Raw genomic sequence first — 207,418 nt, 5'->3', positions numbered from 1 at the left:
CACTGGTCCCACCGCGAGCTAGTAAGCTATGAGCTATCGGCTATAAACACGAACAAAAGATAAGCACTCCCGTGTAAATAAAAGAGACACGGCGATATTTATAGTTACTCGCCCATCGGTGAGTGGCCTTATAGTAGTGGTAACATTCGACTACAATTTTTGAACGTTGATATAAGAATTTGCTGTTATTATAACTGTAGGCGTCTTTATTTTCTTGTTTATTTGAGTTTTTTTCTTGATATTCTTGGAAAAAGGGCGAGAGGGGGTGTTTAGAAAATAAAAGGCTCTTTAAGAAACACAATTCATTTAATTTCTTAATTTTTTCACAAGCACGTTCATTTAATTTATTGTACTCACCTATTCTATTATCTTTCAAAAAGCTTCATTCATGGCACTCGCACTAACTATGTACATGTATAATCACATGATTTACCTATGTAACATTACGAAGGTAACAATATAATTATTTTGTTGAAAAAAAGTAAACTAAAGTGGTCAACAAAAACAATTTATCAAGAATATTTACATTTTTTAGACAGTGCATCTTTTATTATTATATCCAGCCTGTTAGTACCTTTTTAATTTAGGCTAAGAATAGGTACACACACACACTATTATCTAACATTTTGCAACATTAGCCAACTGGTTCCAGGTTCCAGCACGTTCTAGAGGAAATTGGAAGAGAGCTCACCTAAATACCCTACCTGATCTAAATATGTAACTACTTAGTTAAATAAGCTTTGTTTGATTCTCATTTCGTCACACTTTTTGGTCATAGAGTATGTTTGTGCCTTCGTCCCTTTGTCATAACTCGTCGTATCCCTCTTGGCGCCCAGTTTCGAGGTACGTCCTAGAGTTGTTGTGTGTGAAGATGAAGGGAGCTTCTCTCGTGGGACAGCGGAATGAGCGGAGTAGCACAGGTTCTGCGTCATCGGTCTTGTTGCCGACTGGTTCTAGCAGGTTGTTCCAGAGGAGGTTAGCCGCTGAAATAATACGGGAGATATTAATAATATTTCTCTTAATAGAATAGGAGCCAGAGGAGCCGTCAGATTTTTGGCACGAGGCGACCAGTAGTTTGGGAAATGCCGCTCAAAGAGTTAAAATTGCCTTCCTGTAAAGAAAAATGGGCAAAATTTTTCGATCGATGACCGAGGCGCCCTTCGCGCGCTCTAATGCCGTCCACCTGCAGTTTCATTATCAAAAAAACCGAGTGCTGCACGACGAGGACACAGAATAAGTAATAAGGAGCGCGCGCCGGGCGCCCGTGCCGGGCACCCGCCCCCGCGCCGGGTGCAGGCGCCTTCTCACTTCAATATGTCGAGCGGTTTGTGGCGCTCTGCGCGTGCTGTAGCTTCAGAGAGTACTGCGAACCACGTTCGACGTATTGCCTCTCTGTCGCACTTGTAAATTAGTACGTAAGTGTGACAGGGAGGCGACACGTCGAACTTGGTTCGCGGTAGGCCCTATGCTATCTGAGTTCGGGACGTTCGGGCCCACGAGCCTTCATATTACATAATACTATTCTTACTTATCGCGGGACCGTACCTAGAACGTGTCCTTTCTGCGAGAAATGGAAGCAGTCGTGTGTGATGTAGGACTGGTGGATGACTAGCGGTAGATTAGCGGTGGGCGGCCAGGGCGCGTTGAACAGACGCATGAAGGGCTGTATCACCACTGTGAAGTCGGGACCGTACCTAGAGCGTGTCCCTTCTGCGAGAAGTGGAAGCAGTCGTGTGTGATGTAGGACTGGTGGATGACTAGCGGTAGGTTAGCGGAGGGCGGCCAGGGCGCGTTGAACAGACGCATGAAGGGCTGTATCACCACTGTGAAGTCGGGCCGGGTGTCGTAACGGCCGCTTTCCACCTGAAAATACCACAAGTGGGTCTGTATTAACTCCTTAAGTGCCTACAGTTTGAAAAAGGGAAGTTAAGGGATACGTAAGGGAGGTTATGGGCGTTTATTTCTGGTTATGACTGATATCAGTTATATCGTCCAGAAACGGTCCTTATGTAACTTGGTGAAGTTATTTAAAATGCAAATTAAAACTGTACATGACTCATTTAATAAGTCCTTGTACGGTCAGCCAAGAAAGCGATCTACCACTTTTCAACTCTATCAATCAGATGATAGAGCCGAAAAGTGGTAGACCACTTTCTTGGCTGACTGTACCTACAACATTTATTATTTATTTATTTAAACTTTATTGCACAGTAAAAATTGTACAAAAGGCGAACTTAATGCCAGAAGGCATTCTCTACCAGTTAACCTTTGGGCCAAACAGAGAACAAGTAGTAATAGGTGCAAGAAAAATTAAAAGTACGAAAAATTAACTATTAAGTATACATTTTTATGTTGAACAACATACAATTTCAAATATATATATTGCTATAATATACTTACTTATACATACATAATATACTAACATACATATGGGTACATATAATATAATATAATATAATATATATATATATAGACCTGCTTTCAGATTTTTATGAGACTTAGCTAAGAGACTTTTCTAAAAGATGTCTGCGCAACTTGATTTTAAACAAAGTTTTGGTCTGACTTTGCCTTATCTCGAGAGGGAGGGAATTCCAAAGACGAATCGCATGCATGGTAAAGGAGTTGGTCATTGATCCGGAGCGATACAATGGAACTGACAGAGTTAGTTTTCGGGAGGAACGTAGCTCACGGCCTGGCTGTGCGGTAACAAACTGGAATTTAGACCGCAGGTACTCCGGTATCGCTGGGTCGTTTAATATGTTGTAGAGCATACACAGCACCCTGAGGCACCTGCGTTCCCGTACACGAAGCCAATTAAGTTTCCGTCGAAAGGCAGAGACATGGTCGTACTTGCGGAGGCCGAAGATGAATCTAATACAGCTGTTTAAAAGTCTATCCAGTCTGTCTAAGAGTCCTTGTGAAAGGTTGGTAAGGCACACATCACTATAATCAATGACTGGAAGCACAAGAGCCTGAATGAGTAAAGTTTTAGTACTGGCCGGCAGGAAATGTTTAAACCTGTACAATGCTCTCAGGGTATTTGTAACTCTGCGACACACGTCAGAAACCTGTGGCTCCCAAGTAAGGCCCCGATCAATGATCAACCCCAGGTTTCTCACTTGGGATGATAGTGGTATTACAGTACCCCCAAAGAGAATCGGTCTTACATGTGCGAAGTCAGAGAGAGAAACTGAACGTGGGCTCCCAAGAACGATAGCCTGACACTTTTAAAATAATAAAAAAAATATTTTTATACATAATATGTAAATAATAATTTCGTTTGGAATGTAACTTTTGTGCCGCCCATTCTTAGCCTTCTTCGTAATGTAACGAATGAACAATCTCACATAACTTCAAGTATAGTAAAATAAAATCCTATAGATTATTGATCTTCATATTACATCCATGAGATACGTTTCCTACGTTAGTTTTCAATTGTTATCAAAATATAAACGTAAAGAAAATTTTAAATACTTCTCATTTTCTTGTTTGCAAAACTTTCAACACACAGTTCTTTCCTGCCCCACATCCCCAGTTTAACCCTATCCACATTCAAGTCACGGACCACAAGTTCGCATATCATAGATCTGCAAACATGACCACACGAACTATTTCATAATTTATGTATTAACCCACATAATTTACAAAATGTACTCTGACTTAATGACCAGTTAAATTTGATTTCATGAATCAGCGGTTCGCAAAATACACTTTCAAAACAAATCTTTCCTGTCCCACATCCCCAGTTTACCCTATCGACATTCGTGTCACGGACCACGGATTCGCATATCTGCAAACATCACCACACGAACTATTTCATAATAGGTACTTAAAGTTATTTACATAATTTAGTAGTACACTGGGTTTATGACCAGTAAAAATGTAGTAACTGTAAACATTCTCGTGATATTCAAAGTCTTGATCTATTTTTCCACTAAGAGAGAGAACTGGTAGACCTACAGGTTGTCTCAGAACTACCACGTCACAGTGACACCGGAGGTAGGTCAACTCAAAAGAACCTAACCAGCCTAACATGACCCCAGTAAAAGTCGCATGATTTTCGAGTTATTAGGGAATTTTCCCCTTTAACATTTTAGTACAATGGGCAAAATTAAAAATTTTTTGCAACTTTTACTGGGGTCATGTTAGGCTGGTTAGGTTCTTTTGAGTTGACCTACCTCCGGTGTCACTGTGACGTGGTAGTTCTCGAACACCCTGTATATATGTCTATATATGTAAAAAAGTGCTCGAGTGGAGACCACGGACTAGCAAGCGCAGCGTAGGACGTCCACCCACAAGATGGACAGACGACCTTGTTAACCTCTAGCCGCCCATACGTCAAACCTTGCCAAGCAAAATGAAATTTTATTTTGTCAACACAAAGTTCAAATTAGAATGGAACAGGAGACCTTTTTATAGGTCTCTGGGCTGCTAGAGGTTAAGGTCGCCGGAAGACGCTGGATGCGGGTCGCTTCCTACCGGCACGTATGGAGGTCCAAGGGGGAGGCCTATGTTCAGCAGTGGACGTCTTATGGCTGAGATGATGATGATGATGTAAAAAAGACATACCAACATGGCCTCCGCCCTCTGGTAGAGCCTGGTCATGGCGACAAGCGCGCGCAGCTCGCCGCCGCCGCGGTGGAAGCACGTGCAGAACAGCGGGTGCATCAGCCTGCACATCACAGGCCGGCGCACGCGCACCGACACGGACACGTCTGCAAAATTACATCATTATACGTCAGGAGCAGTTTCTTCAAGTAAACTTTCTTAATTTGCTATAATAAAAATATATTGCTTGTTGGTATGTGCCAGCGGTGACTATTCGATGGGTGACAGACAAGAGGCGGAACAGAGGTAGTTGACTATAATTCTCGGTATATTGGCGTGGAGGTAGTCCAACGCCCGTGCCAACTTCTTGGCTGTGCCAGCGGTGACCACTCGATGGGTGACAGACAAGAGGCGGAACGAGACGTCGTTGGCGCTGAAGAATATGGTGACTATCTTCTAGTATTAAATTACGTCGATGACTGATGAAATCTTTCCTAAAACAGGTACTAAATTGACTATAGATTGGGGCGTGCAGGTACTCCAGCGCTCGTGCCAACTTCTTGGCATGTGCCAGCGGTGACTATGCTCGATGGGTGACAGACAGGAGGCGGAACAGAGGTCGTTGGCGCCGAGGAATACCTATGTTGACTAGCTTCCAGTGTTAAATTAAATTACGTCGATGTTTAATGAAATCTTACCTAAAACAGGTACTAAATTGACTATATAATCCTCGGCAGATTGGCGTGCAAGTATTAATCCAACGCCCGCCCGTGCCAACTGCCAACTTCGAGGCATGTGCCAGCGGTGACTAGTCAATGGGTGACAGACAGGATGCGGATCAGAGGGCGTTGGCGCTAAGAAATATGGTGGCTATAGCTTCCAGTGTTGAACTACGTCTATGTTTTATGAAATGGCGCGCTCATTCATTCTTCCGTGATGAAATCTTACCTAAAACAGGTACTAAATTGACTATAGTTCTCGGCAGATTGGCGTGGAGGTAGTCCAACGCCCGTGCCAACTTCTTGGCATGTGCCAGCGGTGACCACTCGATGGGTGACAGGCAGGAGGCGGAGCAAAGGTCGTTGGCGCCGAGAAATATTGTGACTAGCTTCCAGTGCTGAGCGACGTCGATGTTTAATGAAATCTTACCTAAAACAGGTACTAAATTGACTATAGTCCTCGGCAGATTGGCATGGAGGTAGTCCAACGCCCGTGCCAACTTCTTGGCATGTGCCAGCGGTGACCACTCGATGGGTGACAAGCAGGAGGCGGAACAGAGGTCGTTGGCACCGAGGAATATTGTGACTAGCTTCCAGTGCTGAGCGACGTCGATGTCGGGGGCTGCGAACATTCGAGCCACCAGGATCTGCAGGACAGATGTGTTTTGAGTATAGTATCTAGAAATAAGAGTCACTAGTCTAATATAAATTATATAAAAGAGAGTATTAGCGTAATAGCCTTTTTCATAGCAAGCTATTTATTAAGACTTGTTTCTTACGATCAGTCACGGATACACTGCCGTATTCGAACTTCAAGATATTCACAAGAGACGACACGTACTAGATCCATTCTAGATACGTTATAGTTTAGATATCAACTAGTTCTCTTTTGCAGCGCAATTCGGGCAACCAATGTCACTTTTACCTATTACTTATTCTGTGCTTTTACGTTAGATAGAGTAAGATATCTATTAGATGTGAATTGGATCTCTAAGTCATATCCTGTGGAAATCGTTCAAGAGTATCTCCAGAATAGCGCAAATGTCAAATTTGACAGGTTAATAGATCTTAAATATATCGTTATCGTATCTTGGTGATGTCTAAAAGATATCTAATAGATGTCTATTTCAAAATCCGAAGCGGGCCCACAATAATTAACTCAAACTCCACTAAACGATGTGTCTTTGTCAGTACATTGTTGCGTTTCGCAAGTTATAAGTAACAAACACGATAACCTAAATGACTGCGTTCATGAATCACTGAATGAAAACTATCAGAACAAGTTTCGATTTTATCACTCCGTCTCGCATGTGCGCGCCTTATTTGCCAAGTTAGTTTACTTATCATCGATTTCTGTTCTATAGGCTTGGCCAAGCAACGAGTAGGTAGCTCTAGCTACTACCTACCTTTTAAGGATGAGGAAAGATGGAGTCTTTAAATAAACGATTGCAAACGGCAATTTTATCACATAAGGTATATTTAGTCAGCAGCAATAGAATCGGATGAGTCTATATACGTCTATATACTCAAAATGGTAAAAAACTATAAAACTCCCGTGAGACTCGAAAACACATATGTCATATGAAGATCATATATATGAAGAAGTTTCGATCCGTTTTTGAGGATCATCGACTGGAGCACAGACTGCACCGTAATTAATTGTATGTAATTTTAATTAGAATCTGGCACACACGTTTGATAGCAAACTGTAGAGATATATTGGCGCGTTGTTCTAATCGTTATTATTAATGCTGACTGTACTACTTAACATTCATCGTACCTTTTTTTTGTTGGGAGGAAAATCCATTATGGATACCTCCGCACCGCAGGGACAGCGCGGAGGTTATGTCGGACTTTCACCGACTAAAAACCCCGAGAACCCCTTTTAGTCGCCTTTTACGACAGGCAGGGGATACCGTAGCCGTATTCTTACGCCCGGGCTACAGGGCGCACATTCATCGTACCTATTTAAAAAATATGTTACAAAAACTTGAACATTGTCAATATTACGGCCACTAGAAGTGGATGAACTGCACTTATTCAAATAAGCACTTTAGATTTACATTCTTACAAACCTATATTTCATAAACGTTTTCGTCACTTGCAAAAATTACTGACAATTTACATTTCAACTTACAAATATGCCACACAATAGTAAGATGATCACACGTTCACAAAAGCGTTTAGCCGAATAAGTGCAGTGTGCAGTGGAATAAAAGGGTTGTGCGAATTGTATAGATTTTGTGAGTGGTTGACCCACATCCCACATAGTACAATACGCTAAGTAATGGTATGTAATGGGTTCTTTTTTGAGTACTTAAACCATAATATTTAGATATGTTTTCCGATAAATTTTAAGGTGGGTGTCTATTTCATTCCCGAAGGTTAAGAAGCAATGGTAAAATTAATGGCCAAAATCTTGATTTAGGCCAAAACTACATAAGGACGGTTTTGGCAAGTAAGTTTCGTTTGTTTTAATTTGCCTACTTATAACATTTGTGACATACGAGTACAAATGTTATAGGCAAATTGTGCCTCAGTAATTCGGCATCTTTTACTTTTACTACATACAAGTCCTTCTTGATACCTTGTTTGTGTATGTCTCCAATTCACAAAATGTCTCATCTGTGAAAAAAAATCCTACGCTTCATGTGGTACTGATGAACAAACTTAGAAATACGCCATTTAGCGTCTATAGCACGGACATAGACTCTAAATGGCGTATTTCTAAGTCTATCTATTCTATCTTGTCGTCTGTGTCCTGCCGAGTTTCTTGCCGGTCCCAATTGGGATACCCTCCTACAATTTAGGAGGGATTTAAGTCTTCTAAGGGGACCGTGCCAGTCGAGTATAGCCTCATAGTCCCGGGTTGTACAATTTGAGGATGTTCGGTAGTTAGGTACTCGCGCCAGTTACCTTCGCCTCCTGAAAGACCAAGTCTTGTCGGCATGTACCTTGGCTTGTTTGAGCGCGTCCTGGTCAGACGCCACGGGGAAGGCGACGTTCATGCGAGCGTTACGTGCGAGCCACTCGCCCGTGCCGGTCGAGTAGCCGCGTAGCCCCGGGTTGTACACTTTGAGCATGGTCAGCACAGTGAGGAACTCCCACCAGTTACCTTCGCCTCCTAAAATACCAAATCTCGTTCGTATGTACCTTGGCTTGTTTGAGTGCGTCCTGGTCTGACGCCACGGGGAAGGCGACGTTCATGCGAGCGTTACGTGCGAGCCACTCGCCCGTGCCGGTCGAGTAGCCGCGTAGCCCCGGGTTGTACACTTTGAGGATGTTCGGCACAGTGAGGAACTCGCGCCAGGTGCCTTCGCCTCCTGAAAATTTAAGGGTAGATGTAGATGTAGTGTAGGGACGCCTGGCCGGAAGCAGGCGGGCTGTCGATCGCGTGTCGCGTTCATTCAGCCCGGTTCCCTAGTAAGGGAAGATTGGAGCCCAGAATCTGACCATTGTAAGGGTAGCATTGCTGACCATTGTAATAGTAAGGGTAGATTGGAGCCCAGAATTATACCATTGGCAGACCTGATCTCGTTTCTAAATAATTGTCTTACAATAGAATTAATTATTCTTTATTTATTACTACAAGCGGTCTTGTTGCATTAAATAATAGATACCGCTACCATGAGTTGACATTTGAGTTTACACTAGCGACTGCATCTCGCTTGCATTATTTATTGGAGCGATCGAGAGGGACTGTGATCGAAATCAAGCAGTCGCTAACATAAATGTCAAATGCCAATTCACGGTAGCTGTTACAGGTTTTTTACAAAATTATAGGTAGTCACGCGCGCAGATAATTATTTAAGTGTAATTTAATAAAAATATGTGGCCTTGCGTGTGTCAGAAATATTTAAATGCAATGTAATTGATGCATGCGATGTGCAATACGTGCATCCTAAAAGACAAATGTTGAAATCATTAGCATTTAAAGCAAGGCCAACTAGACGGAGAAAGAGAAGGAAGGTCAAGATTAATGATATATTAGACAAGGACAACGATTATTTCTATTAATTACGAAATCTAAAATATACTAAGCAGTCTACGCTAGGTAAAAGGTGCTTGTAAATATCAAATGTACCTAATGTTACGTAAAGGTTAATCTTAGGCATTAGGTTTGCTTTTGATAAAAGTAGATATAGACGGTCAAGCAAATCTTGTCAGTAGAAAAAGGCGCGAAATTCAAATTTTCTATGAGACGATAACCCTTCGCGCCTACATTTTTCAAATTTGCCGCCTCTTTCTACTGACAAGATCTGCTTGACCAAGTATAGTAATATCCACACTTCTAAAAACTTTTTTGTCTAAACTAGGGTATGTATTGGTACTATTTTTGTTAAATGGACAATGCGCCTTAAAAGTTGTAAAAAAACTTAATCTTCTCTAGATAGAATTCGTCGATCGAAATCTCTATAGTACATTACGATTGAAGGATTGACAAATAGGAAAATAAACCTATTCGCACATGAATCGTACAACGTTTTACAGTACACATGGCGATATAATTTTCGAGATAGTTACGTAGCTTACAACTGGATTTGGTTTTGCATACTTACATGATTTTGGTTTTGAAAATATTGAAAATTTTACGATTATATTCCCTAATCTAATCCCCAGTCGTTGTGTTAGCATAGTATTATATTCTTTGGTTAGGATCGGTTAAACAACTAATCTTAAAAAATAAAAAAAGTATTTAACTTATCTATATCAGATTACATTGTTATATTATTGCCAACCTACCCTACATAACATTGTTGCCAACCTAATTTTAATTGTCATCTTTGACAGATGAGTGAACCATAAACATGTTTTGCTTGCTATTTCTTGAATGAAAAATATTCGTTAAATTTATAATTTTATTTCAAAGTAAGTGATTTGTCGTAGAAAAAGTATTGTATGCAACGTTGTTTAACTGAGTCAAAAAATACTCGTGGCGTCATCATTAAAAATTTTCGGCTTCGTCTCAAATTGTTACTCACGCCACTCGCCTTTTTTGACCTCTGTTAAACAACGGTTGCATAAAATACTATTACTCGGATTAGATAAGCAAAGAATATGATCGTAAAAGGTGCAATCACACGTAGGCGATGCGGTCCGTAAATCTTAAATTTCGACCTCTCGAGTTTCATTTATTTTCCTTTAGTTCCTCGCAAGTGTGATGAAAAACATTGTGTGTGCCACGGGCGATAGGTACAGAAATTACGACCTCGTTTACTTATAATGAGAACGTAACTGGTGACCGAAGAGCTGGCGGCTACCTCTCACAACTTATCAGCATTGCGATACAGCGAGGAAATGCCGCCAGCATCCTTGGTACAATGCCTCAAGGGCCACTTTTTGATTTAAGCTAGTTATTAATTTCTTTTAGTAATACCACTGTAACTGTATATATCTTGCAAGATGTATAATATCTTGTTTGTAAAAGTAAAGTAATTGAGAAAGATTTTATTAACTAACCTAACCCATAGGTACCTACTACCTACGTTACATAGAGCCATCATATTCACAGTACAAAGTTGCACACACGCGAAGATTTACAGACGGTCAATGACTAATTTTGACCACCACACACATGTGAAAGGTTAACACATCCATTGTACAACGTTGCATAAATGCATTGCTCTGCAATCACGATTGTCCCAGGGGGACGTTTACGGGTTAAAGTTGGTACTTGGTTGGTAATGGGCCAGTCAAATGTAAGTAGTTTCAAACGCATATTGTAGTTTTGAATACATAGTGTTGGCAAAGACCGATCCTTATAGTCTAGAGAGCATCAGCATACTCTTTGATATTTCGCAGCTCACTCGCATCAATAAGTATACTTATAAGTTAGAAGCTAAAATAACTACCTACCTAGATGCAGAAAATGAGATCAAATTGACATCATTTAATAGGGTCAGTTGCACCAAACTGTTCGTATCGTTAAAGTGTTCGCTAAATTTTTATGTATGGATAGTTTCATAGTAAAGGACCGGGGCGCGCCGGCTGACGCTGATCACTCTGTCAAATGTGGTTGGTGCAACTGGCCCTTAGTAAGTTCGAATATGAGTAGGACCATAATCGTGTCTTAACCATGTCAAAATATGAGTTTTCCTTAGAGCCAGAATGTTGTCTTCTCACATTATTCATGGTTTAGATACTCTATAGGATGACTCACGTTGGAACGGTCCGGGTTCAGGCCAAGGTGTCCGACACTAAGTTTTCTATGGTTTTGACAGAGAAAACGAAGCCTCAACCGGCCTAGCCAAGGTTACAATCGCTATCGCTTTTTTTTTTAATGTATCGTTTGTGTGAGTCAATCGGTCCTCGCTTCGACAACGAAAAGCTCCTATGTCTCCCTATCACTCTTCCATTAGTGCGATAGTGACAGTTGCGTTTGGATCGCTACAGGGCATTAGCGATTGGCGTCTTGGCTACGCGGCCATCAGCTCTTCATTCGGAGTCATCCACAGAAATAAGAATTATGTTCTGTGGATTCATCCTTTATTAGATTCCATATACTTAAAACCAGACCAATGGAAATGAATACTACCTGCACACCAAGAAACCCCTCTGTACTCCACAAAGGCCCCGAGGGCAAACTCCTCCAAGGCACCGCTTCCAGCCACTAGCGAGTCACCTGGAAAATATAAAAAAATCGTTGAAACGAAGTTAAGAGAGGAAGTTGACAAAAAGGTACTGCTTTTCACATTAAGTATGAGGAAATCATTTTCATATTCATGTTAAGGGACCCACTGATTAACAGTCGTCTATCCACCATATGCCAACAAAGCATCCTCTCATATTTCGGACACACAGTGCGCAAAAGCGACGAAAGTTTGTAAAAACTGATTGTGGTTGGAAACACCGAAGGCAGAAAATAACGCGGTCGTTCACCAATAAGATAAAATGGACCGATCAAGAAAGACTCGTCATCCTCTGCTTTCCGGTCGAAGCAGATCATCCGCTCCAGATGCAGCCCTGATACTGGCCACGATCCTCAGACGTGAGGAATCGACCAGAAAGAGAGAGGGCGAGAGGGGGGGGGGAGAGTGAGAAAGAGAGAGGTATGTAGTTATAGGTACCTAAAGCAGCCACCACGTCGATGTCGCCGGGCCGTAGCCGGTGCACCGAGGTCGGAGGCTGCCTACTCTTGCCAAAAGCCAGAGACTCTTGGCAGAAGAACGGAGTGCTGGCCGGGATGGTGCGCTGGCGTCGCACGTGGGACTTCCGCGGTGGGTAGCGTAGTGTCCACTGGAAAGAAAGATTTTTGTTATTAAAAAATTAACAGGGAAATCCAAAAGATCAATTTGTTGACTAAATTAAGAAGCAATATTTAGGAAACATTAAAGTTGCGGAAGGAAAAATGAGAATAGTTACTTAGTTACGAGTGAAAGGGGTATTTGTTTGAACAGTTTGGACACTAATAATTGTAGCATCAAGTCAAAATATCGTTTGTCGTAATAGTGTTTCTTAGAACGTATTCTTACTTTTCATCAATGGTAGAGGTCAAGGTGTTGACAATATTAGGTAGTTTCTTTAAAAATAGTTGCTGTGAGTAAACAAACAAAATATACAACGTGTATAGTAGTATACCCTATAATGGACGTGGAACCAGTAATGGGACAAAAAAACATAATTCCTCTAAAATAAGTATTTAAAAGTAGTTTATAAACACTGGCTGTATATTATCATAAATAAGAGTCCTAGAGCTGTTTCAGCTTGAAGTTTCATTAAATTTGGTTGCTTTTTAAGAAATTAGCGTCATTCCAAAAGTTGTCGTGTCACTGAAAAAAAATACCACTACGAATTCTTAACAACTTCGCTAAGAGAGGTGAGTTAATTTAATAAATTTCAATTAATTAATACTTGATGAAAACTAGGATGTGTTTTGTTAATTGCATTTACCATGAGATAAGGTATACAACACACTATGTTGTGACTCCACAGATGTAAAAAAAATGTGGTATTTGGCCCAATCCCATTATAGGAGCTGTAAAACTGCGTACCTCCTATGATGGGACAATTGACAGAATGATGCTTGCGATGCCATCATTTCATGTTTAAACAATACAGAAGTAAAATGTAGTTCCGAAATATGTCAATCAGGAGGTATTCTCGGACTTCGGATAAATAATATCGTTTTTCCAAACTTTTATTTAACTTGCCCTGTTAGTTAGTGTGGGTGCAATCTTGGTAGCTGAATTTGAGCCACTTTTCGATTTCCGATTCAGTGGAAATTTTGTGTAAGTACGTATTTAAGTATGCAAATCGGATGATAATGCAATATTATGATAACATGGACCTAATCTGATGATGGAGACAGGAGGTGGCCATGGGAACTTTATCACAATAAACCCTAACTAATTGTGTTTGGGTATATTAGAATTGTCTCGATGGATCTAATACAATAATAATTGGCTGTGGAAAGAAAAATACATTCAGCGATAAAAGCTTATACCAAAAATTGATTTTTTTGCCGTAACTTATTTCCCATTTCAATATTTTATACTGATAGAGCAATGTCCATTATAGGGGGCCCATTACTGGATCCACGTCCATTACCGGGGGCCCATTACTGGAGCTTTGGTGTCCATGACTGGAGAAAAAAAGCATAGTTTTAATTTGTTAAATATGTGGAAACTAATTGCTGTATCTTTCATACAACACGCCTAAAACATGAAAGACGGATAGGACTTTCATCTTTTAACACGCTAAGCGGTAGACCATTTACATGTATACGGGAAATATCATAAATACTACAAATTTCCTCTTAAATGTCCCATGACTGGTGCTGCTACTATATGTGCTACCAACAAAAACACGCAAACATTTTTTTCAGCTTACAGAGGCTCCCAATGTCGGTAACTACAAAGAGCGCTTTCATTAAACATTTTGCGTATTTTTGCGCAACATATTTTTACACACATGGCAACACATTTTGGCAGCACCACACCAAACCCAGTAACCCAGTAAGCGCGTATCTCACGTACATCGGCAAACATTGTATAACTCATAGTAAATATTTATGTATTCTCACATTGTATAGGTAGGTACCCATTTGTGTTGTAAATCGGCATTTGTTTTTTTTATTGACGTGAATGTTTGAATAGTGGATTTTATGTAAAACGTGTTTGTTTATCTTTGTGTCAATAGTTGTATTGATACATTGTATGGGTTATGTACTCGTAAATTATGCATTAGGCTTATTAACATGTTAGTAAACTTGTTGGTTATGAAGATTTTGTTTATTTCCTTATGCCGGGGCCAGACGCCACACTAACGGGGAAATGCGATCAGCGTTAATCTGACGTTTTTCATAAAGCAACACTGGGATTATCGCGATAATCAACGGCGATTGCTGCTGTTTCCCGTTAGCGCCACGCACCATCCCACTAACCCGAGGTTTACCGGTTAAACTGTTAACCCACTGTCAAAGTGTACTGGTAACCACGGCAACTAAAAGATAACAAATTTATGAGCTTTTAGCACTGACCTAAATGAATTAATTTCCATGTTTAAAATAATATGACTTTAATATTTCCTTATAAAATTATTCTAGGTTGCACTTATATTACTGACGCGATGTCACAAAATATCACAAGGATATTTTAAATAATATTTTCAAAACGTATCATAATAGCATTGAAAACTAAGCCCCGTATCGTACCTCGTTTCAATTTAAACGTTGTATTAAAAATACACGCTGTATAAGTACCTAATAAGTAAGTACTTGATACAAAAAGGACTGAGTTTAACTGAGGTAGCATGACAAATTCGACCGTTTATGAGAAAATACGATGGAAAACAATTATGGGCAACATCTGCACCTACTACAAGTAATAAACCTTAAAGCGAAGCCTATAAATTAATCCAAGTTTAAACCTCTGACATAACATCAATCAGTATTCCGAATGCTCGCGCATTGCAACTGACATTACTAAACAATGCACGCGACGATGCCTTACGCAACTATCACTCCTATAGCTATGTGCATAAGGGCGTGAGTTGTGTAGTGGTAATGGCAGTTGGCCTTGTTCGGTGGATCCGGGCCAGTGGAAACATCATTGACCACTGAATGGTTTATTTCGTGTCAAATATTGTCCATTGATAATTCGGTATGCAATGCTTTTATATAGGTACCTACAGAATAAATAATAGTAGACTACCGGTACCGGTACATGCCAACCCTAATAATTGCTCGGAGCAATGCTGGGCTGTAATCGCGAAAATCGAAGTTCGCAAATTGCGGGAATTTTTCTCTGTCACTCTAATTACGCCTTCATTGGAGTGAAGGAGAAAGATCCCCGCAATTTGCGAATTTCGGTTTTCACGGTAGCCCCTCTGAGCCGAACGGAGCCAATGCCGGAAAGGAGGAGTTTGGCACCCCTGCCTATAGTCAGGAGAATTGAAGTGAATGATGAATGACTAAATGAGGCTTTAAACGAACAATATTAAGGTAAAGAAAAACCTTGAAGAAACTTTTTGGTCCATCTTGCAGTTGGCGGTTCAACTTGCTATCGGTACGAAAAAAGAATACTAAATTCAGAAACTCCCTGTCTTTACATGATTTTGTTGATGTGTGCGTGACTTCTCTATTGCCAGTTTCAGAGAGCTGTATCATGAAGCTCCGTGAACATCAGCTGCACTGCCCCGTAGATGGAATGTTTAAGACAGCCATAGTCTGCATAGTCACTAGGTCAAACTTAATTGCAACAACGTTGCGTATAATTTAACCTCCCATTAATCCCCCTTCCGTCACGGTCGTAAATTCCATTGATCACTTTACTATGTTATTCCAAGTGCTTAAAGTCTAGCCATAATCTACACAAAGTATGCAATACCTACATTACATCATAAGATTCTTACGAGCTGCTAACTGCATTACTATTTAATATCTCGATAAAATGACCTTTTTGGCGTTTCCTGCAACAATGCAGACCGTATTGCAGCGGGACATTATTGGCATTACCTACTAAAATCGATTTTTGACTTTTGCGACAGCAATGCAGAAGAAGTCGTTCTTGTTTACGTGACAGCGTGATAAAACGGTGTCCGTCACTTTCAAAAATGACGGTTAATTTGTCACGTGGATAATACCATCCATAATACGCAGGCTGGTGTAGTCTTAATCCTAACAGTACCCATGTCAAATTTCTACGAAAATATGATCTTTATTTTATTAAACCATTTTTACACTTTATCACATCAAAGTCGGTGCCAGTAAAGCTAAGTAGTTTGGTTTGACTACGCGATAAGCGATTGCAATGTCGCCGTGTCGCGCCTGATTGTCAATCTGCATGACAATTAGCTTTCATCGATGACACGACACACGTCGCGACGATTAACTGCCAACAGGATTTATTACCACGAATAATGAGATGGGTGGCTTGCGTTGTCAATAACAATTTGCTCAATGCAAATCACATGCAATGAAGGCTGCCGTTTTTGTCCTCACCAGTTGGCGCCACTGTTGAGGTAGGTACCTACAGCTGTCAAAGTATGGGTGCGATAAAGTTTTTAATTTCAAATCATATCTAATTACATAACACCGCCCTGTAGTAAAAAACTTAGGTATCTCTGAATAAATTATTCACATCTTCATTGTTTTAATATTCATTAGGTGCCTACCTACATAAAAGCGAGACAAAACTTATTTCTCACAACCCTCACCTAAGGTCAACCTGTATTGTACTGCTTTATTAATGGAGAATATTCTCAATGCATAATTTCACAGTAAACCACCAAGTTTGTAGCTAGAACGTGGGAAGTTATTTGTTTTACAAGGGGGCAAAGTTGTTGTTTAACCGCTCGTGCTAATATTGATACCCGAGGAAGCGAAAGATTCCAAAATTGAACCACGAGCGTAGCGAGTGGTGCGAAAATGGAATCTTGAGCGTTGCGAGGGTTTCAAAGCACGAGGTTTAAACAAAATTTGCCCCCACGTGAAACACAAAATTTTTCACGACACCAACTCGAGGCAAATATTAAATGTAAAATATCAAACAAAATCAAATCCAAATGTTATTAAATATTTATCATACAAAATCATCATTTAAAAGCCAATTTTACCAGCAAACATAAGAAAACAACTCAAAATTTTGATTTGATTATTTTACCTCACATGTGAATAAAATGCAACTTTGCTATCAGTTTTTGAAGTGCAAAGTAAGTCTTTCTGAGCTGGTGTGGTGAAAAATTGTAAGTTTTGCCCTAGAGCTCCGCAAAGCCTCTGTGGGGGCTCCGCGAGAATACTTGTAAGTCTTGTAATAAGAAATAAATCAAAAACCAGCTCTTCTATATGTCCGGTCCATATAGTAACGAACGATTTTTTTAATTTGGGGCGCAGTCAAGTATTTCACTTTCATAAAGTTTCATGTTCTGTCACCAAAAAAGTTTGAGAACCGCTATTTTAGAAGACATTTGCTCTGACCATAAAACAACTATTATACTTACGAAATCAATTAGTAGAGTGTCGTGCGTGACCCCAAGTCATAGAGAAACAAGTATTTAAGCATAGAGTGCTCACTCTTTACGCTTATTTTCATAGTCGACATCTAGCGTCGACTATGAGAATAATAAGCGTTTTGGGGTTTTGGTAACGAAACCGATGTATGGAGTGAGCACTCTACTTATTTCTCTATGTACAGTCAACATCAAAGTTTGTTTACATTTTTCGCCTTATTACAAACGAGTAAGGTACTAAAGTGTAAACATATCTTTGACCTCGACTGTACAAATAACCTTTGAACTTACTTACATCATTATACCATTAGAAATAGAGGTGACAGCAGAATGTCATCCATTGGGCTAATGCCCATATAATGTTATGTTCATACATTATCGAGCACTGGGACTTCCCTTCATGTGATTTAATGATGTTGCAATACGAAAACACATTGTACGTATAATCATAATTATATTAAAACCGTGTTTGCTACATACAAAATTACAATTATTTTATTAAATTCATATTAAGTAGGTATGAAGTATATTTTAGGCGTGTTGTGCAAGATATGGAAAATGGTAGTCACTGTGTGTAGGACCGCTTTTTTATTATTAAAACATTGGTAGCAAACAAGTATACGTCCCGCCTGATGGTAAGCAGTGACCGTAGCCTATGGACGCCTGCAACTCCAGAGGTGTAACATGCGCGTTACCAACCCTAAAAGATTACTAATTAAATTTTATGAAAAAAAATTTTTTTATAATATTAGAGGCAAACGAGCAGACGAATCGTCTGATGGTAAGCGATCACCGTCGCCCATGGACAGCTCGAACACCCTCAACACCAGAGGGATATTATTGAATATGACTGTACTCATAATGCTTTATAACCTTCGATGAGCTAAAACGCTATAAATATTACCCATTCATGAATTTTTATCGATTTAATTGCTTAGGTAAGTATGTCATCATGGTTCGATTCTCTCGAGATAGGTATTTCATTGACAGTAAAAGTAAACCACATTAATGTGCGGGAATCTCACGTAATTCTCATTATTAATTTGCGTTTAGGTAATTATACCTAATTAACATGCCGTAATAAGTTTTTTTAACAGTCACAGAAACTCGCCGCCAAGAAGACGCTCCCATACAATCATTTCTCGCTCTCATTTTAAAACATGCTTACATTACAAGACAGCATAAATATTTACGTAATATAAAAGTTTTTTTTTAATACTACGTCGGTGGCTAACAACAATACGGTCCGCCTGATGGTAAGCAAACTCCGGAGCCTATGGACGCCTGCAACTCCAGAGGTGTTACATGCGCGTTGCTGACTTTAACATTCCTCACCCTCATTGGGCTCTGGCAACCTTAATCAATAATCACTCCCCAGGTGGAACACAACACAGTCTAGTCTGAGGGCCTACCGCGAACCACGTCCGACGTGTTGCCTCCCTGTCACACTTACGTACGAATTTACAAGTGCGACAGAGAGGCAACACGTCAAACGTGATTCGCGGTTAGCCCTCTGGTCTTCTTCTTCCTCGCGCTATCCCGGCATTTTGCCACGGCTCATGGGAGCCTGGGGTCCGCTTGACAACTAATCCCATGATTTGACGTAGGCACTAGTTTTTACGAAAGCGACTGCCATCTGACCTTCCAACCCAGAGGGGAAACTGGCCTTATTGGGATTAGTCCGGTTTCCTCACGATGTTTTCCTTCACCGAAAAGCAACTGGTAAATACTTATCAAATGATATTTCGTACATAAGTTCCGAAAAACTCATTGGTACGAGCCGGGGTTTGAACCCGCGACCTCCGGAATGAAAGTCGCACGCTCTTACCGCTAGGCCACCAGCGCTTTTTTTGAGTCTGGTAACTGGTACTATTAATTACTACTAGTGTTCTGTGCTAAAAAATCGACATGCAGTTTACAAACAGTTTAGCCATAAAAGTAGGAACGGTAAATATTAAAATGGTGATTACTTGACGTAAAGATAACACACGAATTCTCAGTGCAAACACTCTTCAAGTTTACGCTTAATTAAATTTTATTTACTTGTATGTTGAGATCTTTGTTTGCTTTCGTTTATTTGTTAATACACGTTTTGTCCTTGGCCCAGTGATGGTGGAGAAGGTAAATTATACCATAATGTAAACATGTGTGCAATTGTCAGTAATAGCTTTGGTTTCCTATAATTGACACGGTTTTTTTATAATTAACTTCTTTTTTAATAAACCATATTAAACTTGCTTAGGGATCATCCATTAATTACGTCACACGAATTTCTAGGTTTTTTGACCCCTCCCCCCCCTCCTTGTCACACTTGGTCACACTTTGCAAATCCCTCCCCACCTGGTGTGACGTCACATTTTAGGCATTTTTGTTTTCAACGAAATCGGCAACACTAACTCGGCATTATTTTTAAATGAAAATATATTTTTGGTATAATAAATATTTGCAATTTTATAACACAAAACCAATTAGGAACGAAAATTACCTACTTCCAAAACCTAATTATTTAAATGTACAGCGAATAAAAAAATATAAATTAATTTTCGGTTACTGATGAATAGTGATGAAGTTAACCCTTAAAGCGTTTGTGTCACTTTTTTAGTACAGGTACTAAATGTGACGCCAAGTTTAAACACTAAGTGCAGGCTAGAAAAGGAAGTACGTTAAAGAAAGTGCAAGAATTTTACTTTTTTTCCTAGTTTAAGACAATATCAGACAAAATTCGGTTTATGCGCAGGCGGCAGTTGAAATTTGAAATTCGCTGAATTTGCGACGGAGTGTGTTCCTGACACCATAGAATATAAAGTAAATAGCCAAAGTGTTTTCTTTGCGTTGATATTATTACTAGATGAGTTAGACATTGTTATTTAATATAAAGCTCATTAAATCATAGATTAATTCTAAGTCAAAAATTGCGAAATAAATCATGTCCCATTTTTATGACATTGTCGATAGTACTGGTAACAAAGTACCATTTAGCACGTCCTAAAAAACGGACAGTGCCGGCTTGTGCGGAGACAAGATTGTGACAAATAACGGACATTGCCATACTTAGGGTATATATATTTTTTTCATTTATCGTCGTTTTATAGGCTATTGTTGCGTTGGGGTTATGTTATACATAAGTATATGTATACATTTTTTATATTTTAGTCTCAGGTGGTTCCACAATCTGACTCAGAAGAGTGAGATAACAAAAAAGACGACGATGACGAAATTTTACTAGAGGCAGATTGTACATCTGCTTTGCTCCAATCTGACTCTTTTTCAGCCAGGTGACTTTCTTAGAGTTTGTCAAATATGATGGACAAATATTATGTTTATTTACGAACACGCGTGCTTTTATTCTTATTGTCGTGCTATTAAAGTTTAGTGCGCCTCATTGTGAATGGCACTATCTGTATTTAAATATAATTTCGAACTAAATAGTCCTTGTGGGAAAAAAGTTGTTCATAATACTCGACCTGATGACCTAAACACGACCTGTCTGCTAGTACTCCATCTACAAAACTTCATTCCTCGCCATTAAATGCATAACTCGCTTCAGTATTCAAATTATTGGCACGTCTTGAGATGTCCTACGGTTAAAACGTATTTCAAGTCGATGATGAAGATGCTACTGTTCCTGAGGCCTGTAAAATGTAATATTTACAAAATTCTGGAGAGTAAATTTCGAATCTAGTCTTTCATATATATGTCGGGCAGACGAAGCAAAGCATTTCTACTAGGGTGCAAGAACATATTATTATAGCTAATTATGTCAAGCACCGCCAACTAAAGTTTGCGGTCTGGGAGCATGACATGGACTCTGGTTCTCGCCAAGGAGGAGCCATATATTCCCAGAATGTTGCCAGAGGCCGTTGAGACTGAAAAATATCTTAACTTTTACAGAAACTACAGCTATTATCTACCACCAGCTTACGTTTCAGATAGTCCGGGTAATAAGAAAACAAGCAAGACATAGAACAGTGAGACCATAGTGATAAATGGTGTGGTCATTTAAGTAAAGTAATATTACTTACAATAATTGTAATGTGTAACTAGCTTTATGAGACTATTTTGCATGTATACGTAGCTTTAAAATGTATATTTTTGTTTAATATATCTGTACGTGGGTCGTTTTACACATCAACACTAGAAGAAAATATAGTATTATTATGTGTCCCATAAGATTTTTCTTCTTATTAATATAAATAAACATTTTTTCCAAACATTCATTAGTGTGTTATTGAAATAATTTTAAATTTTCTTGCCCTGTTATTCTTTAATAATTTTTATTTTCTTAAACTGTATAACGGCATTGTCCGTTTTTTAGGACAACCTTGGGAGCAATCAATATATAAGGTTCGTGGCAATGTCCGTTTTAACGGACGTCCTGAAAACCCTACTTTCAGAATGCTTTTAATTTTTTTTTCTTGAATATAGCACTTTTTTACCCATTACTATCCCCAAAAACATTCCACGTGATAGGTGGCTACATTATTTCATGTCTTGCCATGTTAAGGGTTAAAATGACGTCACAATGTTTGTGACTCCCCCCCTCCCCCATGTCACAACATGTCACATTTTCTTGACCCCCTCCCGCCCCCTAAACATGTGACGTAATTAATGGATGACCCCTTATTATGATTTGTTATCATGCATGGGAGAAGCAAAATATTAGTCATACAATATAGGTAACATCAATGTGGCTAATTCCGTCATAGGGACTTTTTCGTCCACTAGCGTTTTTCTCGAACAACATTGATAATTTCGTCGACAAAGCAGCGATGGCTTTTAGTTTCATCAATCAAAAGCAAACGGTTTTTTTTCCTACGATTGAAAATCAAAGAAATATGTAACGCTCCTGGACGGAATTAGCCACATTGAATTATTGAATACAGTAGAATCACTATATTTACAATTGGCATGATGGCAATGTTGAGCAACGGCAGTAACTTGACTAAAATTAAGTTTTCTTAAGGATCACTCACGCTAGACCGGGTCGTGCCCGGGTTGAGGCGTCCGACATGTCAATTTCTACGACGGCTGATCGGTGATCACTACTTTCCACAGAAAACGAGTCTCCGGAAGCTCCGGCCCGGCCACGGCCCGATCTAACGTGAGTCACCCTTTATGCACTACTAGTCATTTCATATTTACATATTTTTATATTTTTATTTGTCATTTTATTTTTATTTATTTATTTTTTATTTATATAGTGCCTACGTCAAATCATGGGATTAGTTGTCAAGCGGACCCCAGGCTCTCATGAGCCGTGGCGAAATGCCGGGATAACGCGAGGAAGAAGAGAAGAGAGTCATTTCATATTTGCTTGCAAAAATCGCGAAATAAGTGCGACATGTAGGTTAGGTAAAGACTAGAAGAGTAGAAAAAGTAAACTGCAATTAGCACGAGGTGCCATCACTTCATCAGTTGCTGTTCTGAGGCAAGAGGCCAAGTGTCGAGACGAGGAATGGAATTATACTGACACTTACTCATAATAATTGAACTTTTGAACTTGTTAACAGCCTCTTAGCGTAGTTGGTAGAGTCTGCCTACCCGGTAGGAGCATTCATTATCGTTCAGGGCAGATAGGTAGGTACATAGTTTACGGGGGGTTTCAGAAAAAATGGTACCATTTACTTTTTTTCGGAAAACTACTGTTGGGTTATTTAGACTCAGAATCACGAGTACTATTGAATGAGATAAAGAAAAAAAGTGTCCCCAGTTTTTCATACAAATTTTGGGTGTCAGTTTTGTAACAGTCCATACAAAATTTATATAAAAATGCGTTACAAAACTGACATTTGTTTTGGGATCATATTTATTTTCTTTTTCCTACATTTCTATTGGATCCCTGAGACCTGGCCGTGTATTCTGATTGCTTTGCCGAGCTTAGGTGGAACGATTTAAGGGAGTCACTGTAACACGTGCTGGACAGTCAGCGTCTCTTCTGTGGACATGACAAACGTTAACGATAGGTACTGGATACAAAACATTGCATGTTAATTAAAACTTTGTAAAAACTGTGCTGTGCTGAGGCTTGAATTAATCAGTGGTGTTTACGATTGCGTTCAGACCGTTGCAGAATAATTAATTAAAGTGATTTTTAATTTTAATTCACTTCCACTCCGGTATTGGAACAAAATGAAGAAAATTCTCTTGGTGTATTTGTTGGGTAAATTCCTTATATCATTACAAGCTTTTATTTACTTTCACCTGTCCAACGGGACAGGACAGACAACGGTCTGTCAGTCTGTAATCAAATCTTGCAAGTTAAATTTGATCCACTTCCCGGTTTCCGATTGAGCTGAAATTTTGCATACATACGTAAGTCGGGTGACAATGCAATATTACGGTGTCATCGAGCTGATCTGATGATGGAGACCGGAGGTGGCCATAGAAACTCTGTGACAAAACAACGAAACTTAATTGTGTTTGGGGTTTTTAGAATTGTCTCGATGAGTATTAATTGTCAGTGGAAAGAAAAGTACAGTCAGCGATAAAAGCTTGTACCAGAAATGGAATTTTTGCCTAAAACTTATTTATATTTAACCGTGCCACGTCAATGAAGTGTTAAAGTGTAATCAATGCTTGTCAAAAATTGCACGTAAACAAACCTGTCCAAAACCACGAAGTGACAATCTCGACATGAAGTCGTGGCGATGGCGTCTGGAGCACGAAATGTACCAGCTGACTTTATAGAGTCGGACCAAGAAAAATCTGCAGTGGATTTGATAGCCCACGCATTGCAAGTGTTATTTACCTATACGTCATAATTTCATAGAAATTTGACGTTTAAAATAACACTTGCACTGCGTGGGCTATTAAATCCGCAACTTACCTTTTTCTTGTAACCGGGACAAAATAAAAAGATTAAAGAATACCTGATCTGGTTATTTATGGAATTATTTTAATGCAATGTTATTATCAGGATTCAGTTTATCGGGATGTTACGGAAGGGAACCCACCATGCCTCCTCCTGGCGTCATCCCATTCATGGTGAGTGTTCCACTAATGTTCCACTTAATCAATTAAGTATCTTCATCATATCAGCCCTTTATCGCCCACTGCTGAGCATGACCTGGCCGCGTAGCCAAGATGCCGATCGCTTACGCTCCGTAGCGATCGAAACGCAACTGTCACTGTCGCACTAATATGGAAGTGTGATAGAGAGACATAATGGTTTTCGTTGTCGAAGCGATAGCGATTGTGACCTTGGCTAGGCCGGCTGTCTTCTAGAACGCCACTTGTCCCGGTCCTGAGCTAATCTCATCCAGAAGTGGCCCGCAATTTTCCGGATGTCGTCCACCCAACGAGCCTTTGGGCCCGATTCGGATTTTGAAATAGACATCTAGTAGACATCTTTGAGACATCACCAACATACGATAACGATATGTTTAAGATCTAACCTGTCAAATTTGACATTTGCGTGATTCCGGAGATACTCTTGAACGATTCACATCTAATAGATATCTTACTCTATCTAGCGTAAAAGTGACATTGGTTGCCCGAATTGCGCTGCAAAAGAGAACTAGTTGATATCTAAACTATAACGTATCTAGAATGGATCTAGTACGTGTCGTCTCTTGTGAATATCTTGAAGTTCGAATACGGCAGTTTTTGTAGAACGACGGATCTCAACATTCTTTACTCCATCTTGAAGCTTGGGCTCCCGGCAGGGCATTACAATGTCATACATATTTTAGTTTAATTTACAATAATTCCAATCGTTTAATATTCTTATTTGGTTCTTAGGTATTATGCATGCATTAGGTATTATTTTGTACCACTCGCCTTCGAGATAACGGGGTGTTGGGGGTCTGACGCCATAGCTTTTAAAAGGGAGGTGGGACATAGAATTAGGGCGAGGACGTCTGATGCTCGCGCGGGTTCGTACCTGGTACAAAGGCTGGCCATATCGCTATCCAACGTGGTAACGCGGCAAGTGTGACGGGCACCTTTGCAGCCGGTACAAGTCGCGGAGGTCTTTTAGATTAAAATATTTTAATATTTAGATATATTTAAGTTATTTTTGTATGATTTTAAATACCTTATGCATGCATAGGTATATTTTTGAAGTGAAAACTTCTTTAGCGGCGCTGTGCACTTTTTGTGATGGGGAAAAAATGTTAAGCTCGCGACAGGTCACGTGACCGTAAGATTCGTAAGACGTAAGACGGACACGTGACCAGCCAGCGTATTATGGATGGCATTATCCATCTTTATCCACGTGATAAAATAACTGTCACTTTTTAACACCGTGGGATCGAAAGTGACGGACACCGTTTTATCACGCTGTCACATAGACAAGAAGGACCATCATATCCGTACTGATTAAAAAACTGTTACAATGTCATTGAGTTTTTTTATCCATATCTAATAGTCCTAATAATTTTATGCATTATATCACATTTATTATTTATATTTGTCCAGGTATATTTCCAAGCCGTCCCGCGGTCCATTTGCGTGGGGGTCCTGGTATCGCGCATGGCGGTGCTGACTGCATGCGTTTGCGTTGTTAACGTCGACGGTAAAGTAAAGATACCTTTTCCCACTAATATTGCAACTAGAATAAAAATCGGCCAAGTGCGAGTCGGACTCGCGCACGAAGCGTTCCCTAAAATTACACAAAAAACGGCAAAAAAATCACGCTTGTTGTATGAGCGCCCCACTTAAATATTTATTTTATTATGTTTTTTTTTTTTATATTTGTTGTTACAGCGGCAACAGAAATCATCATCTGTGAAAATTCCAACTGTCAACTATTACGTTTCATGACATATACAGCCTGGTGACAGACCGACGAATGGACGGATGGACGGACGGACGGATAGACGGATGGACGGACGGACGGATGGACGAATGGACGGATGGACGGACGGACGGACGGACTGACGGATAGCGGAGTCTTAGTAGTAGGGTCCCATTTTTACCCTTTGGGTACGGAACCCTAAAAATTGAAAATTACTTTGCCTCAGTTAGTACTTACTCTTATGTTCGCGATAACTCAAAAACTTCTAAACGGATTTTCATGCGCTTTTCACCTATCGATAGAGAGATTCTTGAGGAAGGTTTAGGTGTAGATATAATTTGGGTTAGGTTTTGTGTGACTCGTGCGAAGCCGGGGTGGTTCGCTAGTGTTTTTATTATTTTTCCATGCGTTAGTTAACTCTATAGGGAGTATTACTGCAGTGTTCTGCCGCCAGAGTGCAGCACTAGTGCACATAGTAAACTATAGAGTAACTTATATAAAGGCCTTAAACAGTTTTTTGACAAGTTTTCATTACTGAGATTGATACATCGAATCGGTTTGTTCACAGGTGGCCTACCGCGAAACGTGAAAATCGAAATTTCGTTATGTCTCTCTATTTATCAAATCAATAGTGATAGAGAGGTAGAAACCGAACTTTCGATTTTCGTGTTTCGCGGTAGGTGTTGTGATTGTGCTAGTGACGCCTCTACGCAAAGTATTGCGTAATATCTAGTACTATTATTAAATTTTATTCTGTGGTAATATTCCCTATTGCGTGGGGGTCCTGGTATCACGCTGCCTTTGCCCAGCAGTGGGACACAATATAGGCTAGGTACTAAAAAAAAAAGATTCCCTATTAAAGAATGTTTTTATTTACAAAGGTACTGTCGACACGCGGCCCATCAACGTAGTTCTCGGGACCCACTATCGGCACGACATGAGAGGGGTCAGGGTCCAAGTGACTAAAGTTGTAACACCGCGCCGTAAGTATACCTACCTACTAAGGGCCCAGCTCGATTCTAACTCAACTAACAGATCTAGAAACGATATGGATTAGATATGTCAGTGTCAAATGTGACGTTTCTTCAAACAAATACGTCACTTTTGACACTGACACATCTAATCCATATCGTTTCCAGATCTATTAATTGACGTATCTTAAAGTTCGAATCCGGCAGCAATTCGGATTTTGAAATAGACATCTATTAGATATCTTTTAGACATCACCAATATACGATAACGATATGTTTATGATCTAACAGGTTAAATTCTAACCTGTCAAATTTGACATTTGCGCGATTCTGGAGATACCTACTCTTGAACGATTTCCACAGGATATGATTTAGAGATCCAATTCACATCTATGTAATAGATATCTTACTCTATCTAACGTAAAAGTGACATTGGTTGCCCGAATTGCGCTGCAAAAGAGAACTAGTTGATATCTAAACTATAACGTATCTAGAATGGATCTAGTACGTGTCGTCTCTTGTGAATATCTTGAAGTTCGAATACGGCAGTAGATCGCATCTCGCCAAAAATTCATTAAGCAAATATAGCTCTTATCTTAGCCTTTGCACTCTATTGGTATTGTTTATTGTTTATTGTCATTTATTGCATACATGTACATTGATGCATAGAAATACATGATGTTAAATACAATGTTAGGAGGCGTACATGTTACCCTGTGAGGGTGTTACAATATGATTGTAGCTGTCTTACATTTACTTAAACACTTAATTTTTACTTAATTCTCTAATATCTTAATTTAATTACATTTATAATAGTTTATTCGAATAAAATACATTTATGTCCTTACATCGAAAAAAGTAGGTTAGATTAGTTGATTAATTAAGGTTATCATCATTTAGGAAATCGTCAATACTATAATAACATTTCTCGGTAAGTAAGTTAATGAGTTTTCTTTTAAATATTTTGTCTTTCGTCTCAGTGTATAGTCGTACACGTACAGTTTTAAAATGTCGGAACCTACTTGAGAGATTACCTGCCAATGTATGGCATTGTTTTCTTTTGTTAAACCAAACCGCTAATCACGTGTGCAATATAAAAAGATTCCGTACAGATAACAACTCTACCGCTTAAAGTATAGAGTTAGAATTACAGTAGCACGTACTCGATACCTATAGGACCTCTTGGATTATAGAGCTGTGGTCGCCCATGCGTGTGTTTGTCTATGTTTCCAAAATGTTCGATATAGAACGAAAGTAAAGAAAGTACTTGGTATCAAGCGATAAAGATGTTATCTGTTTAGAATATTTTGTTATTATTGCATTTCATTTTGCACAGGTAATTAGCGGTTAGGTTTAACAAAAGATAACAATGCCATTCATTGGCAGGTAATCTCTCAAGGTAATTAGAAAGCAGAAATGAATGACCTTTCCTTTGAGAAGAAAACTTGTAATTTTCCGTAAAAACAATTATCGCCAATCGCCAAACATCGGCGTTTTGTTGTAAAAAAGGTCGAGATCCAATATTAATGGGTCCCTAGTTGTGCCCTCCTGTACCTGGATGGGTATAAAGAGGAGGGGAGAGGGGTAAAAGTGAGTTACACTCGAGGACGCCGTCTAACTAAGCCATTACTCAACCTTTTTTTTAAGAAGGCCACAAAGACATTTTTGCCTTGTAGCCCCGGGCTCGGCTGCAACATGAATTTGCTTACGATAAGATGGATTTTGGTGACATTCGGATGGCATGGTTAATAAGGTTAATTACTATGTATTTATAATTATCAGGATCACCTTGCGAGCTACCTAAAATAGGCCGGCGGACCGCAGGTTGATTATCGCTGATCTAAGCTAAATACTTCACTTGTTTCAAAACATTCTTTTTATCAACCTTTCAGTTCCTCCTTCCGATAAATTAGGCACAAGAGCATATATCATGCAAAAATCGGCAGCGCTACTACTGCTACGTAGGAAAATACCGGATTTGTTAACGGAGGAGCCTCCGCGGGCCATTGCCATTGACTATACTGGAGAAGACAAGTTGGAGTTGCAGGACGAGTGCATAATGCTTGGTTGGCATTTCTTCTATACCGGGGTACGGTACCTTTTCCATTGAACATATACCGGGTACCGGGTGTGGCCTGTAACACGAGCAAATAATTAAAACATAGATTGTACTCCTCAAACGGTGACACTTTTGTTCAACAACTTTCAAAAATTATGAAGTATTTAGACTCCCTACTTTTCTTACAAAATAAATATTATTTTCAATGGACGCCATCGCCACGCCATATCATTGTGATTGACGTTGCTCGTCACGCCTTAAACATAACAAGATTCGCAATACATTGCGTCTTAGAATAATCTTTAAAGAGTATTAAAAATCAAACCACAAGTTATTTTTAAAAGTCGCTGAACAAATGTTGATCAGTATGAGGAGTACAGCCTATAGTTAATTTTTTTGCTCATATTACAGGCCACACCCGGTAGAATGTATTCAAACAGGAGAAAGTAGGAACAAAGCATGGTAGGCTGATTTATTTGGATGACGAAGTTCTACTTTTAGGGATCTGACGAGTAGGTATTTATTTTAACAGAAGCATAGTTTACAGTTTAATTGTAAACCCGAGATGGCCCTTTCTTCTGTCGCAAGTTTTTCGCCATATGTGGTTTAGGTACTTCAAATTTTCCGGCTTTCCGCCTCTTAACGCTACGTCTTACGTAGGCGAACAACGCGCGAACGCGGCGCGGCGCGGCGCGGCGAAATCAATCCTTTGATGCCCATAGAAGTGTCCTACGTAAGCGATCTCGTTGCGAACGCGGTGCGGCGCGATTTGCACGCGAATGTCAGGCGGCGCGGCGCGGCGCGGCGCGGCGGCGGCCGCTTTGGCCGCGCCGCGCCGCGCCGCGTTCTCGCGTTGTTCGCCTACGTAAGACGTAGCGTAAGGAGCCCACTGATTAACAGTCCGCCGGAGGGTATCGGCCTGTCAGTTAGAACAAAATTTTGACAGTTCCGAACAACTGACAGGCCGATACCGTACGGCGGACTGTTAATTTAAAGGTTTCTACGTGTTTATGTTTCAGGATATTATATATCCAGGGCCAAAATATATTTTACAAAGGAATCTGCGACTGCAGCAGTTGAACTTAGTAAACAAGGGGGTGTATTGCGACACTCTAGTGCTAAAATACGAGAAGGCCACGGACGCTCTAGGAAATACTAAGGAGTTCAACAAAAATGACGTCTTGTGTCTGAGAGACGTAAGTATACTTACTTATTATGGGTCATTCCCAAGACCGACCGCTTAAATGATTCCTCGCCTGCGCGGTACGGGGGCGACGGGGAGTGACGACTAAGGGCGGCGGGGAAGGTGCGGGCGCCGTACGCCTGCCGCCCGCACGTTTCCCGCCGCCCTTAAGGTGACAGTCCATTTCCAACGACAGCTGCACTACTGTTCATTTTACTATGGAAATTGACAATGACAGCGACGCGTTCAGTACCGGTAGTGCAGCTGCGGTTAGAAATGGAATGTTACCATTATTGTTAGTCGTCCCGCCCCGTCGCCCCCGTACCGCGCAGGCGAGGACTGATTTAAGTGGTCTGTCTATAGTTACTTATTGCTGTTACCAGCGGTAGCTCGAAACGAAAGTAACATAAGGTGTCGCTGTCGTGGCAATTATAATATACTGGCACATGTGGGACTGTGTTGCGAATTTTATTAAGTGAAAAAGATAAATTATAGATTCTCGATACAAATTTTGTTACAAATATTACAGACGGACTACACTGCCCAGCCCTGTCATGTAAGTACCTACTCCTTAGCTACAAAGCCGCGCCGCATGACTTGTTCGCTTACGTGCGACGCTGTGCTATCTATGGCACCATAATGAACGCGTGGCCACTAAGATTTTGGAGCTTCATTTCTGATAATTTCAGCCCGTGTGTGTTACGAAAGGGCCCACTGATTTACAGTCCGCCGGACGGTATCGGCCTGTCAGTTGTTCGGAACTGTCAAAATTTTGTTCTAAGGGGTCATCCATTAATTACTCTCTCTGGCTATCCCGCCACACAAACACCGATCCTATGACAAGTCTTTTACTGTGTACTCTGTCAAATTATGGAATTCCTTACCGTCTTCTCTTCGTAAGTGTCAATCGGTCGCATCGCTAAAGGCGAATTTAAAAAAGTTATGGCTTTCTGACGGAACTTGAAATCTAAAAGATGTATGCGGTTAGGTAGTTTTAGTATATATGTATTATATCATATACAATGTATTATATGTATTATATATTTTAAATATATATAGTTGTTTACATATTTGTTATATTTCATATCCCATACTTTGTATATAGGTACATAATTATAGTAGGATATAGGTTTACCTATCTTGTAGGATATTAAATATTTTATCTTTATGCCGTTTAGCACAGCTTTTATGTCTACCGTTCTCCAATTTTCCCTCAACTGCTCAAGGGTTAACTGGAAGAGATCCCTGAAAGGGATAAGTTCGCCTTTGTACTAATGATGTGTGTTCTTTCATGTTTTATGTTTCTTTTTGTACAATAAAGTATTTTACTACTACTACTACTAATTACGTCACACGAATTTCTAGGTTTTTTGGTCACACTTGGTCACATTTGGCAAACCCCTCCCCCCTAGTGTGACGTCACATTTTTTCTACGAAATCGCCATATCGAATTAAGTAAGTACCTAAGTATTATTAATATTTTATCAAAATATTTTTGACGATATAAATATTAGTAATTTTATAACCCAAAACTGCTTAGGAAAGAATTTTAAACGAATAAAAATGATTATCGTTTTAAAAACTTGTTATTAAAATGTATAACGAATAAAATAATTTAAATAAATTTTCGGTTACTGATGATTTGATGAAGTTAAAGTGACGTCACAAAGTTTGTGTCTCCCCCCTCCCCCATGTCACAATATGTCACATTTTCTTGACCCCCTCCCTCCCCCTAAACGTGTGATGTAATTAATGGATGACCCATAAGTGACAGGCCGATACCGTCCGGCAGACTGTTAATAAGTGGGCCCCTTTAATGGCCTGTGCACACCGGCTTGCGTGTGCGTGACGTGCACGTGCGCGTGCGCTAAAATGTTGGAGCTGCACACGCCGTATGCGATGCGAGCGGTGTGCCGTTTCTCATAAGGATCTGTATACTAAAACGCCTCACGCGTACGTGCACGTCACGCACACGCAGCCGGTGTGCACAGGCCTTAGGATTTAAGTTGTTGTTTGAGCAGGCCATGTTCGGGGCCCCGGTAATCTGCGGCTCGGGGCGTGTGGTGGGGATGATGACGGCACCCGACGCGCAGTGGACCAACTGCACGGGCTACAGCGTCCTCGCACACATCATTAGCAACGTTAGGAATCGAAAGTTCTTCGAGTGTGTTTCTGCGTGAGTGAATTGACGCATGTTATGTGTAAGCTCTCTTGTCTAGACATTCTGTGACAATCACTACATCTTATATAAAACAAAGTGTCCCGCCGCGTCTGTCTGTTTGTGTGTGTAGTTCGCGTTAAACTGACAAACTACTAAACGGATTATCAATGCGGTTTTCACCTATCAATAGAGATTCTTGAGGAAGGTTTAGGAGTATAATTTGTTAGGGCTGCTATAAGACCGACCGCTTAAATGAGTCCTCGCCTACGCGGTACGGGGGCGACGGGGTGGGACGACTAAAGGCCGAGCCACACCGGCTTGCGTGTGCGTGACGTGCGCGTGTGCGTGCGCTAAAATGTTGGAGCCGCACGGATCTGTATACTACAACGCCGCACGCGCACGTGCACGTCACGCACACGCAGCCGGTGTGCACAAGCCTTAAGGGTGGCGGCCTGGCGGGGAAGATGCGAGCGGGTGTACGCCTATCGCCCCCGTACCGCGCAGGCGAAGACTCATTTAAGCGGTCATTCTATAGTTATAAATTATAACTTATAATAGTATCCTAATTGCAGGTTATTTGAGCCAGAGATGGTCGTGAATTGGGCCTTAATAAAACAGAACAGGTTATATTTGGACGACGAGGCGCAAGTCATCAAGAGTATGTACGACGGCTTCCTCACAGACTATTCTACCTCCAGCGAAACCGACTTATAGGAGAGCATACAGTAAAAAAAATCTTTTATTTCAGACGTAAGTCCATTTGGGGTTATCATTAAATACTAAACTTAAAATTAGGGTTAATATTATATAAAACTAAATAATGCATTATTTTTATAATAAAATAAAACAAAACTAACTTAACCTATGACCCGGTACGTAAAGGCCCCTGTACACAATGGGCCAGCGCCGGCTACTCCAAGGGACGCAGTCATGCGGTAGAATGAGATAGCAATACAACTTGCTCCTTCTAACGCATAAATGCGTCGATTGAAGTGACCGGCGTTGGCCCATCGTGTAGAGAAGCCATGAGACAATGCCCAGGATTCTAGTGGCGCCCCGTATCCTGCTCAGGGTTGAAGCACACCTCTTTCGCATGATGGCATGGAATCCATCTATTCCGGCATCGGCAAACAGGACCCCGAGGACCATTGTAAACTTTTGTAAAGTTCTATAACTTTTGTAAAGTTACAGAAGTTTACTAAAACTTGTAAAGTTCCCGCAAGTTGCACTGTACGCCGGCATACAGTGCAACTTGCGAAAACTTTACAAAAGTTTTCGAAAATATTAAGAAAGTTTTACAGGACATATATAAATATTTTTAATTTTGTAAATGGAAAACTTCGATAAGGTCAATGCAGCCAATTCCGTCATGTGTGTATTTTTCTAAATTCCGTCAATAAAATTTAAATATGCAAAAATTTAAATAAACATTTAGATCCACTGTTACATTATTGTATTGTTAGTTAAATACTGTTGTTAGCATTATAGGCGGTTTGGTACTACTCTAAGCTTATAATTGTAATTAAATAAATAAAATAAAATAAAAATTCGCGTTTTTTTTTCTAAATTCTGTCAATAAGAGAAGTTTCCGAAATGGTTCCAAGTGGATTGTGGCAATTTTGGAAACTTTCCGACTAAGAAAAAAAATATTACAAAATCGGTCCAGTAATGGCGGAGATATGGAGTAACAAACATAAAATATAAAAAAATATAAGTACAACTTTAATTGATAACATCCTCCTTTTGAGATTTGGAAGTCGGTTAAAAAGGATAGTATTTAGGCAATAAATAAAATATTAGGCAACCGCCAGACATCGACCTAACCTAATAAGTAGGTAGATGAGGCAAAATGAAATGACATGTGCTGAATGTGCTGATGCAACATTTATAGGTATTATTTTGGACGCACTAAAAGTTTGGTAACAGTCTTAATCTCTGACATTTGATAAATTGTACGAATATAATATACTGAGTTTCATGAAGGTTGACTTCGCTCGCGTAATTTGCACATCCTATTCCTAATTACTAATTAGCAATGTGTTTTAGCAATGTGCTAGTTGCAGAACTTAAAGAACATTCTCAAAATTTCCCAGAATTTCTGGAAACCTTCATGAGAAAATTCAGTCAAGTTTCCACTTAGAAAGTTTGCGTTCAAATTAGGGATTGTAGAACTCAATGTCCTTAATAACTGTTGACGACTGTTTCATTTAATTTTTTCGTCACTAATTGGCATATATTTCAAATGGCATAGAATTCATAGAAACTAACTGTAAGAAAGTTTGGAACGTGCAGAAAAAATACCGACAACATTTCATGGGAATTTTGCAAATTCTCTTCGGCACTGGCTATAGCTTAGAACTTAGATAGGTTTATCTAGTGCTCCTTTTCCGCGGCTGAGCTACAATAAATCTAGGCATTGTGCGTGTAAGGGCCCCCCCACATCTGGCGTCTTTGGAGCGTCGGCGTCTGTCGGCGTCGGTCCAGCGCTATGGAAAATGACGTCGCGGCGCAGTTGCGTCGACGCTGCGTTGACGTTGCGTCGACGTCGGCCATAGAATTGTAGACGCCGACGCTCGAAAGACGCCAGATGTGGGGCCTAACAGTGCCATTCCTCTTTGTTATCGCGGGACAGTTCAATACACACCTGCATTGGTAGATAAATCAAGCGGCTCGCGTTTTAATATAATTCAGGTTAGGCTCAGGCGCAGCCTTGTAAAGGTTTTTTAATTTCTGTTAAGGGAAAGGTCAACCCTTCTCCTAAAAAAACGGAAAGATAAATAAATAACTTGTTGGGGTATTTTTTTGCAAAATAGATAGAAAGAAAAATATCAGCTCACTAAAGCTCTGTCTTTATACATAGTTTATAGTTCATACATTTGCTATTTACGTGCGTTTTTAGTAGCAAAAATAAATTCGCACTTACCTAATTAAAACTAATCAATCTTCGTATAATGGATAAAAAGCGTCTTATGCGTTAAGTATGTCTTATATATTATGATTGGTGCATTATTTTATCTCGTGATCAAGCGTAACCATATAGGTACGTTTATCGATCGTGTTGATCGATAATTAAGGAAATCATGATTATTGTTTACGTTTATAACTACTTAGGGGCGCAAAGTTATATGTATGACCTACAATATTATACCTACATAATATTAGTAGTTAGTATACATATAATAACCGACAAAAACAAAATCTTGGATCTTTGTTTAGGTAGGAGTGATTATCATTTGATTGTCGTAGTTTTAAGGCTAGATTAATCAATTTGATAAAACTTCAAAAAAATGTCGAAACTAATCGACCTTCATGAGGCTAAGTATTATATTCGTACAATTTATCAAATGTCAGAGACAAGACTGTTACCAAACTTTTAGTGCATCCAAAATAATACCTAAACGTTGCATCAACATATGACATTTCATTTTGCCTCGTCTGCCTATTTGCGATGGTGATTCAGGTAATTGATTTTCATCAGGCGATTTGTCTGCTCGTTCACCTCCTAATGGTGTGTTGTTCTGTTTATATTGACGCTGACTTAACATAGAATCATCATTATTGGCCTTCAAGTCTATTACAGACTACACAAGCATCAGTGTCAGGTGGTGCGACAACGTTTTTCGTGGCTGATGTGTAAAGCCAAGCGCGCACCACGATTTTTTGTCGCGCGATAATTTAGTCGCAGAAATGTAACGTATGGGTTTATATGGCGGTGCGCGCATATGCGACAAAAAAAACGCAGCGATTTTAAAATTGTGATTTGTTACATTTTTCCGCGACAGCGCGCGACACGATTGTCGCAAAGTGAATTGCAGCATACGAAGCTGTTGGCCCCGCGCGCACTGCGATAATAAAATCGCAGCCGGGACCTCAGTCGGCATTTCGCTCTCCAAGCGTCAACATATCGGAACCTGCTTTTCCAATGGAGTTACAAGATGAAACGCTAGATGTTGACCGTTTAATTATAGAAATAGAAGGAGATCACCTTTGTGGTATAAATACTCAGTCATACAGCGATTGCATATTGTTTCACGACAAGCGACTGGTACGACATCCATGTCGAGAATGAACAAATCGTCGACTTTTTCATCGCAGTGCGCGCACCGAATTTTCTGCGATAAATTACAGCGCGATTCTAAAATCGTGTCGCAAAAATTAAAATCGTGGTGCGCGCTTGGCGTAAGGGCTCGTGTACACGGTACCGCCTCCGCACCGACACTGCACCGCCGCCGCACCTCTGCGCTATGTACACGAGACGCGTAAAGTCCGCCGCCGCGCCACCGCATACATAGCGCGGAGGTTCGGCGGCGGCACGGTGTCGGCGCGGAGGCGGTGCGGTGTCGGCGCGGAGGCGGTGCGACACGGCGGTGTGGCACGGAGATCTCGTGTACAAAGCGCGGAGGTGCGGCGGTGGTGCGGTGTCGACGCGGAAGCGGCCCCGTGTACTCGCGCCCTAAGCCAATACGGGAGCGGCAAATACGACCACGAGCCTGGCAGGTGTAATGTGCCCATGGCGGCCGTGGCAAACAGGTGTCGGGACTGATGACGCTTGAACATGGAATAGGTGACTGGAAATGGATACCTACCTAGGTAGTAGGTACATCACCTCATCATCATCTGCCTCGCGTTGTCCCGGCATTTTGCCACAGCTCATGGGAGCCTGGGGTCCGCTTGGCAACTAATCCCAAGAATTGGCGTAGGCATTAGTTCTTAGGAAACCGACTGCCATCTGACTATCCAACCCAGAGTGTAAAGTAGGCCTATTTGGGATTAGTCCGATTTCCTCACGATGTTTTCCTTCACCGAAAAGCGACTGATAAATATCAAAATGATATTTCGTACATAAGTTCCGAAAAACTGATTGGTACCTAACTACGAGCTAGGGTTTCTGCTCGAGAATTCTCGAGGCGGGAAATCTCGAGAAATTTGTCCTAAGTCGAGACGGGAAAAAAAATCTCTATGCCTCGAGAACTCGAGAAATAAATCTCTTGTGATAAGTAAAAAGAAAACGCGTATAACACGTGGTGTGTACCTATATATAGTGTATTTCTTTAGATAGTTAAATTAATGTAAACAATGTTTTTTTTTACATTTTCAGGTACTTAACCATTTATTAGGTAGTTAACCAACCAAATAAAAAACTGCCTTAATCCGTTCCCTAGCGTTCTGGCTTCAATCGATTTTCATGTTTTGAAACTTTTGAACTATTGTGACATTCATGGCGTGTGTTTTTACTGAAAAACGCTATTAAATTATTTTTTACTATTACATACTTATGAAAGCAAAATAATATAAAATATCGTATATGATGTGTATTTGTTACATATTTGCCGTGATTTATTTTTCAAAAATGTTTTTAAATACATAACTTTTTATTAGGACGTCAAGATCTCGTATCTTCTTTCTAATGCAAAATTTGCCTATAGGACCTAGGATGTATTAACAAAAACCTCAAAACTAAATTACTATTGATAAATTAAATCATCCCGATATATTCCTATTACCAGAATATCTCAACTGTAGCAGCTTCATTGTTAAGTTCAGTAAGTATTAATATTACGTAGTAAAACTTCTGTAAGTTTGTCACATCAAGTTAAATTTATTAAGATATACACGTCAAGATAAAGATATACACTATATTATCGCCGCATATCACATCGCCGTCGCGCACGCCAGCACCTATAGTAGTATAGTTTTTGTTTGTTGTTGAATTTGTGATTATTGAAAAGAGCAATTTATGGTGACTAAAAATTTACTATACGTTTGATTATTGATCTCACCTACGATTCGCGTGTAAAAAAGCAAAAAAATGAAAATAACATGGTGTTTTTTACAATTTTCAAAATTTCTCGAGATACTCGAGAAACTCGAGAAATCCTGGTCGAGAATTCCCGTGCCTCGAGAAATCAAAAAGGCCGAGAATCCAGAAACCCTACTACGAGCCGGGGTTCGAACCCGCGACCTGCAGATTGAAAGTCGCACGCTCTTACCAGTCTTACCGCTAGGCCACCAGCGCTCGTCCTATAGTAGGTATATCACCTATTTACCACATTATGCAATATGTTTATCGATACTTCGATAGTTACGTTAATTGAATTTAGTAGGTTAGCCTGACGAAAAATGTAAACAAAACGTTCATGGTACAACAGTCCCGATGCATGTTCCGTAGTAGTTACGTAATTTGCAATAATTATACTTCGTTTTTTTTAACATTAGAAAAAAGGTAAACAATCTTGAAGTGTATTTTAATTAAAAAAACACGTTTTAAAAATAAGTCAGGGCAAATATATGTAACAATCATGAACGATCATTTATATATTCTTCTGCTTTCATTATTAAGTAATTACTGATTTTTAAAAAGCGTTTTTCAATTAAAAGACCCGTCAAGTTCGCGTAGTTGTTTTCTAATGCTAAATAAGTTGTGGCAAAAATATCATTTTTGGTACAAGCTTTTATCGCTGAATGTACTTTTCTTTCCACAGGCAACTAATCTCAAACTCATCGAGACAATTCTAAAAACCCCAAACACAATTAGGTTTCGTTGTTTTACCACAGGCCAACTCCGGTTTCCATCATCAGATCAGCTCTATGTCCAAATTTCAGCTGAATCGGAAACCGGGAAATGGATCAAATTAAACTTGCATTGCAACATTTGATTACCGACAACAGGACTATAGTAGGTTAGCCTGACGAAAAACGTAAACAAAACGTATTCATGTCATGGTACAACAGTCCCGATGCATGTTCGGTAGTTACTTACGTAATTTGCAATAATTATTACGAATTGGCAGTTAAACAATGCGGACCATGACCCATGACACTAAAATTCGGATAGAACGGAAAATCCTAGTTGGTTCTCATGATGAAACTGCGTTCTATAAACTACCGGAGCCTCGTAAACTGGCAACAGGAAAGCCCGCATCGTAATCGTAAAGCCTATTTTGTAACTCGAGGTGACTAACAAACACTAAAAACATGTGTTAAACAAGTCTTAAACTTAAGTAGTATACAGGGCTATAAGCGCGAAAATCGAAGTTCGCAAATTGCGGGGATTTTTCTCTGTCACTAATTGTAATTACGCCTTCATTGGAGTAAAAGAGAAAGATCCCCGCAATTTGCGAATTTCGGTTTTCGCGGTAGCCGCTCAGTATGTAAATCAACGAAAAACATTTACTCAAGCCCGTTAATGAATGGGTCACACTGAGCGACTTTCACTATGGCAACAACCCCGAAATAGAAGATTTCAATGCTAAACCAGCAAAATGTACGAAACAACCAAATTTTTTTCGCGAGTTCGGGGTCGGTGCCATAGTAAAAGTCGCTCAGTGTGACCTACAAATTAACGGGTTTGAGTAAAGGTTTTTCGTTAGTTTAGGTACATACCGTATATCCAATATCTGTAACCTTATTCATTCAGATTGTAATAACAGACGGCCTACCGCCAATAACAGATAATTTTGTGCTTGACCCTACTAGAAATTTTATTCTCATTATATTTAACTCCATTTTGGATTTTACGGGTCTATAAATCCCGGTCTTTTGATAGGCTTGTGTGGGGATATAGATCCAACACTTAGATGTCGTTTGGAGAGCTTTAATGTTACTTAGACTTATTATTTTTATTCTTAGTACCTACTTACTAATAAATAGGAGCAAGTAGAAATTTTACATACAAAACTGTCGTTTGATGCCGGCTTTTCGACGGCGGGCTTTTAAATAAATTAAATGCGTAAACAATCTATTTAAATGCAGTATAGGTAGTAATCACGAATATTAAATTCAATGGATTTCTCATCGTCTACAGCAGCGGCCGGCAACAAGCGGCCCGCGGGCCCCAAGCGGCCCGCGAACCTCTCGCTTGCAGCCCGCGAGCCTCCCGACAAACGACAATCAGCCGTATTCGAACAATGAGATACGTCAAATACTAGATATGGAATAGATATGTCAGTGTCAAACAAGTGTCAAAAGTGACGTTTTTGTTTGAAGAAAGGTCAATTATAACCAAAGTGCGGCCCGCATCGACTTCGTTAACTACTATGTGGCCCTTGGCTGCTAAAAGGTTGCCGACCGCTGGTCTACAGTGATGGGTTGATTGCCACCTCTCTTATTTATCGTCTGCCCTTTTACTGTAATTACATGTTGCTTCGAGATATTCACATGTGCATTTAATCATCAATATAAATCTGTTCTGGCAAAGTTTAAGCTCCTGTATTTTTTTGGCGGACTGTTTTCACCAATATATCAATTCTTAGTAATTACCTTGGTACCGCCGATTTTTTATCACTAAGTACAGGATAAAAATATAATTTTTAAGAAAAAAAAACCGACTTCTATGGGGGCCGGTGAAAGATTATTGTAGATGGTACACTATGTAGAAAAGGAGGTAAAACCAACCACTTTTTTACTAGCATTTCGCTTCTGTAAGGGTCGTAGTTCTAGCCTAACCTAACCCACTTCTCTGATAGCAGTTCAGTTCTGTGAGGATCGCAGTTCAAACCTTTTTTTTTTTTACATGGGGAATGCGTCTACGCATACCGCCGGGCCTGGGAGAAACCCGGACGATTATGTGGGACTCAGGGCTGTAAAGAGGCCCCACTACCCACTAAACCCCATGGTGTCCTCTCGCCGCTATGGTTGCGGGGTTACGGGGAAGCTCGCGCAATGCGTCCGCGACCCCGCAGCGGCTATCCTGACTAGGATCCATACCCCTATTTTTTTTTTAGTGATCTTACCTGTGGAAGCGCTTCCGGAACACGAGGTTGCGCATACCATCTCGGGAGCCAGCGTCATGGGCGGGGACGCCCCCATGTCCGCCGCCCGCTGGCTCTCATCAGGGCGGCAGGTTCCGCTCGTGAGCGGCACGTCTGCGGCCTATGCGGCGGCGGCGCATTGGGTCAGCCTCGGCCCGGACTTCCCGTTCGCGCTCGGCCGCCTCCTTGTCTCCCATGACGTGCTCGCAGAACGTGAGCACAGTCTCCCACGCACTTTCGCTGCCCAGCATGGCCTGAACTACGGCTGGCAGCGAAAGGTCTTGACCTACCTGGGCGACCAACGCCTCCCGTTCCTCGCCAAAAACTGGGCACTCAGCCAGTGTGTGTTGGGCCGAGTCTACGTCGGCTCCGCATTGGTGACACTCCGGTGTCGGTTCCCTCTGGGCAACCTTGTGCAGGTAGCTGCCGAAGCAGCCATGCCCCGACAGTACCTGCGTTAGTCTGAAAGTAAGGACACCGGAGCGTCTTTCAACCCAGTCCCGAAGGACAGGGCGCACCGCCTCTACAGTGCGGGTGCCAGCCCTCGGCCGTTCGAGCCGCTGCACCCATATCTCCGTCGCGTCTTTTAGCAGCTCGGTGCGCCGCTTCGCCACCTCCTGAGGTGCTTTCGGGTCACCCCGGGCTCGCGCCTCTCCGCGATCGCAGTTCAAACCTAACCTAACCCACTTAACGGCCCATGCGGTGCGGTGTACGGGGGTTTAAGCGGGAGGGGCTAGTAAGATTGGCATCATCATACTTATATACTTACACATTTTATGGTAGGTAATCATAGTGGTTTATTTAGTTAAGGTATCCTAGTGGTTTTCCGGGTCAAGGTCCGGGTCCGAGTCCGGGTCTGAGTCCGGGTCCGAGTCCGGGTCCGAGCCCGGGTTCGAGTCCAGGTCCGGGTCCGGGTCCGAACCGGATCCGGGTATGAGTCCGGTTCTGGGTCCGAGTCCGGGACCCAGTCCAAGTCAAAATCGAAATTCGTAATCACCAAATGTGTACTATGCGTTGTTGAAGAGTTCTATTCTGGTCATCATCAGCAGTTCCATTTCATCAAATGCGACAGTTTTTAATGTAAATGCTTGATTTTATGATGAAAATACAAAAAAATCTATGCGTATGCCTTTAATATTTGAGGAGTTCCCTCGATTCCTTATGGATCCCATCATCAGAACTCGAGCTTGACAAAAATGTGGCTTAAAAACTTAACTTGCTTAACAAACATAACGAAGAGGAAAAATCGCCAAACGTGAACTATGCGTCGTTGAAGAGTTCTGTTCTGATCATCATCAGCAGTTCCACTTCGTCAAATGCGACAGTTTTTAATGAAAATGTTTAATTTTCTGATGTAAATACAAAAATCTCTATACGCATGCCTTTAATATTTGAGGAGTTCCCTCGATTCCTTATGGATCCCATCATCAGAACTTGAGCTTGACAAAAATGTGCATTAAAAACTTAACTTGCTTAACAAACATAACGAAGAGGAAAAATCTCGAAACGTGAACTATGCGTCGTTGAAGAGTTCTGTTCTGATCATCATCAGCAGTTCCACTTCATCAAATGCGACAGTTTTTAATGAAAATGCTTAATTTTCTGATGTAAATACAAAAATCTCTATACGCATGCCTTTAATATTTGAGGAGTTCCATCGATTCCTTATGGATCCCATCATCAGAACTCGAGCTTGACAAAAATGTGCATTAAAAACTTAACTTGCTTAACAAACATAACGAAGAGGAAAAATCTCGAAACGTGAACTATGCGTCGTTGAAGAGTTCTGTTCTGATCATCATCAGCAGTTCCACTTCATCAAATGCGACAGTTTTTAATGAAAATGCTTAATTTTCTGATGTAAATACAAAAATCTCTATACGCATGCCTTTAAGATTTGAGGAGTTCTCTCGATTCCTCATGGATCCCATCATCAGAACTCGAGCTTGACAAAAATGTGCATTAAAAACTGAACTTGCTTAACAAACATAACGAAGAGGACAAATCGCAAACCGTGAACTATGCGTGGTTGAGGAGTTCCGTTCTGATCATCATCAGCAGTTCCACTTCATCAAATGTCACTCTTTTGGATGTATATGCTTGATTTGATGATAAAAACCCAAAAATCACTATATGTATGCCTTTAACATTTGAGGAGTTCCCTCGATTCCTCATGGAACCCATCATCAGAACTGGGTTTTGACAGAAACGGGACCAATCTGTATGCATATACATTCAATCAAAAAAATAATTTTCAAAATCGGTCCAGTAATGACGGAGATATGAAGTAACAAACATAAAAAATAAAAAAAATAAAAAAAATAAAAAAAATAAAAAACATACAACCGAATTGATAACCTCCTCCTTTGGGATTTGGAAGTCGGTTAATAAGGAAAGATTGCTGTTCATTGTGCAACCCATAAAATAAAAAACAATAATAATATTTTACTCAAATATGGGTCGTGCAACCCATATTTGCATATAATATTTAAATTTTTTGCGTTTTGAACACATATTAACTAACATTTATAGGCGAGTCCCGTCTATAAAATAATGTGAGTTAATTAGAGCCGATGTTTGGTATTCTAACATTAATTATTATCTCTATGCTGGTTGAAGCATAGTTGTAGTTGCCTATCAAACCCATAACCACGTACCAGAATAAAATTAGGGCACCGTCCCCTACTCATAAAGTTTATATAATTGAAACCCGTTCTACGCGGACTGTCCTGTCCATATAAACTGCGCGGGTCTAGCCTACAAGGCAACCGCTTATGACATAATAGGGACCGCCTCGCGTAGACACTGCATTACGTCGCTGCGCTTGCAAATTCCGACGTGTGCTCTATTTTTAACCGACTTCAATTTTTGAAAACTGAAATGAAACCGTAAAAACTAAACAAGGTTTTGTTTTTTTAAACATTTGACACATAGTCGAATTTACAAGCGCAACCGCGCTTGATTTCTTAAAATGCCCATAAACACGGCGTTTTTCGTCACAACGAAGACAATAATTTTTTTAAGTGTAATTAGTGCTAAAATGTGTCAAATGAGCTATTAGAGCATTCAAATTATTTTTTTAAACATAAAAAATATCACTATTTTGAAAGTACAACTCACTATAATAGCTTGCTTTTTATCCATTACCTTTCTCTCATTCGATTTCGTTACTATTATTCGCAATAAACCTGCGTGAAATACCACCCAAATATGAGCAAAATGTGATGAAAAATAGATTTCTTATAGCCTTTTATACTTTGCCAGTTTATACTATGCCGTGAATCTCTCCACTTTATAGAAAGTTTATTGCTATTTATAATTTAGTTACATACGCAGCCATCGGTCGTAATGCGACGGCGCTCTTACCTATACTAAAATCGCGTGGTCGTAGCCGCAAGTCGTCACAAAAGCTCAATCTAGAAGTGAGTGATCTGCGTGACATCACACTGTAGATTCTGGTAATCCAGTGACTCTAGTGCCACGGGAAATGGTATGTCGTAATGATATCTTGTAGTTTTTCTCGCATCTTTCTTACTTTGTTGCGGTGATGTGACAAAACGGACAAATTTATTGAACCACTTGGACAAGGTAATAAAATACGAGAACTTGGTTATTTTAAACGTGTAAAATACAACCAAAACGTGTATAATACTTGCCCAAATTTTCCTGCCATTATCAAACGTTGCCTGGGCTAATGTGAGAAAGACGGCATACATTACAAATTAATTACTGGATAACAGCACCTAAAGTAATTTCAAACATTTTTTTGCGTTTATACTTTTTTTACGTTCTTCTAAATTTATCCATTAGTATATGTAGATGTCAATATTTTTATAAGTTGCTTTTTTCGACAGATTTTGATAAAAATAATCATAAATGAAATAATTATACATAGGTAGAGCTTTTTATTTTAGGCGGTGTAAATATGAAATTTTAATATAAAAAACGTCCTCGTCTCAGATAAATTTATTTTTTAACATACGGTGAAATTGTGCTTTATTGTGTTAATATGTACGTTTTTCTAAGATAAAGAATAAATAGGTAACTCTATTTATCAAAATTTGACGAAAAAAGAAAATCGAAAACAATAAAAACATTGCGAGGATAACTTTTTAGAGAATCACTGTTTTTTTCAAGGTTAGGCAATCTTTATGGCACTCGACTTACACCTGAATTATCAATAAATTGCGATTACTAATTACCAATATTAATATTTACTTACTGTTGCATAAAATAAAAGTTAATGAACGGCATTTAATATTCCTATCCTAACATGCAATATGATTAATTATAGTATTTGATCGCTTAATATATTTAATACTTGTATTAATGATATATAATAACTTAATTATACTAACTACATATGTAATAGAAATGTAATCCATTTAATATTCCTATCCTAACATGCAATATAATTAATTACAGTATTTGATCGCTTAATATATTGAATACTTGTATTAATGATATAAAATAACTTAATTATACTAACTACATAGTTTCATGTGCTATCAATGTAATAAATACGGACACTCTGGCAAGCCTGTCTGTAGAAAAATAAAGTTTTCGTGTAGAAAAAGGCGCGAAATTTAAGTCTCTGCGCTCCTATAGGTATTTCTAAATAAATATTTACCGCTTTTTCCTAATAAGATTTGCTATTATGGACAATATAGTTTCTTGTGTCTTAAAAATACACTTACCATATCTCGAGGGCTAACATCGCTGGTGTTAAAAGCCAGTGCGGTGCACTCGCTCAGCAATAGCAGAATCCCCAAAAACATGGCTACCTACATCACGACACAGCACTTCAATAACACAAAAAATAAATTAAAACAATAACATCTTACATTTTTAAATTAAAAAAATAAAGGTTTTGTTTATGGACGCGGACGCTCGGGCGGCGTATGGCGGGAAAATGTTCGCGCATGCGCGCATGCGCCCAGACGCCATGGCGCAATAGGGCCCCGGCCTCTAGCTATTTTGCCCCCGCGATGGACGTTATCACGTCCTTAATTTGTAGGTCCTTTGTATCTATCTTAGGGCGAGTTTGGCGGCTTTTTTACACTAAAAGAAATGTTTGCTTTCGTAACCGCACATTATTCTATAAAAACCATAAATATTTTGTGTAAATACAAAAAATGGGAGTTGCGAGCTAATATGGTTTATTACCTCTGTCACAGACCGGTAATGAACAGTTGTTACAGAATTGGTTATATCTAGCCTCCTAAGGCCCAGCCAAACAAATAAAAATCCAGAATTTGCCACTGAAATTTGAACCTTTAGTGCAGTGAATAGAGTAGATTTTGGATTTGTTTGAAAATTGAACGAAACAAAACAAATGCGACTCTGTTCCAATTGAATATGATTTGAATTTCATCGAACTGAATAAGGACTATAGGTAGGACCTTGGGCCTTAGGAGGCTAGGTATAGGATATGATCTAAGCAACATTTTGTTTTATTACCTACCTAAGTTCAGTTATTTTGTTACTATTTCGGCTAATAATTTTTTCAATGAAAAGGATGACTCACACTAGAACGGGCCGGGCCCGGGCCGGGCGCCTAACAATTATTTTTCTATGACACGCCGAAACTATTTCTCTTCTCTAGTCTATTTATATGACTTTTCGGCTTGACCAGCCGAAAAGTCATACGAAAGTATTTTTGCCCAAGCTAAAAATAACTCGTTTCGCTCGCGCTTCGCGCCTACTCGGCCAATGAGTATTGTAAAGGGTACTGTACAGGTATAACATTGTAGGTGAGTTATTATTACTATTATTAAATACCTACGGATTATTTAATTTCTAATCTTAAAGTAATTGCAGTAAACCAAGGTTAATCGTCCAAATACGTTTGTAATTTTGTAATAATTACAAACTCAACTAGGGCAGGATAATACATACAATGCATCAATTTGCGTGCACCAATTAGACGAATTCGAATGTAATGAAATTAGGTAGGTAACACTTGACATCAAAACAATATCCAGTGGTCGTGAGTTCAAGTCTCACCCACGGCAGTAATTTTTCCACTTTTCATTTTATAGAAATAGAACAAACGACATCAACGCGCAATTAAAGTTTTGTCGCTGCTCTTCGTTTTTGCGGAACTTTCAATCCGAGTAGATATACCTCGATTATTTTTAATTTCAATTAACTTTTAGTAAATATAAATGTAGGAAACTATATACATCTCTGTCATGTAGACTGATACGGTATGCATTATGCCTAGTAATGTGCCAAAGAGTTTTCAAAAATTGCAAAATTCTCATGAAACTTCTCTCAGTAGTTTTTCAGCACGTTTATTGCCATCCCTAGACGCCTGATGAGTGATGTTACAGTTAATAACATTCAGTGATAAACTATATCTGGAGTATCGAGACAAACCATGCTGGTTTAACGATGCTCTTGGATCAAAATATTATGTAATTGTGATTTATCTCTAATAAAAAATAAAATAAAAAAAATAATCAGTCAGGAACTTTCTAAGTGGAAACTTGCATTGAAATTGATCATGAAAATTTCGGAAAAGTTCTGCTACTTGAGCATTGCTTAAACCAAGGCCCATGACATTAGCAATGTAGATGTGAGTGTAGAAACACATTGGTTTCTATTTATAGCGTTATGTTATGTCTATAATCTGTTTGATATTGACCAAATTTAAGACCGGTTTCTAAGGTGAACGACTGAACGACTGATACCTAGATCGCAGGATCTAGATTTGCTGGCATTGGACTAGTAAAAGATCAAGGGCATATGTGAAATATTATTTTAAGCAAGTTTGTTTAATGTACGTACAATTTGTATTATTTCTCAATTTTACAACATTTAGTGCTCGTACCGACAAAGTTGCATAAAAATTAAAGACATTATAATTAAGTAATATAAATTAACAGGATGTAAGTTAAGTACGTTTTTTTATTAGAAGGTTGTAAAGGAAATGCGTTGAAATTTAATTATGCTCTTATATTGCTTAAAAAGTTTTACTTCGATCGGTAGGAAAGCAAAAGCATATTAAAATATTATTTCAAATAATTTTGTCGGAATGTTTTTTTTTGTTTGGTAGTTGCAGTCGGTCCAAACTAACACTGCACAGAATTAACGAAATATGTGCTATTAAGCTCTTCCTTAATTTGTCACTTCAAAGTCTGTGCAGAGTTAGCTAATACGGAATCTAACTAAGTTAAGTATATTGAGTTAATTAACTTAATAGTAACTTTATAATAGCGCACCGATTCGAACCGGTTAAAATGCATTTAAAGTCAATCTAATCCCACAAATTAAAATAACGTCAGAGATCATCATACAAATTGCCCGGTTTACATTGCTCCTAAGTGGAATAAATATTACCGGTTTCCTGTCCATTGAAATAAAATCTATAGTTGGGTTAGTTACCTACTTTATAAGCAGGTACCTATACTATAGTCTATGTAGGTACCTAGATGTGATGTAAAAGTTGTGTGCAAATCATAATAAAAAGATAAAATGTGACGTTCCACGGCAAAAGGTACCTTATGGCGGCTGGCGCTTACGTCGTATAGCGCCACAATAATATTGGAGCGGCGTTAATAATAGCGTAAGCGCCAACCGCTATAAGGTACCTTTACCCGTGGGACGTCACAAATATTTTATTTGCTTTTATTCAAAAGGTATTCACCTATCAATATACCTGACTATCATCAATACAGATTAGAGAGTCTGTGGTTATTTTCATTAGAATAGAAATACATCTCCTAAATCCTTTATGATTAACACTTATACTATTCGAGTAAAGCACGTACCTACTTACATCAATCATAAAGTTATCAAACATGTAAGTACAGAATGCCCGTCCCGAACAAACAAACCGACCACGTTAAGATTTCACGCCAAAAACTGTGTCAAGTATGGCGTTGGCATACATTGTTACTGCCAAGTGGGTGCAAAGTCAGTTGGTTAAGTTGAAGACGAGAAAGAAAGCTCGTAAGTCGTAACTGTCAGCAGTGCTGACAAAAGATACAGTAAAATATATGCCGCTACATGCCCACAATATATGAATTACAAACAGTATCTGAAACTCATTTCATCGCCGAATAGTAATATTTTTTCTTTTCGATTTTCTCTCATAGTCGAATGGGATAGATGTCTGATAGACAGATGGATGGGGTCATAAATTTTGATGACCTGCCTATTAGGGTGGCCCTTATTTGAGTTATTTGTCGAAGTTATGGTTTCTACGGGGCACCCGCTTAATGTAAAATCTACAACTAAAAAACTAATGTAATTTTAAAATAACTTTGACGAAATATAGGACCACCCTACTACCTAGCCTAGTCGGTAGTGATCCTGCCTATGAAGCCTATCGTCCTGAATTCGAATCCCGGTAAGGGCATTTATTTGTTTGATGAGCACAGATATTAGTTGAGGGGTCATGGGTTTTTTCTAAGTGTTTATAGATTACTATAAAATATAACTAGAGTCTCTGAGTATACCCACAACAAAAGCCTTTTTGAGGTTGTCGGAGTAAAAGAAACATTCCACTAACCTGGAGTTAATCGGTTAAACCGTTAACCCAGTGTCAAATTGTACTGGTAACCATGGTAACTCCATGATTTAACCGGTTAACCCCGGGTTAGTGAATGGTGCAAGTGGCCCTAAGTCAAAAATTCAAAATACTGATTTCGTATATTTATTTATATTGTTAACTACCTAGTTGCATCACTGTCATATAGAGCCCTGTGACCCGGTGTCATAGATAATTTTACTCCATGGTCCAAAATTAGCGTTACGCACATTGTACGAGTATTCATTACATAACTATTGATGGGTCTATTGTTTTTAGTATTAGCATTGCTAATGTTTAATTATTACCTGTACCTATTGAAGTATTGCTAACTCAAATGGAAGCTCTTGGTCATTTGTTTTGATAATGTCGGGGTAAAATATGAAACAAATTTTGACACCCTTATAAATTAACTTGTATCCCGTAGCGTCATCATCATCATCATCATTAACCCTTTGACCGCCGTTGGCATGTATACAAGACAACGATAGAACGATACACTGGCGCCGCTGTCTTGTATACAAGACACAAATTCAACCGCTCGGTAAATGTGAAAAAACATCAATTGTAGTATTTTTAACCGACTTCCATTTCATAGAAGGAGGAGGTTCTGTATTCGGTTGTGGCTATTTTTTTTTTTTTTTCCTATGTACGTTCACCGATTACTCCGACATCCGTAGTCCGATTTGAGTAATTCTTTTTTTGTGTGTTCAGCGATTACTCCGGCACCTGTGATCCGATTTGAGTAATTCTTTTTTTGTTTGGAAGGAGTTACCTCCAAGGTGTTTCCGTATTATTTTTGGTTCTGGTCTGATGATGGAATCCATGAGGAATTGAGAGAACTCCTCAGTTTTTAAAGGCACGTGTAAAGTGATTTCGGTGTTTTCTAAAGTAACTCGAGCATTTGCTTCCGAAAACCGCCAATTTGATGTAGTGCAAGTGTAGCCTTACCACGAGTTTGACATTGACATATTCGCTAAGTTAGCGACGCTAACGTCTTCCTAACTTACTTTCTATGCATCTCGCTCGCACTAATATGCCAGTACGAGCGAGATGCAAAGACAGTAAGTTACACACGCTAGCGAATAAATCAATGTCAAACTCTTGGTAAGCTGGTAAGGCTACTGATCGGGGTTTAGGGTTAGGAGTTAAGAGGTCGGGGAATGGCGGTTGAAGGGCTGCTGGTTCGAGGGGTTCATGGATCAGGGGTTGATGCGTTGTGAGGTAGAGTGAGCGGGGGGTTGAGGGATTGGGCCAGTGGTGAGGCGGAGGATGGATTTAGTGTAGTGACAGGAATTATAATTTCCCAAACGGACTCGAGAAAATTCCTTATTACATATTTATTAAAGTAGGTACAGAAATTTAGTGTTAATCATGATGTTGTTTTTCATTCATGCGTCGCGCTCTTAACAATGCGTTAAAACTAAAAATTGAAAAATAAAAACTTTTTGCAAAAAAAAGAAAACCGACTTCAAAAAGGATGAAATAAAATATTATCCTTTTTAAGTCTATGCGTTACCAACTGATATGTTTGAAGTCGGTGCCAAGCCAAGTAGTAACAATACCCGTCAAAAATAATCAGCTTTATGACTATAAATCCCATTAGAACTGTACTAATAACTATTATAAATGTGTAAGTAATTCTTTCTGCCTCTTTGTCGCCTTTTCATGGCTAAACAACTGAACCGTTTTAGGTGAAATTTGGCAAGAACGTAAATTCCTTGAATTGTTTTATATTTTGAAATGTAGTTCTCTGAATAAGGGACGGACGGGAAATAACTCCGTCCCAATCCCACGCTTGCGTGCCGACAAACATGGTACTGTACCAAGAAGGTTTGATCGTGTGTTCTGAGGTGTGTTCTTAGGTACAGTCGACGTCAAATATATGTTTATACTTTTGCACCTTACTCCTTTGTAATAAGACGAAAAGTGTAAAGATATTTTTAACGTCGACTGTATCTACAGAAAGTATGTTCATTGTCGTCGTGTAAGGCAATCCAACGTACATCCTTATCGAATCGCACCAAAATCATGGTATGCTTCAAAAGTTGGCTTGGCACCGACTTCAAACATATCAGTTGGTAACGCATAGACTTAAAAAGGATAATATTTTATTTCATCCTTTTTGAAGTCGGTTTTCTTTTTTTTGCAAAAAGTTTTTTTACACTCGTGTTAATGTTTTAGGTCTTTGATTTTTAAAATAATTGCATTCAAAGCAGATAAATAAATCCGTTCTTTTATAATAAGGCAATCAAAAAAATTGCTCCAGTTTTCAACGTTTTTCATGTTCCTCGTCGCCGTTGTCTTGTATACAAGACAGCTAGGGATGGGAATGTTAACTCGATATGAGAATATTAGAGGTGCAACGGATAGTTGTTTGGCCAGATACCGGATATTCGGCCTGACCATCGGCCGAATATCTGGTATCCGGCCGCCGGATATTCGGCCAGCGGAGCTGCACCTACATTTCGGTTTTTCAGGTGCGCATTCTGCAGTTTTGACCTGTTTCTAAGTGAACGATCACGAGGACACATTTCTAGGTTCGAAATGAGTTCGAAGTCAGTGGAATCTCTAAATTGTTTTAAAATAATAAACAAGTACGATTATGACCGTGACTGTTTCTTAAATCCAATTTGTTTACTCCGAAATCAAGCAATGGTACTATCCGGTATCCGGCCGGATAATAGGGCACTATCCGGTATCCGGCCGGATAATAGGGCACTATCCGGTATCCGGCCGGATATTAAAATACTGGCCGGATACCGGATAGTAACCGAATATCCGGTGCATCTGTAGAGAATATTCAAATTAAATATCAAGTGGCCAATCTGGTTTTATTTAAGCATTTGAACACCTGATGTTAAATGCCAATTGGTGATAACTAGTAACTAGAATACGTTAAACGAGAGAGAGACAGGCATAACTATAGCTGGAGTTCAGGGAACTTGTTCAGCTGTCCATAGTAGAGTCAGACAAGTAAATCTGTCCTTGTGGTCTATTTGCAGAACAAATGATTCATTTTGAGATGATAGTGTATACTGCAAAACGTAATTCAAGACCAAAAAAGTAAGAAATGTTGCCACTTTTTACTAGCGCGTCTTGTATTTATGTACAAATAAATAAATAAAAGTACTTTATTAAATAGTAGGAGTAAAATTACTAAGGAATAAATAATCTGAGCGTGATTATTTATCAAAAGGAATTTACTATTTTACAAACAAATTATTGCAATGGCAACATTGTCGTACTTTTTTTGGTCTTGAATTACGTTTTGCAGTATAGTGGGGAGTGATACCCTGCAGTGACCGCTTCGCACAAGAATGGTACCTACAGGCGGACGCTCGGACTTGTCAGTGTCGCCTAACTATGAGAATGTTACCTATGTATTTGAAATTGACGAAAAATTATTATGGTAGGGAGGGTGTAATACGGGAACTGACAAGCTCTTCTAAGGAACATGTCGAATGTGAAACATGCATTCCCGAACATTTCTGATCCCCACCCTTTTCCAATATTATTGTTCTTCACTCATTGACAATTCAACCCACGTGTCATTTTCCCCAATGCAGTTCCGGTACATTCATATCATCGACACACGATGCGCGGCTCTAACCTAACGCTTATAAAGTTTACGTACCGACAAGCGCTTACGCCGTTGACCTAGAGACTATTATTACTTAATCCGCGCGGAAACGGTCCTTGTCGGTCTGCACTGCGGGCAGTCCATGCGCGCCGTTGTCATGTATACAAGACTTCTCGTAGAGCCTAGTGCGGTGATATTACGTCATGAATCGATATTGTTTAGTGGTTGTTTTTAATGATAAAGACCTTTATTTTTAACATTGTCGTGTGTAAAAAATATGTTAATTTTTGGCATTCTAGAAATAAATTAAAGTTGGTTAAGAACAAAGCCAAATTGAGAAGATTTTTACCATAAATTGTAAATATCGATATCACAATTTGCAATCCCTAAACTTTTTATTAGTTGTTTACTTAAAATTTACTCTGGCGTGTGAGTGAGCGTCTTTGCGGACTAGGTCCGGCGGCCAAAAGGTTAAAGAGTTATTCTCTTGTCGGTGGAATATCTTCCAGCTTTCCCTATCTTGCGCCACCTGACTTTTTGATACGACTCGACCCCTACTTTTTCTTTCACTTGCTCCAAGCTGCGTCTGTCTTTTCCTCTTTCCCGCTTGCGTCCTATCCGTATCCGCCCCTCCAGAGCGGCTACCGCGAAAATCGAAATTCGCAAATTGCGGGGATCTTTCTCTTTTACTCCAACGAAGGCTTAATTAGAGTGACAGAGAAAAATCCCCGCAATTTGCGAACTTCGATTTTCGCGGTTATAGCTCAGGATAGTTAGTTACGGGTAGCGTAGGGAATCATATGTGACGTTCCACGAGTAAAGGTACCTTATCGTCGGCACTTTCGTCGCGTAGCGCCGCATTAGTATTGGAACGTCTTTAGTAATAGCCTAAGCGCCAACCGCCATAAGGTACCTTTACCAGTGGAACGTCACATATTACGCTGATGTCGCAATAGCTTTATCGTTATACATAAACCAACATTGTGATCGACGACGTTAAAAAATAGCACGTGCGTGGTTTTGGTAAAACCTTGAGAGAGATATTCGTGACTTCGTGCATTAGCGTCAAACGCCTGCATTAAATTTCGTCAGTCGCCTCTTTTGCGAGATACTGTTACTTTTTAGGGGGAGATCCATGAGAGATCCGTTTACATATGAGTTCTACAGTTCTATTCTCACCCGCTAGACCAGGTTTCAAAGACCGAAACAACTTTAGCATAAAATTAAGTAGGTACATTTACGTTTTTGAAGTATCAAGAGAAGTGTGGTGAAAAGATTTTTTTTCTTTCCTTGTAGATCCTCAGGCTGTACAAGATAATATTGCAACTACAATACAATACATTACAGAAGGTTTACCGCGAAACATCGATTTTAGCGGTAGGCCCTTTCAGTACTACTAGCAGGCGTGGCTCACTCCGCGATTTCGTCGTTTTGCTACAATTAGCTAAAAGTACATCCTTTCGACCCCAATTTCGGGGTTTGCCATAAGCCGCGCGTGGCGCTGTCGCCACCTAGCGGCCATATCTGTGCTGATCGTGACAGACGCGTTTTGTTAGAGAGTGAGTCTTCTGTACCTACCTAGTACTATTATTTATTCTGTGGTACTAGTAGCAGCATTCCAGAGCCTAAATTAGTCTAAAACCTATCAACATTGTGCAGTAATTAATACGGTGATATAATGGTTGTGCAACACATTACCGCACTAGAAAGCCCTACCTTAACGCAGTCAAATCGGCGCGTGCGCCGGTCGGGCGAATTAGGAGGGAACTGGGTACTAATGGGGGTTCGGGACGGGTGTTGCATTATAATCTGCTGTTCCGGATATAGGAGTATCATAGCATAGGTATGTATGTATGAACTACGTACGTCGTCCGTAACTACGAGGACCACATAACGAACAACGAGAACTAAGGGCCTACCGCAAAAAAAAATATAAATGTCTTTATCTGCCTTTCTATGAGAAAGGGATAATGGTCGATTTTTCGATGCTGATGGTAGGCTTAAGGCCCCTAAGGGCCTTGAGCTGGTCATCTTTCATTCGTTTTTAAGAGTGTAAATTCCATAGTAAAACTTGTTGAGTAAATAGGTACTTAAGCCCCCTCCTCACTCAGTCCACCAGTGTGGAGGGGGCTTTATGACATGACGAGTAGGTATGACCTAGGTAGCTATTCACCTCTCAGTATATAGTCAAAATGAAACATAACAAAATGACTGTATTTACATAGAGCACTAATCGTAACCACAATTTTAGCATAATATATTAGTGTGTGTGCCTTCAATCATGTTGCACCGGCGAAATTAGGCGTCGACACAATACTAATAGGGCTTTCTAAATGCTTGTTGCGTACGAATGAGTTTGAACAATGGGTTGAACCGCAGGATCTAATGAGGCCTTTATATTGTTATGCACGACGACCGTTACGTATTGTTGATAATACTAAATGAAAGGATTATTTTCGTACACTTAATTGAAACGCATTACACTCACTCCATTTCAATTAAATTGCCAAACACGTCGTTTTAACCTATATAGTATGGTTTGTATCTCTTAATAAATCACATTTGATACATATAGCCGGTTAAGCAAGTCTGTCAGAAGAAAAAGGCGCGAAATTTAAATTTTCTATGGGACGATAACCCCTCGCACCTATATTTTTAAATTTTGGGGGTTTTTCTACTGACGGAAATTGCTTTACAGGGCTTTGGCTTTATAGGTAGCATATTATTCTTACGGAAAGTTTTTCTTAAGAAATGTATCACATTTGATACATGGTTGGCATATGGGTTGAACTATTAATTTCAGCTCGGGTAACACTAAAGAAACATTTGCCTTTCAACTGTCAAAGTCAAATTGACAATTCACAAACAAAATATTTCATATTTACGATTGCAAAACAAATACGATAGAAAAATTATCAAAGAAATTAGAAACATGGTTACCGTTTGAATGGACTCAAAAGATACGTGCGTTTAGGCTTGTTAATTCGTATAAGAATCTTATAACAAACATGGCGGCAATTCTCGGCGGCGGGCTCGGAGGTCTCTCCACGGGTTATTACCTTCTTAAAAACAATTTACTCACCCCCAATGCTCTGAAGCTGTACCTATTAGAAGCCAGTAATAGCTGCGGCGGCTGGATCAAGTCCATCAAGACAAAAGACTACGTTTTCGAGCAGGGACCGCGGACTATACGCCCGAAAGGCACCACCGGCTTAAACACTTTAAACATGATGCAAGACCTAGGTCTCAGCGAGCACATCTCTCCCATCACCCCCGAACACCCCGCTGCTAAGAACAGACTGATCTATGTGAACCACAGCCTGCATTTGCTGCCTTCGAGTCTTATAAGTGTTTTCCAAACTAAGCAACCATTCTCGAAACCTTTAATCTACGCTGCATTTACCGATTTAAAACAAAAGCCTAAGAAAGAAATGAAAGACGATTCTATTTACAACTTTGTTGAAAGAAGATTTGGTAAAGAGATAGCAGACTATGCTATTTCTCCAATGATTTGTGGCATATGTGCTGGGGATGCCAAAGAGATATCTGTAAAGTTCTTAATGAAAACCCTTTTTGAATGGGAACAGAGTTACGGCGGTGTTTTAAAGGGGTTCATGAAGACTATGTTCAAACCTAGCGGTGAGGATATTTTAGAACTGAGTGACCTAGCAAAGAGAGCTCAGGAAGAGAAATGGAATGTTTACACAATAAAGGGAGGCCTGGCAACTTTCCCATCAGCTCTTTACGAGCATCTCAAGACAAATAATGTGGCAATCCAAATGAATAGTAAAATAGAGGAACTAGAGTTCATTGATTCCAGTACTGTGGTGGTTAAGAATGCTTCCGGTGAACAGCTAAAAGTGAATCATGTTTATTCCTCAATTCCTTCACATTCTTTAGCCCAGTTAGTTGGAAAACAACACCCACCGCTAGCTGAGTGTCTAAATGAGATACCATTCGTCACTGTTGGTATAGTCAACTTGTTTTTCGCAACTCGGCAACCAATAACACCGGCATTTGGATTCCTCGTGCCTCCTATCGAAAACTCCCCGATATTAGGAGTTGTTTTTGATTCATGTTGCATGCCAGACCAAAATGGTACAGTCCTTACCGTGATGCTGGGTGGCAGATGGTTTAAGGAGAAATTTGGAGACAATGTGTCAGAGCAAGAACTTCTAAGCATAGCCATGAAGGAAATTCAAAGCATTCTTAATATAAAGGAACAGCCAACCGATTCACATGTAAATATTCTAGAGAAATGCATTCCGCAGTATGTAATAGGGCACTATGAGAGGGTGGATTTTATGCGGAAGTACATAAGAAACCATAACCTCCCTATTTCTATTGTCGGGAGCAGTTATGATGGAGTTGGCATTAATGATGTAATCTTTTCAGCCAAAAAGCAGGTGGAGGAATGTGCTTGAAAATATAAATAATTTTATTATATTGGGAGAGTGGGTACAAATTAATGTGTAGGTAAATGGTGAACTTGTCTTCCAAAATGAACTACACAAATTATTCAATTTAATATGTTGTTTTTTTTTACTGCACAAAGTTAAATGATGATGAATGAATGAATGTGAATACTCTTGTTGAAATAAAGACAGTTTTATATAATACAAGATGTGTTATTTTTCTGTACAAACATAAAATAAATATTATCTTAAAATTATAAATTGTTTTTGATATAAAAGCATTACAACATTGTTTTATTTTATTAAGGGTACCTTTGTTTTATCTTAAATGCATAATATTATAAATAATAAATTTCTTAAAGCATTTATAGTGTGTCAATATCATAGTTTTGTCAATGATTTAATGACGTTTTCCATATATTCTTGTACAAATAATTTGGGAAAGAAAATACATAGATTCAGATGCAAAACATTTTATTTGGTTACAGTTAACTGGTACATTGTTATCTGTATTTAGTGGTGCATATAAAAGTTTTTAAAGCTATACATATATTGATTACAATACTCTGCTGTGTAATAAAAATAAATTGCATATTGCACTTATGTACTTGCTACTACTAGCATTTTAAAAACAATACGAGAACTGCTCCTTAAGCTAATCCATCTGGAATTATATAAATGTGTTATCACGAACTTTTCAAGTTTTCATATAATATAGTTAGTTATCTATTATCTGCCAGCTATTTTTCGTAATAAAAGAATTGTAAAATTCTTTACATAGTATGATCTTTCATTTATTATGGTGTCCAAATTAAAAACTTTTTTAATTCCTTCCAAGTTTTTGAAGTTCCAATATCTCTCCTGACCTTTGTACAAACTTTTTGCAACTTTCACACCGAAAGTTATGATAAAACACCTTACGAAACTTAAAAAATATACTACCAAAGTTATGAAACTTAAAAATACATTTTATAAACCTATAAAAATAAATAATATACGAACTAAATTCTCTCGTACACTGAGCTTTTGACGTAAGAATGGAATTTCGTGAGTAATTTCATTAAGTTAACAAGCATATACATTTTTAGGCACACGATTTGTTTAAATAGCTTTGACTACAAAATTTGTAGTACAAACTATCCTAGTAGGATATTTTACGATAAACATATTAAGTTTAACGACTATTCTAAAATTATTTTCATACAACTCCAATAAGTATTGATAGAGTTAAATTTATCCTTGCATATTTTCAAGCCCAGATCAAAGAACTAAGTTTCCAATAATGATTTAAACTAACGCGGTTTTCGCTCATAATTTCAAGTGAATAATCAAGATCAAGTGCGGGTAGTTCGCCATACTCGCGTAGCAAGATAATGTTGATACAATTCCTCGCCATTCTGCCCGTGACCACGAACGTAGTCACGTTCGAAACGTCAGGCCACGCGATTAATTCTCATTTCAGTTATAAAATTATGAACTAAATTGTCGCTCGATGTATATCAAAGAATAAAACTACGGCTGCAAAAATATGCAGATTGTAAACGTACGAGTAATATGCGAGATTTAGCTTTACTGACATGTTAGAGTTAGACCAAGAAAAGTTTGCAACAATTTTGCAAACTCAGTGACGGTGTTATTTTAAACGTCAAACTTCTATGAAATGATTACTTATAAATAACACTTGCACTGCGTGTGCTATCAAAATAGTTGCAGACTCATCTTGGTCTACCTCTAACCCGACTAGGAGTAAACCAACCTTATTACAATGAGATAAGGTCAGTTATGTCGCTTTTAGGATCATAGTCAACACTGCACTGAGATTTCATGAACCTTATAGCAAATATCCATCAATGAGCATCAGTTAAGAGTGCCGTGAATACCTTACATGGCGACCTCAACAATGACTAGCTATTAATTAAACTTCATTAAAAGCGCATAGCTAAACATAATCATACAGCTTTATATGTTATTATTATCAGATTATCAGCTCAAAAAAGATATTTTTTTACTACTACCGCCAAGTTTAGCTAGCCAGATCTTAGAGGATATAACGAACGGAGACGCCACGTCTATAATTTTCGGTACAAAATAGTCTGCCATTTTTTGCGGGAGAGGGGCACATTAAATGTATACGTAACGTAAATATGATCATGTCAGATAAACGTCAGTCCATACATGTGGTTGACCATTGGCCGCCTATTTTCGACAGAGGGGCCTGTTAATGACCACTCCGTTAGGTTATATTCTCTAAGAGCCATATTAAATGCTTCTCAAACTAAACGACAGATGGAGCTGTTATTTGAGGTTATAATCTCACAATTTAAAGGCCAGCCGATCCCACAGTCCCCAAGTCCAGATACAGTACAGTGTATAAGGTGTGGTCCCTGTTCTGCGGCGCGCCGGGCTGCGGCACGGTGTTGCGGTAGGAGTACTCCACGGCGAGCGCGGTCTGCGCCGGGGAGCCTTCCGCGGCGGCCGCGTCGGTGCTCAGCTCGAGCCGGAGGGCGAGCTTGTTGGACTTGCGCCAGAGGATTATGCTGGAAATTGGTAAATTTTTAACATCACATTTTCGTGGACTTGAATAATGATAATGGGTCGTCGTGGAGCGAAACGAGTCCGGAAATTTCAGAGTTAAAATATATTTTCTCAAAAATGGACGGCAAAGTCGACTTTGCCGTCTAAAAAATAGGTCGCGAAGCGCGTAGTTTATGGTCAGTCAAAAATTAAAAAGTTAAAAACATTGCAGTCTCGATTTTGGGACTGCAATGTTGCATACAAAATCCATTATTTGTCGAGTTCCAAACTTTTTAAGATTTGAAATGGCCATATCAAATGAAGGCACAGGCCCATTAAACAGCCAAACAGATGATTAGTACCGCGACTATTTAGTTGTCTCAAATAGGTTGGCGTATTTTCGGCAGAAAAATACACTTCTATTTTTTTATTAAAAAAATAAAAAGGCGGCAAGGGCTTTTTTCTGTGAAAATATATACGTAAGAACGTTGGTTTTGTAAAATATTTCTATGATATTTATATTTCTTGCACCATTTTTGAGAAAAGCACTATATATGACTCGGCTGGAAGGCTACTTGCTGGCTTCGGATTCAATTAAACGGACTCCCAAGGTCGTCCGTTTAAAACTAATCCTCAGCCTGCAAGTAGCTACTTCCGAGCCTCGACAATAATGTACTATAGTAGTCGTTTTAAGACATATAATTAGATAATTATTATTTTCCTCAAGTCGCTACAGTTTGGACTGGGCCAAACACAGATAAATCGAAATTCATAACCAGAACTTGACTTCACAATCTAGACAAAATGATTGACTATTATTAGCATAAATAAATTCAGATCTATAGCTACTAAAATCTGTCAGATATAACTGACACACATTACTTTATACATATACATAATGTGGTCTTTACATATTTTGCAAGCACTATACATAATATTTTATACCGAATATTTGCTGATATGTATGCCCATTAGTCCCATAATAATCGATGGTCAAATTAAATTTATCTGAATTTAAAATTTATCAGAGTCAATTGAAAATTTTACAGTGAAATCCGACATATTTATAATAGCCCTACATATACAGTGCGCAGGAATAAGTAGGTGGGCAGATTTTCTCTAAACTGTTTTTTGAGAAAATCTGCTTATTTATTTATTTATTAGAAATAAATGATATTGTAGTAGTTAATTAGCTAGTAAGTAAATAATTGTGTATATCGGAGCATTACTTCAGAAGGACGTATTGCAGTGTTACAGTTCATTGTTTTAGACGCCTGTATAAAATCGATTAGCAATGTTGACCTACGTATTATTTGGTTGTAACAAAATAAATAAAGCTATGTAGAGAGTAACGCCGTCTATTGGCGCATTGTTGAAATAAAGTTGCGTAGAGAGTAACGCCATCTATTGGCGTGTTGTTGAACTAAGATGACAGGTAGAAGGCTTTGGAACGTCGAGAGGTTTCTCTCGAGTGAGCGTAAGCACGAGTTGGCATTTTTGTCGGTATGTTGGTAGACTGGTCGAGCAGGTTTGCCAACTTGACTTGAAGCGGGAGCAGGGTGGCTCCGCCGCTGGTACTTCTTCTTGATCGGACCGCGCTAGAGATCGGACGTACTCGTTAGCCAACCTCGTGCCTAACTCGCTACGTTCCTGAAGGCTTATACCTGAAGGATTATTCTGAAAGCTTATAGAATCTAGCGTTGTTTAACCATTTAGCTAAGTGTTTTATTTCAAGTGTTATTTTGGTTTCTTATGTTTCATTAGTAGCTTACTTTTGTGAAATAAAGAAAGGATGTGTTATGTGTTGTTTTAACTTGTTTTGAAAAGATTTGTCCCTCTGAGTTTGTTGCCGGTCCCATATCTAAATCTTCTTAGGTCAGATGTCTAGGGTTGTAGCCGGCCTAGTTTGACTTGAATAAAGATTTTAACGGTTTCATGTGATCTTTTTATTTTGAAAGTAATGCGTTAACATCCTTAAAGAAATTAGTTATTTTTATTATTTAGTACTGAAATATAGTAGGCACTAGTATGGTTAACGAGTCCGAATATTTATTTCATGCACTGGTAGCAATGGTAGCATACTGGTTTAGCTGTGAAGCAATACATCGAGATGCTACCCCACGCGCCCACCGCCTTTAAGACCGTCGGTATCCGACATGTATATTATAGACTAACATTAGCCTTAAGATAAAACTGTCACTAACACTATTGATCCAAGTTGGTCGCGAATAAATGAATTTATTATTATTTATTTATTGTATATATTTATAGTACCTGAATTATTCAAGTTTATAATTTTATATTTAAATAACTCACTGGCTGGGTTCATGACGTGCGTCATCGTCATATTCAGCTGCGTCATCTCTGGGTGCGAGAGTGAGCGTCACAGCGGGCGGTGTGATTTGAGTCAGTACTATAGGAGGCTCTCTACGGCTTCCGAGAAAGAAAGAGAGAGAGAGCGATATAAACAGAGTCACTCACTGGCTGGGTTCATGTCGTGCGTCATCGTCATATTCGGCGGCGTCATCTCTGGGCGCGAGAGTGAGCGTCACAGCGGGCGGTGTGATTTGAGTCAGTACTGTGGGAGGCTCTCTGGGGTTCCAGCTTGGTTCTGGCTGTAAAGGAATTAATCATTTTAAGACTAACCAAACACATATACGCCAAAAATCGATACGAATCCTTTTTACGAGCGTTCCTTAATTCGGAATATGTCAAAAACTTGTCACGCCAAACTAGACCATTTCTTCTTCCTCGCGTCATCCCGGTATTCCACCACGGCTCATGGGAGCCCGGGGTCCACTTGACAACTAATCCCATGATTTGACGTAGGCACTAGTTTTTACGAAAGCGACTGCCATCTGACCTTCCAACCCAGAGTGGAAACTAAGCCTTATTGGGATTAGTCCGGTTTCCTCACGATGTTTTCCTTCACCGAAAAGCAACTGGAAAATTTCCGATGATATTTCGTACACAAGTTCCGAAAAACTCATTGATATGAGCCGGGGTTCGAACCCGCGATTTCCGGATTGAAAGTCGCACACTCTTACCGCTAGGCCACCAACGCTTCAAACTACACCATGTGATTTGTGAATAAGTTTCCGAATATTTCGGAAAACCCTTATAGAAATTTCGCATTTATGGAAACTGTCCAATGGAACATCGGTATCCGGGATAAAGAGATAATTTCACATCGTCATTTTCCTACCTTCTCAATCTTCAGACTCTTATCCAGACTCTTCTCGAGACTGGCGTCCTTATCCACCTTCTCTTTCTCCTCGTCAGCAGGGACGTCGGCAGGCTGCAGGAGCCTCAAGGTCATCTCGTGGGGGGTCGGGTTGGCCAGCTTCAGGAGTAAGGTGGACTTGCCGCCCGGCCGGACGATCTCGCACGAGATTATCTTCACCTCGGGCACGTGGTAGCTTAAAGGGAAAATAATCAGTTTTTTTGTGTTGGATATTTAGTGCTTAGAGCATTTAATAACTGGAGTCGCCTTTAAGAGCTTACCCCTCTGCCGGAAAACTTGCACAATTGTGCAAACATATGTACGGACTGACATGGCTATTTGTACATTTGACGTCCCCTCTCCCGCAAAAATCGGCAGACTGTTTGCATGACGTCTCCAGTTACTATAGTTCGTTTTTTTAGCATTAGAAAGAACTTGAAAGAAGGTAAGCGATCTTGGCATGTCTTTTAATTGAAAAACGCTTTTTAAGAATCAATAACTATTATTTATGAAAGCAGAAGAATATAAATGATAGTACATATTAGATTCATAATTGTTACATATTTGCCGTAACTTATTTTTAAAATGTGTTTTTCAATTAAAAGACACATCAAGATTGTTTACCTAATTTCTAATGCTAAAAAAAACGAAGTATAAAATGCTCTAACGTCTTGTCATATGACCTCAAGCACAGAATAAATAATAGTACTAAGTACAGAAGACTCACTCTCTAACAAAGTTATGATCAGCACAGATATGGTCGCTAAGTGGCGACAGCGCCACGCGCGGCTTATGGCAAACCCCAAAATTGGGGCCGAACGGATGTACTTTTAGCTACCTGTAGCAAAGCGATGAAATCGCGGAGTGAGACACGCCTGCCTTAAGTTACGTATAGTTCGTTTTTTTTAGCATCAGAAACAACTTGCAAGAAGGTAAGTGATCTTGACATGTCTCTTAATTGAAAAACGCTTTTTAAAATCAAAAACTATTACTTATGATAGCAGAAGATTATAATTTATAAATGATCATATTAGATTCATAATTGTTACATATCTGCCGTAACTTATTTTTAAAATGTGTTTTTCAATTAAAAAACACATCAAGATTGTTTACCTTATTTCTAATGCTAAAAAAAACGAACTGTAGTGTTACTACATATATGAGCCACATACTCTGCCTCATAGGTAGTAGAGAAAGCAACTAAAAACTATACCAGTACTCACTATGCCAGCAGTTCAATCTTGAACTTGATGGATCCAGGGTTGTACTCGGGCTTGGTGAGATTGTGGTCGCACGCTCGGCACCGCTGGGACCGCTTCACGCTGAGCAGTTTGGCGATGGGATGTAAGCGGGAGACCTGAGTCGGCTGCCATTCGGGCGCGGCCAGGCGTTGCGGCATACTCGTAACTGAGAAAAAACCGGGCAAGTGCGAGTCGGACTCGCGCACGAAGGGTTCCGTACCATAATGAAAAAAAAAAACAAAAAAGAAAGCAAAAAGAAAACGGTCACCCATCCAAGTACTGACCACTCCCGACGTTGCTTAACTTTGGTCAAAAATCACGTTTGTTGTATGGGAGCCCCATTTAAATCTTTATTTTATTCTGTTTTTAGTATTTGTTGTTATAGCGGCAACAGAAATACATCATCTGTGAAAATTTCAACTGTCTAGCTATCACGGTTCGTGAGATACAGCCTGGTGACAGACAGACGGACGGACGGACGGACGGACGGACGGACGGACGGACGGACAGCGAAGTCTTAGTAATAGGATCCCGTTTTACCCTTTGGGTACGGAACCCTAAAAAGGTTAATAAATAAGTTTAATACATATTTAGAACTGTCGCGTTTTAAACAAATACTAAAACTTCATTTTTCACGGGTCTATCGGAAGTTTATTTTGTTGATCTTTACTTTCGACGTTTTTACTCAGGTTGAACTGATTTTGGTCAAGAAATCGGCTAACAGATCGAGTTATGGCGGTCGTGATCCCTAAACATATAAAATCGACATAGAAGAAGATACCGCTAGAGGTAGACCGAGATAAGTCTGCATCGATTTTGATAGCACACGCGGGGTAGCTGTCATTTATACGTGATAATTTCATAGAAGTTTAACGTTGAAAATAACACTTGCACGTTGCGTGTGCTATCAAAATCGTTGCAGACTTATCTCTGGTCTAACTTTATCATTCCTTTGTCCCAAATTAGAAACTGAGAAAATAACAACTCACTCTGATTCAAGTTGACATCCTTAGTAAAGGCGTCTTCTGGTAATTCATCGACTTCTTCACTGGCGACAGCGGGGGTGAACCCGGCTAAGGCGTGGCTGGAACCCTCGGCAGGAGGCAGCCCTGCGATGCTGCGAGCCATGGCCCCTGTGAGGCCTGTCTTGTCCTGAAGGTAAACATTATATTGTGATAATAATCTATAGTTTGTTTCCTTAGCATTAGAAATAAGATAAACAATCTTGATGTGTCTTTTAATTGAAAAACACATGTTAAAAATAAGTTACGGCAAATATGTAACAATTATGAATCTAATACGATCATTTATATTCTTCTGCTTTCATAAGTAACAGTTTTTGAATTTTAAAAAGCGTTTTACAATTAAAAGACATGTCAAGATCGCTTACCTTCTTGCAAGTTCTTTCTAATGCTAAAAAAAACGAACTATAGTGAAGATATGTGTGCGTTATAATATGCCTAACGAGGAAAGATTTTCATCTTAATTCTGTCATCTTAAGTCTTATAGATGTTTTCGTTTGCGTCTTTATGAATCTATATAATTTGGTGTTTATCTGAGTATGCCCTAAATTTATCTGGATGTCATCAGCAGTCATAGACTAGGAATCCTCTAGACCGAGTTTAGAGAAATTATTTCATGCAACCGATGATGCCAAAAATGCGGAGGTGCGCGGGACGAGGTGAGCGAAGTCCCGTGCCGTGATTTGCCCGTTCAAAGACGTCACACAAAGACACTTTCGACTCGAACATGGAGTAAAACTACCGTATGCGTGGCAGAGGGGGTAGCGCGACTATGCTCAGTCTGGAGGATGTTTTGTCTGTGTCAGCAGTAGACACATGGTTATGTTCAGGTCAACGTACTGTGAGTGTGATGTATTTCCCTCTCACGGCGAACTTCTTCCTCTCCCTCTCTATCTTCTCCTGCTTCTCTTGCTGCAGTACTGCTTTGTAATAGTCCAACAGCTGGTTCACGCGCGTAGCGTGTGGGCTGGTGCGCTCCGGCCACCCACCCGATGCTAAAATATATGATAATTAGGTACCATTGCGATTAGTTAAGAAAAACATCATACGGAAACATGAGTAATCCTAATAAGGCCAAGTTATATGGTACTCCACACGAACTTCACCTTGGTGATATTTGGTGAGGTTTCTGGCAACCCCTTCCCCACATAACCTCACGTGTATTTTTTTGAAATTTTTCCATCCGACTGGTCAAAGCCACGCGCTCCAAATTTTGTAAAATAGACTCGCTATTTTGAAGTGCAGAGTGAACATTTATGTTTAACCAAACCAAGAAAAAGTATCTACTCATGTGGGAGGTATTTTTTCTTAATTTCGTTCACTGTAGAAAAATACACTCCTTATACCCCCCCTCCCCAACGTGATCTGTCGTGATTTTTTCGTGACACCCCAGACCCCCTATTGAACTTTGCGTTATTTATGCACAAGCCCATATGACAGGTGCTACAGTCAGTGGCTTGCTTGCATGTTTCAATATTTTTGCATAATTATTACAGAAAGGAATTGCAGTCGTCTGACAATTTACTTACCCACAGGTTGATCTGGAATCCCCACATCCCTAGCCGTCCACCTGCAGTTGAAGCACGACAGATAATACACCCTCTTTGCCTGCTTCCCGTCCCCAACCTTCCCATCTCCCCCCGCCCCTGCTGCCGGGTCCTGCCGAGGCTGGGCCAGTGTAGCTCGGGTGGAGAGGGTGTGGAAACAGCTTGGGCAGTCGAAGCAGCTGCTGCAACGGTTTTTCTTCAGACGGGCTTCAGAGGATGGCATGTTTTCGAGGCAGTAGGCACAGTAGTGGGAGTCAACCTATGGTGGGTAAAGAAAGTTGTAAATAAATAGAAATGGAATAAATCTAGTGCACATGATAGGTGGACGCAGTGGCGGATTTGCCCTAAGGCCCAATAGATCCGGGCCTAGAGCGGCAAGACATTAGGGGCGGCAGTCTATAGATGGGTGCTGAAAAAGGGGCGGCTAAAAGATACTACAAGCCCTGGGGCCTAGAGCAGCCAACACTGCCGCCACCGGGTGGACAGAAGAAGATTGCAGTCATTTGAAATGTTTGCTTAGGAAGCTTAATAGAAGATTAATATAAAATTTAGTTTTTTAACAGAAAATTTCCAAATTCCCTAAACAAACGACTTACTGCATAATACAAACATTGACCAATACCATTGCATTTTCAAGACAGGTCTACATTCACATCAAACCAAATTTTTTTTTTTCACTTCATAAGCATCCAATAAAATAATTAGATATTTGCTTAAATAGAAAACTATAAGTTAAAAACATTTTACTGTGAATTTAGTATGATATGCTTGCATGCAAGCTAGGTACATGATGCGTAACACTTTAACATGAATTTTTGTATCAATGCAAATAAATAATTTCTGATAAATCTGATAATTTTACAATAACACAAACAAAACTATTTTTACCTTTTAAAACACTTTCATTAATCTAATAAAAAATGTAAAATATTACTTCATAGCAAAATAAACTAGAGCACTACTATTTATGTACGCAACGGAGTCAGCAGACCATTACCCCATTGTTACCGAATGGGATCACGGCAGATACACCATAAAAGCAAAGGTGTGTCCAAGGCTTGCCAGCAAGTACATGGCGTATAACGTTTGGCGTATACTTTGAAGAACAATTTTAATAGATACGCGCTATATTTAAGGTATATTTAATGAAGTATATGAAGTTGAGGAGTTATTGCTCGTTTTCCAAAAGCTTATTCTTCTTTTAAACAGTCTATTACCTCATGACAAATACAGAATCCGCAGCGTATTTTTAAGCAGTGTCGACAGAAGTAAAGGCTTGTGATAGGCTTCAGTTGACCGCAGGAACACTTGTACTTCACGTAATCGGGCTGCGTCAAGTAAGCCATGGTTTTGGTTGGATTCTATTTACTTTGTGTTACAAATTATTCGTAAACCCACACAAACTAAACTAAAATTAATAAAAACCGTACGCCGTCGTATTCCTATCGAAGTGACACAGCTGTCAAATTGACAGTTACAACTATGACATCATTGAGCCTGTTTGAGACTTTAAAAAGCTTGGCTGTATCGTGAAGTTAAATGTTGTTTATTAATAAAATAAAATAGATGGTTATAAAGAAACTCATAACAATTGGTTTAGTTAAATATGATTAAAATATTTAAATATTAATTAATTTTAGTATGGTGTTACTTACCATGGTTTATAAAATAAGTCAACCGTTTCGCTACGTATGTATCATATGATTCATATGTGATACATGTAGGATGAGAACTTGGTGAGAGAATGGTGCTGGCTAGGATTGCTAGATGATGGAACGATTGAATGAGGGGATTGAAAATAAGAGATTTTTTTTTCTGCCCCCGGGATTAACAGGATAAGTGACATCCTACGGGTAAAGGTATAGCCAATTAATTACCTACTTGTATTAATAACTAAATATTTTAAAGAAACTAAAGAAGAAGTAATTTAACACACAATACCTAATACCTAACCACACGACACATTGATTTTTCTTAGACGCGCATCATTGGGCACCGCGTAACGGGCTCAGCTGCGGTGTCGCGCGCTGATAATGAATTCCAATTTCACACCCAATGCGTCTCTTCACCATTTACTGCGTGGGACGATAGACGATAGGACTCCGTTAGAGTTGGGATACACCAACCCCTAGTGAGGATTATATAATTTTCACCAACCTTTTATTCTTAAAACTTGAATAAGTCTGTTAAGGCTTAAATTAAACCTTTCTAACAAACAAAAATATCAAAATGAAAAATAGGAACAAATGATTCAAATGATTATCAACGTCTTTGACTTTTATGAATAACGCGATAAGAAAATAACCTGGATGCTGAATAGCACGAGCGGATTCTTACCCCTTGTACTAATATTGAGATCTGATCGAACAAGAGAATGATTCCAAGTGGATACTTGAGCGTTGCGACGGTTTCAAGACACGTGAAGTAAACATAGTTTACTGACGAATGAAACAATGCTTTTACCACATGCACCAACTTGAGAAAAATACCATGCAGCCTACTAGCATGCAGACTATAAAATCGAAAATGTTTTGTATACCTACTCGTATCGTGTGACATCCTTATTTCTAACATCATAAATTGGGTAAATTGATGGAAAATGCGAAGCTACTGTTGCGTTGCGTCTAAATCTATTACCGCAGCTTATAAAACCCTGCCGCCAACGGCTACTCTTTTCAGTCCAAACTCAACCGCAAGATGAGTCAAACAAAACCGAAAACGTGTGAGAAGAAAGTAAAAACCGCGGAACTGAAACTGTTAAAAATACTAAGCAGAACAAATGCTTTAAAATTAAACGATTCGAATATCGCGTGCTTGGAAGTAAACATGAAGAGAGAGCTTAACTTTTTAGCGGGAGTTTTGAAATTTAGGGTTCTATTTCCAGTAGCTATTTTGTTTTTTGTGTCTGCTATGTGGTGGGTTTATACGGAACTATCGTCAAAGGTATGAAGTGTTTTGGGTATTTTATTTAGGTAGTATATTTGTATGTTGCCGACTAATTGTTAGTAGGTACCTAATTAAAATAAACCGTATGACTCCTGGTTATTACAGTACATAAATAATGTAAATAGAAAAGTGATGCGTGTCTCATTGTACAGTCGCCATCAGATAAATAATCAGATATGTTTGAAAACATCGGCCCTTCCAATATACACACATTTTTAAATTTCACTTCACATTCACAATTATCTGTTTCAATTGGTTCATAACGATTTGTTCCTGCTGCTCCTTTCTAGTGAAGTGCGGTACTTAAAAACAGGGTACTGCATGGTTTTCAAGGCTCGGTTACGCACATGTGGCACCCTTGATATTATACACGTCCATGGACTGCAGAACCCGCTTTCTATCAAGCAAGCTTTATGCCTTTTTGTCGCCGTTGTAGTGTTAAAATAATAAAAATACCTTTTTCTAGAACTGCCTCATTTCCTTACCGTCATCATCTAAAGCGCTCTTCCGCCCCCCTGAAGACTGCTCCATGTGCGTCGGCGTTGATGACGTCACGCGCGTCGCCAACATCTCTGCGCAGGAGTTTGAGGAGCTGTATGCGTACAACACATTGCCGGTCATAGTTACCGATGCTACTAAGGAGTGGAAGGCTATTAAAGTAAGAAAGATAGATTCTACCACGCTAACTTTGCACAAACTTGGCAGTAAGAATGCATACATATCTCTATAATTTCCAAAAGATTAAGAATTTAGTGCCAAAATACTTGATACGTATTTCAAAACATCTCTCTCTACACTCTCTTGGTAGGTATATTTTAGATATGACTGATGATTTTTATTAATCGCTGTTATTTTAGCCTAATAGTTGACTGTTATGCCTCTAGTCATTTTCAATATTATATGTAATTATGTGTGTGCAATAAAATTATGACAAATAAATATATTCTTACGCTAAATGTCGCGGTTCTCCAGAAATCAAGAGATTTTTTAAGTTTAGTAAGCCCACACAAGACTGCATCGACGCTTACCATCAGACCTGCTAGCATGAGTTGCATTCTCGCGCGTGACTCCATACATCTAGCGCGACCTGCGCGACTTCAAGTATGAACTCGCGCATGAGAACGCAACTTATGCTAGGCCGCCTAGTTTGATTGTGGTCAAATATTTATGCTTACCATTTTCCATTAAAAACTTTTAAACTTTAAACAACTGCTTACAATCTTTGGATCCCGCAGGAATTCAACTTCAACTTCTTCCGCGACTTCTATCGACAAGGCTCGCTGGGGCGGCAGACTGGCGATTGCTCATTCTTCGCCTACAACTCGGGGCTACGTTCGCTCAGCGAGGTGTTCGCTATGGATGAGCAACGAGCGAACTTATCTGGAGATCCTTGGTAATGCATCTTCTCGTCTGAATTTTATTGTGCATTTTCTTACTTTGCTTTAATTACTTTGGCTCCACTAGCATGTTAAAGACTCGTTTTTTTCTTTATAAATATATAGGGTCCCACTTCTGTGTTAAATAGGTCAAGCTATCTTCGTTAGCGTTTAAACAAACAAAAAATATAAAAAAATACCTTACAATTAAAAAAAAAGTATAGGTAATTTCACACATTTTATTTGAATTGGGGAATAATTTCCCCAATCCACCAGACTAAAGTAAATTAGGTGTCCGGTTCATAAATTACATCGTGGGTCCAGGTACGTCGGTTGGAGTACGTGCCTAGACGGCGAGACGCGAGCGCTACGCGAATACTACTCGCGTCCCTACTTCCTCCCTCGAGCCGCCGAGAGCGACGCAACTGACTGGCTGTTCATGGGCGGCCCTGGACAGGGCGCGCATATGCACGTAAGATGATGCTTCTTAACCCCATTCCCCAATGCACTCATAATAAGACGGTCAAATGCTAACGATAAAAAATATCTGATGTTGTCAGGTGGATTCAGTAAGGCACGTATCATGGCAGGCGCAGGTACGCGGGCACAAGCAATGGCAGCTGGCTCCACCGCCCGAGTGCCTCTATCAATGCCGCTGGGTCACCTTTACCGTTAATCCTGGGGAGATATGTAAGTATACTTAAAATTTAAAAACCATCTATCATATGCGAAGTGAATGCGAAGACCTCCACTTCCATATGACAGTTGGCGTCACAAAGTGATCACCATCACTTAAAGCCCTTGTTTTTTAAAATACACATATACATAATAATATCTACATGTATCATATATGATACATAGGGCAGTGAACCTGTTAAAAACCTTTGGTTCGCCGTTGGTATTTTTTAATGTTTAAACCTATTTTAATTAAAACCACTGAACAATACAGTACTACCATACTAAAATCTCTAGCTCGTCACATATCAAATTGTACCGCCTGTTGCAGTGGTGGTGGACACGAACCGCTGGTACCACCGCACCACCGTGTTGCCTGGAGACATCAGCATCACCATCGGAGCCGAATACGACTGAATTTCCGGTTTACTCAAGCCCGTTTTACATACTTACTTATTACTTACTGTAGTGTCTTCCCTTTCAAACCAATTTATATAAGAAAACGGGACGACACTACAGTGTTGCCACTTTTAAATTTCTACTCTTTTTGCCAAGCTACACTACCAATAAAGCTTCCGGCCAAGATGACCTTGTTGATTTCTAACCGTGTAGTGATTTGCCACCAAATGGGTTACAAACTGTCTTTTGATAGAGGGCGTCAGCATCAGGTTTTCTGTCAGCCTGTGTCTAGTTATGTTCTAGGAGATTTAGCAAGGGTTTGGCATGTAGGCCATAAAATTAGTAGGAATGGCAGGTAAAACCTATGCTGGCGCCATCTGTAAAATACTTCATCAGGTCAACCCCATTGCATTGTGCCCGACCAAGGTCAGGGTGACCTTGGACAATCGCAAACTTGGTTGGTCGCCGTTTAGCACAGACGTTAGGCTGTAACCTCTAGAGCTATAGTCCGTTTTTTTTAGCATTAGAAAGAACTTGCAAGAAGATAAGCGATCTTGGCATGTCTTTTAATTGAAAAACGCTTTTTAAAAATCAAAAACTATTACTTATGAAAGCAGAAGAATATAAATGATCGTATTAAATTCATAATTGTAACATATTTGCCGTAACTTATTTTTAAAATGTGTTTTTCAATTAAAAGACACATCAAGATTGTTTACCTTTTTTCTAATGCTAAAAAAAACGAGGTATAGAAACCCACAGATTTTTCATACAAAATGTATGAAGTCAAAATACCCTGGAGAGGTCTTTGAAATTTCTCGAGGGGTTAATATTTCCGTATTTCACTAGACATCGTGTAAATTTTGTTTTGTAGTTTGTTAAATAAAGTTTGTGTATTTTCTCACTATTTTTCTTGACAAGAAGTATCTCAAAGAAGTATCTTTGAGCGAAGCGGCATCTGCGAGGCCCTTTTTTTATGTGTAATCCCAAGGTAAATAGGCAACCCTATTTAGTGCAGCGCGCAGCTTAGGCAGCCCGCGGGACCCAACGGAACGGGTTGCCTTTAATGCGAGGCCGAAGGCCGCTTCGCCCACATCTAGCCTAGCCACTACTTTACCCAACCAAAAATTACCTATATGAAAAAGTGGGAAGTTATAATATAAGGTATAAATGAAACTATATTCTTGCATACTACATAAAACATTTATTAACTGTGATCATCAATATGTGAACTATTGCCTTACTGGAATGACTCGAACTACCTTAGAGAGAGCACACCAATACATCAGATTAAGTACAAGGGAGCAAGAATACAAAATTATTAATTCACACATTTATTTCCTAAATTGCAATTAAAAAAAACATGTACACAATAAGTACAAAAATGTTATTTGGAACATAGGCAAAAGAATGTACTAAGATGCTTGAAGTAATGTCAAATATTGTGGCCTTTTCACAGCTGAAGTAAATGGCACTACAGGTGTGCAAGTTGCGGAAAGTTTCAAAAGTTCCCGGAAATTTCACAGGACATACTTAAAGGCAACTTTCATTTTTATAATGGAAATATTCGATTGTTCCACAAAAACATGAGAAGTATTCGATTTTTTTCCACGAAAATTTCGCAGTTTTGGAAACTTCACGGTGACGAAACCATCAAATTTGCAGCCAAAACATTTCACACAACTTTAAGCTTTTTAAAGTTCCTTCGACTACTTTTTTTGTACCCTTGAGAACGGACTGGTATAAAAAAATAAAAAATTTAGTTACAGCATTTATGATTTCAACGATTATACTTATCTTACGAGTTACAAGAGAAGCGAAAATAACACCAATAAATACATTACACTAGGTTCAATATTAAGTGGCTTTAAGTCCGTGTATTCACTATCGACCTAAGTCCTACAATCACATCAACTAGGCTAAGCAACATTTCAAGAGATCTAATGGAACGAATTACTTTAGACTGCTTCTAGATTTTTAAAATGTACCGACTATGATATCAATAGACATTTTATTTATTTAACAGATATTTAGACAATGAATTCAAAAAAATTAACTGTATAATAAGATTTTGATAAAAATCTAAAATTATTTTAAGTTTAAACGCATGATCCGAAACGTAGGTATAACAAATCTGTGATATAAAATAAATACTATACTGGAATTACTGGATGCCTAACGGCTGTATTTAAATGTATAGATCATTCATCTTTTTAAACTAAAACAGATGGGCGCTATTGGGCCTTAATTACTCCGTCAAATGTATATATGATATATGTATACTAGATGATATAAGTAATACTAATAACCATAAAGGAATTTCCTCTTATACTTAGTACTGCAGCAGCACATATTATCATTGCTGCAATCATATACTTTTAACACATTCAATGCCGGAAACCCGACTATCTTGTATTTTATGATTTCGTTCCCAGGCCGCACGACCCGATAGTCAGGATCGTGGCACTACAGCTTTATATGACGAAATTGTTGTGGCCAGGCGCGGATGTCTATTTGCCTGGTTGGCAATGAATGTGTTAAGAGACCACACATAGTCTAATAAAACATGGTCTTCTCTTCCCAGAGTGACACAAGCCTACGTCACAATAACATTGCCACTTTATATAGCGTTATCGCATATTATCTATCATATAGCGCTCTCGCATGATGACGTAGGCTTGTGTCAGTCACGTGACCACGAAAAGACGGGAAGAGAGTACCAGGCGTAGTATATTATACCATGGAGACCACATAAATGACGGGCGTTTCAAACATTGCAGATTATTATTATACTAAGATAATTTTAAACAGATACATAGTGCGTCAATTAGCCATATAGTAATCTCGGTTGCTCGCCTGATGGTTGTGTTTACTCCTCGCCCTGGCCGGCCGAGTCGAGGATGACCTCGAACGAGAACGGCTGGAACAGGTAGCCCTCGCCCGCGTAGAACTTGCTTTGGAACTCCACCCTGGAAATAAAATATACAATTAGCAAGGAGTTATTGACAATAATGATAGTAATATCTCCCATGATGAGAATATCGTGAAAGCCAAGAAGGACAAATGCAGCAAGTACCTAGCCTCCTAAGACCCAAAGTCATTTTTGCAGTTTTGAATTTGGAACCTTCTTCTATTCCATTATTGTTCAAAGTCCGATTTTAATTTGTTCTTTTTAAAGGAACTCAGGACTTAGGAGGCTAGACTTGGCTCACGAGATAACCGCCATGGGATGTTGACTCGACGATCATTGTCCCGATAGTCGTGTCAGCGAACGGTCTCATAGCGAAGAGTCTCGACCAACACCTAGAGAGACTCGATCTCGCTAGGTGGTTGGATCAAGCGTCAGATGCAGAAGGCGGTGATCTTGGACACGGCGCGGATAGTCCGCCGGTTCCTCTCTGCGGACCTGACAACCGGTAGCTTGGGCGGTAAGACGATCATTCCCGCTTAAGGCGGTCTTTTCCGTTAAAGACACATTGCAAATCGGATTCCAAAAAGTCCACTGTAGCTCAGGTTAAGGTCGGTACTACTCGGTACACACCAGTGCAGACGCAGCGTGTGTAGGAAGGCGGACAGCCCCTCCATCAGCACCAGGATGGACACGGAGATGGCCGCCCAGCCCGCGAACACCACGTACAGGAAGATGCCGCCCGAGAACCCGCTAGACTGCAGACCTGGGGATCAAAATTACGATTAGTAACAAGGGCTCTTTTAGACATATAAATAATAATATCTGCGAGACCGAGCTTTGATCGGAAACAAATAAAAAATTTAAAATGCGCGTTTTCCCAGAGATAAGACCTGGCTAGATCGATTTAGCGCCCCCGAAAACCCTCATATACCTAGCAAATTTCATCGAAATCGTTACAGCCGTTTTTACCTTTCCGGAGCAGCATGTTCCAGGCCACTTCAGCCAGCTGCGCGTGTGCGAGGGAGAGAGCCCACAGGCGGAGGTACGAGGCCGTGTGCGAGATGCTGCCCAGGACGTACTCGATTGTATGGATGGCCTGAAAGTATAACAGATGTATTTAAATACATATCGACTGCAGTTCTAGAGCATACCTAATTATTTTCCACCGTACTTTCACGGAAACGTAGGAATGTGTCTTGCTATTTCAGTCAGTCTCAGTACAAAATGTACTGAGGTTGGCTTTAATAGCATGAGAAATACGAACGTTTCCGAGAAAATACGATGGAAAACAGTTATGCACTCCATCTGTAAATACATATCGATTCTACCTATATTCTAGTAAGTACAGTCGCCATCAGATATATCTAAGTGGCCAAGGTGTTCACAATATCTGAACACGCACTCTAACGCCCTGACAATAGAGACGTGTTCAGATATTTGTGAGCGCCTTAGCTGCTCCGATATATCTGATGGTGACTGTACCTAGGCCAAACTAAGGACCACCCCACACTAGCGTCTTGTCTTTTGAGCGTCGGCGACTAATAGTCAGCACTACCAGCAGCAGCCATAGAGTTGACGCCTACGCTCGGGAGACGCTACTGTGGAGTGGTCTTAAGGGTGCGGTAAAGCATTAGAGGGAGCAAGTGACATTGGTTTCTCATCGCTCTGCGTAGCTAAAACTTAAAAAAAAAATCGAATGATGAGGCGTTTGATTAGCCCTTGAAGCGCCTAAAACCAAGAAACTATTAAAAAAACTTCCATATAGGGTCATTGCGTCAGATAACCGTCCAGTGCTTGTTTCCGTTCACTCGGGGTAGTTGCTATAGAACTACGTATAATTTGAATATATGTCTAAATACCTGTATATTCAAATGATACGCAATTCTGTAGCAACTACAGATACGCAATGGCCCTACTAGAAACGGATGTAACAGCAAAAAAAAAAGTCCAGTTTTAAATAATTGACCTGATTATGATACGTTATGACTAAAGTTCTTTTCACGCCACTGTTCGGAAATGTAGCAATAGATGGTCTAAAACCAAGCTGGAAAGTAGGCAATAGCTGTAGCGCCTGAACCACCACTACTACAATGTTTCATTGTTATCATCATCTGTCATTGGTGACAGTTCGCTACAGCAATGAGTATCATTTAAAACATAAAAAACAATAAAAGGTCTTTTTTTGCGCAACTTTTTCCTTCAAAAATAAAATTAGGTTATTTATAGAACCAATTTCTTGTTTAAAAAAAAAGAAATGACAAAACCATTCGCTTCATTTTTTTTATCAATTATCCATTCAGTTCACGCTTAAGGCGTTTTTGACTTTTGTAGCTGTTTGTGGTTTTTTTTAGCAAAAACGCTTCTAATTTTAGAGTCGGTTTGAAGCAAATAACAGAAAAACGCCTCTTAAAAGTGGTAAAAAAAGTAAAAAAGGCGGGATCTGAAAATACTTACTAAATTGGATAGTGTATATTGTGTTTGACTAAAAAATATAAGAAACGCGTATCTACGCTCGCTATAAAAATGAGTTCTTCTAGTGAAGAAAATGATATTTTTACGCTGACGCCTACCGAAATTCAAGAGACAGTACAGGCAGTGGCTAGTAATTTGCTACCAGAGAAATCGCGGGCTAGTACTTATAGTTATGCAAATGTTTTCTTATTTCCTCGCAGTAGTCGTGAAAAGCACTATGTAATGCCTCGGCCGGAAACGCTAAAGATGGACTCGTATTATTCGAGGGCCTCCACTAACGTGTCGGCCCTCGAACTCACTCGTCCGTCTTTTAGCGGTTTTCCGTCCTCTCCTACAATGTACTATTGTTGAATAACATTGTCCGTGACAAATGACGTCAGCGATACGTTACGCGTTACGCGGAATCGAGTTTATAATTTTTTCCCCACCTCAAAAAGTGCTCAGCGCCGCTAAAGAAGTTTTCACTTCAAAAAGTGAGGCTTACCTGGTGAATGAAGACTTCGGTGATGTCCTCGTCGTGGTGGACGCCGGCCGGCAGCGGCGCGCCGCCCGCCGTGCCGTTCTCGGCGCCCGCCTCGATGCTCACGTGCCCGGCGCGCTGCAATGGACCATACTCTAATAAAACATGCTCATTTCCCAGAGTGACACAAGCCCACGTCACAATAACATGGCCGCTATATATAGCGCTATCGCATATGACCATATAGCGCTGTCGCCCGATGGCGTAGGCTTGTGTCAGTCACGTGACCACGAAAAGACGGGAAAAGTACCAGGCGGAGTATATTATTATACCATAGAATGGACGACAATTTAGATATCATGTCTGGGAGACCGAGCAAAAACATTATAAAAACACAATAATGCGCGTTTTCCAGAAATAAGACCCAGATCGATTTTTCACCCTCGAAAACCGAAATCGAGAAATCTCTCAACATAAAGTCAAAGTCAAATATACTTTTCATGTAGGCCTAACACCTAGCAACAAGCACCTATGAATGGTAAATTACATATATGTATATTATCTTAAGCTAATTATCAGAATAATTTATTAATGTTAATATTATTCCACGGTAATATTGAATTACACACACACACACAACAGACGCACACACACCAGATACATACACACTCACACATAACAGATAAAAAGTAAAATCTCCCTAACAACGGGTAATGAGTCAAATTGCTACAACATTTGATATTTACTTACTATACCTAATTAAACATAAAAAAAACTCACCTCCATCTGTCCAAGCGAAAGCATAAAAACCGAAATAATTTTTAGTCTTAGTTTCAGTCCTTATCATTTTTTTTCCTTTTTATTAACAATTGATACTCGTACATTTACAATTACAACAAGCGCTGATGGCCTAGCGGTGAGAGCGTGCGACTTGCAATCTGGAGGTCGCGGGTTCAAACCCCGGCTCGTACCAATGAGTTTTTCGGAACCTATGTACGAAATATCATTTGATATTTACCAGTCGCTTTTCGGTGAAGGAAAACATCGTGAGGAAACCGGACTAATCCCAATAAGGCCTAGTTTACCCTCTGGGTTGAAAGGTCAGATGGCAGTCGCTTTCGTAAAAACTAGTGCCTACTTCAAATCATGGGATTAGTTGTCAAGCGGACCTCAGGCTCTCATGAGCCGTGGCGAAATGCCGGGATAACGCGAGGAAGAAGACATTTACAATTACAACACGCATAGACACCATAAGAATGAAAGAGACAAGTGTACTCACAGCGCGTTTCTTCTGCTCCTGCATGATGAAGTATGGTTTGCCGAGCAGCATGACGGGCACACACAGCAGGGCCACAACCACGAAGAACTAAAAAAAAAACAAATATTAGTTTTTTTCAAAACAATCATTTCTAGAACGTTTATTTTAGTTAGGGAGGCGAGGTAGCTAAATGGCGTAATTCAACGGCGCCGTCGAGACCTATCAAAATCGAAAGATAAAATAATTTCGAAAAGAAAAGCTCGTATGGCAAAAACCATTTTAGCGGTGGGTTTGGCGTGTACGGTTTTTCAAAAATGTTAAAAAAAACAGTTACTTGGGCATTCTCGAGCGCGTCAGATATTCATACTACGTATGCCCCGAGTGCCTCTGATAACAACGGTATACTAATCTGCCGGTTTGCGTGGTGGGGGTAGGCATATAAAGTAGTCAAAAATGCAAAAAAAAAAAAAATACTCGAGCGCGTCAGATTTTCGGAAGGGGTGTTAAGTAGGCCCCAAGGAAGCTTCCTTTAAAAAAACTGACGATTTCGGCGTGACGATAAGTTACGATGAATTTTTGAAAATGCAAAAAAAAAAAGTTTTTTTGAAATACTCGAGCGCGTCAGATTTTCATAGGGGAGGTTTATCTCGGTATCCTGAAAGCATATTTTTTTAATCTGACAAAAATGTTGGTGGGTTCTCTTAATCTGACCGAAAAAGGTTTTTTGGTTTCTTTTTTTTCCTTTCTTTCTCCTTGATAAAACGGGGAATTTAAGAATGACAATAAAGCGATAGATACAACCAACGTAAATGTAGATGAAATGGCTAACAATTCAACAGGCTATTGAATAATATACATACATGAAACTGTACATGTTAATAATACTTTTGTATACAGATACGCGTAACTTTTTCCGAGTCCACGAAAATTGTCGAGAAGCTTTAGAAAAAAAAAATTTGAGATATAATAAAAGTCACATAATTTAATCATCGTTATTTCATATCAATTTTTTTTAACACCCTCAGTTTTCGAGATATACTCGTACTCAAAAAACCGGGAGTTTGAGTTTTTATGATGCTTCAAGTCAAAAAGTTTTAACTTTGGACAAAAATGTAAAGAGACCTTTTTTGTGTAAAATAAAATTACCTTTTTTGTTTATTTAAACTTTTTTTTTGTAAAATGTATCGTTCGCGACTTATATGCCGCAACGCGTTCTTAGGAAGACGAAATGGCTCCTCCACACTTCCGGTCATGCGGAAACCGGCAGATTTTGTATTTTTAGTAAGTTTTAGATTATATTCTTCACAATAAAAAATAAAAAAATCGCGCTCGAGAATGCCGGATTAACGTTTTTTTTTTACAAGTTCGCGACCCTATAACTCGGCGGCGTCAAGGACTTATCGTCAGATTAGTTAAATTTAGTCTTTAAACACTAAAATCAACCCCCAATATCTTAATCTGACGCGCTCGAGTATTTCAGACTATCCATTTTTTTTTACTAATCTGATCGTCTATCCTAGGCGCGCGTCACTACATATAGAGCTAAATACTTTACAAGGTTGTTCTATTAGGTCTAAGGTATCTCTCATATCTTAAACTGCCACGCTCGAGTATTGCCGAAAATTCCCCTATTCGCCTCCCTAACTATTTGTAGAGATGCAATGGATAGCTGTGTGGCCGGATACCGGATATTCGGCCAAAGGAACTATACCTACATTTCGGTTTTTCAGGTGCGCATTCTGCAGGTTTGACCTGTTTCCTAGTAAACGTTCGCGCGGACTCATTTCTAGGTTCGAAATGAGTGCGCGTGCAAGTCAGTGGAATGATTAAATTGTTTTAAAATAATAAACGAATACGATTATGACCGGTCTGTTTCTTAAATCCAATTTGTTTACTCCTAAATCAAGCAATGTTACTATCCGGTATCCGGCCGGATAGTAAAATAATGGCAGGATAGGCCGGATACCGGATAGTAACCGGATATCCGGTGCATCTTATTTATTTGTACCTACAAAGGTACTGGAGTCCGCTTAGGGAAATTCTGCACCATGTTTGATAGGGCAAACATATAATAAAGTTCACGAACTGTCAATGTTATAATAAAGACGGCTGTGCCCGCTTCTATTTTTGTCATAGATTCTACTGTAACTGACCATGCGTTAGTACTCCTAAATCTTTCCCTGCGTCTTCCTGAATCTACAAATATTCAATTCTATAATAAAATTAAATACCAAGATGCAGTTGAATATCTTCATAATATTGACTACTCATTTATCACAAGTACAGCCGATGTTAACCAAGCATTTGCTCAGTTTGTTGACACATTATCTACGGCTATAAAAATTAACTCTAAATCTTGCCCGGTACCTTGTAGGAAGAGAACACTTAAACCTTGGCTAACGCCAGGTCTTTTACGGTGCATTCGCCATAGAGACCGTCTTCACAAAAAAAGTCAAAATGATCCAAATAATGAAGTTCTACTCATTTCATACAAGCGATATCGTAATTATTGTAACTCTCTTCTAAGAAAACTGAGACAAGAACATGATAGGACGTTGTTGCAGTGTGCTAAGTCAAATAAGGAAACATGGACGGCCATTAAATCAATAGTTAACTACAAAAAACAGCCAAGCTCAGCTCATGAATTAATTAGCTCAGGAAACAAGGCTTCTGGTGATATTGAACTTGTCAGTGATTACTTTTCTAAGATTGGTCAACAGTTGGCTGAAGCAATAACAAATAATAGTGCAAATTTAACTAGACACAGTGTTGCAATGCCAAGAGCTTTACAATCCATAGTTTTATTGCCACCGGAGGAAGCTGAAATAGAATCCTTAATACTTAGTCTTAAAACTGACTGTGCTACTGGTTGGGATCTTATACCAGCAAAACTGCTTATAGCAGAAGGTCTAAGGTCCTGTTTTCTAAGGGGACCTTGCATTTTGGAGACAAAGCAAACCGCTTGGAACAGGTGTTTCTGGGGGTGATCTGAGCCGATTAAGCCCGGTTGCCAAGAGGTTCCACCCAGCAGGTGGGCAGGGGAGGGGGGGCAAAAGTGGCTCCGGCGCGCCTCACTCTAAGCTATATATCTGCATACATCTAGCAACTATATCAAGTTTGGTATCTTTTTCGTGTAATTCGAGGATGAAGAATTCATTTCTGTGACTAAATTTTCACTCTTCCATACAAAAAAATCGAGAAATTAAAAATTCCAAAAAAATCTTTTCACTTCTTTTTTCGAAAATATTCTACAAAATTAAAACTATGAGGATTTGCTCTAGAAAAAAAATACCTGTGAATAGCCCAGTTATCCTACTATATAGAATAGTAAAATTGTTAAACATTTTTTTTTCATAACTCTGATAAAAAAAATGTTTTGTGTCGCGCGGCGTACCTGCATTGTAAGAGCGGTATGCAGCGTTTAGGATTTTTAAGTATGTTTCGATGGTTTCTGATAAGTTGTTATTCTTCTGGTTGTAGAAAATTACTTCTGGACGTGATATATATACAAATATAAATTAAACGTATAAATATAGATGTTGGGAAAACTTTCGCCAATAGAGTTATTATAAATGTGATAAAATTAACAAAGCAGATGTTTGATTAAAATGCGGGTTAAAATACGAGTAAGATATATATTGTTCGCAATTGCCACTACATGCCCATGGGTCCGTGCATTTTAGTTTTTTCTTAACGCAGTTGCACCTCCCTGCGCATTTTGTTTTGCAGCGGCAAAGAATAAGCTCTAAACAAGCAGCAGCCGCCGCAGGTAGGCTTGTACATATGGGCTCCCAATAACCATTTTGTTTGGACCAGCTCCAGTCAGCAGGACATGGAAGCTGTTGCTGAGGGGCTATAATCTGTCCCCAAACATAGCCTCCTTGGTAAACTGCACGGAGAAATATGTTTACGTGGGTAGGGCATCTTTCATTGGATGCAGATTCTCTAACTGAAGATTTTTTTTTGTAAAAAGTACTTTTCGGCACTCTTTTGCACTCGTACTTGTACCTGATGTACTCGTAAAATCAGTAACAAAATACTATGCATTTTGTTAAAGTAACGTCTAGGGGCCAATTCACACCTCGTAATTCAAATCTGTCCATACTTACTATTGTAAGACTCTTACTTGCCATACAAGACAATAACAATTTTTATCAATATTGGCAATGCCTGCTCAATATTGCCTTGTTTGCCGTATTTAAACCCCTCCGTTACGGCAGGATATGCGCTCCAAGCTTGAAATACGCTTTTTTCCCTGTCCATACAAAAAAGAAACAGTGTCGCAACCTGAAAAGGTGTGGAAGAATGACAAGACTTCTGACCTTTCTGGTCCTGTAAAATAAATTATATATCTATGCGTTACAAATAAAATCATATATTTAAAGAAAGTTTGCAGCACTTGACCAATTGCCCTGGTGAGCTGTCTCGTATACTGCGGTGACATATTTATTTTATTTACAATTAATGGAGGATTGGCACAGGAAAGAATCACCTGTTCCTCTCGTGCCATGCTATTGCATTTTCTTAAGCTAACGTTTGTAGTTCTTCCATTAATTGTAAATAAAATAAATAAATATGTCACCGCAATAAGAGACAGGTCAACTGGGCTAATGGTCACGTGCTGCAAACTTTCTTTAAATATATGATTTTATTTGTAACTCATAGATATATGATTTATTTTACAGGACCAGAAAGGATAGTAGTCTTGCCATTCTTCCACGCCTTTTCAGGTTACAACACAGTTTCTTTTGTGTGTGGAAAGGGAAAAAAAGCGTATTTCAGCTTAAAGCGCATATCCTGCTGTAACGGAGGGCCTTCTTCTTCGTTACACTCTTGATAGAGTGGTCGTGGCCATTATGAAAACTTTTGAGCGACTCATTTAACGACACGTCGCCATTCCTCCCGTAGAGCTGCTTTCCGTAAGCATTCGCTTACTGTGACCGACACACTGATTTGGTTTGGTCAGTACATCTCATTAGAGATCTTCCCCTAGCCCTGTCACCTCCTACTCTTTCTTGCACAACTAGACGTTCTGTAGATGTTCCGTCTCGACGAGACACGTGTCGAAAGAAGTTGAGTACCGAGTTTTGCCCGTAGAAAGCAACCGCTCTTTAATGCCAAGCTCCTCAATAATTGATGCTCAGTCCATGATATTCCCAGCATTCGTCTCCAGCACCACATCTCTAGTGCATTCACTTTCTGTTTTTCGGATGCCCTTAGTGTCCATGTGAGACATACAGCATACAGAAAAGTGGGAAATATGAGGGATCTGACAATCCTGGTTTTAGTGGTCCTTGTAATGTTCCGGAGGGATTTAAATACGGTAAACAAAACAACATTGAGCAGCCAATTTTGGAAAAAAATGTTATTGTCTTGTATGACAAGTAAGAGTCTTACAATAGTAAGTATGGACAGATTTGAATTACGAGATGTGAATTGGTCCTTAGACATTATTTTGATACTATGCATTGTGTTACAGTGTTCGGATCAGGTACAAGTACAAGTGTAAAAGAGTGCCGAAAAGTACTTTTTACAAAAAATAATCTTCAGTTAGAGAATCTGCCTCCAATGGAAGATGCGCTACCTACGTAAACATATTCTCCGTGCAGTTTACCAAGGAGGCTATGTTTGGGGACAGATTATAGCCCCTCAGCAACAGCTTCCATGTCCTGCTGACTGGAGCTGGTCCAAACAAAATGGTTATTGGGAGCCCATATGTACAAGCCTACCTGCGGCGGCTGCTGCTTGTTTAGAGCTTATTCTTTGCCGCTGCAAAACAAAATGCGCAGGGAGGTGCAACTGCGTTAAGAAAAAACTAAAATGCACGGACCCATACATATAGTGGCAATTGCGAACAATATATATCTTACTCGTATTTTAACCCACATTTTAATCAAACATCTGCTTTGTTAATTTTATCACATTTATAATAACTCTATTGGCGAAAGTTTTCCCAACATCTATATTTATACATTTAATTTATATTTGTATATATATCACGTCCAGAAGTAATTTTCTACAACCAGAAGAATAACAACTTATCAGAAACCATCGAAACATACTTAAAAATCCTAAACGCTGCATACCGCTCTTACAATGCAGGTACGCCGCGCGACACAAAACATTTTTTTTATCAGAGTTATGAAAAAAAAATGTTTAACAAGTTTACTATTCTATATAGTAGGATAACTGGGCTATTCACAGGTATTTTTTTTCTAGAGCAAATCCTCATAGTTTTAATTTTGTCGAGGATTTTCGAAAAAAAAAGTGAAAAGATTTTTTTGGAATTTTTAATTTCTCGATTTTTTTGTATGGAAGAGTGAAAATTTAGTCACAGAAATGAATTCTTCATCCTCGAATTACACGAAAAAGATACCAAACTTGATATAGTTGCTAGATGTATGCAGATATATAGCTTAGAGTGAGGCGCGCCGGAGCCACTTTTGCCCCCCCTCCCCTGCCCACCTGCTGGGTGGAACCTCTTGGCAACCGGGCTTAATCGGCTCAGATCATCCCCAGGAACACCTGTTCCAAGCGGTTTGCTTTGTCTCCAAAATGCAAGGTGGTGGACCTTAGAACCCCAGCTATTAAACTTGCAAAAAATGTAATTGTTAATCCTCTCACAAAACTTATTAAAATGTGTTTTAAACAGGGGGTCTTCCCTGCGGCACTTAAAAGATCCTTAATTACACCTGTTCATAAAGGAGGAAGCAAAGACAATGTTGCTAACTACAGGCCAATCTCAGTTTTGTCATCATTGTCAAAAATCCTTGAAAAAGCTCTAAATAACCGACTTGTCAAATACTTGGAACACCACAAAATTTTAGCAAATTGTCAATTTGGATTCAGGCCAGGCAAGAGCACGGAAGACGCCGTCAGTGCTTTGACAGATCACGTTACTACCCTACTAGATACAAAAAAAAAATGCCTGGGCGTTTTCCTTGATCTTGCCAAGGCATTTGACACTGTCTCGATTCCAGAGCTTATCCGCAAGCTGGAGTGTATTGGCATAAGGGAAAGGGCTCACATGATTTTCAGTGACTTCCTGGTCAATCGTACACAACAAGTTAAAATAGGAAACACTGTTAGTAAGGATGCCCCTGTCATTTATGGTGTGCCCCAGGGCAGTATACTGGGACCCAGTTTGTTTCTGATTTACATAAATGACCTGTGTCAATTATCGCTTACAAAAGGTAAAATCTTCACTTATGCTGATGACACCTCTATAATTTTCCATGGAGATACATGGGAGGAAGTGTATAGTAATGCTGAGATAGGACTCCATAAAATCAGTAGCTGGTTACAAAGAAATCTACTTACCCTAAACTTAAGTAAGACCACATATTTACAATTTTCGTTAAATAAATCATTTATGCAAAATAGAGAACTTAAGGTTCACACATGTAGTTTTCAGACAGGAACTGATTGTACTTGTACTGTCATTGCTAAATCTGATTGCATTAAGTATCTAGGAGTACTGCTTGATGATAGACTGAGTTGGCAGCCACATTTAGAACTAACCTCAACACGAATAAGAAAACTAGTTTATATTTTTAAGAAATTAAGATCTGTATCTGAACTAGATTTATTAAAAACTGTGTATGTTGCTTTGGCGCAGCCAGTCATTGGTTATTGCAATGTTGTATGGGGTGGCGCTTGTAAAACCCATATGATAAAATTAGAAAGAGCTCAGAGATCCCTGTTGAAGGTCATGACATGTAGACCATATAGATATCCAACGACTCTATTATATAAACAATGTCAATTGCTATCTGTCAGACAACTATATTTATTACTGTTAACGTTAAAACAGCATAAGCTTACCCCCTATGATCAAAATAAAAATACAAGTAAGCGAACAATGACAAATGTATGTGTGCCATATAAATGCAGACTGGCTACTGCCAGACGGCAACAGGGTTTTATGAGCATCTTTATATATAATAAAATTAACAAAACTCTAAATATCTATCCCCTAACTAAATATGAGTGTAAGAGAAAACTTAAGTCTTGGTTGCTGTCATTAGATTATGATCAAACTGAAAGCATCCTACATTAATATACTCATATACACACACACACACATACACACACACACACACACACACACACACACACACAATAAATAAATATATATATATATAATGTAATTGCTATGTAATCTTACTAGAATGGCATTGTTTTCTGGTATCAAAACAAGCCCTATAAATAAATATAATTAATTTCTTTAAATATAAAATTAAAAACATAAATTTAGTAGTTAATAATAAGATTTGATAATCTTCATTCTGTTTCTATTGTCTGGGAGAGGACACTGACTTCTGTAACACAGGTCTTTACCTAGCTCAGAAGTCAGGGACTTCAACACCTACCTGTAACTTGTTTTTGTCAATAAAAATATTTTTATTTTATTTTATTTTATTATTTTTATTAATTAACAGTGTGGGCGATGGTACTATCCGTACTATATCATCCTAAGGCCCAAGGTCCTACCTATAAAACTTACTCAGTTCATGAAATTTAAATAATATTCGATTGGAACAGAGTTGCTTTAGCTGTGTTTCGTTCAGTTTTAGAACAACGCCAAATCAACTCTATTTCCTACAATGTAGGTTCAAATTTCTATGGCAAATTTTGCATCTTTCATTTGTATGGCTGTGAGCCAGGAGGATATAAGAGTAAACCATGTAGATGGTTTAGGCTGCTGCCTGTCTGTCTTACCTTCTGCAAGCCAAGTTGTCCGGCATACATGGTCATGTTCTGGGCGCACATCTCCCGCGAAGGATCGTTGGCGTCCACTTTGAACAGCATCATGTTGATGAACGTGATCAGGATGGAGGGTGCACAGAATGCGCTCGTTGTCACGTAAGCTGTACAAAAACGTGTAAACATTAATAAATTATACATGATGACTAAAAATAACTGAATTCCCGTTGCCAGGGAGGTTTTGGGATACTGAGCAACTTTTACTATGGGACCAACCCCGAAATCGCGACCCACCAATGGGTTGCGATCAATAGTCTGGGAAATGCTGCTGTAAAAATCAGACCAAACCACAATTTTCGCGGTAAACATGACTGACCTGGGTCGCCGAAGTGCGGGGGGGTGGAGCCGTAGCTGGTCCACTTGATGAACATGAGCAGCACCATGTAGAAGAACAGCAGCACCAGGAATACGATCTGCGGCACGAACTCCACGTACACGCTGGTGCGCCGCTTGAAGTACCTGATGATGAACATGACTGACCTGGGTCGCCGAAGTGCGGGGGGGTGGAGCCGTAGAATAGAATAGAATAGAATAGAATAGTTTTTTATTCGTAGCTGGTCCACTTGATGAACATGAGCAGCACCATGTAGAAGAACAGCAGCACCAGGAACACGATCTGCGGCACGAACTCCACGTACACGCTGGTGTGCCGCTTGAAGCACCTGATGATGAACATGACTGACCTGGGTCGCCGAAGTGCGGGCGGGTGGAGCCGTAGCTGGTCTACTTGATGAACATGAGCAGCACCATGTAGAAGAACAGCAGCACCAGGAACACGATCTGCGGCACGAACTCCACGTACACGCTGGTGTGCCGCTTGAAGCACCTGATGATGAACATGACTGACCTGGGTCGCCGAAGTGCGGGGGGGTGGAGCCGTAGCTGGTCCACTTGATGAACATGAGCAGCACCATGTAGAAGAACAGCAGCACCAGGAACACGATCTGCGGCACGAACTCCACGTACACGCTGGTGTGCCGCTTGAAGCACCTGATGATGAACATGACTGACCTGGGTCGCCGAAGTGCGGGCGGGTGGAGCCGTAGCTGGTCCACTTGATGAACATGAGCAGCACCATGTAGAAGAACAGCAGCACCAGGAACACGATCTGCGGCACGAACTCCACGTACACGCTGGTGTGCCGCTTGAAGCACCTGATGATGAACATGACTGACCTGGGTCGCCGAAGTGCGGGGGGGTGGAGCCGTAGCTGGTCCACTTGATGAACATGAGCTGCACCATGTAGAAGAACAGCAGCACCAGGAACACGATCTGCGGCACGAACTCCACGTACACGCTGGTGCGCCGCTTGAAGCACCTGATGATGAACATGACTGACCTGGGTCGCCGAAGTGCGGGGGGGTGGAGCCGTAGCTGGTCCACTTGATGAACATGAGCAGCACCATGTAGAAGAACAGCAGCACCAGGAACACGATCTGCGGCACGAACTCCACGTACACGCTGGTGCGCCGCTTGAAGTACCTGAGAATGACAACAGATGATATTTTAATTTTGACAAGTAGAAACGTTTGGGACGATGCTATTAGAAGTATAACACTCTTACGGTAGATGTTGCTAGGGTCCCCTTGATCCATACTTACTTACTTCAATGGCGCAGCGACCCAAAATGAGTCTTGGCCTCCGACACGAGTACACGTCAATTGTCTTGATCCTGTGCCATCTCCCGCCAGTTATCGGCATGGAGATCGCACAAGTCCGCTTCAACCGCATCGCCCCAGCGATACCTGGGACGTCCGATCGGCCTCCGCCCTACCGGGCGTCCCAGGTATGCCCTTTTAGCGCCGCGATCCTCCTCCATTCTCCCCTTGATCCATAATATGGTAGAAAGATTTGCTGGCTATGGATGAGGTTTTGGTGGCTCAGATAGCAGAGCGCTGGAGTATCGATCAAGAGGCTTTCAGTTCAAGTCTCACCCAAGATAGTAATTTTTCCATTTTTAAATTTATTCTAAGGTTAACCTATTCTCTTTGATAATAGTAATAGTACTCACAGATGGTTCCAGAGCGACATGCAGACACCGAACAACATGTGGAAGACACCGATAATGATGGAAATCTTCATCTTGTAGGCGTTCATGAAGATAATCTTGTTGGCTTCGGCGAGCTGTCAATAAAAATGACACATTAATATTGTGTACTATAAGAAACAGTCTTAAGACTGCATCGAGCAAAATCAGCGAAAAAGGCAGTCACCGTTTAGTCGCTAGCGTTCACATCTCTTGATAAAAAAAAAATATAATAAATGTCATTATTATCCCAAAGAGTGTGTTTACAACGAATCACCCTTGAAAATCTGAAATGTTTTACAATATAATAAATACACTTATGCAAAGTTGTACCTAAAACGTGACGAACGAGTGTCAGCGTTTAGTAAAATTTGTATAAAAAAATCGATGCTCATGCTATAAAATCGAGTGATTTCGAAAGCCAGATAACTGGACTACAACGAATCAGGCTTTTCCTATTTTTCCTCTTAAAGGCTACAGAGAAATTCAATCGTAAACGTAAACTTTCGTATAATTTCCATACATCCGCCATATCTGTCAAATTCTCCTTCTCCTCAGATGCCCGCTGTGGGCCGTTGGAAGCGGACGCTTACTTCTTTCTCCCGAGTTGACATTTCGATTTGGCATATATATTGACAGAAATTCATGTCCGTATACGAATGATGATACCAGTGAAAAACTGTGTTCAAAATAAATAGGGTAAATAAATAACGTCACACGGAGATCTAGAGTCATTAAAATTTCGATTTATTTTTATTCACAAGTCATAATACTTAAAAAATATGACAAATTATTTAATAAAATATATTAATACAACCAAATCAGTGTAATTACCTTCTTCCTAATTCACTTAAAATGAAAAAAGTTTGAAGATTTGTTATTTATTATTGGAATAAATTTTCATTGTGCTGGTATTCATATTACGTCATTTTAAAAACATATATGACATAATGTCAATATACTAGGTAAACAATTTATCAACAAAATTCTTCACATTTTAGCCTAAACAATATAAACTATTAAAATTTTATTTATGAAGACGAAGCAATGTTGTTCACATAATTTCAGCAATAAAATTCTTAGTTTCAACCAGTTTTGTTGCTATTCTAAGAGCTATCATGTGCTTTGAAAGTTAATGCAATGATATATCATCAAGAAATTGAAATCAAGACTCGACCTGCAGTTTCAGCGGGTTTTTGTGGCTATATCATCAGTTGAAAGAACGATATTTAAAGCCAGTAGCATCGCAGTGGTCTGGTTTACGAGTACCTATATTGGTTTCATGTGACGATGTTTATATAAATGTATCTATCAAACAACAACGTGCTTTTATTTCATTGATATTCGGTGCAAAACGATAACTCAGTAACGAAATAAAATTATCAGAAATGAATTTGGGTTTTTTCAGTGAACGTTTATATTTATGAAGTCGTTTATGAGGTCTTATGTCTTATCGGCGTGGCTTTGGCCTTTGGACATTTTTGTAATGCTTTGTAATAAGGTAGGTGAGGTATCTAAATCCCTAATTGTAATAACTTTTTTTGAATGAATTACAATTTAATTATTTAAATAAAAAAGTGGTCCACAAACATACACATCCGCTTGGTCCGCTAAAATAATTTAAGTGCCCTACATAATAGGTATATTTAAGATTAACAATCAGTAAACATCATTAATTACGCTCAAATGCTTATGTTTCAGTACAAATTGGGTGAAATATTTCCGACATAAAACCTAAAGGTAAAAGTACAATTTGCTAAGTAAACTGTCAATCTAGATTAATTATAATAGATAGACTCTTATAAGTTAGCTTACTGAAGATTTTGAACAACATATAGGTACTAAATAAAATACAATTTGTTTTTCCATGACTCATGTATAGGTGAACCAGGATCTATTGAGGGTGCGCCATGTTACGGAAATTTGTTGGTACTAATTTCTAGCAATGGCAACAATTTTAATAATAGACAACATCTACCCTCTATGATAGTTGTCAATATTGACAATGTAAACATTGCTTTGTCTAGTTTCGTGTGAATTATTATTAGACTGCAATAATCATGCCGAAAGTTTTAGATTTTACAGAGAAAAAAGTTGTTAATAGTGTATTTAGTTATTTATTGGAAAAAAAACGTGCGGGAGAGGAATTTCTTCCATTAGAAAACATAACGAAATTAGCATCTGAATTGACGGGTAAGTTTCAAACTTATGGACAAATGTCACTATAGTCAGGTCGTCACGATTTGGTTGATGTCTTGTAATAATTTGATTCATGTATAGGTGTATCGCATGCATCGGTATCACGGATTGCTAGCGAAGGGCGTAAGGGCGGAATTAAACGACCAAACCTAAAAAAAGAAACTGTTTTAAAAGAAGACATAAATTTCCCAGGGGTAAAATGACTGAAGAATATTTAGATCCCGATTTCAACTATGCTGAATAGAACATATTTGCTTACGTAAAATAATTTTATTTGTAAAATTATTTATATAAATTCTTACTTATAACTCTTGCGTTACTTATTGACTTTACGCTATTCATTTTATCTAAATCGAGTTAGCCATTTAAGCGCAAAAGCCGAAGAAATATCCAAACATCAAACTTCGCACTTATTAAAGTTGTCGGAATAAAACAAAAATCATCTGCCAATTTCCATTGTCCCCACTATACAAATTGTTGCTATATAAAATTCAAAACGAGCGCCCTCTTGACAATACTCCCAAAGTTCTGGTTTACCTATATGTAGGCCGTATTTTACTATAGACCATTTTAAATTTAAGATGAAATTAATTCATGATAAAAGCTAATAAGGCCCGGTAGTATTTTCTGTTATTCTTGAACTTGTACTATGACTAATTGTAAGAAGGCCCACTGTCAGTAACAAGGCCCGGTTCCGAACCAACATGGTATGTTTTTTTTATAAAATGGATTTTTCAAAAGCGCCGGAATATTTTTATAACTATTTTGGTATATTAAGAAACATGAACTAACTAACTAACTAACTATTTTGGCTCATCGATCCAAAGAGAGTCTTGGCCTCCGAAACGAGAGCGTGCCACCTATCCCGATCCTGCGCAACTTCCTGCCAGTTACTGACGCGAAGCTGAAGTAGATCCGCCGCCACACTGTCTTCCCAGCGATACCTGGGCCGACCCACCGGACGGCTACCAGTCGGTCGTCCCAAGAACGCCTTCTTGACAGCCCGATCCTCTCCCATTGAGAGTAGGTGACCGAACCAGCGAAGTCTGTGCGCTTTCGTTTCGCCGATGATATTGGGTTCGGCCACTAACTCCTCGATCTCGGCATTTTTCCAGATCCTCCAGGTGCCGTCATCTCTCTGAATAGGTCCCAGGATCTTGCGATAAACTTTTCTCTCTGCTACCAGGAGCTGACCTTCTTCTTTTAGTGTTAGGGACCAGGCCTCACAGCCATACATTAGGATAGGCCGTATAACGGTTTTATATATCCGTAACTTTGTATGTTTGCTGAGAAGCCCGGACACCAACACTTTGTGGAGGGCTGCACTGCACCGCAGGGCGTTTTGGATGCGTATTTTGATCTCCTCCTCTCTGGTGTTTGTGTCGGTAACAGTAACAGTGTAAGAAACATGAACAAATGAGAAATATATATTGAATTGGTTTGGTCATAATATCCTGATTATTAATAAAACTATTTCAGTTATATAAAGGTGGGCCTTATATGCCTCACCTGACCTTATTCGTTCACATTTAGATCCTATAACTATATTTGGTCACTTTGGCCGTCACTATCTATTTGATGCCGATTGTACTAACAATTAAAAGTACAGCTCATATGTACTTTTACCTGTACTGAAACTTAAGCATTTGAGCGTAATTAATAATGTTCACTGATTATTAACATTACGTGTTAAAGAACTGTGTCCCGATTTGGGCCATGGTGCGTCCATTAATGAATCGCATACTAACGGATAGAGGTTTACGAGTACATTCACAGAAAAATGATTATAGGCAACCCAATACTAGTGGCTTAATTGCCGTTTAATGATTCTGAATCTGAAGATTCTTCTTGGATACTGTCAAATCTTATAAAATATGTCACCCATTTCTGTTCGTGGAGGTTTTATTAGTTGTGTTAGATGCCTTGCATACCGTTATTACCAAATAATGGGCTGATAAGGCCCGGTAGCAACGAGATCGTACCGTATACCAAAAATAAGGGAAGAGGGGAAATGGTCGGCTCCCCGGTCCAATCTATGCTATATTTCTTCATGCTCTTAGCAACTAGGGCAAGTTATATATCATTTTTGTATAATCTAGGGACGAGGAATTCAGTTTTTAAATAATCGTTATAGGTATGTATAACGATTCATACAAATAAACTGACTTTTGCACAATAAATAATTATTATATGTATTTTTTTACAATCACAGTGTGGTGATTTGTACTAAATAAAAAAATTGTTAAATTTTGCTCATTTATTCTCCATTCTAAAAAGTATCACTTTAAAATAGGCACTCATATATTTTTTCTGAATAATAATTGTGGCACCGCATGTGGCAAGTCAAACATTAAATATTGAAATAAAATTAAATAAAATAATCATCTGGCATTTGAAAAGTGTGAATACAATGTTTTTATATTTTACAGATAAATTACAGGTGATAATTTTACAAATGAAATGAGTTTCTGCCACCAGTGCCACCCTATTATAAAGCAGTAGACTTTTTTACTAATAAGGTATGCCCACCAAATACGCTTATAAGAACGATATATTCTATCGATATAGGCTATGAACTATCTAATGATATACAGGGTGTAATCGTTAAGTGTAGTCAGGCTATAATTCCGTAAATATAACAGATATCAGAAAATTTCGAATTGATATAGAGAGCGCGTAATCCAATGAGTAAAATACATTAATTTTTTTTTTCATAAAAGCAGAAATATCCCAAACATTAACTTTAAACCCTCCCATACATTTAGTACGACGACTCACCCCTCAAAGAACGTTGGTGTCGTAAGAGATAAAACTGCTTGAGATTCATTATTTGCGATAATAAACTGTAATAAAATAATAAAACTACCGTTTATGAAATAATAAATCCAACATTGATTTTTTAACTACACCGCAAAGTTCATTTAGAAATATTTAAGGGGGCCCGTCAATGTATCGCACAAGAAGGGCGTCATTTGGAGAAACTCCTGTAAACAAAAAATTTACTTCCTTTAAAAAGAAATGTTGGATGTATTATTTAATAAACGGTAGTTTTATTATTTTATTACAGTTTACTATCGCAAATAATGAATCTCAAGCAGTTTCGTTTCTTACGACACCGACGTTCTTTGAGGGGTGAGTCGTCGTACTAAATGTATGGGAGGGTTTGAAGTTAATGTTTGAGATAATTCTACTTTTATTTAAAAAAAGTTATAAATGTAATTTTACTCATTGGGTAATGCACTTTTGATATCAATTTGAAGTTTTCTGATATCTGTTATATTTACGGAATTATAGCCTGGCTACACTTAACGATTACACACTGTATAAGTTACTTCAAAACGCGTCATGGACCAGAACCCATACTATCCGGGACACAGTTCTTTAATATTATGTAGGGCTAAAAAGGCCCTCTGTCAGTGCGGGTGACAAGGCCCGGTCCTGGGCCTTATTGAACGTATGAGATGAAATCATCATCATCATTTCGGCCTATATACGTCCCATTGCTGAGCACAGGCCTCGTCTCATGCGCGAGAGGGTTTGGGCTATAGTCCCCACGCTAGCCCAATGCGGATTGGGATGAAATGAGATGAAATAGTAAATTTATATATTTTAATATAGGTAATTATGAGTTATTTGATTTCCCAATAAGTTTTAAGTAAGCATCACTTACTGACTTACAAAAGTATAAGTGTAGTACTTGAATTTTATTACATGTTTTTAAAGCTTTATTATTAACAGAGCTTTAAAAATTAAGTTATAAGTGAAATATAATAAGCGTCTTTAGTTGTAAAAAAATATGTTACAAGACCTATAAGTAATAAAGAGATAATTTTAGATATAGTCCACTTTTTTCGAGTAGGTAAAATAGATGATTTCTTATATCTTTAATAATAAATCTCCTAGGTTTAATTCGGTCTGTCTACAAACCGCATACCTACCATTGCCCACCACCACACTGTTAACTGACAGTCCGTAAACCTTATTACAAAAGGCATAAGGTCCACCGATGGACAGTTAAGAGCGTCGCCGTTTTGAACCTATCTTAATACAAAAGTCAACAACGAAAATAATTAATTACCTAATACGTCACATACCTATGACATGACATGAACAAACAAGGAAAGCTATATATAAAAAAGTGTTTTTTCTCTGTCTTCTCACAAAGGAAAGCTGTGACAGTTTGAATTCCTCAAAGAAGGTTAGTAGTTAACACTAAACTCGAAACAGCACCTTTAAAAAAACATTAGGGGTCACTGACCTGTCCCAGTAAATTGAGGTAGTGTGCGTGAGCTGCGTTTGTGTGTGAAATGGGGTAATTTGACAGAATCTGAAAATTTACCCTCATCTACGCCCTCTTAACTAATGGCTCAGTGAGCTGTAGACCTCGCGACCTTTGCTATTTTGAAAAAACTTAATCGACAAATTAAATCTATATACATTTTGAACCCGCTAACCAAATTTTATGGAAATTGGTTGAAAATCCGTTGAGATGTGAACATCCGGACATACGAAAGAATTTTTGCTCAAGTTGAAACGGAAGCTCAAGTTCGCTAAGCTCGGCCAATCATCGGTGGACCTTGTCTTTGAAATAAGATTTAAAAAAACAAAATTTTGTACGGAACACTAAAAAGAGATTAATGAAGACGAATTGGAAAGATTTAGAGACTTCTCGAGAATATGTTTCTATTTATTTAACTTTGATGTGAAGATAAACATCTTTTCGAAATGTTGCCACTAACCTGCCACACGGGATCAATTCCGAACGGGTACGGGGTCTGAACGTAGTCCCACGAGTCCGGATTAAGTTGCAATATGGCGTTTTCCTGCGGCGTGGACTTGTTGTAGTTGATGTGTGTTGTTGTGTTGTTAGTTGTCAAGCGGACCCCAGGCTCCCATGAGCCGTGGCAAAATGCCGGGATAACGCCAGGAAGAAGAGTTACGCCACGCCGAGCCGAAGATGAGACTTTTCGAGAATATATCCCTGTGTATTAATTATATGTTTATCTTAGAGATGGTGTATAGATTACCTGCCACACGGGATCAATTCCGAACGGGTACGGGGTCTGAACGTAGTCCCACGAGTCCGGATTGAGTTGCAACATGGCGTTTTCCTGCAGCGTGGACTTGTTGTAGTTGTTGCGCCACGCCGAGCCGAACACGTTGAGACTTTTGGAGAATATGTCGTTGTAGATGAGGCCGGTGTACATGGAGAAGAGACCCATGAGGAGGATGATGTAGCGGCCGCCGAAGAATATCGTCCAGATCTACGGAAAAAAAGATGGATTTTTTTTTTAAGTACAAGCGAATGTTTTTAGCAAAAAAAAATTCGATTACAATATTAAGGATAATAAAGAAGATAAGGCTGTAAAATATTAACATTTAGCATAAAACCTAAAAATATATTTTCGAATAAGTACCTTTCACGTAAGGTATTTGCATTCTGTTCGAATTGTGTACAGTTTAATGTGTTAGTGTAAAAAAAATAAGTAAGTAAGTAAAAGTAAATATACTTTATCGCACCACAAAGGAAAATACAATAACAGATTTACAGTGTAAATAATGGTAGCAACAGGCGGTCTTATCGCTGTAAGCGATCTCTTCCAGACAACCAAAAAAAAATTGTTAAATGTAATTTTATTCGAATATTTGATCGTCCAATATTTTGTACTTTGACTCAAGATACATTTTATAAAGTAACACAATTATTGACATTGTGTTAATAATAAATATGGTTAAAGTTTTTTTTCGCGGATATTGATTTTGTAACACTAAAAACGAAACCAACATTACTAGTAAGAACATCAAATATTTCTTACAAATTCTAAAAATTGTTAAAGAGAATTAAATTAGTCCAATAGTTTACGATCGCTATGAAACTAACCCATAACCTACTGACACACATTCTAATCGACAGTACGTGACTTTTTGTTATTACCTTATGCCTAGATACATAAACAAATATCAATTAAAAGTGCGTAATTTTTGCGTTTATGAAATTTCAACATTGTTTCGTATTTATTATACTATCAGTGTATAGTTGACTACAAAAACATGTTTAGAATTTTATACATTATTTCCATAGCCATAAGGATTAAAACGAAAAATATTACTTTGCTAATCCGTGAAAAGATAACGTGCTAGTCAATCAGTGCTAACCCGTTATACTTACTTGTGTATTTTTTTACATGCAATTAATGTAAAAAATACACAAGTAAGTAATATTTTTGGTTTTAATTAATATGGATTCCCGCAAAGTAACGCCTGATTCTATTCACTATAGCCATAAAGTTTCTAAAAATATCGACACTTCTGTAGTTAGCTGTATTACACCACAATAAGACAGCTCTGTGAAGCAATGTAGTTTAAAGTGTGTATAAAAGTGAACATGAATGTAACGGTAGCGTAGTTCGTAACGATGGTCTATGTTAGACTTATTTTCTTAGCTTCGATAGCATCTTTGTGCGGGGTAAGTCAATGTTTTAGCTTCTTAATAATTTTAATTTATAATTCATTATAACTATGCGTAAAATTAGATCTTGCAAAGGACTTTTTACAACAAGTGTTCATTAGGAACCCAGTTGTAATATTAATCTCATAATCGTTTTTATTAAATTTGGAATTTTAGTGTACATTCATTTATATACGCAAAATATGTGTTTGGTTAATTAATTGATTTTTACTTTAAAATGTGAAGGCTTTTTAGAGTTCTTTTTCTTCTACTCTCTTTATGGATGGAAGTTAATTATTTAAATAATCATTATGAATATTTATTTGTACTAATACGTAGGTACAGTTAAATATTAGGCCCTAGAATTGTGTTAGTTATATCAATTAATTAGTTAAAATTTTTGTCATTTGCATTTTTTCTTCAATTGAGGTGTCAAAAAAAGACTATGTATTGTATTTTGTATACGCAGGTGACATGGGGTGGCTTCGTCCCCCGCAAAGCATGCGAGGCGCCCCCATCGTACTACACCCCACCACCCCCTTACTCTCACTGCAAGCCTGAGAAAAGCCCCGAATGTACTCTCGGCGAAGTCGTCAACAAACTGACGAACGCGCTCATTTATGCTACTGTACATAATTGTGGGAGGGATACTGGCTGTAGCGGAGGTGGTACCGGTGGTAGTGGATGTGGTACCGGTGGTAGTGGAGGTGGTACAGGTGGTATAGGAGGAAATACCGGAGGTAACGGTGGTAATGGAGGTACCGGCGGTGGTACAGGTGGTACTGGTGGTATGGTAGCATCTCTATTAGGTATAGACATATCATTGGTTAATCAGACCCTACTCAATCTCAACGTGTTACCGCTACTCGGTGGTGGCGGTAATGGTACTCTTACGTTAGAATCACTGTTAAGATTAAAGTTGGATCTACTTGGCCAGCTATTGCTGACCGCCGATGTGTTGCCTCGTCTGCTCGGTACAGGCGGTAGCGGCAGATTATTGTCTGGAGTCGTTGGAGGCAATACTGGGGGTTCTGGTGGTGGCGGATTACTGTCTGGAGTCGTCGGAGGGGTTACTGGAGGCTCCGGTGGAGGAGGATTATTGCCTGGAGTCGTTGGAGGCGTTACTGGAAGTGGTAAAGGGGGTTGCGGCGGTGGTATAGGTGGTAGTGGAGGTGGTACAAGTGGTAGCGGAGGTGGTACAGATGCATTGGGCTCCGTATTAGATGCGAAAGTGAGGTTGCTTGGACAGGATGCTGTTGTTGCAGATGTGTTGCCTAATACTGTTGGCGGTGGTAGTGGCGGTGGTTTGTTAGGTATACTATAGGTCTTGAATTCACCCTATTTTTTCTTTGTGAATTATATATATTATAAAAGTTTATGATAGATGTATTCATTCACTTTTTCTGTTTATACAATGAATGAATAACAACACTCAACTTTAAAAGAGTCACGTTTTATTTTTATCGATCCATCTATAAATCCATCAGTTATAAAACTCATTACAAACACTTATGGCTAAAATACTGTACTTATCACGAATAAATGATAATGAATAAATCATATCATGCGCCTTTATTTGAGCATTTGTATTTACCTATGAGAACAATAAACAAACCGATTATCTGCGGACGTATGATCGCCATACTTCGAAGTTTTCGGTGCGGGAATGTTTTACACTAGCCAAATAACAGGTAAAAACTGTAAAAAACGATACTAATTTAACGTTTCTAAGCACATTTGGACCTTACTACTTACGCTTAGTTCATAGTTTGGTAATTATTTTACAATAAACAATGTTATAAATACATGAAATCATTCCCGCACCGAAAACCCCGATGTATGAATTGATCGAAGCGGTTATCATGGTACACTGGCGTTCAAAAGTGCATGGACATGTTTCAACCGTTAAGGCATTACGGTCGACATCTATCCATACACTTTTGAACGCCACTGTACCTGTGTACCTAATAGCTAAGTATTCAAGCAAACGTCACTTTTTGACTCAGCTCGATAAAAAGAGACATGACCCATGGGTGGTATTCCACCTATCCAAATTCTTTGTCCAATGTCATTGCGCTGCACTCTCTCATTAGGCAAAAAGTGAGACGCAATACACATTGGACAACGAAATTGGATAGGTGGAATACCACCCTAAGAAACGCTCGATAAAGTTCTTATTTCCTTTGAACACCACTTTTATCGTGTGCGGCGCGTCATCTTGACTCTTGTCGCAATGCACGAAGGTTGATATTAGGCTGTAGCCTCGCGCGTCAGTTGACGTCGTTGGCGAGTAAAAGCTTAGAGGATGTAACAAAACGGAGTAGCCATTAACAGGCGTTTCCCTCTGTCGAAAATAGGCGCCCAATGGTCATACACTTGTATGGACTGACGTTTATCTGACATGGCTATAAGGCGTCTCCGTTTGGTTATATCGTCAAAGGGTAAAAGAGTTAAACATAATAACATACAACTGACAATATCGTCAAGTGACAAGTTGACAACCAAAACTCACTAATTACTTAAAAATAATTAAACAAAAATCAACCTTATTTTCGTATCAATATGGTTCACTATGGCTATTAACAGTGGCTATTAGTAATCAATGAGTATTAGCTGTCACCTGATGATATAAAGAAACGAACCTCGCTGTCGATCTTCTTGGCCTGCAGAGGTTTCTCCTTGTAGCACATCCAGAACCCGAAGGCGGCCATCAGAGCGCCGTGGCCCAGGTCGCCGAACATCACGGCGAACAGGAACGGGAACGTGATGATGGTGTATGGAGCTGGGGAGAAACGTATGTGTTGAAATTCGAAAAAATGAAAAATAGTCGGGTCAATATTATGACCATTTTGAATGTCTAAAACTTTTTGGACACATTTTTGCGTGAGTTTCTCTAAATTTAGATATTTATGATTGATCGGTAGTAGCAGATACCTCTATTGGATAGCCAAAAATGACATTAAAATTGTGGAATATCTTCGTCAAATATGTCACTTTATTTAGTAGCCGTAATTCGAGCTTAATTAATTTGAGTGACGCACTGGAAATATTATGAAGTTACGCGAGGTAGGGCCAGGGTCCTACCTCGCGTGTTCAGCGAATTACCAGCCCAATTCTGTACATAAACGACTGAACAAAGCTAGGTCTTAAGGTCGAATAGATGGTACCATCACACTCCATTGTTGAGCCAATTAGGGTCCTAGCTAAGTTGGTTGTTCGATACTTACTCTATGGAATGTTTAATTTAGCTAGAACCTTAAATTGCTCGACAACCATCGAGCGTGACTCTACACTTTTATGTTTACATGTTTGAAAACTTTTCAGACGATATCTTTAGTCTTGTTCATACAATATTATGAAATTTGTAAGAAACGCAGCTTAGATAAGTACAATATTTAAGATTGAATACGAGAACGAGAAGAGAAGATATTTAATATAGAGCAAGGTACGATTTCAAGCAGATTTGTGTAGGTAATGTTTTATATTCATACCGGGGTTGACCTCGCGGTAGGTGGCGACACCGTACGCGTAGATGAGGTTCTGGAAGGCGGACGTGAACTTGTTGGTGCGGTTGTACGTCGGCGGGTCCTCGAGGGTCTCCATCCGGTTCAGGATCGGGGGCACTGAGCTGCCGGAGCGTTCCTGATTAAAAAAAAACAAAGGTTTTTATAACAGAAATATACACTGTACATTTCCGGATCCCTTTGTTTGACATAATTATTGAAAGTCATAATGTAATGATTGTCAGATTATCACTAGTCATAATTCTGAAACCGTTAACTTTTCAGGATTTTCATAAGGTTATCCTATAGATAGGTTTGTTTTATGGCAATCCTTAAAATAAAAGTTACGCGTTTCTGAAATAGACCAAATTATGATTAACGAAACTGCGGACAAACAATACATTATGACTTAAAACTTTATAGAAAACAATAGATACCCGTACATTTCAAGTTGCAATAAGACACATCTGCAAAATGTGCAGAAGTGTCTTATTGCAGAGTTTTTGACACTTCTGTGTGAAATCTTAATGTTGATCTTACTTTCATCAGTTTATGCTCAAGCGTATGTTGGGAAATCTAACCGCTCCTCTGCTCAAAGCCAGCTGAATAGTCTCCAGGTCAAGAGCCGGCACCCAGCACTTGGCGATCAGACACTCCTGCGTCACATCCAGGTTGAACAGGTTCAGGGTGTGATAGGCCTTGATCTTCCTTTCATCAGTTTTTGATACGATACTCAAGCATATGTTGGGAAATCTAACCGCCCCTCTCCTCAAAGTCAGTTGGGTGGTTTCCAAGTCAAGACCCGGCATCCAGCACTCAGCAATAAGACACTTCTGAGTGACATCCAGGTTGAATAACTTCAAGGTATGGGTCACATCCAGGGAAGGTTGAAAATATGTTGGAAAATAGTGATCTTACCGTTCCCCTCCTCAAAGCCAGCTGGATAGTCTCCAGGTCAAGAGCCGGCACCCAGCACTCGGCGATCAGACACTTCTGCGTCACATCCAGGTTGAACAGGTTCAGGGTGTGGTAGATGGCCTTGATCTTGCGGACTTTGACGAACCAGTTCTTGATGTTCTTTGCGGCGGCGACCAGCACGCGGTGACGGTGGTCTTGGGTCTGGCCGAGGACCTGGAGGGGAGAAATAAGTATTAGTACAGAGTAGATATGAGCGCCGCGCCGGCGCGCCGCCGCCGCCGACGAAATTTTCGCGCCGCCGCCGCCGACGCTGCGCTATCGGCGTGGCATCGGCGTGACCTTGGTAGATACTAACTACTTTCAGAATCAGATTTTATCTAGTTTAGATCTTTAACGGCACCACTCTGAATAGCTTATAGACATTTAAAAGGTAGTTTAGGTCCATATCATCATCATCTCAGCCATAAGACATCCACTGCTGAACAAAGGCCTCCCGCTTGGACCTCCATTCGTACTGGTTGGAAGCGACCCGCATCCAGCGTCTTCCGGCGGCCTTAACAAGGTCGTCCGTCCATCTTGTGGGTGGAGGTCCATATAATTCAAAAATATCGAAGGTAAATTCAAACTTTTCTGTCTGGTAACCGCGCTACTAGTCTTAGGACAACGAAATTACAAATTTTGCCAGCTGGTTAGGTAATCCGTCATTCGCCGCGAAATTAACCATTGCAAGCATGGCTGAATGTTTTTAAAATGTATAAAAAGCGGTTAATATCAGATATTAAGCGTTTTCGCGTCCAAAGGAAGGGCGTCGGAAACGGCTCTCATTTAAACTTGGCCGTTGTTCAAATTTCAAACTTTCCTCTCTCGAAGCTCAATCTTTGGCCTCGCATCGCTCGCATGGAAGTATGCCGCTATCTGAATCGCCAAGTTTTCGGCTCTGTTTGGAGCTCAACTTTCGGCCTCGCTTTTAAAATGTTTGGTCATTGGTTTTTGTCCGATCTTAGCTCCACTGCAGCACGGGCTTTGGCCTCGCACGAAAGCGCCTGTATGGAGATACAGGCGCTTTCGTAGTTTTTAACATTATGGCCTCGGTCTTTATCGGCATTCGGACTTGCTTACACTGGACCACTAGTTCTAAGCTCTGCTCTCTTGCAGCTTGATCTTCGGCCTTGCACAGAAGCGCACCACAATCGGCGCTCCAGGCATTCGGCCGTCAGGGAAGCTCACAATTGGCGTTCGATTCTAAGCTGTATGCTTAATACCAGCAGCTCAGCCTCTGGCCTCGCATGCTCGCATGGGAATGCGTCGGAATCAGGTCTTCGGTGTTAAGTGGAGCTCGGCCTCGAGCCTCACCTTTAGATATAAATCGGTTTTGTTGGGTTGATTTGGTTAACGAAAAAGCTTGATTTTCCTCACTTCGGCTCTTTAGAATATCGACAAGACGTTTTCCTGAGGATACAGTCAATCTGCTACTGTTTAGTTAGCACAAAAGATAAGGGCCTCGCAAAGATCTTCCGGCCACGGCCTCACCAAGATTAACACTGGCTTTGATGAAGCGCGATACCGTTTATGCGAGTGTTTATACTATATAAAACTATTTTCGTACGTTTATTCAATAAATTATCCTTGAAATTAAAAAATGCACTTATTTTATAAGTTTCCTACAGCAAAAACATGTTTTTTCGGTAAAATTTCGGTTGGAATTATTTTTTCATTAATCAAAGGTGTTTCAAGGCCACGCCGCCGATTCGCCGCCGCCGCCGACCGATTTTGACCGGCGCGCCGCCGCCGGCTAAATGCCTATCGGCGCTCATATCTAGTACAGAGCCACTTTACAAATTTTGTGTGGTTCAAAGTTAACTGTCGGAACCAACGCGTTTGAATATTTCTAACTAAATTAAGGACGCTAAGCACGCAAAATTTAGTACATTAACCAGGCATGAAAATGCCTCGCAAAATATTTTCAATTAAGAACAAAATGGTAACGTACCGCCAAAATCCGGATGCCAAAGTATACGATACGAGTATAAATGGACGTCTGATTATAAAACTATGAGAAACATTGTGAAAAAAAAAAACAATTTTTCATTTATTGTAAAAGTGGTATTAGTATTAGACACTAAACCACAGGGCGGACACGCCATACATCAAAAATCATTTGCGTTTATGAGTGCGCGGCACGTCTGTACACGCGTCAATGTGTGGGTAAGTCGCTGTACTGAGAGGACGCCAGAAGTCCGCCAGATTCATGTCGCGGCCAGTCGCGGGGCGAGGTAATGCGAGTCGGGGCGGGGCGGTGCGTGGCCGTTCTGTATGATAATACTATTACTTATTCTGTGACTAAACATGGGAAATGCGACACAGCAAAGTATATTATTATAATTTTTATTTCAGATCAACTTGGGCTAAATAACATATAATACCAGTTTTTGGTTGAAAATCCATAAGACTTAGTATTTAAGAAGCAATTTAAATATGTTTATAACGTTTAGAACGACATATTACATAGCTAAGGGCCTATGCAATTATCCTGTAATAATGGCTACATGTTTTATGTGACAATGGTGTCAAAGCCGTACCTTTTTAACGGCGATTACACTCGAGGCCATTTGCTCGTACACCTCGAATGTAATTTGTCTATGATATGATATAATGATTTGACCCCGATATGCTAAAAGCAGTATTTCAATAATGTATGAAGTATTCACGGATTTGATATAAGTTGTTGTGACAGCCGCGACAGGACTGGCATACACATAATAATTAATTAAAATGTATAAATATAAAAGTAATAATTAATTAAAGAACCATTTAACTAGAGGTTTTATCATGGCGCCATTTACAAAGTATGACCAAAATCATCGAAAGCCGATTGAAGGGAAGGGAATCGTAAATGCTCTCCGTTATGTAATCGGATTATATGGCGTATAATTAATTTTAAATACATCCCGACGTTTCGAACCCTTTACAGCCTTCGTGCTGGTCAACGGGTGACAATCCGTTTAAATAGTTTTATTTCTTCAATAACTATCGCGGTAACGGACTGGAAGTTGCATCCAAAATCCGGCGATACGAAGACCTTGGGAGTCACAATATAATCTGTTCAAACAGTTTTTATAGCTGAAGACGTTTTATGCACATGCATGGGGCACGGCTAGTGTGGCGAGAAAGCCCTCGCAGATTTTCTTGACTAATTCCTTCCACTAATAAGTTTTCATAAGATGGAGCTACCACTTAACGAAGACTAGAAATCACTGTTCACTTTGAAAGTTCCTAATTATCCCCTAATTCTTAGGAGTGTCTAAGTTCTTACAGTGTTAAGATCCTCAATCCTTGTCAACACCCATGGCTATCTCCCTTCGCTCCGCGGGTGCTCCGGGGCACAGGTACAGCGTGGGGCGAAAGCCCTCGCAGATCTTTATTACCACCAATTCCCATAAAATAGACCAACGACTAATGTCAAGACATTAGGCAGTCTTCTATATCAAACGGTCGGGCCGTTTGCTATGGAAGTTTTGAGGGGGTCTTTGGATGTTCATACCGTGTTAAGATCCTCGATCCGTGTCATGACGCCCATGGCCATCTCCCGTCGGTCCGCGGGTGCTTCGGGGCACGGGTAGAGTGTGGCACGGAAGCCCTCGCAGATCTTCTTGACGCGCGTCTTCAGCTGGTCGCCTTGGAAGAAGATGATGAAGACAGACTTGTACACCTGGTCGGACTGTGGAGAAAATGGCGGTTAGAAAATGTAAAATACACGGCTTTTTTGATGAAAGACCACTGAATCCAAAAAATAATGTCAATCCAGTGACAGCGTAAAATGAGAAAAGTATTTACGAATTATTTAATGGAAAATAATACAATAAAGCTACGCCTCAAGATCATAGCGGAACCGCTCATTTTAGCTACGTTAAATGCATGATCATTAATCAACAACGCGTTTAGCCTTTGTTTGTTGAGAGCATTTTATAAAACAAGTAACCTGTGCGTGCAATGAATAGGTATTTACCGCAAGTTTATGCAAGCTTCCCTGTCATTGGTACAGTTTGCGGACGAATTGTATGGATTCGAATGCTGAATAGGCGTGAAGGTGATGGTGTGTTCGAGAAAGAGCGAGTTCATTTTGATTCCTTAGACCTAGTGCTCCAACTCTATGATCATTACTTACGGAAGACGGGTCCTCAAGAGGCGAGTCAATCTCAGCCTGTCGCAGGAAGACATTGCCGCGGCATGCGCGCCACAGCATACGCTCAAAAGCAGGGATACGTTCACGAAGGATCACGCCAGCGACGAAGCTATACAGAAATCAGGTTAGAATATCGAAGTGGTTAATAGGTTGTTGTACAAAAAGCTTGTATACAGATTGGAGACCGAAGCAAAAGCAAACGTATGAGAGATTCATGAGTGAAAAATGTTATGGATCTATTTGGAGGACGAGTCTTTTGAATTAGCAAAGTATCCCTTGAAAGTAGTTATCAAGCTTTTATCAAGGGTTACCCTGAAGGGTTAGAGCATATGCGGGAATTCAAGGTCAAATTTCGCTGCTCATGCGTTTGCTCTGGTAAATATACACCATATTATAAGTTTCTTGGTAGATGTCAAGTATTAATGTAAAATTTGTACATTAACTGCTTGACTGGAAATTGGAAAACATGACTCATTGATAAATGATGCAAACATAGACATAACCAAGAATACAGTTTGCAAAAAGTATGAAAGGTTTGCTGAATACATTGTCTAGTATGATAATGATTAAGTTTATCTTAATTTCATAATTTCTTGTTATGTCTACAATTAAAATAAACTCTTGGATCATGCTTAAAAATATAGGTATATGACATGATGCTATATTTTGATAAATATTCATACAATGCCATAATAACAGAGTATGTAAAAATTAAAATTTTAAGTAAAATGAATTTAGGTACCATTTTTTTATATATAACATATCTACTTACTAGACTGCGACCACGCTAAGTTTACACTGAATTTGCAGTGACAATTGCATACATATTATATAGGACCGCTTGAGTCGCTAGTAGCACTTGGATGAAAACTTAATGTGGTCGAGCTGTAGTAAATGGTAACACAATACAAATTTTCATAATATTGAATTTCACCGAAACACCCATGAATATTTCTCTTAAAACATTTAAAGGGTGTTTCATGTTCTTGCATAAGAAGACGTTGCCAGTTACTGGTTCAAACTCAAATTATCTAATAATATAGGACATATAAGTTACACTAAACATAACAGCACTTGAAATGGGGTTCTCGTGTGTTTTTTTATATGGAGAATTTAACAAAATGACCTGTTTTCATTATTCCTGAGTGTATGTTACATTTCCAGCAAAGTTACAGCTTTGACTTCCGCGTCTATGGAACCCCGATCTAAATACTTTTATAAACATATAATATTTATTGATATAAAAACATATTTAAGTTACAAATCCTTAGTGAAACAATTTTTCCATTTGTAAACGTAGGTACAAGATAACAATATGACATTGTAATGTATTCTTATTGATATTGATAACGGTTATCATTGCGTAAAACGAAACCACGAGATTTTAATACTATACGATTTAAGCAGAGGGCCTACCGCTAACCACGTTCGACGTGTTGCTTCCCTATCACACTTACCTACGAATTTGCAAGTGCGACAGAGAGGCAACACGTCGTACGTGGTTCGCGGTAGGACCTCGGTTATTTCAAAGAAGACGTGAGAATTCCTGAGCGACGTAAGCAAGATTGCCACTAATGTACGTAATAAGACTAATAATAAGGCATCCATATATACAGTCTCTCTTCTTCCTGGCGTTATCCCGGCATTTTGCCACGGCTCACATTCCTATGTGCGCTGGTGGCCTAGCGGTGAGAGCGTGCGACTTGCAATCTGGAGGTCGCGGGTTCAAACCCCGGCTCGTACCAATGAGTTTTTCGGAACTTATGTACGAAATATCAATTGATATTTACCAGTCGCTTTTCGGTGAAGGAAAACATCGTGAGGAAACCGGACTAGTCCCAATAAGGCCTAGTTTACCCTCTGGGTTAGAAGGTCAGATGGCAGTCGCTTTCGTAAAAACTAGTTGCCTACGTCAAATCATGGGATTAGTTGACAAGCGGACCCCAGGCTCTCATGAGCCGTGGCGAGATGCCGGGATAACGCGAGGAAGAAGACATTCCTATGTGAGCCTGGGGTCAGCTTGACAACTAATTTTTACGAAAGCGACTGCCATCTGACCTTTCAACCCAGAGGGGAAACTAGGTCTTATTGGGATTAGTCCAGGTAGTTAATGAAATAATGATGTATGTATGTATGTATTGACATTTAAAAGTAAGTATGTACCTGATGTGAGTAATCACAGACTCTACAGTGTATCGCTATCGGGCAATTGGATATACTCTTGAAGAGCATCAATGTCGAGTAAATTCACTTAGATTCAAGATCAAAGATTTTGTTTATTTATATTGAGTAACTACTTAGCAATAAAAGTTATGAAAATAAAAACAATAAAAGCGCTTATTAGCGAAGGACACCAAGAGTCGAGGAATTAATTTATTTATCAGTCTACTTAAATAAAGTATTTATCAAATAATATGTGTTATATGTTTTTTGAAAACTTAAACTTTCTCAACATTACAATACCACGCCAAACATAACCTTGCTGTAAAAACAGTGATTTTCTAAACTGGTGTCTATATTCCAAGGAGAAAGGCAACCATTATTAGGTACAGATGTAGTGCATAATTGTTTTCCATCGTATTTTCTCGGAAACGTTCGTATTTGTCATGCTACTTCAGTCAACCTCAGTACTTTTTGTACCGAGACGGACTGGAATAGCAAGAAACTTTCGTACATTTCCGTGAAAATACGATAGAAACTAATTATGCACTACATCTGTATTCAATATTTATTATAAACTGGCGTTAGGTAAGACAAACTTTTCAAGTCAGATAATGTTTGGCATGGTGGCAACACTGCCTAATGATGAACCAGTTTATAGAATACATGTACATAGATATACACAATGGTTTAGTTTACTCCACTGGTAACCTTAGCGGACTTCTCGCTTCCTTATATAGGGTTCCATATGTTAGTTCTACCAATATTCGTCTTCACGTTGACCAATTGGGTAATTGGTAATACAAATAATGGTAACTACGGCCTAACCACAACCTTCACCGAGGCTTATATAGTTATTGTAGTTTGAATCAATTTTCACTAACCAAATAAGGTAATCATTACTCAAATCAACACTTAAGTGTGGGTAACTTGCGTTTAACTGCAGTTTTAACGCAAAATTGTGCATTATAACGTTTTAATCACAATAGCAATAAATAAATTCGCACGGAAACCAGACTAGGTACTTTAGCGATGTTACGATTCGACTTCACAAATCGGTTCAAACCGATTTAGGTCTGAAGTCGACTAAATCGACGTGAGTGTTCCGTAAATCGACTTAAGATACGTTCACCCGCTCTAAACGCATCCTTTCATATTTGTTGATGCGTCACTTTCATTTGACATATTGAGGATTAAAATGTACGCAAATCGATTTCAAACCACGAAGAAAAATGTTGCCATGCACATTGCCGCCATTATTGAGTCGAGTCGAAACTTGGTATCTACAGGTAAAGTAAAATGAAACTTATTGTTTATGTTGTAAGGTTCAATTTCGCATGGGCTTAAAGCGATTGATTTGGCGGTATACTTGGATCGGTTTGGCAGTTTTGCGCCGCGTCGATTTGCTAACTCAACGATTCGCAGCAATGACACGAAATCGCACGAGACCGCACGCTCTTTCCTGCTTGCTCGTATAGTGCTTTCCCGTTTTAGCTTTAGAAATTATAAAATTGTGATTTACCGCGCAACAAAACTAAAAAAATATTACAAAACTTTTAAGTCAAAATTTTTGCTGTCGATCGGATCGAACAAAGCGTAAAATTGACAATTCAATTTCCTCAACTCAAAGACTACGGAGCGGTTTGAACTACTGATACTTAAAAAGTAGAAGTTAAATCGACTTGGCCAAATCGGTTTGCAAACCGATTTGGGTTTAAATCGGAGTCGACTTATTCGGTTTGAAAATTTTTCGATTTGGCGCATCACTAAGGTACTTATAAGTACTTATACGAGTATATTTGCAAGAGCAGATTCCAACCAAAACCATAAAAGGTCAAAGTTGGCATGACAAAAAAAAACACGAAAAATCTTATTTTGTCTATTGTTATATATGTAAATAATATTGTCGAAAGATCTGGCAAGGTAAATTTTAATGAGAATATTTTCAGATACATATATGTATTGAGATAAAAGGAAAAAAAACCCCGCGCGATGACCACTATCTTTCGTCTCAAGTTTTGCGCACCGCGCCAATATCTTAGGTTTCCTTATAAGTTCCTGGCCTAACGCTTTCTCTTAATATTGTAGACCAGCCATTCTCAAAGTGTGTTCCGCGGAACCCTAGGGTTCCGCAAAGCCTCTGTTGGAGTTCCGCGAAAATATAAGAAAAAAACCAGCTCTTTGTAGACGATTTTACCATGAGCAATAAATACGTTTGTGCCAGTTAAATGCTCTTAGTAACATCGTCGTTAACTGATTTTATACCTTATCGTACTGACATAATAGTACATTACTACAGAGGCCGGGACAAAAGGGGTTGCCGGCCGAAGACATATAGACGGCCGAGCGAAGCGAGGCCGGATAGGTCTGAGCGCGGGCAACCCCATTTCCCGCCGAGGTATGTATAGTGCTTTTCTCAAACATGCAATGAAATAAATAAAATAAAAAATCCACGAAACCCAAGTTTTATTTATAGAAAAAACTAAAAGTAAACTACACCCAAAATATAACCAACACGTACCTATATCATTATCACGCGTATGTTTTACACGAGTCGTGTATTTTTACTACCCGTATATTTTCATGTATCTTTGATTTTTTCGCCTTGTATCCGTCTGACTGTCGTTTTCGTCACATAAGTTTACATAGTCTTTCATATTGATATCATGTTTCACATACATCGTTGCTTTATGCATGGAGTAAATAAGTATAATTTCCACAGTGTTGACGAATTTGTAGTTACATTCATTTAAAATATGCCACAAAACTGTTTCTAATAAACTGTAAGCCATTTTTCTTAGTTTATCTAATAATAAAATTGCCATAAGCAACCATATACATACTTCGTCTTTGACTTGGCGGCAAAGGCAGCAAGTTATTTAAAATCAATTCTGCTTACGCTGCCAATTCCAACACCTACGATTACAATTAATTTCATTATTTCGTCGGAACTCATATTAAAGTAAAAAAATCAACAACGCACCATAAATCCAATAAAACAGAATGAAAAATTTTCAACTTTACCTCCATAACAATTTAAAAAAAATAACTACGCGTGTTTGAGTAGACCTTTTTACCGCTAACGTTTAGATGAAATATTTTAAATGTTTTTATTTGTGTAGTTAAATTTATAATTTAAAATTATAAAATTTGGTTAATAATGTATTATTTATTAAGTTCATGTTGATTTTATACAAATAAAACTGCAAGTTATAGCAAACATTGTTTTTTGTTTTTTTTATAGGCGTAGTGGCAGTGTCATTACGAACCATAAAGCCAAAACTGCCTCTAGTTTTTTTTTTGTGGATGAATGCCACGATGCTGTGTCACAAATATCTGTGAAATGAAAATTAAAAAAGAGGACTTTGCCGGCCTAGGCCTGCAAGATTTGTATGAATTTCCATTAAATACCTTTTGTCCTAGCCGCACCTGAAACGTCATACTTCGCAGCCTATTATAAGGAACATAACATCAATATTTCATTGCATGTTTGAGAAAAGTACATATCAGTGGTCGGTTGTGTTGCTGGTGTAAACTATTAACGCTTCATACAGCGAATTCACACCTGATCCAGTGAATCACATCAATGGTGTGAAATTAAGCGTGTTATTAAATCCAGGGGGCCTACCGCGGACACCGAAGTCCGTAAATTGCAGGCATCTTTCTCTGTCACTCTAATAATGCCTTAATAGTAAAAGAGAAAGATGCCCGCAATTTGCAAACTTCTGTGTTTGCAGTGCAGACTTCGTTAACGTTGATGCGATTCTAAGTTATATTTCTATACCTTTTAGTAATATAATCGCGTGTAAGTGCGGGTTAGGTTCGTTTGGTCCTGAGCTATTTAGATAGCTGATAAACAGTGCTATTATTATAACAATGCCTTGGTTAGATCACTTGGTTTACGTATGTTAGGAGAAAGGATTCAATTCGCAAGCATAACTGACATCACTCCGTACTTCTCAGGGGTCGGAAACCGGTATTTGCTTCATAGATAATATAAAATACCGGTATTATTAAGTTCTTTTTCGTTATTTGGTTTATTATTTCATTTTTAATTAGACAATCTTAAAATACATGTGAATCATGTATTTTAAGATGTGTCTTACGTAAAGAGCATAAAGTAATTCAAATTATTAGTAAATTTCGGGGTTATTTAAAAATACCGGTTCCGAGCCCTGGTGCATTCCCGTTGCCAGGGAGGTTTTGGAATTATAGTGAGCAACTTTTACTATGAGACCAACCCCGAAATCGCGACAAAAAAGGAACCTTCCCATAGTAAATGTATGAAACAGCCAATTTTTTTTTTCGCAATTTTGGGGTTGTTTCCATAGTAAAAGTTGCTCTGAGTTGCTCAGTATAATCTCAAAACCTCCCTGGCAACGGGAATGCAGTTATTTTTAGCCACTACAATAGTACGAGTAGGTATCTGATAGCCACTGTAATACATCAATATTGCGTTATATTTATATTATATACGTTAATTTTATTCAAAGTCTAGGTTAACTTTATTTATAACGGAAACAATAGTTTCGAATTATATACGGTTAAGTTCCGTAATAAAATTTTAATGGTTATACATATTTATGAGTGTTCTATGTTATGTACTTTAGTAGTGTGTGTGAAACAATACGTAATATTACATAACGAAAGTGTGACATTTACGCTATTATTTATACTTGTCAAAAGGAAAGGCATCATAAAGCAAATATTGATAACATAACACGCAAACTCACTGTTATATTTATATAAATACATGTATAAATTGGCTACTACTTTACGCAAAGAGTGTACATTTTACAAGCTGCTTGTAGTATTTCCCGTATACGGAAAAATGGTGTCCCGGACATTGGGGGGCGAAGCTATCACGTAGATGCCCTTTCTCCCCTTTTCTTTCGCACTGAATTTTCTTGCTCGTTGATAAGGATCAATTTAGATCAGCAAAAAATGAATCGGTGCGTACTACAGATAAGCAGTAGTAATATCACCAGCCGTTAGAATCGTTAGATTAGTGTTCTCCTTGGCACGGTGCCAACATAAAGATGGAAAGATGGATTGGCTGGAATGTGTCTGGATATTTACGATCGCGATTTGATGACCGTTCAGCTTAGTATTAACCCAACCTGAGTTTAAATAGTGTTCTTTCCTATATCTGCCAGATTCGAACTTTAAGATACATCAATAAATAGATCTAGAAACGATATGGCAAATGCGTCAGTGTCAAAAGTGACGTTTTTGTTAGAAGAAACGTCACATTTGACACTGCCATATCGTTTCTAATCTAAGCCATAACTTTAAGTTCGAATCGGGCCGTAAATGTATATAAAATGTTTCACGTCGGCAATTAAATCATAGGTACAGTCGCCATCAGATATATCGGAGCGGCCAAGGTGTTCACAATATCTGAACAAGCACTCTAACGCCTTGACAATAGAGGCGTGCTCAGATATTTGTGAGCACCTCCGATATATATGATGGCGACTGTACGATACGGTCAAGGAATTTAATTTCAGTACCATTTCGTACATTGTCACAGTGACAATATTAGTATGAGGACTTTGATAATGATTGTCACTGTGACAAGGTACGAAATGGTATCAAAATTTAATTCTGACTGTAAGTACCTACTTATAGAAATTATACATAAAGAAGATCAAATGTCGCTTTAAACGATTTTAAAACGTAATAAAAAACGCATCGAAAGGAGATGGATTCATTGTGACGTCCGTATCTATTTCTCATATATCAATCACTTTACCCTTGTTTTACGGAAACAGTCAATAAACAATAAAATACGAGTATCTTCACGGCGTTACAACAAAGGCTGATTATCTTTTACGACATGGCAACGTCTTCTTATTACACGCTTTATATAAAATATCCCTACATGCTCAGAAACTTGTTTTCAGGGGGTCAAATATCTGTGCAGCTTACTGCACGATCAAGAAATCTGTTTTTTATTCCACTTCATAATTTCTCACAGTGACAACCGTAGACTAGGGATCTCATATTGTCACTGTGACCAAGTTCAAAATGACACCGAAATCAAATTCGTTGACTGTACAATTGGCAGCAGAATTAGCAGACGGCGAGGTCAAAATATCTGTACACGATCTTATTAATCACATAACAATAAATTGTGATTAGATAATTATGAACACCTTAACCGCTTGGGTAATTCTGCTGCCGGCTGTAGTTTCGTGTTATTCATTCAAATAGTCATACAATCATTGTTATTAGATATTGTGGTTTTTGAGGTAAATCACGGCATATTATGTATTAAATTTTTAGAACTATTGTCTCATTGAATACAAAATAGCTTAGCTCAGAATACATATTATTGAAACAAACCTATCTATTCCATGAATCTGGGAAGAATTTAAAGACAAACCTCCTTCAACTAATGGCATACCTAATTAAATAGGTACAAAATAGTACTTAGCATTAGATAGATCGTGAGGCGGCTTGTACAGACGTCCGTTGTTTTCGACGGACAACCGACCGTGTTAGAAGGTTACGTCCAGTTTTGTATTTGTACGCGATAGCTACAACCAAGAAAACAAGACATCGTCGCCTGACACAGGCAAATTGTCCGGTGCAAACAACGGTCATATACCATCGCCCACACTGTCAACTGTACATCGGTGGATCGTATTCCTCTTGTAATAAGGTCCACCGATGTCCAGTTAGGAGTGTTGCTGTTTGTACAAGTGGCCTAACGGCCTAGTGATCAAATATACAAGAAAACACCCTTATTCATATGGTAACAAAAGGTGGGTTACGTTATATTTGACCACTTTGGGCGTCACTATTTTGAAACTAGCTTGTATAATGAATATCTGATTTTCACGCGACATTTCAAAATAATCAAGGTTATAGTTATTTAAATCTAACAGTAAGTAACTGATAAGCGCTCACACGGAAAATTATTTCGATAACGAAGTTATAGAATCTGATAATGAGAACAAATGTATTGCACAATGGTTTTTTCATTAAATGCCTCTGAAATGATTGTATACCTACGCAATTACGTATAGCATTATCCAAGGTCATTTTCATTTGCAGAAATTTGATTTATGCCACTCCGTATCTCGTATCAGTAACAAATCAATGTGATTGTCAGTGTGACAATGTACAAAGCTAGTGGCATGGCACCTAAATCATTTTTTTATACCTAATTTAAAATAGATGTCATATAATAATAAAAAAAAACCTTTTGGTTTTGTTATATGTATGTTTGAACATACCTACGTGTATTTTACAAAACACAACCATTTAAAATTGCTTTAACCTTTGAGAGGTTTTTGCGCTCATATGGTCTTTCCTTGTTTTTTCAAGCTATAAAAACTCATTAGGAATAAGGAAAATACAAGACGCAGTTGAAAGTCATTTTTGCATCATCCTATCATCACACCAACCGGTTCTTTCTATATTTTTATTGGACTGTTCTAAATTTTATAATACTAACTTATTTCGCTATTGTACCATCGCTGTTACCTGACAATTCGTAAACATTATTGAGACAAAACATAAGGTCCACCGAAGGTCAGTTAAGAGAGTTGCTGTAAGTAAGCCCATTGATAACTCATTTTATTTATTTATCCCTAAAATTTGAATCAGGCAACAAGGCCCATATTACAAACAGCTTTTAGCTTATCTTACATCTACATTTTGTAAACTTAAAAAGTTAAAACTAAACACTCCCTTTCCCCACAATCTCTACCGCACAAGCCCTACCCCCAGTACCCCCTAATCCCTACACAATCGCAAATCCCTTGAATCAACAAGACACATATTTTTGCGCGCTCCGATGTGTAATATTATTGCATAAACACATAATATCTGCATGTAACAATAGTGCAAACTTAATATGAATGTTATCAGTACACGTTGTCCTGGACGTGCTAAAGCAAGGACGTAATGATTTTTGCTGGTTGTTTCAAATAGGTACAGTCAGCAGCTGAAGTTGCTAAGCCGGCGAGGTGTTCAAAATTAGATGCGTGTCCATATGCGTGTTCTTATTCTCTTAAAATAATGTCGCGTCAAGATAATTTTGAACACCTCGCCCGCTTAGCAACTTCTTCTGCTGACTGTACCTACGTTCCATGCCACGTAACTTCTTTGAAAATGCTATAAAATCGTTGTAGCTTTTAGCACGCGTAATAGACCATTAGCTATTTTCCTTTAGTCGTAAAATGGACTTTATGCCGCGAATGACCATTTAAAACCAATAAAATGCTGTAACTATTATAGTAATCGAATATTTATTTAAAGAATTTTCCAGTGAATAGAAAATACATAAGTTTATCTTGTACATACAAGAACTACCACTATAACAAATAACAACGCTTTAATATACCAAGCGCTATACTCCATTTCTGTCGTAGACGGAGCGACATTTTTTGCAGAATGTATTTTGCTTACGCCAACTGGAAATGCCAATGTCGGCATTTAACTAACATTTCTTAAACCGTATTGCAACTCCTTATGGTCTATAATTGTTTAGTCAAGTTACAAACGGGAAAATAAATCCGCCTGTCCTCAACAGCAAATATAAACCGGGGATTTTCAACACGTAAATCGGTTTCGGAAAACTGTCATTTATTTAGAATTGATTGACATATAGATCATTCCCATAAAATGGGCGCTAACGACAGATAACAAGCGTATACGAGTTAGGTAAATATTTTGAGCACTTTTACTATTAGCGGTATCGTAACTCGACAGTCACGATCTTCTCGAAAATCGCAGGAATCTAAATAACCGAAGTCCATTTTTGTACATGGGATTATAATCTCAATTTCTAGAAGGTTATGATAAAAAATACCGCGGGTAAGTAATACGAGGATTTGGACAAACTGGAAACTTAGTGACAGTTACGGTTTTCTGTCATATGATATGAAAACTTCTTTAAAAAGATAGTAAGCGACCGGTTTCCATATTGATGTACGTCATTCTGTAAGACTAGAGTGTTGAATGAACGGGTACCGTTATGTGTAACAGAAACCATCACTTGGCAATAACCGTCACTTAATGAGCATTTAGTGGAACTGTGCTACGGTTGCAGTAGGACTAAGTGTATGTTGATATGACTTTTTAAAACAGTGAACCCTTCTGAAAAATGGCCCACTTTTTCTCAGGGATGGCCAGAATGGACCTTCAGTAGACACAAATCCCAACTTATATTATAAATGCGGATGTAACTCTGTCTGTCACCTCTTCGTGTTTAAACCACTGAACCGATTAACATAAAAATTGTTATGGAGATAGATTGAGGCCCGGAAAGACATAGGACATTTTCACCAAACATCATCATTCCACGCTGACGAAGTCACGGGAATTAGCTAGTTGTTAAAATTTACTTAGGATTTATGTCGGTATGTCTAATTTTGGGCAATTGATGATTCATAAATGTAAACCTTATCGAACAGACATAAGATCCACCGAGGGTCAGAATTAATGTTGCGCATGTAAATCGTAATATGCAAAACACATTTTTTTCAGACACTTTAATTCTATCTCGATAGGTATCAATTTAATAAAATAAGTGGCCATTTAAAGTTGTTGCCAAACATTTTCCACCTCTTTTCATATAAGATTCATATAAAAATCACTATAAAATCATTCAAATCGCACGAGATGGGATTAAAGGAGATACAATATCTCACGTCTAGACAATGTTTAGGCCTTTATCTCAAAACATAATCGATTGATCCTACGCAGAATCGATTGAGATAAAATCTTTTATTTGTTTGTATTCCGTTGTGATGATTCTGCGAAGAGATATGCAAATCTTTATTGCTAAAACCAAAATAAAAAGGAGTAAAGAGGGACAAGTTTGTTTTATAACTAACATAGTGTATATAGATAGGACTTTAACAATAACTTTAGAAAAACATGTGGAACTAGTAAAATCAAATCTATTTCTTAAATAGGCGATTTAATACAATTGTTTTTCCCTTGGACTTTTCAAATTTTATTTATGTCTTAAATTACAACTTACCTATTTAAACATTTTCGAAAAAGCTATGTGGAATTTAAGCATCTGCAAATAAAAAGCGGAAGTAAATCCAGCAAGTCTGCTTTCACAATTCAATGGTAAGTATAGTTTTGTGTACATATATTGTGACAAGATTTTTCTATAGTTTAGTATTTTCAAATGAGAATCATGTGTTTTGTCTCGTCTCGTCACTAACAAAAACAATTTTATCAAAGTCTAAATGCAATTATAAACATTTTCAGAATAATTTGCATTGGCTGGTTAATGCCGCTTAATGCATTGAATTTTTCCTGTTTTTATAATATCCCTTTCAAATACCTATTTGAAAGGGATATTATAAAAACACACAAATGAGTATAATGTGCAAATAACAAAGGGAAAATACCGATTAATGCGTGGTCTTGTGACTGTGACGTCACACGTTAGGTAAGCAATTATACACCGAGGCCAATAACGAACGTTCAACTTTTTTGTCTGTCTGTATGTTACGCGTATGCGATGCGGTATCTCAGCAGAAAGGTCAAACAAAATAGTTTTTTTTCTAAAGTTCGTTCCATCCAGTCATCCACCGAAGTTAATAAAATTGACCTTCGGTGGATCTTAGATAGTCATTCTAATTTAAGTATAATATTCTCGTGAGACTCAAATATTTAAAAAATATTTTAAACGGGTCACTATAATATTATTAGTTGAATAAACATTTGACACGTTCCGAAGTATCGATCTGTTTTGAGGATTTTCGACTCGAACATTTCGAGCATTTATTCGTCTTAATAATACGTGAGTAGCCCGTTTAAAATAATTTTAATACTTAGTCTATTAACAGACTCCGTCTAAGCTAACTATGCACTTACTTGTCAAACGTCATATTCCTATGAAAATATAGTTGCAGCGAAATCAGTGCAAAGTTATTTTGTAAACCGTTGACTTCGCTAATGACATCATCGTGTGATATAGGATTAATGACATATGACAGACGGATCCGCTATTGTCATGAACTCATGAACGTTTCAACAAAGCTGAAAGCCTGTACAATCGAGCTCATAAATATTTATGTATATGCATATTTTTTTCACCTTATTGCAATGGATGAAGACCAGGTGAAGAAATGTTTACATATTTATGAACTCGAAGGTAACACCATTATTGACCATCTGTGGCACTTATGTCTTCGAGATAGTGTTTGAAATATTATAATTAAGTTAACTGTGTGTATGATGGTACCGCTCGTGGCTTTATAGTAACAATATTGCTGACCAATGGTAGTCTTTATACCGTGGCAATAAGGTTTACGAAAGGTCTATAAATGATGGCACAAGGCACCTTGAAGGTCACTTGGTGCTATCAAGTACTAAAAATCCATTAGAAGTACATATTAGTAGTTCATTAGCAGAATTCATCTGCGTTGCCTTGAAACTGACTTCCAAAGGATGTTACAACTTACAAGTTTTAATAAATTTTGAGTTTTATTTTCAAATATTTCTTTTATTACGATTTTACCAATGCATTTTAAATGTAAGATCAGCAGTTAAAACTACTTATACAAAAGGGTTAGGCATGGCATTATACAAATATACACCCAAGAACAGTGAAAACGGTATGACACATTCCAGACAGTGACGCGTTTACATTGCTCTGAGCTAAAGTATACTAAATACTTAGGTACCTAGTATACACCTGAAAGTGACTATAGTCAAGGAATTGTATTTGTACCACGTCGTACCTTGTCACAGTGACAATAATATGAGAACCGCGCCGGCTTTCATTAATTTTCACTGTGACAAGATACGAATGACACAGAAATCAAATTTCTTGATCAGAATTTCCGTGGCATTTTTGTCTATAGATAATATAATTATATTAACGTTGACGTTATAGGTATATCGAATAAAAAGTATGATTATTGAGCACATAAACGGGATATAGCCATCTATTTAGCGTATTAATACTGTATTCTGAGGAGCACGGGATACAGGCATTAAAATATGCAGTTATTACAAATGCCTGTTTTATAAATATTATGTAATATAAGAATAGGCACATGAATATACAATAAAATAACGCATCATTATATTAGCTTACATGAATGAATAACACGAATAAACTGAAAAAAAAAAATACACAAAAAGAAAACATATAATCTAATATTAATATCTAAGGCACTCGTACCAAGACGCTGTTAGAACCTTCTCAAAATAAACCCACATCTCTTGACATGTAAATTTAAATTATAAATGACAAAATGTCAAGAAATAATGGATGACCGGAAATTGACAGCATTTACAAATCGCACCTAAGATCCACATCTATTCTTGAAGTCCAAGTTACCTTATCGCAGATATATACACGTATATACAATTATACATACAGTGAAGTGTTAGTAAGCAGTGAGTAGTTAACAGGTTTATATATAACAATAGTATAGTAGAATCTAAGATCATATAAAAATGCGACACAGTATCGACAACATTGAGAAATTCTTCAGCAATTCAAATATCGATAGATACCTATATTTTGAGCCTAATTTAGTCTAAAATGTCCAAAGATGACTCTGCAACTGACTGTACCTCACCTGAGGTATTAAGGCCGGGCGTGTATTTACCACGAACGAGACACGTGTTCACACACCGAGCTACCTCGCCTGGCAATTTCCTCGCGAGGCGGCTCATTCTGAGGCGACACGAAAATCGAAATTTGGTTCTCTTGCATATTCATTCAAGTCTGATAACAAAATTCCGATTTTCACGGTAGTCTCAGTGTGGCTTTATCGACACTTTATTGAAGTGTTCAAATTTCTCAATGTGTTGAACTGTTTACCCACACATAGCATACATTACCCAACTACAGTGTAAATTATGTATTACTGACCACGGTAAGAATTCCAATGACTCCTGCTTATCCCGCATACTAAACAGCAAGCAAGAAAAAGTTAGCTCGTTTCTACTGGCAGCTGTTATTTTGATCATTCAATTTTCAGTTCAAATTAGTCTTTATTTACAGCTAAATTAAGTTTAACATGCTGTCGTTATTACTTTGGAAAACTCATATTTCTACAATACAATGATTTAGTTACAATATCTACGATTAACGTCGATCAGAAGAGAGGATCAATTTTAATGTTCATCCTGCGGCGTTATCATGGTCGTATTTTTATCACTTGTCATGTCATGCGTCAGTTTCGCACTTGCATACTTGTTAGAACGTGACAGGCATGATAACGGGTGACAAAAAACCGACTATCTTAGCCCTACTGGTCTAAGACTAGTGTGTCATCTAGATCTAGACTAGCGCGAATCATTTAAATTTTAAACCATCTACATCACGCTACTATCAAATTTTAGTCTAAAGGCCTTCCTGTTTAATAGGTACTTCATATGAGATCTCTGTATAATCTAAGAGTGACTATCACAATATTCATATTTCATGTTTGTATTTCCATTTCCAGTGTGAAAGTTTGGATGATTGGTGCACTTTTTGACCTCTGGACATAACAACGGTAAAACACGAGTTTTCCAAAGCAATGAATCTTCAATCAAGGTTCAAGTTAGTTTTAAATATAACTCACATAAACCTGATTATCTATCTAAGGTAAATATTAGCACGTGCACGCGACCTTTGGTCAAATAATAAAACTGTCAGGTTTATGTAAGCAGCAGCAGATTGATTGTCGGCGCGTCAGATGTGAGCTAAACTCAAAATAACACGGTTATCGAGTGAAGACCGTCTAGCGTAGACATAATAATGATATAGTGCATAATTGTTTTCCATCGTATTTTCTCGGAAACTTTCGTATTTGTCATGCTAGTTCAGTCAACCTCAGTATTTTATGTACCGAGACCACACAAGTAATAGTATTATCATCCGAGACTGAGTGAAATAGTAAGACACGTTCTTACGTTTCCGTGAAAACACGATGGAAAATAATTATGCACTACATTTGTAGGTACCAATGACTCGGATGGTTGTATGAAACTTACGTAACAGAACGTAAGTTTTGTATTTTTATACGTTGCCAAGGCAACAACACATACCACTATTTATTTGTTTATGGTATGTTGTTTTAAAATTAGTAACATTGCCCCTTTCAATGGTTTCATGAATGCAGACACTTGGAGATTAAGCTGGGTGTAGACTAGAGAGCGAGAACGCCCGAAACAAGCCGCTTCATAGATACTTCAGTCTAAAATAAGTCTGCAACAATTTTGATAGCACCCGCAGTGCATTAGTAGGTACAAACATGGGGCGTAAGTTGAATATTGCAAACGATCGAGAGTAAGTTAAATCGCGACGGCTTGCCGGAGCGATTTATAGACTCGCGTTTGCAATATTATTACGCCCCGAGTTACACACAATGTTTTTCATCACACTTGCGATACAAAAATTAAATATAAAGACAAAAAACTGTTAATTATGGCACTAGAAATTTCATAACTCATTTACTGAGCGATTGTGATAAAAACGTTATTTGTATGTCAACTTTCATGGAAGTTTGATGTTTGAAATTACACTTGCACTGCGTGTGCTATCAAAATCGTTGCCGACTTTTCTTGATCTAACTCTATATGTAAGTACATTTACAATTACTTTTCATTAGTAAGCTAAGCCTACTCACAAAATTAATAAGGCATGAGTCATTATGCCAGAAATTAACCATTCGGTTTATTTAATTTCAACAAAGATATCATATAAATAATCCTGTCATGAAAATAATTATTTTCTTAAATGTGCAGCAATAGTCTCGCCACGCTCTCTTATCTAAACTTGATTTTGACGTCGCAACACAAACATTGACAGGCACCGACAACCATCATACGGTTCCCTAGCAACCGACACGCAACTTTCAAGACTTTGGTGATTTGCCAAGCCTTGGAGTGTTTGGACTGTAATAGAAATACGTGTGATTCATAAATACGTGAATTGGGTCTGTTCGGTGAAAATAGGTAAATTACGTAAGAGTCTACTGATTGTTTGGGTTTTTTACAGCCCGATTGATAATAGGTACAATGTTTAATGATATTTTTTGGGTAGTTAATGGGTTTATAAAAGCAAGATTTAAAATGATCAAATGTGTTGATATTGATAGTAAAAATTGCAGTACAATTTTTAAGGCTTTTAAAAATTGTACTGCAATTTTCGGGTTCGGCTTAAGGCATTCACATTGGAGGCGCATCAGAACGCCGATCCGGTGTGCGAGCGGGACATCGCTAGCGTGCAAAGCGCTGTGATGCCCACACATCGGAGTGGCATGCGAATCACATGTGTTAGAAAGTCTTAAAAGCTGCGTTCGACTTAAGGCGATTCCACACAGACCGAGCACGCGAGGCGGCGCGTTCTGTGTGGACCCGCCTTTAGAATCAAGTGTAACTTTATTAGAACGTTGGTGCCGTATGTACACATACGTACCCCAGTTGGACGTGACCGACATTTCTGTTCTGGTCGTCGGATATCAGCGCCCGCGTCATGGACTCAGTGGTACCGGCCCCGCCCTCGTGCTAGCGGACAAACATACACATCAACGGACACACCCCTGAAGCTGATGATAATTGTTGAACCGAAGGTTGCCGAAACGCGGCACTCGCGGCTACCTTATCCCAAAAAACATCATACACAACAAACACTTTTAATTGACCATCAGTAAATCTATCTTTGCAACATGGACCTAAAATACCTTAGTTTTAACGTCGCCAAGATGTCTCAAATCCGGACTGTCCCGGAGTGAGATTGTGTGTGTGCGAAATCAGTGTGACGTGTTCACACAGCTCCATCTTAGCGACTTGGTTTCGTTGTATCTTCGTCCATGTTTTGCAATAAGCTTTACGGATTTTCAATCAACAGTACAGTGTTGGCAGTACCCGTATGTATTGGGAAAATTTGAGTTTCTTGGGATCAGGCTCGCCGATTCCTGTTGTAGTAAAAAAATAGCACCAGCTCGGTGCCTAGCTACGAAGCGTTTGCTGTTAGTCGTGATCGTGATTAAAATACAGTGTATCAAAACGCTCGTGTTCTACGACATGAATAAAATAAATGACATGCACAAACGATACAGAAAGCATGACGGAATGGAAATAAAGGAACCAATTGACGAACCTATGGACTTCAAAAATAAAGTATGTTTTAGTTAGTATCTCACTCAGGCAGCTTGGTTAGCACGCTCTATAAAGGGCTCTTTGGATGGTCTACTAAGCTCATTCCACACAGTTGTCGTGTTACGTTCATGATATAAGTACTATAAACCGGCGGACTCCAATGCTTGCCTGAGTGGTGACCGGTAGACTCCTGTGTCAGCGTCACAGTACAAGCGCTGAAAAACAACATCGCTTTGGTATGTGTTGACCTCGACAAGTGCAGTGAGTTATCAAAAGTAGAAGTCAACGCATAGAGAGCGTTTAAATAAAGGCATACCCCAGTTTGAGCGCTTGCCCGCCCGCCATGAGCCCCTCCTCCCCCAACAGGGTAACTTGTTCCTCCTCACGCGACGGGTCCGCCATCTTGGACACACACGCGCCGAAATGGCGCCAAGGTCAATGACACGCAACCAGAGTCACATAAGCGTTAAATCTTGATTGATCGCGCGGCCTTGCTTTGAATCGATTTCAAGCCTTTTAAACAGTTTTGTTTGACAAATTGGCAACAATGGAGCGTTTATCACTGACGTAGAATAAACAGGAATGTGACATTGGCTGCGTGGTTATTAAGTCACTATTGTATAGCATCACCTTCGTCTATCTATGCTTATTTTAAATTGTTTTTGAAGCCCAACTTTCATGTTCCTTGAGCAAAGGCGAAGGCATTGTTAAGACCCACAACCTTTTAAAAGAAAAATGTTAAGATTCATCAAGAAAAACAAGTGTAGGATAGTATTGTTGTTCTGCAACATTAAATATTAAAACGATTTTGATGTAATTCACGCAGGACAACTGATTGCCAATAAGACAATCGCAAAGTGTGGAACAATCAATTAGTACAATTGTCGAGTGCTTGTGAATCTTAAGTTTATATTAATATAGATTTTATGAAACACTGACCAACCAAAAAATAAATAAAAAAGAAGATGGTATAAATAATATAAAAGTCTGAAGGTGGGGCTAATTTTTTTCTACAACAGTCCGACCTTGTTAAACTTTTCGTGTTGTCTAATTTTAGCTCTGGTCAAAAGGCTATAAATTCATGCATACAGCTTGACGATAAGCCTCTTTTAAGGCCTTAAAATGATCATAAATCTATAAGACCTAAGTTGATGTAATAGAGGTAAATCAAACATGTTTAACAGTTATCATGTTTACCGCGTCTCGTGTAAGGTCTGTATCTTATCAAAGTTATCAAGCTTTAATTACCTACATGTAATCAATATCTAAAAACGTTATGTAGGTAAGTGATTTTTTTGTCATGTGATTGTGATGGCGCTGAGGTCGTCAGGAAAATACGGTCATTAGAAGAACATTTGCTCAAAAATATAGTTATGTAACGCTTGTTAAAGACGCACGTTTTTGAACATTTTGTGAGGTTAGGAGCTATCATTACGTTATTATAGTTAGACCAAGAAGTCTACAACGATTTTGATAGCATACGCAGTGCAATTGTTATTTTAATCGTCATAATATCATAGAAGTTTGACGATTAAAATAACACTTGTACTGCGTGTGCTATCAAAATCGTTCCAGACTAATCTTGGTACAAATCTAAATAATATTGTATTTGTCGTCGTGTTCGTCATACTTTATTCTCGTCAGGTTTTCTGTACGTTTACATACTTTTCCGTCTTATTTTTGAATATCTATTCTATTACCTATTAAACAAATTATTCTCACTATCTGTAGTCCCCGTCAGGGTCAGTCTATTTAGCAAGTGCCTAATCGGTCTATGACCCGTTAAGGGGCTCAATAAATAAATGTCAGTCAGTTAACGAGTCAAAGTTTGTCAGCAATGAATAAGTAGGAAAATCAACAAAGCTGTATTTCCTTCGTCAAAGAACGCCTTTTTTGCCCTAATTAAAGTCAAGCGCCGAGTCCTAACGCCCCAGCCCCAAAGTCAAGTCAGTCTGTCCCTGTCCTATCCTATCAACAAAGGATGGATGTGGATGATTCTTACCTCGTCGAAGAACACCTGAGTCTTTCTGAGGATGTGTTTCAGCTCTGTGAGCTCGAGGTAATTTCTCTTGAGAGCCTCGGCGTTTTGGTTGACCTCGCGCAGCTCGTTCTCCAGCTTTTCAAAGGTGGCCTGTGAAAAATACTCAAGATGTAACAACTTTTGTATAAGTGTCAATAGGGCATAAATTTTACGCTAAATAATAAGGAACCAGTAGTGGTAACTATAAATACATAATTATAACGATCTAACTTATTATCTTAAAAAAAGTCAAGACTTTTTTTCAGCGATGATTGCGATTATTGATATTTGTACAAGCTAATTTTGGGAAACTTCCTAACCTAGCTTGTATTTTGGAATTTCTATTTAAATCAGTAGTACTACAAAAATATTCTACTCGTCAAGGTATTTTAGTATTAATATACGTTAAAAATGTTGCATCTCATACGAATCTCATATTAGGTAGGTACAGGCAACTTCTGCTGCTTACTGTACTGACTCACGTGTGAAAATAATGACAGCAGTACTGTTTGCTGAGAAAAACCGTCATTGTGACGTCACGACGTAATTGTTATAATTGAGTGGCAATTAATATTGTGTTTTCGTAGACCGCGAGATATTCCAGTGTATCATGCGATTTAATTATACGTACTTACTTCAATACTAATGACAAGTCATTGTGACAGTAAATACAGTGATTTTCTTGACATTGGAGTTAACAATTTTTGGTTTATACCTAACGACCTTACGAAAGATTGCCTAGTACAAACAGCAGCTCTCTTAACTGGCCATAGGTGTACCTTATGCCTTTTGTAATAAGGTTCACCGGTGGACAGTGAACAATCTGAGCGATGGTACATTAGTATTGTTCATGGCGGAAAGGAAACTAATACCTACCGACGACGGATATAATTAACGACTTGTAATGAACGGAGGAAGTTGAAACAAAGTGCGTGATGTGCATGGTCTCGATACAAGTATCAAACATGCTGCGAACTCAACGGAGAAGTTATTTGAAATGGAAGAATGTCTACAAACCTACATAAAGGAACCTAATGCTTGTCTGTAGATACTAATATGAACTATCGAGAACGATCATCGTGTTGCTCCCATCCTCCAAGTATCTCCAACATGGGAATTCAATCACGACGAATCTCCTTCCATAGGTAACAAAGTACTTACAGGAGGAACTCAAAGCATTTCTTCTTCTATACTCTTACCACTAGTCTAGAACTAGATACATCATCTCCCTAAGCTGAGGAGCCTGGATTTTCAACATGGGGATCCCGTCTCGTCGGATCTCCTGGAGGTAGCGGAGCTTGCGCATCTTCTCTAAGTAACAGACTACATAAACGAAGTGGAATCATGCTTTGTATTGTCCTTACCTCAAGATCGATCATCTCCCTCGGTTGGGGTGCCTCAGGGCACTCCCCTGGGATCTCCAGCATGGGGATCCTGTCTCGTCGGATCTCCTTCTCGAGGCCGAGCTTACGTTCATCATTTCCCTCGGCTGGGGTGCCTCACGGCACTCCCCTGGGATCTCCAGCATGGGGATCCCGTCTCGTCGGATCTCCTTCTCGAGGCCGAGCTTACGTTCATCATTTCCCTCGGTTGAGGTGCCTCAGGGCACTCCCCTGGGATCTCCAGCATGGGGATCCGGTCTCGTCGGATCTCCTTCTCGAGGCGGAGCTTACGTTCCATCTCGTCACATCTTCTCTAAGTAACCTACATAAACCAACGCTTCCCTGGCACGCTTACCTCAAGATCGATCATCTCCCTCGGTTGAGGAGCCTCAGGGCACTCCCCTGGGATCTCCAGCATGGGGATCCCGTCTCGTCGGATCTCCTTCTCGAGGTAGCGGAGCTTGCGCTCCATCTCGTCGCAGCGGCGGACCTCGTTGACGAACTTGCGTTGGAAGGCATTGACGTCTGGATTTAACTGTGGAAGAAATCATTAATTAAGAATTTAACTAAGTTCAATGTTCATTGGCGTATACGCGTTCTTTAACTAAGAATATATATGTCGGCGGCCGATCGTAAGATCAGGCAGATCGTAATGTTCCTGTGTAATGTTTTGACGATAGTCACATTAAACCAATATATAGGTAAGATAGGTTCGTTAGGTTGCTTTAGATGGCCGAAGGGCAAACTGCCCAGAAATAGGAGGGCTCCGTCGACTCAGGGAACGAGTCAAAGATTTTTACGTTTCACGATATGCCTAGGAATTTCACGATATGCCTGATCTTACGATCGGCCGCCGACATATATACTAAGATTAAAATGAGGGTTGTTTTGTTTTTGATATCAGAAGTCAGGTACAAGAAGCGATGAAAGCGGTTATGTATGAGAGTAAACGGGCTCACACGAGACGACGACGCCCAGAATCGCGCAAAGTGGGGGAAAGCAAGTAGGAAAGCGGACCAGGGTCCAGGGTCCAGGTTATGCTAGGTAGAAGAAGTACGGTACAAGAATGAGGTTGATTGAAAAATCTGCTTCAGATGAAATAGTGTTGATGTTTCTTTCCAAAAAAGTGTAAACATATCCTTGACGTCGACTGTACTCTATAATTGGCAATTGATTATTGCATGCTAGTTTTTGATCCGTCTTAATGGGGCTCAAAGCAAATTATGTATACTTACTTATATGTGTGCCTACTTGGTAAAATATTGAGTCTAAAGGGACGCCTACTTGATGCATCGAGTACCATTATGATTCATTTCAATAGCCAATAATTCATTTCATTACTTGTTACGCGATGTCACTTCGTAGTACGATCTAATTTTCCTATTAAATACATAAATAAGTGGTCATTCGTAAACCTTATTACCACGGAATAGAGTTCACTAATGGTCATTTAAATGTTATTTGTGATTTGTATTATACATGTCGGAAATGTATGTGGGCAGTGGAGTGATTGAACTGAACTATATTGAAGGTCACTTAACTCGAATACAGGCAGTAATAATATTGCAATATCAATTAGTTTTAAGTTAGATGCATACTTAATGGACAATAGTTTCAATAAAAACCGGGCAAGTGCGAGTCGGACTCGCGCACGAAGGGTTCCGTACCATAATGCAAAAAAACAAAAACAAAAAAAAAAGCAAAAAAAAAACGGTCACCCATCCAAGTACTGACCACTCCCGACGTTGCTTAACTTTGGTCAAAAATCACGTTTGTTGTATGGGAGCCCCATTTATATCTTTATTTTATTCTGTTTTTAGTATTTGTTGTTATAGCGGCAACAGAAATACATCATCTGTGAAAATTTCAACTGTCTAGCTATCACGGTTCGTGAGATACAGCCTGGTGACGGACGGACGGACGGACGGACGGACAGCGAAGTCTTAGTGATAGGGTCCCGTTTTACCCTTTGGGTACGGAACCCTAAAAATGTAATAGAAAGTATATTTTGAGTTATAGTCTAGTGAGTCTAGTCAACCCTAGTCTACACTCTACTAGCTAGACTCAAGTCTGATAAAATTTTAAAAAAATATTTACACAAATTGTATGTAAGTACGACTGAAAACGTTAAATAAAATCAGACCTATGTAAAATATGTAATGTCTACCAAATGTGCTATCTGTCTGTATCTCTTAATTATAGTAAGGCCTGATTCGAAACAAATTTGACAAATTCAGAGTGATTTTTCTTGGATATTTTCTAGCTTACTTTATATATACACTACGACATTATAATTATCAGAATCACAAAATTATTATACCAAAAAAATTTTTTTTTATCAATTCTAAGATGATCAAAAAAATCAAATAAACGCCGCCTTCTTTTTAATTAGGCGCCAAATTGCTGTCAAAAACTTGATAAGTATGGAAGAAACTTGCACATAACTAATTTCCAACATAACCTGTTACCTAATATTATACCAATACTGAAAGGTAATTTCATTGCAATATCCATGAAACAATGAGGATCTAGACATATCTTCAAATATCTGGCGTATCAGGAATTTCGTCGATGTGGTGTCAGTTACCGGGCATTGGTTACTTTTCGACAGAGAAATCGACACCAACATCACTAAAAAAAACGGTTCGCAGCTTTAGTTTAATAATGCGGATTTCCAATATTACTTTGATAATATTTGGAGATGATCCACGATGTTTATGAGGCAATCAGCATGCTTAAGCCAGTACCCTCGAAATCGGACCAAAAAACTTGATTCAACAAAGTCCCACAGTATTGACCTATTGAACGGTATGGAGTGGAGTGTCCAAGGAATTAGTTCGTTAAAACAACAAAAACTATATGCAATATAATATTTCAAAATAAACATTGTTCTTGATAGGACTCAAACTAAGAAACTGTCAAAAAACACTGTCGGATGTATGATGGAGGGCATACAACAAAACTAACGACAGGAGCGGGAAGAAATGGAAAATGATGAATTTACTTATAAATAACAATTTTTAAACAAATTTTCAATAAATTATGGAAAAACAAATCTTGTTTCAGCTAGCTTCAGTACCATTAATAGGGTTTTCAATTTGGCAGATTGAATTCGAATCAGGCCTTATGTACAGCTTAAAATCTTAGACGTTCGAAACATAAAGTAATAAGAATCATATATACATATTACTAATTGTTTTGTTTAGGTGCATGATTCAATTAGTTAAGTGAGGGCTTCATTCGCCAACAAACTGGTTACAGTTTTTTGTTAATGAGCATGTACCTTTTGTGTAAAAAAAAATGTAATAAAAATAAAGATAATACTCGAATCACTTCAGATTTGTCAGCCAGCATGACCCACTTTTCACTAGAAAGTATTAGGAATTTGGATCCGTGATAAGAGATCTCTAATCTTAAGTAGAATCTCAGGACACTTGTAAATCTTGTGATTGCGACTTGGCGTCAGCGTCATGTTATGAATGATATGATATCACACCTAACTATACGTATTTATCTACTGAACATCTCGTCATTTTCTTATAACAATGAGTTGGCAATACAATCGTCATTTCTGTGAAAAGCCGGAAGTATTTTTAAATAATATATGAGGTAGGTAAGCGAGCGCACGAACCACCCGATGGTTGGTACCTGCAAAAACAATGACACCTACAACATCATGGGGGATTGCAAGTGCTTTGCCGGTATTTAACCTCGTAAGTGCCCGTGTACTTGTACAAATACAAATTTGTTCGAGTTTTGAACTCATAAATAAAAGAAAGTTCCAAATTCAAAAGCGCCAAAACTGCCCTGGGTCTTACAAGGTTAAGATGAGAATACGCTCTTTTCTTGAAGGTTTGAAGGTAGCTGTCTATCTCTTCTAATATAGTAGACATTCTGTCTGTATGTCTGTTAGCTGTTCACGCTTTCGGCTGAAGTGGAGATGAGCGAAGGTGAGAGGAAACATGGGGGAATGAACCTTGCATGGTTGTAATCCTATCTTCTCCGCTCCGCATGATTACAAACACTGCTATTGGTTGATTCCGTCACGTCTCCTCTCCATTCATCGCCGCCTCAGAGGAAAGGCAGCCTAAACCGCTGAACTGATTTAGTTACAATTTGGTACAAATATAGTTTGAGTACCGAGGAAGGTACAGGTCTTCTTCTTCTTCCTCGGTCCCTCATTGCTGAGGATCGCGACCATGTATGCTTCGTCTCCACAGTATGCGATCATAGGCCATATGGGTCACGCACTACTTGCAGGGTCATAGGTCAGGTACAGGTTTAGTTAGTATTAAATAAGCAACAATTCATTGCGAGGAATCCTAGGGAAGCCCCACTCGCTCCCACCGTTTCCATAGCTCTAAATACCTGACTCCATGCGCGAATAGCAACTGTTTTTTAGCCTTGGCCATGACAGCTGAACAGGTCGCGTAAATAGATAATTGAGTCAAACTAGTCAGCGCTAACCATACATATTAGACCTATTACCATAACAGGTTTATCAATCTGACTGCTCGCATCCAAATTAATAGATAGTATAGTATACAATTATATCTGTATAGTGTATAATCATTTTATTTAATAAATGAATTGATGTTTGAGGAGACAAGGCTTATGTCATGTCTAACACTCACGATGACTCACGCTAGACCGGCCCGGGCCCGGGCCGAGGCATCCGACATGTCATTTTCCATAGATAACGTAGCGCCGGAAGCTCCGGCCCGGTTTAGCGTGAGTCGTCCTTTAAGAACCTTTCTGCCCAAAAAGTCAATGGTTTTACATAAGCCAATACATAATATTAAAAATATTTTAGCGCCATCAGAATTGTGGTACTAATAACAAGTCATAAATGACCATTGATGGACCTTAATGTATTAGCAATAAGGTTTACAATGAGTAAATTATGTATGAATGACTGAGCATTAACACGTAAGTGTAAAGATTGCCTGTTAAACGCCAACATTAACAGTTTGAAGTTATGATTTATTTACATTTAAGTATTGGCTATCGTTAAACTTTATTGGCAAACTAATGATATGTACATTGAACTACATATATTGTTTTAAGAAAACATTATGAAATTATGATATTTTAATTGATATTGTTCATTTATTCGAGATGAAAAGTCCTTTTGTAACAAGGAATCTAGGAACCAACTGTGCAACTTGGTAAGGGTGCTTACTGGGCATTGCGGCCTAAATAAGCACATGCACACCATGGGGAAACGCGACATAGGGCGGTGCAGACTCTGCATGGAGGCAGAGGAGACACCCTTACACATCCTCACAGGGTGCCCTTGCCTAATGCGTACTCGTGACCTAATCTTGGGCGGACACATATTGCGCCCGGAGGAGGTAAAGTCTCTCGAGACCAAAACGATCCTGCAGCTGTTTGAAGTTGCAGGGTTGGATCGAGAGTTGTAGTAGGTGGCGATCACAATAGATCAGGAATGGTCGCTGTGATACATAGGCTTTGGAGCCTTATATAGCCCCTAAGGGGTCATCCATTAATTACGTCACACGAATTTCTAGGTTTTTTGACCCCTCCCCCCCTCCTTGTCACACTTGGTCACATTTGGCAAACCCCTCCCCCCTAGTGTGACGTCACATTTTTTCTACGAAATCGCCAAATCGAATTAAGGGAGTACCTAAGTATTATTAATATTTTATCAAAATATTTTTGACGATATAAATATTAGTCATTTTATAACCCAAAACTGCTTAGGAAAGAAAATTAAACGAATAAAAACGATTTTCGTTTTAAAAACTTGTTTTTTTAAATGTAAAGCGAATAAAATTATTTAAATAAATTTTCGGTTACTGATGAAGTTAAAGTGACGTCACAAAGTTTGTGTCTCCCCCTCCCCCATGTCACAATGTCACATTTTCTTGACCCCCTCCCTCCCCCTAAACGTGTGATGTAATTAATGGATGACCCCTAATAAAGAAGAAGAACAAGGAAGTAAGGCTAGTTTAAGAATAAGATGACCAAGGGACTGCAAAGCGTCTCGGTTTCAGCTTGGCTAAAATGCTTTCGTATGTCTGCCTGTTTCCACTTCTCTACAAATCCCATGTCTCAACCTATTCTAGTGAAATTTGATAAGCAGGTTGTTCAGTGTTTGATTTTTTTTAGTACGCGAGGTCACAGGAGTCACAGAATAATGAGCACGAAAGAGAACGCATCACGCAACTCATGCGTTAGAGAGGGACAATGTATTTTTTAATACAGTTGCTCAAAAAGTGCTACTTTACGTAGCTGTTTAGCGTGCGGAAAGTTGGTTATCTCGAACTAGTGCTTTGTACTTTTCCAATTTTTTTAAATTTATACTTGTTCCAATTCACGGCTACTTATTGATGAGTGTTAATATTAGTTTCCTTTAAACGTCGTAATCAGCATAAAAACCTACCGTTAATGTAAGAATACGAAAAATATTACATATTTCATATTTAATTACTTACCTCTTCATCATTATAACACGTTTATTTTTTAATATTCAATATTGAAAATTTCGTTCTTAATAAGATGACTGAATGGAACGGAATAGCTGTCAAACGCCCATAGATATAATATACTTAAAGACGACGTCTAACCGAGCTGTCACTGTTACCACTTTTGTTTAGTGTACGATTAACAATGTTTTTCTTATTTTTTCGCAACTGTATTAAAAAACGTCGTTCGATACACGTGCGGAAATGTCATTCTTCACTCGTCCCGAGTCTTGCCACTCGCCTGCGGCTCGTGGCAAGATATCTCGGTACTCGTGAAGTAATGACATACCTTCCGCACTAGCATCGAAATGTACTATTGCTGTACAAGTTCAGTTATTACAGTGAGAATTCTGTACACAATATGTACTATTTACTATTCTGTATGCCGAATACAGCAATCTTGAGAATCAGAATAAAGTATATCATTACATAACAATTAGTATGTATGTTGGTAACAAGTCACATGCCTCTGTGTTATCAAATATTGATTAACACTATCATCATTAATTCATTGGTCATAAAAAATTATAAAGGATAAGTGATACTAAAAGATCAATCAAATTATGGCCTAACTGATTATTGATAAGGGTAGGGTAGGGCTTGGAATTCATACTAATATCCATTATTATCATTATTATTCAAAGCCCACTGTGTCCCACTGCTGGGCAAAGGCCTCCCCCCTCTTCCTCCACTCGTCTCTATTTAGTGCAATATCTGGCCAGCCTCTTAAGGAGTCCAAGTTATCCCGCCATCGCCGGCGAGGCCTGCCGGCTCCCCGGTTACACTCGTGGGGCTCCCACTCTGTGGTTAACTTGGCCCACAAGTCGTCCGGTATTCGGCAGACATGACCAGCCCAGTCCCATTTTAACTTGGCCGCTTTCCGAGCTACGTCCATTATTCTAGTCTTAGAGCGCAGTATATCCATACATCGGGGTTTTTGGTGCGTCTTTGTGTGACACGTGCATGCGTGGTTGTACAGTCAGCAGCTAAATTACTAAGCGGGCGAGGTGTTCAAAATGAAATGATTTTAGAGAATAAGTGTGTCAGGGTAATTTTAAACACCTACTCCGCTTAGCAACTTCTGCTGCTGACAGTACAAGCATGTGTGGTTTTACAAGGTTAACGCGTGACATGGTCTCTTTTTGCTCACTAGACTGTGCCTTTAACAACTGCTTGGAGCAGTCAGAGCCAAGCACATTAAAACCAAATAAATCCACACTAATATTATAAACATCTGTCATCTTTGTTACTTATTCACACTTTATGTGTGATAGTTTGGAATTTACTATAAATATATTAATAATTATGCAGGCAAAGTCGCGGGCAAAAGCTGGTAATGTAATACAGATGTAGTGCATAATTGTGTTCGTATTTTCTCAGAAACATTTGTATTTGTCATGCTACTTCAGTCAACCATAGTACTTTTTGTACCGAGACTGGCTGAAATAGCAAGACAAGTTCGTTCGTTTCCGTGAAAATACGATGGAAAATAATTATGCTCTACATCTGTACTACTAGGTCTTATTTGGAAGCTATAAGAATTACAAATAGTCAATTACCTATTTTTCCTAGCACAATAGAATTTTTGGTAGAATACTGTACGGCTACCATCAGTTTGACATTGACATAAACGCTATCATGAACGTAATTTACTTTCTATATATCTCTGTCACACTAATATGTCAGTACGAGTGAGATGCATAAAAAGTAAATTACATTCACAGTAGCATTTATGTCAATGCCAAACTGATGGTAGCCATATTGGTATAGTGGTTGTAAAAGACAGAAGATGTCAATTATTTATGAAGATAATAGAAATGTCTGGCTTAGTAGCATGTTTAAGATTAGATTTGCATTGTACAATATATCAACCCAAACTATAGGCATTGTTAAATGTACCTCTTTACAATTTCTGACACTATTGTGTTATTTAAATGAGATGCATTGATGTATGTATTGTCAAAAGTGCTTATTTTTAAGCCTACTTGAATAAATTATTTTTGAAGTTTGAAGTGTATGGTTGAAAATGTAAGCTATATAAGTATTATATGTGACATGTTGTTGCTATATACATCCTACTTTTTTAGTTATACTGTGTAAAATGTATTTGTTTGAATGGTGTTTTGACTTAAATTGTTAATAGCTTTGTGTGAGAAATGCAAGCATGAAAGGTATTCCTTTATTTTAGCAATATTATTGACGCCTACACAGTTTAATATATTTGATATTTTGAAACTCATGGTCTGTTATAGACATGCATTGTAGCCTGTAAATTCAATTCAAAATAACACCTTCATAAAAATAACACATATCTATTTTTTTCATCCTTTTTAGGGTATTCATAATGGAAAAATCTTCTTATACAATATGCTAACCATGTTTGGTATGGTCACATTTATAGCTAGCCTAAAAGTGGTTAGCATTAATTCCATACACTATCTGTAAAAAAAGGTTTTATATTTCAATACATATATTATGTAAGTGTAGTAGTATAGGAAAAGTGGATCTAATAATTATATTTTCATTAATAAATCAATACAATATTTGTTTTTGTAATTGCATAATTCATTTACCTACCCATATACTCATAAAATAAGCCTAGTACACTTCTGTTGAATCTACCGCAAGAAATACGCTTAACCGCAAGAAATACGCATAGCGGATAAGGTATACCTATCTAGAAGGTATAATCGCAAGCGAAAGTAGGTCAGATTAGCCCGTCTTACGGAAACCTGTAAACCATGCACACAAGGGGCGTACGCTCACACAGAGCACGGATGACAAAGCTCGAATACTCACATCGCGAAATTGCACAAGCCCCAGCTCTCCTAGCTCCGACACGCAGGCATACGCAGCTTCACTCTGCAGGAAGAGCTGACATAATGTCATCTCCTCACTCCTGAACAACGACCCCATATTGCACGTTTGTCACCACACACTACTTAACTAAATAACTACACACGGCTCCGTCGCATCAGTCGCGACTGACTTTGGCGACGAAATAAACTGAAACGAAAAACGAAATCAATCGATGAATCTCCAGCGCGGCACGTCACCCATGCGCGATGCGACAGCTGTTTTGGAGTGCCAGCTCAAGATTACAAAGTCCACTATGTCTATAGGGTTATCCAATTTTACATGATGCAAAATAGAAAAAAATGTTTTATATATATTATGTGCAAAGTTTTTATAATTATTGAAATAAACATATGTAGGGAAAGAAAAAAAAGACACCCAATACAAAGATTTTGAAATTATAAAAATGTAGCACTCCAAGAACGTGGTTAAAAAACAACACTATTTATGGGAGAAAATATTAACTGGTCACATTTTGTTTTCTGTTTCTTTCTTTCATTCGCTATCTCTTTCGCTCAATTGATCTGATTTCGTTTACGAAGTTAGATTCTAAAGAAAATATTTCTTAATTTTTATTATTATCGTATTCTTAAAACTTTAATATTATATAAAACAAGTAACTATTTAAAAAATTAAATCTATTTTACATTGAAATATCTACGCTTTGTATAATTTTATTGTTAAAATTTTTCGTTGTTACATCAATTGTCACAGCTAGCCATATTCGTAAACACTTTTTTTTATTGTTACCATATCGGTTTAAATAGTCCATAAACGTCAATGTCATTTTCAGCTGTCTCTCACTTATACATTCAAAATCCTATATAGCTTGCTTTTTTTCTACCTACTGCTGTCATTTCTACGTTGTTCTATCAAATGGTCGGGTTATACTTGTGTGGGTGTAGAATATTGAGGTTATAGCGAATTGAATTAAAAATAATTTATTGAATTTAGACTGTATAAATAACTGCTCAATGAAAAGCCGCCCAAAATGGTCAGTACATAAGTAAAACCATATCACTCTCCACCGTTTAGCTCATGATATAACAAGTGTTTTATTTATTTTTAGGCTCTGCTCGGCGCTCAACTGGTTATAACTCTGATAATGGTCTCAGTGATTCAAAAACTAGGGAATTATTCGTTCGCAAGGTGGCTATTATGTTCGACAGGGTTGTACCGGTACTTGTATCCCGATAACAATGAGTTGAAAGCTTTGGCTGGTGTGCCAAAGGATAAGCCAAAGGGAAAAAAAGGAGGGAAACATGAGCCGAATGGGAAGGCGGAGACGTTCCATGTTCCCCGGAGCCTTGAGATACAGTTGGAGACGGCGCCGGTGACGGCTTTGGACGTGATACACTTGAGATATTACACGGAGTATCAGTGGATAGTAGATTTTTCACTTTACACAAGTATTGTGTATATCTTGTCAGAGGTAAGATAATCTAAACTATAAATAATAGGATTCTAGACAACAATGTTTAATTAAAGTCAATAAATAAATAAATAAACATTAAGATAAGATAAGATAAGAATAGCCTTTATTGACCAAAATAGAATTATTACATATTGCATTTAAATAAATTCACATTTCATTTATCATTATATTAGTTTTAATATCTTTCCTATCAAATTTTCAATAAATATATTTTAATGTCATTGTTTTTAGTATTTTAGTCTGCCTTCTTGGCATAGGCCTCCTCCAGTTCTCTCCACGTCTCTCTATCCTGTGCCGTCCTAATCCAGTTTACTCCCGCATGCTTCTTGATGTCGTCTGACCACCTCATTAATGGTCTCCCTTCTCTCCTCTTTCTTTCTCTAGGATACCATTCCGCCACCTCTCTATCCCACTTATTTCTACCTTCTCTTGCCATATGTCCAGCCCATTTCCATTTTAACGTTTTTACAGTCACTGATACATCCTTAATTTTAGTTTTCTTTCTAATATCTGTCAGTCTTTCTTTGTCTTTCCTTTTTACAGATAAGATTGATCTTTCCATGTTGTGTTGGCAAACTTTTAATCTTTGGAGATCTTTCTAAGTTACTGCCCAGGTTTGACATCCGTAAGTCATACATGGTAGAACACACATATCAAATACCTTTGATTTGCAGGACAATGGTAAATCTTGGTTTTTTAGAATGTCTCTCAATGACCAGTAGGCTTTCCATGCGTTAACAGTTCTTTTTTCAATTTCTTTACTTGTCATGTTTGAACCTGTTATAATTTGTCCTAGATATGTGTATTCCTCGACATATTCAATCTCTTTTCCATGGACAAGTATAAGATTTTTGGTGTGGTTTGACATAACCTTGGTCTTCTCTGTGTTCATTGTTAGTCCTACTTCAGCGCTTTGCTCAGCGAGTTGCTCTAACATTTCTTGTAGTGATTGGGCACTTTGCGCAAATAGCACTAAATCGTCCGCAAATCTCAGGTGGCTAAGTTTTTTACCATTTATGTTTATGCCTTGATGGTCCCAGTTGAGGTTTCGAAATAGGTGCTCTAGCACGGCTGAGAATAATTTTGGTGAGAGTGGGTCGCCCTGTCGCACCCCTTTACTGATAGAAAATTCTGTTCCCATGGCTTCTAGTTGGATTGCCGAAGTACAGTTATTGTATATTTCTTTGATAATCCGAATGTATTTTTTGTTTACTCCTTGCTGTAGCAGGGCGCTCCATATGCTCGCATGCTTTAAGCTGTCAAAAGCCTTATTGTAGTCCACAAATGCTAAGTAGTATATTTTCCTGAATTCTGTTAGTTTTTCGATTACTTGTTTGACTACAAATATGTGGTCTATAGTGCTAAAATTAGATCTAAATCCTCCCTGTTCTCTTGGTTGGTTTTCGTCTAATGTCTTCGTTAGCCGGTTTAGTAAAATCTTTGAGAATACTTTGTATAGGTTTGGCATTAAACTTATACGTCTATAATTGTTTATTGATTGTTTGTCTCCTTTTTTGTGTAGCAATATAATAATAGATTTCTTCCACTGCTCTGGTACTTTTTCAGTCCTTAATACTTCATTAAGGATACTTGCCAGCGGTTTAGAAATTACTTTTAAAGTGGCTTTTAACATTTCATTTGTTATTTTGTCTGGACCAGGCGCTTTCTCTGCTTTTTGTGATTTTATGGCAAATTCTATTTCTTTCTCTAGGATACTTGGCACCTCAAGTGCTTCTTCTTCAGGGTTTTCATGTAATTCTACAATAGACTCTTGGTTAGTGTCACTATAGAGGTCTTTGTAAAACTCTGTAGCTACTTGCAGGATTGAGGTCCGTTTCGACTCCTTTTTCCCCCTTTTTGATCTCAAACTAGGTATCCATGTAACCATTTCTCTCATGTCTTTAAAAGCTTTCTTGACTGCGCCTGTTTTTTGTATGTAGTGCTCGAATGCATCTCTTTGTTTTCCCTTTCTATAGTGTCTGATAGCTTTGTTTATGTCTTTGCTAATTTGTGTAATTTCGTTTTTCCTTGTCTTCTTCTCCATCAACATAGTTTTCCTTTTTTGCATGAGAGTTCGTGCCCTGTCTCCAATCTTGTCTTTTTCTCTGTTGCTTGAGGTAATATTATGGGATACAGTAATTAACGTTTTTTCTAGACGATTGTATTTTTCTTGTAGATTACTTATTGAATCTATTTTTTCCAATGATTTTCTGATGTTATTTTGTACCTCGTCCGAGAGATCTAATGGTCCATGGGCTCTTTTTGTCAGATTTACATTTTTTCTACTGTGTTTAGGCATCCCTACAGTAATCTTAGCCCTTACCATACGATGGTCTGATCTGAAGTTTAGTGAGCTAAGAACATCCACATCCTGGAATGTTTTTGGCCGGTTCGTTAATATAAAGTCTATCTCATTGCTGTAGCGTTCACCTGGGGACATCCAAGTCCACTTCCGACACGGTCTTTTCTTGTAGAAAGTGTTCATGATGTAAAGGTTGTTGCATAAGGAAAAATCTATCAGTCTTTGACCATTGTCGTTTCTGTTGCCAGTAGAGTGATTTCCCACTGTGTTAATGGATGTTTCGTTTTTTCCAATTTGGCCATTAAAATCTCCCATCACAATCTTTGCCTTGTGTGTAGTGGCCATTGTTGAGTTAAGTTGATTGTAAAAACTTTCTTTTTGTTCTTTAGTTGCGCAGTTAGTAGGAGCATAAACTTGTACTATTGACATTGGCTCTTTTTGCTCTGGGAGTTTCAAGTTTAGTATAACTATTCTGTCTGATATCGATATGAATTCTGTGATATATTTCTTCAGTGAGATGTGTACTAGAAAGCCAACCCCGTACTGCCCTCTTGTTTCTCCTTTGTAGTACATAATAAAATTGCTATGTTCTTCTATTTCTTCTCCAAGACGGCGTACCTCACTTAAACCCACTACATGCCAGTTTATATTTTTAAGTGCTTCTTCAAGTTCGGCCAATCTCTCTGGAGTTCTAAGTGTGTTTACGTTAAGTGTGGAGATATAGAGGTTTTCTTTCTGTTTTGAGGTTGGTACAGTTTGATAGTCTTTGTCCTTGCGTTTTGTAGTATTTGTTGCTGGAGGGGTGCGGTCCTGTTCTCCCACGGTGACCGCTGTCCGGATTGGGAGAGGTGTTGAAAAAGTTGATTTAAATTGTTGTTTCTTAATAAGAGGAGTTGAACTGTGGCCTATGGCAATTAGTTTTTTGTGCTGTTCGTGCTGTTCGTTTGTGCCCTATGCCTCATTACTTGGAAGGCATTGGTTTTTACAACCTTAGAGGATGGTGTTTGTTTACCAACATATGAATAAATATTATAGGATTTTTTTTCATTTTTTACACAAATTGACTAAGCCCCACGGTAAGCTCAAGAAGGCTTGTGTTGTGGGTACTCAGACACCGATATATATAATATATGAATACTTAAATACGTAGAAAACAACCATGACTCAGGAACAAATATCTGTATCATCATACAAATAAATGCCCTTACCAGGATTCGAACCCTCGACCATCGGCTTCATAGGCAGGGTCACTACCCACTAGGCCAGACAGGTCATCAATATGTTCTTACAATGCGGATAATAAACTAAGAACATGTGTGAGTGACAAGTTATTCAACAATCTACAGATTTTATGGTATTAAGGAGTTCCTAAAGTATTATTTCATGGACGCTTTACATTTTGGCAGTACTTTAATTTATAAGAAAACTTTAAAAATATTAGAACATATAAAGGGAGGCACACAACAAAAATTCGGAAACACCTGGTACAGAAAGGGACTTTATTAAACACCCTGTTATTAAATAAATTATTTTACTAAAACTCTCTGTATTGAGCCATTGACATTTACGTGACTATTTCATTCCATTCTTCATCAGCCAGTTCAAAATTTTGATTGATAACCTAAAGTTTGAATAAAGGTGTATTTTTAATTGGGTTGAATTTTAATCCTTGGAAAAAATTTATGAGAAATAAGAAATGCTACATTGATTGTTTTAATAAAAGAAGAAAAAAAAAATATTATAGTGTGCATAGTAACCATTGATTGTAACATAGTGAATTAATTGGGTGGCACAAGGATAAATTAATTTCCATGTTTTCATTTCAGATCTACACTTCAATATTTCCGCTGAAAGATGAGTTCAACCTGAGTATGGTGTGGTGCTTGCTGGTGGTTCTCTTCTCATTGTATCCTTTTCAAATTAAATCAACTTGTCAATTCGTTTTCAGGAAAGGCCTTTAAGTCTATTGCAGACTAAAGTCTATTCTAAGTGTTTAGTGTTGGTCTATTGCGTTTTATCGTCTAAATAGTGTTTAGTTTTAAGTTTATAAAATACATATGTATGTTAGTCTGTAAGGTATTTGTAATATGGGCCTTGTTGCCTGAATTAAATTTCTAAATAAATAAAATAAAGGCCTGTGTACACCGGCTGCGTGTGCGTAACGTGCACGTGCGCGTGCGGCGTTGTAGTATACAGATCCTTATGAGAGATACGACACACCGCTTGCGTGACGTGTGCGTGTGCGGCTCCAACATTTTAGCGCACGCACACGCGCACGTCACGCACACGCAAGCCGGTGTGGCTCGGCCTTAACTATGTAAACAAAAGTCATTCTTTGACAATTTCAATATGGCGGTTTGTTTACATAGTTAGCAAGTTCCTAAGAATGACACTTTAGTCTGATATCATCATGTTCCTTGCATTGTCCCGGCATTTTGTCACAGCTCATGGGAGCCTGGCTCCGCTTGGCAACTAATCCCAAGAATTGGTGTAGGCAATAGTTTTTACGAATATTAAACCCTATGAAGAAATATTTCATAAGCATTCCCTTAACTCAATCCCAGTAAAATCCTGCTAACCCTTACCAAGCAGTATTTCACCAGCGAGGAGTCCATCGGGGAGCGCTCCACCTGCATCGTGGCCTTCTGCGTGTTCCTCCTCATCGCTATGATGGTGCTGATCGTGGACGAGAGCAACCTGGAGGTCGGGGTGGACCCGGCTTATGACAGCTTTTATGAGAATGCCCATAAGTTTCTTGAGAACCAGGGGCTTTCGTCTGTGTGAGTGTTATTTTACTTATTTTATTTAAAAACAGAAGTATCAGATCTTGGAGTTACAATACCTATTCTATAGTCCAGCGGTTCTTAACCTTTTTCCATCCACGGACCCCTAGGAAACCAAATACAAGTCCAAGGACTCCTTAATATAAAAAAAAACAGCAATACTTTTGAGACCGGTGAGAATAGGTGAGACTGCGGCGGACCCCCGTACATATACTCGCGGACCCCCAGGGGTCCGCGGACCACAGGTTAAGAAACACTGCTATAATCTGTATCTTTAGGTATTTAAATAAAAGTAAACAAACAATTTGTAAATTTTCGGGTAGTTATAACATTTATTGGTTAACCAACCAAATACAAAACCGCCTGGATCAGTAGCTGAACGACTTGACTTTTAATGTTTTCATCTACCCTCAACTGGCTTAAGGAGCCATTTGAGGGTAGATTTTGTTTACTTTTATTTAAATACATATGTACTTTTGAATACACCAAACTAATTTTTATGTTGCTGGATTCGTCGATCTATGAACTCAAAATAAAAACGGCCGTTTTAACTTTGGACGCGTAGATCGAGGGTTATGTTGGTCTGTAGCCGGCATAGCCGCGCGTGCGTGAATGGCGATCAAAGGTTAAACAAACTTGATTCTTGTTTCAGAGGTCCAGCGTCCAAGTTGATCTTGAAGTTCTCATTCGCCATCTGGGCCGCGATCATCGGGACCCTGTTCACGTTCCCCGGACTGCGAGTGGCCAGGATGCATTGGGACTCACTAAGGTAAACATTTTACATTTCTTGGGTCCAACATTGACCTTAGGTTTGGAGTAGTGGATTCTTATTTTTGTCATACATATGGAAAACTAACTCTCTTTTTCAAAGCGTGTGAAGAATCAGCGAGAATGGACTCTAGACACTTTTGCTCAATAAAAATGAGTTTTAGGCAAAAATTTAATTTATGGTACTAGCTTTTCTCGCTGACTGTACTTTTCTTAACATAGGCATCTAATACTCATCGAGACAATTCTAAAAACCCCAAACACAATTAGGTTGCGTTGATTCAACACAGAGCTCCTATGGCCACCTCCTGTCTCCATCATCAGAGCAGCTCGATGGTACCATACTATTGCATTGGCACCCGACTTACATATGTATGCAAATTTTCAGCTCAATCGGAAATCAAGAAGTCAAATTTAGTTTCCAAGATTTGACCCACTAACTAACCAACAAACTTACATCATTGACTTATTATATGTAAGAACTGGCCTTACGGGCACTAAAAATGGTACTAGTTCAGCGGTGTTACTCACGAATTCGAGCCAATCATGCAGCCTAACGCAACTAGTTGCGACCAATTACGCGCGTGATGCGAACTCATTAACCAATCGCGTTGTAGCGGTGTCACACCGCTGTACGGGCCTCATTCATGCCCCATTATTATTGCCCGTAAGGCCGTGAGATATATATGTTGCAGTCAAAAGTGTGAACTGGTCAAAAGAACTTTTAACCGACAAAAACAGGCAAAACTGCTTTTGACTGAGCATGTTGGTCAAAAGTAGTTTTACCTGAAAATCATACCTATTTCTGGCAGCAGTTTCGTTTTTAGGGCGTAGCAAAAAAAAATAACCCTAACCTACCTATCTCTGGGAACAGTTTCGTTTTTTGGGCGTAGCAAAAAAAAAACCCTAACCTACCTTACTATCTCTGCGAGTACTTTTGACTGATAGTAACAGTCACAATTACTATTAACCAATGATTTTCAGGTAAAACTACTTTTGACCAACATGCTCAGTCAAAAGCAGTTTTGCCTGTTTTTGTCGGTTAAAAGTTCTTTTGACCAGTTCACACTTTTGACTGCTACATATACAAACTAACAGGGCAAGTTAAATAAAAGCTTGTAAAGCAATGGTTGATTCCAGATACTACGGCGACAACAAATTGAAGAGTTTCCTCCTGAACGTTAACTTCGCAATGCCATTCGTGCTCGCGCTACTGTGGGTTCGGCCCGTGACCCGGCACTACCTCACCGTCCGCGTTTTTAGCGGCATGGAAAAACCTTTGTAAGTACCATAAGTACCATCGCCCACACGGTAACTTGGTGGACCTTATGCCTTTTGTAATAAGGTCCTCATATGTACAATTAGGAGTGTTGGCCTAGGTACATTTCATCATCATCATCATCATTTCAGCCTATATACGTCCCAATGCTGAGCACAGGCCTCCTCTCATGCGCGAGAGGGCTTGGGCTATAGTCCCCACGCTAGCCCAATGCGGATTGCGGACTTCACATACACCTTTGAATTTCTTCGCAGATGTATGCTGGTTTCCTCACGATGTTTTCCTTCACCGAAAAGCTAGTGGTAAATATCAAATGATATTTCGTACATAAGTTCCGAAAAACTCATTGGTACGAGCCAGGATTTGAACCCGCGACCTCCGGATTGAAAGTCAGACGTCATATCCACTCGGCCACCACTGCTTACATACATACACAGGTAGGTAGGTACATTTACATTTTTCAGTTGAATTTGCCGTATGTCAAGTCGCCAAAGTTCTTTGTCTACAAGTAAACGTACTCGTCCACAAAATATTAGGCGATAACCATAGTAGAGACTAGCTTTACACGGGTTACACAAAACCTTAACAAATAAAACTCCTAAACCTTCCTTAAAAATCACTCTATTGATAGGTGAAAATCCATTCAGTGTTTTTTGAGTTTATGGCGAATATACATACACACAAACAGACGGACGCGGCGGGGGACTTTGTTTTATGTGATTTACAAAATCGGTTTAATCTATTACTCATTTCGTTAACTCTTAAAGTTCATAAACGATATATTATATATCATGAAGTGAAGGTCAGCTGCCGCTCCGTTGATGTAATGTAGAACAGTAACCATTAAAACGGCAGCTGACGTTCACTAGACTTCATGATACAGAAAGATGATCTAACCACTTTCTGTTGTTAAACTATGTGTTTAATTCCTTTACAGAATGACAGGGGCCGCCTTCGACACCCTCCGACTAACTCTAGTAGCGGCGACAGTAGTCCTACGCCTATGTCTGATGCCAAGACAACTACAAGCCTATTTAGACATGGCGCAGAGGAGATTAGACGCACAAAGGAAAGAAGCTGGGCGGATTACTAACGTGGATTTGCAGAAAAAGGTAATAGCAACCTTATCTTGTTGTAAGAAGGCTTAGATTCGACTGGCTAGTGCCAACAGTAGTACTACGCCTATGTCTAATGCCACGCCAACTACAATGTGGCATTTTGCAAATGGGGCATTTTGCAGACGGGACGGTTTAGAGACATTTAGAGGAATGATATTTTACGAAAGGGTTTAAGAGACATTCGCGAGTAGATCGTAATGTGTCTAAACGGGTATGGATAAAAACTGTAGTCGGGTTAAAATTAACCCTTTAGTCCGTAGCTGCAACGTACTTGCCATCATACATAAAACAAAAGCGCAACTCTACTATAAGAATTACGATTCGAAATCGAATGACTAGAAAGGAATATCAAATGGTTAAAGGATATAATATCCTCATCATCATCATATGAGCCATAAGACGTCCACTGCTCAACATAGGCCTCTCCCTGGAGGCATTCGTACCGGTTGGAAGCGACTCGCATCCAGCGTCTTCCAGCGGCCTTAACAAGGTCGTCCGTCCATCTTGTGGGTGGACGTCCTACGCTGCGCTTGCTAGTCCGTGGTCTCCACTCGAGCACTTTTCGACCCCATCGGCCATCTTCTCTGCGCGCAATGTGGCCTGCCCATTGCCACTTCAGCTTGCTAATCCGGTGGGCTATGTCGGTGACTTTAGTTCGTTTACGGGTCTCCTCATTTCTGATTCGATCACGCAGAGAAACTCCGAGCATAGCCCTCTCCATAGCTCGTTGAGCGACTTTGAAAATAATAATATATTTGCTTCATTTACAGGTGGCTTCAGTATTCTACTACCTCTGCGTAGTAGCCCTCCAATACATCTGCCCCATCATAATGTGCCTCTACTTCGCCCTCATGTACAAAACATTAGGCGGCTACGGCTGGGCCGACCTGTTCTATGAGGACGAAATGTGCAGTCCAGAGGACAGGAAGGTCCTTCCAGAAGGACTGGATTTAGAGCAGTACCAGATGGCATGGGAGAATCTTAAGATGGTAAGTAGGGTGCAAGTGTTCGGTATAAAGATAAAGATAGTTTATTTTGCAAGTAGGCATATTAAAATGCGCTTATAAATGTCAAATAACCATAACACCGGTTCTAACCATACACCTCTGCCAGAGAAAATTTAAATGCCTCCTTAAATTGAAGGTGGATATCCCAATATGGGGCCCGCAAGAAACTCGGCGGGACACATCTTTTCAAAACATTTCATCTTATAACTAACATAAATGTATTTAAGGAATGTACTAAGGTTATGAATGTGCTGCTGGCCTAGCGGTGAGAGCGTGCGACTTGCAATCTGGAGGTCGCGGGTTCAAACCCCGGCTCGTACCAATGAGTTTTTCGGAACTTATGTACGAAATATCATTTGATATTTACCAGTCGCTTTTCGGTGAAGGAAAACATCGTGAGGAAACCGGACTAATCCCAATAAGGCCTAGTTTACCCTCTGGGTTGGAAGGTCAGATGGCAGTCGCTTTCGTAAAAACTAGTGCCTACGTCAAATCATGGGATTAGTTGTCAAGCGGACCCCAGGCTCTCATGAGCCGTGGCGAAATGCCGGGATAACGCGAGGAAGAAGAAGAAGACTAAGGTTATGAATGTATTATTTTGACATAGGGCCATTTTAATTCTCAATTCAAAATGACAACCTTCTTTATTCGCAGGTATTTACCCAAGAAGTATACAGAGGCGTGTTCGGGTTCGCGACGTGGTGGTCGCTTTTCGCGTGGTTCGCGACAACGTCGCTCGGTCTCGCCTACCAGACGTACTTCCGCATCTCGTGATACCCTGGTACCACCGGGTTATGTTACAGTAGGGTTTTGAATCTTGTTTTATAGGTTTTAAGGTCCAAAATGAGAATTGCAGTAGATCTGGAGATACTTTCATTTTAAACAATACAAATTTTCTCGTTAATTACCTACTTTTAAATCCTAAAATTCCTAAATAATCAACGCCATGAAAAATAATTCAAAAAATCATTGACCGGGATTTTGTCGCGGAGAACAAATAAATTGTATAATGTGGACGTGTCTTTTAAACCCGCTGGCAACACTAACCTCTATGATTGTCCATATTCATAAACAATTGATATAGTATGAATTATCTCAGGTGATTTTTTCGGGCTCGGACCCTAATCTGTTAAACAAAAGGTATTGTTTCCTTTATGCAGTGGTTATAATGCTTACTGCTAATAGCCCTGACGTAAGTAACGGGAACAAGCCCCTTTAAAAAGCAAATTTACCGTTCTAATTATATGGTTCAGATTCATGAAGCAGCCCATTCGGAGATAACACGTTTTTGTTATCTCCAAAAACAAGACCACCCTGATTGTTCTCTGAACAAGCTATCATATGAATTTGAACCTTAATACTATCACGATAGTTGCTTTTTAAACGACATGGTTGCTTTGGCCCGTGCTGTAGACGGCTCTTAAAAAAAACAAAGGCTTTTGTTTAACGGATTAGCACCCGAACTGGAAAAAATCACCTGAGATAATTCATACTATACAAACGTTCAAACTGTGCCGTAGGCCAATCAAATCAGATCCATACAAAGCGTTTTGGGAATTAATTCTTCGAAAAAAATCTAATTTGTTTAGTAGTGTTTTTGGCTCTTATTCATTGAATTTTGGCCGGGAGAGTAGTGCTTGTTTATATTGATAATTATGTGAACTAGAAAAACTCGAAATACCTAATTCACATTTTTATCAATATGTATGAATGTTCAATAATTTCAATATGTAAGTTATTATATTTTTCTTGGTTTGTTCGGCTATTGATTGACGTTTAATATGTATTGTGTTTTAAGACTGCGTTTGTGTATATATCCCAGTCGATTTTTGTTGAAAATAGATATGTTTAGCCAATTTTGCATTTGACTGTACATTTAGAAAATGGTGTCAAAATTTATATAATATTAGTGCTTCTAGTCTAGTCATATTGTTCAGTCAGCATGATATTATTCGTAAGAATAACCTTTTTGTATGCACACTATATTACTTTTACCGTTGACTGTACTGTTTGTGTAGATATAGATCCCTTTTCTTATTTATTTATTATGATTTAGTACAAATTACATTTTTTGGAATTTTTAATAAAAAAAAAAAGTGTGAATCATCAATTGATGTAAGTCAATACTGTTCGATGATTCGTAAACTTTAAACCAACGAAATGTGGTAATTGGTTATAACTGTTATAAGGATTATGTCAACCGTAACCTCTAGCAAGCTCGCAAGTTAAAAGTTGCCATGACAAATTTAATGCAATTTTAATTTTCCGAAATGAGGACTCATCTTTTTATAGGCCTCTGGGTGGCTAAGGCGGCCTTAGCGGCGGCGGCTTAGGTGACATTTTGTAAACTCATTCCAACGTCACCTACGGTTGACCTGCGTGTTATGGCAGAACTAATTTGTCGCTTTGTGTTGCCACGTATGTATGTACTATGCGCAAAACGTCGTTTTTGCCTGTTTTACATGCGTGGCAAGCCTCGAGAAGCGTCAGGGACGCATATATGTGTTAGAGAGAGCAAGCGATGCGTCCCTTGAGGCTTGTCGAGGCTTGCCACTGTAAAAATCAATCTTTACATTCAGTGCCACTTTCGCAAAACGTTCCTTTTGTAAAAATAATCTATTGGGTATATAAAATGAAAACTGAAAGTTCGAAAAATATGACACAACTTTCTTATAGAAGCTAATTTACAAATTAAAGTCGACTATAATGTAATTATTGAACTGAACATTCTGCAAATATGGCGAACATTTGAAACGGAATATTTTGCAAATGTGGCAATTTATGGACGAAGACGTTTTGCAATAAAGGCATTTGTGGGAATTCGAAATAGTCAAAGGATATCTAGCAAGTGGGTCAGTACGCGCCCGACCCAATCATTTCTTAAAAATGCACATTCAACTGCACATTGCATAGTTAGCCGCAAAAAAAGTGATACAGCAAAATACAAATGTGTATAGAAATAAAGACATATGTGTATATTATACTGCACGGGTTAATCGAACGAGCGAGCGAAGCGAAGCGAAGTTCTTACATTCGACTTCGGACACGCGGCCTGTACCGACGTTGATACAAAATGCTAAAATAAATAGATTGCCTGAATTCAAGTTACTTAAAGATTCTAAGACCTTATTAAATTAAATATGAGTTTACTATCAACTTGACATGTTTACTTGCATCTTAAAGAACTCATTTCTGCTTCGCTTATATTATTGGGAGAGAGGTCAGTTAATCTGTGGATAATGTGGTTCATACCTTATTATAATGCTGAGTATGGAGTATTTCTCCCCGTTCATGAGCTCCAAGCGTAGCTGCCAGCTCTAACCTGATCATATGCCACCACCTGTGTAGAAAGTAGATTTATGACCATGGGTCACTAAATTATCCCTAGCCTATATCATATTATAACACATATATAATATCTCAAGGCAAATGTAGAACATTGTAACATGTAGGTATATGTAGGGATAGATAGCCAGAAATTCATATTCATAGTAAGATACCACATTGTCCCGCAGGACTCAAATATACATATATATAGGTATGCAAGTCTGCATAAGATAGTCACAATTCTCTATGTCTCAGAAAGTCTCATAAGTCAAACCTTTGCACCAGATAAGGGGTGCTGTGACCTGGTCGCAACCAGTCACATCTATATACGGATCTGACGGCACACAGTTCTATCTGTGTCGCAAACCTAGCCGCGCTAGCCGCAACCAGTCGGATCTTCAGCCCTAAGGTATATATATGTATCCCAGTCGCAACCAGATACATCTATATCGATCCCTTGGCACACTTAAGGAGTGTTCGCATGCCTAGCCGCGCTAGTCGCTAACCATTCAGATCCACAACGTATAATGTATCCTGGCCTCAACCAGATACATCTATATATTGGCATTAGTTGGGGGTGTACTTGTCCCTCGTGAAGGGATAGTGGTGCTTTAGTCGCAACTAAGCACCTCAAGCCTATTTGGTGCTTTTAGACCATTTTCTATATAAGGCAAGGCACAAGCCGGCAGACGCATCTCCGACCTGTCCTGAACATATGCAAGCACACCCTCTGCCAGTAACACAGCTATATAAATAAATATATGAAAATATGTGCATGGGACTAACCAGTCCTCTTTTAAATACATATACTTAGCTTTGAAAGACGATGGTCTCGCTGTACGAAGCTGGCGTCCAGCACACGTACCACTTTATACAAACCACTTTATATTAAGGACTTTTATTTAAGAATCAATCATAAGTTCACAAACTTACTCGCAAGTTTCATACGAGCGAAAAAGGAAGTGTGGTTTGCTTACCATAGACAATATAGAAGCTGTTGCCAGGTGTAATATATATAATACATCGCGGAAGTCCGCGACACGGCCGGCTAGCGGCACGTCCCGGCATTTCGATGTTTTTAAGCTGAACTGTCAGAAGATAGTTTGATACTCAAGAACTTAAGTAAATTTGTCCTAATTTAAATGAAATTGGGTAAACGTGTAGTTGAGGGCAGTAAATTTTAGTCATTAAATTATGAGCAGGCTTTATCAAGAGGTTATTAAGCTAGAAGAGCTTAAAATGCTAAAAAGCTATTTGTGAGGGGTCATGCATTTCTGGTCATCTTTTTTGTAAGAAAGTATGGTCGAGTTTGGTATCAAATGAAAGCGCTCGGCTTGCACTTTTATAATCTCGTCTTTAAATTTACCATTTTGAAATAATTAGCAAGATAAAAAAAAACATAGTATAGGTATTTGACATTTGGCAAGAAACTATGGAAGGTAGAGGTTCTACACTCCATAGGTACACGAAACATTACGGCTTACCACAGATACAGTTTGTTTTAATCTCTATGGTGAATCAGTTAAAGGCTCCACAGAGCTTACAATTATAGTTTGTCAATGGACTGTCTCGTTTCAAACACAGACAGAGAGAATCATACTATCTTTGTCTTACACCAGTACATACTAGCACCCGAAAGAAAAGGACGAGTATAGTTTTTTTGTTCTTATTTACTGACAAATTTGATTTGACAACTATATTCGCACACGTTTTCAATCCATTGTCGGCTTTAAGTTGCTAACACACTATCGCACCGCACCAAGGTCATTGTGGGACGCACCCATAAGTAAAAGGGAGAAAGCGATATCTCTTTCTCCCTCTTACTTATGGGTGCGTCCCACAATGACCTTGGTGCGGTGCGATAGTGTGTTAGCAACTTTAGCCTCGCCACAAGGCCACATACGTTCGGAATGGGGTTGGCAACTGTCAACGGTTTGCATAGATGGCGCCATCAGAGCTTGCCTCTTTGTCTATGAGATTTGGCTTAAATGACTGGCATCCAGGACATAAATATTCATTACAAACAAAAAATTGACACAATTCTAGGGATTGACAGGGCAAGCTATGCTGGCGCCATCTTCAAAATACTTCGACCGGCCAACCCCATTTTCCGAACGGAATGACATTTGTAGAGCGACGTCCCGTTCCTACCTGTCATTCCGTACGGAAACCGAATGAAAATTCCGAACGTCTGCGGCCAAGGTAAGTGTGCAAAAAAATATAGATGAAGATGGCGGCCATGCACTATGTCATAAAAATCGTCATGGATGTCGTTTTTTAGGTTTTGGGGGGCGCAGATTTCGATGATGATCATTATTTTAAAATCCAACATGGCGGCCATGCACTATGTCATAAAAGTCGTCATGGATGTCGTTTTATAGGTTTTAGGGGGCCCCGATTTCGAAAATGATGACCATTTTGGAATCCAAAATGGCGGCCATGCACTATGTCATAAAAGTCGTCATGGGTGTCGTTTTATAGGTTTTAGGGGGGCACAGATTTCGAAAATGATGACCATTTCGGTTTCCAAAATGGCGGCCATGCACTATGTTATAAAAGTCGTCATATATGTCGTTTTATAGGTTTTAGAGGGCGCAGATTTCGAAAATGATGACCATTTTGGAATCCGAAATGGCGGCCATGCACTATGTCATAAGGATGTCGTTTTATAGGTTTTGGGGGGCGCAGATTTCGAAAATGATGATTATTTTGGAATCCAAGATGGCGGCCATGCACTATGTCATAAAAGTCGTCATGGATATCGTTTTATAGGTTTTAGGGGGCGCAGATTTCGAAAATGATGACTATTTTGGAATCCAAGATGGCGGCCATGCACTATGTCATAAAAGTCGTCATGGATGTCACTTTGTAGGTTTTAGGGGGCCATGATTTCGAAAATGATGATCATTTTGGAATCAAAATGACGGCCATGCAGTATGTCATAAAAGTCGTCATGGATGTCGTTTTATTGGTCATGATCATCATTTTCGAAATCTACACACCTGTTTCTAATAAGGTATAGGTAGATGCATCCTAGTAAGTCAATAACATCTATGTCTACTATCGAATTGTACTTTTGATAGTAGTACGAAATGTAATCTGAAAGGAGTCAAGTAATATATTCCTGTAATGAGGAATCTACATTGATTCCAATTACTAGTAATTGTAGTATTCGAAAATTGATTCCTGATTCCTCAAATGCTTAGTAATTGCTTTAGTACTTAGTAATTCGGTATTGTTAGATTACAAAGTAATCTGGGAATCAGTAATCAGATTACAAAGTAATTTCCAGTAATCGTGGAATCTGGAATCAATTACGAAATGCCCATCTCAGACTAAGTAGTACTGCATTAAATTGATCTTTTTGGCGAACCGCGAGTTCACAGTTCGGGGCGAACTACTAGTTAAGTAATTTAGCTGTCTGTTCTCGGTTGTGGCTTCTACTGCCTTCCTTTAGGGTGACGGACACTGTCAAAAAATTGAAGTGGCCTTTTTGGACATGAACAAAACAAGAGTAAATCAAGGTAACTGAAAGAGACAGACATATGTGTAAAAGCAGTTTAGCATGTCTGCCTATGCACATGTCTTGTTTCAGAATATGTTTTTGCTGGCTTAATTAAGATGTCTAAGATGGTTTTCACATTAAATTCAGATCCGCAAGCTGCTCCAGTGTGCGAGTGGGGCACCGCTGTATACGAACATAGCGTTGTCTCGATCACACACCAGAGTGGCTTGCGAAATCGCATTAAATTGTGCGATAAACCAGTAAAGGCTGATTTACTTCTCTTGACAATGCAGGAACTCCAGTTAAGGGGCACACAGATTTCCAGTTCGCCGAACGATATCAGCCCGTCAGTTAAACGCAAAACGTGACAGTTCCGAACAACTGACAGACTGATATCGTTCGGCGAACTGGTTATCTGTGGGCCCCTTTATAGTGTACTAACATGACACGGAACGGATCTAGTAGCTGTAAGCATTTGTATTTACTAATTTATATTGGACTGTTTTAAATAAATATTTGAGTTTTTATTACGCCTCTTTTTTTAGTTTTCCGTACAAAACTTTGTTCACGGAACACTTATTTAAATCTATTTCTATCCCTTTTTGTTCCAATTAGTCGTAACAATTGCCACAATAGAGTGATTAAGGAAGGTACTATTAAATAATTACAGCTATTTTTTATTAAATAATTACTTTATTGGCTACGGTGTGAATTGTGTTATAATATAGGCAGCAATTCATTAATGGAAGTGTACTAGATCTCATGATTAAGGCCTCGTATGCCGGAGCGCGGGTCCGCGTAGGTACGAGGAAAATATTAGAAAAAAATAATCACTGCCCACGAGAGGTTAACATAGTGTATGCTTGTATATTATGGAAAGTTAAACCACCACAAAATCTGATATCCTCTAGCTTGGCTAAATATTTGATTTCTAGGACAATTTTTCTCAAGCAGTCAAATTAAGTGCAGATCAATGGTATGTACATATTTAGAAAATATAAAGTAATTTGTTTCGTTTTAAAATCGAATTTATTTTTAACTATTGAACGAAAATTAAATTCATGTGTCAATATTTCCACGCCTTTCATTATGCCAACAATTTCCACCTCCATTTTAATTCATATTACTTCTGTATTTACGTCAGTGAATTGTTAAATAGGTAAAAGGCATAATTGCCTACCGAATAAAGCCCATGATTTGTAGAATCATTGGCACTAACGTTTTTATGGCAGCAAAGATCCAACGTATACAATATATGGAAACCATGAGACCCCCAAAGAATCAAACATTTAACCTGCTCCACACAATCTGTAAAATCATATATCTCAGCTGCGCTACCAATTTCTGGTTTGAAGACATGAAATATCCTGCAAAGTTTGTGAGAATCCACAAAGCGATATCTCGTGTCTTAGAAGTTGCTGCCGTTGCGTTAATCATTTCTGAATGGGGCTCTTTTTTCACACAACCGAATTTAACGGAAAAGCGGAGTGCAGATAGATTGTTATTCGCTTTTTCTCATGCGGTCATGTATGTGGTTTATATTAGTTTGGTTTATTACAAGAAGCAAGTCAGAGAACTGGTGCAGACCCTGGCTGTGAGCCTGGGAGAAGTGTGTAATGATGAGATGATCGAGAAAATGATGGTTAGAGTAACGTGTCGGTATCTCGTGGCGCTGGGTTTTCTGTGCAGTTCGACGTTGTTTTCTTATGGGATTGTAAACGGATTTCAGGCTCTTACAACAAGTAAGTAGATTGCGTTGGATGTCTTTACTGTTGTCTGATTCAGTAAAACATTTAAATTCAGGTCCCTATTATGAGAAATAATTATGGAACCGTCTCCGTCATGTTACTACTTATAATAGACAACCATTCCTACCTAAGGTCATCGGGAAACAATAGGGTTCTGTAAATCCTATAAAAACCTTTGAGTGATGATCAGAGAGGTACGGGTCGCACACCAGAAAAATGAGCGAATTACACGCTGGCACAACTGGTTCCATGTGGCGAGGAACAGATATTCTTGGACGGATTTGGAGTACCTAGGCATAATATGTCCAGAAACGAAAAGAAAAGCAAATTAACTTATGCAATAGATACCTAGATGGTCTTTAAATTTTCCAGATGCAACGTTTACCACAATTATCACGATATGGCCAGACGTTGAAGACCGAACGCCAATAGCTGGAGCAACCCGCATAATGTTCTATGCCGTCTGGTGGATCTTCGTGATCCGAGCCATCGCTATCTACTTCGTTATCCTCACCAGCACCGTCGCGATCGCACACCATTTTAAAAAACTGTGTAAATACTTTGAAGACCTGAACGACATTTTCGAGGGTAGCGGCAGTCAGGAAGAGAAAGAGAAGAGATATGAAGACGCTTTCAAATTTGGGATTGAAATGCATTCTCTTACGTTATGGTGAGATAGCAAAAGTTTCTGATATGTTTTTATTGTTGATTAGTTTTTTTACGCAGGCGTCAACTATTTGTACTCATCAAGATACTAGTCCAAATTCAATGCAATTTTGTGACTCCATCAAATTTGTACGTCAGTATTGGAGATTGAAAGTGCCCAATACGCCCATTCCTACAGGCACCATATTTACTTATACTGTTTTTAGATTGTAGAAGTTCTAAAGCCAGCAGCAGACAGCTGATGAGCTTCGCGGCGTAGAGCTCATCGAGCAGGTCTAGTCTTCTTAGCTAACCACTGATCTCGTGTGTAGGTGCATTCGGCAGATTCAGCTGGCGGGCGGCGTGGCGTTCACCGGGCAAGTTATGTTGAACGTCGGAGTGCTTGTGCTGCTGATGATTCAGATGATGATGGTTAGTGTTTTCTTAGCAGAAAATGTCTGATGCATTGAATTTTTGAAACAAGCAGGATTATACATTTTGAACCACTCGGTGATCAGCGACTAAAGCGTTATAGCAAACCTTACTTACTCCCGTACCGTAAAACTACCTAAGGTAATCCAGTAACTACAAGACAATAACTAAAAATACAAATGGAATACTTAAGTGCCTTATTTTATTAAATAAAATAATTAATACTAAACCTAACTACAAAATAAAAATCCCAAAAACCCTACCTTCTAAGCCAAGACCCGTCGGCAAGGTGCCGCATCACGTAAGAAAAGAAAAGAAAAGAAAAGAAAAGAAAAGAAAATATTTATTAATAACATCGTTACAAGTCGGTTTGTAAATTTGCATTTAAAGCATTATAGTTATAACTAAAATATTATTATAAGTATTAGTGTATAAATAACATCAGCATTAATGTAGATACTCGTATTACAAATTGTACATATATTTTATACATTTATTTATTATTTACTAATTCATTTACATCATAAAATTGCGCCTGCAGGAGCCATTTTTTAAGTTTGCTTTTAAATACATGTGAGGAAGGTGCATCCCTGATACTTTCCGGTAGCTTACTGTATATTAGAGGGCCGAGGACGTAGACTGATCGTTTGGATTTCGCGAGCTTGTGGGGCACGGGGGCAAGCTGGCCCGCGTTTTTATTGCTACGCAGACTATATTTTGTGTTAGCTGATTTAGTTGCAAACTCTTTGCTATTATTGTGCGTAAATATTGCCACATTTTGGATTAATAAAGATGGAAGTGTTAGTATGCTAAATTGTCGAAAGTACTCGCGAGCAGAGACATCGCCAGGGACACCTGCTATCGCCCGAACAGCTCGCTTTTGGAGTACAAATACCCTGTGCCAGTCTGCTGCTGTAGCCCAAAGTTCGGTACCGTACGTGATATACGCGTGTACTGTGGCAAAGTAGCAGCTCCTGACGACATCTCTGGTCGCAGTACTAGCGAGACGCTTCAGCGCGTAGCACGCGCTCCCTAGCTTGGCGCACAGGTGGTCGATGTGCGCGTCCCACCGCAACCCGCTGTCTATAGTGAAACCCAAAAGTTTTGTTTCGGTTACCTGCTGGACAGCGTCATCACCGGCGCACACCGTCGATGGTTGGATCGCGTGACCGTTAAGCCTAAACTTCATCCAGAAAGTCTTACTTTTGTTGAGGGCCAACCCGTTCGCGTTAAACCATTGGCTCAGTTGGTGGAGGGTACTGTTGACGTTTGTTTCCAATTGTTCGTGGGATGCGCCTGTGACGACAGCTGTCACGTCATCAGCGTACATATAAATGTTGGGGCCCTTTATGATCTGTGGGAGGTCATTGAGGAGAATACTGAATAGGGTATTCGAGAGGCACGAGCCTTGAGGTACCCCGAGTAGGCATTTCATTTCCTCTGACCGAACGCGACCGCCATCACCTACGACCACTTGGCATCTATCGGACATAAAAGACATAAGTAATGCTAGTGCCGGCCCACGGACACCATAGTGCCCTAGTTTGCGCGCGATAAGGCGGTGGTCGGCGGTATCGAACGCGCGCGAGAGGTCGCAGCACACCACGGCCACCTGCAGCGCGGCCTCTCGCGCGCTCAGCACGTCCCACACCACCTCGCGCACCAGGTCGGTAGTCGAGCGCCCGTGACGGTATGCGAACTGTCTATCTGACAACGTATTTTGTGGTATCCAGAACGATAATAGCCTATTGTTAAGCCCGACTTCTAATAATTTACTGATGGCGGGTACCAGCGATATGGGGCGGTACGAGTTTAGGGCCGCTTTGGAGCCTTTTCCTTTGTATAGCGGAGTGACTTTTACTTTTTTGAGGCTCACCGTAGGCAATAACTTCCCATGTAATATCTGCTTTGTATCAGTTTTTAATTTTTTAAGAATTTATGACGGTATTTTATCTTATACTGCGCCATCTATACATATAATAAAGCTGTAGAGGGTCGAAAGTCTGTACATGGAAGATATTTGAAAAAAAGTTGGCTGGGGATACTTAGAATCGATAACAGAACACGTTCCAACAGTTTTTAGAATTTTTGTCTGTTTGTCTGTTTATCTGTTTATCTGTTTGTCTGTTTATTTGAACGCGCATCACGTGAAAACGGCTGAACGGATCTTGATGAAAACTTTACTAATCTGTCGGGAAAATCTCCGGCCAGGTTATAGGCTATAAAAATTCAACCCATATAAGGGGGGGTAGCCACAATACTCGCTTGATTTAAGTTTGCCCCTGAATCTTATGGCGCTACTTAGGAAGGAGGGGCAAACTTTTTCGCGCCTGGTTGGGTCTAAAAGTAAAAAAACCGAGCAAGTGCGAGTCGGACTCGCGCACAAAGGGTTCCGTACCATAATGCAAAAACAGGCAAAAATAAAACGGTCACCCATCCAAGTACTTGACCTCGCCCGACGTTGCTTAACTACGGTCTAAAATCACGTTTGTTGTATGGGAGCCCCACTTAAATCTTTATTTTATTCAGTTTTAAGTATTTGTTGTTATAGCGGCAACAGAAATAGATCATCATTGAAAATTTCAACTGTCTAGCTATCACGGTTCGTGAGATACAGCCTGGTGACAGACGGACGGACGGACAGCAGAGTCTTAGTAATAGTTGGTAATAGGGTCCCGTTTTACCCTTTGGGTACGGAATCCTAAAAATGTACAACTGTGTATCAAATGGCGTTTTTTATATCGAAAAATTTTCGGGCTGGCTTCGCTCGCGTTTTCAATAACATTCTGCGGTATGATAAAGATGATATTCGGGTGGCAACTGCAGCAGCATTACTCTGTTGCAACGTTACTGCTGCAGCACTGTCAATTTTCGTGATAATATGATGTGACCGATTTCCATACTAAAAGTAAAAAGTACAACTCTCTATCCAATTGCGTTTTTATATCGAAAAATGTTCGCGCTCGCTTCGCTCGCGTTTTCAAAACCATTCTATGATAGGTATGATAAAGATGATATTCGGGTGGCAACTGCAGTAGCATTACTCTGTTGCAACGTTACTGCTGCAGCACTGTCAATTTTCGTGATAAAATGATGTGACTGATTTCCATACTAAAAGTAAAAAAGTACAACTGTCTATCAAATTGCGTTTTTATATCGAAAAATTTTCGCGCTCGCTTCGCTCGCCTTTTCAAAACCATTCTATGATATGATAAAGGTGATATTCGGTTGGCAACTGCAGCAGCATTACTCTGTTGCAACGTTACTGCTGCGGCACTGTTAATTTTCGTCATAAAATGGTGTGACTAATTTCCATTCTCAGCTGTAATGCGGCAATGAAAAGTAAGAGAGTGAGGGTACGTATGAACATTTCCAACGTAGGCATTCGATTTGACCTTACGCGGACGCCCTCAAAGTCATGGAAAAAATCTTGCTTTCGGGCTTGCGGTCAGCCGATTTTTTCGACATAGGTTACCGATTTTATAGCGAATTTTGCTCTCTTGCACGGCAGATTTGTCGGCCAAGGCGAGTTGCTACTTAGCCGCGATCCTGAGACCTAACTGTCAAAGTGATAACACTTTGGCAGTTAGGTCTCAGGGGCCCCGTGAAAGCCGAAAACTAAAAGCATCCTATCAAGTAGCGCTTTCGAGTGAAGCCGAAGAGCGAGCAGTAGAAGAGTCGTGATTACATGCATAGATTCGATTTCAAGACACTCTTTTGCAGTTCGGCGTGAGGTCTTATGCAAGGCATTCTCCCTTACGGCAAAAATGATCTTCTGCCTTAATTATACTTGGGCGTGGATCCAAATCCAAGCTTTCCTCTTTCGCAGCTGGACCTTCTGCCTTGCTCACATTTCGCCAATACAATTCACTTGGTCAATTCCAAGCTCTGCTTTCTTGCATCTTTTCTGTATGAAAACAACCTCGCTGAGACCCTTAAATATCAAGCCCTATGCGAAACTAGGCTGATAGAAAACTGTCACATCCCTTCTCTGTATGAAATCCTGGATTCGCGCCTGGTTGGGACTAAAAGTAAAAATGTACAACTGTCTATCAAATTGCGTTTTTTATATCGAAAATAGTACTCTGTTGCAACGTTACTGCTGCAGCACTGTCAATTTTCGTGATAAAATGATGTGTCTGATTTCTATACTAAAAGTAAAAATGTACAACTGTCTATCAAATTGCGTTTTTATATCGAAAAAATATTCGCGCTCGCTTCGCTCGCGTTTTCAATAACATTCTAAGATGTGATAAAGGTGATATTCGGGTGGCAACTGCTGCAGCATTACTGTGTTGCAACGTTACTGTTGCAGCACTGTCAATTTTTGTGCATAAATGATGTGACTGATTTTCATACTAAAAGTAAAAATGACCAACTGTCTATTAAATTGCGTTTTTATATCGAAAAATTTTCGCGCTCGCTTCGCTCGCGTTTTCAATTACATTCTAACATTTGATAAAGGTGATATTCAGGTGGCGACTGCAGCAGCATTACTCTGTTGCAACGTTACTGCTGCAAGATTGTCAATTTTCGTGATAAAATTATGTGACTGTGATTTCCATATCCAGCTATAATGTGGCAATGAACGTCACTCAATTGACCAAAAAAAAAATTCAATATAATCTTGACGACCCTAGGGAAAGGGGGCACCATGGTCTAGAAATGCTTAGGGCATCAAAATATCTTAATCCGGCACTGGTCGTTTGCGGAGTCGAATGATTTGGGACTCGCATTTTATACGCATTACCATGCCTTCCCCAAAAAAATCGAATGATTCGCGAAAGTCTCGCAACGCATTGAGGTTACAAAGGGCACGTGGTTTTCCTCAGGAGTCTGAAGAAGACCACGGTGAGTGGCGCTTTAGCCAGGCAAGCCGCTTCGCTTTTGCTCGCGCGCGTATACCTTACTGTATCGTCCGATACACACCTACTACTCTGTCGTTTAAATCACGTGTAAAATTTGAATAAGGGCTAAAAAAGCTATTGTTTTTGGAGTGTAGTTTTATTTAGTGGTACCTAATTGTAAAATATTTTATCTGGACTACAGTCCTCTAGCATATCCATCTGTCAACTTTACTTCAAGTTCCGCCTTCAGAGGAGAGGGAGAGAAATAGAACAGACCGAATTCCACGCGGGCGGAGCCGCGGGCACAGCTAGTTTTAAATATAAGTCATACCGAAATGACGATATTCTAGTTAGCTATGGACCATTGTTGGAAGATTTTGGACTACCTATTACCTATCAGTAGTTGGATCCCTGGGTGATTTTACGCGGTACATAAATTGATTTTTTTCTCTAAAGTTTACAGAGCGAACTCTAATGGCTTTGATGCCAATACTCTCCTTTTCCTCGGCGGTTCTATGCGGCACTGCAGTATTTGTGTGGACCGCCGGAGACGTCACTATAGAGGTGAGACATCGGGAGATAGAATACGATCCGAATCCCTGCACAAAATGATATAGATAATGCAGTCGCGATCTATCACCATCTTTAAAATTCCCTCAATACACCCCCTACCTACCTACGCTAAAACCTAGTCTACTTTAATTTAATTTTAACAGTCTTTTATGCTGATCCAGCAGTCCAACTTATGTATATTGTCAGTTCTTTTATCTAATTACTTCCCTGATGTTTAGACTCAGTTTGCTATTACAGGCATCTCGTCTGCCAACCGCCATGTTTCACTCGGGCTGGCACAACTGCACGAGACAGTCGTCAGTGCGGATACGAAAAGTAGTCACTATCGCAATAGCACAAGCTCAGGTACCTACTTAATACCTAATTTAACTTCACTTTACTTCAACACTTTCGTGGTGCCCGTGCCGTGGCCGTTGCTGGAAACAGTGGAAACCATCTCGCGATGTTTAATTCTGGCTGAAAGCCGCCTCGGTTCCGTGGAAATTTGCCGAATCCTACACAAGAACAGACGATGACACGACCCAGCAAAAAAACTGTTGTATCATACAAATTCATAATAGTTAATAAATATTGTAAAATTACAAACAAACAAATTTATGGTATCAACAGGTTAGGTAAATGATTTTTTAGTTTCTAAAGTTATAAATGAGGAGCGACCTTTCAAAAGGGCTTATTTCTCTATGGATTCTATACAAAAATAAGTTCTTTTGAAAAGCCATTTCTCAAACGTAAAAATACGAGAGTTCTTGCCTTAAGACGCTCTTCCCAGTAATTAATGTAATGTGCCGGTCTTAACCACATAATTATATCTTAAACTGTGTAAATTATTTTTTTACAGAAACGAGTTTCAATAAAAGGCCTCGGATTCTTCGAGCTGTCATATGAATTTTATTTTACGGTAAGTATAGGTATACTTACGGTGGGATGAGCGTCGTGAGCATTGGTCTGCAACTCATCTAGGAGACGGACACTCCAAAATCAAACCCGGAACTGGTAACTCCGTTAGGCGCGAGTAGGATGTTATCCGAAAAGCGGCAGTTACCTGCAGCCAACCTGGTGGTTCCTCACGTATTGGCATGCCATTCCTGAGGGCCAAGCTGGGGAGGTCGAGAGGATGGTACAGGTCCTGGGCAACCCTGTATCGTCAAACAGCGTCCCGGGCGATGCAGCGTCTGTGGACATCCAATGTTACCGCCCGCTTTAAACTGGGCAGCCCCCAGTCAGTAAGGTACTGGTCCGCCCCGGCATCGTATGTTCCTCTGGGGTGTTGGGAACACAGGGCTTGCCCGGAAATCGATGCTGAGTCATTTTACACCCACGACCAAACAGCAACATTTAAGAAAAACTAAAGCTTACACTTCCATGCGCTTTGGTTCATGGAATGTCCGGACATTGAGGACAGGTCTCCCGGACAACTTGGAGACTTTAGACTACGCAGAAGAACCGCGTAAGACAGCTGTTGTCGATCTGGAATTGGCGCGCCTTGACATCTCTATTGCAGCACTACAAGAGACCAGGCTCCCTGACGAGGGCTCTTTACGGGAGAAGAACTATACTTTCTTTTGGAAAGGCAAGGGCTCCAACGAACACCGTGAGTACGGGGTGGGCTTTGCGGTGAGGAATACTCTCCTAAGTGCCATAGAAACACCTCGAGGTGTTTCTGAGCGCATTATGACCCTGCGCCTATCCACAAAAAGTGGATTTATAAGCCTCATTTCCGCCTACGCTCCAACACTCACCTCGACAGCGGAGTCTAAGGACGACTTTTACGAGGAGCTGAACTCCGTTGTAAGTAGTATACCGGCTGGGGATCGAATCTATATTCTAGGAGACTTCAACGCTCGAGTTGGGCAAGATAACACCTCTTGGCCCGATTGCCTTGGTAACCATGGCGTGGGAAAACTAAACGAAAACGGCCAACGCCTGCTAGAGTTCTGCTCAAATTTCCTGCTATGTGTTACCAATACATACTTCAGAGGTAAAGAAATGCGGAAAGTCTCCTGGAAACATCCCCGGTCAGGTCATTGGCATCAGCTGGATCTGGTTTTAGCTAAGAAAAATGCTCTCAAGGAAGTCATTCACGTAAGATCCTACCACAGTGCACAATGCGACACCGACCACTCCCTAGTGGTGTGCAAGGTCAATCTGGTCGCTAAGAGGATCCACTCCTCCAAAACTCCCGCCAAAACCAAACTGGATGTCACTAAAATCAAAGACCCGGAGCTGGTGGAAGCTTTTAGCGACCTGGTTCGACAGCAGGTATCCGCATGGGACTTAGACGCACCGGTAGACGTAGAATGGAATTCTATTAAAGACCTCCTCACCGGAACAGCTTGTGAGGTTTTTGGGCTTGCTCGGAAAAAAGTTCCAGACTGGTTTGCCGACAATCTACAGGAGCTCCTGCCTTTCTTAGAAGCCAAGCGCGATACAGCACTAAAATACCGTGTAAACCCCAGCCCAGTCACCCACACAGAGTACTGCACAGCGAAGTCTTCGCTTCAGCGAGCATGTCGCCAGCTCGCAAACACCTACTGGTTAGATCTATGTAAAAGTATCCAGGATTGTGCTGCAGTAGGCAATTTTCACGGTGTCTATGCTGGGATAAAGGCGGCTATAGGTCCTGTGCCAAAGAGAACGGCCCCCTTGAAGGAGATTGACGGGACTGTCATTACTGACAGTAGACGTCAACTCAGTCGATGGGTGGAGCACTACACTGAGCTCTATTCTCGACCGGTCGAGATCAGCCCAGTAGCCTTGGATTTAATTCCGAACCTACCAGTCATGGCTGAACTCGACGAACTACCCACAGTCGAGGACCTTCATAATGCTATTCAGAGGCTAAAGGGCGGTAAGAGTCCTGGAATAGATGGGGTTCTTACCGAAGTCCTAAAACTCAAGTGCATACTACCTCTGCTCCACAATCTACTAGGGAAGTGCTGGGAGAGGGAGCTATTCCCCCAGGACATGCGTGATGCAAACATTGTGACCTTATACAAAGGGAAAGGCGACCGCGGCGACTGTAACTGCTACCGTGGGATATCTCTGTTAAGCATTGTTGGTAAACTTTTTGCAAGAGTCATCTTGACCAAGCTGCAAAGTCTTGCCGAACGTGTGTATCCTGAGGCACAATGTGGTTTCCGATCTCAGCGCTCTACTACGGACATGATTTTCACACTTCGCCAACTTCAAGAGAAGTGCCGTGAGCACAGCACACCCCTAATGATCGCCTTCGTTGACCTGAACAAGGCTTTCGATACGGTCAGTAGGGAGGGGCTTTACGCTGCACTTGAGAAAATTGGATGTCCCCCAAAGCTTCTGAACCTGATAAAATCTTTTCACGACGGCATGAAGGGCTCAGTTGTATTTGACGGCCAAGTATCCGACGCGTTTGAAATGCAGAGAGGAGTTCGTCAAGGCTGCGTCTTAGCGCCAACACTATTCGGCATATTTTTCTCTCTTTTGCTAAAGGTTGCCTTTGGTGACACGCAGCAAGGAATTCACCTACACACGAGAGCAGACGGAAGATTGTTCAATATCAATCACTTAAAATCTCGTCGTAATCGCGTTGACCTATTTGTCGACAGTCTGCTCTTCGCCGATGACGCAGCCTTCGTAGCTGAAACACCCCATGAGCTCCAAAACCTGATAGACAAATTTGCCTATGCGTGTTCCCTGTTCTCCATGTCTATCAATACGAAGAAGACCGTAATTTTAGCGCAAGGGTACACTCACCAGCCATCCATCCTCCTGGAGACTGTACCCTTAGAGGTAGTCGACAAGTTCTGTTACTTAGGGTCCACCGTGTCGAGCAACCTTTCCATCGACAGCGAGGTTGACCTTCGCATCGGCAGGGCGGCCTCGACGTTCGGCAGGCTGCGTACAAGAGTGTGGAACAACAAACATCTTACTATCAGGACCAAGATGACTGTTTATCAAACTTGCGTCCTGAGCACGCTCTTGTACGGAGCCGAAACCTGGACGTCGTACGCTAATCAGGAACGTCGACTAAACACTTTTCACATGCGCTGTCTTCGGAGTATCCTCAACATCACATGGAAGGACAGGGTCACTAACGAGAGAGTCCTAGAAATTGCACAGCTTCCTAGCATCACCGCCCTGCTGAAACAAAGGCGCTTGCGGTGGCTTGGGCATGTGCAGCGTATGGATAGCACTCGTTTGCCTAGGCAGATTATGTTGAGTCAGGTAGCATTCCAAAAGCGCCGCATTGGACGTCCCTTGCTGCGTTTTAAGGACTGCGCCAAACGCGACATGGTCGCTTTTGATATCGATAGGGACACTTGGGAGGAGCTCGCGTCAGATCGCGATGGATGGAGGGGTGCCATCGCGAAAGGTCGCGAAATCCACGACAACGCATGGTTCCAAGACCTTGCCCGAAAACGCGCAAAGCGGCACAACCCGCCGGATAATGCCGACATGACTCCTTGCTTCAGCTGCCATAAATGCGGTCGCAAATGCCGGTCCCGCATTGGCTTATACAGCCACGAGAGACGTTGTTCCTCACTAACAGACGCTGCATAAATCATCTGTCAAGATGCTAAAGGCCTGAATGATGGTGATAGGTATACTAGTACTTTAGGCGCAATGCTACTGACTGCTGTATTCGAATTTCAAGATATTGACAAGAGACGACACGTACTAGATCCATTCTAGATACGTTATAGTTTAGATATCAACTAGTTCTCTTTTGCAGCGCAATTCGGGCAACCAATGTCGTTACGTTAGATACCGTAAGATATCTATTAGATGTGAATTGGATCTCTAAGTTATATTATATCCTGTGGAAATCGTTCAAGAGTATCTCCAGAATCGCGCAAATGTCAAATTTAAGATCTAAAAACATATCGTTATCGTATCTTGCTGATGTCTAATAGATGTCTATTTGTAAATTCGAATCGGGCCCTGAGTCACCTTCATTCGCAGCGCAGTGAGTTGTTCACTGGCAGCCCAATTCTGATTTAACAACTTGTTACGGTTTTGAACTAGTTTTGACCTTGACGATCGTCTTGGTGATTAGCGCGCATCTTGCACGCGATTTTCACTTAATTTCGCATGCCCCAATCAGCGTAATCGATCTACAAGGTCTTATCAAAATAACATGAATGTTCTCATTGCACCCAAATGGAAAATATTTCTAATTTGCAAAAAAAGGCCTTACCAAAGATGGCCGTATGGCAAAACGTCCCCTCTATAAAATGCCCCATTCGCAAAATGTCCCGTCTTAATATTTCATTTCATTTGCAGAATGCCCCTTTACCAAAATACCATTTATGCAATATCTCTCCGATTTTTATTCGATATTAGTTTTTTAAGAATTATAGCGCGCTGGGTAGGTAGTTAGGTTTAGTCGTATAGTTAAAAGTTGCTGAAGATGGTATTCCACATATTCAATTTTTAGTCCAATGTCATTGCGTCACACTCTCTCATTAAGCAAAATGTGAGACGCAATAGGTACATAGACACATAGGGTGGAATAGCAATCCAGGGACATTTTGCGAAAGGAGTCGAAATCTAACCGATGTCTTTATACCTACTTATTTGGTTTCAGATTGTCAAGCTATCTTACTCTCTATTCTCCGTGATATACTGAAGGACAGCATGCTTATAATACTTATCCAAGTGTAACTTAAAAAAACAGAAAAACTTAGAGTAGTAAAAGCTCATAGACAAATTCAATTTGTTCATGACTACAGCGACACCGCTGCTGGCAGGTCACTTGCAGGTGTTTTTTTTTTTTTATGAAATATGAGGCAAACGAGCAGACGGATCACCTGGTGGTAAGCGATTACCGCCGCCCATGGACACCCGCAACACCAGAAGAGTTGCAAGCGCGTTGCCGGCCTTTAAGATGGGAGTACGCTCTTTTCTTGAAGGTTTGCAGCAGTTGCAGCTGCAGTTGTGTCACATTCGCGCATTAAGAGCCAACAGGAGTGGTCATTTCTCCATACAAACGTACTCGACTGTTTCCTCCGTGGGTTTTGATACTAGAGCAATGATTTTTTCAACACAGATTAATATTGTCAATATCTGTGTCGGACCGTTTTGCTTTTTTTGATATTTTTGTTTTTTAAGGCGCTAGAGCCAAATTCAAAAATGGCCAAAATGAGCTCATTGACTATGCCGCAATGAGAGGCGTAGTACCTATTCAAAACTGATATCAATTAACCAAAAAAGCAAAACGGTCCGACACGGTTAATTTCGTAATCATTTAGATTTTCAAATTTGGTTACGATTGGTTAAGTTTTGGAGGAGGAAACAGTCGACTACGAAACCTCGATTTTTGAGATTTTTACGCAGAATTTTTCGCCTTGTCCTTATCACACTAGTTTTAGGAGCCGCTTCCGTTAGCGAGACGGGTATATTTTCCTAAATTATTTAAAACTCACCCCCTGTTTCGTCTTAAGTAGGTAGCAATCATATTGGCAGGTAAGTAGGTAGCAATAATGATTGTAACTTCCCTTTTTTGTAATAAATAAATTAAAAAAAATGCTTTTTTATTTATTCGTATGCCGTATTTACATATACATTCTCAAACATTATGTAGGTATGTAAGTAGTTAGATTTGTTGTAATGTAACGTTGTTGTAATTTTTAAGAATAATGCTCCTTGGATGTAAAGATTGTTACCTTAAGTGGAAAATAAAGATAATTTATTTACATACAAGATATAAGTAGGTATACTTACAGTGGTATTACTAAACGACATTTATAACTAGCTTAAATCTAAAATAGGTCCTTGAGGCATTGTACCAAGGATGCTGGCGGCATTTCCTCGCTGTATCGCAATGCTTGATACGTTGAGCGAGGTAGCCGCCAGCTCTTCGGTCACCAGTTACGTCAACCAGACGCTTCGCGATTTCTGTCAACAACTTGTGTGCGCCGGGACCTCATGGACCTAGGGTTTAAAAAATAGTGGAAAATATTTATCCACCCTGTAATAACTATAGTATGAATATGCAACTCAATTACCAAGGGAGGCAAAGTGTAAGATTATCCACCTATTAAATACGTCGTTGCTTCATTGATTTTAATTATTAAATACGGTCGGCACTTAATTACCTTCTTTTATACTCTATGATTTGCAAAATAATTTTATTGGCACTAAGACCTTCGTAGCCGCTAGGATGCCACGTATCAAAAAGGCATCACGCAACATGACGCTCACAAAGGATAATCGCACGTATGGCCTTTTCCATACCATCTGCAAGATCGCATTTTTGGGCGGCGGTAACAACTTTTGGTTAGAGGACATGGATTGTCCCGCAATATTGACGAAAATCTACAACGCAATAAATCCAGTCCTCGAAGTCATAATAATTTTGTTTATTATGTCCCATTTCGGTGCTTTTTGGACGCAGCCGAATCTAACTGAAACGCAGAGCACCGATCGAATGTTATTGACGTGTGTTAATGGCATTTCATATACGGTTTATGTAAACATTTTATATTATAAGCCGGATATGAGAGAGTTGGTCAGAGAGTTGGTGACATTTGCTGCGAGGCTGAAGGAGGTTTCTAACGATGGAATCATCGAGGAAATGATGCATAGAACAGCGTTTCGGTATATGATTGCGCTTTTTTTGGTCAGCTCTGCGGTGGTTTCTTACGGGTTTCAGAGTTACAACAAGTGAGTACTTATTACTTATTCTTAGGATCCAACGTGAAACGGGAAATGATACCTAAACATGCCTTTGTCGCATAAATAAAATTAAATATGACAACATTGTTCTAGTTCATTAGGAAAATCAATACGAGTATCTTTTAATTTACCGTTACACATGTTTCGATATTCGAGGCCCTTTCACCCCATATGAGCATTTTTTTATTTTTTGAAATTTTTATATATTGTGATCTTTTTTGTTATTTCTATATAGTCAGGATCGCGAGCCCTTTTCATCCTTATAGGAGAGAAAAAGTGTCCAAAAATTATAAAACACATCTAAGCGCAAAGCATATCAATTCAAACTAATAGTTATTTTATTTGTTTTACAAGGGGGCAAAGCACGAGCGGTTAAACAACAAGTTTTACCGCTCGTGCTAATATTGATACACGAGCAAGCGAAAGATTCCAAAATTGAACGAGCGTAGCGTGTGGTTCGAAAAATGGAATCTTGAGCGTTCCCAGGGTTTCAAAGCACGAGGGTTAAACAAAATTTGCGTCGAGTGAAACACAACATTTTTCATCACACCAACCCAACCCAAAGCAAATATTAAATGTAAAATATGCAACAAAATCAAACCAAATAAAATCCAAATGAATTTTATTAAATATTTATCATCCAAAATCATCATTTAAAAGTCAAATTTACTAGCAAACATAAGAAAACAACTCAAAATTTGTATTTGATTAGTTTGCCTCATTTTGTGAATTAAATGCAACTTTGCTATCAATTTTTGAAGTGCCAAGTATAGTAGTGTACCCTATGATGGGCGTGGAACCAGTAATGGGACAAAAAACCACAAATCCTGTAAAATAAGTGTCTAAAAGTAGTTTATAAACACTGCCTGTATATTATCATAAATAAGAGTCCTAGAGCTGTTTCAGTTTGAATTTTTATTAAATTTGGTTGTTTTTTAAGAAATTGGCGTCAATCCAAAAGTTGTCGTGTCACTGAAAAAAAATACCACTACGAATTCTTAACAACTTCGCTAAGAGAGGTGAGTTAATTTATTAAATTTTAATTAATTAATACTTGATGAAAACTAAAATGTGTTTTGTTAATTGCATTTACCATGAGATAAGGTATACAACATACTATGTTGTGAGTCCACACATGTAAAAAAATAGTGGTATTTGGCCCAATCCCATTATAGGAGCTGTAAAACTGCATACCTCCTATAATGGGAAATTTACATAATGATGCTTGCCATGCCATCATTTCATGTTTAAACAATACAGAAGTAAAATGTAGTTACGAAATATGTCAACCAGGTATGCTCGGACTTCGGATAAATTAATATCATTTTTTAGTGTGGGTCAAATCTTGGTAGCCGAGTTTGAGCCACTTTCCCGTTTTTCGATTGAGTTGAAATTTTGTATTCGTAATTAAATATGCAAATCGGATGATAATGCAATATTATGATAACATGGACCAGATCTGATGACCTATTTCAATATTTTATACTGATAGAGCAGTGTCCATTACTGGGGGGCCCATTACTGGAGCTTTGGTGTCCATGACTGGAGAAAAATAGCATAGTTTTAATTTGTTAAGTATGTGGAAACTCATTGCAGTATCTTTGATACAACACGCCTGAAACATGAAAGACGGGTAGGACTTTCATCTTTCAATACGCTAAGCGGTAGACCATTCACATGTATTAGGGAAATATCACAAATACTCCAAATTCCCTCTTAAATGTCCCATGACTGGTACTGTTACTATAAGCCTTTCCGAACTGGTGTGGTGAAATAGTAGTTCATAGAATCAAAATGATATATTTCCGTCAAGGGAGTACATTGAATCCTGATCGTAATGAGGGATTCAAGTGTTAACGCCCAAGACGAAATAATTTTGATACCGTGTGACACATACTGTTTTTCATATCTTCTTGGTCGCATCCATCATGACTGATGATCGTGGTTGGTGGGTTTTGATCGGGCACGAATACACTCTCGCCATCGATTCCGGTCCATCGCTTTCCTCATCACCTCGTAGAATTTCTGAGATGGTTCGTCGCCTTTGAGTCGCCTTTTCACATCAACTATGAGGAAAATAAAAAAATCTTAGTGTTGTCACAGTCTGATGCTTAAACAGATTATTTAAACTAAAAAAATAATGTGTAAAAAAATTAAAAATACTGTGCTAGAACAGAAAAGTGTTACTTTGATCCCTCCTAGCAGGGAGGAAAAGTGCCACTTTCATCCCTCCTAGCAGGGAAGAAAACGCTCTTTTCCGAATAAGTGGTGTGAAAAGTATAAGGACTGTATCGTTTATTATGAATACAACTTTACTTAGCCGTTTTTTCTGGTATTATATTTTTATTAAAAAATTACACATATAGTTTAATTAGTGCTTTAATAATAAGTAACATTTCGTCCTGGGAGATCACGTAAAGCATATGGTTTGGACAATATTTACCCAATCCTCCCGAGTAACTACAACGATTTTGGACAAATACTACAAGAAAATTTACGGTTTGCGAACAAGACGAGATATTACACAAAAAAAATCGCACTATGTAAACAGCAATTACATATGATTCGTAAAGCGAAACATCTGGGCATAGTCTAATCATTTCTTTTAGTTGGAAAAAAAGATTTGGATCTGTGCTTGGTGGCCTTTTAGAGAATATGGCATGTTACTTACGACAACCCCGACTTTGGTATACAAAATAACCATCATGGAGCATTTCTATCGACCTGTTCTAGCCATGGTTCAACGCCATGAATGTCCATTAGGCTTTGGATTTCGGTAGATTCTTTTAGCTGTTTCCCTCATTTCGCTGGCATCAGAAATTGACGGGAATCCAAAATGTTGCATAAAAAGTAGTTTTCATGTAAAGATAAAAATTCACCACATTTATTCTGTGGATGTTCAATTGAGCAATCATGAAAAGGACACTTAGATGGCATATTTTGGCAGCATATTAACCTTTTGTTTCTTTAAATCGTACCAAGGAATCGGTGAAATAGTCTCAAATTAAGCTCGACAGGCTTGTCCAAATTACATTTGCTAGACGGTATTAAAATCATCATAAAGTCCCTAAAATAAAATAAATGTAAAACCTTCTTATATCAGATATGGCTTAAAAATACCCCCAGATTATACCTTAAGAACATAGTTATACAAAATAATACACACGTCAACAGTTAGACCAGGTTTTATCTGTATTTATAATAAACGATACAGTCCTTATAACCTACTTAGAGATGTGTAAAACCTCTAAATGTCGAGTTACAAAAAAAACTATAATACATAAGTATAATAAAATACAAACAACAAAAACAAAAATCTAAAATTATTTAGAGGTGTTAATGTCTCTAAGTATCAGAACTAAAAGATTATACAGTTAATCAAATTATCCTTAGAGATGTATAGGAGTTCAATTAGATGAGCATTTAAATTGGTACTCACATATTGATCGGGTCATCAGTAGAATTCGAAAGCTGCTCTGGATATTTAGGACACTGAGACACGTTGTGCCAAGGACGATAATAACAACACAAACAAAGTCTCGTAATATACTCAATGAAATATATACATCTCTGGCACAGTCTGTCTTAGTGTACTGCATATCCGTTTGGGGAGGTGGAGCAAAAAGCCGTTTTATAGACTTAGAACGAGCACAAAGGGCATTAGTTAAAGTAATGTACTTTAAAAAGATTACTTTTCCTACTGATTTACTGTACCAAATCAGTGGACTTATGTCGGTCCGGAAACTATATATTCTGCATACAACCTTAAAAAAGCACAAGATTCTGCCATATAACCCGAACTATAAAAAAAAAAGAAGACTAATACCGAACATAGCCATGCTACCTAAAACTATTAGAACCAAATTTGCTAGCTCACAATACCAGATACAAGCCTCACATCTCTATAAGAAAATAAATAAACTACTAGATATTCACTCAAAACCACATCATGACTGTAAAAAGCTCATAATAAACTGGCTAAAAACAAAAACATACGATGAGACAGAGAATGTAATTCGGTGATCCTTCAGACACACTCGTGATCAGACACACACACACACACACACACACACACACACACACACACACACACACACACACACACACACACACACACACACACACACACACACACACACACACACACACACGTACACACACACACACAGATACAGACAGAATATCTCTAAGGTGGTTCTTTGTTAGTAGAGTAAGGCACTTTGTTTATTTATTTATTTATGCCGAAAAGGTATTATCGCTTACTTTAGTTAGTTAAGTTTAGTTAAATAGTTTACCATGTAGTTATAGTTAGTTACCTATGTAAGGAAGAGCGGTGTCTCCCAACACAAGCATTTATTTTGCTTACAGGGAGGCTCCATCCCTTTGATCATTTGTACATGTTTTTATCGAATAAAGAATTTTGAATTTGAATTTTTTTTTTAATAGGGTCTCCAAGAGTCTAAATCCTGTATAATTAAAACATTCATTAACCTTTTGAACGCCACAGACGGCAATTGACGTCAACGCAAAATCGTAACAACGAGGCATTTGACGTCGATCGTTTTTTGATGAAAATCTACTGAAAAACACCCCACTTTTAGGTTGGCATTATTTATTCACAAAACTAAATTTTACTCCCGTGGCGTCAGTGGTACGGCAAATGGATGCGATGCGCCGTTTAGCGTTCGAAAGGTTAAGAGAAAAAAAACAAACAAACTAGAAACGAATGAGGTGTCTCAACTCAATATAATTATACTCAAAAAAAGTTACTACATATACGAGTAATAGCTCGTGTTAGCTTAAATAGACCAGTCTCCACAAACTGCACCCGTTCACGAGTATGACGCAGCCATCGCTTCCCTCAACCTTCATTTAAAAAAAAGTTGTTAGTCGAGTTGTAGGTACTTCAATGCAAATGGATCCTCTGACCGTTAACGTTTTCAGACGCGACTTTCACCGTCATGATCCCTGTATGGCCCGACGTTGAAGACCGAAGAATTATCGCCGCAACCGCTCGCGTAGTCCACTACATTGTCTGGTTGATTTTCATGGTCCGGGTCCTCGTCCTCTACATGTTAATTATCACCAGCACCATTACTATCGCGCACCAGTTCAAGCATCTGTGCAAATATTTTGAAGACCTGAACGATATATTTGAAGGCAGTGGCAGTCAGGAGGAAAAGGAGAGGAAATATGAAAATGCTTTTAAACTTGGGGTTAAAATGCATACTATCTCGCTATGGTGAGTAAAGAATGTCTACATCCACACATTGGATATGTATGGAGAGTTTACGAGTCCCCTCTCATCCCCACCTCGGTGGAAAAGCAGCCTATGTATGATTTCCCATTAAGACTATAACAAATAGTCCTGACTAATTTAAATCAACCTCTTCAACTGCAAAGGCGTACCAACGGAGTATTATTAGTTATTCTGTGCCCACGGTGGGGCAAGGTGGGGCAGTCGCCCCACCCTGGTCTGTGGTATGACGAGAAGCAAAATTTTTTTAGGAACAATTAAGGCACGTGGCACGTAACTTCTGTGGGGACCCTTTAGAAAATGCTGGGTAAGCCGTCTTATTGGCAATAAATAAATAAATATTATAGGACATTCTTACACAGATTGACTAAGTCCCACAGTAAGCTCAAGAAGGCTTGTGTTGTGGGTACTCAGACAACGATATATATAATATACAAATACTTAAATACATAGAAAACACCCATGAATCAGGAACAAATATCTGTATCATCATACAAATAAATGCCCTTACTAGGATTCGAACCCAGGACCATCGGCTTCGCAGGCAGGGTCACTACCCACTAGACCAGACCGGTCGGTCGGCAATATTTTATTAATTGTCATTATCTATACGACGGTCGGTGTATGAGGCCGGTGATATGCTAAGTACTGCTGTGACGAAAATATTAGAGATGCAACTAGGGTTGCCAGATCGAAAGGCGCTATTATCGGGAAACAATATAATTTTTTCGGGATTTTGGGACTTAAGTCGGGAAAAAAAAATCATTCAAATTAAAGTAATTGTATTAAAAACCAACGATATTTTACATTATTGGCACTACGTCAGCTCGACGACAGTTCGGAACTTGAAATTATTGTTTTATAACGTGAAGCTGTTTTTCGGGACAGTTTATACTTTGTCGGGAATCGGGAACACATGCTAAAAATCGGGAGAATCCCGCCAAATCCCGACCATCTGGCAACCCTAGATGCAACGGATCCAAGATTCACTATAGTCACACTAAGTCGATAGGTTAGGTTTGTCACCGTCAGGAACAAAAAATATTAGGAAACAAAAATTTTGTGTAGCTAATCTACACACTCAATGCTGGTGCAGTTTGAATCCGATCGTCACCTTAAGAGCGTTTTCACATTGTCCGATCCGATATCGGATGTCTAAGGAAGTAAAATTAAGCATTATATATCTTTCTCTATAGGTATTTATTTATACATACATTTTAAAAATATTCATTACTAAAAAACGATAGACAACACAAAAAAGGCAGATATAATAATATGAGAATGCGAATGGCGTGTGCCTGTGCCTTTGTTTTTGTCATAGGCGGCTTCCGACTTCCGATATCGGAAAGGCGCTTTCGATAAATTCGGCCACGTCGGAACCCCCCGTCAGCTGTCGGACCAACAATTGTTTGTGCTGTCTTCGCTCAATTCTGCGCATAAAGTGGCAAGACAAAATACCAAACACAGAAGTCCTGCGTGGGGTCAAGATGCCTGGTATCGAGGCATTTATCATCAAACACCAGCTAAGGTGGGGTGGCCACGTCGTGCGCATGGACAATAACAGATTACCCAAAGCTGTATTCTATTCAGAACTCTCCAGCGGAAAAAGGAAACAGGGGGGTCAGTACCTGCGCCACAAAGACGTCCTCAAGCGTCACCTAATAACTTGCGGTATACCGAATGATTCCTGGGAGGAGATTGCGTTGCAGAGAACGGAATGGCGCGCAACTATTTATAAAACAGTAGAACGATACGAGCAGCGGCGTTTAGAAGACCTAGATGCTAAGCGCCATCTCCGTAAGACGCGACCGAAGCCCTCGTATACCTACACCTACAACTCAGCCGGCCAGCTCCACTGCGGACCTTGCGATCGCATCTTCAAAACCAAGTTTGGCTTTGCAAGTCACATTAGAGCGTTCCATCTTCCTAATTAAAACATTTGGAGGAGTCGCCATCGTCGGACACGGCGAGGAGGATTTATGACTTATAAAGATGGCGCCCGGGCGCGCCCCCCCCGGCCTGACTACGGGGATGTAAAATCCTACATCCGATGTTGGATCGGATAATGTGAAAAGGCTTTTAAATGTGTTAAGTCCGAATCGCTCTCCAGATATGGAAATGTCCTGTAGGTGCACGCGGCAGATACAGCTGACGGGCGGCGTGGCGTTCAGCGGTCAGGTGATCATCAACGTCTGCACACTCGGCCTGCTCATGCTTCAGACGATGGTTGGTATCATCGCCCACACCTTATGCACCTTATGCCTTTTGTAATAAGGTCCACCGATGTACAGATAGGAGTGTCGCTGTTTAAAGAGTATTATTGTGGTCGAACTCTCAGCTGAGGAATCCAGTTTTTGAGTGCCAGTTCAATATTTCTTAGCCACTTGTCCAGCTTTTAATGGCTCCTCTACACGATAGGCCAGCTCCGGGCACTCCAAGGGACGCATTTACGCGTGAGAGGGAGCAAGTGATATTGCTATCTTATTCTACCGCATGGTTGCGTCCCTTTGGAGTGGCCAGCGCTGGCCCATCGTGTAGAGGAGCCATCAGCTGAGGAATCCACTTTTTGAGTGACAATTCAGTATTTCTTAGCCACTTGTCCAGCTTTTAAGAACTTGCGCCAAACAACAAATGTATAACCGTACAAAAAATACTTAGAAATTTGACAAAAGTCAAAATCAAAAGCATTTATTGCAAACATATTACATAATATTAAGTAGGTAGGTACAGTCGACGTCAAAGAGATCTTTACGACTAACGTTACAAAAAATTATTTACACGACTTTATTGTCATAGCATTTAGGTCGTGTAAACATTTTTTTGTTACTTTGGCTGTAAATTTCTCTTTGACGTCGACTGTACATAATATGGATCGTCATTCATATTTACATAATATTATTTAATAGATACAAATTAGGAGCATTCCACCGTTCTTACGGGACTAATCGTATGGATTTTTAAAGATAAAATAAAAAATCCCATCAAAAACATTACATGTAAAAAGGTGCAAGTCTCGCAACTCGCAACGCTTTTGCTACAAAAAAGTTTTGAGATGTAATGTGAAACCAAGTCGGTTATTTTAATCAGTGCCAGGGGGTGTTAAAACCGTATCAATAAGCTATCTTCAATTTGTAATACGTATAATGACTTGGCCATAGCACGGCTGCATAATGACATAAGGATCATCGTCACCTATTAAAAATAATTCTAATTGAACAAAACGATAGCGCTAATTGCAGTTTGAGCATTACACATATTTACGATTACCTACCTACATTATATGTATTACAAATTAAAGATACTACTTGGATGGTACTAAGTTGGATGCTAATCCAGAAAATTTATCTTCAATATTACCAACAAGGTAGAGTGGCAGCAAGAACAACTACGGGACTTGTTATTAAAAAAAATATATATATTCAAAAGAGATAACTTTAGTGTCTTAAGAATACTTCTGCATTAAAGAAATATTTATTGGACAATTTTTAGATGCACTTAAAATGACCATTTTCTGTGGAATGCTCCATTAAAAAATGTCTTAAAATTAATCAATCTTTATGTCAATCAACAATTTTATCCATTCACGTCAGAAAAAAATACGGCAATAACGAAGTACGAGTATCTCTTAATGATCGTCATGTTCTAAATAAAAACTAGGTACCTACACATTACATAATACATAATTTACATAAATCAATAAATGAGAACATGTCTACACGATTCAATTTACAATTTCAACTTTTAACTAAACAAACTATTAATATATTGCACAAACACACTGATATTAATATGTTATGTTAAACAAACTGCTTATGTTGTAAACAAACTATTATTTATTATGTTGGGCAGTTTTATAACTTTCAACTTTTAGGTATGTCTACAGGAAAGACGTGAACAGTTTTGCATTTCACCCACGTACTCGTACTATTTATTTCTGTTTTCTAGTCCACGGAGCGGACGCTTGCCGCCATGATGCCGATCATCTTCATGGCGATGGCAATCCTGATCGGCACTGGACTGTTCTTATGGAACGCTGGAGACGTCAACATCGAGGTGAAATTCGCCAAGATATCTTAAAAGAACAGACAGAACTATAGTCATAGCTTCTGAGGCCTGATTTGGAGATTATATATACCTAGAGATAAATTAAATCGGTGTTAATTTAAGCGAGGCGAGGGCTGATTTAGACGGTGCGCTAACTCGCTTGCGATTTTAGTTACTTACATTACTTTGCGGACTGTTGATTACGTCTTTCTTTACGTCCAATTCAACCGACCAATCTAAACCCGCAATGGTATGAAACTCGCACGCGAGTTCTCGCATCGTCTAAATCAGCCCTTAGACTAGCAAGAAATTGCATGCAATTTATGTTATATTTTGCAATTTACGTAAATAGCATTCAAAAGTTTGATCAGATAAGCCTAAGCGCGCACCACGATTTTAGTTTTTGCGACACGATTTTAGAATCGCGCTGTAATATATCGCAGAAAATTCACTGCGCGCACTGCGACGAAAAAGTCGACGCTTTGTTCATTCTCAACATGAATTTCGTACCAGTCGTTTGTCATGAAACGTTGTCTTTAATATGTGATCGCTGTATGACTTTGAGTAAATATTTATACCACAAAAGTGATCTCCTTCTATTTCCATAATTAAATGGTCAACATCTAGCGTCTTCAGCAGCAGGTTCCGACATGTTGACGCCTGGGGAGCGATATGCCGACTGAGGTCCGGGTGCGATTTTATTATCGCAGTGCGCGCGGGGCCATACAACTCCGTATGCTGCAATTCACTTTGCGACAATCGCGTCGCGAGCAGTCGCGGAAAAATGTGACAAATCACAATTTTAAAATCGCTGCGATTTTTTTGTCGCATATGCGCGCACTGCCATATAAACTGATACGTTACATTTCTGCGACTAAATTATCGCGCGACAAAAAATCGTGGTGCGCGCTTGGCCTAATACCGCAATGTAATGAAAATTGCATGAACGTTCTTGCTAGTCTAAACCTCGCATTAGAATAACAGACTAAGTAAATCGGTATTAAGAAGCTTAGTAACTTTGTCCCAAGGGCAAATTTTACAAAACGATAGTCTGCTAGGCTGAAATTTTGCATAGGTACCGACACAGGTCAATTCTATAGCAATGCAATGTTATGGTACACAAACATCTTTACAAGTAAACGATCCATAAATATATTTACACGCGTCTAAAACACAGACAATAAAGGCATGAAAATATCTATTTTTTTTAAACATTGGCTTATAAAGATGTTTGTGAAGTCGACCACACCATCAATATGGTCTGATTATGGAAGCTGGTTTAGGGCCCCCCCACATCTGGCGTCGTTCGAGCGTCGGCGTCTGTCGGCGTCGGTCCAGCACTATGGAGAATGACGTCGCTGCGCAGTTGCGTCGACGCTGCGTCGACGTTGCGTCGACGTCGGCCATAGAATTGTAGACGCCGACGCTCGAAAGACGCCAGATGTGGGGGGGCCCTTAGGTGGATAAGAACACTGTTTTTGTACCATCGTCCACATTGTTAACTGTACGTGGTGGACCTTATGCCTTTTATAAGAAGGTCCACCGATGTACAGTCAGGAGTGTTGCTGTTTGTACAGTTAAAGAGTTATCATAACCATTATAGTCTATAAGGAAGTAGGTAATAAAAATTAAGTCATTTACAACAATCTTATTTTATGTAAGTACATTATTATCAGGCGACTCTTCTGCCAGCAGCCATGTTCCACTCGGGCTGGTACAACTGCACCAGACATTCCTCGGTGCGTGTGCGCAAGCTGGTCACCATCGCCATCGCGCAAGCACAGGTTCTTATAAACATTTATTTATATTTTCATATAGAACACACTACCACTTTTTAATCATCCTTTAATTGAACACAATCATTTTTAGGGTTCCGTACCCAAAGGGTAAAACGGGACCCTATTACTAAGACTTCGCTGTCCGTCCGTCCGTCCATCCGTCCGTCTGTCCGTCTGTCTGTCACCAGGCTGTATCTCACGAACCGTGATAGCTAGACAGTTTAAATTTTCACAGATGATGTATTTCTGTTGCCGCTATAACAACAAATACTAAAAACAGAATAAAATAAAGATTTAAGTGGGGCTCCCATACAGCAAACGTGATTTTTGACCAAAGTTAAGCAACGTCGGGCGTGGTCAGTACTTGGATGGGTGACCGTTTTCTTTTTGCATTTTTTTCCGTTTTTTTTTTGCTTTATGGTACGGAACCCTTCGTGCGCGAATCCGACTCGCACTTGCCCGGTTTTTTTTTTTTCATTTTTTCAACTCACAACTCACATTGAAACGCCTGCTCGGGTCTGTAGATGCTTTAGGGTGGTATTCCACCTAGGTATCCAATTTCTTTGTCCAATATGTACCTATTCCGTCTCACATTTTGCTTTAATGAGAGAGTGAGACGCACTGACATTGGACAGTGAATTACCACCATTACCAATCAAGACGACAAAATGTTTATAATTATGTTGGATCTTGCCATTTGATTATTTTTAAAGACTATTTAGATTTACACCTTATGGTAATCTAAAAATGTTTATATTTTTTATTTCAGAAACCAGTACTGATAAAAGGGCTCGGATTGATTGAACTGTCATATGAATCTTACGTTGCGGTAAATATCAAAAAGAAATCAGTTTTTAGGGTTTCGTAGTCTAGAAAGCCTTAAAATTTCGCCATATGTATTGCGATAATATGAAAAAAAAAAACGTGACACAAAAGCTTGATTAATAAAAACATACTTTCAAGGAATGATATAGCATGCATGATCGGTCCAGTAGTTTTTAAGTAATTGCAAAAATTCTTTTTTAATAAAAAGACGTACAAAGCGGTGCAAAGGTACTCCCTTATGCTTGTAATGAACCTACATGATACTTACTAATAGCCCCGTTTGGCCTATTTTGACAGAATAGTAACTACGAAACCCTACACTGAGCATGGCCCGATATGCTCTTGGCCGATTATTTACTTTTTAGTTTAATTCTGCACCCCTACATTTCTTATTGAGGTAAGGTGGGATAAACTGTCACCGGGGCTGACCTGAGTAAGACTGTCATTTGTATGGAAGCCTCATACTTTTTGTCTTGTCCCGAGCAAAATAAACTACCTGTGTTAGTCTTACCCCACCTCACCTTAATAAATTACATAGGTAATCGTTGATTTTTTACAAGCTTTTATTTAGTTTCACCTGGCCCCAATTTCACATCGGTGACAGGTGCGACGAATTGTAAAATCACTGTTGCTGACGTCACAGGCATCCATGGGCTACGATTACCACTTACCATCGGGCGGGCCGTATTCCTGTTTGCCACCATCATTGTATTATTTAAAAAAACTTTATTATATCGGAAAAAAACAGATATTTCTCCTGCGAAGTTTCTGACAATTGTCAAAGATTTAGAAGAATTGTAGGTAATTCTTGACAGGTAATGAGTTATATGTCGGAATTTCGTGACAATTGTAGTGTTTCTTGTGACAATTGTCATAAACATAGCAAGAGAAATACCTGTTTTTTTCTGATATCATAAAGTTTTTTTTAATAATACAATGATGGTGGCAAACAGGAATACGGCCCGCCCGATGGTAAGCGGTAACCGTAGCCCATGGATGCCTGTGACGTCAACAACAGTGATTTTACAATTCGTCGCACCTGTCACGTTGGTGAAACAGGGGCCTGACCGTTGTCTGTCTGTAATCAAATCTTGCAAGTTAAATTTGATTCACTTCCCGGTTTCCGATTGAGCTAAAATTTTGAATGCATGTATAAATCGGATGACAATGCAATATTATGGTACCATCGAGCTGATCTGATGATGGAGACAGGAGGTGTCCATAGGAACTATGTGATGAAACAACGCAACCTAATTGTGGTTGGGGTTTTTAGAATTGTCTCGATGAGTATTAGTTGTCTGTCGTAAGAAAAGTACAGTCAGCGATAAAAGCTTGTACCAAAAATGAAATTTTTGCCAAAAACTTATTACAAACTTTTATTTAACTTACAATGTACCTATGTATGTAAATATCTACAACCTAACTATGTTTGTACGGGTCAAATCTTGCAGGTTTAATTTGACCCACTTTCCGACTTCCAATGAAGCTGAAAATTTGCATACATATGTAAGTCGGATGACAATGCAATATTATGGTACCATCGAGCTGATCTTATGATGGATACAGGAGGTGGTCATAAGAACTCTGTGATAAAACAACGCAACCTATTTGTGTTTGGGATTTTTAGAATGGTCTCGATGAGTATTAGTTGACTGTGTAAACTTGTAAAGAGAAGTACAGTCAACGATAAAAGCTTGTACCAAAAATGGAATTTTTGCCAAAAACTTATTAGTGTTCCATGCAAAACTTTGTTCACGGAACACTTATGGAATCACTTCGGTCTTGCAAATCAGTTACATGCGATTTTCTCAGAGACCGTTTGACGTAGATTCCTAAAATTTGGAACAGTTATAGCAATTACCAACACTAATATTGTAAACAAGTCAAAACTGCTAATTTCTTTTTTTATCTTGTTTCAGATTGTTAAGTCATCGTACTCTCTGTTTTCAGTGATATACTAGAAATTACGAATCGTAAAAAAGGGGGAGGCCTATGTTCAGCAGTGGACGTCTTATGGCTGAGATGATGATGATGATGACTAGAAATTAAACTAATACCTTCAGAAATACAATCGTTCCACTACAGCTGCATTTGTTCAACTTTTGAGCCAGTAATTTGCATAACTTTAAAACTCACCTAACTGCAACTTGAAGCAATCTACACCACACAGTTAATTTATTTCATGTTTATTTACTAGCTACAGAGTAGCATTATGAGTAGCGAAACTAATAAAATGAGTAGATACTAATAAAACCTTTTTTTAAGTAGGTAAGGATAAAATTTAAACTTTGGAAAATACCTACTCACCTGCTATACCTATAATTCAATAATAAAATTTAATAAATAATAATTTGTTAACCGAGGAACGAAAGTCACTCATTTCGGTCGATGTATTAGTTGTATTGTAGTATGTAAGGGGGAGGCCTATGTTAAGGGGGAGGCCTATGTTAAGGGGGAGGCCTATGTTAAGGGGGAGGCCTATTTATGGGGGAGGCCTATGTTCAGCAGTGGACGTCTTATGGCTGAGATGAAGAGATGAAGATTAGTTGACAATTAGGGCATGCAATATCAGTCTCGGGAAAGGTTTCAAATTTCCCGGGATTGGGTCAGGACCAGTTCCGAGAAATCCCGGGAAATCGGGAAATTTCGGGAAAATTAAAAAAAATATTATTTTGATCGAAATGATTATAATCAAATGATTAATTAACATTTCTATTCGTTTTTAAACTAAACCAAACTTAACGGTTGATATTTCAATTAAAAAATACCTATCTATATCATCTTCATCATTGGCCACAGCATCTTTGCAGATGATAGTTGCAGCGACTAAAGAAGGTACAGTGTTTGTTAAATTAGTAGTTATGTAACTATGTAACACCTAAACATAAACACCGGCTCGGCAATGCCCTCGCAAACACAATATAACTTCACTTCCACAACAGCAATCGTACAGCCCGCGGCCATCGTACCATAGACAGTGACAGTTACTTTTTTATGGCATTGCAGCCAACACAAGGACACACGAGACGGCGTATGTATGCTATTTAAGCTACTCGCATAATCGCATACACTACATCCCTCCCTTGAAGTTAAATTAGATAATTAACAACAAGAGCTTTATGACCACAGCAAATATATTACTAGGTACAATACTAGAATCAGTCTTCCAAATTAAACAGTAACGAAACATATTATATGTACTTTTGAAACAGATAAATCAGGTACATATTATATTTATAAAGTATGAAAGTACATACTAATTAACAGCATTACAACCACAACCCAGAAACAAATAACCAAATCATGGCACATTAAATCACAGCTACATTCGCTCATTATCACTATCATTGTGTTCTCTATTAGTTCCTTCTTCCTGATCGTTCCTCTGAACATCTTCCCACTTTTCAGATGAACCATATTCCTTCTGAGTATCTGCCCTGTTACATAATTCTCCACAGATACATCACCTCTATTAAAACTCTGTACAGTATGAGGTGTTGGGTTGTAGTTCGATCTGAATTTATTTCCTTTATCCATATTCTTAACATATATACTCTATCTCTTTCAGCTAGACTCATACTCTTACCCCTTTTCTTTTTGTATCTTCGCTCACGCACATCCAGATCAACATCAGTGCTTTTAAGTCTATCAATCGATGGAAGTTTGTTCCTGTTCTGCCATCTAATGAACAGTTTTTTTTTCTGTGGATGAATGAGGCTGTACCTACATACATTAATACGCTAATATAATATAATTTATATCTTAATAGGTACATTAGGTACTCCATTAGACTTTCTTGAAAGTCCTTTGTCTCCATCCTAAATGACTAAATTTGAAACATTTCACTCATTCATATAGGGCCAACATAAGTACTAAACATGATATTACACTCTACACAGAACGATCAAAACTCCTCCCTTACAACCTGCTAGAGCTGTCTGAATTCAAACTTCAACATTTATTCAGCAAATAGGCCACAAGGGCACTTTTACACGTGAACATGAATTTACATACAAGCAAAAATAATAACAATACATCAACAATTTTATAAAATACAACTAACTGCAACTACCAATTCAAACGAATGTAGGAAATTAACATAGCTAGCAGTTGTAAGCTTAGGAAATGGTTGTGACGTGACATATTCATATGAAATTTGGTTGTGATGGACGTTTGGTTAATTGCTTTAGCTTCTAAACTATTCAAGGTTTCCAATTTTTGTACAGTAATAAGGTTCGGTTTACAACCAGAATTAACCAGCAATATTTGTCAATCAATACATATTAGAAAATGTAACCTACTTCTTCTCTAGCTTTTTTGTTTCCTCTTGTGTTCATATTTGAGTGCCTTTTCATACCACAGAATTGGCGAAAATGTCCCATTTTTCCACATATAAAACAAGTTTTTCCTAGTGTAGGGCAATCTTTGTAATGCATTTAATGATTTTTATTTCCACAACGTCCACAAGAGTTTATATTATTATTGATGTGTGTCCCTTCCCTTTTAGTTCTGTAAGTACCATATATTTTATTATTTCTATTGACTCTATTGTAAATAGCATTAACTTCTTCGTCTTCTTGTTTCTAATCTAGGTTTCCTTGTTTTTATCCTCGTATATGTATTTCTAATTTATCAGTGACGTCCGCCGCGTTCAGATATTATGAACAATGACCTCTTCCATCTCTCCCATTTGCTGCTGTGACACGGCACTTTGTATGGTTAGCTCAGTTTAACGTTTTTAGGATTGTCTCGAATATAGAATAGTTTTGTTCTATGGCAAGGAAGTCTTTGATGTAGCAACAATATAAATGACAGGCATTCAGCCAATAAGAAACAAATTGAAGCTGATGGTGTTGCTACTTCAAATTAAATCCTAAATTTATGGAATAATATTAATAAATATTTAAATCAAAAACTCAATTTATAAATACAAAATAGGTTGAAATATGTTTAAATAATTAAATATGATTTATTTCTTTAAGTTATACTTACATATAAAATTGTTCCATGAATTTCATTAGTTACTGTTATTTTGATTGTGTCATCCCAGGGATAGTTAGGCTTGAGATCATTTCCTGGTTGGTTTTCGCCCTGGATGGGCATCTTTCATACATAGAACAGTGAAGCGAAATACATCATGCTCTGGTAGCATCGATCAGAGGCTTGGTTATGCAGTAGCCGCTGCATCCATGAGCTAGGGAGCTCATGCTGTTGTTATTTTGCCACAAACAGTAAGTAGAATATGATAATATATAGATGTCCTCAGGTGTAACTCCTTGTTGACTCTCTGTTTGACCATTTCGCTTTGTTTCCAGTCTGCTGGTAAAACAATGTGGTTGGGAGGGAGTATCAGAGCTGTGAGATGAGTCCACTCTAGGAATTTCCAGCTGGTGAGAAACTTAGATCATATAATGTCTCTTAGATTAGCAGAGCACATGCTTCTAGTTATTAATCTTGAAATGTTTCTTTCAGCTGACGGGGTTTTAGTTTTTATGTTACTACAAATGTGAATTCAGTCACATATCAGAGTATGGAAGTCTGTCCATATTCCTAAAACTTCAAGTGTGTCTGGTGAGCAGTTCGCTGTGAGGATTTCGCTCTTCTGCTGGGTGGAGAAGACGTCACCTTCAAACTGAGACCTTAGTCCTTCGGTGGCACTCTGCAGTGTCGGGTCAGATTCCTGCTGCTGCAAAATCGGCTTCGGCACAGCGGAGGATGACACGTCGGGCTTGAACTGGTGGAACATTTGTTATTATTATTTATTTATTATTTTGATTCAAACAAAATTTTATACAGTCTGACAGTATAAACCAAATCACTGTAACAATTTAGAGTTTACTTATACGCTACGGTACACAACACTTTACAAACAGTTTTATGAAATACCACTACCATCCATCGCCTCGCAGTACCTCAGGCAGATACTACATACACTTGCCCATCGACTTGCAAACAAATCACATTCAGGAGCCCATGACAGAAGCGCGTTTAGAAATTTTAGAGCGCGAATGAGAGGAGATTTTAGGTGTGCTGCAGTACGCGTTGCTGGAACTGCAAGAAGGTTATGGTGTCTAGGCCTAAGTTCCTGCTTGGATAGGAAAGGCACAGAGAGCCTCACTATCTGTGCCACTAGGTCAGGGCAGTCGGAATCTCCGCGCAAGGTTCTACAAGCCACTACCAGAAGATTATGGTTCCGCCTCACTTGCAGAGAGTTGAATCCCAGGGATCCTAACAAAAATTTTGTAGGGTATAAAAATGGATAGCGCTTGTAAACATTTTTGTACAAGAATCTTAGAAATGCCTTCTGTACCTTTTCTAGAAGCAAGGCATACGTACTTTCAGCGGGACTCCACACTATGCTAGCGGCTTCAAGCTTACTCCGAACAAGGGCAGTATAAAGTAATTTAATTGCCTTTGGGTTGTTAAAGTCGCGAGCATTCCTAATGATGAATCCCAGCCTTTTAAAACAGTCGGCAGCCAGAGCCTCAATATGATCACGAAAAGTAAGTTTGGTATCAAAGATAACGCCGAGGTCTTTTATAGTACTTACGCGAGTTATTACTTCGGATCCAAGCAAATATTGGGCGTGAAGTGGTTTCAATGAGCGAGTATAGGATAAAACACAGCATTTGGAAACATTAAAAAACAGTTTATTTACTGTGCTCCAATCGACTACAGCCTCTATGTCCGCCTGCATTGCCTCGCAATCTGCCACTCCTTCTATACCGCAGATAAGCTTCAAGTCATCGGCATAAAGAAGGCATCTTGCGTGTTTCAGCACAAGTTCAAGATCATTAATCATGATTCCAAATAAAAGCGGGCCAAGAATAGATCCTTGACTAACGCCTGATCTTGTTGGATAGATGGAGGATATGAAACATCCGTGCTTTACAAATTGTTGCCTACTATGCATATAGCTAGCAAACAGTTTGAGAAGCCGAGGAGAAAAACCAATGTGAGCCAGTTTACTGAGCAAGACATCGTTATCGACTTGGTCGAACGCCTTTTTAAAATCAAAGTAAAGAACATCAACCTGTTTTCCTTTATCTAGGTACTCAGAAATAATGCTTGTAGCAGTTAAAAGATTGGTTTCGACTGACCGCTTTGATCTAAATCCATGCTGTGAGTCGCATAAGAAAGGTCTAATCTGGGGAGAAATCAACTTCTGCAGAATAGATTCAAACAGTTTTGCACAAGAAGACAGAATGGCTATGGGTCTGTAGTTTTCCACGCGGGAGGTATCTTTGGTTTTGGGAATAGGAGTAACACGTGTAAGTTTCCACTTGCTTGGATACACTCCGGTAGATAGAGACAAATTTACTATGTGATGAATAGGAAGGGCAAGAAAATCGATGCATCCCTTAATCACAAATGCAGGAATATTGTCTGGCCCCACAGAACTTCGTGGCTTCAAGCGCCTAATGGCAGCTTTCACGTCCTGAGGGGTAATCAAATCAATGTCCACAAAGTTTGCAGACTTTGACTCATTGTTGTTATTGGCTGCGTTGTGATCAAGTAAAGGAGCATTAGGTAGGAATACGCTCGCGAAGTAATTTGCAAAAGCTTCAGCTGCCTCCTTGCCAATATATTCTTCTCCGTTATAGTTAACAGAGGCCTCGAAGCCACCCTTTGATTTTAAGGACCCCACATGTTTCCAAAAAGCACAAGGGTCATGACAAATTTTGGCTTGAAGGCCATTCATATAGGTATCGTACGCATGGATCAGTCGCTGTTTTATATCCGCTCGCAGCTTTGTGAACTCGTTATAAGTAGATACACAACCCGTACGTTTCCACTCACGATGTAGTTTAGCCTTGTGAATGATGTCACTTATTATTTCACTACTAAACCAGACCGGATATCGCCTAGTACGTTTTTTGGAGCGCGTTCTCCTGGGAGCTATAACGTTAAAAATGCTATACACAATGCTATAAAATATATCTACGGCTTTGTCAACATTATGAGAATTATACACCTCTTGCCAGGATACTTCAGATATTAGGTGATACAGTAGGCCGTAGTCGCCTTTAACAAAATTCCAGTCCAGCTCGCTATCAACATTGCTTGGATCTATGTATCCAGCTATAGGATTCTCTTGATTTGAGACGAGGTGGAAAGCTTTTTTTTTTTTTACAAGCAGATACGTCTGCGAACGATGCTATTAAGCTTAGAATAAATTTAAAAGTGGAAAAATTACTGTCTTGGGTGAGACTTGAACTCACGGCCTCTGGATCGATACTCCAGCGCACTGCCATCTGAGCCACCAAGACCTCATCCCTAGCCAGCAAATCTTTCCACCATATTATAGGTCAAGGGGACCCTTAGCGACATCTACCGTAAGAGTGTTATACTTCTTAAACGGCTACCGGAGTTCCAAGTCATATTGGAAATTCACCAGTTACGATGTGCTACCCATACTAATTTTAATTTTTAACAAGCAGAAACGTCTGCGAACGATGCTATTAAGCTTAGAATAAATTTAAAAGTGGAAAAATTACTGTCTTGGGTGAGACTTGAACTCACGGCCTCTGGATCGATACTCCAGCGCACTGCCATCTGAGCCACCAAGACCTCATCCCTAGCCAGCAAATCTTTCCACCATATTATAGGTCAAGGGGACCCTTAGCGACATCTACCGTAAGAGTGTTATACTTCTTAAACGGCTACCGGAGTTCCAAGTCATATTGGAAATTCACCAGTTACGATGTGCTACCCATACTAATTTTAATTTTTAACAAGCAGAAACGTCTGCGAACGATGCTATTAAGCTTAGAATAAATTTAAAAGTGGAAAAATTACTGTCTTGGGTGAGACTTGAACTCACGGCCTCTGGATCGATACTCCAGCGCACTGCCATCTGAGCCACCAAGACCTCATCCCTAGCCAGCAAATCTTTCCACCATATTATAGGTCAAGGGGACCCTTAGCGACATCTACCGTAAGAGTGTTATACTTCTTAAACACTTTTAAATTTATTCTAAGCTTAAATTTAGATAGGTCTGCTTGTAAATCATTTTTAGAACCATTTCTGGCACGACCCAGCTCTATCGCCTGGCATATATTAATATAAGGTGCTTATGCTAGCTTGATGATTTACATGTAGAATAACTGCCGTGTTTCAAATTAGTAATAAATGATGTGTCACAAAACTAACGTTTCATTTAATATCCTTTATTGCCCTGAATAGCTGATGGAAATAAGTTTAGCACCTGTTTGAGCTTTTGGTAAGTTTCAGTGTTTATTTAATTTAGTAACTTTAATTGTCCGTGAGTTTCCTCAGGGTGAAGCCCACAGCCGGGCTAGGAATATTCACGTGACAATTTGGCGCCCATTACATTCCGTCTTAAAGCTCTATTTCCATGATAATTCAGTTTGTATCACTGCCATCACATATAGATAAAAAAAAGTTTTAGTAGTACTTACGTTTATGTGATAATTTTGAGCTTGTGCTTTGCTTGTGTACGCTCTGACAACGTTAAGTATAGGCTTTAGCTGTTTCACTTTGAGTTTTGCTTAGATTATTGCACGATATTCAGTAATTTTGTAAAAACTTAGAAAGTAAATGCTCGAATTTTCAGTTAGTTTCATATGTGCTGACGTTTTTTTGTCAGGAAGTAAAGTGTCAAACTTTTAGTACCATTTGGCTACTTTTTGCATGAGAATTAGACTTAAGAGGCTGTAATTTAAGTTATTGTGCCTATTTTCTGAGCATTCTAAAAATAGTGTGTAATTTTAGTGTATAATTCAGTGCTCATACATAATTTTTATTGTAGCTGAGCTTTTATGAGTAATGCAATTGAGTTGAGTTGACACTTTGTTAAGGTGAAGTTCGAGAAGCTTTTAAGCTCGTGCAGAAATTGCTTTAAAAATTGAGAAGCTTTGTATAAGTTCTGACATTTTGACTCGAAAGTTTTTAATAACAATAAATATAGATAGGACAGGTTATTTTAACACACAAATAAACTAAATTCAGAAATAATTGTTATATTGTTATTAGAAAGTATAAATAAAAAAAACAAATTGTGGATTTTTCGCAGTTGTGAACACACTCTTACTTGGTTTTTGAACGGCTTTTTAAAATTGTGTACAATTTTGGTTTGCATTCACTGTTATATTTTGGGTCAAAAATTAAGTTCAATATAGACAAGGAAATATACATACACATAGATAAAAGGTAAAAACAAAGTAAAACACATTGATATAACATTGTTTAATATAATTGTCAGACTACAATAGTGTCAGTTGGATTTGTAAATCTTTTGCCATCATATTTGTTTATTTTTTGAGTTAACTTATTATACAATGGCCACTTCTGTGCAATTTCACTCTTTGCTGCGCGATGAATTGATTTATGAAGTAAAGATCAGGTCAGAGACACCACTCTCAACAGTTGAGGGCCTTAGGAAACAGTTGAGGAATTTGGTAGGTGAATGTCGGCCAGATGAGATTTTGGATACAGATTTGAACCCGGAGTCAGAATTGAAAGTTATTTCTGATAAATTAAATGATTTGTCATCCTTAGTGGCTAAGTTTATTCAGTCGAAGGATAGATACTCCGGAAACAGGTCGAAGGCTTTGGGTAGTCATTTGTACTTCAGGCTTCTGCGGGTTCAGGTGGATGAAGATCCGGGGAAGTTAGCTCAAAAGGTTGAGTTCACAAATAGGCTTGACGCTTTGTTAGCACAGCTGGACAGTGTAGGGCAGGCAGGCAGCAGCTCTAGCGACAGTGTGGCAGCAGTGACTCAGGTTTCACAGGCAGTCCCTACTAGGGAGCTGCAAGTTCACTGCTCCGGAGACAAAAATGTGGCTAAATGGGGGGTCAAGTTTAATGGTAACACTGATCCGAGGTCTTTCCTAGAGCGTGTCGACGAACTCAAGTTGGCTTATGGTGTGTCAGATGTGGTTTTGTTTAACTCGGCAGCTCAGTTGTTTGTTGATCAGGGTTTGCTTTGGTACAGAGGTATAAAAGAACAAGTTTCTTCTTGGAATGACTTAAAAACCATTTTATTAGATGAGTTTGAGCCTGCAAACTTTGATTTTCGTCTAAGGTGTGAGATTCTTGCAAGAACACAGGGTTTAGAGGAGCCAGTGCACATTTATTTTGCAATTATGTCTTGTCTTTTTGGTCGCTTGAAGAATCCATTGCCGGAGGAGGAAAAGTTGCAGATTTTGATGAATAACATTAGGCCTAGCTTCTCACAACAACTGGCATTAGTAAAGGTTGATTCTATAGCCATGCTGAAGGATTGTTGTAGGAAATTAGAGCAGGCATCACAGCGTACGCAGTATTTTATTGAGCCCAACAAGGCTGGTTCGGCTCACACACTTAGTAGTGATTTCGCATATAAGGCCAAGTCCAAACAGGTGAACGCAGTAGATGTTAGTAGTAGCAAGCGTTCACAAACATTTAGTAGGTCGCCAGCGCAAGCGAAATCGAGTGGGCAACAAAGTAACGCTGTTAGGAACGTCCAACGCTCGTCCACGCAATCCACACATGCACAGAACTCTGCCACGGTTCCTACTTGTTATAAATGCGGTGGTACTGCGCATGATTTTAAGAGATGCAGGGCTAAACCATCTAAAGGCGAGATTGTTTGTTATTCATGTGGTACAAAAGAATCATATGTGATGGCAAATGATAATTTAGGGACTAACAAATTTAGATAGGTCTGCTTGTAAATCATTTTAGAACCATTTCTGGCACGACCCAGCTCTATCGCCTGGCATATATTAATATAAGGTGCTTATGCTAGCTTGATGATTTACATGTAGAATAACTGCCGTGTTTCAAATTAGTAATAAATGATGTGTCACAAAAACTAACGTTTCATTGAATACCCTTTACTGCCCTGAATAGCTGATGGAAATAAGTTTAGCACCTGTTTGAGCTTTTGGTAAGTTTCAGTGTTTATTTAATTTAGTAACTTTAATTGTCCGTGAGTTTCCTCAGGGGAAGCCCACAGCCGGGCTAGGAATATTCACGTGACAATTTGGCGATCAAAGATCATATAGCGAGGAATTGTCCGAACCGGCAGTCACAGACAACACAGACAGATCGTAAACGTCAAAGTCAAAGCGCGGAAATACGTTCCGTTTCACAGACAAAAAACGAATAGGGCCGAATTGTAGCAATATTTTTCCGGATAAATTGAGTGCTTCAATGAAAAAATTTTTAAGTTATAATTCGATTGCTACGATTCTCTTCGCACCTAGGGAAGGTGACATTCGGCCATATTTGAAACTTAAGGTGTGTAATTTTGACATTTACGGTTTGGCAGACTCAGGAGCTGCAGTTTCAATTTTAGGACGGCAGTCTTATAAAGATTTTATTAAGTTTGGGTTTGAGCTCCAACAAATGGAGTCTGATACATGTAGCGTTGCAAATGGCGTCGTAGTCCGGTCACTGGGGTACATTTTTGTTCCGGTAACATTTAAAAATGTTACAAAGGTTATTCAGTTTTATGTTGTGCCCAGTATTGTCTCGGACGTTATTTTAGGCGTGGATTTCTGGCTCGCTTTTAATTTAGCACCAGAATTATTTGACAGCATCGACTACATAAAAAGACCAAACAATTATTTAAGTTTGTCCAGTATATCAGTACATCCGGTAAATACCATTCAGGCATACGACAATTTAACTTCAGCACAACAAGAACTAGCCGACTCAGTGGTAGGGAAGTTCAAGGATATCTCGTTCGAGGAAAAAGGATTAGGTAGGACGTCGTTAGTCGAACACGTAATTGACACTGGCGATGCCCAGCCTATTAGAACGCGACAGTATCCGCTCTCTCCTGAGAAGCGTGCGGCTTTAAGTTCCGAATTAGACCGGATGTTGAAGTTAGATGTTGTTACTCCGTGCGAAAGTCCCTGGAACAACCCGGCACTTTTAGTGAAGAAGCCAAATGGGGACTGGCGGTTTTGCTTAGACTGTAGGAAACTAAATGCAGTATCAAAGGGCGACTCGTATTCCATGCCATACATTCCGCAAATTTTAGATAGCTTAAAGGAAGCACGGTACCGGTCGACCATTGATTTGAGCTCGTCGTTTTGGCAAATACCGTTAAATGAAAGTTCGCAGGAGAAAACTAGTTTCTGTGTCCCTGGTCGTGGGTTATTTAAATTTAAAGTCATGCCTTTTGGGTTGTGTGGCGCGAGTGCGCGACAACAACGGCTCATGGATAAACTCATTGACCACAACATAACCAGTGACATAGAGAATGGTATGGTGTTCTGTTACGTGGATGATATTGTCATATGTTCGTCAGATTTTCAGACACATCTGCTTCTTTTGAACCGTGTGTTGGAAAAGTTGAAAATGGCTAATTTAACGATAAATTTCGGCAAGTCAAAGTTCTTTAGACAGTCCATTAAGTACTTGGGTCATGTCGTTGATGAATTAGGTTTAAGAACTGACCCAGAGAAGGTTTCAGCCGTTTTGAACTTTCCCATACCCACGACTTCTCGTGAAGTAAAGACGTTTTTGGGCATGTGCTCGTGGCACCGTCGGTTTATAAGGAACTTCGCAAGTATAGCAGCGCCTTTAAATAAATTAACTTCGAAGGGGAAGAACGCCCCGGCTTTTCAATGGTCTGTTGAGGCCGATAACGCTTTCAACACCTTGAAGAATGCATTAGTGACAGCTCCGATTCTGGCGGTTCCAGACTTTAGTAAAGTTTTCTCGGTACACGCTGATGCATCTTCATATGGCGTAGGTGGCATGCTCTCACAGACTATTGATGGCCAGGAGCATCCTATTGCGTACGTTAGTCGTTCTCTGAACAAGTGTGAACGTAATTACAGCGCGACGGAAAGAGAGGCTCTTGCGGTTTTGTTTTCGGTTGAGAAGTTCCAAGCGTATTTAGGCTCGCGTCGGTTTAAGGTGATTACGGATCACGCGTCACTAAAGTGGTTCATGAACCTGGAAAATCCATCGGGCAGGTTGGCACGTTGGGGTTGCAGACTGTCTCAATTTGATTTTGATATTGAGCACAGGAAGGGCTCCGACAATGTCGTACCTGATGCGCTGTCCAGGCTCATGAAGGTTGACGCCGTGGACCAAGTGAATCCTAACGACGTGTCTGACGAATGGTATGACAGGACGTTTAAAGGTTGTGAAACTTTGCCGGCCAATTTCCCAAACTATAGTATCAAGGGAGGGAAATTGTACCGGTTGAGTAAAAACAAGTATAATCTTTTGCGAGAGTTCGATTGGAAGGAGGTAGTGCGTAAGGGTGATAGGAACGCTGTTTTACACGCGAATCATTGCGAACCAACCGCGGCACATTTTGGAGTGTTTAAAACTCATAGGCGGTTGTCGTTGACATACTACTGGCCAGGGATGTACAAAGACGTTGTCGATTTCGTGAAGGCTTGCGATACCTGTGCAGCCTATAAGCATTCACAGAAAGCGACTCCAGGTCTGATGGGACAGCCAAAAGTATGTGATCGACCGATGTTAGCGTTAAGTATTGATTTGGTAGGTCCCCTTCCGCGCTCTCGTGCAGGATTTACGTTTTTGTTTGTGGTTACGTGTTGCTTCTCAAAGTATACGCTTCTTTTTCCGCTTCGCCGCGCAACCAGCGCGTTGGTGGCGAAGACTTTTGAGCACCATGTCATTTTGAAGCACGGTGTACCCGAAACCGTAATTACTGATAACGGAGTTCAGTTTACGGGATCGGAATTTAGACAGTTAATGAAGCGTTATAACGTACCTAAAGTTTTTTACGGACCTCGATATACTCCACAGGTAAACCTGGTTGAACGGTACAATAAAACGGTCATGACAGCTGTAGCTTCGTACGTAAAGGAGAATCATAGGACTTGGGACGAAAAATTGCACCAAATTCAGTTTGCAATAAACAGTGCAGTAAATGAAACCACAAATGAGTCTCCTTTCTTTTTAGTTCATAGTAGTTCATGCTAGAGAGCCAGTTATCAATGGGTCGTTTTATAAGGACACAGATAGGGATTACGAGCCAGGTGTGCCTAGGGAGGAATATGCGGGTAATTTCGGGATTTTAAAGGATATTTTTCATCAGGTTAGGTTACGTTTATTGAGAGCACACGAAACAAATGCTAGGAATTATAATTTGAGAAGACGTCCAGAACAATTTGCAGTAGGCGATTTAGTATGGAAACGTAATTATGTGCAGAGTGACGCACAAAATTTTAGGATGGCGAAACTCGCCCCAAAATATGTTAAGTGTAGAGTAAAGGCAGTGTTGTCGCCTTTAGTCTACGAGTTAGAAACTGAAGATGGTCACTGTATAGGATCATGGCACATTAAAGACTTGAAAGGAAAGGTAGCAGCTGCTGGGGTTATGAACGGTGGACGCGCGGCCCGCGTACAGGGTACTGCTCGCCGCACCGCCACCGTTGACTGAACAACAGAGCTGTTACGCGTTGTTTGTTTTGGTGAACGGTGGACGTGCGGCCCGCATACCTACAGGGTACTGCTCGCCGCGCCGCCACCGTTGATTAGACAGAGCTGATACACATATTATGGTTGTTGTTTAGCAACAGTGTTAAATATTGCAAAGTCATATTTAATCACCAATTGTCAGAGAAGTGGCGAACAGGCATAACTGTTTCACCACACAGTATGAACGTGGAAGGATGCTACGAACTGGAAGGGATGAATGTATGGAGCGGCGCAACCATAGCTCAATTTACGTCAAGAGCGTTGTCTTTAATGTGAAAATTTTTTTTGCTGTCGTGCGAGGTCACGCAGAATTTTGGGTGTTATGGTGCTGATGGTTTTAGCCAATACGTTGCGGGATTCCGTGCATGTGTGGATTGGCGTTATTTTTTGGTGTGAGAAGGAGAGGCTTTATTTTGTGAGGTATCGCAGGGCGCGCACTGCATACCGCGGACGTTGTTTTCGGTTTGGTTATGTAGTCCGTTTATTTTTTCTCTCAGCACACGTTCTCAGGCACATAACACGTAATTATAATTTAGCTAACTAATGGTTAGTAATTTTGGATATTTAGAATGTTGTTTGGAATGCAATTTCGTATTAAGCTACTCTAGTTTATATAGGTAAACTTAGCAGTAGGATTGGTTTAATTTTAATTTTGCCCGGTCTAGCGGAGAATAATTTTGAGTATGCTGAACATCGGTCCTGGCAGTTGGGTTGGTTTTGCCAGTGCAACTGGGTAAAGTTGTGCTGGTAGAACCAAGGGATGGTTTACTGGTTAGTTGGATATTGCGGTGTGGATTTTTCCGGCTGTTCGGATACCACATTTTTTTTTTGTATTTAGGTTGTGTGGGTTCGAAATAAAAAAAAATTCAAAATTCATTGGTTTAGCGGTCTTGGTACGTGTAGTTGTGTGGTAAATGGTTTACTTTGGCTTTTCTGTTGGATAGGGATCTCGATCCTGTGGCAATCACTTGGTGGTGGTTTTGTTTTGGGTTCTCCCATACTAAGTATGGTTGAGGTTGTTTTGTTTGTTTTTTTTTTCGTTTCTTGTGACACATGATTTAGATCTAGATAGTCACTGAGGACAGCGAGCGTTTTACCCTTGGTAAAACGCAACAGCGGGGAGAGGGGTATTGTGACACGGCACTTTGTATGGTTAGCTCAGTTTAACGTTTTTAGGATTGTCTCGAATATAGAATAGTTTTGTTCTATGGCAAGGAAGTCTTTGATGTAGCAACAATATAAATGACAGGCATTCAGCCAATAAGAAACAAATTGAAGCTGATGGTGTTGCTACTTCAAATTAAATCCTAAATTTATGGAATAATATTAATAAATATTTAAATCAAAAACTCAATTTATAAATACAAAATAGGTTGAAATATGTTTAAATAATTAAATATGATTTATTTCTTTAAGTTATACTTACATATAAAATTGTTCCATGAATTTCATTAGTTACTGTTATTTTGATTGTGTCATCCCAGGGATAGTTAGGCTTGAGATCATTTCCTGGTTGGTTTTCGCCCTGGATGGGCATCTTTCATACATAGAACAGTGAAGCGAAATACATCATGCTCTGGTAGCATCGATCAGAGGCTTGGTTATGCAGTAGCCGCTGCATCCATGAGCTAGGGAGCTCATGCTGTTGTTATTTTGCCACAAACAGTAAGTAGAATATGATAATATATAGATGTCCTCAGGTGTAACTCCTTGTTGACTCTCTGTTTTACCATTTCGCTTTGTTTCCAGTCTGCTGGTAAAACAATGTGGTTGGGAGGGAGTATCAGAGCTGTGAGATGAGTCCACTCTAGGAATTTCCAGCTGGTGAGAAACTTAGATCATATAATGTCTCTTAGATTAGCAGAGCACATGCTTCTAGTTATTAATCTTGAAATGTTTCTTTCAGCTGACGGGGTTTTAGTTTTTATGTTACTACAAATGTGAATTCAGTCACATATCAGAGTATGGAAGTCTGTCCATATTCCTAAAACTTCAAGTGTGTCTGGTGAGCAGTTCGCTGTGAGGATTTCGCTCTTCTGCTGGGTGGAGAAGACGTCACCTTCAAACTGAGACCTTAGTCCTTCGGTGGCACTCTGCAGTGTCGGGTCAGATTCCTGCTGCTGCAAAATCGGCTCCGGCACAGCGGAGGATGACACGTCGGGCTTGAACTGGTGGAACATTTGTTATGAGGTTGGTGTACGCTCTCCTTCCATCCTAGAAGCAATTTTCCAAATTTAAAGTTAAAGAATTTAGTAGAATCATATGTGATGGCAAATGATAATTTAGGGACTAACAAATTTAGATAGGTCTGCTTGTAAATCATTTTTAGAACCATTTCTGGCACGACCCAGCTCTATCGCCTGGCATATATTAATATAAGGTGCTTATGCTAGCTTGATGATTTACATGTAGAATAACTGCCGTGTTTCAAATTAGTAATAAATGATGTGTCACAAAACTAACGTTTCATTTAATATCCTTTATTGCCCTGAATAGCTGATGGAAATAAGTTTAGCACCATCACGGCACCATTATGCCGTGTCTTACAGCTACATGTTATTACTATTTTAATATTAATATAGGCCGGTAGCTTGAACATGTCATGCTCGCTTAAAAGTCTTTGCTTACGGTGGCGTTGTTGATCGGGTCGCCACTTTCCCGAATGAAGGTTGAGGGAGGCGATGGCTGAGATACGCGTCATACTCGTGAACGGGTGCTGTTTGTGGAGACTGGTCTGTTAAGCTAACACGAGCTATTATACTTAGTAACTTTTATTAATTAATTACAGTGAGACGCCTCATTCTGTTCTCGTATGTTTCTTTTCTTTTAATGAATGTATTAATTATACAGGATATTGACTCTTGGAGACCCTATACATCTCTAAGGATAACTTGATAAACTATATAATCTTATAGTTCTGACACCTAGAGACATTTACACCTCTAAATATTATAGATTTTTTTTGTGTGTGTTTTTTTATCTGTATTTTGTATGTAATTCGACATTAAGAGACCATATACATCTCTTAGTAATTGTAATACGTTAGATTGAATTGTTAGTTTTATTTTATAAAATTGTTGATGTTATTATTTTTGCTTTTATGTAAATTCAATGTTGACGTGTAAAAGTGCCCTTGTGGCCTATTTGCTGAATAAATGTTGATGTTGATGTTGATGTTGATGCACCTGTTTGAGCTTTTGGTAAGTTTCAGTGTTTATTTAATTTAGTAACTTTAATTGTCCGTGAGTTTCCTCAGGGTGAAGCCCACAGCCGGGCTAGGAATATTCACGTGACACTGCCGATGGAACTTCGGTCGCCTTCCAAATCTAACCCTTCCAGGGTCAGCGATGGTTGTTGATCATGATATCTATGTAATCACTTTAATGCAACCTGAAATATCAAATTTGTTGGTAACCAATAGGTGACCCATCAGACTGTTCTCAATTTAATGAAGGTTGTCAACCCGTTCCAATTTAATGGAGGTATTCATCTGAACTACCAGACCTTTTCCAATTTAATGGGGGCTGTCAACCAATTCCAATTTAATGGAGGCATTCATTTGAACTACCAGACATTTTCCAATTTAATGGCGGCTGTCAACCCATTCCAATTTAATGGAGGCATTCATTTGAACTACCAGACATTTTCCAATTTAATGGCGGCTGTCAACCCATTCCAATTTAATGGAGGCATTCATTTGAACTACCAGACATTTTCCAATTTAATGGCGGCTGTCAACCCATTCCAATTTAATGGAGGCATTCATTTGAACTACCAGACATTTTCCAATTTAATGGCGGCTGTCAACCCATTCCAATTTAATGGAGGCATTCATTTGAACTACCAGACATTTTCCAATTTAATGGCGGCTGTCAACCCATTCCAATTTAATGGAGGCATTCATTTGAACTACCAGACATTTTCCAATTTAATGGCGGCTGTCAACCCATTCCAATTTAATGGAGGCATTCATTTGAGCTACCAGATATTTCCTAATTTAATGGAGGTTATGTTAATCAATTCCAATTATATGGAGGCATTCATTTGAACTACCAGATATTTCCTAATTTAATGGAGGTTATTTTAATCAAATCCAATTTAATGAAGGCATTCATTTGAACTACCAGATATATCCTAATTTAATGGGGGTTATGTTAACCAATTCCAATTTAATGGAGGCATTCATTTGAACTACCAGATATTTCCTAATAGAGGTAATGATAACTTATTTTAATTACTAAAAGGTTTTATAAGTTATTCTTTTATTTATTTATTTTTGGAAAAATTCATTTATTTTTTTGTTTTGGTATAATTCTATATAGCCGACTGCAACCCTCTTCCAACAGGCAACTAAGTAACACTTGTTGAGACAATTCAGAATTCAGACAAACCCAAATATAATCAGGTTATGTTGTATCATAATTCACATTTTTTTATTTTTTTTTATTTATCACAATTCAAAACAAAGTCTATATGCCACTTCCCGTCTTCATAACGAGACCAGCTCGATGGCACCACAATACCACATTGCCACCCAACATACACATGCATGTGGTGTTCAAGCTTATTCGAACAATGATAAAAGGGTCCAATTTATCTGGCAAGTTTGACCCCTACAAACATACATACATAGTTACAACATACATAGTTATATCATATTTATTTATTTCTTTATTTCAAGGCGAGGTAACAAAATGTAAAATGGATACATATGTATATCTTACCTTGCAAGTTAAATAAAAGTAAAATAAATGTTTACTTATTATTTGAGACAAACCCATTTCAACCAAAATAGAACATTTATACCTTGATTTCTATTTCACCATCATCATCATCATCATCATAGGCCTTTTCACTTTATGGTGTCACCGGTGAAACACCGTTTTTTGGTGGCTGAATAGACCGATGCGAGACCAACATGGTCTACTACAGGTTCGACAAGAGAAGTTTGTGGAAACCGGTACTGAGACACCTTGTCGTCCTTTTTTTTACCTCTTATCAGCGAGTGTGGCGAACCATTTCGGTTTCATTACAAAACTAGCGACCCTCCACAACACGTTTGCGCCATTCTGTCCGCTGTTCACTGTCAGTTAAGTTGAAATTTAAAAAATATGCAGTACATGTTTCTTATGGTGTGATTATTTAGAGGCTCACTGTGTAATTATAATTCATCAGATAATAGATATGTATGGAACTCACAGAAAATATTGTTTCTTACACCCATATGGTATGACCCATATACAGTTAATGAAATGATTTGCCTTAATTAGACCAGTGTTTTAAATACTGTATTCTTATAATATAATTACCATTAAAATAAATGTTTTTATAACAACCCGGGAATCATTTTGTATCTGTAGGTAACTAGCAGTACTTGTCTTGTCATTATGAGTGAATATGGACAACTTATTTTTTAACTACTTAATAGCAGGAGGAAAGAAAAACTACAAGTTAAATGCAATGTTAACGTATAAATGTAATAAGATTGTAGAAATCCCAGAATGAAACACTGTTACTGGGTATTTACGCTGTCCAGGTTCCTTACTTTGTTTATATACGAGCCGGGTAAACAAACCTCGCATTTGCATTAAAAACCCCAATTACATCATAATGTATGGAATTTAATGTTACAAACGATCGAATATATTGTAAAAATAATGTTTTGTATACGAAGCTACGCAAAATAACGAAATAATTTTAATTTTGGAATGCAATTATAACTTTAATTTTGTACAGAGACCGGTGATCCCCTTCCTTGAGATTTTAGCATTAAAGCTTACCTTTTTCTCGTCGCCACTTATAGTGTTTGTTAAATTAGTAGTTATGTAACTATGTAACACCTAAACATAAACACCGGCTCGGCAATGCCCTCGCAAACACAATATAACTTCACTTCCACAACAGCAATCGTACAGCCCGCGGCCATCGTACCATAGACAGTGACAGTTACTTTTTTATGGCATTGCAGCCAACACAAGGACACACGAGACGGCGTATGTATGCTATTTAAGCTACTCGCCTAATCGCATACACTACAGAAGGTATTTTGAGGAGGTAGTCTACAGCCTACATCGACTGCGATGACTGTATAGACCAATGGCCGATCGACATTTCTTGCGGCATCGATCACAGACGTGTCTTTACTCCTGGGATGGTCCAGCAGCTCTGCGATTTCGTTTCTGGTTGGTCCAACCACAGCTCGTCATGCTTTGCCATGCCTTCCCGCAGGTTGCGACGCCACTCCGGTCTCATCTCCGCGCGTTCCTCCCAACAGTTAGCTGGAATGCTGAAGCTATTCATGTAGCGTTTACAGGAATCCTTGAAACGGAGTACGGGTCGACCAACCGGTCTCTTAGCTTCGGCAATCTGTCCGAGCATGACTTCACGTGGCAATCTGTCAGGGTCCATTCTATGAACGTGTTCCAGCCAACGGAGTCGTCTCTGTTTTAGCATAGCCGTTATGCTGTTGCATATGGTCTTTGAAAGAACAGCTTCATTAGTTACCCGATCCTTCCAGGTTACTCCTAATATGGTTCGGAGACAACGCATGTGAAATGCGTTTAGACGACGCTCTTGCTTGGAGTAGGTGGTCCACGTTTCTGAAGCGAATCCAACAGAAATGATCGACAGACTGAAGCGTTACTTGATCGAGGGTGATTGCTGGTGGTACAAGTGCAGCATCATCAGCATACAGCAGTTCCCGGGCTAATGCACTCCGACATCGCATTGATCAAAAGCTGCTCTGAGGAGACCCGAAAAGAAAATTCCAAAGAGCGATGGTGCCAAAACGCAACCTTGCCTTACACCGCGCCTCATGTCAAAAGTCGCCGATGAATCACCATCAACCTATCTATAATAAATGTCAATATTCAAATTCAGACAATGTTTTCTAAGAATCAGCAACTAATAAATAATTTTAGTCATTTACAAGGAGGGCATATTAATTGCCCTGCTGCTTGCTGCTTGCCCTATTGAACAAATTTCGGGCTCGTAGCCAATTCGCAATCAGACATAAATCGATATAGCATAACGTTTATAAATTTCCCGAAATTTCGAGATTTCTCGGGATTTTTATCTCCAGTTCCGGTACTGAATGAAAGTGCATATTCCCGGGAATTCTCGGGAAAAATCAGTCTCGGGAATTCCCGGGAGCATGCCCTATTGACAATGTATGGAAATCCTTAATTTATTCATCCACCCTTCTACATTGTTTATGGTCTAATAGTTTATAAGTAAGGGCTATCTATAATATCCATGGTTCCTCTTTTCATAACGCTGTCGCGTTACGTGCTCTGCCAATGAATTGGTAGAGCACGCAACTGAGCAGCTGGAAGGATGAAGGGTGAAGAAAAGAAAAGTAAAGACTCAGGGGTAGGTAACGTTTATTTTCCAGGTATAAGTGGTGGGTCAATATGGCACGGCTGGGAACTTAAATTGTCCAACAACACCGGGAAGTTGTAGTAGCGTGGTAGCACGGTGCTCC

At 39.2% G+C, this 207,418-nt stretch overlaps 10 protein-coding genes across 11 annotated transcripts; 6 read left to right on the top strand and 4 right to left on the bottom strand.

Annotated features, from left to right (window-relative positions):
• Positions 1–329: 329 nt before the first annotated feature.
• Positions 330–46,555, bottom strand: LOC134664294 (phospholipase B1, membrane-associated-like). The gene is made up of 8 exons (XM_063520857.1): positions 46,273–46,555; positions 12,335–12,503; positions 11,803–11,889; positions 8,421–8,590; positions 5,698–5,914; positions 4,570–4,715; positions 1,695–1,863; positions 330–983 (listed from the first exon to the last, which is right to left on the bottom strand). Exons 1-8 carry the CDS (start codon positions 46,351–46,353, stop codon positions 805–807), a joined length of 1,218 nt encoding a protein of 405 aa, XP_063376927.1. The 5' UTR covers positions 46,354–46,555; the 3' UTR covers positions 330–804.
• LOC134664781 (granzyme M-like) lies at positions 24,636–33,546 on the top strand. The gene is made up of 8 exons (XM_063521525.1): positions 24,636–24,698; positions 26,133–26,229; positions 27,333–27,434; positions 29,315–29,511; positions 30,501–30,677; positions 31,194–31,220; positions 32,686–32,840; positions 33,398–33,546. The coding sequence occupies exons 1-8, from the start codon at positions 24,669–24,671 to the stop codon at positions 33,537–33,539; spliced, it is 927 nt and encodes a 308-aa protein (XP_063377595.1). The 5' UTR covers positions 24,636–24,668; the 3' UTR covers positions 33,540–33,546.
• LOC134664670 (uncharacterized) lies at positions 41,568–44,222 on the bottom strand. The gene is made up of 2 exons (XM_063521415.1): positions 44,219–44,222; positions 41,568–42,227 (listed from the first exon to the last, which is right to left on the bottom strand). Exons 1-2 carry the CDS (start codon positions 44,220–44,222, stop codon positions 41,656–41,658), a joined length of 576 nt encoding a protein of 191 aa, XP_063377485.1. The 3' UTR covers positions 41,568–41,655.
• A 9,983-nt stretch (positions 46,556–56,538) lies between the features above and the next one.
• Positions 56,539–58,324, top strand: LOC134664260 (protoporphyrinogen oxidase). The gene has a single exon (XM_063520807.1). It carries the CDS (start codon positions 56,703–56,705, stop codon positions 58,116–58,118), a length of 1,416 nt encoding a protein of 471 aa, XP_063376877.1. The 5' UTR covers positions 56,539–56,702; the 3' UTR covers positions 58,119–58,324.
• Positions 58,325–58,566: 242 nt separating this feature from the next.
• LOC134664259 (dynactin subunit 4) lies at positions 58,567–69,090 on the bottom strand. Its single transcript, XM_063520806.1, has 8 exons — positions 68,874–69,090; positions 67,639–67,915; positions 66,950–67,104; positions 66,077–66,239; positions 65,070–65,253; positions 63,829–64,042; positions 63,105–63,238; positions 58,567–60,646 (listed from the first exon to the last, which is right to left on the bottom strand). Exons 1-8 carry the CDS (start codon positions 69,000–69,002, stop codon positions 60,430–60,432), a joined length of 1,473 nt encoding a protein of 490 aa, XP_063376876.1. The 5' UTR covers positions 69,003–69,090; the 3' UTR covers positions 58,567–60,429.
• Positions 69,091–70,255: 1,165 nt separating this feature from the next.
• LOC134664780 (uncharacterized) lies at positions 70,256–73,070 on the top strand. Its single transcript, XM_063521524.1, has 6 exons — positions 70,256–70,599; positions 71,069–71,260; positions 71,838–71,995; positions 72,303–72,450; positions 72,539–72,668; positions 72,985–73,070. The coding sequence occupies exons 1-6, from the start codon at positions 70,354–70,356 to the stop codon at positions 73,068–73,070; spliced, it is 960 nt and encodes a 319-aa protein (XP_063377594.1). The 5' UTR covers positions 70,256–70,353.
• Positions 73,071–74,233: 1,163 nt separating this feature from the next.
• On the bottom strand, positions 74,234–139,422 carry LOC134664316 (V-type proton ATPase 116 kDa subunit a 1-like). 2 transcript variants are annotated; one of them, XM_063520886.1, is made up of 19 exons: positions 139,129–139,422; positions 130,197–130,376; positions 128,442–128,570; positions 125,757–125,845; positions 123,222–123,260; positions 108,179–108,305; positions 107,555–107,731; positions 104,014–104,226; positions 103,084–103,234; positions 102,235–102,374; positions 98,172–98,408; positions 90,931–91,043; positions 90,259–90,401; positions 88,875–89,023; positions 80,175–80,261; positions 78,920–79,033; positions 76,933–77,059; positions 76,594–76,726; positions 74,234–76,021 (listed from the first exon to the last, which is right to left on the bottom strand). In XM_063520886.1, the coding sequence occupies exons 1-19, from the start codon at positions 139,243–139,245 to the stop codon at positions 75,922–75,924; spliced, it is 2,565 nt and encodes an 854-aa protein (XP_063376956.1). In that variant the 5' UTR covers positions 139,246–139,422; the 3' UTR covers positions 74,234–75,921. The 2 variants fall into 2 exon arrangements, with proteins under 2 accessions (XP_063376956.1, XP_063376957.1); XM_063520887.1 differs by lacking the exons at positions 123,222–123,260; positions 125,757–125,845 and adding an exon at positions 126,756–126,841 and having other exon boundaries at positions 139,129–139,421.
• Positions 139,423–140,041: 619 nt separating this feature from the next.
• LOC134664287 (transmembrane protein 161B) lies at positions 140,042–152,898 on the top strand. The gene is made up of 9 exons (XM_063520847.1): positions 140,042–140,179; positions 140,255–140,617; positions 144,749–144,828; positions 145,487–145,702; positions 146,358–146,474; positions 147,614–147,754; positions 148,690–148,864; positions 149,641–149,859; positions 150,532–152,898. The coding sequence occupies exons 1-9, from the start codon at positions 140,177–140,179 to the stop codon at positions 150,649–150,651; spliced, it is 1,434 nt and encodes a 477-aa protein (XP_063376917.1). The 5' UTR covers positions 140,042–140,176; the 3' UTR covers positions 150,652–152,898.
• A 19,186-nt stretch (positions 152,899–172,084) lies between these two features.
• Positions 172,085–174,867, top strand: LOC134664309 (uncharacterized). Its single transcript, XM_063520878.1, has one exon. It carries the CDS (start codon positions 172,096–172,098, stop codon positions 172,600–172,602), a length of 507 nt encoding a protein of 168 aa, XP_063376948.1. The 5' UTR covers positions 172,085–172,095; the 3' UTR covers positions 172,603–174,867.
• Positions 174,539–186,961, top strand: LOC134664708 (uncharacterized). The gene is made up of 7 exons (XM_063521453.1): positions 174,539–174,554; positions 177,555–177,852; positions 179,997–180,093; positions 181,813–181,920; positions 183,588–183,695; positions 184,459–184,518; positions 186,434–186,961. Exons 1-7 carry the CDS (start codon positions 174,539–174,541, stop codon positions 186,473–186,475), a joined length of 729 nt encoding a protein of 242 aa, XP_063377523.1. The 3' UTR covers positions 186,476–186,961.
• The last annotated feature ends 20,457 nt before the right edge of the window (positions 186,962–207,418 follow it).

This window comes from Cydia fagiglandana, chromosome 5 (assembly GCF_963556715.1).
Source record: "Cydia fagiglandana chromosome 5, ilCydFagi1.1, whole genome shotgun sequence".
Classification (NCBI taxonomy): Eukaryota; Metazoa; Arthropoda; class Insecta; order Lepidoptera; family Tortricidae; genus Cydia; species Cydia fagiglandana.
Note: the sequence above shows the minus strand (reverse complement) of the source record. Positions and strands in the feature narration are given on the sequence as shown.

Bases quoted from the DNA above. Each gene is read 5' to 3' on its own strand.
- LOC134664287 (XM_063520847.1), top strand. The intron at 140,618-144,748 runs GTAAGATAATCT...TTTTCATTTCAG, and splicing joins TTGTGTATATCTTGTCAGAG to ATCTACACTTCAATATTTCC. The intron at 146,475-147,613 runs GTAAACATTTTA...GGTTGATTCCAG, and splicing joins ATGCATTGGGACTCACTAAG to ATACTACGGCGACAACAAAT.
- LOC134664260 (XM_063520807.1), top strand. From the start codon at position 56,703: ATGGCGGCAATTCTCGGCGGCGGGCTCGGAGGTCTCTCCACGGGTTAT.
- LOC134664294 (XM_063520857.1), bottom strand. From the start codon at position 46,353: ATGTTTTTGGGGATTCTGCTATTGCTGAGCGAGTGCACCGCACTGGCT. The intron at 12,504-46,272 runs GTAAGTGTATTT...CTTTCTTTCCAG, and splicing joins ATGTTAGCCCTCGAGATATG to TGGACACTACGCTACCCACC. The intron at 984-1,694 runs GTACGGTCCCGA...GTATTATTTCAG, and splicing joins GCAGAAGGGACACGCTCTAG to CGGCTAACCTCCTCTGGAAC.
- LOC134664780 (XM_063521524.1), top strand. From the start codon at position 70,354: ATGAGTCAAACAAAACCGAAAACGTGTGAGAAGAAAGTAAAAACCGCG. The intron at 72,451-72,538 runs GTAAGATGATGC...TGATGTTGTCAG, and splicing joins GACAGGGCGCGCATATGCAC to GTGGATTCAGTAAGGCACGT. The intron at 72,669-72,984 runs GTAAGTATACTT...CGCCTGTTGCAG, and splicing joins CGTTAATCCTGGGGAGATAT to TGGTGGTGGACACGAACCGC.
- LOC134664259 (XM_063520806.1), bottom strand. From the start codon at position 69,002: ATGGCTTACTTGACGCAGCCCGATTACGTGAAGTACAAGTGTTCCTGC. The intron at 64,043-65,069 runs GTGAGTACTGGT...TTTCCCTTTAAG, and splicing joins AAGATTGAACTGCTGGCATA to CTACCACGTGCCCGAGGTGA. The intron at 60,647-63,104 runs GTGAGTGACTCT...ACCAATTTCCAG, and splicing joins GCACGACATGAACCCAGCCA to CATAATCCTCTGGCGCAAGT.
- LOC134664316 (XM_063520886.1), bottom strand. From the start codon at position 139,245: ATGGGGTCGTTGTTCAGGAGTGAGGAGATGACATTATGTCAGCTCTTC. The intron at 103,235-104,013 runs GTAAGATCACTA...TTTTTTAATCAG, and splicing joins TGGCTTTGAGGAGGGGAACG to GAACGCTCCGGCAGCTCAGT. The intron at 79,034-80,174 runs GTGAGTACACTT...GGTCCATTGCAG, and splicing joins AGGAGCAGAAGAAACGCGCT to CGCGCCGGGCACGTGAGCAT.
- LOC134664708 (XM_063521453.1), top strand. The intron at 177,853-179,996 runs GTGAGTAAAGAA...AATGTCCTGTAG, and splicing joins ATGCATACTATCTCGCTATG to GTGCACGCGGCAGATACAGC. The intron at 181,921-183,587 runs GTGAAATTCGCC...CATTATTATCAG, and splicing joins CTGGAGACGTCAACATCGAG to GCGACTCTTCTGCCAGCAGC.
- LOC134664309 (XM_063520878.1), top strand. From the start codon at position 172,096: ATGCCACGTATCAAAAAGGCATCACGCAACATGACGCTCACAAAGGAT.
- LOC134664781 (XM_063521525.1), top strand. From the start codon at position 24,669: ATGCCTCCTCCTGGCGTCATCCCATTCATG. The intron at 26,230-27,332 runs GTAAAGTAAAGA...TTATTTACAAAG, and splicing joins TTGCGTTGTTAACGTCGACG to GTACTGTCGACACGCGGCCC. The intron at 27,435-29,314 runs GTAAGTATACCT...TCAACCTTTCAG, and splicing joins TAAAGTTGTAACACCGCGCC to TTCCTCCTTCCGATAAATTA.